Below are 274011 nucleotides of genomic sequence, written 5' to 3'. Positions count from 1 at the left end.
TTCAACACTGTGGAATTACCTTTTCTTTATGTTAGTTATGACTATTTTTGATGTTGTTGATACTATTTATAATTTAAATAAATGATGTTTTTTTTAAAAAAAAATTATTTTTTATTAGGGGTCCATTTTTATTATTTGTCCCGGGCCTCCAAAATCTCAGAACCGGCCCTGCCATTGGAGTACCACTCATTTGAGTACCTATTAGGTACTACTTCTAAAATAAGAACTATTTATCTCCTCTTGGACTCACCTTATTTTTCATTAAAATATTCTTTTCATGAGCCCACTTTATTTTATATATTCAATTTGAATTAATGGTATAAAAACACAATTTTTTTTTTGTACATCACAAAAACACAATTTTTGAATTGGCATGCCTCTAAAAAAAATTAAAGCCAACCATATAGACGTTGGTGCAATATTCGGTAAATAGAACCCAGTATAATATGTGGTATTATTTAGCCGATGATATTTATCCACAATGGCCTACACTTGTCAAGACAATTCTAATGCCACAAGGAGATAAAAGAAAATTATTTGCACAACATCAAGAAGCAGCAAGAAAGGACGTGAAGCGTGCATTTGGAGTGCTTCAATCTCGATTCGCAATTGTATGTGGTCTGGTGCGTAATTGACATATGGATACAATTAAACATATATTATATGCATGCATTATATTGCATAGCATGATTGTGGAAGACTAACGACACATGTATGCTGGTCATTTTAATTATTCTTATGATCAGGCCCCCAATAATGATGTTTCAACAAGTGACACACATAATGACCCTCATCCAAATCTCGCACCATACCTTCAAAGAAGAGCACATATTCAAGATAGGCGAGCTCATCTTCAACTTCAACATAATCTTGTCGAGCATATTTGGCAACATTTTGGGCATGATGATCAACAAAATTAATCTACTATATAAGAAAAGAAGATACTAATGAAATTCCCAATTTACCCCTTTTTCATTTTTTGACACATAATCATTTCATGATTATTTTTTGTCTTTATCAAAAAAGGTTAGTAGAAAAATGCTAAAAACATTTCTCAATAGAATTTGAACCCTTTTTTTTTTTTTTTTGACTCAAAATAAGGATATTCATTCATTCCAATAATTGATACAGTACATCACATGCAAATACAAATTCAACATAGCTAAAAACAAAAAGGATGAAACTGCAAACAATCTCACAGCATCCATGTTAATAGCATACAACGGCAATTGCAATATGCCTACAAATAATATAATATGATAAAAGTCACCAGAATGTCCATGCTTCCGGATCTGCAACGATGATGCCCAAATCATTGATCGAATCTGCAATTGATTGAAATCTACCTTTCAAAATGAACCAAACGAACACCGCAACAAGACGGACAAACAAACGCCGTAACAATGACGACCACCAACAAAGCGCCGCACTCAGACGACGAAATCACAAAACAAGAAAAACAAAACTAAAAAACTTAATTTATGTGAAATCACTTATTTAAATGGAAAGAAAATAAAAAAACAACTTAGAGGGGTGATTTTGGGTCAAAAATTGACCCAAAAACCACCCCTCCTTGGTGGATGATGAAGAAGAAAAGCAAAATAGGGTTAGAAGAGAGGGGGAGCGGCGGCTGTATTGTAATAGTAGTATAGAATTTGAACCCTTAACCTTTTAGTTACACTTCTTATTACATTTACCACTAAGCCATATGAATTAATTTTTTATATTTTTGGAACCAACATATAATCAATGAGTTAAATGACCAATTGTAACCACAAAACTCCACTTTATTTTTTACTTCTTCCACGATTTTTTTCTTTTTAGGCTTAATTGGTTAAATGGTCCCTTAAAGACATTTTAGGTTTCACAATGGTCCCTTAAAGAAAAAAAGTTCCGAATTGGTCCCTTATTAATGTAACCGTTAGCCACATAGGTCCTTCCGTTAGTATTTAGACAAAAAACGTTAACTTAAAAAAAAAAATGAAGATATCTTCATCTTCCTCTCTATCTTTCTCTCACCCAGAAAAACAATTTGACCAAAAAAAACCAAACAACAACCTAATCCCATTGTGTTGTTGTTGTTTTGGCTTGAATTTGATTTTATCCAGGAAAAAAAAGAGTTTTACCCAAAATTTGATTTAGTTGTACCGTGGTGTTGTTGTCCTAAGATCTAGCGGTTTGAACGGCGGCCTCATCACCAGAGACAGAACTGAGACTATTTTCGACGGTGCTTTTAGATCCGTTGAATCCTGTGGTTCCAGAGACGGTTGCGAAAATGAGTTCATGAACGGTGATTGTGGGAGTGGTTTTAATGAAAGTAGTGGTGCCGGAGATTGAGCTATTCTGATTGCAAATAATGATTGAACAAATAATTTATGCCTCGTAAGTTTTGAGAAATGAAGAGCACAAAATTTCTAGATTCTAAGAATTCAAAGATAATTGAAAACCATGCTAAATGATACTTAGTTAAAATACTTGCAACGATCCAAAATAAATGATATTCTAAAACAAACCTCAATTTTTTTTTCCTTTTTTTGGATTATTTCAATATTTTTATGGGTTTGTTTTATATCTCTCCTTGGGATCTATTTTTGTTCTGAATTTTGCAATTTTGAAATTTTTTTTTCTTCCTTTTTCTGGGTTTGTTTCAATGTTGATGAAGATGAACAAGGAGGGGAGGGAAGAAGATGAAGAAATGGAAGAATGAATTATTTGTTGATGGTGTATTGCTAGATATGGTAGACATACAAAATCCAATGGTTATTTTTTTGACAAAAGAATCAAATGGTTAAGATTAAAAAATGTATTGAGGTATATGGTGGACTACCTGCAATGTTGGTCCACCTAATACATTTAGAGTTAAAAAATTAACGGAGGGGACCTATATGACAAAAAGTGAATCTTTAAGGGACCAATCCGGACCTTTTTTTCTTTAAGGGACCATTGTGAAACCTAAAATGTCTTTAAGGGACCATTTAACTAATTAAGCCTTCTTTTTATCTAAAAATCCAATTTTTTGTATGTAACCCAAATTCAAATACCTCACTTTATACAAATTCAATTTTTTAGTTTTTAGTTACACTTCTTATTACATTTACCACTAAGCCATATGAATTAATTTGTTATATTTTTGGAACCAACATATAATCAATATGAGTTAAATGACCAATTGTAACCACAAAACTCCACTTTATTTGTTACTTCTTCCACAATTTTTTTCTTTTTATCTAAAAATCCAATTTTGTGTATGTAACCCAAATTAAATTACCTCACTTTATACAAATTCAATTTTTTAGTAAATAAAAATTAATTATTAACTGGGCATCAATATATCCTATACATATTTATTAACTGAGCATCGACCATCTGCCACGTTTTTGTTAATATAGGTAGATTACACTCTTTTTTTTCTTTTTACCTATAAATCCAATTTTTTGTATGTAACCCAAATTAAATTACATCACTTTATTTTTATTTATTTTTTAATCTAAATTACCTATTCTCCCACATTTTTTTCTTTTTATCTACAAATCCATTTTTTTAATTACCTAAGAAAATAAAATATTAATGCTATATTTGTCTACACATATATTTTTTTTAATCTTACTTAAAACAAAAATAGTTGTCCTTTTATTTTATGTTTCCGTTTTTTTTATTTTTTGAAAAGTTTTATATGAAAAGTTTTCATCAATAAGCCAACAATACTAATTACCTAAAAAGAATAAAATATTAATGTTATATTTGTCCGTTTATTTTATATTTGTCTACACATGTTTTTTTTATTTTTTATATTTTTTAATATCAACTTCATTTATGGACTTCAAGCCAATATTCAATTAAGTTAATTTTTAATTCAACTAAATATATTTAAGAACAAAACTTATAAACAGTTCCATAGAAACTGTTTTTTTTTTGTACAACCATAGAAATGGTTTTTACTGTGACCAATTGAAACATGACACATGGATTAATTTATTCCATATCACTGATTTCAATTTTAATAAAATTCACGTTGTCAATTCGAATTTCGTCGAGCAAGTGGAAGAGAAGAGTAAAACGATGGAGATCACCACTACTCTTTCCTTCAATTCATCTGTTCCTTTTTCACCTTCCCAACTTATGGCTTAACAACATATATATATATATATATATATTTGTTGGCCTTTCATCAAAGCCTCTCCATGGTTGGGGGTTATTGCCATGTTTATCCTGTTGTTGTTGTTGTTGTTGTTGTTGTTGATGATTTCACTTTCAATGATACAATCAATGTTGATAACAACGGTGTAAATTAAAAATCCAGTTTCACTTTTAGATTTTTAGATAATGGTGAACTGACGGGGTTTAATAAATTATTAATGACGAATAAATTAATTCAGGTGTCGCATTTTAATTGGTGAACAGTATCAACAGTACCTATGGAACTGTTTCTAAGTTTTGTCCTATATTTAATTAATTTAATATGAGAATATGGTGGGAGAAAAATGGAACCGTTTCTAAGTTTTGTCATATATTTAATTAATTTAATATTAGAATATGGTGGGAAAAATTGAAAAACTTCCGAAAAAATGTTGAGACTAAAACAATAAGAATTCTCAGTCATCTCGAAGGGATTGGTCTCTGCAGGGTTGTGCGGATGATACTTTTAGTTTAAAAAAAAAAGAATTAAATACAAAATTAAAAAATAAATGACATTTTTTTAGAAGTTTTTTTTTTGGAAGATATTTTGTTGTTGATATAAGGACTGATTAAATTTTTGAGAAATAAATTACCTTTTATTTTACCGGAACAAAAAATTCACTTGTCATCAATAAATTGGCCATTCTTTTGAAATAGATTGACCAATACATTATGCAGAATTTATATTTAGTCTCACGGAACTTGTGTTTTACTAATATATTATGTTATCTATTTTTTTTAAAATAATTTACAGGGTTATATTCATATTAATATGAGAGCATAATTTTTTTGGTTATATCTACGGACCTTATATTTTTATTCATATATTAATAAAGTTGTATATATTTTTATTAATTTTACGAGTTATACTCATATATTAATATGGGGACATCATCTTTTGTGTGAATTCTGAGGAACCTATATTTTTCTTCTTATTAATAAGGTTTCTTGTTCTTTTAATAATTTATGTAGCACATATATTAATACCAGAACCTTTTTTGTTTTTAATTTCTACAAGATTTATAAAACACATGATGTGTCAATTTCATTAAATGATGTGACAACATATCATTGGATATATGTGTAAAGAATCTTTACACCGACAGTGCACAACAATTAAACTCTTTTTTTGTGAGATCTATATTTATACTCATATGTTAATACAATGACCCAATGTTTTGTGTAATTTTTGTGGGACCTATATTTTTTACTCATATTAATAAGCTTGCACGTTCTTTTATAATATATGCGGAACCTATATTTATACTCATATATTAACATCAAAACTTATTTTTTATGTTGTCTATTTTTTTTACAATTTTACGGGTTATACTCATATTTAATATTTAATACGGTGACCTAATTATTTTGATGATTTTTGTGAGACCTATATTTTCACGAACATATTAATAAGGTTGCCAATTTGCTAAAATAATTTTTACGGGACTATATTTATACTCATATATTGAATGCACAGACATAAGTTTTTGGTTATTTTTACAAGACGATGTTTTTACTAATATATTAATAAGGTAGCCTATTTTTTTTCATGATTTCTCCATTATCTATATTTATATATTTTTTTTTAACAAAATTTATATATTATACTAATACGGTTATCTGAGGTTTTTTTGTGATGGTTTTACCATTGTTTTTTTTTTCTATTTTTTTTTACTAAATATTATATCCTTTCTGATTTTTTTTTTAATCTTTTGAATTACTTTCCAATAAATTATTATTTCATGTTACCAAGTGAGGAGCGGCAACGCCGCGACTCCCGTGCGGACGCACAGGTGTCCAACTAGTTGTTTTTAAAATTATGTAATTCTTAAAATTTGGCAATATTATTTTAAATTAAATTTTGAATTTTAATTATTTTTCGAATTATAAAAAATAGTACATACTAATTTTGTAATTTTATCATTCAATCAATTTATATTATAAAATATATAATTAAATAATAAGTTATTGTAATGACGTGAAATTATTGATGGGACCCATTTTAGAACTTTTTAAGAAGTGCTCCATTGGAGGGGTTGAGTACCTATTAGGTACTATTATTAAAAAATAATAAATTAGTGATGTGTCCATGTGAGACTCATTTAAGTACTCTGTTGGAACAAAATTGATTTAAAAATGTTTGCCCCTAAATCTATTAAGGTTTTGATGATAACAAAGTATTAATAAACAATTGGAAGGACTAAAAATTTAATTTAAGTGTGCAGGACTTAGACTCAATTAAACTCTGATTAAAGATCAGAAGATAAGGAGTTCAGAAGTTTGCAAGCGTTCAGAAGATTGTGAGACTCAGAAGTTGTAATCTTCAGACGATGAAGTCTTCAGAACTTCTTAAGGTCTAAGCTTCATCAAACTCTGATGATCTTATTGAAGTTTGTAAAGATTCTCTTTTGCAAGTCAACTCTTCTACCAATGAAGAAAATGACCTTTCAAGCCTGATCAGAACAGCTAATCTCTTTTTGTCTGTTCTCTTTTGAGAACGTGGGTCATCAGTTGTGTTAGCTGAATAAGGAAAGTCTTCTCTGCAGTAGTCAAAGTACCTGAAACTCTTACTCAGTTTTAGATACAACCAAACTGCATCAAGACAGGCTGCTTGAAGACAAAAGGTTATCTACTTCAACGGTCATCTTTGCAACGACTCTTTTCTAGTCATATATATACTAAAGGAATCAGTTGTAAACATACATCAAGGATTATTATCACGCACGAACAAACTCTGAATTCCTCATACAAAGCTCTGAACCTCTGAACTGTGTTGTTGCACTTTTAGTTCAAATATTTAGTATTTGTTCTTCTAGGTTCTGATTAAGAGCTGTTGTATTCATTCTATTATTCATTACATTTGTACTTGAGAAGTCTCTGGCTTGTGTGCTTGAGCATTGTGGTGAAGTCTCTTGCTTGTGTGCTTGAGCAGTTGTAATCTTGTGTGATTATAGTGAAATCCCTTGGAAGTGCAAGGGGACTGGACTACTCTCGTTTTGTGAGAGGAACCAGTATAAATTGCTTGTGTGATCTCTTGATCGCTGTCGTTTCGTGATCAAAATAAGTTTTAATTAAGAAAAGTAGTAACAAGGTAGTTAACCTTGGTCGTCTCACAAGGACCTCTAATTTAATAATTAGTAAAAATAAGAACAATGAATAACACAATTAAATATGGGGTTTTGGGTTTGTTTAGATCGAAAGAGTAGTATTAGAAATTCAATTGATAAAAAGACGATCAATCCATTGGTTTTAGGAAAACTTCGTTATGATTCTATCCTCGGTTCACATAAAATATTGTTTATATATTCATGCCTTGGTTGGTTTATAAGACCGATTATACAAGCGATAAACAGTTTATACGAATTCATTCGATTAAGCAAAGAATGTGTTCAACTAACCATGAGTAGTGAACAAGCATCACTTAGAACACGGTTTGTATCATGACAGATTTCGACCAACCCTTTTTTGCTAAGCGCGAAAAAACCTATATCAATTCCTATTCGAACAAGTCATACAAGCGATGAATCAATCCGAAAAGTCTCACAATATATAACTCAAAATAGAGATTAAGCATCACTATATTCGAGTTTCATAAATAAATAAAGAGCATGAATTGATAAGAGAAGACAATAAATAAATAAACTGAATTACTATTAAGAATTGAACCTCAAGAAGTCATGAACGATGTTCCCGTATACCAATGGATCAACCTAGGGTTGCTAGTTCTCCATGAGAATGTAGCAGCCTTTCTTTTCTATTTTTTTGCGTGAAATCAGAATTATCAAACCCTAGCTGTGTTTTTGCTTAAGTACTCATAGAAAATTGGGCTTAAAAAGCTACGGGTCGAAAAACATAAGTTTGACCCGAAATTACATTATTTTCATAAAGTCTGGAACATAAACGTAAATATTTGACTGCTTTGCGCTCCGAACTGGGTTCTGGACTTAACATGAAAGTTGTATCTCTTTCTCTTGTCTTTCCAACGCATATTCGCACACCTCAATCCGATACTCGTAGCTCAAGTTATGACCTGCAGACTGAGAAGGATCAATATGTCATTAAATACGAAAATTGGTCAAATAAATTCATTAAGGCTCAATTGTGACCCAAAACTTAGAAACATAATAAAAACTCGATATTATTGTAGAAAGACTACTAATATGCTAAATTATAATACTAGAAAATATGTGCCAAAATGCACTGATCAAATTCCCCCACACTTATTCTTTTGCTCTCCTGAGCAAAACTCTAGAACAAAGCATGCTACAATCATCACAAGCAATCAACAAATTCTAGGATTCAAGCTTTCCAACCGTGGACTGTATTTCAAAGATTGACATAACTCTTGTATATCAGCTGTCAACGACAACCCTGCGTGTGTGTGTACTGCCTATTACTTTTCAACCAGAGTCATGACATGATCCTTCTCGAAAATACACAGTCAGGATACTAAGCTACCTTTTCTTTCCTACAACTTAGAGTTTGAGTTTAGATTTCAGCTTGAGGGAAGCTATTCTTTTCTTGTTCTCATAAGCTTTTTGATTTTCATACGCAGGGATACTACTTAAGTTCATTTTAGTTATGCTTTAGGTGCTACTCTACCTTTTCACCTGACGGGATCTCACTTGTAATGAGTCCAACCTGTTACTCCGAATAGAGCACCCTACACAGCATTTGTTCCTCCAATTTTAGGCACAGGAACTCAACATATTCATTATTGTTCCTCCAGTTTCGGGCACAGGAACTTATTATATTTTAATTTTTAATTTTAATTTTTTTTTTATTGTGTAGTATCCCATCATTTAATCTAGCCATGATCCTACAATCAAGTAATCCAGATTTCCCCCAAACTTAGTCCTAATCATACCTCTTCATCATATTCTATACTCAGACAACTTAGGATAATGACTGTGTATTTTAAAGATTTATCAAGCCACTACTAAGTTTGCAAGTTTTTCAGCAGTTGTGCATTAAGGTGCAAAGATCATCATATCAAGCATGAAAACGAGAATTTCCAAAAATTTCACCAATCCTACGGCTATATTGCTCTAGTCCTAAAACATGTAACTACTCATAACAATTGCATGCATGCTAAATTTATTTTTTATTTTATTATTACTATTGTTTTTTAATTGACAAAAAAAATAAAATGACTAAATGTTCCCCCCACACTTAAATCAGACATTGTCCGCAATGTAACAATAAGCATAAAGAGAGAATAAGGAAGGAACACACCCGAGAGGTCAAGGTGTAACAACTGTAGCTTCTATGTCTGGTGGTTTAGGTGGAGGCCTTGCTGCACTACGAACATATGAAACAAGGAAAAGAAAACAGCACGTGAACTTGCATAATAGTACAAAATCTGGTGGCTTAGGAGGGATAGCCAGCACAAATAGTGAACCTGCACTAACAAAAGCATGGAAATCACAAAATCCACAGTTAACTGGTGAGTCAGGTAAAATAGGTGGAAGAGATGCATAAATGGTGAAGGACGACTGCATGTTGCGTGGCTTAATCCGAGGCTCCACCAACAATTTTTCTGCTATAGGCAATAGTTGCTTCCGACTAAAATCCATATTTTTGGTGTCAACTTCAAGAGTTATTGAATTTGTTTGAATTTCTGCACAAGTGGTTGTCTGCATCAAAATGTCTTCACCTAAAATGGCTGCATTGATCTCAAGACAAACATTACAAACACCACATTCACAAGAAAAAATTTCAAAAGATTTATCTACTTCAAGCGAAGTATGTAATTCATCCAAATCAGATTGCAAAGCATTTTGTGGTGTAATCTCTTTCACGCATTCACTTGGGTTCATGCTATTTACTTTGTGTTCATGAGATGAAGCAAACAATGTTTTAATGGGCTCACCTGGAGAGTCATTAAGACTTGTATCACATTGCATTACCTCCAGTGGTGCAACAGGTTGTATATTATCATGAGACATCTTGTTCTCTTGAATTTGATGGTCGATGGAGACTATTTGTTCAACATGATCAGGCTGGACTTTCATAACTTGAAGAGATTGCATATGTTGTTGAAATTGCGAATTATCTTCAACCCCTACAAATTGGTTCATACCAATAAAACTAGTATCGAACAATATAGGACATGCATCCATACTATGATAGTTTGATCCACAAAAATTACAAAACAAAAGTGGAATATGATTTTGAAAGCAAAAGCATGCTTGTTGTTCTCTTGCTTCCAACAAATTAATAAGATAAGCTAATTCATCCAATGAGGTACCCATTTTTTTTTAAGTGTTTTTTTTTTTTTGGGGTCTAAACAAAAATGAATAGAAAAATAAAAAATCGTGTCAAACAAAATCTAAAAAAAATAAATATACCACCTAAAATCTCTAAAACTTAAGAAGATCTAAATATAATTTTTCCAGATTTTTTTAAATATATCAAAAATTAAAACAAAATAAAAAGTGGTCTAAACGAAGGAATTTCGGATTTTCAGCCTGAAATTTTGTATCTTTGATACAAAAGTATTATTCTCTGATTTATTTCTGATTTTGTGACCAAATTTCGGACCAATCTAAGCTGTTGGCCGAAAATCGATTATTTTTTTCAGCTTCAATGCAAAATTCAACGTCAGAACCTGTAACACAGCAGAAACTCACAAAACAAAAATTGTTAGTAATGTTAGTTGATTCTCAATTTTACTAATTCTAATAAGAGATCCCCGGCAACGGCGCCAATTTGATCGCTGTCGTTTCGTGATCAAAATAAGTTTTAATTAAGAAAAATAGTAACAAGGTAGTTAACCTTGGTCGTCTCACAAGGACCTCTAATTTAATAATTAGTAAAAATAAGAACAATGAATAACACAATTAAATATGGGGTTTTGGGTTTGTTTAGATCGAAAGAGTAGTATTAGAAATTCAATTGATAAAAAGACGATCAATCCATTGGTTTTAGGAAAACTTCGTTATGATTCTATCCTCGGTTCACATAAAATATTGTTTATATATTCATGCCTTGGTTGGTTTATAAGACCGATTATACAAGCGATAAACAGTTTATACGAATTCATTCGATTAAGCAAAGAATGTGTTCAACTAACCATGAGTAGTGAACAAGCGTCACTTAGAACACGGTTTGTATCAGGACAGATTTCGACCAACCTTTTTTGCTAAGCGCGAAAAAACCTATATCAATTCCTATTCGAACTAGTCATACAAGCGATGAATCAATCCGAAAAGTCTCACAATATATAACTCAAAATAGAGATTAAGCATCACTATATTCGAGTTTCATAAATAAATAAAGAGCATGAATTGATAAGAGAAGACAATAAATAAATAAACTGAATTACTATTAAGAATTGAACCTCAAGAAGTCATGAACGATACCAATGGATCAACCTAGGGTTGCTAGTTCTCCATGAGAATGTAGCAGCCTTTCTTTTCTATTTTTTTGCGTGAAATCAGAATTATCAAACCCTAGCTGTGTTTTTGCTTAAGTACTCATAGAAAATTGGGCTTAAAAAGCTACGGGTCGAAAAACATAAGTTTGACCCGAAATTACATTATTTTCATAAAGTCTGGAACATAAACGTAAATATTTGACTGCGTTGCGCTCCGAACTGGGTTCTGGACTTAACATGAAAGTTGTAGCTCTTTCTCTTGTCTTTCCAACGCATATTCGCACACCTCAATCCGATACTCGTAGCTCAAGTTATGACCTGCAGACTGAGAAGGATCAATATGTCATTAAATACGAAAATTGGCCAAATAAATTCATTAAGGCTCAATTGTGACCCAAAACTTAGAAACATAATAAAAACTCGATATTATTGTAGAAAGACTACTAATATGCTAAATTATAATACTAGAAAATATGTGCCAAAATGCACTGATCATCTCTCTCTCTCTCTCTTAACGTGTTTTATTGTGTTATTTATCCGCTGCTGTTGAAGTTAAGTTAAGAACTTGAAAAAGTTTTAAACTTGACTAAAACACAATTCAACCCCCCCCCCCCCCCCCCCCCCCCCTTCTTGTGTTTTCACACCTTCAATTGGTATCAGAGCTCTGGTCTGTTACTTTCACCTAACAGTGAGACAGTAAAGATCTTGTGAGAACACTATATCTGGAGGAGACGATAGTAGCACTAGAACAACTGGTGAAGTTGGTGATGCCAGTGGTGCTGGTGGTGGTCCTAGAAATGCTTTTGGTTTTGACTACTTGAGTAATGAATCACATGAACATAGTGGCAATAGGAAAGCCCCTATATTCAATGGTGATGCATCATTATTTGAGTGGTGGAAGGAAAGACTGTATAGCAATATTACTGCTATTGATCATGAGTTGTGGGATTTGGTTGAGCTGGGAGCAACTTTTGAAAACTTAAATGAACATGGAAGATTGTCCATTGAGCATAGAAAGTTACTCACACCAGCTAACTTAAAAACCTACACTAAGCATCATAGAGTAAAGGACATTGTTGTTGGTGCTATTAGACATGAAGATTATGTCAGAATAGAAGACAAGTCTACTGCTAAATCTATCTTTGACTCTATGTGTGCTACCTATGATGGTAATGAAAAGGTTCAAGAGGCTAAGGCTAGTCTCTTGATAAGGCAATATGAACTATTCACTATGCAACAAGATGAAAACATTGAGACTATGTTTACAAGGTTTCAAATCCTTGTATCTGGTCTTAAAGCTCTTAAGAGAAGTTATTCCACCTATGACCATGTTCAGAAGATTCTGAGAAGTCTTCCTATTGCTTGGAGACCTAAGGTCACTGCAATAGAAGAAGCTCAAAATCTCAAGACTCTGAGTCTTGAGGCTCTGATAAGCAATCTCAGAAGCCATGAGATGGTTCTGAATGCTGATTCAGAAGCTAAGAAGAAGTCCAAGTCTGTGGCTTTACAGTCAACTAGGACTCCTTCTAAAGCTCTTAAGACTCAGCTTCTTGACTTTGAAGAGGAATCTTCTGCAGATGGTCAAGAGGAGGAAATGGGTGAAGATGAGTTTGCTTTATTCACCAAGTTTCAGCAATGGAACAGATTTAACAAAAGAAACTTCAGAGGTAACAGCTCCAGAAATTTTGTCAGCAAAAAGGATGATCAGAAGAACTGCTTCAACTGTAAGAAGCCAGGACACTTTATTGCTGACTGTCCAGAAATGTCTGCCAAAGACAAAAGCAAAAGATACAGCTCAAAGAAGCAACAATTTAAGAGCAAATTGAAAAAGAGTCTGATGGCTACTTTTGAAGAGCTATCATCTGAGGAAGAAGTTGAGGAAGAGGAAGAGGCAAATCTAGCCCTGATGGCTTCAACTGACTCAGATGCAGACTCAGAGGATGAATCAGAATCAGATTCAGAAGTGACAGATGAGGTATTTTCTGACTGTTCTAAATCTCAACTTATAACTGCACTTAACAAGGTCATTGAGAAACATCTCAGAGTGTTAAGTAAACAAAAAGTTTTACAAGAAAAGCTTAACACTCTGACTGAACAAACAGAACATTTTCAAGGTCTATATCAAGAAACTCTAAATAGAGTGAATGACTTTGAAAAGGGTTGTGCTGTTTGTCACAAACCTATTGATGAGCAGGAAATAGCTCTTCAACAGTTTGTGCATCTCAACCTTGGGAAGAGCAAAGCTGCTAATAGAATTTATAATGTTTTGAGACATAGAGGAGAAGGACTTGGCTATGAATATGGTAGAACATATTCAAAGCTGAAGACCTTTGCCAAAAAGGTTGGAAAATCTTGGGTTTATTATGTTGTTCCACCAAGTGAAGAGGGAAAGAATCCTGGTACTGTTGAAAATGAGAATGATGATCTGAGTGATTTAGAAGCTGACAGCTCAGAGGAACCAAGTTCCTCAGGATCTGGAAAGAAAAGTTCAGAAGATAGAAGTTGTTCAGAACCTGAGCACATTAGTTCAGATGTTCTGAAAGCTTCAAAATCTGAGACTTCAAATTCTGGATCCAAAGGAACTTCAGTACCTGAAGCTAGTCAATCTAAAAGATCAGAAGTTTTTAAAAGAAAAAATTCAAACTCCAAACCTCAGATGCAGTACAGGACTCAGATTATTTATGATTCTAGAGTCAGTAGATATAATCAATCAGAACATGGGATTGGTGATAAATACAAACCCTGGAATCATAAACAATCCAAATCCTGGAATAATAACAGATTTCAAACAAAGAAAAGGTCTCAAAAAGGTTATTATTCCAAACCAAGATCTTTCTCTAACACTAAACAACATAGTAAGCATTTGTGGACTAACAAGCGTGGACCCAGAAGATGGGTACCAAAAGCTGAAATAATGTACCATTCAGATTTACCAACTAGGAAAGGATATGTCCTACCTAGAGCATGGAAACAAGTCCTATGCAAAGGAAGAAGGGCTTATGTCCTAGACAAATGGCTGACAAGTTCTCAAGTTAACAATCAGAACTTGAGAAATGAAGAGGAAGAATACTGGGATGACTTTATCATTAACTGTGATGAAGAGTTCTACCGTAATGATTAAAGTTGTTTCTCATACAGCCTGCCACTCAAAGAAGTATCATGAATCACTCATGGTATCTGGATAGTGGATGTTCAAGGCATATGACTGGTGACAAACAACTATTTTCTAAGCTGACTATGAAAGAAGGAGGATCTGTTGGCTTTGGAGGTAATCAAAAAGGAAAGATAATAGGTACAGGTACAGTAGGTAATTCTTCCCTATCTATTAATGATGTTTGGTTAGTAGATGGACTCAAACATAACTTATTGAGCATAAGTCAATTTTGCGACAATGTTTATGTAGTTGTCTTTAATAAGGAATCATGTACTGTGTCTAAACAATCTGATAACTCCATTATATTCAAAGGTCTGAGAAAGAACAATGTTTATAAAATTAATCTTTCTGATTTGAATGAACAAAAAGTGATGTGTCTTTTGACCTTGAGTGAAGAAAAATGGATCTGGCATAAGAGGTTAGGCCATGCTAACTGAAGGTTAATCTCTAAGCTTAGCAAGCTTGACCTTGTTAGAGGTTTACCAAAAATCAAATATCACTCAAACACACTGTGTGGTTCTTGTCAAAAAGGAAAAATTACAAAATCATCTTTTAAACCTAAGAACATTGTTTCTACCTCAAGACCATTGGAACTTCTTAACATTGATCTGTTTGGGCCAGTTAACACTGCCTCTATCAATGGAAAGAAGTATGGATTAGTGATTGTTGATGACTACAGTAGATGGACTTGGGTAAAATTCCTAAGAACAAAAGATGAAGCATATGATGAGTTTAGTGTTTTCTGCAAACAAATTCAAAATGAAAAAGGCTACACTATTTTAAAAGTTAGAAGTGATCATGGTGGAGAATTTGAAAATGAACCTTTTGAAAACTTTTGTGAAAAATATGGCATCTTGCATGAATTCTCTTCTCCTAGAACTCCTCAACAAAATGGGGTTGTAGAAAGGAAGAATAGAACTCTGCAAGAAATGGCCAGAACCATGATGCATGAAACTAATGTAGCAAAATTTTTATGGGCAGAAGCTGTAAACACAACATGTTATGTTCAAAATAGAATCTATATCAGATCTAAATTGAATAAAACTGCTTATGAATTGTTCAAGGGAAGAAAGCCTGACATTTCTTATTTTCATCAGTTTGGATGTACTTGTTACATCTTAAACAACAAAGTCCATCTAAAGAAATTTGATGCTAGAGGTTATAAGGGTATCTTTATAGGATATTCTGAACGCTCAAAAGCATACAGACTGTATATTTCTAAAACACACACTGTGGAAGAAACTATGCATGTCAAATTTGATGACAAAGAGCCTGACCAAGTGTCAGAGCTTGTGGAAGGTTTGTCTAGATTTCAGGTATCAGAGGATCAGTATTCAGATATTCCAAACTACTCAGAACATCCATTCTCTGAAGAACCTCTGAACATGACAGCTCCTACAGACTCTGAACAACAAAGAACTGAAGCAACTGCTGAACCTGCTGTGGATGAGTCTGAAGATGATGAACCCCCAAGAAACACTTTCAAATACAAATCATCACATCCAGAGGAACTGATCTTAGGCAACAAGGATAATCCAAGAAAGACAAGATCTCAACTGAGAAATGAGGAATCTTTAGTTGGTCTTATCTCAATGATGGAACCTTCAAAGATTGATGAAGCTCTGAAAGATGATGCTTGGATTGTAGCAATGCAAGAAGAGCTGAATCAATTTCAAAGGAATGATGTATGGACTCTAGTGCCCAAACCTTCACACAAGAACATTATTGGAACAAAATGGGTATTCAGAAACAAGCTGAATGAACAAGGTGAAGTGGTAAGAAATAAGGCTAGATTGGTTGCACAAGGTTATAGTCAGCAAGAGGGGATTGACTATACTGAAACCTTTGCACCAGTTGCTAGACTTGAAGCAATCAGGTTACTTCTATCTTATGCTGTTTGTTGGGTTTTTGTATGATTGGCTACATTTTGCAAAAACATATTTTAGCCAAGTATTGAGACAAGTGTGCTGACCCCAAGTGTTGTGACAAATGTTGTTACACTTTGGAACAACACCTGACTCTGTTCTGCGCGCGCCAGCTGGATGTTTTTATTTTCTACTCAATCTTTTGAAGATCTGTTTGAAGAATTGTTTCAAGGTTTCTTACAGAGGAAGGCGCACGTGTTCAATGTGATTCATGAGGCAGCCAAACCCTAGTTTTATTTTCCAAAGGAATTATATTTTTGGAAAATATATTTTTGCGGTTTCAAAAATATAACTATTGTTTTCAAAAATATATCACTGCTGCCGCAATTCTAGAAGCCCTAATTTTGTCTTGAAGCCCAAGTCGTTCTACTACTATAAATACGAAGGCAAGCATATGGTTTCAAGCATCTAAAATCGAGTCTTACAAAGCGTGTGTTTTTAGGGATTTTAGAGTGTTAATTGTGAGCCTTTCTTGTGTCTCATTGATGCAAGCTTAGGACCTGAGTGTTATTGAGTTGTAAGTGTGAACTTCTCCTAAGCTTTGAAGTACGGAGATTGTTCCATTGTGTTGTGTGGTTTACTCGCAAGCTTTTAAGCAAGAGTGAATCCTAGTTTCTTAGGAGTGTGTCTCCAACTGTTGTGTTTGTTGAATTGAATAGCAACGCTGTCTGTGTTGCTAAGGTGGGAATTGGGACGGGGTCTCATATCTAGGAGTTCCTAGGTAGAAGGGTCATTGGGTAGTGATTAAGTGAGAAGTTGTAAACGGGTGAGTTTAACTTCGAAGTAATACTGCTGATAGTGGACTTCATTCCTGGATTGGTATCCCCCAGAGTAGGCTTTAGGCTGAACTGGGTTAACAACTCTCGTGTGTTATTTACTTTACTGCTTGTGTTGTTTTATGTTATTTACTCTGTTTATAGACAAGTGTTGGCGCACCAGTGACAACATCTGTCTACAACAGACAAGTGTTGCTACACCTTGAGCAACACCTGTCCACTGTGTGCCAGGAATTTCAATTGGCATCAGAGCAGGCACCCTGTTCTGAATTTTAGGGTGAGCTCCAGGGAAATCGTTTCTGGCAAGGATGGACAAAGAAGGAGGTTTTGTTACCAGACCACCTCTCTTGGTTGGCGCTTCAAACTATGACTATTGGAAGTCTCGCATGATGGCTTTCCTAAAACAAATTGATAGCAAGACATGGAAGGCAATTCTGAGAGGATGGACTCCACCTGTGAAGATGGACAAAGATGGTAAACCAACTCTTGAGTTGAAATCTGCTGAAGAATGGTCCAAAGAAGAAGATGAGCTTGCTCTTGCAAACTCAAAAGCTTTATATGCGCTATATAATGGTGTTGACAAGCACATATTCAGACTCATCAAAAAGTGTGTTTGTGCTAAGGAAGCTTGGACAATTCTTGAAACTGTTCATGAAGGTACCTCTAAAGTGAAGCTATCTAAGCTACAACTCCTAACAACTAAGTTTGAGAATCTAAGAATGAATGATGATGAAACCATTCAAGATTTTCACATGACCATACTTGATTTTGACAATCAATTTGATGCCTTGGGTGAAAAGATACCTGAAGAAAAGCTGGTAAGAAAAATGCTCAGGTCTCTACCTAAGAAGTTTGACATGAAAGTCACAGCTATAGAAGAAGCAAAGGATATCACAGATATGAAGCTAGATGAACTGGTTGGTTCACTACAAACCTATGAGGTAGCCACAAATGAAAAGATGGATAAGAAAAACAAAAGTATTGCTTTTGTTTCAAATGCTGAAGAAGAAGATCAACTGAGTGACACAGAATCTGAACAAAGCATCTCTGATGCAATGGTTCTTTTGGGAAAACAATTTAATAAGGTGCTAAAGAGAATGGACAAACGCTCTAAGACAGGTGCAGCTGACATTGGTCGCAACACTTACAGGAATTTCAGAAAACCTGTGACAGATGAGAAATCAGCTCCAAATAAAGGTGTTCAATGCCATGAATGTGAGGGGTTTGGTCACATTAGAAGTGAATGTGGAACCTTTCTGAAGAAACAAAAGAAGGGGTTAACTGTAACTTGGTCAGATGAAGATTCTGAAGGAGAAGCCGATACTGCAAAAGCTATACATGTATTGACAAGTGTTTGCACATCTGACACTGAATCATGTGAAGAAGAACTAACTTTTGATGAACTTGCTGAATCATATAAAAAGCTGTGTCTGAAGAGTACAGAAGTCTGCAAAGTCTCTGAAGAGCAAAAAGAGACAATCACTAAGTTGCAAACTGAGAGAGCTGCTAACTTGTCCAGAATCTCTGAATTTAGTACTAAATAGGAAGATAGTTTAAAGATCATTGAGGAACAGAAGGCAACTATCATCAACTTGGAAGCTGACAAGATCAAACAACTAACTGAGATAGCTCATCTGAATGAAGAGGTAACTGAATTAAACTCTCATCTTGAGAATTTAAAGAAGCATGTTCTTAGGCTATTCAAAGGAAGTGATCTAGATGAAATCCTGGAAACTTTGCCTGCTCCTAGTAGATCCAAAACAGGCATTGGGTATGAATACAAAAATGTTAATAGGATTATGGATTACAACAAAGAAGGGAAATACATACCTGAGATAAGTAAACAACCTTCTCCAAAAATGCATGACAGGATGTCGCCACACCTGGCTCCTAGACAGCAGAGACAAGTGTCACCACATGTGGCACCACATCAGCAAAGATGGCAGAGACCTAGATTTATACCTAGACCTAGAAGCAGGTACCACTCATGGAGATGTCACCACTGTGGAAGAAAGGGACACATAAGGCCTTACTGCTACAAACTGTATGGTTATCCAAGTGAAGTTCCTCAAGAGTCTGATCCATCCATTACTAAAACAAGGATGGAATGGAAGCAAAAAGATGATGCAATCAATACCAAGGAGTATACAGCTGAAAGCAGTGGGAAAGGTTTGATTGCCCATACGTCTCTCAGAGCCTCATCAAAAGAAGATTGGTACTTTGATAGTGGTTGTTCTAGACACATGACTGGTGTTGAAAAATATTTAAAGGAAGTAAAATCCTATGCCACAAGTTTTGTGACATTTGGAGATGGAGCAAAGGGGGAAATCAAAGGTATTGGAAGACTGATTGACCATGGTCTACCAAAACTTGAAAATGTTCTCCTTGTAAAAGGACTAACTGCCAATCTAATCAGTATAAGCCAACTATGTGATCAAGGCATGAAAGTCAACTTTACAAAAAATGAATGTCTGGTCAGCAATAATGAAGGAGACATCCTTATGAGGGGTGTTAGATCAAAAGACAACTGCTACTTATGGATCCCTCTTGAAGAAGGTAATGTATCTACATGTCTCTTAACCAAAAATGAAGAGGTTAAGCTGTGGCATCAAAAATTAGGACACCTTAACCTGAAGAGCATGAAGAGAGTCATATCAGAAGAAGCTGTCAGAGGACTACCAATCTTACAGATACAGGAAGGCAATATCTGTGGTGAATGTCAGATTGGGAAGCAAACCAAAGTGTCGCACCAAAAGTTGCAACACTTGTCCACCTCTAGAGTTCTTGAGTTACTACATATGGATCTGATGGGGCCCATACAAGTTGAGAGTCTTGGAGGTAAGAAATATGTTCTTGTTATTGTTGATGACTTCTCTAGGTATACTTGGGTGAATTTCATTAGGGAAAAATCTGAGACTTTTGAAGAATTCAAAAATCTTTGTGTACAACTTCAAAAAGAGAAAGACTGTGGTATTGTAAGAATCAGAAGTGACCATGGTAAGGAGTTTGAAAACTCTAAATTTGCTGATTTTTGTGCTGCTGAAGGAATAATTCATGAATTTTCTTCACCAATTACACCTCAACAAAATGGTGTGGTTGAAAGAAAGAATAGAACCTTACAGGAATCTGCTAGAGTAATGTTACATGCCAAAAATGTTCCTTACAAGTTCTGGGCTGAAGCCGTGAATACAGCATGTTACATTCACAATAGAGTAACATTAAGGAAAGGTACTGCTACAACATTGTATGAACTATGGAAGAATAGGAAGCCTACTGTGAAGTACTTCCATGTGTTTGGGTCAAAATGTTATATTTTGGCAGATAGAGAACCTAGGAGAAAATTGGATCCCAAAAGTGATGAGGGGATATTTTTAGGTTACTCAACCAACAGCAGAGCGTACAGGGTTTTTAACTCCAGAACAAGAACTATGATGGAATCAATTAATGTTGTTGTTGATGACAGTGATACAACAAGTGCAGATCCAGCTGAAGAGACAAATGTCATAACACCTGTCCCAACACCTGATGATGATCAAACTGAACCTGAACCTGATCAACATTCTGAGTCTACTACAGAGGTTCCTAGATCAAACAAGGGACCATCTACTAGAACACAGAAGAATCATCCTCTGGAACTTGTCATTGGAAATCCAAATCAAGGAATTGCAACAAGAAGATCAAAAGAAGCAATTTCCAATTCATGTTTCATATCAAAGATTGAACCAAAGAATGTTAAAGAAGCTTTGACTGATGAATACTGGATCAATGCTATGCAGGAGGAACTAACTCAGTTCAAAAGAAGTGAGGTATGGGATCTAGTACCTAGACCAGATGGTATAAATGTTATTGGTACAAAGTGGGTGTACAAGAACAAAACTGATGAAAATGGTGATATCACTAGAAATAAAGCCAGACTTGTAGCACAAGGATACACCCAGATAGAAGGAGTAGATTTTGATGAGACTTTTGCTCCAGTTGCTCGCTTGGAATCCATAAGATTACTTTTGGCTGTGGCATGCATTCTAAAATTCAAGCTATATCAAATGGATGTAAAAAGTGCATTCCTAAATGGCTATCTAAATGAAGAGGTATATGTTGAGCAACCAAAAGGGTTTGTAGATCCAAGCTTTCCTAACCATGTTTACAAACTAAAGAAAGCACTTTATGGATTGAAACAAGCCCCTAGAGCATAGTATGAAAGATTGACTGAATTTCTTGTCAGCCATGGATACAAGAAGGGTGGAAATGATAAAACCTTGTTTGTAAGAGAATAGAAAGGAAAGCTAATGATAGCTCAGATATATGTGGATGATATTGTATTTGGTGGAATGTCGCGACAAATGGTGGAACACTTTGTGCATCAAATGCAATCTGAATTTGAAATGAGTCTTGTAGGTGAGCTAACTTATTTTTTAGGTCTTCAGGTCAAACAAATGGAAGACACCATATTTATCTCTCAAGAAAAATATGCAAGAAACATTGTGAAGAAATTTGGAATGGAAGGTGGTAGTCACAAAAGGACACCTGCACCTACACACTTGAAGCTTACCAAAGATGAGAAAGGGATTAATGTGGATCAAAGTCTCTACAGAAGTATGATTGGGAGCTTACTATATCTCACAGCTAGCAGGCCTGATATCATGTTTGCAGTTGGTGTTTGTGCTAGATACCAATCTGAGCCCAAGATGAGTCATCTGACTCAAGTAAAGAGGATCTTCAAATATGTCAATGGCACATGTGGCTATGGAATTCTATACACTCATGGTAATGATTCTACCTTAATTGGATATTGTGATGCAGATTGGGCTGGAAGTGCTGATGATGGAAAGAGCACCTCTGGTGCATGTTTCTTCTTGGGAAACAATCTAGTATCTTGGTTTAGTAAGAAGCAAAATAGTGTATCTCTATCAACAGCTGAGGCAGAATATATAGCAGCTGGAAGTAGTTGCTCTCAATTGTTATGGATGAGACAAATGTTGAAAGAGTATAGTGTGGAGCAAGATGTCATGACACTCTACTGTGACAATCTTAGTGCTATAAACATTTCTAAAAATCCTATTCAACATAGTAGGACTAAGCACATTGACATACGTCATCATTTTATAAGAGAGCTGGTAGAAGAAAAAATTGTTACACTTGAGCACATTGCATCGGAAGAACAATTAGCAGACATTTTTACTAAAGCGTTGGATGCAAGTCAATTTGAAAATTTAAGAGGCAAACTTGGAATTTGCCTTTTTGAAGACAAATAGCAGTTACAGCATGCAATGCGTGTAACTACCTCTCATCACTTTAAGTTACACGCTAATCAAGGAAGTTCTCATTCAACTTCCCACAACCTCCATCAACCACAATCATTACTTTTCATCTATTCTCTCTCTCACGCTCAAAAACTCTCTATCTTCCTCATCAACACTTCTCTGACTTCTCCTCTTCTCAGAAAACTTCAATTCCAAATCATGTCTAACTCCGCCAAATCTTCACCAACAAAGACAGATGCTACTCCATCACTACAAAAGGTGGTAATCGATGTTGTTCCTCTCACCACCATACCTTCCATAAGTCCAACTATGAGGAGAAAATCAGTTGCGAAGAAGGAAAAATCATCACGAACGAGCATAAATCCTTCATCTCCCTCCTCTTCAATTAAGAAAACGAAGAAGAAGAGCAAGAAATCGCGAACTGAATCGAGAAGATCTTATACAATGTCTGAACTGCATGTTGATCCTCTGCCATCAAAAAATGTTCCTACTCCTGTCGTTGATCCTGCAGAAGAGAATGTTGACACATCTGGTAAGACTTCTGTTAATTTAGGTGTTAATGTTGAAAATCCTGTTGAGACCCTAGGTTTAAAGGACCCTGCTATGTCTGAAAAATTGGGGAAAACTGTTCCTAACCCCCCTACTGTTGTTGATGCTAATATTGGTGCTTCCACTGAGACCAATGAGGCTGTTGCTGATGAGTCTCTCAAGAAAACTGCTCCTGAGACTCATGTTGCGCCGAATGTTGCAACACATGGCGCTGCGCCAAATGTGGTGCCAGATGTTCCCACATCTTTGGCACAAGAAAATCTGGTGGACTATTCTGAGTCTGATGAGAGTACCCCACCTAAGGCTACTGATAAAGAAGCTGTTCCTGATAAAGTTGTGAATGAAACTCCTGAGGTAATAATTGTTAATGAAAATGAAACTACTGTTAGTGATAAGGCTATTCCTGCACATTCTGAAGCTAGTGTGGCTAGGAGGACTAGAAGTAGGGCTGGTAAAACTGTAGAGGCTACTAACACACCTGTCCAAACACCCAAACCATCTAGGGCTGAAAAAGTTACTGGTAAAAAACCCTATATGGACCTCCAAAACCTGTAAGTAAGGTGGTTCCTAGAACTGAGACTAGGAAAAGGAAGGATCCACCAACTAGTGATTCTGATTTTGAACTAGAGACAGATGTTGCTGCATCTGGCAGCACATCTAGGAAAAGTGTAGGAAGGAAGAAGGTTCCTCAATCTGTTCCATCTGCTCCATTAGACAATGTTTCATTCCATTTGGAAAATGGATCTGCAAGATGGAAATTTGTATATCATAGGAGGTTGGCTCTGGAAAGGAATTTGAAGAATGATATTCTTGAATGTCCTAGTGTTGTAGAAGCTCTTGAGTATGCAGGTCTGATGAAAACTGTGGTTGGTTTGGACAAGTGCTATGACAGGCTTGTCAAGGAATTTTTGATTAATGTGGCTGCAGACTGTAATGATCCAGCAAGTCTTGAATACAGGCAAGTGTTTGTTCGTGGAAAGTGTGTTCAATTCTCCCCTATTGTGATAAACCAATATCTCCAAAGAAGTTCTGATGAAGTGGCTCCTCTAAAAGCCACAGATAATGAGGTCTGCAAAGTCCTCACTGGAGGAAGAATTAAAGCATGGCCAAGCAAGGCTAAGTTGTCTGCAACTTCCCTCTCTCCATTTTATGCTGTTCTAAATAGGATTGCTGCCCATAATTGGGTACCTACAACTCACTCAGGAGATGTGGCAAGAGGATTGGGTAGGTTCATCTATGTTGTGGGTACCAAGGCCAATTTTGACTATGGAGCTTATTTCTTTCAAGAAACTTTAAGTCATGCTTTAACATATGCTGTTGAGAAACCAGTTGCTCTCCCCACTTTGCTATGCAATATAATACTTGAGCAACACCCAGATATTTTGAGAAGTACTGATGTTCCTTGTAAAAGGAAAGGGGTGTTGGTTATTGAGCAGAGACTGCTGGATGGGACAAATGTTGCAGCAGGTGTTGGCACATCTGTCCAGGCTGGAGTACTCTCTAGGAAGCAGATGATTGCAGACTTGACTGAGACCAGCAGAGCTCTTGAGGCCAGGAAGCTGAAAATAGACCGTGTGGTTGAGGCACTCAAAGCTGAGGAAGCTGCTGAAATGGCTGAGGGTGAGCCAGATGGACAAGAAGGAAAAGAGGCTAGTGAGTCTGAGGATGGCTCTGAGGATGTGATGGAGGACTCTGATGAAAGTTCTTCAATCTGATTTCTGATGTTTCCTTATATTTGTTTTTGATGTACTATTGTTGATTTTCTTGGTGTTTCTTTTGTTGTTCCTTATGGGCAAGGCCCTGAATTTCTAGCACCTGTGCGTGCTCTATGGTCTGTAATAACTGCACAACTGATATTCTCTATGCTCTGGTACACTATGATTTCCTATTCATGATGTTGGTCTAAATTGTGGCTAAAAAGGGGGAGTAGTTAGTGTGTGTGACAAGTGTGACGACAGATGTTCTCACATCTGGTGACAATTGTTCGTATGCTCGTATTGAGGGGGAGTGTGAGCAATATGCATGTACTGAGGGGGAGTGTGAGCAATATTCTATCTGATGTGTGTATGCATGAATTCAGGGGGAGTGTGAGTGATATTATCTCTTGATCGCCTGAATATGTTTGATGACAAATGATGTGCCAAGTGTTATGGCACCTGACTATTGAGTCCACTATCTACTATGACTGAGAATTTATTTTTCTCAGATGTTTATGGGAATCTATGTTTCCTTGTGTTGTTCCATGAGGCTAGTTGTGTTTTATTCCGCTGCTGCATTGCCTCTGATACTACTTGACTATCTTGGAAGTAGTTTTTATTGTGTGTTACTTTCTATCCTAGTTGTGTGATCATGTTGACTCGAAGGAAAGGTAATACTGTATCTCTCTATATACTGGTCTAATATTGTTTTAGCCAAAATTTGCCAAAGGGGGAGATTGTTGGGTTTTTGTATGATTGGCTACATTTTGCAAAAACATATTTTAGTCAAGTGTTGAGACAAGTGTGCTGACCCCAAGTGTTGTGACAAATGTTGTTACACTTTGGAACAACACCTGACTCTGTTCTGCGCGCGCCAGCTGGATGTTTTTATTTTCTACTCAATCTTTTGAAGATCTGTTTGAAGAATTGTTTCAAGGTTTCTTACAGAGGAAGGCGCACGTGTTTAATGTGATTCATGAGGCAGCCAAACCCTAGTTTTATTTTCCAAAGGAATTATATTTTTGGAAAATATATTTTTGCGGTTTCAAAAATATAACTATTGTTTTCAAAAATATATCACTGCTGCCGCAATTCTAGAAGCCCTAATTTTGTCTTGAAGCCCAAGTCGTTCTACTACTATAAATACGAAGGCAAGCATATGGTTTCAAGCATCTAAAATCGAGTCTTACAAAGCGTGTGTTTTTAGGGATTTTAGAGTGTTAATTGTGAGCCTTTCTTGTGTCTCATTGATGCAAGCTTAGGACCTGAGTGTTATTGAGTTGTAAGTGTGAACTTCTCCTAAGCTTTGAAGTACGGAGATTGTTCCATTGTGTTGTGTGGTTTACTCGCAAGCTTTTAAGCAAGAGTGAATCCTAGTTTCTTAGGAGTGTGTCTCCAACTGTTGTGTTTGTTGAATTGAATAGCAACGCTGTCTGTGTTGCTAAGGTGGGAATTGGGACGGGGTCTCATATCTAGGAGTTCCTAGGTAGAAGGGTCATTGGGTAGTGATTAAGTGAGAAGTTGTAAACGGGTGAGTTTAACTTCGAAGTAATACTGCTGATAGTGGACTTCATTCCTGGATTGGTATCCCCCAGAGTAGGCTTTAGGCTGAACTGGGTTAACAACTCTCGTGTGTTATTTACTTTACTGCTTGTGTTGTTTTATGTTATTTACTCTGTTTATAGACAAGTGTTGGCGCACCAGTGACAACATCTGTCTACAACAGACAAGTGTTGCTACACCTTGAGCAACACCTGTCCACTGTGTGCCAGGAATTTCACTGTTAATCATGGAATAACCTTGTATCAGATGGATGTTAAAAGTGCCTTCTTAAATGGTTTTATTTCTGAAGAAGTGTATGTTAAGCAACCTCCTGGTTTTGAAGATGTCTCAAACCCAGAACATGTTTTCAAATTGAAGAAATCATTGTATGGTCTGAAACAAGCTCCAAGAGCTTGGTATGATAGACTCAGTAATTTCCTTCTTGAAAAGGGTTTTGAGAAAGGGAAGGTTGACTGCACACTCTTTAGAAAAACAACCAAAGAAGACATTTTAATCAATCAAATTTATGTTGATGATATTATTTTTGGTTCAACTAATGCTTCCTTGTGCAAGAATTTTTCTAAGATAATGCAGGATGAATTTGAAATGAGCATGATGGGAGAATTGAAGTTCTTTCTGGGAATTCAAATCAATCAGAAGAAGGAAGGAACTTATGTTCATCAATCAAAATATACCAAGGAACTTCTGAAGAAATTCAACCTAGATGATTGCAAAATAATGAACACTCCTATGCATTCAACTACCAACATGAGCAAGTCAGAAGATGAAGGAAAAGTAAACCAAAAGGTCTACAGAGGTATGATTGGTTCCTTACTCTATCTGACAGCCTCTAGACCAGATATTTTATTCAGTGTTTGCTTATGTGCAAGGTTCCAGTCAGATCCTAGAGAATCTCATCTTACTGCTGTAAAGAGAATCTTTAGGTATCTGAAAGGAACAACTAATCTTGGACTTCTCTATAAGAAATCCAATGATTATGTGCTAAATGGATTCTGTGATGCTGACTATGCTGGAGATAAAATTGAAAGAAAATCCACAAGTGGCAATTGTCAATTTGTTGGTGAAAACCTTATCTCCTGGGCTAGTAAGAGACAAACTACTATAGCTTTGTCTACAGCAGAAGCAGAATACATTTCAGCAGCTAAGTGTTGCACACAACTACTCTGGTTAAAATATCAGTTAGAAGATTATCAGGTAAGCAGTCACAATATTCCTTTATATTGTGATAATACTGCAGCCATTCATTTATCTAAAAATCCTATCCTACACTCTAGAGCCAAACATATTGAAATCAAACACCATTTTATTAGAGATTATGTTCAGAGAGGCATTATAGATATTAAGTTTGTTGATACTGAAAATCAATGGGCTGACATATTTACTAAAGCCTTACCTGTTGAAAGATTTGATTTTATAAAGAAACATCTGAACATGTTTTCAATCTCTGAATGAAAAATCTTATTTGGCTATTAAAGTGTAAGAGGTTATATATATCAGAACTTATAATTCAGAACATCTGAAACACAAGCTCTGAAGTACTTAACTCTGATAGAGTTTTTTTTTAAAATCTCAGAGGCTCTGAACTATTTAAATGGAAAACGTTTAGTATTCACTATTGAACAGTTGTCCATTGAAATAGCAGTTACCGAGTAAATTTCTGCACGTGGTCTACGTGTGTCAGGTAGTGGGTGGTTAATGATGACTTTTAGTATTCAACTTTTTGTCAATTAGCGTAACTTCCCAAATTTGCTATTTTCGTGTTAACTGTGTGCATTTAAATAAAACTTACACAATACACTTGCACACTTCTCACTCTCACAACCTACACTTTCTTTTCTTTCTAAACCTCCAACAAAAATCTTCTTTCTCTCTCATTAGATCTAACCCTTACCTAAACTCCATCATGGCTGGTTCTTCGTCTTCTTCTTCATCAAAGATTCCTCTGTTCATGTTCAGAAATCTTCAAATCGTTGGGAACGAAATGGAGTTTCCAGAATCTGAAGTCACCTTTCTCTCTGAGAAGATGATAGATTTTGATAGCTTAAAGGCGAATGGGTTCGATGTGAAACAGTACTTCTCCACTCAAGGATGGGATAAGTACTTCGACATGCTTAATGGTCCTATTTACCCAGATCTCTTGAAGAAATTCTGGATGAAGGCTAAGGTCTTTGATAAGTTTGAAGCTAAGCAGGAAGAACGTGCTGCTATTGAAAGAGATCCTAGTTTAAAAGGTAAATCTAGGAAAGAAATGGGTTTACTGGAGTTTACTGGAAAACAGATTAGTTCAAATATCTGTGGTATGAATCTGGCCTTCTCTCCTATTCACTTCAACGCTTTGCTTGGTTTGGATAACTCTAGGATAGAGTTAGATGTTTTTGAGAAGGACACAAGGTACAGAGATGATCTTCTGGCTCTGATGTGTACAGATCTGAAACTGAAGGGTAAAGTCAAGGGTTTGACTGATGTTTGCAGAGTGCTATTCAAGATCATACTAGCTGCTATCAGTCCAAGAGTTGGTGGTACTGATACAATCTCCTGGACTCATCGTCATCTGATCTACTTCCTTCTGAAAGGAACGAAGGTGAATCTGGGAGAATACTTCTTTGAGAGGATTTGTGAAGCAATCTTCTCAAGCAAATCTCAGAGGAAAACAACCATCGTATATCCAAGATTACTTTCAGATCTTCTTTATCAAGGTCATGTTGTTCATAATCTGAAGAAGTTCCATCCAGAACTTGTGGAAAAGAAGTTTACTCCTGAGATTCTGAATGCAAGTTTTCTAACCAAGATGCGTCTTATTTCATCAAAATTTGTTCAACCTTCACAAGAGTTTACAGCTAGTCTTGAAGATCGACTGTATGTGGATGGATATCCAGTAATCTCTGAAATGGATGCTGAGCACATCATTCAAGATTATCTGGAAGTTCTTAGAAAAGAAGGGTATACTGTTGATAGGAGTATGGTCCCTCCAGCTCCTGTAAACATGTACAATCCTAAGAGGAAACCTAAGAGGAAAGCTGAACAAGAAAAACCAGATCTTCTTGCTCAGAAGAAGGTTAAAGTAGAAGAAACTATTGCTGAGCAAAGAACGAAAAGGAAACATGAAGCTATTTCTGGAAAAGCTGCTGCAACATCATCAAAGAAGCCTATTGTTGTTTTTTTTTTTTTTGATAAGCAAAGAAGCCTATTGTTGTTGATGATGAAGAGGATAGTGAAGAAAGTGACTCTTCTGAAACTCAGTCTGATTCAGAAACTGAGTCTGGTGAAGAAACTCTGAGTACTAGGATGCATCAGAAACAAGTTCCTGATCCCAAAGATAAGTCTCCTAAGTACATCTTTAACGAAGCTAAAATTGGAATAGGGTTTACCAAACCTCTTAGAACTATCCTTCCCAACATTTCAACTTCTGATAACCCCCTATCTGAACTAGAAAAACATCTTAGCCCTGACCCCCTCAATAATCAACCTCTTATTCATGAAACCCACAAATCTTCATCACCTCCTAAATCCAAATCACCTCAACCTCAACCACACAAATCACCTGACATTCCATCATCTGAACCTCAACCAGATAATCCTACCTCTGAACAAGCCTCTCCCACAAAACAACCCTCACCTGAAAAATCTCCTGAACCAACCTCTGAACACAAATCTCCTGAACCTTCATCTGAACACATATATCCTGAATCAACATCTGACATCTCATCTTCTGAATCAACTCCTGAACCCAATCCTAATCCAAGTGCTGAGCATGCTTCTCCTGCACGTATTCATACTTGTGCCCCTAAACCTTCAGAAGCAGAAGTTGTCATCATTGACAACCTTGCTAATGAATCAACAAAACACTCTACCATTCCCAATATCTCACCCTCATCCTCTGATGAAGGTGTGAAAACACAAGAAGGGGGGGGGGTTGAATTGTGTTTTAGCTAAGTTAAAACTTTTTCAAGTTCTTAACTCAACTACGTTCGCAGCGGATAAATAACACAAATAATAACAAGAGAGAGAGAGAGAGAAAAACACACAAGCAGTTTATACTGGTTCCTCTCACAAAACGAGAGTAGTCCAGTCCCCTTGCACTTCCAAGGGAGTTCACTATAATCACACAAGATTACACCTGCTCAAGCACACAAGCAAGAGACTTCACAACTATGCTCAAGCACACAAGCTTAAGACTTCACACTTAAACACACAAGTTTAAGTTACACACTTAAGCACACAAGCTTAAGTTTCCTCAAGTAATGGTAAAGTATATAAAAATATACAAATGCTCTTAGATGAACCTAAGGTGAGCAAATACAAATAGTACAGAGTATTTGACTAAAGTGCAAAAACACTTGAGAAAGGTTCAGAGCTTGTATATCACAGAGTTCAGAGTTTGTTCAGCGCACGTTCAATTCTTGATTATTGTTTTTGTTATATTCTGATTGATGTAGCTGAATCTTCTAGTATATATATCACTAGAAAAGAGTCGTTGCAAAAAGAACCGTTGGAGTTGATAACCTTTTGTCTTCAAGCAGTCTGTCTTGATGCAGTTGGTTGTATCCAAAACTAAGAAAGAGTTTCAGTTACTTTGACTACTGCAGAGTGGACTTTCCTTATTCAGCTAACAAAACTGAAGACCCACGTTCTCAAGATAGGACAGACAAAACAGAGGTAGCTGAGCTGATCAGACTTGAAAGGTCCTTTTCTTCATTGGAAGAAGAGTTGACTAGTAAAGAGAATCTTCACAGCTTTCAAAGAGATCTTCAGAGTTTGATGAAGCTCGTAGACAGACAAGAAGTACTGAAGTCTTCATCCTCTGAACGTTGTAACCTCTGAAGTCCAACATCTTCTGAGCGCTTGTGAACTTCTGAATTCACATCCTCTGAACTTCACTCAGAGCTTATATGATGCTTATATCTGCGCACTTAAAATAAATTTTTAGTCCTTCCAATTGTTTATTAATACTTTGTTATCATCAAAACCTTTATAGATTTAGGGGCAAACATTTTTAAATCAATTTTGTTCCAACAATCTCCCCCTTTTTGATGATGACAAACATCAGTATTAATTGACAATTGTTGTTAAATTAACTTATCATGTTTCTCTTAGGTTTATGAGGTTTGCAAGCTCCCCCTAAGATTGATACTCCATAAAGTCTGAACTTTATGTTTTATCCATGATATTTTAATTTAGTATAAGATTAAGATAATTTTGAAATAAAACAAATTTCATATCTTTCTTCAGAGTGAGAGGTTTGCAAGCTCTCCCCCTAAGTCTCATAAGGCTAAGTTAAAATTGCACTCTTAACTTATCCTTACTTATGAAATTTATTTCAGTTTCAACTAACTTAGTCTCCGCATTGAAATACGTAAGACAACTTAAAAGAAACAACTTTTAATTTAACAGATAAAAGCGAGATAAAAGGCGTGGTTTCAGTTTTGGAACATATCAATTAATGCGTAACTACTCCCCCTTTTGTCATTATCAAAAAGTAAAACAAAGTTATAAAACCAAGACAGTCAAAGAAGAAAGAGTGGTTGTTACAAAGGTGAATTAATTTCAAAAACAAAAACCAACGCGCTCAAGGGTTTATAAAAAGGAACAAGTTAACATGCCTGCTTCACGTAAAAACAAGAAGAAACAAGTGAAGCAAGAAAAAGTAGGAATAATGAAAAGATTTAGTTTACGCATCGCAGAGTTTAAGAGAAGGAAAGAAGACGAAAAACGCGAAGACGATGAGAAGAAGAAAAAAGATAACAAGAAACCACAAGATGCTGAGATAATAATCATCTCATCAGACTCTGAAGCTGAAGAGAATGAAGATGATGCTGACTATGTGGAGTTCTTGGCTAGCTATGTTCCAGAAGAGGAACAAGAAGAAGAAGAACAAGAGCAAAACCCAGATCCCATTGAAATATCATCAGAGGATGCTGAGGAGAAATCAGAGATTTCTTCTGAGTTTTATCCATCTGATTAGGATTAGGTTGTCTTTTTCTTTTTCTTTTTACCAATGTACTCTACATTATCAGATCATTAATAAAAATTTTCGTTTTTAGAAAGCATCTTGTGTTCTTATGTTCTAATTTAACAGGGAAAATAAGCAAAATAAACAAAACATATAACATACCACATAAAAATCAAACATAACTTAAAAGAAGATTGTTCAGAGGATAAAAAGAAAATATAAAACATGTGCAGAGAATCCTAGGGTTTCTTAAGAAAGGCTAAGAGTTGGTCGAATTTATCATTCAAAGATCCCACATTGGAAACTAAACCATCCACCTTGGTTTCCAATGTCTCTTGAGCAGCTCTTTGACGTTCTAGACCTTCTTGCTGTTCCCTCAGGGCTTCTTGAAAAATCTGCAACTGATCTGCCATAGCAGGAGCTTGATCTTCAATCACAGGTTCTGGTTCTTCAATCAAAGGTGCCTTGCCTTTATCAGAGGGTTCACCTTCCTCTGGATAGTCTATCATCAGCACATCCTCTTGATTCTGAGAAGCAAGCACATCATCCTCTGAGATGTCCTCTGGCTGCAACTCATTAGCCAACTGGGCAACTCTTGCAGCAGCTTCTTCTAACCTTTCAGACTCAGACCTCTGAGCTTCAAGAGTCTGAAACAGCTTGGAGTCTATCCAGATGACTTTGAAAGCATTCAGACGGTGTTCAACAGCAGCAATTTCTTCCAGCTTAGCAAGTTCAAAACCAGCATGATTAAACATGGTTAACCTTTTCAATTCAGCCCTAGCCAGACTTGTCTTTATGAAGTCTATCAGATCCAAATCCCTCTTACCAACAACAGCTTTAATCTCTTCAGCAGCACCATCCAAAGCATTGCAAATCCTTGCCTTAATGCGTGATACTTCCAAATCCACATCAGAAGGACAAACTAAGAACCTGTCCTTTATTGTAGATAATCTAAGCAAGTCTTCATGAAATTGAGTGGATAGATTTCTAAAAGTGTTGGATGATGATGGTGAAGGATTGGGAATGGTAGAGAGAGTAGATATTTCAAGAGTAGGGTTGTCAATAATCACAACTTCTACCTCTGAAGGCTTGGGAGCACAAGTGTGAATACGCTCAGGAGAAGCTTGTTCAGCACTTGGATTAGGATGGGGTTCAGGGGTTGGTTCAGATGATGAAATGTCAGAAGTGGATTCAGGGTAAATATGCTCAGGAGATGGTTCAGGAGATTTATGGTCAGGTGTTGGTTCAGGAGCAATTTGTTCAGGAGTTGGGTCAGGGGATTTTTGTGGAGAAGGTTGTTTTGTGGAAGAGGTTGGTTCAGTAACAGGAATATCTGGTTGAGGTTCAGATGGTGGAATGTCAGGTTGAGGTTCAGGTTGAGGTGATGTAGGTTTTGGAGGTGAGCTAGATTTGTGTTGAGTTTCATGAGAAGGAGGATGATTGTTTAGAGGGTCAGGGCTCAGATGTTTTTCAAGTTCAGATAGGGGGTTATCAGAGGTTGGAATATCAGAGGTTGGTAAAATAGTTCTGAGAGGTTTGGTGTAACCTATTCCAATCTCATTTTCATTAAAAACATACTTAGAAGACTTACCTTTATCTTTAGGAGTAGGAGCAGGTCTTTTCCTCAAACGAGTAGCAAGAGTCTCCTCATCAGATTCAGTCTCATCTTCTGATGTAGATCCTTCAGATGAACTGTCTGAACTATCTTCCTCAATAACAATAGGCTTTTTAGAAGCTCCCTCAGCAGCCTTGTTTGCAGTTTCTTCATGCTTCCTCTTAGTTCTCTGTTCAGCCATAGATTGCTCAACCTTAACCTTCTTCTGAGCAAGAAGATCTGGCTTAACTTGCTCATCCTGAGAATCAGCTTTTCTCTTTGGTTTCCTCTTAGGGTTATACAGATTGACAGGAGCAGGAGGAATCATACTCCTATCAACAACAAAACCTTCTTGTCTGAGCACTTCCAAGTAGCCTTGAATTACATGCTCAGCATCAGCTTCAGATATAAGTGGATAGCCTGCGACATACAGACGATCCTCAAGCCTAACAGTGAACTCTTGTGGGGGAGCAACAGGCTTAGATGCAATCAAACGCATCTTGGACAGAAAGTTAGCGTTCAGAATTTCTGGATAGAACCTCTTCTCAACCAATTCAGGGTGGAATTTCCTCAAGTTCTGAACAACATGACCTTGATGCAGAAGGTCAGACAACAGCCTAGGATAAACTATAGTAGTTTTCCTCTGAGATTTACTTGCAAAAATGGCTTCACAAATACGTTCAAAAAAGTAATCTCCAAGATTAACCTTTTTTTCAGTCAGAAGAAAATACAGCAGATGACGATGAGTCCAGGAGATAGTATCAGTCCCACCAACCCTTGGACTGATAGCTGCTAGGATGATCTTGAAAAGAACTCTACATTCATCAGTCAGACCCTTTACTTTCCCTTTTAAAGAGAAATCTGTGCAAATGAGATGCAGAAGATCATCCCTGTATCTTGTATCCTTTTCAAACACATCTAACTCTATCCCAGAGTTAGGTAGACCAAGAAGAGCATTGAAATGAATAGGCGAGATTGCCATGTTCATCCCACAGATATTTGACCTAATCTGTACACCTGTATAATCCAGCAAACCCATTTCCTTCCTAGTTTTACCTTTCAGACTAGGATCTCTTTCTATTGCAGCAAGCTCTTCCTTCTTAGCTTCATGCTTATCAAACACCTTTGCTTTCATCCAGAATTTCTTCAACAAATCTGGATAAATGGGACCATTAAGCATGTCGAAGTACTTATCCCATCCCTGAGCGATAAAGTACTTTTTAACATCAAACCCATTCGCTTGTAGACCATCGAAATCAACCATCTTCTCTGAAAGAAAAGTAAGTTCAGATTCTGGAAATTCCATCTCATTCCCAACAATCTGAAGATTCTTGAATATGAATGGTGGAATCCTTTTTGAAGAAGAAGACGAAGCACCAGCCATTGTTGGAGATTAGGGTAAGGTTTGGAAGACTAACGAGAGAGAAAGAAATTGTGTTGGAGGTTTAGAGAGAATATAATTGAAGGTGTAGGTTGTGAAAGTGAATAGTGTGCAAGTGTATTGTGTAAGTTTATTTAAATGAGTACAGTTAACACGAAAATAGCAAATTTGGGAAGTTACGCTAATTGACAAAAAGTTGAATACCAAAAATCATCATTAACCACCCACTACCTGACACACGTAGACCACGTGCAGAAAATTTACTCGGTAACTGCTATTTTAATGGACAACTGTTCAGCAGTGAATACTGAACGTTTCCCACTAAAATAATTCAGAGCCTCTGAGTTATTTAAAATTCTCTATCAGAGTTAAGTACTTCAGAGCTTGTGTTTCAGATGTTCTGAATCATAAGTTCTGATATACATAACTTCTTACACTTTAATTGCCAAAAAAATTTTCATTCAGAGATTGAAAACATGTTCAGATGTTTCTTTATAAAATCAAATCTTTCAACAGATAAGGCTTTAGTAAATATGTCAGCCCATTGATTTTCAGTATCAACAAACTTAATATCTATAATGCCTCTCTGAACATAATCTCTGATAAAATGGTGTTTAATTTCAATATGTTTGGCTCTAGAGTGTAGGATAGGATTTTTAGATAAATGAATGGCTGCAGTATTATCACAATATAAAGGAATATTGTTACTGCTTACCTGGTAATCTTCTAACTGATATTTTAACCAGAGTAGTTGTGTGCAACACTTAGCTGCTGAAATGTATTCTGCTTCTGCTGTAGACAAAGCTATAGTAGTTTGTCTCTTACTAGCCCAGGAGATAAGGTTTTCACCAACAAATTGACAGTCGCCACTTGTGGATTTTCTTTCAATTTTATCTCCAGCATAGTCAGCATCACAGAATCCATTTAGCACATAATCATTGGATTTCTTATAGAGAAGTCCAAGATTAGTTGTTCCTTTCAGATACCTAAAGATTCTCTTTACAGCTGTAAGATGAGATTCTCTAGGATCTGACTGGAATCTTGCACATAAGCAAACACTGAATAAAATATCTGGTCTAGAGGCTGTCAGATAGAGTAAAGAACCAATCATACCTCTGTAGATCTTTTGATCTACCTTTCCTTCATCATCTGACTTGCCCATGTTGGTAGTTGGATGCATAGGAGTATTCATTATCTTGCAGTCATCTAAATTGAATTTCTTCAGAAGTTCTTTAGTGTATTTTGATTGATGAACATAAGTTCCTTCCTTCTTCTGATTGATTTGAATTCCAAGAAAGAACTTCAACTCTCCCATCATGCTCATTTCAAATTCATCCTGCATTATCTTAGAAAAACTCTTGCACAAAGCAGCATTAGTTGAACCAAAAATAATATCATCAACATAAATTTGAATGATTAAGATGTCTTCTTTGGTTGTCTTTCTAAAGAGTGTGCAGTCAACCTTTCCTTTCTCAAAACCTTTTTCAAGAAGGAAATTACTGAGTCTGTCATACCAAGCTCTTGGAGCTTGTTTCAGACCATACAGTGATTTCTTCAGTTTAAAAACATGTTCAGGGTTTGAGACATCTTCAAAACCAGGAGGTTGCTTAACATACACTTCTTCAGAAATAAAACCATTTAAGAAGGCACTTTTAACATCCATTTGATATAAGGTTATTCCATGATTAACAGCATAAGATAGAAGTAACCTGATAGCTTCAAGTCTAGCAACTGGTGCAAAGGTTTCAGTATAGTCAATCCCCTCTTGTTGACTATAACCTTGTGCAACCAATCTAGCCTTGTTCCTTACCACTTCACCTTGTTCATTCAGCTTGTTTCTGAATACCCATTTTGTTCCAATAATGTTCTTGTGTGAAGGTTTAGGCACTAGAGTCCATACATCATTCCTTTGGAATTGATTCAGCTCTTCTTGCATTGCTACAATCCAAGCATCATCCTTCAGAGCTTCATCAATCTTTGAAGGTTCCATCATTGAGATAAGACCAACTAATGATTCCTCATTTCTCAGTTGAGATCTTGTCTTTCTTGGACTATCCTTGTTGCCTAAGATCAGTTCCTCTGGATGTGATGACTTGTATTTGAAAGTATTTCTTGGGGGCTCATCATCTTCAGACTCATCAACATCAGGTTCAGCAGATGCTTCTGTTCTTGGTTGTTCACAGTCTGTAGGAACTATTGTGTTCAGAGGTACTTCAGAGAATGGATGTTCTGAGTAGTTTGGAATATCTGAATATTGATCCTCTGATACCTGAAATCTAGATAAACCTTCCACAAGCTCTGACACTTGGTCAGGCTCTTTGTCATCAAATTTGACATGCATACTTTCTTCCACAGTGTGTGTTTCAGAAATATATAGTCTGTATGCTTTTGAGCGTTCAGAATATCCTATAAAGATACCCTTATAACCTCTAGCATCAAATTTCTTTAGATGGACTTTGTTATTTAAGATGTAACACGTACATCCAAACTGATGAAAATAAGAAATATCAGGTTTTCTTCCTTTGAACAATTCATAAGCAGTTTTGTTCAACTTAGATCTGATATAGATTCTATTTTGAACATAACATGCTGTGTTTACAGCTTCTGCCCATAAAAACTTTATACAACCCCATTTTCTTGCAGAGTTCTATTCTTCCTTTCTACAACCCCATTTTGTTGAGGAGTTCTAGGAGAAGAGAATTCATGCAGAATACCAAATTTTTCACAAAAGTTTTCAAAAGGTTCATTTTCAAATTCTCCACCATGATCACTTCTAACTTTTAAAATAGTGTAGCCTTTTTCATTTTGAATTTGTTTACAGAAGATGCTAAACTCATCATAAGCTTCATCTTTTGTTCTTAGGAATTTTACCCAAGTCCATCTACTGTAATCATCAACAATCACTAATCCATACTTCTTTCCATTGATTGAAGCAGTGTTAACTGGTCCAAAAAGATCAATGTGAAGAAGTTCCAATGGTCTTGAGGTAGAGACAATGTTCTTAGGTTTAAAAGATGATTTTGTAATCTTTCCTTTTTGACATGAACCACAAAGTGTGTTTGAGTGATATTTGATTTTAGGTAAACCTCTGACAAGGTCAAGCTTGCTAAGCTTGGAGATTAACCTCCAGTTAGCATGGCCCAACCTCTTATGCCAGATCCATTTTTCTTCACTCAATGTCAAAAGACACATCACTTTTTGTTCATTCAAATCAGAAAGATTAATTTTATAAACATTGTTCTTTCTCAGACCTTTGAAAATCATGATGTTATCAGATTGTTTAGACACAATACATGATTCCTTATTAAAGACAACTACATAACCATTGTCGCAAAATTGACTTATGCTCAATAGATTATGCTTAAGTCCATCAACTAACCAAACATCATTAATAGATAGGGAGGAATTACCTACTGTACCTGTACCTATTATCTTTCCTTTCTGATTACCTCCAAAGCCAACAGAACCTCCTTCTTTCATGGTTAGCTTGGAAAACAGTTGTTTGTCCCCAGTCATGTGCCTTGAACACCCACTATCCAGATACCATGAATGATTCATGATACTTCTTTGAGTGATAGGCTGTATGAGAAACAACTTTAATCACTACAATGGAACTCTTTATCACAGTTAATGATAAAGTCATCCCAATATTCTTCCTCTTCATTGATCAAGTTCTGATTGTTCACTTGAGAACTTGTCAGCCATTGGTTAAGGACATAAGCCCTTCTTCCTTTGCATAGAACTTGTTTCCAAACTCTAGGTAGGACATATCCTTTCCTAGTTGGTAAATCTGAATGATACATAATTTCAGCTTTTGGTACCCATCTTCTGGGTCCACGCTTGTTAGTCCACAAATGATTACTGTGTTGTTGAGTGTGAGAGAAAGATTTTGGTTTGGAATAATAACTCTTTTGAAAATATTTCTTAGTTTGAGTTCTGTTATTATTCCAGGACTTGGATTGTTTATGCTCCCAGAGTTTGTATTTATCACCAGTCCATTGATTTGACTGGTTATACTTACTGACTCTAGAATCATAAATAACCTTAGTCCTATGTTGCCTCTGAGGTTTGAGGTTTGACTTTCTTTTAAAAACTTCTGAGCCTTTAGGTTGACTTTTCTCATGAACTGGAGTTCCTCTGGTTCCAGAAGTTGAAGCCTCAGATTTTGAAACTTTCAGAACATCTGAACTGACACTGTCAAGTTCTGAATAGCTTTTATCTTCTGAGCTTTTCTTCCCAGATCCTGAGGAACTTGGTTCCTCTGAGTTGTCATTTCCCAAATCTCTCAGATTATTATCCTCATCTTCCAGAGTACCAATTTTCTTTCCTTCTTCACTCTGAGGTACAACATAGTAAACCCAAGATTTTCCAACCTTTTTGGGATAGGTCTTTAGCTTTGAATATGTTCTACCATATTCATAGCCAAGTCCCTCTCCTCTATGTCTCATGACATTATAAACAAGATTAGCAGCTTTGCTCTTACCAAGGTTGAGATGCACAAACTGTTGAAGAGCCATTTCTTGCTCATCAGTAGGTTTGTGACACACAGCACAACCCTTTTCAAGATCATTTACTCTATTCAGAGTTTCTTGATATAGACCTTGAAAATGTTCTGCTTGTTCAGTCAGAGTGTTAAGGTTTTCTTGTAAAACTTTTTGTTTATTTAACACTCTGAGATGTTTCTCAATGACCTTGTTAAGTGCAGTTATAAGTTGAGATTTAGAACAGTCAGAAAATACCTCATCAGTTACTTCTGAATCTGATTCTGATTCATCGTCTGAGTCTACATCTGAGTCAGTTGAAGCCATCAGGGCTAGATTTGCTTCTTCTTCTTCCTCAACTTCTTCCTCAGATGATAGCTCTTCAAAAGTAGCCATCAGACTTTTTCTCAATTTACTCTTGAATTGTTGCTTCTTTGAGCTGTATCTTTTGCTTTTGTCTTTAGCAGACATTTCTGGACAATCAGCAATAAAGTGTCCTGGCTTCTTACAGTTGAAGCAGTTCTTCTGATCATCCTTTTTGCTGACAAAATTTCTGGAGCTGTTACCTCCTCTGAAATTTCTTTTGTTAAATCTGTTCCATTGCTGAAACTTGGTGAATAACGCAAACTCATCCTCATTCATCTCATCCTCTTGACCATCAGCAGAAGATTCTTCTTCAATATCAAGAAGCTGAGTCTTAAGAGCCTTAGAAGTAGTCTTAGTTGACTGTAGAGCCACTGACTTAGACTTCTTCTTAGTTTCTGAGTCAGCATCCAGAACCATCTCATGGCTTCTGAGATTGCTTATCAGAGCTTCAAGACTCAGAGTCTTGAGATTTTGAGCTTCCTCTATTGCAGTGACCTTGGGTCTCCAAGCAATAGGAAGACTTCTCAGAATCTTCTGAACATGGTCATAGGTAGAATAACTTCTCTTAAGAGCTTTAAGACCAGATACAAGGATTTGAAACCTTGTAAACATAGTCTCAATGTTTTCATCTTGTTGCATAGTGAAAAGTTCATATTGTCTTATCAAAAGACTAGCTTTAGCCTCTTGAACCTTTTCATTACCATCATAGGTAGCACACATAGAATCAAAGATAGATTTAGCAGTAGACTTGTTCTCTATTCTGACATAGTCCTCATGTCTAATAGCACCAACAACAATGTCCTTTACTCTATGATGTTTTGTGTAGATTTTTAGGTTAGCTGGTGTGAGTAACTTTCTATTCTCCATGGACAACCTACCATGTTCATTCAAGTTTTCAAAAGTTACTCCCAACTCAACCAAATCCCACAACTCATGATCAATAGCAGTAATATTGCTATACAGTCTCTCTTTCCACCACTCAAATAATGAAGCATCACCATTGAATATAGGGGCTTTTCTATTGCCACTATGTTCATGTGATTCATTACTTAAGTAGTCATAACCAAAAGCATTTCTAGGACCACCACCAGCACCACTGGCCTCACCTTCACCAGTAGTTCTAGTACTACTATCATCTCCTCCAGACATAGTGTTCTCACAAGATCTTTACTGTCTCACTGTTAAGTGAAAGTAACAGACCAGGCGCTCTGATGCCAATTGAAGGTGTGAAAACACAAGAAGGGGGGGGGGTTGAATTGTGTTTTAGCTAAGTTAAAACTTTTTCAAGTTCTTAACTCAACTACGTTCGCAGCGGATAAATAACACAAATAATAACAAGAGAGAGAGAGAGAGAGAAAAACACACAAGCAGTTTATACTGGTTCCTCTCACAAAACGAGAGTAGTCCAGTCCCCTTGCACTTCCAAGGGAGTTCACTATAATCACACAAGATTACACCTGCTCAAGCACACAAGCAAGAGACTTCACAACTATGCTCAAGCACACAAGCTTAAGACTTCACACTTAAACACACAAGTTTAAGTTACACACTTAAGCACACAAGCTTAAGTTTCCTCAAGTAATGGTAAAGTATATAAAAATATACAAATGCTCTTAGATGAACCTAAGGTGAGCAAATACAAATAGTACAGAGTATTTGACTAAAGTGCAAAAACACTTGAGAAAGGTTCAGAGCTTGTATATCACAGAGTTCAGAGTTTGTTCAGCGCACGTTCAATTCTTGATTATTGTTTTTGTTATATTCTGATTGATGTAGCTGAATCTTCTAGTATATATATCACTAGAAAAGAGTCGTTGCAAAAAGAACCGTTGGAGTTGATAACCTTTTGTCTTCAAGCAGTCTGTCTTGATGCAGTTGGTTGTATCCAAAACTAAGAAAGAGTTTCAGTTACTTTGACTACTGCAGAGTGGACTTTCCTTATTCAGCTAACAAAACTGAAGACCCACGTTCTCAAGATAGGACAGACAAAACAGAGGTAGCTGAGCTGATCAGACTTGAAAGGTCCTTTTCTTCATTGGAAGAAGAGTTGACTAGTAAAGAGAATCTTCACAGCTTTCAAAGAGATCTTCAGAGTTTGATGAAGCTCGTAGACAGACAAGAAGTACTGAAGTCTTCATCCTCTGAACGTTGTAACCTCTGAAGTCCAACATCTTCTGAGCGCTTGTGAACTTCTGAATTCACATCCTCTGAACTTCACTCAGAGCTTATATGATGCTTATATCTGCGCACTTAAAATAAATTTTTAGTCCTTCCAATTGTTTATTAATACTTTGTTATCATCAAAACCTTTATAGATTTAGGGGCAAACATTTTTAAATCAATTTTGTTCCAACATCTGACCCTTTTGGTAACCTCTCCAATCAGCTTTATGATGATTTACTTAGGTTATCACACATTCAGGACAGGTTCTTGGTGTATCCCTCTGATGTGGATATGGAGGTGTCACTAATTAAGGCTAAAATCTGCAATGCTCTGGATGCAATGGGTAATAAGATCAAGACTGTTATTGGACAACGGGATTTGGAAGTGGTGCATCTGATGAAGGAAGGCTTAGCAAGGGCTAGTTTGAAAAGACTGACTGTGTATAACCATGAAGAGAATGAGCGTGCTAAGCTGGCTGCTATTTCTGCTACTGCAAGGCATATGTCTGCCTTTAAGGAGTGCTGGGTGGATTCCAAGCTTTTCAAGAGTCTTGAGGATCAAAGGATTGAGAATGAACGTCTGGCTGAAGCTGCTGCAAGACTTGCTGAAGAAATTCCTGAGCTGAACCAAGAGGATGCTCCAGATGCTGATACTCTGATGATTGACTATCCAGAGGAAGGTGAACCCTCCTCTGATAAAGGCAAGGCACCTTTGGTTGAAGATCAGCTGCAGATTCTTCAAGAAGCTCTGAGGGAACAACAAGAAGGTTTGGAAAGGCAAAGGACAGCTCAACTCAATTTGGAATCTAAGGTGGATGGTCTAATTTCCAACGTGGGTTCTCTGAATGATAAATTTGACCAGCTCTTAGCCTTTCTCAAAAAACCTTAGGATTCTATGCACATTATTAGTTGCTTCTGATGTTACGTTTGTGTGTTTTTTTTTTTTTAATTCTCTGAACAATCTTATTTTTTTTTAATCTTCACTTAATTATTGGTTTGATATTTTTGGGTGATGTTTACTTTTATTTTTTTTTACGATTAACAAGAACATAAAAACATAAGATGAATTTAAACGAAAATTTTTATTGCTGATCTGACAACGATGAGTACATTGGTAAAAAGAAAAAGACGACCTAATCCTAGTCAGATGGATAATACTCAGAAGAAATCTCAGATTTCTCCTCAGCATCCTCTGATGAAATTTCTATAGGCTCTGGGTTCTGCTCTTCTTCTTCTTCCTGTTCTTCTTCTGGAACATAGCCAGCCAAGAACTCAACGTAGTCAGCATCATCTTCATTTTCTTCAGCTTCAGAGTCAGATGAAATGATTATTATTTCAGCATCTTGTGGTTTCTTGTTGTCTTCTTTATCTTTCTCATCTTTTTCGTGTTCTTCTTCTTCTTTCTTTCTACGAACCTCTGCAATACGTGAACTAAATCTTCTCATTCTTCTTGATTCTTCTTGATATACTTGTTTATTATTTTTTTGTGTGAAGAATGTGTGTTAACTCGTTCACCTTTTATAAACCTTTTAGCGCGTTGATTTTCGTTTTTGAAATAAATACACCTTTGTAACAACCACTCTTCTTCTTTGACTGTCTTGGTTATCTAATTTTTTTTTTTACTTTTTGATAATGACAAAAGGGGGAGTAGTTACGCATTAATTGATAAGTGATAAGTTTCAAAGCTGAAACCACGCTCACGTTTTTATCCGTTAAGTTAAAAGTTGTTTCTTTTAAGTTGTTTTACGTATTTCAATGTGAAGACTAAGTAAGTTGAAACTGAAATAAATTTCATAAGTAAGGATAAGTTAAGAGTGCAATCTTAACTTAGCCTTATGAGACATAGGGGGAGAGCTTGCAAACCTCTCACTCTGATGAAAGATATGAAATTTGTTTTATTCCAAATTATCTTAATCTTATACTAAATTAAAATATCATGGATAAAACTTAAAGCTTAGGCTTTAAGGAGTATCAATCTTAGGGGGAGCTTGCAAACCTCATAAACCTAAGAGAAACATGATAAGTTAATTTAACAACAACTGTCAATTAATACTTATGTTTGTCATCATCAAAAAGGGGGAGATTGTTGGAACAAAATTGATTTAAAAATGTTTGCCCCTAAATCTATTAAGGTTTTGATGATAACAAAATATTAATAAACAATTGGAAGGACTAAAAATTTAATTTAAGTGTGCAGGACTTAGACTCAATTAAACTCTGATTAAAGATCAAAAGATAAGGAGTTCAGAAGTTTGCAAGCGTTCAGAAGATTGTGAGACTCAGAAGTTGTAATCTTCAGACGATGAAGTCTTCAGAACTTCTTAAGGTATAAGCTTCATCAAACTCTGATGATCTTCTTGAAGTTTGTAAAGATTCTCTTTTGCAAGTCAACTCTTCTACCAATGAAGAAAAGGACCTTTCAAGCCTGATCAGAACAGCTAATCTCTTTTTGTCTGTTCTCTTTTGAGAACGTGGGTCATCAATTGTGTTAGCTGAATAAGGAAAGTCTTCTCTGCAGTAGTCAAAGTACCTGAAACTCTTACTCAGTTTTAGATACAACCAAACTGCATCAAGACAAGCTGCTTGAAGACAAAAGGTTATCTACTTCAACGGTCATCTTTGCAACGACTCTTTTCTAGTCATATATATACTAAAGGAATCAGTTGTAAACATACATCAAGGATTATTATCACGCACGAACAAACTCTGAATTCCTCATACAAAGCTCTGAACCTCTGAACTGTGTTGTTGCACTTTTAGTTCAAATATTTAGTATTTGTTCTTCTAGGTTCTGATTAAGAGCTGTTGTATTCATTCTATTATTCATTACATTTGTACTTGAGAAGTCTCTTGCTTGTGTGCTTGAGCATTGTGGTGAAGTCTCTTGCTTGTGTGCTTGAGCAGTTGTAATCTTGTGTGATTATAGTGAAATCCCTTGGAAGTGCAAGGGGACTGGACTACTCTCGTTTTGTGAGAGGAACCAGTATAAATTGCTTGTGTGATCTCTCTCTCTCTCTCTTAACGTGTTTTATTGTGTTATTTATCCGCTGCTGTTGAAGTTAAGTTAAGAACTTGAAAAAGTTTTAAACTTGACTAAAACACAATTCAACCCCCCCCCCCCCCCCCCCTTCTTGTGTTTTCACACCTTCATACTCAAAGTTTGAGTGCTCCATTATGGATGCTCTAAGGTCTTTCTGATTTGGGTTGGGTACCATAGCCTTTGAAGAAAGACTAATGTAAATACCTTTATAATCACTCTTTGAATCTAAGGTCTTCATTTACTTTAGATTGGGGCACCATCTTCTCACCTTAAATTTAAATTTCATGTAAACAAAAAAATCTAAATTGTCAAGTGTCAACTAACATTAGTCAAAAATAAATAAAAAGTGTCAACTAAAATCAGATATTATCTTGTCTAATTTAAAATTTAATAAAAGAACATAGACTTGTATACACTATACATCAAGCACAAAATCTTTTGTTAAATATATTTAGGATCATGCTAAATGGCGTTTTATAATACTTGTTAAACATACAAAAAAATACAATTAAAAATAAAATTAATGTTGAGGAAAGAATTTTTATATTTTTAAGATATTAAATGTATAAATTTCAAGATACTATACCAAAAAAAATGCATAAATTTGAAGATAATTTCTTTTTTATTAATATGCTTAACAAATATTTTAAAGGTGCTGCTTAGCATTTCCCATACAATTATATAGGGATCTGTGTTTTCAGCTTTGAAGTGGTGGTTGGTGCCTTGCAATGCACTCTTGTTTTTCGAATGAACAAATGTGTCATAACATTAAATTAAAAAGATTCAATGATCTAGTGATGTACACTATATACCATATAAATATAATCCTCAAAAGGGTAATGTATAATAATTGAAGGAAACAAATCTGGAAGAAAACAAAACAATATACTCCCTCCGTCCCAAATTATAAAGGAAAAAAACCCATTTTTTTTGTCCCAAATTATAAGGGAAAAAAATCATTTTCAAGAAAGTTTTTTCCTTATTTTCATAAAATTAAATGCAAATTGCATTTAATTTATTCTCTCTCTCATTTTCTCAATAAACAACAATCAATAAAAATTGTTTTTACATCTTTCTATGCAACTTATTCCAAGGAAAACCCACAAAAACATACTTCAAATTCTCATATTTTACTTTTTCTTAATAAGTGTGATTTTTTTATTTTTCCTTATAATTTGGGACGGAGGGAGTAATTCGTAATGGATGTATTGGTCCATAATGAAAATGACCATTAAATTAAAAAAATATTTTAATTATATATTTAATCAAACTCATGCTGCACGGGTTTACCCCTAGTGTATAATAATTGAAGGAAACAAAACTGGAAGAAAACAAAACAATATAATTCGTAATGGGTGTATTGGTCCATAATGAAAATGACCATTAAATTAAAAAAATTCAATGATCTTGTGATGTATGTACTATGTACAACAATGCCAGATTACATATCTTATCTCCTCTTATCCTTCCAGATTCCAGCCTGCAACAACAAGGCATGGCATAGAATGCAAAACATTCACCCTCTTCCACAACCACACATATTTTCTTCATCACTCTTTAATTATTTTAAATAAATAAATATATATATATATATATATATATATATATATATATATATATATATATATGGAGTGTATCCGGTGAGAACTGATAAATATTATAAGAAATGAGAACAATTGATAATAACCCTTAAATTTAACTAACGTATCATATTAAAATTCTCTCACTCTAAATATAATCTTGTGTAGATTGAAAAATCTTCCTAAATATAATCTTTCCTAATTTATTCCTATAATCTTTCTTAATTTAATTTATTATTAACTCAGAAACTGTTCAATAATTCTATTCTAACACTTGATCATTCATTCCGCTTGTTTAATTCCCTCTAAGAAAATATTAGATATTTGTCATTTTAGTTTTTTTTCTTGGCTTTTTTGTGTTCATGTTTGAGGTTTTTGAGATAGAAAATGGACAATAATTCTAACCCAAGATGTGTGCATTTGTTGAGCTAAACAAAATGAAAAATTACCATAACAATTAATTAAATACAGCAACACATAAGTCATGTTGGTGCTTTCTTGAGGAGAGGCCTCGAGTCAGGTACTTGTCAATTTTTAATTTGTGACAAAGTTGTTGACGATATGGAATTGATTAATTGGTTGCATGTTGTTTGCTTTGCACTCCTAGCTCGATGTTTTGTGTTTCTAAATAATTTTTTGCAAAAGAACCAGTTGTATATATATCTTAAGCGTAATGCTTTTGGTTATAAAAAAAAAAATTTATATTCGTGAAATTAAGAGAAAATTGTATCACGACATTGTTGTGTTAAAAAATTGAACAGAGAAGTAAAAATTTATTCAAGTAAGTTTTGAAGGGAGCTGCAAATGAATTAAGAAAGATTATATATAAGAAGATTTTTCAATCTGCACAAATAAAATCACATGAGATTTTAAGCGAGTGAGAAGATTTTAATCTAATACGTCAATTAAATCTAATGGTTACTATTAATAGTTCTTATTTCTCACAATAATTATCAGTTCTCAGTTCTCACAATAATAAAGGGTAAATTAGTAATAATCTCACACAAGTCAAACAAAGTTATTACTAAACGACTTTTCTTAATATCCGCATATTTTTAGAAGTTCATATATTTTCTTAATATCCGAAACAAACACTTTGCAAAAAATCGATTCAAATTAAACCGCACAAAATTAGATTGGATTGGATCATATTTTTTTATGTAGTCATCCAAAACCAAACTGAACCGCTTGTAATTTTAACTTTGGATCAAATGAATTTTTATCTCAAAATAAATTCAAACCGAACCACGAGCACGGTGACAGTGATGGGTGATTACACTTATATAAAAAATCTAATAAGTTGCCTTTGTATATGCAAGTGGACCCATCTTTAAAATTTATTTTAATTTATTTAATAATAAATAATAAATGAAAAGACAGAGGTTTATGACAAAATTGATGGTAGTGGGTGACAATCATTTATTTGAGTAATTTTTTTCCTCTTACTTTGTTTTGACCATACCAAACAGACTCTTAGGGGATGTATTGGATTGATATTTCAAATGATTTTAAAAGACTTTTTTATTATAAAAAAGTTTTGTGGTATTCAATAAAGACTTTTACAAAAGTTAAGTAAATCTTGTGGTATTCAATTAAGACAATTACGATTTTTTTAGGGCAATAAAATCTGTTGGTATTCAATTGAGATTTCTTGTCATTTATAGAATGTCAATTGGTATTCAAAAGCCTACCGATTTTGATGGATTTCATGAGACTTTTTAGTTGAAAGTATAAATACTACACTCCTCAAACAATCCCACTCCAAACCCTGAGATTGTTCATGCTCTCCCACCGACTTTTTTTTCTCTACTGTCGTCGGAACTCATCAGTTCAAAATATGTTCTTCTCTTACAACTTGCTATATTGTCCATACATGTAATTATAAACATCTAATATAATTTTCCAGAGTTTCTTCTCTTACAAGTGGAATGGATTATATATATTTTTCAATCAATTATATGCTTGCGTCAGATCAAAAATTTCCTCAACGTATGCCATGAAAAAAAAATTTGGTGTATTGTTCAATCATCATCATACATATACCACTCTCAAAATTCTTCAACATAACTTTTTTTCTTGTAACAATTTAACGTAATTTTTTTTCCATCTGTTATGTTTTTTTTTTTTCAAATTCTTCAACATAACTTTTTTTTTGTAACAATTTAACGTAATTTTTTTATTTGTTTTGTTTTCTTGATTCATTGATTTTATTTTGTTATATTGATTAATTTTTATTATTATTGTATGTTATTTTAGGAAATCAATAACTTTTTTTTTAGAAAACAAATCACTGAATTATTTGAAATCATAAAAATTCATAAAGTACTCTGAAATCTAGAAAATTTGTGTAATAAATTCTTTAAAGTCTTGACTGTTGAAAATCGTGATTGTTGAAAATGTCATTAAAATCCCACAAAGTCAATACAATCCCACAAAATGTTTTAAAATCTTCAAGACTTTTTTACTAAAATAATCCATCGAAATCTCAATTCAATACACCTCGATCTTTATCACTAAGTACAAAAGTTATAAAATGAAAATAGTAATTTCAACAATGTATTTCAATGAAAAAGACATGTTGCATATATATGTAGTAAGTTATCCGCCGATCAAAATACATGAAGATGTAGGGAATTAGATCCTTTCATTCCCATTTTTTTTATCAATCTCTCAATTAGCTAGAAAAGTATAATTCACTAAAAGAAAACTTAATGTACAAAGTAAAACATCTAAAAATATGATTTGAACGGTATGACAGCAAAATAGTTCAAGAATTCTTTAATAACACACGCCATCAACATGTTAGTCACGTGACTCCAAACGATACAAGAGGGAGGTGAATTGTGTACTCAAAAAATTATTAAAAATAAGTACTTAAAATATTTTAACCAAATAAAAATAACTTGTAGCGAGAAATAAAAGAGATGAAAGGGTAAGAAGAAAAACACAAAGAAATTATTCTGGTTCGGCAAAGACAAAGGGCCTACTCCAGTCCCCAAGGAAAGCACCTTGAGATTTCACTAAACCAAGCTTTTATAACAGGATAAGCTAATAACCTTTACAATCGAGAACTCTCAACACAAACAATGGGATATCACCTCCCTTGTGCAAGAGCCTCTAAACCAAGAGATATCACCTCTCTTGAAAACCTTGGGATCACACCCAATACAAGTGGAATAAATTGAGTTACAAGATATTACACCATATGTGTAGATAAAACAAATTGAAGCACAAGTACTACAAGTAAACTATGTAGTATAAAAAAACTGTCAAATAAATATATTAGCAAGTGTAAAAATAATGAGAGTGATGAGTAATATTCTTAATATATTTTCATGCAAAATGTATTAGTTTAATGAGCTACGGTAATACACATATATATATATATATATATATATATATATATATATATATATATATATATATATATATATATATATATATATATATATTTATAGGATAAATGAAAGTGAGGTGTATTTATTTAATTGTGAATGAAATTCCAAAAATACGCAGCATGGCTGTATCTCTTGCTCAACATCAATTAGAAATTAAAAACAAGATCGTTGAATCGAATGGTAGGCTAATTGATTATGGTAATAATCAAAATGGTTATTGTTTAGAAAGAGATCATACTGAAACAAGTTGAATGCATAAATATAATTGACAAGCTAAAAGAGCAAGTCCATTGCTAAAATATAATTATGACCTTGTTCAAAAGCATGTTCTAAAATATTTAACGAGAAAAAAAAATATGCAATTTCCAAAACACAATTTATGCAAAAATATTTTTATTCAAAATCACATTTAAATAAAAATTATAGTGAGTGTGTGATATATTATTTTGAGAGCTATTTTTACTACTCACATAAGGATCTTAAAAAAATATGGATTACATAATCCAATAGTTCTATAAACCAAGTCTTGAAAGCTAGATTCTCTTTTCCGCTTTTTGCATCCTTGTCATTCTTACACTTCTTTTGTCAATCATCAAAACCACAATGTTCCTGTCAAGGCATATATTCACACAACAGTTGCATGTCTGTGTATGCAACTCGTCCAGACTCCGATCATTAGGTATTCCTCCTCTTGTCTTTTCTTTTTCATATACTCCCTCTGGTTCTTTTTATAAGGAACACTTTGAAGAAAAAAAAAATTGTTTTTTTTATAAGAAATTTTGACCAATTTTCAAATATTTTAAATCTTCAATGTCACGTATGCCCTTATATATTATGAGAGAGAATTTAAAAATAAGTAAGTTAGTCGAATAAATAGTAATTAAATAAGGGTATACATAAAATAAATTTAAATATATAAGAGTATTAAACGAAAATAACTATGTTAAATGTGTTTTCTTGATCTGTGTAATTTTTTTAAAGTGTTATTTATAATAAGGATCGGAGAGAATAGTACTTCTATAAAATAATACAATGCTATATGGCTGCGGAGATCGGCAACCAAGCAAAAGCCTCCAACGCCAAGTTGATCGTAACACATGGCCATGGGTAAGAGATTTTAAAATCACAAAAAGCAAAGGGGTGTAAAAATTGATGGAAGTTGCAAAGCAACCCGGAAAAATTGATTGAAGAGAACAGATAAATTGATGGAAATATTGATTGAAGATGATGAGAAAATTGATCGAATTTGTTTGAGTATTTTATAGTTGTTTTAATGTGGTAAACAAAAAAAATTATAATAGGTAATTTTACTAAAGTTATTGTATAATTATGAATATAATTTTATATTTGATATCGGACTTTTTAGAAAAAAGAATTGATAAATACGAGAATAATAACATGTCTATTATTAGTCCATAGAAAAAAAAATAATTGAAATTGGTTATGAGATTTATTTTATGCTTAATTGCAAATAATTGGAAACACAAATTCATAGTGTGACTTTTGATTATCTGCAAAAGAAACGGCACACTAAAATGAAAAGAATAAAACTCCATGTGTTATTGTAGTTTTTGCATAAAGAGTTCTAATTTCTTATGCTATGAATTAACCTTTGCATAGTTAATTTGTAAAAATATAATGCAATGATAACTAAACACTCATTACAATTAAATCTTATGACTATTGGAATGTTTCTTAATGTAACACTGATCCTTATATAACTAATATATATTCACATGTATCACATACTTTTTGTTTAGTTATGCTCTCTCATTTTTTGTATTTAAATTATTTTGTATGTTTTCTATATATAGATATTTTAGCAAATTATGTGTATATATATTCTCAACAAATAAGTCGGCCACTATATATATTTATCTTTTTAAGTATATATACGAATGTTATTCTATTTTCAATATCCATTTTTCACCTTTTTAAGGATTGAAGTTTAAAGATTGCTTTATGGAATAAATGTGGTCATTGCAGTGTGATGATTGTGGAGCACGTCAATTTGATCGGAAGTTTTCCTTCTATTTAAACCATGGATTTGGTATGTTTTGTAAAAAAAAAGATGTATGTCTCAACTACATTAGAAATAATTTGAATGTATATGACCTATGCAAAAGTTTAGAAGTTAAAGGTTATAATTTATTTTACGACATTTCTATAAGCGAACTCTAAATTGCTCTTATGTCTCGATTTTGTTGATGTGCCGCCTCTAAAAAGGCTTCATACAATTTTTTTTGAACCAAACAAACTTAATTCATATCATTAACTAATAAATGTTCAATACATAAGGGAATAATCTCAAATCTATAGAAACTAGCCCAAACATTGGCCGCCCTAGCAAGAGTATGAGCTACCAAATTTGCTTGTCTCCTAACAAACTTAACCTCAAAGTTTACATAAGAAGATGACATAAGAAGAATAATGTCGTTAACTATTAAACTAAATTCCGAGTTGCCCCGTCTTCTCGAATGGATAACGTCAACCAACAGCTTTGAGTCACTTTCAAATTGAACTCGCTCAAATCCATGATGAATAGCTTCTTTCATAGCATGTAAGAGTGCTAATGCTTCGTCTTCCACTATGGAACAAACAGGCTGCTGCCATTGAGTCAAGTCAGCCACAAAATGCCCGTTGGGATCACGAAAGCAAATACACATAGAAGTAACACCGGACCTAACTACAAACGCAACATCAACATTACACTTTATCCATCCCACTCCTGGTTTCTCCCACCTAACCGGCTTAGGATCCTCAACAGGGATAACGTTATGATGCTGCAGTTGGTGGACAGTAAACCACTCATTCCAGACGACGAACGCCATGCTTCCAACTTGGCTCGGGGACTGAATATTGTCATTCTAGATCTTGTCGTTTCGATTATGCCAAATGCACCAAAATAATGATGCAACTCGTCCTATCTGAAGGGAAATCGATATATCAGAGGCAGCGGAATTTTAAAAAAAAAAACGATTTCCTTTCCTTGGATCATTACGAACTTAGAATGAATCAGTGATAGAATTGTTACCTCACAAAGTATGGAAATAGTTTCGATCACTAGCAAAGCAAAGTAGCGATGCATCTACTCAGTCCACACGAACAGACCTTCTCCGATGACCTGTAACACCCAAACCCATTATTTATATATTTATACTTTTAGTAAAATCTTTTTCAAAATACGCAACGGAAAATCACATTTAATTTATTTATATCGGTTCGAGTATTACACTCCTCTACCAAAATAATACTAATGTAGTTAATTAGTAAAAATACTTGTTTATACAAATGTTAAATCAACTAATGTATTTATTAGCTATACAAAACAACCTAGATAAGGAGACTCTATATACATATAAACCCCTTTTTCCCGTGTCACAATCAGAGCAGAGCTTCACCGACGACTCGACATCGAATACCACAAAACCTGTAAATCTGGACCCCCAACGGTCCAGCACATAACACATAAAAGAGAGTTAGATAACATACTCAAAATATACAAGTGTAAGTAAATGGTACTTAAACACTTCTTCATAAAAACATGCATAATCATACATTATACATATACATCACCATCATTCATGCATATTCATATATCATGCATATACTTCATTTATCACCTAATCAACCATCCACAAAATACACCAAACATATAGTTTCACGTCGTCTCGGACAATACCAAAACATCAACAAATACACATAACTCAATTACAAATAGGAATACACATAAAGTTCCTAATGTAATCTAACACCACAAATACACGGTTCAGATTATGGTCATGACGGACCCTGCGTTGTTCATTTTATAGTCATGACGGACTTTACTCCTCACATACGGATTAACAATCAACATTTACCAAGTACGTGTCAAACATTATTTATCATAAAATGCACACATAATCCCTAATGCAATCTAATGCTTCACATTCATGCTATGTCCTCTAGACACCTCTAATGCATGTGGTACCATCTTCTTTATTAGAGTATCTCACCTCTAATATCCTTCTTTATCGGATAAATATAATCCGATATCCTTCTTTATTGGAATATCCAATATCACATATATTCATGAATGCATGTATATGTTTTTCATGAATTCACTCACAATCATTTTAATTAGCATTAAGCTCTTCATTTACTAATGTGGAACACTATCCAACATTACTTCTTTATTAAGATAACACTATACCTTAATATCCTTCTTTATCGAATAACATAATTCGATATACTTCTTTATTAGAATAACATAATTCTAATATCCTTCTTTATTAAGTTGATTAACACCTTAATATACTTCATTTATACTTCATACATGATTAACAATCATTATAAGCATCAACAAGCATCAACAAGCATTAACAATCATCAACAATCATCAACAATCATGTAAGAATAAGACACTGATTCGAAACTACATGCAAAGGAAGATCGCAGATGAAAAACTGGTGCAATCTGCAGTATTTCCGCCTGGGGCGGAAATATTTACGCCTGGGGCGGAAGTTTACGCCTGAGGCGGAAATGTTTACGCCTGGGGCGGAAAAACATCTGAAAGGCTGGCTGCTCACTGTTCTGCCGTTTCAGGCGGAAATTATTGCGTTTTAGGCGGAAAAATATGCGTTTTCTACACAAAAACGCCCAAAAATCCCATTTTTCATGTTATAAATCCCAAAAGAGTTTGTATTCAAGTGCTACAAACATATCTAAACACAAAAGGACGGTTCATTTCACCGATCTACCATTTTTACTACGAAAAAGTAGAGATTTATCACTTTTACTCAAAACACTCAAGAACACAATGTTCTTGAGTTTAATCCTTTATAAATCTCGTTTTTAACCATTAGATTCGTTCATACATCATGATAAGAGCATGTTAAACATGTTATGAACCTTGGAATCGATTTCCATTAAGAAAATCCATTCACAACTAAAACGAAAATGGGGTGGAGGAAGTTCGGGTGAGGAGAAATCGACATTCTCCCCTTCCTCGGATCACCCACGAATATGAAATCTACTCTCTTACCTGGATTCGAAGAAAACACGACGAAGATCTCGAATCCCTAGCTCTCCCCTTGCTCTAGCTCCCAAGCTCTCCTCTTCTCCTCTCAAGAACACAAAGTTATGAGAAAATGAAATGTTCTCTCCCTTGCTTCATGCCATATGGCGCCACCCTCACCTCACACAAGGCCCATTGGGCCTCAAGCCCAATTGGCTTGGCCCAATAACACACTAACTCTCACTATCGCTTAATAACTAAAGTACTCGATAAATAACTCTAGTTATTAACTTAATTAAATTTCTACGTTAATAAAATATTTTAACACATAAAAATAATAATACGAAAATTGGGTCGTTACAACTCTCCCCCACTTAAAAGATTTTCGCCCTCGAAAATTACGCAACTAAAGCAACTCCGGATAACTCCTGTATCCGACCCTCCAATGAAACGTTCAAAACACTGCACATTACCAAGTTTGACAAAATTAATTTATCCCATCCAACACAATTTTTGTCTATTTATCAACAAGAGATCAAGGACGGCCAGTTCCTCAATTTGTCAATAAATATTCAACAATCATGATATCGGCACAAACCATTCTTATCAAACCGCTAAAACGTCAACTTCGCACGAAATATCCATAGACTCACATTCTACGACCTCACAACGTTACCCCCAAAATAGGTACAACCAATCGGACTCTCCGAAAGATACTTCCGTGGAATACTTCCACAACTCCATAATTCTCATAAATCTTTGATTCCCTCATGAATCACTTAACTGTGCTACACCACTTATTCATATTCGAATCTTATTCCAACATATCACTCGATGACCAACATTCTCAAACTTCATTGACACATGCTAAAAACTACCGTCTCTAACCGTCAAATTCCTTTTCTCACATTGAGTCGAATCCAATACCCTACTCTATTCCCAAGTAATCTCTTAACCAATATTTGCATTCCTTAACGCAAACGTTTTCCAACACCACTTCTCCTTAGTACATTCGATCCCAAAATCAAACTCTTGAATTAAATTCACAAAGCTCCAAATACTCGTCATACGATCTAACTCTATCCATTAAATTCTAATATAAGGTACAAGGTCTTCCAATATCAACTCTTTATCTTAGTATTCTTACTAGCGACTCCTTGTCTACTCCCAACCTGACATTTCTAGAAAATTTCTAAAAATTCTCGTCCAAAAATACATTTTAAGTTATGCACCAAATCACTACCGTTCCATCATCCATGATGAAACAATTTAAAATCCTTTACTTCATTGTCACCGATTGTGACCATACCTCATCAACATCCACGATGCATCTAACAAAACTAGTCTCTACCGACTCTTCCATTCCACAAATCCAAATTCCTTAGCAAATACTTACTCACTCTTATCTTGTGGGCACTACCAAATGCTCTCTGACACTTACCTTAGGCATCACCTTCAACTCCTTACTATATGTGCTCAAACACAACATCTACTCATATGTGCGGTAATCCTTTTCGCAAACTCTCACCTAACACAAGTCACTTCCAACATGACCTCCTACTACTCATTCTCAACACGTTCTCCAACGGCTAACTTTCTTATTCTTCATCATTCAAAAATGATACCTCTCTTTTAGCTTCATCTCCACTTCTAGGATCTCATTCAACTTCGACACAAATTGCCCTGTCATTATCCAAATCCAATTACCCTTTCTTCGGCAAGCCTCTCACAAAATCTTTCGAATTGTTATCCTCCTTCCATCTTCGAATAAACTCGACTACTCATACAATCCTCACTTCCAACGATTCAACAAACATACCAATCCTATTATGATATTTCTCAACTCCATTCTTATTTACTTTAAAACCTACTTCCCTTCACCGATTAATTAACACCAACGGTTCACTAATCTTCACATCTCTTTCTCTAAGCTTCTCAAATCTCTTCCGAAAGTCACTTCACACACTAGACTTAGAACTCCAAATTGTTCAACCAATTCATTCTACTACCATATGCACGACTCACGTAAAGCTTCTTACTCAAGAATCCGGTACAACATCCGATCCACTTGGATGACAACTTACTTCAAAATCATCACCTCCTCAAGAATCTTAATCACTCCCTCTTCTTCATATTCGACTCATTTCGATCAAACAGGTACTTCAACTTTGGTCCACAAAACACGCCTCCATACTTTTAGTGCAACACACGATTTCCAATCATTCCGAATACTCTTCATCTCACTTAACCAATCTCACTAACGCCTCACGGCGAAACACTTGGTCCGACAACTCCTCTTCTAATAGTTTCTCACAAATTGTTGCGCCCATTCATTCCATTTCGAACAACGTCGCCAATTCCTGAATATTCCGCTTCAAGAACATCTCTACTCATCTCATCTTCTCACGATCGAAACATCTCGGAGGGATATAACCTTCTCCCCCACTTATCTCAAACCCACCTACACTCTTCCACTAGAACTTCTGGTGCTCACACCTAACGGTTCTATCGTCTCTAAACATATTCTTCCTAAGAAGAAACTAGTATCGACATCGTTTATACGCATGTCGCATACAGGGGACAAAACCTAACCCACGATACCTAAACACTAACACAAATTCATGCAAGCATTCAAGTAACCTATACTTCCCTCACTTCTCAAAGTTAGGAAGTCAAAACAACACAAGAAAAATGAACATTGCATAGCAATAATTCATACTCACATTCAATCAACTCAGAACAAGACGTCAACAAAATAAATTTCTTGTCTGGCTCCCTCGCTTAGCAAAAGCTAGCGAGCTCCCGGCGAGACAAGTCAAAAACATTCACAAGATTTAGCAAGACTTAGTGAGACTCAGCGAGGTTCATTCTTCGCCTAGCGAGCACATCCAAAAATCTGGGTGCTCTGCTACGGTTTTGAACTTACGCTCACTAAACTCTCGTTTTCTCGACTCACTAATCCACAAAATCCAAAACATCAAGCATATAACATCATTATAGACTTGAAAGCACAATTAGAATCATGCATCAACAATCACAACATAGAATTATGAGATCTTCATGTTTTTACTCATAAAACGCATAGCAATTCAAATGCCTAGTAATCATCTAGCACATGTTATAAACAAACATATAACAAACACATATCAGGACACATTAATATCCTACTCTTCTCACCATTTTGAAAATTAATTTTCACTCACTCAAAAGAAAATAACTATATTTTCACCAAAATCTTCAAGAAATAATATTAGTTTTTAAAATTATTTCAAATCAATACCACATGCAGTTTTATATCATGCCGGATCGTCACATGCAGTTTTACATCATGCCGGATCATCACATGCAGTTTTATATCATGCTGGATCGTCAACAATTAGCAAATAAGCATCAATCAATCAAGTTTAAACTACACAAAGGTTAAACTCTAAGCATATACAACTATTATAAACATAGAAGTATAGCACTCACACCACTACTCAACAAAAGAATGGATCGATTAATCCAATTCACACCACTCATAGTTCCTAAATGAACAACATAAGTGATTTCACAAAACAAACACAACAAAAATGTTAGACAAACGCGACTGACACACAATACTCACTTGGTCTGACTGCACAGACCTGCTCTGATCGACACATAACCCACACAGTCCGAAGACAACGAGGCTCTGATACCAATTGTAACACCCAAATCCATTATTTATATATTTATACTTTTAGTAAAATCTTTTTCAAAATACGCAACGGAAAATCACATTTAATTTATTTATATCGGTTCGAGTATTACACTCCTCTACCAAAATAATACTAATGTAGTTAATTAGTAAAAATACTTGTTTATACAAATGTTAAATCAACTAATGTATTTATTAGCTATACAAAACAACCTAGATAAGGAGACTCTATATACATATAAACCCCTTTTTCCCGTGTCACAATCAGAGCAGAGCTTCACCGACGACTCGACATCGAATACCACAAAACCTGTAAATCTGGACCCCCAACGGTCCAGCACATAACACATAAAAGAGAGTTAGATAACATACTCAAAATATACAAGTGTAAGTAAATGGTACTTAAACACTTCTTCATAAAAACATGCATAATCATACATTATACATATACATCACCATCATTCATGCATATTCATATATCATGCATATACTTCATTTATCACCTAATCAACCATCCACAAAATACACCAAACATATAGTTTCACGTCGTCTCGGACAATACCAAAACATCAACAAATACACATAACTCAATTACAAATAGGAATACACATAAAGTTCCTAATGTAATCTAACACCACAAATACACGGTTCAGATTATGGTCATGACGGACCCTGCGTTGTTCATTTTATAGTCATGACGGACTTTACTCCTCACATACGGATTAACAATCAACATTTACCAAGTACGTGTCAAACATTATTTATCATAAAATGCACACATAATCCCTAATGCAATCTAATGCTTCACATTCATGCTATGTCCTCTAGACACCTCTAATGCATGTGGTACCATCTTCTTTATTAGAGTATCTCACCTCTAATATCCTTCTTTATCGGATAAATATAATCCGATATCCTTCTTTATTGGAATATCCAATATCACATATATTCATGAATGCATGTATATGTTTTTCATGAATTCACTCACAATCATTTTAATTAGCATTAAGCTCTTCATTTACTAATGTGGAACACTATCCAACATTACTTCTTTATTAAGATAACACTATACCTTAATATCCTTCTTTATCGAATAACATAATTCGATATACTTCTTTATTAGAATAACATAATTCTAATATCCTTCTTTATTAAGTTGATTAACACCTTAATATACTTCATTTATACTTCATACATGATTAACAATCATTATAAGCATCAACAAGCATCAACAAGCATTAACAATCATCAACAATCATCAACAATCATGTAAGAATAAGACACTGATTCGAAACTACATGCAAAGGAAGATCGCAGATGAAAAACTGGTGCAATCTGCAGTATTTCCGCCTGGGGCGGAAATATTTACGCCTGGGGCGGAAGTTTACGCCTGAGGCGGAAATGTTTACGCCTGGGGCGGAAAAACATCTGAAAGGCTGGCTGCTCACTGTTCTGCCGTTTCAGGCGGAAATTATTGCGTTTTAGGCGGAAAAATATGCGTTTTCTACACAAAAACGCCCAAAAATCCCATTTTTCATGTTATAAATCCCAAAAGAGTTTGTATTCAAGTGCTACAAACATATCTAAACACAAAAGGACGGTTCATTTCACCGATCTACCATTTTTACTACGAAAAAGTAGAGATTTATCACTTTTACTCAAAACACTCAAGAACACAATGTTCTTGAGTTTAATCCTTTATAAATCTCGTTTTTAACCATTAGATTCGTTCATACATCATGATAAGAGCATGTTAAACATGTTATGAACCTTGGAATCGATTTCCATTAAGAAAATCCATTCACAACTAAAACGAAAATGGGGTGGAGGAAGTTCGGGTGAGGAGAAATCGACATTCTCCCCTTCCTCGGATCACCCACGAATATGAAATCTACTCTCTTACCTGGATTCGAAGAAAACACGACGAAGATCTCGAATCCCTAGCTCTCCCCTTGCTCTAGCTCCCAAGCTCTCCTCTTCTCCTCTCAAGAACACAAAGTTATGAGAAAATGAAATGTTCTCTCCCTTGCTTCATGCCATATGGCGCCACCCTCACCTCACACAAGGCCCATTGGGCCTCAAGCCCAATTGGCTTGGCCCAATAACACACTAACTCTCACTATCGCTTAATAACTAAAGTACTCGATAAATAACTCTAGTTATTAACTTAATTAAATTTCTACGTTAATAAAATATTTTAACACATAAAAATAATAATACGAAAATTGGGTCGTTACAACTGACCGGTGCTAGCCAATTCCACCAGAGATTCAGAGAGAACCGGGTTTAGAGAGCGGCGGCTAGGTTTCACTTTGTAAATTAGGTTAAGCTTACAAAACTTCATCACAAGGGTTCTATTTATAGAACCACTTGTGTGGTCATCAAACCAAGCACTACACCGTACCTTACGGTGGACCGCGTTTCTCTATTTTCATAAATTAAATAATAAGTCATACTTAATTATTTAATTACTAATAAGTCCTACTTATTATTTTATAAATAAGTCTTACTTATTTATTTCTCTCATCTATCTGTTCTTTGTGTGTGACCCTATAGGTTCTCGTAACGTTGGCAATAATATTAAATCACATATTTAATATTATAAACAGTGAGCGGTATCTAGCAACACATCACTGCTACCCAAGTGACGAGAATGTCATGTGATCTGACGAAACCTTTCCGTGATAACAATCTTGTGTATTGAAATTCTGGCACACTAGTATTAAGATGTTGTACTCAACGCTTCACCACTATAGTACACTTTTAATGCGTGAATCAATGATCCAACATCCAACCGCGCATACACAAGGAATAATAAACTAAACAAACTGAAGGTAAATTAACACAGTAATTTGTTAACCCAGTTCAGCATAAGCCTACTCTGGGGGATACCAATCCAGGAGTGAATCCACTATGATAGTATTAGTTTGAAGCCCTCAATAAACCTCCCGTTTATGACTTCTCACCTAAACACCACCCGTGCTATATTCTACCTAAGTCACACCTAGGTATGAGAACCTCCGCTCAACTCCTCTTGATCACAGCCTCTGTGATCGTACACTTTTAGTTTCAACAGGTGAAGACACACTTCATAAAACACACACCAATTCCTTACTTAAAAGCTTTGGAATTGTATACACACACTATCTCCTTGCTTAGAAGCTCCAGAGATATTACAACACAAAGACACACAGTTCCTAGTCTAGTGGAAAATCAACACAAGACTTAGAACACAATAGACACAATACTAAAACCTAAACTCACGCTTTGTAATACTCAAATCTGGTTTCAGTCACTTGAACAATGGAGTCAACCTTCTTTAAATAACCTTCACGAGCTCAGGCTAGGTCTTCAATTAGGCTTCAATAGCTCAGCATGATTAATGGTCCCTTCAAGGAATATTCTTCAATTAAAATGTTTTGTTTCCTTAACTTGAAGATCTGATTAACAAGCAACACTTGATCACGAGATCCATTAATAATTATGCGTGACAACGCTCCTTATCACAAACGAACATTTATTGTGGATTCCATATTTAGAACTTAGGCGCGAGATCTCACCATACACAGGCCCGGCCTACTGGATGTGGTATCCAATGTTGAAGCATTGTACCGAACATCTTGCTTATACTGGATGATGGAAGCATGTAGTTCCACATCAGGAAAGATCACATGTTTTAGCAAAATGAGGCCAACCATACAACGCCAACAATCTCCCCCTTTGGCAATTTTTTGGCTAAAACATCCTAGGATTATTTCAACCGCTCTAAAGGGATACACAAGCTACCTTTTCTTCAACTCAACGTAGGCACAAAGTCATGAAGTAAGGTAGAACAATTTAACATGCTTGTTTTAATAACCCCTCATAAAAATAGCATATTTAATATGTATCAATTTAGAACTTCAGAGGCATGCAACAGCGGAAGGATAAGCACAAGAGCCTCACAGGACTTTGCCAATAGAGAGTATAAGATTCTCATAAAAGAGACACTGGGGAAAAATAAATTCCCTCAAAACTGAGAAAAATAAATTCTCAGGAACAGATAATGCTTCAACATGCAGTAGCACATTGTGTGCTAAGCAAATAAAATATTGCTCCCCCTCAAAAATAGAATCGAGTACCAAGTTCGTTACTCCCCCTTAATTCATGCATAGGAGTATTCGGATGATCCAGCCATCTGATGGCACATCAAGCTCAGCATCTATTATGGCATACAATAACTACTCCCCCTTTTTAGCCATAAAATAGACAAAATGGGAACTGCATAAAATAATATCCAAAGGCAGTGCAGATAGTAGCAGAACAGAAAGTGCAGACAAAATATTACAAACCATGCACACTAGGTGCTAAATTCAGGGCTCAGCCCACAGACATGCAAAACAAAAAGATAAAATCCAAATAAGAAAACATCAGAATTACACAGAAGCACTTGGGGAGGAATCACTTTCTTCTCCTTCAGTCTCTGAGTCAGCTTCTTCTCCACCACTAGAACCATCATCATCTGCATCAGCTGCTTGAGCTGCAGCCTCTTCAACCCTCAGAGCATGTATCATCCTTTCAAACTGCAACTTCTTTTCATCTAGCTCTTTACAGTTTGCTTCCAGCATAGCAATCATCTCCTTCCTTGTCATAGGAGTGTCAGCAGCAGCATTTGATGGTCCATCAATATCTGGAGCATGCTGTTTACTGAACAGCTTCTGATGAATGGCCAAAGGAGTTGCCCTTTTCTTAGCAGACTCATCCTCATGCCTTATATTCGGATGTTGGGACAAGATGATGTCACAGATCAAAGTTGGAAATGCAATGGGTTGCTTGGTAACAGAGGTTTTAGCATGCTGCACAACTTGATTGAAAATATATAGACCAGCATTAAACTTAGTACCAGTACCAATCATATAAATGAGCTTACCCAGATTTGTTGCAATATCAGATGCATGTGTTGTAGGAACCCAGTTGACAGATGCAATACGATTCAAGATGGCATACTTTTGGGTTAGCTTGACAGCAGGTACCTTCGCCTTCTTGGGCCAGGTTTTCACTTTTTCAGCTGTGATAGTTTTGCAGACCAAATTGTCAGAAACATCTATGTCAGGGTGAGGATCATCAGCATTACCCAGCACCTTGTTAATCACACTTGGAGAAAATGTCACACATTTTCCTCGAACATATACCTTCTGAAATTCTTTGTCCAATGGATTGTCACAACCTATAGGGATGTTGACAACAAACTCCCTAACCAGCTTTTCATAGCAGGAGCCTAAGCCCCACACAGTTTTGATCAATCCAGCATCATTGATCAAACTCACAATCTCTTCACATTCCAGAATATCTTTGCCTAGTTCCCTTTCTAGAGCCAATCTTCTTTTGCAAATGATTCCCCATCGTTGAGCATAAGATGGAAGATGAAATGAAACATTGTCACAAGGAAAGTCTTCAATGTCAGGAGCAACAGACTGAGGCATGGCCTTCTTAGCAGACATAGCCTTCTTAGCAGGAGGCTTGATGCTTGAGTCATCCTTTTCAGCTTCAAATTCAGAGTCACTTGATGGTGCACTCTTCCTTTTCAGCACACCCTTATTCTTTTCAGGAGGAGGTATAGGCTTGCTCCATCCTTTCTTAGGACCATACTTGACAGGTTTCAGAGTAGTGTCCTTTGTTTTCTTGATGACAACAGGGGTAGTGGTAGCAGTAGGTGCAGGTGTAGTGGTTCTGCTTCTCAGTCTTCTCCCAATACCTTTTTGAGTGGGTGGAGGTTGCAGATCTTCTTCAGAGGGGACTTCATCAACATCCACTATGTCCTGTTCTTCATTGGTGGTTTTCTCAGAGTCCTCACCAGCTTCATTCTCTGGCTCAGAATCAGCCACATCTTCAGGGGTACTTTCTTTGTTTACTTCCTCTTCAGTGGAAGCTTGAGTATTAGATCCACTGCCAAACGACCCAGTGGCAGTGTTAGCATGTGGGCTAGATCCTCCTTTGGATGCTTCAACATCCTTCTCAGCATCAGTTGGTATAGAGGATGGTTCAACACCGGTTGGAGCATCGGTTACAACAGCCTTTTCTTGAGATATTTTAATAACATCAGTTATGACATTCGTGGGAACTGTCATATTCTCAGGAACACTAGGATTATTGCTCACACCAACATTCTCAGCAATATTTTGGGTTTTTCCTAGAGTTTCAACAGTACTAGGGTTTTCCTCTACAGAAGGGTTTTCTAGATTCACCTTTTCTGACACAGATTTAACAGACGATTCAACATTCGCATTTTTGCCGGAGGCAACATCATGCGATTCCACATTCGCAGTTTCAGAAAGATCCTTATTCAAGTATAGATCAGACATGCTCAAACCCCTTTTTACGGGAGATTGGGGTTTCTTCTTCTTAGACCTAACAGAATCAGACTTAATAGAGATTGAGGGAGACGATTCACTTACTTTCTTAGTGGATTTTGCAGACTTCTTCTTTTTCGAACTAGTAGCAGGGATACTTGATATGGGTGTCACATTGACCACAACAGTTGATCCTTCCTTCTTAGATTTTGATCTTGTTTTCACAGCATCAACAAGTTTGTTTTTGATCTGAGCGGAACCGGAGGATTGAGACATTTTCACACGGAAATTGTTGAAGTTTTTGAAGTTTTTGATGATTTGCGATGATAGTTTGTGTTTGCAGATCGCAGCAAAGAGTTCAGAGGAAGTTGAAGGTTTTGGAAAGGAATAATGATGATATGAGAGATGATAGCGTGTAATTGAGAAGTTATGGAAAGTTATTTTTGTCTTTCCTTGATTTACGTGCGCCAATAGTTGAAATTTTGAGAAAAAAACGGTTGGGCGCACATAATGCCTTAACTGCTATAATTCCTCATATAGGCAAATCCCCAATTTGCCCCTAAGCCTTTCAAACTGATTTGCATCTAACGCTTTGGTAAAAATATCAGCTACCTGTTCTTCAGTTGCAACATGCTCCAATTTCACAATATTCTCTTCCACCAAATCCCTGATGAAGTGATGACGAATGTCAATATGCTTTGTTCTACTGTGCTGAATAGGATTTTTTGAAATATTTATGGCGCTTAAATTGTCACAGTACAATGTTAGAGCATCCTGTTCAACATTGTATTCCTTAAGCATCTGCTTCATCCACAATAATTGAGAGCAACTACTCCCAGCTGCAATGTACTCAGCTTCTGCAGTGGATAGAGAAACACAGTTTTGTTTCTTGCTAAACCATGAGATAAGAGTTTCTCCTAGATAAAAGCATCCACCAGAGGTGCTTTTTCTGTCATCTGCACATCCAGCCCAATCTGCATCACAATATCCCATCAACCTAGCATTGTTGGTGTGGGAATACATTATTCCATAATCAGAGGTTGCATTGACATACTTCAAGATTCTTTTTACTTGTGTAAGATGGCTCATCTTTGGCTCAGCTTGGTACCTAGCACATACACCAACAGCAAAGGTGATGTCAGGCCTGCTTGCTGTGAGGTACAGTAGGCTCCCTATCATGCTTCTATACAGGCTTTGGTCTACATCTACACCTTTCTCATCCTTGGTTAATTTTAGATGTGTGGCAGCAGGTGTTCTTTTGTGTGCAGCATTTTCCATGCCAAATTTCTTTATGATATTTTTAGCATACTTGCTTTGAGACACAAATATTGTGTCTTCCATCTGTTTCACCTGTAATCCAAGAAAATAGGTTAATTCTCCTACCAAGCTCATCTCAAATTCAGACTGCATCTGTCTCACAAAGTGTTGGACCATCGGTTCCGCCATCCCTCCAAAGACTATGTCATCAACATATATCTGTGCTATCAACAAGTTTCCATTCATTTCTTTGACAAATAATGTCTTGTCATTTCCACCTTTCTTGTATCCTTGGTTAATCAGGAATTCAGTTAACCTTTCATACCAAGCCCTTGGTGCTTGTTTCAAACCATACAAAGCCTTTTTCAGTTTGTAGACATGATCCGGATGATTTGGATCTATGAAACCTTTGGGCTGTTCAACAAATACTTCTTCATGAAGATACCCATTTAGAAAGGCGCTCTTGACATCCATTTGGTAGAGTTTGAGTTTGAGGATGCAAGCTACACCAAGAAGCAGCCTTATGGATTCTAGTCTTGCCACGGGAGCAAAGGTCTCATCAAAGTCAATTCCCTCCACCTGAGTGTAGCCTTGAGCTACCAGTCTTGCCTTATTCCTTGTTACTGTACCCTTCTCATCAGACTTATTCTTGTATATCCATTTAGTGCCTATGACATTTACTCCATGTGGTCTTGGAACAAGGTCCCAGACTTCATTTCTCTTGAATTGATTCAATTCCTCTTGCATTGCTTCAATCCAGAACTCATCAGTAAGAGCTTCTTTTATGTTTTTAGGCTCAAATTTTGATACAAAACAAGTGTTTGAGATAGCATCAATCTTTCTTCTGGTAGCAATGCCCTGGTCTGGATCACCTATGATTAGATCTTTAGGGTGATTCTTCTGTGTCCTAATAGATGGTGCTTTTGCTGGGGCAGGTGCAGAGTCTTGATCAGATTCATCACCTTTTAATTCAGACTTTTCACTTTGTGTCATCTCATCAGAGTTGTCAGGAGATGGTTCAACATCAGTTTCCACATCCGATGGTTGAGTGGATGGTGCATCATCAATCACAACATTGATCGTTTCCATAATGACTTTGGTTTTTGTGTTATAGACCCTGTAGGCTCTGCTATTCAAGGAATATCCCAGAAATATACCTTCTTCACTTTTAGGATCAAGTTTTCGTCTTGGTTCTCTGTCAGTAAGAATGTAGCATTTACTCCCAAAAATGTGAAAGTGTTTCACAGTTGGCTTTCTTCCCTTCCATAATTCATACAAGGTTGCAGATGTTCCCTTTTTGAGTGTTACACGGTTGTGTATGTAGCAGGCTGTACTCATAGCCTCTGCCCAGAACTGATACGGAAGACCCTTGGCATGAAGCATTACCCTAGCAGACTCTTGAATGGTTCTATTCTTTCTCTCTACTACACCATTTTGTTGTGGTGTTATGGGAGCAGAGAATTCATGTTGGATACCTTCTGCTGCACAGAAATCATAGAATTTGCTATTCTCAAATTCCTTTCCATGATCACTTCTGACCCTTATGATGACAGACCCCTTTTCTCTTTGAAGTTGTACACATAAGTTTCTAAATGTTTCAAAACTATCTGATTTTTCTCTAAGGAAGTCTATCCATGTAAATCTAGAGAAATCATCCACCATAACAAAAGCATACCTTTTTCCTCCAAGACTTTCAGTCTGCATAGGTCCCATCAAATCCATGTGTAACAATTCAAGTGTTCTGGTAGTAGATTGATGTTGAAGCCTTGGGTGCGCCACCTTGGTTTGTTTGCCTATCTGACATTCTCCACATATTGTTCCTTCGTCTATCTTTAGCTTGGGTAATCCTCTGATTGCTTCTTCAGCTATGGCCTTTTTCATTCCTCTCAGGTGTAGATGACCCAACTTTTGATGCCAGAGTTTGACTTCCTCATTTTTGCTTATGAGGCAGGTAGACATATAATTTCCTTCTTCAGACACCCACAAGTAACAATTGTCTTTGGACCTTACTCCCTTCATTATCAGTCTTCCTTCTTCATCTGTAACAAGACATTCAGATTGTGTGAAGTTCACCTTCATGCCTTGGTCACATAGTTGACTGATGCTAATCAAATTTGCTGTAAGTCCTTTTACTAACAGAACATTGTCTAAGTTTGGTAACCCATTATCAATTAGGTTTCCAATTCCTTTTATTTCTCCCTTAGCTCCATCTCCAAATGTTACAAAGCTTGTGGCATAGGACCTTAGGTTGGCTAGATACCCTTCCACTCCAGTCATGTGTCTAGAGCATCCACTGTCAAAATACCAATCTTGTCTAGATGATGCCCGCAGTGATGTATGAGCTATCAAGCTTACACCATCTTCCTTCTTCTTCCATTCTTTCTTGACATTCACGTTCTCAGATTTGGGTTCAAGTGGCCATGAATTCTGTGGATAGCCGTACAGTTTGTAGCAATAAGGTCTAATGTGCCCTTTCCTACCACAATAATGACACCTCCAATTCCTTCTTTTAGTTCTAGATCTTGACCTGTTGTATTGATGGTGAGGCGGGTGTTGAGGCATCGAGCTAGTCTGGACATGCTGCTTGGGTTTTAACCATGTGTCAGTTCCCTGATGTGTGGGAGGATGAGGAGGTAGTAACCCACCACTAACAGGAAAAGTTTTATCAATGGGGGTAGTGATTGTAGCTTTGTTGTAACCCATTTCTTGATCCACTATCTCGTAATCAAAGCCAATAGGTTTCTTACCAGCACTTTGTTTTAGCAGCATGGCTTGAAACTTTTCTTCTCCTGATGCAAAAACTCTAACTTGTTTTCTAGCATGCTCCAAGTCTTCATTCAGCTTTTCAATCTCTTTGTTGAGAGTCTTAATTATATCCAGACATTCATTCTTCTCAGCCTGAAGTTGACAATTTGTCTCCTTTTGTTTTTCCAAGGCTTTGCAGAATTCATTGCTCCTGATGAATAAGTCCTTATAGGTAGCCAGAAGTTCTTCATATGATGTTTCATCGCATGATTCAGCATCAGATTCATAGACACCTGTCAATGCATTGACAAGTTTAGCAGATTCACCTTCATCTTCTTCTGAATCATCCTCATCTGACCAAGTAACAGCAAGACTCTTCTTCTTCTTCAGAAAAGTAGGACATTCAGATTTGATATGACCAAATCCTTCGCACTCATGACACTGAACTCCTCTAGATGAAGTACTTTTGTCATCACTTCTGGTCCTCCTTTGACTAGATACAGGTTTGTTGAAGTCAGATTTGGTGCTTGGACCATTGAACTTATTGTTGAAGTCAGATTTGGTGCTTGGACCATTGAATTTTCTTTTATCCATCCTCTTCATGATACGGTTGAACTGTCTTCCAAGTAACACCATGGCTTCAGATAAACTTTCATCACTCTCCATATCTATCTCATCATCTTCTGCAGTATTGGAAGTAAAAGCCAAACTTTTGGTTTTCTTCTCTTTTCTTTGGTTTATGCTCATCTCATAGGTTTGAAGTGAGCCTATTAGTTCATCCACTTGAATGTTGGCCAGATCCTGAGATTCTTCTATTGCTGTTACTTTCATGTCAAACCTCTTAGGAAGAGATCTGAGGATTTTGCTCACCAGTTTTTCATCTGATATGGGTTCTCCCAAGGCATCAAATGAATTTGCAAATTCTAAAATATTCATGTGAAAGTCATGAATAGTCTCTTCTTCCTTCATACTCAGATTTTCAAAATTTGTGCGAAGCATCTGAAGTTTGGACAGCTTTACCTTGTTGGTTCCTTCATGTGCTTTCCTGAGTATTTCCCACGCCTGTTTGGCTACAGTGCATCGTTTAACAAGTCTGAACATGTTGATGTCCACCCCATTGAATATGGCATTCAAGGCTTTTGAATTTCCCAGAGCTAGGTCATCCTCGTCTTTGGAATAGTCTTTATTAGGCTTAATTTCACCTGTTACCTTTCCATCCTTATCAATGACCATAGGGGGTTCCCATCCATTTTCTACAGCTTTCCATGTTCTGCTATCAATGGATTTAAGAAATACCATCATCTTAGCTTTCCAGTAGTCATAGTTCTCAGGCCCAGTTAGCAGTGGTGGTTTAGAAACCGTTCCTCCTTCCTTGTCCATCTTACCAGAAATTTTTGTCCCTGAAGCTCACCCTGAGTTTCGAGCAGGGTGCCTGCTCTGATGCCAATTGAAATTCTGGCACACTAGTATTAAGATGTTGTACTCAACGCTTCACCACTATAGTACACTTTTAATGCGTGAATCAATGATCCAACATCCAACCGCGCATACACAAGGAATAATAAACTAAACAAACTGAAGGTAAATTAACACAGTAATTTGTTAACCCAGTTCAGCATAAGCCTACTCTGGGGGATACCAATCCAGGAGTGAATCCACTATGATAGTATTAGTTTGAAGCCCTCAATAAACCTCCCGTTTATGACTTCTCACCTAAACACCACCCGTGCTATATTCTACCTAAGTCACACCTAGGTATGAGAACCTCCGCTCAACTCCTCTTGATCACAGCCTCTGTGATCGTACACTTTTAGTTTCAACAGGTGAAGACACACTTCATAAAACACACACCAATTCCTTACTTAAAAGCTTTGGAATTGTATACACACACTATCTCCTTGCTTAGAAGCTCCAGAGATATTACAACACAAAGACACACAGTTCCTAGTCTAGTGGAAAATCAACACAAGACTTAGAACACAATAGACACAATACTAAAACCTAAACTCACGCTTTGTAATACTCAAATCTGGTTTCAGTCACTTGAACAATGGAGTCAACCTTCTTTAAATAACCTTCACGAGCTCAGGCTAGGTCTTCAATTAGGCTTCAATAGCTCAGCATGATTAATGGTCCCTTCAAGGAATATTCTTCAATTAAAATGTTTTGTTTCCTTAACTTGAAGATCTGATTAACAAGCAACACTTGATCACGAGATCCATTAATAATTATGCGTGACAACGCTCCTTATCACAAACGAACATTTATTGTGGATTCCATATTTAGAACTTAGGCGCGAGATCTCACCATACACAGGCCCGGCCTACTGGATGTGGTATCCAATGTTGAAGCATTGTACCGAACATCTTGCTTATACTGGATGATGGAAGCATGTAGTTCCACATCAGGAAAGATCACATGTTTTAGCAAAATGAGGCCAACCATACAACGCCAACATGTATAATTACCCCTTTGCCCTTATATCTATATTGAACACAAGGCATAGATCGTGTCACCCTTGTATGGTTCAATATCTTATTTCTTGATCCCAGAATATACTGAACAACGAATAAGCTCAATATCTCATATTGACTTAGTTCGGCGTGGCCACGCATTTTATCAGTCATATTCCATCAAGAGGCCTACAGATATTGCTCCTGTTATGTAGGAGGGGCAAATTCCATCTAGGTCACTCATGTCTCTCAGCATGATTTGTAGAGTACCCATCAACCGACTTTATAGTCATCCTGTTACGGACAATGTTTGAACGGCAACTAAGTACTCTACTCCACATCTAGGGTCCATAGTGGTTTCAAGTCGAAGGGTGGTATACACCATTATCACTATGAGAATAACTTATGACACTTTTTGTTGGATATTTGAATTGGCTTAATTTTGCTAAAACAAATATACTAACAAGATGTTGGAAAACATGTTACAACATCATATTTATTCAAGGAAATCTCGCGCATTTATGAGAGCATCTGCTATTTATGGAAATCCACTTAAAGAGCACGCTCAATGGAGATTTGATCTGATCAGGAGCTTTAAGGATAAGATAAGACTTAATGGTACAACGGTATGATCACAATTATCCTATAAAGTCCTTAAACACTTTTGGAAAGTTTCTATACACTCTTGATGAAGATCAAAAGAAAATCAGATCACCTTTTATGAGCTACAAGGAGCGTCCTATCAGTAATGAAGAAAGAGGAGCGTGCTAGATCATTATATATACGAAGACCAAGCTCAAGACTAAGCATCTCATTGAAAAAATATTAGTTCACATATTGAGTCTTTGTTGAGTCTTTTATTGTTTGATTGTAATTCTTGCTTGTGGATTCTATAACACGAGTTAAGAAGTAAGTTTATTACTTTAAGGTTACTCCTAAGCTTTGAAGTACGGAGTTTACCGTGTGTGATTCACTTGAAGCTTTTAAGCAAAAGTGAAGTGTTGTCTTGGCAAGTTGTCGCCACATCATTCCTAACATTGTATAATCAACACAGGTTGTGTTGTGTGAGTGGAAGTGAGATGGGATCTCATGTCTAGGAGTTCCTAGGCAGAAGTTGCATGAGTAGTGTCGAGGTTATAAGGCGTAAACCAAGGGTTTGCTGGAGGTCTTAGTTTAAGGCGTAAATCCTAGGGTTTGCTGGAGGTCTTAGTAACTAGAGCTATTAGTGGATTTCCTTCCTGGATTGGTATCCCCCATAGTAGGCAGTTGGCTGAACTGGGTTAACAATTACTTGTGTCATTTATTTATTTTCTGTCAGTTTTTATATGTTATATAAGATGTGCCAACAATAGAAACAACGTTAATCATAAAGTAGTTGTTGGGACATCTTAGGCAACATCATTCTAGTGATACCAGAATTTCAATTGGCATCAGAGCAGGCACCCTGTTCTGTTATTTTGGGTGAGCTCCAGGGAGAGTACTTTCTGGTACAATGGATAAAGAAGGAGGGTCAGTGTCTAAACCCCCCTTACTGACAGGTCCTGAGAACTATGATTATTGGAAATCTAAAATGGAGGCTTTCATAAAATCAATTGACAGCAGGACATGGAAGGCTGTGTTACGTGGATGGGAACCACCAATGGTTCTTGACAAAGATGGCAATAAAACTGATGTCAAGAAGCCAAATGATGAATGGACTAAAGATGAGGATGATCTGGCACTTGGCAACTCCAAAGCCTTGTATGCAATTTTTAATGGTGTGGACGCAAACATGTTCAGGCTTGTTAAGAGATGTATTACTGCTAAGCATGCCTGGGAAATTCTGAGAAAAGCTCATGAAGGAACATCAAAAGTTAAGCTATCTAAACTTCAGATGCTCAAAACCAATTTTGAGAATCTCAGAATGAAGGAGGAAGAAACCATTCATGACTTTCAGATGAATGTGCTTGACTTTGCAAATTCGTTTGATGCACTTGGAAAACCTATCTCAGATGAGGAGCTAGTTGGAAAAATACTCAGATCTTTGCCTAAAAGATTTGATATGAAGGTGACAGCTATTGAGGAGGCTCATGATCTTTCAAGTCTAAATTTAGATGAACTCATAGGATCACTTCAGACCTATGAAATTGGACTAAACAGGAGAAATGAAAAGAAAGATAAGAATCTAGCCTTTGCTTCAAAAAGTGCTGCTGATGATTTACAAATTGAATCTGAAGGTGAAGAAAGCTTAGCTGAATCTATGGCTATGCTTGGGAGACAGTTCAACAAGTTGATGAAGAAAGTGGATCAAAGGCACAAGCCAAATGGTCGACTCAACAACAACAAACAGTCCAGCTTTCAGAAAAAGACAAATGAAGATGAAAGAGGAGTGAAATGTCATGAATGTGAAGGTTTTGGACATATCAGACCTGAATGTCCAACCTTTCTAAAAAGGCAAAAGAAAAGTCTTGTGGTTTCATGGTCTGATACAGACTCAGAGGAGGAAGAATCTGCCAAATTTGTTAATGCTCTAACAGGAGTTTGTGTATCTGACTCAGAATCATGTGATGAGGAGGTAACTTATGAGGAACTAGCTGCTACTTATAAAGATCTTCATACTAGAAGTATAGAAGTTTGCAAAGCATTAGAAAAACAAAAGAAGATCAATGGTAAACTACAAGCTGAGAAAAATGACTTACTCATAAACATTGATAATCTCAATGCTAAGGTTGAAGATCAGAGTAGTCAAATTCAACAGCTGGAAATGGAGAAGTCTAACCTCCTGTGTAAAGTTGCTGAACAGAATGAAGAAGTAACCAAATTAAATGCTGATTTAGATCAAGTCACAAAAGTGGCTAAAATGATGACCAAAGGTACTGATGCCTTTGAGGAAATGTTACAGAGACAAAACTATGGGAAACCTAAGCCCATTGGTTTTGAACATGAAAGAGTAAAGCATCAGATGAAGTTCAACAATGCTACTATACATACTCCAATCAGCAGGACGTTTGTGTCAGGAGGATTGTCGCAACATCTGATGGGACATTCTATGCCCAGGTTCTATAACTGGACATGTCATCATTGTGGCAGGAAAGGACACATTAGGCCTTTCTGCTATAGGCTGCACGGATATCCAAGGAGAGTTCATCAAGAATTCTATACTCCTGTCTTTCCTAATGTTACAACAAGACAGGAATGGAGAGAAAAGAAGAAGATCACAGGTCTAATAGCTCATACATCCTTGAGAGCTTCTTCAAGAGAAACCTGGTACTTTGATAGTGGCTGTTCTAGACACATGACAGGTGTTGAACACTATCTTGAAGACTTGAAGTCATATGCTACCAGCTTTGTGACCTTTGGAGATGGAGCCAAAGGGGAGATCAAGGGAGTTGGTAAACTTGCAAACCATGGCTTACCAAAGCTAGATAATGTGCTGCTTGTAAAAGGGCTTAAAGCAAATCTAATCAGCATAAGCCAACTTTGTGATCAAGGCATGAAAGTTAACTTCACGAAAGCTGAATGTCTAGTTACAAATGAGCAAGGAGAGTTGTTAATGAAAGGAGTAAGGTCAAGAGACAACTGCTATCTCTGGATCCCTAAAGAAGAAGATGTACCAACATGTCTTATTAGCAAAGAAGATGAAGTAAAGTTGTGGCACCAAAAACTTGGCCACCTGCACCTTAAAGGCATGAAGAAGGCAATAGCTAAAGAGGCTATCAGAGGACTTCCAAAGCTCAAAATAGAGGAAGGAAGTATATGTGGAGAATGTCAAATAGGAAAGCAGACAAAGATGTCGCATCCAAAGGTGCAACATCTTACCACAACAAGGGTTCTAGAATTACTGCACATAGACTTGATGGGGCCAATGCAAGTGGAGAGCCTTGGAGGAAAAAGGTACGCGTTTGTTATGGTAGATGACTTTTCAAGGTTCACATGGATTGAATTTCTAAAAGACAAATCTGAAAGTTTTGATACATTCAAAGAACTTTGTCTTCAACTCCAAAGAGAAAAGAACTCTGCTATTGTTAGGATACGAAGTGATCATGGTAAAGAGTTTGAGAATGCAAGCTTTCTTGAATTCTGCATCTCTGAAGGAATCAAGCATGAATTCTCAGCTCCAATCACACCTCAACAAAATGGTGTTGTTGAGAGGAAGAACAGGACAATACAAGAGTCAGCCAGAGTGATGTTGCATGCAAAACATCTTCCATATCAATTCTGGGCTGAGGCTATGCATACTGCTTGTTATATTCACAATCGTGTCACACTCAGAACTGGAACTTCTACTACACTATATGAACTGTGGAAAGGCAGAAAACCAACTGTCAAACACTTTCATGTGTTTGGAAGTAAGTGCTATATTCTATCTGATAGAGAGCACAGAAGAAAAATGGATCCTAAAAGTGAAGAAGGATTGTTTCTTGGATACTCAACAAACAGCAGGGCCTACAGAGTTTACAACCAGAGAACTAAGGTAATAGTAGAATCTATCAATGTTGTGATAGATGATTTGACATCTGCTAAAACATCTGATACTGAAGATGATGTTGCAACAACTTTGCCAACATCTGAAGAAGCTGTAGCAGAAAAGGAATCAGATTCAGATGATGAATCAATCATTCCTACACCTCGCCCTGTGAGCAAAGTTCCTTCAATAAGAATACAGAAGAACCATCCCAAGGATCTCATCATAGGAAATCCTAACCAGGGAATTGCTACAAGAAGGACAAATGAAGTGGTTACTAATTCGTGTTTTGTCTCAAAGGTTGAGCCTAAAAATGTAAAAGAGGCTCTCACTGATGAGTTCTGGATATAAGCCATGCAAGATGAATTGACTCAGTTTAGAAGAAGTGATGTGTGGGATCTTGTTCCTAGACCCAATGGTGTGAATGTCATAGGCACAAAATGGGTGTTCAAGAACAAGTCAGATGAAAATGGTGTTGTAACAAGAAACAAGGCAAGGTTAGTGGCTCAAGGGTACACTCAGGTTGAAGGACTTGACTTTGATGAAACATTTGCGCCAGTTGCAAGACTGGAATCTATTAGGCTACTTCTTGGTATAGCATGCATCTTCAAATTTAAGCTGTACCAAATGGATGTCAAGAGTGCCTTTCTTAACGGGTACTTACATGAAGAAGTTTATGTGGAGCAGCCAAAAGGTTTTGTAGATCCTGCTAATCCTGATCATGTGTACAAGCTGAAGAAGGCTCTTTATGGACTGAAACAGGCTCCAAGGGCCTGGTATGAAAGGCTGACAAATTTTCTTGTTAGTCAAGGATACAGAAAAGGAGGCCATGACAAAACCTTGTTTGTCAAAGAACAAGAAGAGAAGTTGATGATTGCCCAAATTTATGTTGATGACATAGTATTTGGTGGAATGTCTGAAAAGATGGTGCAACATTTTGTACAACAGATGCAATCAGAGTTTGAAATGAGTTTGGTGGGTGAGCTAACATACTTCCTTGGTCTGCAAGTCAAACAAATGGAAGACACCATATTTGTCTCTCAAAGCAAGTATGCGAAAAATATGATCAAAAAGTTTGGAATGGACACTGCAGCACACAAGAGAACACCAGCTGCTACTCATCTAAAGCTAACCAAAGATGAAAATGGCATTGATGTTGAGCAAAGCCTATACAGGAGCATGATTGGCAGTCTATTGTATCTTACAGCCAGTAGACCAGACATCACCTTTGCTGTGGGTGTTTGTGCAAGATATCAAGCCAAGCCAAAGATGAGCCATCTTGTCCAAGTCAAAAGGATTCTGAAGTATATAAAGGGCACCAGTGATTATGGGATTCTGTACTCCCAGACAAAGAATTCAACTTTGATAGGGTATTGTGATGCAGATTGGGCTGGAAGTGCTGATGATAGAAAGAGTACCTCAGGAGGATGTTTCTTTTTGGGTGATAATTTAATCTCATGGTTCAGCAAGAAGCAGAATTGTGTGTCTCTGTCTACTGCAGAGGCTGAATACATAGCTGCAGGAAGCAGTTGTTCCCAGCTGATGTGGATGAAACAGATGCTGAAAGAATATAATGTCGACCAAGATGTCATGACATTATATTGTGACAACTTGAGTGCAATCAATATATCAAAGAATCCAGTTCAACACTCAAGAACCAAACACATAGACATCAGGCATCATTTCATCAGAGACCTTGTTGAAGAAAATTGTGTGGAACTCAAGCACATTGGTACAAGTGAACAGCTAGCTGACATTTTTACAAAGGGGCGCTTGATGCTAATCAATTTGAATTTTTAAGGGGCAAATTGGGAATTTGCCTGCATGAAGAAGCATAGCAGTTACAGCAGTTGAGGCGTGCAAAAGGAAACCGTTTTCTCTCCCATCATTCAATGCACGCTAATTTAGGGAAATCATTACAAACTTCCCTTAAATATGTCATCACACGCATTCAATTACTTTTCTCCCAAAATCTAGTTTTTGTCCGTAAACCCTATTCTCACACTTCTCTCATCAAACTCCATCTATTCATCTTCCTAAAACTCAAAAATCATCATCCAAACATGTCTGAATCTTCCCAAACTACAAAGTCCGGTCGTTCTACTCGATCAAAAGCAAAGATCGAACCTTCAAAAATCATCAAGGATGCTGTACCGGTTACAACTGTTCGTGCTTCCAAACCCAAAGTTCAATCAAGTGTTGCTGAGAAGAAAGGGAAGGGAAAATCGATTGAAAAGAAGAAAACTTCAAAAGTAAGTGATGCTATCTCTCCATCTGATAATAAATCTGAGAAAGGAACTTCTAAAAGGAATAGAAGGGATTATAAATCTAAGTTTGCTCTCTCTATGTCTGATTTGGTTTTTGAGTCGAATGTTAACACATCCGAGAAGGCAACTGAAGTAGAACCTCAAAAACCTAAACCTGTGTCTGAAGTTGTTGAAACAATTATTTCCACTGCTGGTAACCCTAGTCAAGAAAATTTGGGATCTGAAGTTGAAAAGAGAGATCTTAATTCTATGCCTGTTGACACTGATATGGAAGACACTCCTACAGAGGTTGAAACAGAAACTGCTAATAAATCACCAACAATTGCTGAGATGGTGGCTGAAAAATCAACCCCTGTTGTTACTGAAGAAGTCGTTATGAAGGATGTTGAAACATCTTTGAATGAAGAAGTTGAAACTGCAATTGCTGAGGAAGAACCTGTGAAGGAAACTGTTGCTGAAAAGGATGTTGAGACAACTGCCACAACATCTGAGTCCACAGATGAAGAAACTGGAACTGCTGATGAGGGTACTTCTGATAATGAAGGGGACACTCAATCTGAAGAAAGTAACCAGTCCATCCCTACAGATGAGCAAGAGATTGAAGCTGACAAGCCTGCAGAAGCTGAGAAAGAAAAGGATGTAGTAGATGTTGATAATTATGTCACCACCAAGACTGCTGTAAAACCAACTGGTGGTATAACAAAAAGGTTGAGAAGCTGTACAGGGAAGGCTGTGGCCACTGCAAGCAAGACTCCTGCACCAAGAGTGAAAACAAAAGGTGTTGGACCTGTAAAAGGTTGGAGTAAAGTTCTCTCCCCTCCTGTCAAGAAGAAGGAGACACTGAAGAGAAAGAAGGAGTCATCCAGTGACTCAGATTATGATGCTGCTGAAGATGTTGCTAACATCTCATCTCCAAACCCTAAGAAGGCTACTGCAAAGAAGGTTCCTCAAGGTAGTGAAGAAGCCCCCTGTGATAACATCTCCTTCCATCGTGCTGCATTTGCACTGAGATGGGACTACATTTACCAAAGGAGATTGGCTGTTGAAAGGGAACTGACCAAAGATGCTCTCAAATGTCAAGACATCTTTGACTACATCAAGGAAGCTGGTCTGATGAAGACAGTCTGTGACTTCAGTCCCTGCTATGAGCTGCTGGTGAAAGAGTTTCTTGTGAACATCCCTGAAGAATGTGATAACCCACTGAGCAAGGACTACCACAAAGTTTTTGTCAGAGGTAAATGTATCAATTTTTCTCCTGTTGTGATCAATAATTACTTAGGAAGATCTGTAGAACCTAAGGCTGAATTAGAGGTTGCTAATGATGTTGTGAGTGCTGAAATAACTGCTGGTAAGGTTAAGGTCTGGCCCACAAAGAAGCTGATTCCCACGAGTAAATTGAATGTCAAATATGCCATCCTCAATAGGATAGGGTCAACCAATTGGGTACCAACCAAGCATGCAACCAATGTTGCAACTAACCTGGGTAGATTTATATATGCTGTAGGAACCAAGTTTGACTATGACTATGGATCCTTTATTTTTGATCAAACCATTAAGCATATTAGATCAACTGCTGTGAAGATGCCAATAGCATTTCCATCTTTGCTATGTGGAATTATCTTGGCCCAATATCCAGACATTAAGGTTGTGACTGACACTCCCAAGAAAAGGGAATCTGGTTTTACTTTTCATCATAAGCTCTTTGGTAATCACAATGTTACTGATCATGTTGGGACATCTGCTGCTGGAGCTGGTGTTATGACCAAAAGGGAAATTATTGCTAGTTTGAAGGTTCAATGTCAGGACATTGATAAACAGCAGGCTGAGCTTAAGGAAAGGAAGAATGTGTTCTTGAAGATGATTGAAGGATTGGAAGCTGATGAGGTACCTGTGAAAGATAGTGCAAATGTGGCTGCTACAGGTGATCAAAACAATGCAGATGAGGATGAAGATTATGAAACTGCTACAGATGAGGATGAAGCCTCTGATAGCAGTGATGCTGAATGATTGTGTAATCTGTTTAATGTTTTACTGTACTTTGTTATTTGGTTTGTGGGTTGTTTTGTGCCCTGAATTTTAGCACCTTCTGAGTGCATGGTCTGTACTTTGTTTAAATTCTGCACTTTGGATACTTTACTTTCCTGTTTTGGCACATTTTGTGGCTAAAAAGGGGGAGTAGCATTTTGCTTTGTTTGTTTCTGCTACATGTTGTTGTGTCTTTTGTTATGACATGTTTTTAAGTAGCAGTAAGCAAGTATTCAGGGGGAGTAAAAATTTTACCCTGAGATGATGCACAAGCTGATGAAGTCAGGGGGAGTTTGCTACTGAATGGATGCTGCCCTGATTGGACGAACATGTGCTAGAAGATGTGCTCCCATATGTCACAACACCTTTGATGACATATGACATATGATATATGTTTTGCTCTGATACCACGTTTTATTTTGCTCGAGGCTAATTGATGATAACTCCGCTGCTGCTGCCTCTGATGCATATATTTTCGCCTATGTGAAATTTTGTTTAAATGATGCTCTAACATTCCTTCTTTTGTGTGACCATGGTGATTTGAAGGATTGCGCTCTTTATATCTCTCAAAGGTAATGGCCTGAAATTGTTTTAGCCAAAAATTGCCAAAGGGGGAGATTGTTGGATATTTGAATTGGCTTAATTTTGCTAAAACAAATATACTAACAAGATGTTGGAAAACATGTTACAACATCATATTTATTCAAGGAAATCTCGCGCATTTATGAGAGCATCTGCTATTTATGGAAATCCACTTAAAGAGCACGCTCAATGGAGATTTGATCTGATCAGGAGCTTTAAGGATAAGATAAGACTTAATGGTACAACGGTATGATCACAATTATCCTATAAAGTCCTTAAACACTTTTGGAAAGTTTCTATACACTCTTGATGAAGATCAAAAGAAAATCAGATCACCTTTTATGAGCTACAAGGAGCGTCCTATCAGTAATGAAGAAAGAGGAGCGTGCTAGATCATTATATATACGAAGACCAAGCTCAAGACTAAGCATCTCATTGAAAAAATATTAGTTCACATATTGAGTCTTTGTTGAGTCTTTTATTGTTTGATTGTAATTCTTGCTTGTGGATTCTATAACACGAGTTAAGAAGTAAGTTTATTACTTTAAGGTTACTCCTAAGCTTTGAAGTACGGAGTTTACCGTGTGTGATTCACTTGAAGCTTTTAAGCAAAAGTGAAGTGTTGTCTTGGCAAGTTGTCGCCACATCATTCCTAACATTGTATAATCAACACAGGTTGTGTTGTGTGAGTGGAAGTGAGATGGGATCTCATGTCTAGGAGTTCCTAGGCAGAAGTTGCATGAGTAGTGTCGAGGTTATAAGGCGTAAACCAAGGGTTTGCTGGAGGTCTTAGTTTAAGGCGTAAATCCTAGGGTTTGCTGGAGGTCTTAGTAACTAGAGCTATTAGTGGATTTCCTTCCTGGATTGGTATCCCCCAGAGTAGGCAGTTGGCTGAACTGGGTTAACAATTACTTGTGTCATTTATTTATTTTCTGTCAGTTTTTATATGTGATCAGTGTATTTATAATGCACTTTCTTCTATCTTATGATACGAAATTTATATGATTTCTCCACTTATTTCTAGCGTTTTCAATGAGTTTCCTAAGTTTAGGATAGTTTTGCTTTTATTTTGTTTTCACACTTATTTCATAAATAAACAGCAGTTTGACCTCTTCTCACTCTGCAGGCCATAACTGGAGCTACGAGTATCGGATTGAGGCTTGCGAGCATGCGTTGGAAAGCTAAGACAAAGAGATACAACTTTGATGTTGGAGCGAAATTCAAATTCCGAAGTTTACGTCGTGCCACGATGGGTTATATCGTACCACGATGAGAATGGAAAAAATCTGCACAGAATCTGCAATTCTTGAGGACCAAGCAGCCATCCCATCACGCCACGATCAATCCAACGCACCACGATGCTGCTTAGAAATTAAGTCGAAAAAGCCTATAAATAGAGCCTTAGTCTCTCATATTTTATTCATTCCAGTTTTTGAGAAACTCTTGTAGCCTCTAGTATTCTATGGCTTGCTAAACCACTAGGGTTGATCTGCTGTAAGGGGATTTCTCCAAGACCTTGAGGTTATTTATATTATTCAGTCTTATTTAATTCTTTTCAATTATGTTCTTGTTCTTGTTTGCTTAATTCAAGTTTCATATACATGATTGTTAGTTTTGATTGATTTCTATTTCTTAAGGTAATCGTGTTTAACTTAGCTTATTCGTTAATTCACGTGTTCTTAACCGTTTGCTTAATTCGGTATACCGTTTGCTTAATTCGGTATCTAACAAAAGGAATATAATTCATATAGAATCGAATACGCTTGTTAATCGTTTCTATAATCAAAAGAGAATTAAATCCGCTTAGGGACTGATAATATAACGATCGATGATAAGTCTGAAATCTCCGAGCAGTAGATTAATCTGTTTCTCACAACTGTTTCTAAATCAACTTACTTCCTTCGTTTCTAATCATTGAAACCAAACCTAAACCCCTTTTTTTTACAATTCTTACTTGATTATAATATTGATAAACTGATTTTAAGAGTCCTTGTGAGACGACCAAGGTTAACTTACCTTGTACTACATTTTACAAAATTCAATTATTTTTGACCGCATACGACAGCGATCAAATTGGCGCCGTTGCCGGGGAATTCTGATTTCACGCAAAAAAATAGAAAAGAAAGGCTGCTACATTCTCATGGAGAACTAGCAACCCTAGGTTGATCCATTGGTATACGGGAACATCGTTCATGACTTCTTGAGGTTCAATTCTTAATAGTAATTCAGTTTATTTATTTATTGTCTTCTCTTATCAATTCATGCTCTTTCTTTATTTATGAAACTCGAATATAGTGATGCTTAATCTCTATTTTGAGTTATATATTGTGAGACTTTTCGGATTGATTCATCGCTTGTATGACTAGTTCGAATAGGAATTGATATAGGTTTTTTCGCGCTTAGCAAAAAAGGGTTGGTCGAAATCTGTCATGATACAAACCGTGTTCTAAGTGACGCTTGTTCACTACTCATGGTTAGTTGAACACATTCTTTGCTTAATCGAATGAATTCGTATAAACTGTTTATCGCTTGTATAATCGGTCTTATAAACCAACCAAGGCATGAATATATAAACAATATTTTATGTGAACCGAGGATAGAATCATAACGAAGTTTGCCTAAAACCAATGGATTGATCGTCTTTTTTTATCAATTGAATTTCAAATACTCTTTCAATCTAAAAACCAAAACCCCATCTAATTGTGTTATTCATTGTTCTTATTTTTACTAATTATTAAATTAGAGATCCTTGTGAGACGACCAAGGTTAACTCCCTTGTACTATATTTTATAAAACTTATTTTTGATCGCGAAACGACAGCGATCAAATTGGCGCCGTTGCCGGGGACTCTTTGTCGATTTCAATCAATATTATTTTCGTAAATTAATATTTTTGTGTTTTGGTCGTGTGTTCTTGCATTCTTGTACCTACGGGAATTCTGGCTAGGAAAGGCTTGGTACTTAAGCGATCCTCGATCCACCTCCCTTACCTGGGAACCCCTGTAGTTGCTATTTGCTGGACAATTTGACCCTTACACACACACAAAAAAAAAAATCAAATTTTCAAAAAAAATCTAAAAAAATAAAAAAGGCAGTTTCTGAAATTTGTTTCCGAATTAATTCCCCATTGTGCTGCCTCATCGAAAAACATAAATAAATCAGAATCTCCTATTTTTAGAAAAAATAGGAGACGCCACCTCAAAAATCTCAAATTCATTGTTTTTCTATTTTATTTTAATTTATTACTATTTTCGTAATTTCAAAAAAATCCAAAAAAATTTGAAAAATCTTTATTTGATTTTATTAGATTTTTAGTCATATTTTTATATTTTTCTAATCTCGTCTCGATCGAATTTCCATTTTCGGTTGAATTTCTTCTTCTGATTCTAATTTAAACAATTACACCATGGCTGACCAAAAGACTTTAAGGGAGCTTGCAGCACCTGACATTAATTATAATTCACTTTGTATTGAATACCCTAATGTTGCTGTGGCTTTCGAATTAAAGTCGGGCCTAATACACCTGTTGCCCAAGTTTAGCGGTCTTTCCGGTGAAGACCCCCATAGGCATCTGAAGGAATTTCAGGTCGTGTGCTCTACACCCTTGAGACCTGAAGGAATCACCGAAGACCATATCAAGCTAAGAGCCTTCCCTTTCTCACTCCAAGGAGCTGCGAAGGACTGGTTATACTACCTTCAGCCAAACACTGTTGCAAGCTGGACTGATCTTAAAAAGCTTTTCCTAGAGAAATACTTCCCTGCTTCTAGGGCCGCATCCATAAGAAAGGATATATGCGGCATCAGACAATGTGACAGCGAGTCACTTTCTGAATACTGGGAACGATTCAAACAATTAGTGTCCAGCTGCCCCCAACATCAGATCTCTGAGCAGCTACTTATCCAGTACTTCTACGAAGGACTATTACCCATGGATAGGAATATCTTAGATGCTGCTAGTGGCGGAGCCCTTGTCGATAAGACACCCGCTGCAGCGAAGGCTCTCATTGAGAACATGTCTCTCAACTCCCAACAATTCACCACTAGAAGCAATTCTGTGGTTTTGACAAAAGGAGTGAATGAAATTCAAGCCTCCCCTCCCAACAAGGCTATAGAAATCAGACTTGACGAGCTTACCTCTCTAGTGAAGCAGTTGGCATTAGGAAAGACCCGGACTGTAGGAAGAGTGTGTGGCATTTGCACCTCCCCTGAGCACCCGACAGATATATGTCCCATCCTACAAGATGAATCCATAACTGAGTTGCCTCAAGCATACGCAGCAAATGTGTACAATCAAGGCAACAACCAAAATAGATACAATGCTCCTGACCTTTCCACTAATAGATATCATCCCAACTGGAGAAACCATCCAAACTTGCAGTATGGGAATCCACCCGCACAACAACAGTTACAGTCACCCCTTCCCCAACCTGCTCAAAACATGCCACCACCAGCAGTGGCTACTTCTGGATCTTCACTAGAAGACATAGTCAAGCAATTGGCCGCGCAAATACAGACAACAAATGCATCCATGAACGATCTGAAAACACAGGTCGGACAACTAGTGACTACTATGAACCAAATGCAAACTCAGAGCTCCAGGAACCTCCCTGACCAAACCGTACCTAACCCAAATGTTAGTGCAATCACTCTTAGGTCTGGCAAGGAAGTCGACGCAGCAGTAGAAGCAAGTGTAGATAACAGTGGAGAAAAAAATGATAAAAATAATAAAAATAAGTCAACTCCTACACCTGCACCCACACCTACCCCTGAACTTGATGAAGATGAGGAGCAGTCCATACCACTTCCCTTCCCTCAAAGAGCTGTCAAAAGCAAAAGGGAGCATCAGTTCGACATGGATAGGGAGATCTTGGATGTTTTTAAGAAAGTTGAAGTAAACATCCCTCTCCTTGAGGCTATCAAACAAATCCCGAAATATGCCAAACTCCTCAAGGAGATGTGCACAAACAAGAGGAAACTAAAAGGGAACTCGAGAGTTAATATGAGTAGGAATGTCTCTGCAATCATACATCAGACAGACTTGCCCGAGAAATGTGAAGATCTTGGAGTCTTTACTGTCCCTTGTACCATAGGCACTACCGAATTCGGAAGTTGCATGTTGGACTTAGGCTCCTCCATAAATGTTATGCCTACATCTATATATAACTCTCTTTCCCTTGGTCCCTTGCAGCCTACAGGTCTTGTCATTCAGCTTGCAAATAGAAGCATCACCCGCCCTAAGGGTATTATCGAGGATGTGCTTGTTAAAGTTAATGATCTAATCTTTCCTGCAGATTTCTACATCCTCGACATGGAAAGAGAAACAAGTTCCAGTAAAGGAACCCTCATTCTAGGAAGGCCATTCATGAGGACCGCTAGAGCTAAAATTGATGCTTATGCAGGGACACTTTCAATGGCGTTTGGGAATCGTGTTATCCGCTTCAACTTATTTGATGCTATGAAACACCCGCATGAAGAACACTCTGTCTTTGCATTAGATCTATTTGATGGGTTGATAGATAATGAGTGCGCTGATGAGTTTATTAATGGTTTTCCATCTATTGTTGGTTTTGATGACACTTTCACTGGTCAGGACAGCACTAATATTGAAATTTGTTCTGTGTATGCTAAAATTAATGACAATCATGTTGCTACTAATAGCACTGACACTATTAGCACATACACTGGCACTTCTAACACAATCACTGTTGCAAACATTGACATTCTTGGTGGCTCCTCCACGATACCACAAGAGTCCAAAGTTCAATCTGATCTAGATGAATTATATGCTGCTCTTGGAATAGATCAATCTGATGAAATTTTTTCTTGTGAATGTGGTATTTGTAATGTTTGTCTTGAGATCAATGCAGCTATTTTAGGTGAAGACATTTTGATGCTGACAACCACTTGTGCAGAAATTCAAACAAATCCAATAACTCTTAAAGTTGACACCAAAAATGTGGATTTTAGTCGGAAGCAACTATTGCCTATAGTAGAAAAATTGTTGGTGGAGCCTCTGATTAAGCCACGCGACAAGCAGTTGTTCTTCACAATCTATGCATCTCTCCCACCTATTTTATCTGACTCACAAGCTCAATTTGGCTTCTCTGTTTTCCACGTTTTTGTTATTGCAGGTCCATCATATTTTGTACTATTATACAAGTTCACGTGGTATTTGCTTTTTCTTGTTTCATGTGTTCGTAGTGCAGAAAGGCCTCCACCAAAACCGCCAGACATGGACTTTCCAGCTGCTACAGCTTAGCTCCTCGGGTGTGCTCCTTCCTTTTCTCACTTTATGCTTATTGTTATACATTGCGGACAATGTCTGTTTTAAGTGTGGGGGGAACATTTATTTATTTTATTTTTCTGTCAATTAAAAAAATATAACAATAATAAAATAAAAATAAATTTAGCATGCATGCAATTGTTATGAGTAGTTACATGTTTTAAGACTAGAGCAATATAGCTGTAGGATTGGTGAAATTTTTGGAAATTCTTGTTTTCATGCTTGATATGATGATCTTTGCACCTTAATGCACAATTGCTGAAAAACATGCAAACTTAGTAGTGGCTTGATAAATCTTTAAAATACACAGTCATTATCCTAAGTTGTCTGAGTATAGAATATGATAAAGAGGTATGATTAGGACTAAGTTTGAGGGAAAGCTGGATTACTTGATTGTAGGATCATGGCTAGATTAAATGATGGGATACTACACAATAAAAAAAAAATTAATTATAGAATACGTTCCTGTGCCCGAAACTGGAGGAACAATAATGAATATGTTGAGTTCCTGTGCCCGAAACTGGAGGAACAAATGCTGTGTAGGGTGCTCTATTCGGAGTAACAGGTTGGACTCATTACAAGTGAGATCCCGTCAGGTGAAAAGGTAGAGTAGCACCTAAAGCATAACTAAAATGAACTTAAGTAGTATCCTTGCGTATAAAAATCAAAAAGCCTGTGAGAACAAGAAAAGCGTAGCTTCCCCTCAAGCTGAAATCCGAACTCAAACTCTGAGTTGTAGGAAAGAAAAGACAGCTTAGTATCCTGACTGTGTAGTTTTCAAGAAGGATCATGTCATGACTCTGGTTGACAGTAATAGGCAGTACACACACACGCTTGATTATCATTGACGGTTGATATACGGGAGTTATGCCAATCTTTGAAAAACAATCCATAGTTTGAACTTGAATCTTAGAATGTGTTGATTGCTTGTGACGTTGTATCATGACTTATTATCTATCCAAAAAGAAAAAAAAAAAAAAAAAGGGAATGAAATAAAAAAAAATTTGCCTTTAAGCTTGAGTTTTGCTCAGGAGAGCAAAAGAATAAGTGTGGGGGTATTTGATCAGTGTATTTATAATGCACTTTCTTCTATCTTATGATACGAAATTTATATGATTTCTCCACTTATTTCTAGCGTTTTCAATGAGTTTCCTAAGTTTAGGATAGTTTTGCTTTTATTTTGTTTTCACACTTATTTCATAAATAAACAGCAGTTTGACCTCTTCTCACTCTGCAGGCCATAACTGGAGCTACGAGTATCGGATTGAGGCTTGCGAGCATGCGTTGGAAAGCTAAGACAAAGAGATACAACTTTGATGTTGGAGCGAAATTCAAATTCCGAAGTTTACGTCGTGCCACGATGGGTTATATCGTACCACGATGAGAATGGAAAAAATCTGCACAGAATCTGCAATTCTTGAGGACCAAGCAGCCATCCCATCACGCCACGATCAATCCAACGCACCACGATGCTGCTTAGAAATTAAGTCGAAAAAGCCTATAAATAGAGCCTTAGTCTCTCATATTTTATTCATTCCAGTTTTTGAGAAACTCTTGTAGCCTCTAGTATTCTATGGCTTGCTAAACCACTAGGGTTGATCTGCTGTAAGGGGATTTCTCCAAGACCTTGAGGTTATTTATATTATTCAGTCTTATTTAATTCTTTTCAATTATGTTCTTGTTCTTGTTTGCTTAATTCAAGTTTCATATACATGATTGTTAGTTTTGATTGATTTCTATTTCTTAAGGTAATCGTGTTTAACTTAGCTTATTCGTTAATTCACGTGTTCTTAACCGTTTGCTTAATTCGGTATACCGTTTGCTTAATTCGGTATCTAACAAAAGGAATATAATTCATATAGAATCGAATACGCTTGTTAATCGTTTCTATAATCAAAAGAGAATTAAATCCGCTTAGGGACTGATAATATAACGATCGATGATAAGTCTGAAATCTCCGAGCAGTAGATTAATCTGTTTCTCACAACTGTTTCTAAATCAACTTACTTCCTTCGTTTCTAATCATTGAAACCAAACCTAAACCCCTTTTTTTTACAATTCTTACTTGATTATAATATTGATAAACTGATTTTAAGAGTCCTTGTGAGACGACCAAGGTTAACTTACCTTGTACTACATTTTACAAAATTCAATTATTTTTGACCGCATACGACAGCGATCAATATGTTATATAAGATGTGCCAACAATAGAAACAACGTTAATCATAAAGTAGTTGTTGGGACATCTTAGGCAACATCATTCTAGTGATACCAGAATTTCACTTTTCATAACATACAATGTAGCATTCTCATGGCGGGTCAATCCAATATAAATATTACTCCTAATATTTATATCTATGTGAAGACTTGATATCTCATATCCATGACTCGTGAGATGAAGTCATCGGTCTACTCACATAACAGTCTCTATGTTTTACTGTTATCCCACATCACAGTAAAACTTGACTATGGATACTTTAAGAATAGTGTCATTATGTTTAATGGAGTCTCACTATTAAGTCACACTTAATGTTCTATTAATTAGACTAGCTATTCTAGGGACTTTATTAGCTTGAAACAAACATAATAAAGAAATGCCTTATTATATATATTAAATATATAAATCAAAGTCATCATACAAAAGACGATTCTATCAAAATAGATTGGTTTTTAGGGCTTACTCCAACAATCTCCCACTAGCACTAAAGCCAATCAGATATTAACTCAACATCTATTGGACTAGCGTCATCATCAAGCATCTTCTATGCAAGATTTTCTATTAGTGGATAAGAAACTCTTTCTTATGTTGGTACCCATTACATCTTCCAATTTACACTTTTGATCTTCTATAAAAAAATCAAGTGTCAAAACTTGTATTTGAATCGTTGGTGTGATCTGGTTTTCCGTTGCTTGCAAGATTAAACCATTACCATCTTTAATGAGGTCAAGGGAATCTGCAACGTAAGGAAAACAATTTTCTGCCTCATCTTATGAGACAAACGATTCAAATCATATATTTGACCTTTGTAATAGATATATCAATCTTCTGAAGCTTGTAAGCTTACAGATTTGACATCCGAGCATAAAGTTTATTCCAGACTACAATCTGGGTATACTGTTCTTCAGTTTTGGACAATCAATATCATTGTAACTCATTTACAATGATCATTTCCAGAACCGATCAAGAAGTCATCCTTAGTGATTTTAATATATCCATGGATATTCTTGATGGTGATCTAATGACAATCACTAGAAATAATTGGTACATGTTGTTTATGCTAATAGCATATAGTACATCTGGTCTAGTACATATCATGATATACATGATCAATCCAATTGCCAAAGTATTTGGATACTTATCATGCATCCCTTTCTCATCCAATGAGGTTGGATATTGTCTTTGAGACAAAATACATCATGTGATGTATGCAATAACTTCAATAATTTAAGCACATGAGGTGTCTTTACACTTCATCAAATTTGTACATAGGCTAAGGTTGATATATGTCAACAATCTATCTCTATAGATCTTGATTCCTAACTTTTAGGAAGTCTCACCTAAGTATTTCATCAAGAAACAATTACCTAATCATGTCTTACATGTGTAGCGTATGAAAATTGTCTTGATGATCAGTACGTCATCCACATACAATACCAGATTAATTTAAATACTCCCACTGACTTTCTTGTGTGCACAAGATTTCCTTTATTAATCTTTGTTTTCATAAAACTTGATCAATAAAATTGATAATTCAACTTTGAGAAATTTGAACAAATTCACAAATGAATTTTGTAATTTATATACTTTTCTAGCATGCTTTAGATTAATAAAAACCCTATCCATATGTCAAATACATATGTAATGTCATTCCAATTAAGGAATAGAACCTCGTTATCTATCCGCCAGAAGTGTTATGGTGAGGCCATGTCCTTCAACTTTTGATAGGACATATTAGACTCATCTAGTTCTTGTGCTACTCGAACCGGTAGTCCAACAACAACCTTGTGGAATTGATTCGTGTTCCAATTTTGAAAGGACATGTGTTTTGTGTTACTTGAATTTACTCAAGTTTTATGTCACTCCCACTGTCTCTTTTAGAGACATATTTCTTCTAAAGAAATATTTCAGTTCATGTAATAAAACAACTTTTATCCTAGAGAGTGTCGTAAAATTAGTATCCCTTAGGTACTTCCACAAATACACATTCATTCAATTTGGGATTAAGTTTATCTAATAAACCTTACAATCTCAAACTATCATAAAGTCAAATAAGGTACTCTTACCTCCATATCGAATATGGTGTCTTTATGATTTGATTTATTGGAACTTGTTGTGGGTAAAGAATAACTGTAATTAAAATAATTTTTCAAAAAGAGTCGTAAGAGATATAAATGAACTATCTTATATGTAAACATGTCAAACATGATGTAATATAAATAGTTATTATTATACTTCTTATTTAAGCATTTACCATCACGACATGTTCGTATGGTCTAAATACTTTTCAAAATTTCCTTTACTTCATTCATTCATGAATTCTTTGAACAAATTCAAAGAATCATAGTTTGTGTCAAATACACATATTCACATCTATTAAACTTATTAGCAATGTAAATGAAGTAAGAGAAATGAAACAAGTAGTCCTTTTCTTGTCAATACAAGGTTTAGGCTCAATGCTTCTATTATTAAATGAAACTTAATAACAATTATTTGGTTCCATGTTAAACTCAACTTATACGATCAATGAAACTATTTCATTCTAAACGTAAGTTGACTTTATCTATAGTCAAATTTTTACTTCTTTAAAACAATTTCATATTTCAACAAATATGAAATTTGCATCTAGTATCATATACCTTAGATGTAAAAGTAAATAATTTAACTGTCTATAACAAGATGTATGAAGAAGTCTTACTTCTTTCTCCCATTTTGACTCTTTCAAAACTATTAGTAGTTTTTCTCGTATTTGAGAACAATTCTCAATATATGTACCAATTCAGAAACTCTTTTCCGAACCTTATGTCCTTCGTAGGGACCTTTAGTGAAATATAAACTATATGCCAAATATATCTAATTATGAAGATAAGAATATTTGTATCATGATTAAAACATATTTAACTAGGTCTTTAATTAAATATGCTTCCACTATTTTACTCAAAACAAATGACCCTCGACATTTGATTCGGAAAATCTCGTTGAAAATTTTCTAGTGGGAATGAGATCCATATTTCACTTTGTTTTAAGTCAGCGTTGGGCTGATTACACAAAACGTAGTTATTTAGGTAGGAAACTGTTTCCAATTGTATCTCATACAACTCTCATATCCTTTCCGTTGGGTGAATAACACTTATTTTAATCCATCATATGGAATAACCCAACATTTGCTTCTAAAGTCATATAATCATATTATATCTTTCTTTAGTTAAGTTAAACCCAATAAATAGCAATCGGATAAACTGGTTATCTCACCGCAACTTATCAATATTGACAATGCACTTTACGTTGGCAAAACCTACATTAATCGATATTGATCTTGAAGGGTGCTATTCTTTGGAAAGCATAAAACTTAATATAGACACATCTTACTAGTATAGAAAATGCACCTTGCGTTGGCAAGACCTACATCTTCAATATTAGTCTTTATGAGTAATTGAAGGATTTTTAATTAAATTTGATCTCACCGACATGTGTATCTTATACACGCGTTTCACTTTACATGACATTCATGTAAATGTGCGTTTAATAATTATATAAAACATACATGGCAAATATAATTAAAACATACATCTCATGCATCACATACATAAAATAAAATAGACTAGGTAGTATGGTTATGACCTCCTAACGCACAAGAATTAAATAAACTACTTTATTACAATTCTTTGACCCTCGAGCAAACTTCTCAAGCTTCTCCATCGGTATCATCATTTGGCGTTGTCTCTTTTGAACTCGAGCAATTACATTATTTAAGTAACTAAATAAATAAATAAATAAAATGCACGACACGCAGGCCGTATTTTAAAATAAACCACGACACGCAGGCCGTATAAATTAACGCACCAAATATCTAAGGTCATAACCATATACCATATATTTAATAAATAAATAAATAAGTAATAATAACATCTTATTATTACTATTATTATTAAATTAATATTACATTGTTATGCCAATAACAACGTATCTTAACAAACTAGCGCAAAAAAGAAAAAATTATTCTTTCTGTTTTATTGGCATAACAAACTAATATTATTTCAAAATAATATCGCATCACATGGATATATATCAAATAAAAGTAAAACTGATTCAAATCTTTTAATCTACAATCAAATCTTTTGATTCATAAAAAAAAAATTATGCTAAATTTATGCTAAACTTTTAAATCAAATCTTTAACAATTAATCAAAACACTTTTGAATTAATTTAAATCAGAATCAAACCTTTTGATTCATCATCGCTTTAAAAGTACCAAATCAATTTTATTTGATTCAAATCTTTAAATTCTAAATTAAATATTTTGAATCAAATCTTTAATGATTCTATAATCATCAAATATGGTAATTTAATTAATCAAAAACTCCTTTTGAATAAACTTTAAATAATTCAAATAATTAATTTTAAAAACAGAATCAAACATTTTGATTCATAATCGCTTTGAAAAACCCAATTAATTAAATTTGATTCAAATCTTGTAATTCTAAATCAAATATTTTAAATCAAATCTTTGACAATTCTCTAATTATCAAATATGGTAATTTATTTATTCAAAACCCTTTTGAATAATATATTTGCAAAAATTGATAATATTATCTTTTAAAACAATTTCAAAAGATATTTCTAAAATTTTGAAACAATTTCAAAATTAAATATATTTGTCAAAATCACTTTGAGTTACCATCTAATTTATGCATCAACATTTGATACGTTTTGCAAACCCTAATTATAATGGCACAACACATGCGCCGTTATGAATCCTAATTGCAATAACATGATCATACCAAATCAAGTACTCTGATTTTTATTCTATATGATGATCGAATATTTTAAAACTTCACCAGATTCGGTTCCGAAGCACTTCACCAGATACGGTTCCGAAGTACTTCACCAGATACGGTTCCGAAGTTTCAAATATCAATTATCAAATAAACAAATATCATCTGACTTAATTATTTTATGATAAAAACCAGTATATCACATATACTGTTGGATATTTGTGTGTTGGCCTCATTTTGCTAAAACAAATATACAAGCAAGATGTTGGACCAAATGTTTCAACATGTTGGGTACAAAAGATGTTGGACCAAATGTTTAAACATGTTTGGGTACGACAGTCAGATTGTCCAAATCTCGCGCATTTATTACACGTATCTGCTATATATGGAAATCCACTCTACAAACGTGTATATCAAGATTTGATCTGATCAAGACGTTATCAGTGAAGATATGTTCTTATCAAGACTTAATGGAATGATTCAACACATTATTTATTTCCTAAAGAGGATAAACCATTTTAGGAAAGCTTTTATTAAGGTCTGATTTGCTTAGCTGGACGTGACTCAAAGACCAGCTGTGTTCTGAAGGTTATCTTGGAAGATTAGGAGCGTGCTAGCTCTGTCTATATAAAGAAGACTCAAGGCCAAGATTTTATTGAACCGAAACCATTGTTTATCAAAGATGTAGTCTTTAGGGTTTCGTGTCTTTAAGCCACTCTCTAGGAGAGTTGGTGTAAGTGAACCACTCGGGTTGTGAGATGGTCACTATGTCCTCACTCAGAAACCTTTAGGTAATGAGTAGAGTATTGTAATATCTCCGAAGCTTTTAAGCAAGGAGATAGTGTTTGTGAGCCTCTCACGTATTGATTTAATACTTGAGTAGGACTGTGTTTTATTGAGTTGTAATGTTTTAAGGTTACTCCTAAGCTTTGAAGTACGGAGTTAACTGTGTGTGATTTACTCGAAGCTTTTAAGCAAGAGTAAAATATGTCACGGTGATTGTCGCCACATTTTATTCAACATTATATGAACAACACAGGTTGTGTTGGCTGTGTGGAAGTGAGATGGGATCTCATGTCTAGGAGTTCCTAGGCAGAAGTTGCATGAGTAGTGTCGAGGTCATAAGGCGTAAACCTAGGATTTGCTGGAGGTCTTAGTGTAAGACGTAAACCGAGGGTTTGCTGGAGGTCTTAGTGTAAGACGTAAATTCAAAGGGTTTGCTGGAGGTCTTAGTGACTAGATCTATTAGTGGATTTCCTTCCTGGATTGGTATCCCCCAGAGTAGGCAGGTTGGCTGAACTGGGTTAACAATTTCCTGTGCAGTTTATTTACTCGTTGATTTTATTATGTTTCGTAAGATGTTCCAACATTAAGTATGACATTCTCTTTAAATTGAATGTTGGAACATCTGATAAAACATTATTTCTCAGTATCCGTTTTAATGTTATATGTCTTGCCGTGTTATTCATGTCAGACCAGATGTCTCGACTTTCTATACAACATCTGGTTCTGCTATACCAGAATTTCAATTGGTATCAGAGCAGGCATCCTGTTCTGTTTTTTGGATGAGATCTTAGGGAAGATACTTTCTGGTTATGGGCAAGTAAGGAATACTGAAAATTTGTTTGAACTTGGAGAAGTTCACATTGATTGAATGGTCCCTAGAAGTGGAGGATGGACTATTCATGATAGGGTGTGTATTAGACCTATCTTTTGTTGTTCAGGCGTGTAGATCTTGTGATGAGTTGCTGTATGGTTTGATTTATTTTCAAACGTGTGTTATTGTAGTGTGCCTGAAGTTTGTTGAGGAGTTTTGTGGTTTGAATTCCGCTGCATATATATCTGATGGAAAACTCCTGGTGGTTTTGTTTGTTGAGGATGCACCACTTTGTTCTATGATGTAAGCCCTGGTGTGGTGATGCTCGAGGAGAGTTTTTTTTTAATTAACTTGTTAGAGATGCCAAAGATACTTGGGGGTGATCTTAAGTCCACTCATAAAGGCACTCATGTATGAGTTTGTTGAAAAGGGATCTAAAGGAAGTTATGAGCAATTTATTTTTGCTTCCAAAAGCTAACCTCCATTAGCTTTGATAAAGGATTTCTTGGTGTGTTTCGTTAGAAGGGAACTGATGTCTTACTAGATGTTGGAACATCTGACGGAACATCTGACGAGCAGATTCTGCAGAATTTTGTTGGATGACAGTAGGGCATGACAGATGCTTGGGTGCTAAACAAGTGTGTGTTGGTTACATATGTTTGGAACCTTCTCCTGACCTGGAAGAGGAGGCATCTGTGTCTGAGATGGTTTCTACACTAGAAACATGTCTTAGATAAGTTTGTTGGGACACGATCAACATATGGTTGACCTCTTGGGTTAGTTCATGTCTGATCCAAGTAAGTGGTAGTTGAAGTTGTGTGCAGTGTTGATGTGTTATCTGATGTTTTAACCATGCATGTTATATTCGTGTGATAATATCTAGTTGTATGAATGCATGATTAAGTAAGGAGGATTTATTATTGTTGGGACCAAAGGATTATGGTTCTCTGGTATTTTTGGTGAAGTTAATTCTTTACCTTGTGCATTAAAGATATCTCTTGAATTAAGATTGACGAAGTTTCTACTTCCCTTCAAGATGAGTGTTTGTGTTGAAGTGAAATGAAGTATATGTTGCATCCCTCTCTCCATTGTCTGGTGTACGTTAATCAAGGGAAATTCATCTGATGTGGTTAATACTTCCACTAAGGTCACAAGTGAGTTTGTTGATGAATCTCTCAAAGGATCTGTCTCTGAAAATGATGTTGTGTCGAATGTTGGCACATCTTTGGCACCTAAGACTGATGTTGTGCTAAGTACTGTCACATCTGTGATACCTGATATTGTGTTGGATCAAAATGTTCCAGATACCTGTTAGAGGGAATCTCCTCTATAGGTTCAGAAGAATGACATCAAACATCTCAAAGTAAGACAAGAGAGTTATGGACTACTATGGTATCTCCAGACCATAGTTCAGGATGGAAACCGATTGGATTGAGATTGATGTCAGAATTAATGTTGAAACATCTTCTGCAACATCTGCTTCTTCAGCCAAGGAAGCTGGTTCTACTCAGGGTGGAGTACAAGGTCAAGCAACTGACCTAATATGGAATGATTTTTTTTGTAAGAATAACTGTCATGAGTGGATGTTATCTGTTGGTGCCATATATGTGCAGAAGAATGATGTCAGATCTAATGTCCTACCTTGTGTGAGAAGGTAATCCTATCTGACAAATGATAAATACTTTAATGAGAGCTAAGTATCTGTATATCCTTTGTTGAAGTTATGCATAAAACTGGTATATTTGTCTGAAGAGCTGTGCAATTATGTAGTCTGAACTTTATTGTTCGGAGAGTATATTTCTCTTCATGGTATTCAGGTGTTTTGAAAAACCTGGATGATCTGCATTGATGGTACTCTATTGGAAGCTTCTTGAAGGATGTCTATGCACAATGAATCCTTTTGAATGATGATTTATGAACCAATGTAATTGGGTTCCAAAATCAGAAGCTGATGTCCCAAATGATGTTGTAACATCATATTTACTGATGGCTGTTCTGTGGAAGGTGCTTGACACTTTGCATGGGAGTGCTCAAGCTGTGTGGTCAGAAGACGTGTTTCTGACTATGTGAATCAGAATGTGGAGGTTCTGATCTTGTTTTAATAGTATGCTCTAGCAATGCATGACTATTTATTCCACTAGTATCAACAACTACTAGTGAATGTAAGGCCAGAAGAATATTGTCAAATACTGAGGTTTGATAATTGTCTTTGGTTTTCTTCTGTTGCAAGTCACTCTAGAAAAAGGGTTGATAATCAGGATCTTAGTCAAGCTTTTAAGCAAACTAAGATGTTTTGGAGTTTGTGAGTGACTTTACACCTTGTATGCATGACATCCTGCCTATTCAAAAGGTCATGATACATAGTGTGGTTCTGCTAGGACATTGTTCAGAAGTGTCCTTGTTAAGTGAAGAGGTCAGAATGCTTGGATGTATTCTCAAGAAGTGAGAGTATCTGACTCATAATCGACTCTACTGAGGGAGTTGGTGTTGCCCTTCAACATGAAAGCATGAAGTCTTTCACATATTTTCATTAAGTGCTCGAGTTTTCGTCTTCAGCTGGTGCCCTGATTATCTATGACAAGTAGAGTCTTGTGTTTATCTGTGGATTGCATTGGTACATATAGAGTGATGTACAAGATTGTGGAGATCTTATGCCTCATATGAGAATATGATGTCAGCCAACATGTTGTGACATTGCGAAATTATTAACAAGGCATGGTAGATTCTAGTCATGTAAAACTGAATAATTTTATCTGTTATCCACATATCTCTCGAGTGGTTAAATGGTTGAGTCTGGGAGAATTTATTTTTCTCTACAGATTTTTTGGAAGGACTTTCCAAGAGTCTTCATTATTGAGAGATGTTACAAATGTGATATTCAGATGTCTTGGTATGTGTCACTAAGTCTAAGTGAAAGGAGAACACTTCGAATCAAGTGGGAGACAGTATGTTTGAAGATGTGTTGATCAATGCAAGTAAAAGAAGACAATGTCTGACTGAATGTTAGAACATTATTCGAGACATGTTTCCTGTAATATCAACAAGGAAATGAAATGGACAGTGTGATCAACCACGTGTCAGAAGGGAATGCATAAAAGGTCTGTGAATACTTTGAATCCATCTGAATCTATTCTATTTTGCTTGGTCAACAAAATGTGCATCATCTAGGAAACCTATTTCTAAATCCATTATCCAGGTTAATCTTATCTCTCAAAAGATCCTAGAAAAGTTTATCTTTGTTTGTTGATGATGTTAATGAACCTACCAAACTCGTTTTGATAACCTCATTAATTCAGTTGTCACCTCTAATGTTGAATCAAATGTTGTTACCTCTGTCAAATGTTTTTGTCAGTTTAAATGTTGTGGGTAGTGTTGAAACATCTGAGAGATCTGCCTCTGAAATTGTAATTCTAGATAAACCAAGATCTCTTAAAACCATAGGCCAGTCTAGTATGAATGTTGTGGTTGTTGATGACATTTTTTTTGAAATTTTTCATGTGTCATATTTCAAAGTTGTTGATTCTGTCACTTTGTTATCCCCCACTAAAGTAGTGGTTGTGTCCCCCAAAGAAACCTAACCTGAGTCTGATGTCACATCAGATGTTGAAACATCTTGGACCAACCTGTTCGTGGTGTTGAAACTTGTTCTACAATTCCCCAAACTGATGCTAATATGGTTCTGAGAGTCTTAAACCTGATGGTGGTTTGGAGCATTGAAGTTTAGACTGTGGTGAAAGAAACTGATCTTGATGATCTTCCACGTGACCAAGTTATTGCTCAAAGTATGACTGAAAAAAGAACTAGTCATGCTATGATTGTTTGTGTGGATGTGCATTCTGTTGAGAAGTACTATACGTGTTCAGATGTGTTGTGATCAGATGCGATAATGCTCAGATATGTGATACTTAAATGTGATTATGTGACAGTTTCAGATCTGCTTCTGAAACCTCTAGCTTTATGCTCTCATGAGATATGTTATGCTATGATGTCACCCATGTTGTCTACACATCCTGATCTGATTTTTGAGAATTTATTTTTCTCTGATGTGTGAGAATTTATTTTCTTCAGTATATGGGAGTTTATTTCTCCCTTTGTACTTTAAAGAAAAAGAAGCTATGAGAAGTATTACTAGTTCCTGACATTATTATCTCTGCTGGTGTGTATGTTGCTGATTCCACAAACACAATTGTAGATGGTAATGTTCTTGCTGCTGCATCTCAAACTGTAACAACCCAATATTTTATACACATATTATTAGTGATTTTTTTTGATTTATTATTTGACCACTTATTTTATTATAAAGAATTTAACGAAAATTATAATTTAGCCTATATCATGTGACTAATTATAACTAGTATTATATCTAATATATCAATTATTAGTTTAGTTGGTCAATTTAACTAAGGTAAAAGAATAATTGAATCAGTCTTACTTTGCACTATCACATCCCACAAGATTAGCATGACAGTTGGCCAATGATGCTCTATGATTTCATTACCGTAAAATGGCTAATTAGAAGCAATGAATATCCTTTATTTCTCCCACCATGAAACCTATTGTATTTTCTTATGATAGTCTTCTGCTTGCCAAATTACTGTAGCACATCATCTTCCTTTCAATCTCATTAAATACCCATAATAGCCAATGAATGTCCATAACCATTTTCCTTCTATGGCCATAAATTTGTATTGATTCCATTCCATTCTCGGTGAATGAGTTTAACAGCTTGATTGCTGTCATTACCTCAATTAATGATTAATTATATGCAAAGAATTCTTCTTTATTACTTCTTTTGGTCCGATGAAAAATCAGTTCATTCTACACCTCAATATATAGGACTACCCTTCCTTTCACAACTCGGTACACGCCTGACAACATCATAAAACCAACCTAGCCTCCACAAACAAAGTCTTACACCCTTGCTATTACTTGTACTCTCCTCTAGTATTCAAGTAATAATCAAGCTATGTTCTTGGCCTTATTCTCCCCTAAATCAATCGTGGCATATGGTTCTCAGTTGGATTGTCAAAACGGACTCTAGAACGAGAGATGCGGTAGCTGCGAATTTAGACTAGTGTATGCTTGGAAGGAAAGCGCCTAAGGTAAGGGCTTTTTCCCCATACATTCATGCTACATAGGGATTTGTTGTGGAATGATAGTAAAGCCTTTGTCGCTTAAAATGAACCCAAAGGAATAGACTTATAAAAATAAACGATAATAATAAATAGATAATACTTGTTATGTGCAATAAATATGTCATGTTATTATGCTTGGATTCAATTATGATCAAAATACTCTTTGTGTTGTTCTACATATATGTTTTGGACTTAAGTTTTGTGTTGGTTTCTTTATTGTATTATTTACATATAAATTCACCATGTGATATAAGAATAGTATGCTGTGCAAGTTCGTGTGATGATTATGCTTGGAAGACTTCTTTTATTGCTCATTGGTATAAATAAGGGAAATATAAATAAAAGTGTAGGGAGGAATAGTTATGTGACAGGTTAGGTTGGTCTTGTTAAGGAAGTGGTGTTTCATGCATCATATAGGATGTGTATACCCTAGTCTATAAAGGTAGCCTGTGTGGCTGGTTCACTTTTAGCCTGTGTGGCTTGAGCTTGTGTGGCTGGTTCACTTTTAGCTTGTGTGGCTTAAGCCTTTGTGGCTTGGTTTACTTTTAGCCTGTGTGGCTTGTTTATTTTTAGCCTGTGTGGCTTGAGCCTGTGTGGCTGGTTTTTCTCATTGGTATGAGACTTATTATCCGGATCATTAGTATCTCATATAGGGTGGTCGATGTTGCATTGCATTCCATATAGAAAGGGGGAAAAAAATAGTAGTAGATGATTATCCCGATTATAGAAGACCAATGTAAAAAGGAAGAGAATAAAAGAACCAAAGGAATGAACCTTACATAAATAGATATATTATTTAATGTAATTGAAAAGAAAAAGAAAAGAAAATAAATAAATAAAGCTAGACATACAACGAATTAGACTGTTCTATTCTATGGATACATTAGTGAACTATAATGTTAGATACTTAATATATTTAATTTTATGTATGTATAAGGTATGCTTTGTCAGTATAGTATATATTGTGAAAGAGTGCACTACTAAATACTAATACTTGTTTTGTGACATGCTGAATATTATGTGTATTGTTATGTCATTATCCTATGTTTCAGTGTGTACGATTATGTGTGGAAATCTATTTTCTTTCTTGTTTTCGTGTAAATAAAAGGTGTAGCTGGTCCATAATAAAATTGTGATCGTTGCTTCTCCCGGTTCATTTGATTTGCTATGCAATTTGCAATGTGTTATCATGCTACTTTATTTACTCCTGCCGTGTAACAATGGTATGCTACCTATGTTTGTATATGTGACTCTTATCACCAAAAAGTTTTTATAATAAACTAATAATTATATTTTCGATAAGGTGAAGTGTTTTGTTATTATTTTATAACATTTTCTTGTGGTGAGTATGATTCAATATGGACCAGGAAATTGACCCTTACAACCAACATTTTAGGTACTCAAGGAGAAAGCTTTGATTGAATGTGATGTGATGCTTGAAGCGCGTACGAACGGGGGAAAAATTGGGTTTTGTAAATTGAGAATTTTATGTAAATAGTTCTTTGTTGTATTTTCTTCCGCTGGAAATTTTAAACTATTACTCATTTTGATTAAGTTTATATTTTAAGTGAATTTCAATTCAGATTTTATTATACTATTTCATTTGATAAAAAAAAAAAAAAAAGTGGCACGTTTTCTAACTAAATAAGATTTTTTACAAATATCTTGGATAAAAATCCGGGATGTTACATTTGGTATCAGAGCAATAATCCTCGGACAAATATTTTTGGGGTGGGAACGATGTTTTATTTTTATGACGCATGCTTTGATTGTTTTGTGACCTATGTTCGACTTTGTTAAAATTGATGTTTCTTAGTGTGATTTGTTTGAGATAATTGTGTGATTTCTTTTGTTTAAAGGAATGATTGTTAGAAACTATATTTTCGTTTATGTGAACTTCGTATTGAATGAATTTTAAACCTTTTACTTAGAAAAGAAGCACTATTTTTGCGAACCGTTTCAACTTTTTAGAAGGAAAAAAAAAATATTTATTATTGTTACTGTTCTACCCTCTTATTTTGTAGGTGCTTCATTTTTATTTTTATTCTATTAAAACAAAATTCTATATTCATACAATGATGTTTTTAATTCTTATGAGAATAGTTCAATTTGGATGACGTATTTATTTGACATCAGAGTGCGCAGCGGAACGATATTCTACTCTATTCTTAAACGTTCTTATATTATTGATATTTATTTAAAGAAGTATATTATATAAGTAGCTTTTGAAAATTATACTTCAAATCTTTTTCTATTGTCTAGTTTCGGGGACGAAACTAATTTTTGGTGGGTAGAATGTAAGACCCGAGAAATTTATTTTAATATATAGATAGCAATTTTATTTGTGTCAAAATATTTTAACTTCATGGTTTATAACAAGTGGTTTTATTATTTTGATTTTATGAGAGAAATTTACTTGATCTTTTTACTTTCTAGTTTCGAGGACGAAACTCTTTTAAGGGGGTGATAATGTAACAACCCAATATTTTATACACATATTATTAGTGATTTTTTTTGATTTATTATTTGACCACTTATTTTATTATAAAGAATTTAACGAAAATTATAATTTAGCCTATATCATGTGACTAATTATAACTAGTATTATATCTAATATATCAATTATTAGTTTAGTTGGTCAATTTAACTAAGGTAAAAGAATAATTGAATCAGTCTTACTTTGCACTATCACATCCCACAAGATTAGCATGACAGTTGGCCAATGATGCTCTATGATTTCATTACCGTAAAATGGCTAATTAGAAGCAATGAATATCCTTTATTTCTCCCACCATGAAACCTATTGTATTTTCTTATGATAGTCTTCTGCTTGCCAAATTACTGTAGCACATCATCTTCCTTTCAATCTCATTAAATACCCATAATAGCCAATGAATGTCCATAACCATTTTCCTTCTATGGCCATAAATTTGTATTGATTCCATTCCATTCTCGGTGAATGAGTTTAACAGCTTGATTGCTGTCATTACCTCAATTAATGATTAATTATATGCAAAGAATTCTTCTTTATTACTTCTTTTGGTCCGATGAAAAATCAGTTCATTCTACACCTCAATATATAGGACTACCCTTCCTTTCACAACTCGGTACACGCCTGACAACATCATAAAACCAACCTAGCCTCCACAAACAAAGTCTTACACCCTTGCTATTACTTGTACTCTCCTCTAGTATTCAAGTAATAATCAAGCTATGTTCTTGGCCTTATTCTCCCCTAAATCAATCGTGGCATATGGTTCTCAGTTGGATTGTCAAAACGGACTCTAGAACGAGAGATGCGGTAGCTGCGAATTTAGACTAGTGTATGCTTGGAAGGAAAGCGCCTAAGGTAAGGGCTTTTTCCCCATACATTCATGCTACATAGGGATTTGTTGTGGAATGATAGTAAAGCCTTTGTCGCTTAAAATGAACCCAAAGGAATAGACTTATAAAAATAAACGATAATAATAAATAGATAATACTTGTTATGTGCAATAAATATGTCGTGTTATTATGCTTGGATTCAATTATGATCAAAATACTCTTTGTGTTGTTCTACATATATGTTTTGGACTTAAGTTTTGTGTTGGTTTCTTTATTGTATTATTTACATATAAATTCACCATGTGATATAAGAATAGTATGCTGTGCAAGTTCGTGTGATGATTATGCTTGGAAGACTTCTTTTATTGCTCATTGGTATAAATAAGGGAAATATAAATAAAAGTGTAGGGAGGAATAGTTATGTGACAGGTTAGGTTGGTCTTGTTAAGGAAGTGGTGTTTCATGCATCATATAGGATGTGTATACCCTAGTCTATAAAGGTAGCCTGTGTGGCTGGTTCACTTTTAGCCTGTGTGGCTTGAGCTTGTGTGGCTGGTTCACTTTTAGCTTGTGTGGCTTAAGCCTTTGTGGCTTGGTTTACTTTTAGCCTGTGTGGCTTGTTTATTTTTAGCCTGTGTGGCTTGAGCCTGTGTGGCTGGTTTTTCTCATTGGTATGAGACTTATTATCCGGATCATTAGTATCTCATATAGGGTGGTCGATGTTGCATTGCATTCCATATAGAAAGGGGGAAAAAAATAGTAGTAGATGATTATCCCGATTATAGAAGACCAATGTAAAAAGGAAGAGAATAAAAGAACCAAAGGAATGAACCTTACATAAATAGATATATTATTTAATGTAATTGAAAAGAAAAAGAAAAGAAAATAAATAAATAAAGCTAGACGTACAACGAATTAGACTGTTCTATTCTATGGATACATTAGTGAACTATAATGTTAGATACTTAATATATTTAATTTTATGTATGTATAAGGTATGCTTTGTCAGTATAGTATATATTGTGAAAGAGTGCACTACTAAATACTAATACTTGTTTTGTGACATGCTGAATATTATGTGTATTGTTATGTCATTATCCTATGTTTCAGTGTGTACGATTATGTGTGAAAATCTATTTTCTTTCTTGTTTTCGTGTAAATAAAAGGTGTAGCTGGTCCATAATAAAATTGTGATCGTTGCTTCTCCCGGTTCATTTGATTAGCTATGCAATTTGCAATGTGTTATCATGCTACTTTATTTACTCCTGCCGTGTAACAATGGTATGCTACCTATGTTTGTATATGTGACTCTTATCACCAAAAAGTTTTTATAATAAACTAATAATTATATTTTCGATAAGGTGAAGTGTTTTGTTATTATTTTATAACATTTTCTTGTGGTGAGTATGATTCAATATGGACCAGGAAATTGACCCTTACAACCAACATTTTAGGTACTCAAGGAGAAAGCTTTGATTGAATGTGATGTGATGCTTGAAGCGCGTACGAACGGGGGAAAAATTGGGTTTTGTAAATTGAGAATTTTATGTAAATAGTTCTTTGTTGTATTTTCTTCCGCTGGAAATTTTAAACTATTACTCATTTTGATTAAGTTTATATTTTAAGTGAATTTCAATCCAGATTTTATTATACTATTTCATTTGATAAAAAAAAAAAAAAAAGTGGCACGTTTTCTAACTAAATAAGATTTTTTACAAATATCTTGGATAAAAATCCGGGATGTTACACAAACAAAAGATGTTATTGGTTCTATTGTTGATAAACCAAAAACAAACTGTTCCTGAAAAGGATGTTGTGTCAGACGTTGACACATCTGTGAACCAACCTAAGGCTGATGTTACAATTGTCCAGAAACCTGTTCAAGAAACTGATGTGGTGAAAGCTGTTGGGACATCTGGTGACCCAACTAACTCATCTGATGAAGAAACAGGGTTTGATGAAGAGAATTCTACTGAGGTTGAAGAAGGGTCTCTCTGTCTAAAGCAAATCATCAAACTATGCCACTTAATGAAGAAGTGGTTGATTCTGAAAAGAGTATGAATGAGGTTAATGTGCCTGCTAGTAAGAAGAAATAGAGTCTGAAAAGAAAGGAAGCATCTTCAAGTGACTCTAAGAATGATGTTGAGGAGGATGTGCCAGACATCACACCCTTTGCCTCAAAGAAAAAGACTGGTGGGAAAAAGATCCCTCAGAATGTGCTTGTTGCTCTCTGTGGCAATGTTTCCTTTCATCGTGCTTCCTTTGCACAAAGATGAGATTATGTGTACAAGGGGAGTTTCTGTTAGATGGATGCTGCATGCCCTGATTAGAAGACCACGTGCTTTGATACCATGCTGGAAGAACCTGTGCTAGAAGCTGTGCTACCATATGTTGCAACATCTTTGCTAACATGTGACGTATTTTGTGATTGCTCCTATTCGCTCTGATACCACGCTAAATAAACATGTTGAAACATCTTTGCTAACATGTGCTATGTGTTGTGCTATCATGTGTTGAAACATCTTTGTTGTCAATGCTCTGATACCATACCGGAGGAACCTGTGCTATCTGATGTGCTACTAGATGGTGAAACATCTTGTTCATCATGTTGAAAATTTTGTGCTGATGAAGTGTGATATGTTTTAGGCTATTTGATGATGACTCCACTGCTAATCTATATCTGATGAGGTATGTATCCCATGGTGTTGTCTTCGTTTGTAGTAGCTCTGTGCACTATGTTCCTGGATATCTCTACTATTGTACTATTTGATTAATGCATGAAGACCCTATTTTGTCTACACTTCTGACTAAAAAGGGAAGTACTTAAGTAGTTGGTAGACATGATATGTTTTGCTGCTAATGTCTGTTGTGCTACCTGATGTCGAAACGTATGCATGCTCTTTTAGTGGTTGGATGTGACATCTGCTAATCTTGAGTGGTGTAGTATTGAATATGTGGTGCTGTATGCTTATGTGCTGATATGGATGAAAAATTGAGGGGGAGTAAGAATTGTTTTCTGATGATCATTCTGATAAGCATGTGCCAAAGTATTTGGAGGGAGTAAAATTAATTTTTGCTCTGATTCTGATTTTGAGGGGAAGTAGCATAATGCAGTAAGTAGTTACTATTCTGTTGTGCAATGATCTATTTGTTTGCTCTAGATGATGTTCTGCCATATGTTGGAACATCCTGGTTGCATGAGAACTTATTTTTCTCACCTTTGTGGGAATCTACTCTTCCCAACTGCTACTTTGTGGTTTGCTTAAGGAGTTGTGATCTGTGATGTGTTTTGTGTGCGGTAGCAGTGTGTGATGTATGGTATCTGATGATTATATGATGTGTAGCATAATGTTGAGGACATTTGTCTTTTCTGTTGGTACGTGATGTAATGCTTCTGCTATTTCAAGACCATGGATTGTTAGATACTAATATATGGATCTGTTATGCGCTCATATTCTGCACTGTGGATTTTTGTGATGTTCATTACTACTGCTCTTAATGCACGAAGTTTTTTTTGGCATATTTTGTGGCTAAAAAGAGGGAGTAGTATGTTTGTGTTTGTCTGCTACTTTATAATGTTGTATCTGATGTTGTGACATGCTAGTCTAGCCTGTCTATGAAGAAGTAGTAGTGTGTGCAGCGACATGCATGAATTCAGGGGGAGTAAGAACCAGTTTTTCTGATGGCCTGATGAGATGCATGAGCTGATGTATTCAGGGGGAGCAAAAGTATGTTTTTCTCTGATCTGATATTAAGGGGGAGTAATGCAATATCAAGTTCTTTGCCTATGTGTGCTTAATGTATGGATGTTATGATGCGCTACAAAATGTTGAACCATCTTGATGCTGATGTGGGAATTTATTTTTCCCAAGTGTGCTTGTGAGAGTTTATTTCTCTCTACTGAAGGATGAAGCTAAGTATGTTATGATTCCGCTGCTGTGTATGCCTCTGATGGTTTATGGTAAAGTTTATTTCTTTACCCTGTGCGTTATTTTCATTTGAGGAATTCTTTTGGAAGTAACATAGAAGATGTTCTACCTTCCTTCATATTTGTGTGCTCACGTTGACTTGAAGGATTGTATGGTTTTTAAATCTCTCTGTGCTAATTAATGGGCTGAAGTTGTTTTAGCCAAAAATTGCCAAAGGGGGAGATTGTTGGATATTTGTGTGTTGGCCTCATTTTGCTAAAACAAATATACAAGCAAGATGTTGGACCAAATGTTTCAACATGTTGGGTACAAAAGATGTTGGACCAAATGTTTAAACATGTTTGGGTACGACAGTCAGATTGCCCAAATCTCGCGCATTTATTACACGTATCTGCTATATATGGAAATCCACTCTACAAACGTGTATATCAAGATTTGATCTGATCAAGACGTTATCAGTGAAGATATGTTCTTATCAAGACTTAATGGAATGATTCAACACATTATTTATTTCCTAAAGAGGATAAACCATTTTAGGAAAGCTTTTATTAAGGTCTGATTTGCTTAGCTGGACGTGACTCAAAGACCAGCTGTGTTCTGAAGGTTATCTTGGAAGATTAGGAGCGTGCTAGCTCTGTCTATATAAAGAAGACTCAAGGCCAAGATTTTATTGAACCGAAACCATTGTTTATCAAAGATGTAGTCTTTAGGGTTTCGTGTCTTTAAGCCACTCTCTAGGAGAGTTGGTGTAAGTGAACCACTCGGGTTGTGAGATGGTCACTATGTCCTCACTCAGAAACCTTTAGGTAATGAGTAGAGTATTGTAATATCTCCGAAGCTTTTAAGCAAGGAGATAGTGTTTGTGAGCCTCTCACGTATTGATTTAATACTTGAGTAGGACTGTGTTTTATTGAGTTGTAATGTTTTAAGGTTACTCCTAAGCTTTGAAGTACGGAGTTAACTGTGTGTGATTTACTCGAAGCTTTTAAGCAAGAGTAAAATATGTCACGGTGATTGTCGCCACATTTTATTCAACATTATATGAACAACACAGGTTGTGTTGGCTGTGTGGAAGTGAGATGGGATCTCATGTCTAGGAGTTCCTAGGCAGAAGTTGCATGAGTAGTGTCGAGGTCATAAGGCGTAAACCTAGGATTTGCTGGAGGTCTTAGTGTAAGACGTAAACCGAGGGTTTGCTGGAGGTCTTAGTGTAAGACGTAAATTCAAAGGGTTTGCTGGAGGTCTTAGTGACTAGATCTATTAGTGGATTTCCTTCCTGGATTGGTATCCCCCAGAGTAGGCAGGTTGGCTGAACTGGGTTAACAATTTCCTGTGCAGTTTATTTACTCGTTGATTTTATTATGTTTCGTAAGATGTTCCAACATTAAGTATGACATTCTCTTTAAATTGAATGTTGGAACATCTGATAAAACATTATTTCTCAGTATCCGTTTTAATGTTATATGTCTTGCCGTGTTATTCATGTCAGACCAGATGTCTCGACTTTCTATACAACATCTGGTTCTGCTATACCAGAATTTCATATACTATTATTGCTTAAGGTTCAAAGTTGTTGTGATGTCGATTTTAATTCCCTTTATTATTTAATTGATTCAAAAATGTTTAAACAAATTTAAACAAATTGTTTAAACAGAAGCAGTTCTAAACAGAAACATGTTTAAACAGAATTGCAATTAAACAATATAAACAAATCGCGTTTTAAACAATTTAAACAGAATAGCGATTTAAACAGTATTATGTTTAAACGATTTAAACAGAATTGCAATTGCGATTAAACAATTTAAACAGAATCGCGTTTTAAACAATTTAAACAAATCGCGTTTTAAACAATTTTAAACAGAATCGCGATTTAACCAGTTTAAACAGAATCGCAATTTAATCATAAACATGTTTAAACGATTTAAACAGTAAACAAAACAATCCGATTCAAGGTTTCGTAATTGGCTCTGATACCACTGAAGGGAAATCGATATATCAGAGGTAGCGGAATTTTAAAAAAAAAAAACGATTTCCTTTCCTTGGATCATTACGAACTTAGAATGAATCAGTGATAGAATTGTTACCTCACAAAGTATGGAAATAGTTTCGATCACTAGCAAAGCAAAGTAGCGATGCATCTACTCAGTCCACACGAACAGACCTTCTCCGATGACCGGTGCTAGCCAATTCCACCAGAGATTCAGAGAGAACCGGGTTTAGAGAGCGGCGGCTAGGTTTCACTTTGTAAATTAGGTTAAGCTTACAAAACTTCATCACAAGGGTTCTATTTATAGAACCACTTGTGTGGTCATCAAACCAAGCACTGCACCGTACCTTACGGTGGACCGCGTTTCTCTATTTTCATAAATTAAATAATAAGTCATACTTAATTATTTAATTACTAATAAGTCCTACTTATTATTTTATAAATAAGTCTTACTTATTTATTTCTCTCATCTATCTGTTCTTTATGTGTGACCCTATAGGTTCTCGTAACGTTGGCAATAATATTAAATCATATATTTAATATTATAAACAGTGAGCGGTATCTAGCAACACATCACTGCTACCCAAGTGACAAGAATGTCATGTGATCTGATGAAACCTTTCCGTGATAACAATCTTGTGTATAATTACCCCTTTGCCCTTATATCTATATTGAACACAAGGCATAGATCGTGTCACCCTTGTATGGTTCAATATCTTATTTCTTGATCCCAGAATATACTGAACAACGAATAAGCTCAATATCTCATATTGACTTAGTTCGGCGTGGCCACGCATTTTATCAGTCATATTCCATCAAGAGGCCTACAGATATTGCTCCTGTTATGTAGGAGGGGCAAATTCCATCTAGGTCACTCATGTCTCTCAGCATGATTTGTAGAGTACCCATCAACCGACTTTATAGTCATCCTGTTACGGACAATGTTTGAACGGCAACTAAGTACTCTACTCCACATCTAGGGTCCATAGTGGTTTCAAGTCGAAGGGTGGTATACACCATTATCACTATGAGAATAACTTATGACACTTTTCATAACATACAATGTAGCATTCTCATGGCGGGTCAATCCAATATAAATATTACTCCTAATATTTATATCTATGTGAAGACTTGATATCTCATATCCATGACTCGTGAGATGAAGTCATCGGTCTACTCACATAACAGTCTCTATGTTTTACTGTTATCCCACATCACAGTAAAACTTGACTATGGATACTTTAAGAATAGTGTCATTATGTTTAATGGAGTCTCACTATTAAGTCACACTTAATGTTCTATTAATTAGACTAGCTATTCTAGGGACTTTATTAGCTTGAAACAAACATAATAAAGAAATGCCTTATTATATATATTAAATATATAAATCAAAGTCATCATACAAAAGACGATTCTATCAAAATAGATTGGTTTTTAGGGCTTACTCCAACACTATCATTGCACTGTCCTCATTTCTGCACATTCGAAATACCCTTTCTACGACAGCCCCATACTGGTAAGCTGTATTATGCAGCACCTGTGACAGGCCTGCGACTGACCAACATTCGCGAGTTGCTACGCATCCAAAAAACACATGAATATCATCTTCGACCTCAACATTGCACACAGGACAGCTTAGCTCACATTGTACATTACGTTGTCTCAAGCGGGTTCGCGTTGGTAGACACCCCCTACACAACCTCCATAGTAAGTGACGCGTTTTGTGAGGAGATTGAGCTTTCCAAATATCATTCCAATTGCCCTCTACATGGTGTCTATCGCTTCGGATAATACATCTCATGGCTAGATTGTAACCAGATTTAACTGAATAGCATCCATTCCTTTCCTCCTCCCAAACCACGTTATCCTCTTTACTCGAACTAATAAGAGGGGTTGCAATAATCTCGTCCACTACCTGGCCTGTAAACAAGTTACGAATCGTAGCTATATCCCACGCTTTATAGTTCTCAAGTAACAAGTCTTTAACAACTAAATGATACACATCTTCCACTTGAGGTGAGGACACCCAGCGATCACCCTTTCCACGCAGCCATGGATCATACATAACACGGATTCTGTCGCCACTACCAATCCGCCACCTACACCCACATAAAAGAATTTGTCTAGCCTTCCAAATACTTCGCCACGCAAAGCTAGGATTATAACCCAAAGATGCTTCGAGTAACGATGAGTGTGGGAAGTACCTTGCTTTAACTAGTTTAGCCGCCAACGAGTCCAAATTTTGAATGATGTTCCATGCTTGTTTAGCCACCATAGCCATATTGAACGCTTCAAAATTACAAAAGCCTAAACCACCCTTCGCCTTAGGGCATGCAAGTCTGTCCCAAGCTAACCAGTGGATCCCTTTATTGTTGTTACCTCCGCCTCCCCACCAAAAGGCATTCAACATTTTCTCAATATCGTCAATGAGTGAGGTAGGAAGGATAAACATACTCATAACATATGATGGAATGGCTTGAAGCACAGATTTTATCATAACCTCCTTCCCGGCCTTAGACAATGCTCTTCCCCTCCAGGAATTCATTTTCTTCTAGATACGATCCTTGATGTAAGAGAAGATTGCTTTCTTACTCCTTCCTATCATAGACGAAAGACCAAGATATATACCTGTTCCTAAAACATGACGGACACCAAGTATACGGGATATGTCTTCTTTATCGGCAGGAGACATATTGCGACTAAAAAATACTTCGGATTTGGCCAAATTAATTTCCTGGCCAGAGGCTAGCTCATAAGTATGAAGAATGCTCATAAGCTGATTTACCTCTGCTACATTTGCCCTGCAAAACAAGAAACAATCATCCGCAAATAGAAGGTGAGACACCTCTGGAGCGCCACGACAAATTCTCGCTCCATGAACATCACCCCTCCCAACCGCCTGGTGAATAAGAGAAGTCAAACTCTCCGCTACCAGAATAAACAGATAAGGAGAAAGAGGGTCTCCTTGTCGCAACCCACGACCCGGAATAATCGGTCCAACTCTGTCATAATTCAAGAGTACCGAGTAATTGACAGAGCTTACACACATCATTATCCAACGTATCCAAACGTCACCAAATCCCATTCTAGTCAGAACTCCACGGAGAAAACCCCAGTCTACCTTATCATAGGCTTTGCTAATATCAATCTTTAGTGCTAACTCACCTTTGCGCCCTGTAGTTTTCCTCTTCAAAGCATGATTCACTTCGATGGCAATAAGAGCATTATCAAGAATCGACCTACCTTCCAAAAATGCTGATTGCTCTTGGGAGACACATTTATCGAGACAAATCTTCAACCTATTAGCAAGCACTTTAGATATCATCTTATAGAGGACGTTACAGAGAGATATATGACGCAGGTCTTTCATAGATATCGGATTGTCACATTTAGGAATGAGACAAATGTTTGTTTCGTTCAGACTTGTGGGGAAGTACCCTCTCTCTAACCAGTTAGATGCTGCCAAGAAAATATCATCACCACATTGCTCCCAAAACCTCTGATAAAAAGCTGGATTAAATCCGTCAGGCCTTGGGGATTTATCCGGATGCATCTGAAATAAAGCTTGTTGAATTCCAACCTTTGTAATAGGTGCTACAAGGTAGTTATTATCCTCATCCGTCACACGCGTCTGGATTAGATTAAGGACCGGTTCTTGTTCGTCATTCTCAGGTTTAAAGAGAGCATCAAAGTATTGTTTCGCTACCTCACAAAGTTCCTCTTGAGTATGAACTTCGGTGCCACCTTCATCGACAAGTTTACTAACCTTCTTTTTCTTGTGACGAGCAGTTGCCGACTTGTGGAAAAAACTAGTATTCATATCACCTTCTTTAAGCCAATGCATCTTCGCGCGTTGTTTCCAATAGTTCTCTTCTTGAACCATCAGAAGAGCATGTCAGTCATGAATCTCCTGATATCGTTTGCCTTCCTCCTCCCCCTGGTTATCCCTTAACACCGTCATCTCTCTCACACATTCATCAATTTCCTCCTTAAATTTCACCTTTTTATGTTTTCCCCATATTTGTAGTCTGTTAGCGCATCTAGCTACATGGTCCACCACCTCAATAGTCTCGTGAACACCCCAACCATCAAGCACTACCTCCTCTAAGTCTGGTTCTCTCAACCAACTATTCTCAAAGCGAAAAGAACCATTGAACCGAGATCTAAAAGAAGGAGTACATTGCAACAATATCGGACTATGGTCTGAATGTGAAGCTAAAAGGTTAGATAACCTCACATTAGGAAAAAGATGGAGCCAGCTTGTACTAGCCATCGCCCTGTCCAACCGTTCTTCAATCACGTGAGGAGTACCACGGCTTTTTATCCAAGTGAACGGATAACCTTCTAGTGGAATATCCGACAGATCACAATCACTAATCGCTTGTCGAAATCCCATACACAACGAATTCGGATGGGGATGATTGCCCCGTTTATCCTCTTGAGAAAGTAGATCGTTAAAATCACCAATGATACACCAAGGAAGAAATGACATATTACCAAACTCTCGCAACAAATCCCAAGCATTGCTTCGCCGACTACGCTCCGGATACCCATAGTAACAGGTTAGCCTCCACTCCCCCCGTTCCTCATCCTCCACTAATAAGTTAATAAAATTTCTGGTATAGTTTAGAATGCTACAATGACCACTTTCCTTCCATAACACTGCCAAACCCCCACTTCGTCCCTCCACATCGATAGCTAAACAAGAATCAAAACCCAATAAAACTCGAATAGTTTCAAGATGTCTAGTATAAGATAAAGTCTCAGATAAAAATAAAATATCCGGCTTGTGTACCCGGACGAGCTTACGTAGGTTAGGAATTGCACTCGGGCCGCCCAATCCCCGACAATTCCAACTGAGAATAATCATTGGTCCCGGCAGTCCTGGAAACTGCCAGGACCTGCCGATAAAAAATACTGATGAACAAGATCATTTTAAATTAGAAAACTTCTCATATTTTTTTTTTTACCAATAATACATTAAAGAAGAATTAAATAAGCTATTTTAATATCTATCAGTTAATTATATGATATTATTATATTTATAACAATTATTATTTTTTATTTATAGAAATATTTTAATTATATATTTAATCAAACCCGTGCTGCACGGGTTTACCCCTAGTGTATAATAATTGAAGGAAACAAAACTGGAAGAAAACAAAACAATATAATTCGTAATGGGTGTATGGGTCCATAATGAAAATGACCATTAAATTAAAAAAATTCAATGATCTTGTGATGTACTACAACAATGCCAGATTCCATATAACTTCTCTTATCTTCTCTTATCCTTCCAGATTCCAGCCTGCAACAACAATGCCCTCTTTGTGAAAGCAAGGCATGGCATACAAAGCAAAACATCACCCTCTTCCACAACCACACATATTTTCTTCATCACTCTTTAATTATTTTAAATATATATATATATATATATATATATATATATATATATATATATATATATATATATATATATATATATATATAGGATGAATCAAATTACACCGGTGAAACATTTGAGTAATATTACAGCGCTCAATAACGCTTTAACGAATATAAATTTTACAAAATCCACCGTTGGATGAAAAACTTATATCGTATAGATCATTCATGTTGAATTGTATAAAAATCTAAAATCGTTTGATATATTTTTAAGATAGATCAAGATTAACGGTATTCAATAAAATCGCATAAATCATTAATCTTCACCGGTCTCAATAACATATCAAACGATTTTAGATCTTTGTAAAATTTAACATGGACGGTCTATAAGATATAAACTTTCAATAAAACGGTGAATTTTGTAAAATTTGTATGCTCCTCCTTAAGGTCTCAGGTTCGATTCTCTTTGATGCCAATTTGAGTGAGTTAATTTAACTTCTTCAAAAAAAAAAGAACATTAAATGTTTTTTTCCTTTGTTTAAAAAAAATAAAAGAACGCTTCCACTTTCTTTTTTTTTTTGACTAAAAAGATAACGATATTCATTCATTCCAATAATTGATATAGTACATCAGATCCAAATACACATTCAACATCGCTAAAAACAAAAAGGATGAATCTGCGAACAAACTCACAGCATCCGTGTTAATAGCATACAACGGCAAAATGCCTACAAATATTAATATGATAAAACTAAAGTCACCGAAATATCCATGCTTCCGGATCTGCAACGTTGATGTCCAAATCATTGATTGAATCTGCAATTGATTGAAAATGATATTTCAATATGAACTAAACGAACACCGTAACAAGACGGAGAATTCAACAACGTCGTACCAAGACGACGATCAACACAAACGTCGCACTCAGACGACGATATCACACAAATAAAAAAGAAAAACAACTAAAAAACTTAATCTATGTGAAAAATCACTTATTTAGATTGAAAACAACAAGAAAAAATGTGAAGAGGGGTGATTTTAGGCCAAATATGACCTAAAATCACCCCTAACTAGTAGAGGAAGAAGAAACTCAGAAAAAAAGAAAATAGGGCCGGCTAGAGAAAGAGAAGAAGGGTGTTTTCTTAATGTCCGTTCCGTGTTTATTTTATGGATCGTCTAATTTGCTTCCACTTTCTTGTTTATTTATTGAGAAGTAAACTAATTGAGTTAGAGAAAAATATTCTACATACAAATATTTTTATGTTTTTCTTTCTCTAGAGAATATATATATAATATATAACTCATACCAATAATGGTAGGAAATTTTAATGGCCCTTTCTTTGTGACTATAGCTTCTCAAAATTGCAAATCATTAATTAAAATTTAAAATGACTTAAACACTTGCACTCCTACAAAATCATCTAACAATTGAGTATCAAACGCATAAACTGAAGAAAATTTGTTAACATTAGTCGTAATACATTATTGCTAGCTATAATAGTTCACAACAATAATTGCATTGGCTCTTGTTTTTTAGTCCATTGGCCAGAAGTTTTACCCTTAAGTTGGATAAGTGAGATGATCGGATTCGAACTTCAGCCCCTGCATATTTGCTCTTGTTTTGTTTGTCCACAAACGGACAATGTAAAATAATTGAAGGAAACAAAACAATATAATTTGTCCGTGTTTGTTCGCAAATTGTTCATTTTTGTTTTTAGTGATTTTGAATTTATATTGCATCGATGTACTCTTATCAATTTGAATGAATAAATATTTTTTATTTAGTAAAAAAAAAAAAATCGTAATACATTATTGCATTCAATAAACCCGTCTAAAATGGAATGTTATGATTTCACCAAAAAATCAAGAAAAAAAAAGAACGTTATCATGAATGCTTTTTTTTTTCACCATAAGTTTAATCTGATTCGGGGGTCAGTTCTGACATCAATTGGTTCCAGATCCCTCTCGATCGCAGTTGCGGGGATCAAATTATGGTTCTCCCTACCAAATTCAGCGTCAATCACCACTGAACCAACTGGCGATTGCTTTAATTTTAAAACATATTCATACTAATGTTGGGTTAGGATTTTAGGGCTCCCTCAAGAATGTATATCATCTTCTTCTCCTTTTTTTTAAACGTCAAAGTAGTTAGTTGTTAATATTAGTATTTTATTCCTTTACCGAGACTTGAACTCGGAACCTTTTAAACCCTTATTATGTTCTTATCGTCTCTCCCTTAATTTTGACATTCAATAACTTAAATATTCATGTTAGATATTTTAACTTTATAAAAATCACAATTTTTTAAACAAAAATAATCTTTATGAAAAGTTATTTAAAATAGCTCCTTTTTTATAGTTTTTTTTTTATATTTTATGATCCAAAAAAAATTATAATAAAATGATAAAATACTTAAAACGATATTTTAAAAAAATTATTTAAACCAATTTTCAAAAGTTTTATAAAAAAATTATTTATTTAAGAAACTTTTAACAAAAAATTACAACATAAAAATTATTTGGCTTAATTAGTCTATTGGTCCTTAAAAACATTTTAGGTTTCACAATGATCCCTTAAAGAAAAAAAGTCTGGATTGGTCCCTCAAAGACACATCTGTTTTTCACATTGGTCCTTTCCGTCAATTTTTTTATAAAAAACATTAGTTTTAGTTGACTGTATTGTGGATGTCATTAAGTGTAAGTGGTCCACCAAAAACCTTATTAATTTTTAAAATTTTAACGTTTGGAATTTTTTGTTATATTTGGAGTTAAAATTTAACGGAAATGACCAATATGTCAAACATATATATCTTTAAGGAATCATTGTGAAACCTAAAATGTTTTTAAGAGACCAATAGGCCAAATTATTTTTATATCTTGATACTCATTTGACCGAAGAGATAACTGAAGAATTCAACGTTGAAAGTAGAAATAATATGGGAATAAAATTTATATCTTGGATTCATCTACTAGTAATACTACTGGTATGTTAAACTTTTAAGTTAATTAACTTCTCTTGAAACTTTGTTTCTCTGTTTATTATAATCCTTACATGAATGCGGAACCTTTTACACATGAACTCTTTAAACCTTTTGAATTCATTTTTTTTATAAACAGCCAAAGTTATTGTTGAATCAGCGGTATTCATTGATAATGCAAGGTTTTGTAAGAGAGGCCAACCAGTTGCAGCAGAAGGAGAAATATGCAGATGTTAATTAGCGCAACAATTGATCAAACATAAGCGCGCACACATACACTGCTTCAATAGGCGCAGAACGCGCTTCACACACACACACTTGCACAAACTGGTTTTTATGTTGCAGAAGCAATGAGAGAAGAGAAAATGAATGAAAAGCAATGAATATTGGCTCAACAAAGATTGAAATTGTTTAGGGAGAGAGATAATTTTATTCATCCACTAATGGGCCAAAATCACAATACAATACGATCACCAATAAAACGCATCTAAGCATTTATATAAGCTGCTTCACACATAACATAAGCAACAAAGTTAGCTCATAACTAACTTCTAACTAACACCCTAACAAACTCAAATGTGGTTATTAACTCCCTAACTAACAAACATATATATTATTTGACACCTAAGCAACAAATCATAACAAACTATTCTTGTTACTTGCAGAATGCAGAACAAGTAACTGCCTAAACAATATGGAATTACACAAAATCTCAACAGTTTATGATCAACAAGAATACATTAGTTTAATTATAATGTACATTTAGCGGATAATTGAGATAGTGATTTAGGTTGATGCTTAGTCCATTCATAAGGCTAATTATGAAATTCGTGAGAGATTGATTGATAACTTGAATCCAAGAAGTAATAGTAGTCTCTTTGGCTCAAATGACACTTTTCTTCCTAACTCAATTATTGGAAGGGATATGAACGTGATCATGGGCCAACATGTCACAAATAAAAAACTCACAGTTTTACGTAATAATTAATTTCAGTCACTATCTGACAATTTAAATTATACATACAATAAAAATATCTCCACTATCTATCTAAATTTCATACTCTAACTACATCCACACAGTTATAGTAGGAAATTTGTATCCATAGTGTCAGTCACATACCAGCAATTATAAGACAACTTGATTTTTTTTGTTTATAACCATATGTTCACATGGAAAATGGGTCCTAATATTCCAGAGTTCGGCTATACACAATGATGACAGCTAGTCATTTGTTAATTTTAATTATAATTCTACAACATTTTAATTAGTTTTTAGGAATACTGCACGGTCAAAGAGAAGAATTTATGAAGAATTTGACATATCCAAGAGTTTGAAGACAAAAGACCAAAAGACCAAAAGAACAAAAGTACTTTAAAAAAATAATGAAGTTTTGATGAAACATCTTCTGTTTTTCTCGCGTCGCTGCACTTATTTCTTCATGGCGCGATTCTACAATTAGACCGACACGTGACGTCAGCAAAGCATAAGCAAAGTGATACAATCCAATATTTTAATGACGTGTCAATTAAACCAAGTTAGTGGGATGCGATGTGTCACGTGAGGGAGGGGATTTGGCTTTTCTTATGCATATATAAAGGTAGCAGCTATATTGATCAGGATTATCACTTTGCAGAGAGAGAAAGTTACGATCTAGCAAAAGGAGAAATACAAATTGAGGGTTTCGCCATCGTGGTTTACATCGGTTATGTATAATTTTCCTAACTCTTTTGTCATGTCAATTATTATTATGAGTAATTAATCTCATCAGATTATGAATTATAGATGATTCTCTTTGAAACTATCTGAATCATGTAACTACGTGTTCTCACTACTAAAAAAAGGTAAATTAGTGATGGAAATTAGTGAGGGAACAAAATTCCTCATTAATTATGACGGAATTAGAGACGGAAAATTGCATTTCCTTTAAAAATCTATATTACTGACGAAATTAGTGAGGGATGTTTTTTTCCTCCCTAAATTTCCATCACAAAGGAAAAACATTCCGTCACAATAACAATATTTGTACCTACGGACAACCAATACCGTCAGTGAAACTTTTATTTATTCTTTATTTTATATATATATTATATTATTATATTATTATTGATTATTATTATTATATCAAAAGTAAGAGAAACGACTAAACACTGAGTTATCCAAATTTCAAACCAACTAGCTCAAGGTTGCTCTCGATCGTTCTCATCGCGTTTCCGAAATTTCACTCAATCGTTCATTAACCTCCACTCTCAGTCCTTTAGAATCGCTCTGGATCATTCGAAAATTGTTCTCAATCGTTCGAAGTCGCATGTTGCAAAGATGAATTTGAGGTAAATTTGAAACGATTCAATTTGTGTTTTGTTCATCGTTCTCGTTCCAACTCAATCAAAATTTCTCAACTGAAATTTGTTCGAAATCGCATGTTGTAAAGATGAATTTGAGGTAAATGTGAAGCGATTCAATTTGTGTTTTGTTATCTAATGTTTTTGATTGATGGAATGTAAATGTGAAGGATTCAATTTGAGTGTTTGTTAATTATTTTAGGGTTTAAGTTTGGGGATTCAATTTCTTGTACTGATTTTAGGGTTTAATTTTGTTATCTAATGTTTTTGATTGATGGAGTGTAAATGTGAAGGGATTCAATTTGAGTGTCTGTTAATGACTTTAGGGTTTAAGTTTGGGGATTCAATTTCTTATACTGATTTTAGGATTGCTGGAAGTGACTTTAGGGGATTAAGTTGCTTGATGCTTGAAGAGCTTGACCTTACTGATTGCTCTGGCATGAAGGACATAGGTAAACCAGAATTTTGCTAGAAGCCTAACACGACTTCAATCTCTTTACAACTTCAATAAGAGAGCTTGTAGCAACTCATAGCCTCAAATATCTTTCAAGATGCTTAGAACTTGTAAGATTGAAGTTAGGATTATGCACAAACATATCAGACATATATAGAATTGGCACACATTGCCTGCAACTGCACAAAGTTGACCGAACTTCACCTCTATCGGTAATTGAACTTCCGTCAATGTGACTGCATGCCTAGATTGATTTTGTTTCTTTTTGCAGACGGATCTAAGATTCCAGTTAATATAGATTGATTTTGCTTATATTGATATCAACTACATGCCTAGATTGATTTTTTTTTTATCCTTTCTTTCTAATACTGATATTAGTTCCTGAAAATCACCAAAGAAAAAGAAAAAAGAATATAAGACAACTCTAGTTAGCACTCCAACTGTGGTTGTAAGCTCTGATGAGGCTTGTAATGACTTGGTTTCTACTTTTATTTTTTGTTCCACTAAGTTTACTTTAAATGTGTTTATTTTGTTTTTTTTTTGCATCAGGAATTTAGACGTACCAAGGGAAACATAAACTCAATGAGGGAACATGCAGAGCATTTAGGTTCTTTTAAGGATGATATTACTATGAGGTGAATCCTGAGTTTGATCTGAGTTAAATTATATAGATATTTTCTTATAGGTTTACTAGATTTAACTTCTTTTAGCAGACATTCTGAGCTGCCATCCATGGTAGTATGTCTCATGTAAGTATTTTTCTGCTTAAATTCTTAATTGGTTTCATCTCTATTGGTCCACGGTGACTGTTATTAAGCATCAGTCCCATAAAAGCTATATTAGAGAGGAGTCAGAGGACAAACTGAGCTTATTCCTTACAAATAGCTAATGAACTGTTTTTCATTTACTAATGTCATATAGCTTGGTGAAGCCATATGCAACTAAGATTTGTCATATGGTGTTTGTTCTTTAATTTTTTGTGCATTCTTTTTTCCTTCATATCATATGGCATCAGATTTTCCCAATGTAAGGTTGAAAACCATAGTCAGATTTTCCCAATGTACAACATTTAGTTGACTGAATTTTGAAATTGTTCAGTATTCCAGCAATGATGGAAGTTGTATATTCCTTTCTACAAACCTTTACTCTTCCAAGATACATCAAGCCATAATAATGGGTCCTGTAGAAACTATTATTCGTAGTTTGCACGGTATGTTGGACAGTAAAATTTATCTTTCTAATATGCCAAGTTTCTATTATAGTTCTTATATGCATTAACGAAATCTATATCATCCAAAAACTGTTGTATATCATAGTTTATTTCCATGTTTCTGCACTTGTTCTGACTTAGCAATGGTTAACAACTGTAATAGTGGTGACATTGCCAACCTTTCTCAAAACAAGAAAGGAAGACAAGGTACTTTCATTTCTTTTTCTTCTTTTAAACATTAATTTATATAATGGTTAAGTGAGGAAAGGTATGCCATGATAGTATTTCCATATGTAATTGTTAAGTGAGTAAAAAAAATGTTATTTTTGTCCATGACAAGGATTATATATCTTGGCCTGATTGGTTGAGAGAGGTTAATGGTTGCTATTAAGTTTTTTATAAAATGTTTTACATGCTTTCCTATAAAGAGTTGTAATTTGGCATTCTATTTTAAATATCTGCAATGAATTCTACTGTATCCATCCTTTGAACTCAATTTTAAGAAAATGTCTTCATTAATTTAGCACTTTTTATGACGAAAGTTTACATTCATGTACTGTTTGCAGGATTATCAACAAAGAAAACTGTCAGATCGATTCAAGATGCTAAGGATGATATCCTTGATCTAAATAAAACTGCTGAGGTCTTAGAGGTACAGAAATTGCAACTTATCAGGTTTTTTATGGAGTTTGTGATGACCATGTTACATTCACTTGCAGACTGCAATTCCCATTCTAATAGGAATCAAGTTTGATGCTTTTGTTAGACTTCACCAAGATTTGCAATGGACAATTGTAACACAGGTATCTAAATAATAATTATAACATTAATTTTAAGTGGATTTGACTTTTATTTCCACATTTAGCACATTTAAAAGGAATCAAATGGTTTGTGGTAGTGTCAGAATTTGCACCTAAGCATGTTGATTAAAGTTAGATTAGTGATGTTTAGAGTTCATTACTTTTCTTTTGTGGGGTACAAATTCACAGTCCAAAATTGCTTTGAAAAAAGTGTGTACTTTTTACTATATTATTTCTTTGGCATTTCATTATTAAACATAATTATACTAATTGTTTCTTTGATATGTATGTGTACTAAATTATAGGCTAACTGGTATATTGACTGACACCTTGATGTCTTGACAGTTTGGGTTTTGGTCCCTTGTATTAAAGAACTAATTTATGGTCCCTTGTTGTCTTTTGAAGTGATCATCTTGAACGTCTTGTATTTGAGGTTAACCACTGATGTTATAGCACCATCCCCATGGAAGATTCACGTGGAAGGGTAAGTTACTCCTAATTTAGTACGTACTAGGATCATATTGTTTTAAAGCCAAATGTTATTCCGACCTTGATCTCATTTTAATATAGATGGGAGAGGGCCAATAAATCCTAAGGGATTGTAATATTACAATAATCTCATCAATGAACTAACAAGCCGAGGTTCTTTTGCAAACTAGTTTTACCTTAAAAAGTTCAATTGGAGTTGTCAGCTGCAGATTGGGATCTACCACAAGCACTTGAAGACGAATATGGAGGATGAGTTAGTCGAAGAATTATGTATGGTTTGTAAACTATAAGATATAGTTTGTTTTATTTTATCATGTCTTAGATAGGAGATCAAATTAAACAAACTATATCTAACACATTAGAAAAAAATGTAGTTACTGTATTTTGTAAATTGTGAGTAATTTATTTTCCCTAAAGTGTATTTTTACTCTATATTTGTGAGTAATTTGTTTTGAGAATTTGGATGTAACTAGTATTTTTAAGAATATAGTTACTGTACTAAATTTATATGAATCAATTTTATGTATTTTATTGAATAATATGTGATAGTTATGGATGCAATTAAATTTATATTAATTTTTTAAAAAAAAAAAATTCACATTAGAAAATGAAAAACTAGGTGAAATACTACGAATTAGAGAGGGAAAAAATCCCTCACAAAAATACATTCTTTTAAATTAGTGACGGAAATTTGTCCCTCATAAATATTTCCCTCATAAAATCCCTCACTATTAGTTACGGAAATGTGTTCTAAAGTTGAATTTTGGTTTACAAATAGTGACGGATTTAATCTTTGAGACGGTAAAAATCCGTCGCAAACTGCAACGGATGTCAAAATCCCTCACAAATATTTTGCGACGCTCAATTTCTTTACGGATTTTGGTGCCTCACTAAATCCGTCGCTAAATTAGTTTGTGAGGGAATTTGTTGATTTAGTGATGGATTTCTTCCCTCTCTAAATTTGATTTTTCTAGTAGTGTCTAGTTTATTCAATAGAAACTTATAATTATTCAGTTAATTTTGTGTTTATTTCTTTTCGTTAATTGATCACTTTCGAATTGATTTTAAGTTATAAATCACTATTGACCCTATGGTTTATACTGGAACTAGATTAATTGTTTGCCAATCGTAATTGCTTTTGGAATAAAGAATTAGTTGGTATGATTAAGAATTTAACGGTCATTCATGCTTTTGATAATATTAGTTTCACCTAAGGAATTAGGGTGCTATATTAGATAAACGAGATCGATGAGCCAAGGAATTAGACTCGGTCTATTTTGTTAAATTATCGTAATTATAAGAATTTTATTATTGAGGGCTAGAACCTAGAGTACCAGATAGGGACAAAGAGATGATTCAAAATAATTTCTAATCGTCTTTCTCTCATAAAAGTTTACGTTTCAACCTTCTTTCAATTTTAATTATTGTCATTGTTACTACAAATCAATCTGAAAACCCCCCTTTGCAATTTATTTATTAATCCTAAATACGATTCGATTGTTTTGTCGAGATTGAAACATTCCCTGCGGATACGAACTTTATAAATTTTATTACTTAGCGACGAATTTAGTTCACTTGCTAAAATTGTCATCAAGTTTTTGGCGTCGTTGCCGGGGATTGTTGATTAATTTTAATAAGGCAATTTCGTTTTATTTTGGATTTACTTATTTTTAGTTTTTTTTATAAAATAAAAATAAAAAAATCATACTTTATTTATTCATATTGAACAGTGCTATTGAGGTATTTTATTGTTGTTTATGCGAGGTAAAAAAGTTGCAACAGAGCTTCTTTTTTATTCTGAAATCGAGAAGACTGCAAAGGCGAACAGGAAAGCAGTACGGTTAGCACGGTTAGCTGAGCAACAGCTGGCTGAAGTATCTAAAGGAATTCCTCCAGACACAGGTTCTCAGTTTGAAGAAGAAGGCACGATGGCCGATGACCCACCACCGCCGCCTAGGCGTACCATGGGAGACTATTGTCGCAGAACAGATGCAGGACAAATTTCTATGGGGTTTCAACCGGCGAATCCTATGACATTTGACATCAAGAATATAGTTCTCACCAGGCTAAGGGATAAACAATTTGATGGAAGTGCAATCAGAGATCCATGGGAGCATCTGGAACGCTTTTATGAGACATGTACTATGTGTCGCCCTGAAGGTTACACTGATAGTCAAATTAAACTCAGGTTGTTTGGGTTTACTTTGATGGGAAGAGCAAAAGACTGGTTGCAGTGTATTCCGAGTGGTACCATAAACACTTGGAAAGAGCTCGAAGATAAATTTTTGGAGCGTTATTTTACTAATGATATGTTTCTGGCAAGAAGGGCTGATATTACTGATTTTGAACAGGGCGAGTCAGAGTCTCTATATGAAGCCTACGAGCATTTCAAATTGTTACTGAGGAAATGTCCGAATCACTCTTTGGACAACATGGAATAAATGCAGATATTTATCAGAGGTCTGAGAATGCAATCCAGAATGCTTATAGATGCCTCAGGTGGAGGTACAATTAGAAATAATAATGAGGATGAAGTCAGACAACTGGTGGAGAACATGTGCATGAATGAGTATCGTTCCAAAAGCGACAGGAAGAGAGGTGTGATAGCAGTTGACACAAACACAGCTCTACTAGCCCAGATCGAGATATTAAACAAAAAGTTAGTTGCAAAGTCTTTAGCAGAGGCGAATGCTAGTCAGGTTCAAGAAGTCAAATGTGATTTTTGCCACGGGCCACACACTAATGGAATGTGTTCACCTGAAGCTGAAGAAGTTAATTATGCCGGAGGATATCAGAAAAATAACCCTTATTCCAACACATATAACCCAGGTTGGAAAGATCACCCTGATCTGCAGTGGGGTAATCAAGGTAATTTTTCTCAAGGGAACTCTCAAAATCCACCATCTAGAAAATCATCTCCCTTGGAAGAAACAATTAATAAGTTCATGCAGATTACTCAGAGTAACTTCGAAGCGATGAGAGCCAGTCAAGAAACATCCAACAGAAATCATGAAGCTTCCATCCGAAATCTTGAAACACAAATTGGGCAAATATCAAAACAGGTGGCTGCTCAGTCTAATGAGGGTTTTGCTGGAAACATGTTGGACAATCCAAGGAATGAGAGTTGTAATGCCATTGGGTTGAGAAGTAGAGTGGTACCATCGGTAATAAGTAAAAAGAGTGAGAAAAGAAAAGAGTCTGAAGTAGAGAAAAAGAGTGAAACTGAGGGAGAAGTAGAAAATGAGTGGTTGATTGTAAATGATGGAGAAGTAGAAAAGGAGGGTGGAGTCGAAAAAAATGAGAGACTAGAGGAAGAAAAAAGTGAGAATGGGAATAAGGGAAACACTGAGGGAGAAGTCAAAAAGATAGAAAAATTAATTGATGTAGATTCGATGCTTAGAAAAACCAAAGCCCAGCTTCTCAAGGAACATGGGAAAAAGCAGGTAATTCCTTCTTATGTGAAGCTTCCATATCCTCACCTTAAGAAAAAGAAAGAAAAAGAAGAAGGGCAATTCAAAAGGTTTGTAGAGGTGTTAAAAAATTTGCAAATTAATGTTCCCTTCAGTGAAGCTTTGGAGCAGATGCCGATATATGCCAAGTTTATGAAAGATCTCTTGTCAGGTAAGAGGAAGCTTAGGGATGAAGAGAATGTTGCCTTGTCTGAGGAGTGTAGTGCAATTTTGCAAAGGAAGCTTCCCCCGAAGTTGAAAGACCCTGGGAGTTTCACTATTCCGTGTTCAATTGGTAAGGTAAAAGTTGAAAGAGCTCTTTGTGATTTAGGAGCTAGTATTAATTTGATGCCGCTATCCATGGTAAGGAAGCTTGATTGTGGGGAACCTAAGCCAACAAAAATGACTCTGACATTGACTGATCGCTCCATCACGTATCCCTACGGAGTTCTTGAAGACGTGTTGGTGAAAGTTAATGATTTATTTTTTCCAGCCGATTTTGTTATACTTGATATGAATGAAGACTCAGAAATCCCCTTATTGTTGGGAAGACCATTCTTGGCTACCGGTAGAGCGCTGATAGATGTGGAGTTAGGTGAGCTAATGTTGAGGTTTCAAAATGAACAAGTGACTTTTAATGTATTTGAGGCTATGCGTCATCAGAATGAAAACCCTCAATGTTACCGGGTTGGTATAGTTGAAGAGTTAGAGGAGGAAATTGCTCAAGATGAGCCACCAATTAGATCAATCGAGCAAGTTAATGTTCTTGTTAAAGAAAACAAAAAGAAGGGAGGAAGCATGAAACAAGTGAAAGCTCCTTTGAAAACTCCAAAAACACCTCTAAAAAAGAAAAGAAAAAAAATGGAGGAACAAGTGGGAGAGGTTTAGGAAGCTGGCACTTGAAAATTTGGTCTTTGTTTCTAAAAAGGATGATATATGCCCCAAGAAGGAAGAAACCAAGGTTGGAATAACTATCAAGTATCCACCCTAACATTGGTGGGTAGATCGTCAAGCTCGGGACGTTAAACACGCGCTTGATGGGAGGCAACCCATCTGATATATTTTATTTCAGTCTTTATTTTTAGTCAAAAAAAAAAAGGAAAAAGAAAAAAGAACAAAAAAAGAGAGACTATCAATGATGTCATCTGCTGACAATCTCTTGTGTTTCATCTTTATGTTGTCTTGTTTATTTTCAAGTTTAATGTTTTATGTCTTTTCAGAATTGTCAGTGTGTTAATACCTGAATTTGCATGATGAAAATCTCTTAAACTTGCACATAAAAGAATAATTGCAGTGTGATTGCTCATGAAGTGCAATGGTTCAAGAGACAAAGAGACGAATTGGAAAGATGGAGTTTTGCACAGTGTACTAGTTCAACTTTCAGATACCCCTGCTGGTGAGCATGTTGAGCCAAATAAAGTCCATGGTATACCCTTTTCTTTCACATCTTATGAGTGTATCCATGCTTTGTATATTTTCTAGAACTTGCGACTATTCTCTACTGTTGATTGGTTTTACATTTTCACACATAGAGGCACATTTGTTTGGTACTCTGAGCCTTTTCAAGCTACCTTGTTATTATATATCTGTTGCTAAACCACTTTGAGCCTAAAATATTCCCCTTTTCTTTCGGTGACTAACCTAGTTATAAGCCGTTTAGACCTGAAATTTTTTATCTTTTTGCCCTCCTTGGAGTTAGGTATAAGTTTTAAATTTTCTTGTCATGACATCATTTTAAGTTTGGGGTTGCTTTTGGAATTAGCAACATCTTAAGTTTGGGGTAGGGGTACTAGAGAACTTAAAAAAAAAAAACAAAAAGATAATAATAACAAGAGACTCACAAAAATAATTGAGTTTTCTTCAAAAAAAATAAAGAGCCATTAATCATGAAAAATAGTGGCATCTTCAAAAAAAAAAAAAAGAGAAAAAAAAATTGAAAGATAAGTTCTCTAAGTACCTTATTAACAATGAATTGAGCCCCGATAATAGTATTTTTCATCAAGGGAATAGTAGTAGATATATAACTCCAATTTAGCCTACTTTCCCAAATCTATCTACCTGTTACCCAAGCCAAGTTATAATCCTTAAGACCTCAAAAATGTGTGTGATGTATTTACTTTGATTGACGTTTAGAATTTTTTCAAGCTTATGGTAAAATAGCATTTGCATGTTGATGGAGTGAATACCTTGTCAAATTGAGTGAATTGGTGAGTGAGAGATAAGGTTGAACTTTGAGCATCGTGTGAAACGTTCATTGGACTGAATCTAATTGAAGTCTAAGAAGTCGGAGTATTGACTGAGCAGGATCACTAAAGTTAAGACCGTTGGTTTTATTGCCGGATGAAGAGAAAAGTTTATGAGATTTTTATCATTCAAATTAATTTGTTAATTCTCTGACAGTTTTTGTTTCGGCAGACATGTTACTCGAGGACAAGCAACAATTCAAGTTTGGGGTTGTGATGACAGCTAGTCATTTGTTAATTTTAATTATAATTCTACAACATTTTAGTTAGTTTTTAGGAATATTGCACTGTCAAAGAGAGGAATTTTTGAAGAAATTGACATATCCAAGAGTTTGAAGACAAAAGACCAAAAGAACAAAAATACTTGAAAAAAATAATGAAGTTTTGATGAAGCATCTTCTGTTTTTCTCGCGTCGCTGCACTTATTTCTTCATGGCGCGATTCTACAATTGGACCGACACGTGACGTCAGCAAAGCATAAGCAAAGTGATACAATCCAATATTTTAATGACGTGTCAATTAAACCAAGTTAGTGGGATGCGATGTGTCACGTGAGGGAGGGGATTTGGCTTTTCTTATGCATATATAAAGGCAGCAGCTATATTGATCAGGATTATCACTTTGCAGAGAGAGAAAGTTACGATCTAGCAAAAGGAGAAATACAAATTGAGGGTTTCGCCATCGTGGTTTACATCGGTTATGTATAATTTTCTTAACTCTTTTGTCATGTCAATTATTATTATGAGTAACTAATCTTATCAGATTAGGAATTATAGATGATTCTCTTTAAAACTATCTGAATCATGTAACTACGTGTTCTAGTTTATTCAATAGAAACTTATAATTATTCAGTTAATTTTATGTTTATTGCTTTTCATTAATTGATCACTTTCGAATTGATTTTAAGTTATAAATCACTATTGACCCTATGGTTTATACTGGAACTAGATTAATTGTTTGCCAATCGTAATTGCTTTAGGAATAAAGAATTAGTTGGTATGATTAAGAATTTAACGGTCATTCATGCTTTTGATAATATTAGTTTCACCTAAGGAATTAGGGTGCTATATTAGATAAACGAGATCGATGAGCCAAGGAATTGGACTCGGTCTATTTTGTTAAATTATCGTAATTATAAGAATTTTATTGTTGAGGGCTAGAAGCTAGAGTACCAGATAGGGACAAAGAGATGATTCAAAATAATTTCTAATCGTCTTTCTCTCATAAAAGTTTACGTTTCAACCTTTTTTCAATTTTAATTATTGTCATTGTTACTACAAATCAATCTGAAAACCCCCCTTTGCAATTTATTTATTAATCCTAAATATGATTCGATTGTTTTGTCGAGATTGAAACAATCCCTGCGGATACGAACTTTATAAATTTTATTACTTAGCGACGAATTTAGTTCACTTGCTAAAATTGTCATCACACAATATTTACTATATTCATTTAATCAATTTTTTTTACTACATTCATGTAACATAATGCTTACAAAATTCAATGTGGATATAAGCATCATAATATCTACATGTTGAACAAAACAACAGTTAGAAAATTTGATTACATATCAAAATCAATGGAACTGCTAAACCTCCGATTCCAAATAACCTTCGGTATCCAATTTAAATGGAAGCAAATAATTCCAAATAACCTTCAGTATCCAATTCAAATTGAATGTCGATACTCCTTCCGTCCCAATATATAAGATCGTTGGCCAAATGTACTATTCATTTATATTGTTTTGACCGTATATTTTTAATAACATATAGATGTAAACATTAACATATGAGATCTTATTTGATTTGTTTTGATAGTACTACAACATTTTTGAAGTTTAGGCAACAGTTTTTAAAGCAATGTTTCAAGACCGCACCTTTAAAGTGGAATAGGCAGCGGTTTTGACTCTGTTGCATAGTTTCTGTACCCACAGTCATTAAACCGTTCCTAAACACAGTATAAGCTACGGTTTGGCTAACTGTTGCCTTAAGACAGAGGTACGGTTTTTTGTCTTTAAGTAACAGTTTTTGTCTGCTGCCTCATTTTCAAAACGTTGCAAGGTGAGTATTTTCAAAATATCAAATTTTTATAATATTTACAAATAGATAATTAAAGATATTAGTGATCAAAATTGTGCATCGACATACATGTAGTGATCAACTAGGTCTTATATTTTGGGACGGAGGGAGTACATCTCTACATCATAATTTATTATGATTAAAATCACAATAAAAATCTTATATAAGATCACCTAAACATTTTTAAAGTTTCTAACCCATCCACCACAAATTAAAAAGACAATTTATTTTACTATAAGCTCCATCAATCAGATTACATTTATTCAAAGAGCTTAATATATCATACATACTTAGTAAATTTTTTTTTGTACATCATTTTTTCATATATAAAAACATACTTAATAATCATTGAACATATGCAGCGGCTTACTTAAATAAGCTACATAATACGCTTTCTATTTTATTATTACATATTTTTATACTAAAAATAAGATATTCATTCGTTTCAATAATTGATAGAATACATAAGACACAAATACAAATTCAATTTTTCTAAAAACGAAAAGGATGAATCTGCGAACAAACTCACAATATTCAAGTTAATAATAACATTACAATGGTAAAATGCTTACAAATAATATGATAAAATCAAAGTGACCGTAATATTCATGCTTCTGGATCTGCAACGTTGACTTCCAAATCATAGATTGAATCTGCAATTGATTGAAGTTGATCTTTCAATATGAACTAAATGAACGCCACAACAAGACAGAAAACCAAAAACGACGTACCAATCAGACGACGACCAACACACTGTGCGCATATTATTACACTTATTTATGAAACATATTTCATGACACTTGGATTCGGCTCAAAATCCTTCTTTTACTTAACATCAATGTAATTTTCTTCATTGCTAGAAACCGTGGGTTTTAGTTCAAAATCTTTAATGGCTCCTTTGTTTTCCTCTGCATCTGTCCCATGATAAAGGAAACCATTAGGTTTTGGTTCAAAATCTTTAATGGCTCCTTTCTTTTCCTCTGCATCTGTCCCATGATAAAGGAAACCATTAGGTCTTGGTTCAAAATCTTTAATGGCTCCTTTCTTTTCCTCTGCATCTGTCCCATGATAAAGAAAACCATTAGGTCTTGGTTGAAAATCTTTAATGGCTCCTTTCTTTTCCTCTGCATCTGTCCCATGATAAAGAAAACCATTAGGTCTTGGTTCAAAATCTTTAATGGCTCCTTTCTTTTCCTCTGCATCTGTCCCATGATAAAGGAAACCATTAGGTCTTGGTTCAAAATCTTTAACGGCTCCTTTGTTTTCCTCTGCATCTGTCCCATGATAAAGGAAACCATTAGGTTTTGGTTCAAAATCTTTAATGGCTCCTTTCTTTTCCTCTGCATCTGTCCCATGATAAAGGAAACCATTAGGTCTTGGTTCAAAATCTTTAATGGCTCCTTTGTTTTCCTCTGCATCTGTCCCATGATAAAGGAAACCATTAGGTCTTGGTTCAAAATCTTTAATGGCTCCTTTGTTTTCCTCTGCATCTCTTCCATGATAAAGGAAACCATTAGGTTTTGGTTCAAAATCTTTAATGGCTCCTTTCTTTTCCTCTGCATCTATCCCATGATAAAGAAAACCATTAGGTCTTGGTTCAAAATCTTTAATGGCTCCTTTCTTTTCCTCTGCATCTGTCCCATGATAAAGGAAACCATTAGGTCTTAGTTCACAATCTTTAATGGCTCCTTTGTTTTCCTCTGCATCTGTCCCATGATAAAGGAAACCATTAGGTTTTGGTTCAAAATCTTTAATGGATCCTTTCTTTTCCTCTGCATCTGTCCCATGATAAAGGAAACCATTAGGTCTTGGTTCAAAATCTTTAATGGCTCCTTTCTTTTCCTCTGCATCTGTCCCATGATAAAGGAAAGCATTAGGTCTTGGTTCAAAATCTTTAATGGCTCCTTTGTTTTCCTCTGCATCTGTCCCATGATAAAGAAAAGCATTAGGTCTTGGTTCAAAATCTTTAATGGCTCCTTTCTTTTCCTCTGCATCTGTCCCATGATAAAGAAAAGCATTAGGTCTTGGTTCAAAATCTTTAATGGCTCCTTTGTTTTCCTCTGCATCTGTCCCATGATAAAGAAAAGCATTAGGTCTTGGTTCAAAATCTTTAATGGCTCCTTTCTTTTCCTCTGCATCTGTCCCATGATAAAGAAAAGCATTAGGTCTTGGTTCAAAATCTTTAATGGCTCCTTTGTTTTCCTCTGCATCTGTCCCATGATAAAGGAAACCATTAGGTCTTGGTTCAAAATCTTTAATGGCTCCTTTGTTTTCCTCTGCATCTGTCCCATGATAAAGGAAACCATTAGGTTTTGGTTCAAAATCTTTAATGGCTCCTTTCTTTTCCTCTGCATCTGTCCCATGATAAAGGAAACCATTAGGTCTTGGTTCAAAATCTTTAATGGCTCCTTTGTTTTCCTTTGCATCAATTTCCTTATCTCCAAAAACATTAATATTAGGCTTTTGTGTCTTGAGATTTTTTTTATCGTTGATGTTAAGGAGTCCTTGAATATATTCTGCCGTGTGTTGGTCTTTCACAGCAAGTTTCAAGTATTCTCCTAGATCCTTTCTTGATTCTACCGTTGCTGCAAACTTTTCAAAAAAATAAAAACAAAAGTAAGACAAAAAAAAGTAGAGGTGTAAGTGCAAATGTGTTGTTAATAATATTGTCTTGTTTTCAAAATAGCTATTAAGTTTTTTTTAAAAAAAAATCATTAATCAGCTATGAAAGTTTTTTAAAGAAACATAGGAAAACATTATATCTTTTTTTATATGGTTTCCTTAGTTAGATTACAACTGAAACATATATATTTGACACCTCAAAAAATATTAAGCTAACTCCATTATTTGTATGTCTATAATCATATTATAAACATTGATTCAACAAATGAAGGGTATCTTTAATCGATATAAGATAAGTACCGGACATAATCACATAATTGTATATATGAAAAATATTTAAGGTATTGAATAATTTTTTTTTTGCTTTCATCACCCGTTGAATATGGTTCGTGGGGTATTGAATAATTTTTTTTTGCTTTCATCACCCGTTGAATATGGTTCGTGGGGTATTGAATAAATTTTACTTTGCATGATGTTTGATGTTTAAAATATTGTTTTAGTATTTTATGTAATTTGTGTAAAGGATAAAAAGTTGTCCATTAGTTTAGTGAGGAACAATAATTTTAATATTTGTCCACTCTCTTGTATCCACTTTGTCAAATTTTAAAAACAGTTTTAAAATTAAACATAGTACAACTAAAATTATCATGTTCATTTCCTTAGGAGATCAAACGCAATGTTGCTTATTTTAACTCAATGTTGAAAATCAAATCATCTATATGTGTGTTGATTTTTTTTGGATTCATTTTTATTTTAGATTCTCTAAGATTAATTTTGATAAAATTAATTCTTTAGAAACTTATAAAAAAGCACAAATCAAAAGGTTTTCATGTTGATAAAAGTATAAAAAATTAAAATCACTCAAGTTGAAAACTATGAATATTAAAATAGTTTATCATTAAAAGAGTTGAAAAAAACCATAGAATCAATAAAAAATAACATTCTCTCAACTTCTATTAAAAATAATTTTCTTTAAAAACTAATCAAAATAGCTATTTCGTTATCAACATGAAAATTAGTTCTTAAGAAAACAATTTTTGAGAATAATCTATACTTAAACATCACCAAATAAAAAATCTAGGAAGAATATATAGACTAGTCATGCATTGGAATCTGTTAGACTCGATTATTATTTTTATTTAAAGTAAAAGGGTATAAAGTTGACAACTAAAACATTTCAATTATATTAAAAATCACCAAAACTAACCACTGACTTCAAATACATTAATTAGCATTTTGTTTGAATATTATATTATTAGTATTAATGCTACTAGTACTACTATTTGTTTGAATATTATTATTATTATTATTAATTAATGTTACTAGTACTATACTATTGAAAGGACGAAAAGTGAAACATACCAAGAAAAGCAAGAGAGGTAGTAAAGCAAGAGCAGGTCTCATCTTGAGAATCAGATTAAAGCCTCGTTGTTGTGACTATTTGTTTGTTTGTTTGTTTGTTTGTTTGGATGGATGGATGATGATCTTATAACTTGTTAATCACTACTATTTATAGCTGGCTAGATACAGGCTCAGGCTAGGGTGAGAGAAGTTCGGAAAAACCGACATAGAGAAAATAAAAGAGTGCAATCAACAACACAAGAATATAACGTGGAAACTCCAAATCGGAGAAAAAAAAACACGGTCGTTGTCAAAACCGACAACCAGAGAATAAACACTATGTGAAAATTGTTACAACACATAGACTTCACTCCACATTCCCTTGGCCCCCAATACACTCACACTCTCCAAAGTAAATATTTGAACTACATCTCAAATACTCTTAAACAAGAGCATAAGAGAAAAGCAAAAAGACACAAATATAAACTTAAAGTGTTTACAAGTGTTACTGCTTGGTGCAATTATAAACAAAGAACTTAGGTCCATTATATAGCTTTGATTTCCTCCTTGCTTCACAATTCTAAGCGATGTGGGACTTTCAATAGCTATTTTTTAACCTCATTCTTTTTCTTCATTAGCAATGTGGGACTTACATTGCAATCAATCCCAACAATCTCCACCTTGATTGTAATGGTCTTCAATCTTCATTGTCTACACCGACAATCATAATTCTCATTGTCTATACCGACAAATTAAATTATCATACTCCACCATAAAGAGTATATTCCACTTGGAACTAAATCATCCCAAGAATTTTCTTCACTTGAAACTAAACCATCCCAAGATTTTTCTTCACTTGGAACCAAGTCATCCCAAGAATTTCATCTCGAAACCTCACTGACAATTTATGGTGCAACTTCCATATTGGCTTTCTCTGGAAGTTCATCAGCCATCGAGATAACCGCGTACCTTGCATCAATGCCAACCAATGCTCGCACGCTACCATCACACACCTTGCATCCATGTCAACCAGTGCCCATGTGTCACTTGAACAACTTCAAACATCTGTGAAACCACCTCAGGCCATTGTTAGGCTCCAACAATTCCAGTTTAGTTACATCACCTAGTAAACCTTGTTTCACTAGTCCAACTAAACTCATGTCACTAACAAGTACCCACCCGAAGATCCACAACTTAACCAAAACATGAGAATCACCACTAGTAACAGATGCATAACCAATAATAGTAGAACTATCTAACAAGTAATCTACCTACTATCTATGCATCAAAGTTCAAGAAAATACCTCGCACTGTGTTAAAAGAAACTCACCCATACCTTGAACCTTACAAGTTTTCCGTCACCAAGACGAACAACTCCACCTTCAACTAGCTCTAGGGATTCAAAAGTATTTCTTCTTCAAACACATGTGATAGGAGCTTCCAAAGTCCATGACTCAACACTCCACCGATTCTCAACTTCCACTAGCACCTCTGCATCCTCATAATAAGTTGTTGTTTCAGACGTAACTCGAGTATTCTTATCACCGCCTCTCCAGACCGATGTTGAGTATTATTACCACCGCCTCTCCAGGCTGATGTTGAGTATTATTACCACCGCCTCTCCAGGCTGACCTTGTGTAACCCAGATTGCATCACCACATCCTTGACTTGATTTTCCACAAGCCAAACATCAATTTTCTCTAGTCTAAACTTCACAGCGGAACTCCCTCTCCTAGATCAAACCAAGAGCTCTGATACCAGTTGTTGGGAAAAACCGGCATAGAGAAAATAAAAGAGTGCAATCAACAACACAAGAATATAACGTGGAAACTCCAAATCGGAGAAAAAAACCACGGTCGTTGTCAAAACCGACAACCAGAGAATAAACACTATGTAAAAATTGTTACAACACATAGACTTCACTCCACATTCCCTTGGCCCCCAATACACCCACACTCTCCAAAGTAAATATTTGAACTACATCTCAAATACTCTTAAACAAGAGCATAAGAGAAAAGCAAAAAGACACAAATATAAACTTAAAGTGTTTACAAGTGTTACTGCTTGGTGCAATTATAAACAAAGAACTTAGGTCCATTATATAGCTTTGATTTCCTCCTTGCTTCACAATTCTAAGTGATGTGGGACTTTCAATAGCTATTTTTTAACCTCCTTCTTTTTCTTCATTAGCAATGTGGGACTTACATTGCAATCAATCCCAACAAGAGAGTCTATCATATCTCTCACCCATGAGCAACCCTTAAGGGCCTTTAGATTAAAGGGTCCATAGATTTTATTGTGAGCTTTCTGCATCATAATATTTTTTTCCTTTTGTCTTTTTGAAATATTTTCAACCTTTAATTTTTTCAACCTTGAATCTTTTCTATTTTCTGTTATAAATTTTTTTTTCAAGCCTTAAGATTTATCATCATTGGTAAATACTGTACTAATTACTTTTTTATTTATAATTTATAATTTTGCAAAAAAAAAAAATTACTCTATAATTAATTACTATTTTTTTTTACTTATAATACGTACTATTTTCGTCACTCTGAAATCAATATCTTTTTATTTTGCTTTTATAGTAATAACGAATGTTTAAGAACACTTTTTTTTTTAGTAAGACTTAGTATTTTTTTTCTTTTTTGGGCCCCTAAAATCTTTGTTTGAATTGTCTTACCCTTGAGCCAATCCTGACAAAGAAATAAAAATAAAATAGAAACGCAATAAACAACAAAAAAAGCAAAAATGTGAGAGAAAAAAAATAAGGCTAAATTAGATAATTGGTCCTTAATTTATTTTTATAATGAATAATTGAGTGGATGCCCATTAACCATTGACTCATTTCACCCGTCCATTGTATTGTCATATAAATAGGACTTATATTGTTTTGTAAATATACAACTTGAATAGAATACAATTTTTATTGTCCCCTAATTTTAGCTCAGTTGGTAGGGACATCGTACTATATGTTCAGAAGCCGATGTTCGAACCCGGACATACCACTTATTCACCTTTAAGATACAATTAGCCACTACACTACTTTCAAAAAAATACATATTTATTTTGTTATTTTAGTATACATATATTATTTTTGTAAATAAATAAAATGACAAAGACACTATAAATTCACACACACATATGTGAGAGAATTGAAAATTGAACTTTAGTCATGACGTCCGGCCTAACAATTTTAACATTTTTTTTGTCGATTAAACTAAAACTTGTAGACATTATTTTAGTACATTTATTGCTGCATTCATTTTATAAAAATAAAAAGAATAATTATGTTGAATTAATAAAATTTACAACACTTGCGTCAATTTTTTTAATAAAGCTGGATTTGATAAGATGGGAGAGGAGCATGGACAATAATAAAGTGCATTACGTATATCTTACACTCTTATTAATCAATGGTTTGGATTGATCATTTCACTTGTGCACCTATGAGCTATATGAACGGCTTGCTCACAGTAGAAGGCGCCGCTAGGCGCTAGATACATACACGTTTACGGACCTGGATTTCCTACAGTTGAAAAACCACACAGTTTAACACTGTAATGAATCTTTACCATTGATTTTTGATCAATCGGTTTTGATTAAATATACTCTAAAATAATCCTGACCATTCATTATGATCGGACGGTTCACACCGTAACTGCGTCAACGCCGTTACAGCAGGGAATCTTTTTCCCACGTTTACCAAACAATTATTGAAGCCTCGTTGTGACTGTTTGTTTGTTTCTCTGTTACGAAAATTACTACTACTTTTTCTTTATGTCTTTGGTTTTTTTTTTTTTACATTAGTTCTTTGATTTCTGAGGAAAGGCTCCAATAATCTAAAGTTCGGTCGCGAAGATAACAAAATGTGACAAAAAATTATTTCATAAAAAATTAAACCCGAATTTTTCCGAACAATCCGTCGTAGGAAGAACTCATTAATCTTTGGTTTTAATTGTAGTGATGTCTCTAGTTTTAATTAATTATACAGCGTGTAAAAAAATAGTAAGCATCACAATTTCATTATTGAGCTTGCACAATAATGAATTATTTGCACGTGTTTTATTGTTGTGAAATAACAATTTTAACTCGAAAGTATTGAACTAGGCATAAAATTTGATTCATAATGTAAAATTATATATTCTTATTCTAAGTTGTCAAGAAACTCCAAAGGCTTGATAAAAAGATGGGTCCTGTTGAACAAAAAAAAACGGGTTTTAAATTCGAGAGGTTAAGGGTTTAAACTTTGCTAATGTTTTTGGAGAGAGACAAATATAAAATTTTTTGTAAGCATTTTTTGAGTTCTAAGATCATCTTCAATGGTGTAGTACTTATTAAGTACTACCATTGGACAGAGCCGGTTTTGGGCCAGGGCAAGCTGGGCCCGAGCCCAGGGCCTCCAAAATTTGGGGGCCTCAATATTTTTTCAGGCCCATTGTGTAAAACACTAGTCAAGTAGAGTTGCTGCAAATTTGTAAGAAGAAATGAAGCTTTAACCGTTCATTTCCACTACTCTTATCTTATTCCTTGTAAAACTGGTCCTTCCAAAATCCATAAATCATTGATAAAATTGGTCCCAAGTCCCACAAGCCAACCGTGTCCTTGCCAAACAAATCACACCAAAAAAACATTCTTGAATTTTAAGTATAAGTGATTAAGGAGGGTGTATTGGATTGAGATTTCATGGGATTTTAAAAGACTTTTTTATGACAAAAAAATCTTGAGGTATTCAATCAAGACTTTTACAAAAGTTAAATAAATCTTGTGGTATTCAATTAGACAAACATGATTTTTTTTTCAGGGCAATAAAATCCGTTGGTATTCAATTGAGATTTGGTACTACTTTTAAAATGTCTACTGGTATTTAAAAGTCTACCGATTTTGATGGATTCTTCTATGGAATGGATTTTGAGAGACTTTTTAGTTGAAAATACACTTGATAGACTTTTTCAACAATCTCACCAAAAGCCTTGAGACTTTTTTGAAATCTCCAAGACTTTTTATTTTCATCATCACTGTATCAAATTTTTTTTTTCTTTATTTTTTCATAGTTCATCATCACTGCACTCCTTCTTCTTTTCTTTGTTCACTTGTTCAAGAATCTCACCAAAAGACTTGAGACTTTTTCAAACTCTCCAAGATTTTTTACTTTCATCATCATTATATCAGTTCTTCTTCTTCTTCTTCTTCTTCTTCTTCTTCTTCTTCTTCTATCAAATATGTTTTTTTGCAAAAAAATATTTTAACAAATTCTACATCTTTTTTACAAACTTTTGATTCAATACAACTTTTTACGGCAAATTTTTTTTCGTTACCTTCATCTGCTTCTTTTCTCATCAATGGTGATAATGGTTTTTATTTGTGATTAGAAACATATACGTGAAAAAAATGTAAGGCTTTTTTTTTGTTTAAAAATTTGGATTCCCAAAAAAATATAATTTCTTTTATTAAAATTTATTGATTCTTTTAAAATTTGCCTAATATACAAAAGTTTCTTAATATATAAAGTATTATGAAATCTTGATTGTAAAAAGTTTTTTGAAAAAAATCTCTCAAAATCCATTCAAATCATGTGTTAAAAATCTTGATTGTAAAAAAGTCTCTGTAAAAAAGTCTTTAAAATATCACAAAATCAATATAGTCCAACAAAATCTCAAAAAATCATCAAGACTTTTTTTGCCAAAATTGTCTCATGAAATCCCAATCCAATACACCCCCCTAAGTCTAATATAATTATGAATGAGAAAAATGTTGAATTTATAAAAGAGGTTATTCATTAACATACTGCCTTAAGGTTTTGGATGGACAGATACATGTACTAATACTAACTTAGTACATAACTCTCACTCACAAGCTCAAAATACACGCTCACATAACTTTTTTTTTGTAACAATTTAACGTAATTTTTTTTTTATTTGTTTTGTTTTCTTGATTCATTGATTTTATTTTGTTATATTGATTAATTGTTATTATTATTGTATGTTATTTTAGGAAATCAATAACTTTTTTTTTAGAAAACAAATCACTGAATTATTTGAAATCATAAAAATTCATAAAGTACTCTGAAATCTAGAAAATTTGTGTAATAAATTCTTTAAAGTCTTGATTGTTGAAAATCGTGATTGTTGAAAATGTCATTAAAATCCCACAAAGTCAATACAATCCCACAAAATCTTTTAAAATCTTCAAGACTTTTTTACTAAAATAATCCATCGAAATCCCAATTCAATACACCTCGATCTTTATCACTAAGTACAAAAGTTATAAAATGAAAATAGTAATTTCAACAATGTATTTCAATGAAAAAGACATGTTGCATATATATGTAGTAAGTTATCCGCCGATCAAAATACATGAAGATGTAGGGAATTAGATCCTTTCAATCCCATTTTTTTTATCAATCTCTCAATTAGAAAAGTATAATTCACTAAAAGAAAACTTAATGTACAAAGTAAAACATCTAAAAATATGATTTGAACGGTATGACGGCAAAATAGTTAAAGAATTCTTTAATAACACACTCCGTCAACATGTTAGTCACGTGACTCCAAACGATACAAAAGGGGGGGGTGAATTGTGTACTCAAAAAATTATTAAAAATAAGCACTTAAAATATTTTAACCAAATAAAAATAACTTGTAGCGAGAAATAAAAGAGATGAAAGGGTAAGAAGAAAAACACAAAGAAATTATTCTGGTTCGGCCAAAGACAAAGGGCCTACTCCAGTCCCCAAGGAAAGCACCTTGAGATTTCACTAAACCAAACTTTTATAACAGGATAAACTAATAACCTTTACAACCGAGAACTCTCAACACAAACAATGGGATATCACCTCCCTTGTGCAAGAGCCTCTAAACCAAGAGATATCATCTCTCTTGAAAACCTTGGGATCACACCCAATACAAGTGGAATAAATTGAGTTACAAGATATTACACCATATGTGTAGATAAAACAAATTGAAGCACAAGTACTACAAGTAAACTATGTAGTATAAAAAAACTCTCAAATAAATATATTAGCAAGTGTAAAAATAATGAGAGTGATGAGTAATATTCTTAATATATTTTCATGCAAAATGTATTAGTTTAATGAGCTACGGTAATACACATATATATATTTATAGGATAAATGAAAGTGGTGTATTAATAAAATAGCCGTTGGCACTTGAAGGCATAAACTAGCCGTTGCAATATCTTTACCATGATATGCTCATATTTAATTGTGAATGAAATTCCAAAAATACGCAGCATGGCTGTATCTCTTGCTCAACATCAATTAGAAATTAAAAACAAGATCGTTGAATCAAATGGTAGGCTAATTGATTATGGTAATAATCAAAATGGTTATTGTTTAGAAAGAGATCATACTGAAACAAGTTGAATGCATAAATATAATTGACAAGCTAAAAGAGCAAGTCCATTGCTAAAATATAATTATGACCTTGTTCAAAAGCATGTTCTAAAATATTTAACGAGAAAAAAAAAAATGCAATTTCCAAAACACAATTTATGCAAAAATATTTTTATTCAAAATCACATTTAAATAAAAATTATAGTGAGTGTGTGATATATTATTTTGAGAGCTATTTTTACTACACACATAACGATCTTAAAAAAATATGGATTACATAATCCAATAATTCTATAAACCAAGTCTTGAAAGCTAGATTCTCTTTTCCGCTTTTTGCATCCTTATCATTCTTACACTTCTTTTGTCAATCATCAAAACCACAATGTTCATGTCAAGGCATATATTCACACAACAGTTGCATGTCTGTGTATGCAACTCGTCCAGACTCCGATCATTAGGTATTCCTCCTCTTGTCTTTTCTTTTTCATATACTCCCTCTGGTCCTTTTTATAAGGAACACTTTGAAGAAAAAAAAAATGGTTTTTTTTATAAGAAATTTTGACCAATTTTCAAATGTTTTAAATGTTCAATGTCACGTATGCCCTTATTTATTATGAGAGAGAATTTAAAAATAAGTAAGTTAGTCGAATAAAGAGTAATTAAATAAGGGTATACATGAAATAAATTTAAATATATAAGAGTATTAAACAAAAATAACTATGTTAAATGTGCTTTCTTGATCTGTGTAATTTTTTTAAAGTGTTCCTTATAATAAGGATCGGAAAGAATACTACTTCTATAAAATAATACAATGCTATATGGCTGCGGAGATCGGCAACCAAGCAAAAGCCTCCAACGCCAAGTTGATCGTAACACATGGCCATGGGTAAGAGATTTTAAAATCAAAAAAAGCAAAGGGGTGTAAAAATTGATGGAAGTTGCAAAGCAACCTGGAAAAATTGATTGAAGAGAACAGATAAATTGATGGAAATATTGATTGAAGATCATGAGAAAATTGATCGAATTTGTTTGAGTATTTTATAGTTGTTTTAATGTGGTAAACAAAAAAAATTATAATAGGTAATTTTACTAAAGTTATTGTGAAGAATAGACTTTGTGCTTGGTGTATGCCATGAATGCAAGCTACAAGATGAAGTAGTTGCAGAGAAACTAGAAGAATATGCAGAGAAAGAAATGAGCAAAAGATAGAAATTCTTATTCATGAAAAACTTGATTGAATACAAGCACTATGTTCTATCTTATATATTGAAGGGATCAAACTAACAATCTAACTAACTAACAAACTATTTACAACAAACTCCAACAGTTTGTAACTGCCAAAACCAACTCCAAAAGCAGTTAGCTTATAAGGCAAGTGAGATGGAATTCATTTATTTGCTTTTGTCATTAACATCCCCCCTCAAGCTGGAATATATGTCAAACATTCCAAGCTTGGACTGTAATGTCTGGAAAGGACCTGGATGTAGAGATTTAGTGAATATGTCTGCAATTTGCTCTTTGGAGGATACTGGTAGCAGATGCAGTATGTTGGCTTGAACTTTGTCTCTCACAACATGACAGTCAATCTCTATATGTTTGGTTCTTTCATGAAATACAGGATTGGAAGCAATGTGCATTGCTGATTTGTTGTCACAGTACATTATGATGGGTGAATCATGCTGAATTTGAAAATCTTGAAGCAGATACAATAACCATTGTCCTTCACAAGTAGCTTGAGCCAAAGCACGATATTCAGCTTCAGATGAAGATCTTGAGACAACTGTTTGCTTCTTACTCTTCCAGCTAATCAAAGATGATCCAAGAAAAAAGCAAAAACCTGTGGTAGATCTTCTGGTATCTGGACAAGCTCCCCAATCAGAGTCAGAGAAGCCTTTCAATGTGAGTGATGATGATGAGCTAAAGAATAAGCCTTGTCCAGGATTATTTTTGAGAAACTTCAAGATGTGAAGACCAGCTAGCATGTGTGCATCAGTTGGTGAATCTAAGAACTGGCTGAGCTTGCTTACAGCATAAGAAATTTCTGGTCTAGAATGAGTTAGGTACAACAATCTTCCAATTAGCCTTCTATATGTTGTTGGATCAGAAATAGGTGTACCAGAAGATTTATGTAGCTGTAACTGTGGCTGCATAGGAGTAGGGCATGGTTTTGTTGCAAGAAGGCCAGTATCTTGCAATAAATCTAAGGTATACTTCCTTTGACATAGTGAAATGCCATTATGTGATCTAGCCACTTCAAAACCCAGAAAATATTTCAGAGATCCTAAATCTTTTATGCTGAATTTAGCATCGAGTAATGCTTTGAGCTGATTAATTTCATTAATGTCAGTGCCCCCCAGCACCAAATCATCAACATAAACAAGAATAACAGTGAATCCAGTTGTTGACTGTTTGGTGAAGAGTGAATAATCAGCCTTAGATTGCTTGTATCCTGAGGCAATGAGTGTTTCAGTTAATTTTGCATTCCATTGCCTGCTGGCCTGTTTTAATCCATAAAGTGACCTTTGTAACTTGCACACCAAGTCAGGTTTATCAAGAACCAGCCTAGGTGGTGGTTGCATGTAAACCTCTTCATTTAAGTCACCATGAAGGAATGCAGTGTTCACATCAAGCTGGAAAAGAGGCCAATTTTGAGCAGCTGCTATGGCCATAAAGGTTCTGACTGTAGTCATTTTAACTACAGGGCTGAACGTGTCCATATAATCAATACCTTCAGTTTGTGTGAAACCTTTTGCTACTAATCTTGCCTTATGTCTTTCAACAGATCCATCAGCATGTAGCTTGAGTTTGAATACCCATTTACACCCTACTGCTTTCTTGTTAGGAGGTAGTGTTGTCATAGACCAGGTATTGTTTTTCAACAAAGCAGCCAACTCAACATTGACAGCATTCTTCCATTGCTCATCATGCATTGCCTCCTCATACGAGGATGGTTCAGTGAGGGTGGAGATATTAAAAGCAAAGTGTTTGTGTGATGTAGATAAGTTTTGATAAGAAATAAAAGATGATAAAGGGTACTTACATTCAGAAGATGATGCGGAAGTAGATTGAATTGAATCATTATTGGAGGTGGAGATGAGGTTGCAATGAAAGTCTTGTAAGTAACCAGGAGGATTGGAAGGTCTAGTTGATCTTCTAAGAGTAATGGGAGGTGGAATGATGGGAGATAGAGAAGGTGAGTTAGGTGAATTGGTATTAGAATTGTTTGGTGAGGGAGATGCAGACTGAATGTAGTTGTCAGAAACATGAGTTGCAAGAGGAGTATTAGTGTCAGCAGGTGAAGTGTGTGAAAGTGGAGATGAATTTTGAATAGGTAAATGAGATGGTGTACAGGGTGGATGAGATGTGTGTGTGGAGGGAAATGTAAAATTTAAGTCATCATAAGCATGTTGATTGTAAACATGTGTAGAAGAAGATGGTGATATATCTGAAGTATATGACTTAGCAGAGTAAGGAAAGATATTTTCAAAAAATGACACATCTCTAGAGATGAAAATTTCTTTATTCTTAAGATCAAATAGAATGTGACCCTTGACTCCAGGTTTAAAACCAAGTGAAGTACATTTTCTTGACCTAGAATCAAGTTTTTGTCTGTGAGAAGAAATAGTTGCAGCAAAAACAAGAGAACCAAAAACTTTGAGATCTTCAATGTTAGGTAAAGTATTATAAAGCATTTGAAAAGGAGTTTTTTGTTTTAAAAATGGAGATGGTAATCTATTGATGATATGTATTGCATGACCAACAGCATAAGTCCAAAATATTTTAGGTAGATTGGCTTGGAATAAGAGAGCTCTAGCTATACCTAAGACATGCTGGTGCTTTCTCTCCACAATGCCATTTTGCTGAGGTGTGGCAACACATGAACATTGGTGTATAATACCATTAGTAGCATAAAAATCTTTGAGTAAAAATTCAGGTCCATTGTCAGATCTAATGGACTTAATATTGCAATTGAATTGAGTTTTAACTAAAGAATAAAAGTTTTGAATATGCAAAGAAGCTTCTGATTTTGCTTTCATGAAATATAACCAAGTAAATCCTGATCTATCATCCACAATGGTTAAAAAATATTTATGTCCTGTCATTGAAGGAATAGCTAGTGGTCCCCAGATATCAATATGGATGAGATCAAAATTATGCTTAGACACATGAGAGCTGAGATTAAAAGATAATCTTTTTTGTTTAGCATAAAAACAAGTATCACAAGGATTTGAAGAAGGAACAAATTGAACAGAAGGAAAAATTTTATTGATTTCAAGAAGTTTTACATCAGATGCATGGCCAAATCTTCTATGCCATATAGTACAATCAACTGGCTTATGTGCATTAACACTAGACTGATGTAAGCTAAAACTAGAAATGGAATTGATACAATTTTTATTTGGTATTGACCCTAAACTAACAGCTGGTGATTTGAGAATGTATAGTCCATGATTCAATTCAGCTACACCAATCATCCTCTTTGTGCAATGATCCTGTATCATACATTTATTAGCATCAAAGACTAAACTACATTGTAAATGTGCAGTAAGTTTGGGTACAGAAATTAAATTGAAAGAAAAATTAGGAAAGTATAATGCATCAGTGAGATATACGTTTTGATCAAATACAATTGTGCCAGAATAGCAGGTAGTAACTATGGTTCCATTAGGTAATTTCAAGTTTATAGGGTTAATTTTTCTGATGCATTGAAAAAATTGAAGTGAAAAACATATATGGTCAGTGGCTCCTGTGTCAAGAATAAAATCATTGGAGTCACTTGAAGTAGGAATGGTACAAAGTGTACCTGAGTTTGTGGTTACATGGTTAATACTATGAGAGGGCAATGATTGTAAGCCTTGGAGGAGTGCAAGCAATGCTTTTTGTTGAGCTGATGTGAGCAACAGTTTCCCAGCTTCTGAGTCAACATTTTCCTCTTCACAAGTAACAGTATGGGACTCATCATCATCACCATTACCAGTAACACAATTATTGACAGCTCCATTATTTCCATTATGCTGCAGGTGTTGCATATGAGGTGGGTATCCATACTTCTTCCAGCAGTTATCTATGATATGGTTGGTCTGGCCACAGTGACTGCATAACATTTTACCTTTGCCACGACCTCCATTAGACCTACCACCACCTCTATAGCCCCTACCTCTGCTAGTTTGACCCCTCCCAGCATAAGAATTGTAACCATTGATTGCTAACAGTTTAGATTCATCAATAGGAATAACTATCTGCCTCTCTTGTTGCACAAGTAAAGAGTAAACCTTAGCAATCTTAGGGAGAGGGTCCATGAGCATAATTTGAGATCTAACAGCATAGTATTGATCATTTAGGCCTTTAAGAAAACGTATTACCTGATCATTTTCTTTGTATTCTTTCATCTTTGCCATAGCAACACAGTTATTGACACAATTGGATTCAGGAATAGGCCTAAAATTATCTAATTCTTGCCAAAGTTTCTTCATTTTGGTATAATAAGCAGAGATAGAACTATCACCTTGTTTGAGAGTGTAAATTTCTTCTTGAAGATCTGAGATACGAAAGATATCTCCTTGGTAGAAACGATCTTTGAGATCCAGCCAAACCTCTGAAGCAGTGTCCATCCAAATGACACTTTGAGCAATTTCAACATCAGCAGAATTTGTGATCCATGACATAATCATGGTATTGCAACGATCCCAAGCTATTGAGTCATGATATTCGTCATCAGGACGAGGAAGAGTAGCATTGATAAACCTAAGTTTTTTCTTGGATTTCAATGCCATAGTCATGGCACGTGACCATGAGTGATAATTGGAGCCAGAAAGAGAAGGAGTAACCAAAACAAGCCCAGGATTTTCATTAGGATGTAAGAAATAGGGATTGAGAGTATCTGTTTGGTACCCTTTGTTGTGACTCTGAGCAGTGCCACCATGAACACCAGCATTACTATCAACTGACATGGTGAAAGATTATGAAGAATCAAAGAAAAGATTGCAAATTTGAGAGAAAAATTGAAGAACAAAGATCAAGATTGTGATGAATCTTGAAGAGAAAAAGATGAACAGAACAAAGAATAAGCAAAACGAAACGAAGAATTGCTTGAGAAAACAGAAAAAGAAAAGATCAATCAATGGCATACCTCCATTAGAGGCCTGATACCATGTGAAGAATAGACTTTGTGCTTGGTGTATGCCATGAATGCAAGCTACAAGATGAAGTAGTTGCAGAGAAACTAGAAGAATATGCAGAGAAAGAAATGAGCAAAAGATAGAAATTCTTATTCATGAAAAAATTGATTGAATACAAGCACTATGTTCTATCTTATATATTGAAGGGATCAAACTAACAATCTAACTAACTAACAAACTATTTACAACAAACTCCAACAGTTTGTAACTGCCAAAACCAACTCCAAAAGCAGTTAGCTTATAAGGCAAGTGAGATGGAATTCATTTATTTGCTTTTGTCATTAACAGTTATTGTATAACTATGAATATAATTTTATATTTGATATCAGACTTTTTAGAAAAAAAGAATTGATAAATACGAGAACAATAACATGTCTATTATTAGTCCATAGAAGAAAAAATAATTGAAATCGGTTATGAGATTTATTTTATGCTTAATTGCAAATAATTGGAAACACAAATTAATAGTGTGACTTTTGATTATCTGCAAAAGAAACGGCACACTAAAATGAAAAGAATAAAACTCCATGTGTTATTGTAGTTTTTGCATAAAGAGTTCTAATTTCTTATGCTATGAATTAACCTTTGCATAGTTAATTTGTAAAAATATAATGCAATGATAACTAAACACTCATTACAATTAAATCTTATGACTGTTGGAATGTTTCTTAATGTAACACTGATCCTTATATAACTAATATCTATTCACCCGTATCACATACTTTTTGTTTGGTTATGCTCTCTCATTTTTTGTATTTAAATTATTTTGTATGTTTTCTATATATAGATATTTTAGCAAATTATGTGTATATATATTCTCAACAAGTAAGTCAGCCACTATATATATTTATCTTTTTAAGTATATATACGAATGTTATTCTATTTTCAATATCCATTTTTCACCTTTTTAAGGATTGAAGTTTAAAGATTGCTTTATGGAATAAATGTGGTCATTGCAGTGTGATGATTGTGGAGCACGTCAATTTGATCGGAAGTTTTCCTTCTATTTAAACCATGGATTTGGTATGTTTTGTAAAAAAAAAGATGTATGTCTCAACTACATTAGAAATAATTTGAATGTATATGACCTATGCAAAAGTTTAGAAGTTAAAGGTTATAATTTATTTTACGACATTTTTATAAGCGAACTCTAAATTGCTCTTATGTCTCGATTTTGTTGATGTGCCGCCTCTAAAAAGGCATCATACAATTTTTTTTGAACCAAACAAACTTAATTCATATCATTAACTAATAAATGTTCAATACATAAGGGAATAATCTCAAATCTATGGAAACTAGCCCAAACATTGGCCGCCCTAGCAAGAGTATGAGCTACCAAATTTGCTTGTCTCCTAACAAACTTAACCTCAAAGTTTACATAAGAAGATGACATAAGAAGAATAATGTCGTTAACTATTAAACTAAATTCCGAGTTGCCACGTCTTCTCGAATGGATAGCGTCAACCAACAGCTTTGAGTCACTTTCAAATTGAACTCGCTCAAATCCATGATGAATAGCTTCTTTCATAGCATGTAATAGTGCTAATGCTTCGCCTTCCACTATGGAACAAACAGGCTGCTGCCATTGAGTCAAGCCAGCCACAAAATGCCCGTTGGGATCACGAAAGCAAATACCCATAGAAGTAACACCGGACCTATAACTACAAACGCAGCATCAACATTACACTTTATCCATCCCACTCCTGGTTTCTCCCACCTAACCGGCCTAGGATCCTCAACAGGGATAACGTTATGATGCTGTAGTTGGTGGACAGTAAACCACTCATTCCAGACGACGAACGCCATGCTTCCAACTTGGCTCGGGGACTGAATATTGTCATTCTAGATCTTGTCGTTTCGATTATGCCAAATGCACCAAAATAACGATGCAACTCGTCCTATCATTGCACTGTCCACATTTCTGCACATTCGAAATACCCTTTCTGCGACAGCCCCAACTGGTAAGCTGTATTATGCAGCACCTGTGACAGGCCTGCGACTGACCAACATTCGCGAGTTGCTACGCATCCAAAAAATACATGAATATCATCTTCGACCTCAACATTGCACACAGGACAGCTTAGTTCACATTGTACATTACGTTGTCTCAAGCGGGTTCGCATTGGTAGACACCCCCTACACAACCTCCATAGTAAGTGACGCGTTTTGTGAGGAGATTGAGCTTTCCAAATATCATTCCAATTGCCCTCTACATGGTGTCTATCGCTTCGGATAATACATCTCATGGCTAGATTGTAACCAGATTTAACTGAATAGCATCCATTCCTTTCCTCCTCCCAAACCACGTTATCCTCTTTACTCGAACTAATAAGAGGGGTTGCAATAATCTCGTCCACTACCTGGCCTGTAAACAAGTTACGAATCTTAGCTATATCCCACGCTTTATAGTTCTCAAGTAACAAGTCTTTAACAACTAAATGATACACATCTTCCACTTGAGGTGAGGACACCCAGCGATCACCCTTTCCACGCAGCCATGGATAATACATAACACGGATTCTGTCGCCACTACCAATCCGCCACCTACACCCACGTAAAAGAATTTTTCTAGCCTTCCAAATACTTCGCCACGCAAAGCTAGGATTATAACCCAAAGATGCTTCGAGTAACGATGAGCGTGGGAAGTACCTTGCTTTAACTAGTTTAGCCGCCAACGAGTCCGGATTTTGAATGATGTTCCATGCTTGTTTAGCCACCATAGCCATATTGAACGCTTCAAAATTACGAAAGCCTAAACCACCCTTCGCCTTAGGGCATGCAAGTCTGTCCCAAGCTAACCAGTGGATCCCTTTATTGTTGTTACCTCTGCCTCCCCACCAAAAGGCATTCAACATTTTCTCAATATCGTCAATGAGTGAGGTAGGAAGGATAAACATACTCATAACATATGATGGAATGGCTTGAAGCACAGATTTTATCATAACCTCCTTCCCGGCCTTAGACAATGCTCTTCCCCTCCAAGAATTCATTTTGTTCTAGATACGATCCTTGATGTAAGAGAAGATTGCTTTCTTACTCCTTCCTATCATAGACGGAAGACCAAGATATATACCTGTTCCTAAAACATGACGGACACCAAGTATACGGGATAGGTCTTCTTTATCGGCAGGAGACATATTGCGACTAAAAAATACTTCGAATTTGGCCAAATTAATTTCCTGGCCAGAGGCTAGCTCATAAGTATGAAGAATGCTCATAAGCTGATTTACCTCTGCTACATTTGCCCTGCAAAACAAGAAACAATCATCCGCAAATAGAAGGTGAGACACCTCTGGGGCGCCACGACAAATTCTCGCTCCATGAACATCACCCCTCCCAACCGCCTGGTGAATAAGAGAAGTCAAACCCTCCGCTACCAGAATAAACAGATAAGGAGAAAGAGGGTCTCCTTGTCGCAACCCACGACCCGGAATAATCGGTCCAACTCTGTCATAATTCATGAGTACTGAGTAATTGACAGAGCTTACACACATCATTATCCAACGTATCCAAACGTCACCAAATCCCATTCTAGTCAGAACTCCACGGAGAAAACTCCAGTCTACCTTATCATAGGCTTTGCTAATATCAATCTTTAGTGCTAACTCACCTCTGCGCCCTGTAGTTTTCCTCTTCAAAGCATGAATCACTTCGATGGCAATAAGAGCATTATCAAGAATCGACCTACCTTCCAAAAATGCTGATTGCTCTTGGGAGACACATTTATCGAGACAAATCTTCAACCTATTAGCAAGTACTTTAGATATCATCTTATAGAGGACGTTATAGAGAGATATAGGACGCAGGTCTTTCATAGATATCGGATTGTCACATTTAGGAATGAGACAAATGTTTGTTTCGTTCAGACTTGTGGGGAAGTACCCTCTCTCTAACCAGTTAGATGCTGCCAAGAAAATATCATCACCACATTGCTCCCAAAACCTCTGATAAAAAGCTAGATTAAATCCGTCAGGCCCTGGGGATTTATCCAGATGCATATGAAATAAAGCTTGTTGAATTTCAACCTTTGTAATAGGTGCTACAAGGTAGTTATTATCCTCATCTGTCACACACGTCTGGATTAGATTAAGGACCGGTTCTTGTTCGCCATTCTTAGGTTTAAAGAGAGCATCAAAGTATTGTTTCGCTACCTCACAAAGTTCCTCTTGAGTATGAACTTCGGTGCCACCTTCATCGACAAGTTTACTAACCTTCTTTTTCTTGTGATGAGCAGTTGCCGACTTGTGGAAAAAACTAGTATTCATATCACCTTCTTTAAGCCAATGCATCTTCGCGCGTTGTTTCCAATAGTTCTCTTCTTGAACCATCAGAAGAGCATGTCGGTCATGAATCTCCTGATATCGTTTGCCTTCCTCCTCCCCCTGGTTATCCCTTAACACCGTCATCTCTCTCACACATTCATCAATTTCCTCCTTAAATTTCACCTTTTTATGTTTTCCCCATCTTTGTAGTCTGTTAGCGCATCTAGCTACACGGTCCACCACCTCAATAGTCTCGTGAACACCCCAACCATCAAGCACTACCTCCTCTAAGTCTGGTTCTCTCAACCAACTATTCTCAAAGCGAAAAGAACCATTGAACCGAGATCTAAAAGAAGGAGTACATTGCAACAATATCGGACTATGGTCTGAATTGAAGCTAAAAGGTTAGATAACCTCACATTAGGAAAAAGATGGAGCTAGCTTGTACTAGCCATTGCCCTGTCCAACCGTTCTTCAATCACGTGAGGAGTACCACGGCTTTTTATCCAAGTGAACGGATAACCTTCTAGTGGAATATCCGACAGATCACAATCACTAATCGCTTGTCGAAATCCCATACACAACGAATTCGGGTGGGGATGATTGCCCCGTTTATCCTCTTGAGAAAGTAGATCGTTAAAATCACCAATGATACACCAAGGAAGAAATGACATATTACCCAAGCATTGCTTCGCCGATTACGCTCCGGATACCCATAGTAACAGGTTAGCCTCCACTCCCCCCATTCCTCATCCTCCACTAATAAGTTAATAAAATTTCTGGTATAGTTTAGAATCCTACAATGACCACTTTCCTTCCATAACACTGTCAAACCCCCACTTCGTCCCTCCACATCGATAGCTAAACAAGAATCAAAACCCAATAAAACTCGAATAGTTTCAAGATGTCTAGTATAAGATAAAGTCTCAGATAAAAACAAAATATCCGGCTTGTGTACCCGGACGAGCTTACGTAGGTTAGGAATTGCACTCGGGCCGCCCAATCCCCGGCAATTCCAACTGAGAATAATCATTGGTCCTGGCAGTCCTGGAAACTGCCAGGACCTGCCGATAAAAAATGCTGTTGAACAAGATCATTTTAAATTAGAAAATTTCTCATATTTTCTTATTCTTTTTTGACCAATAATACATTGAAGAAGAATTAAATAAGCTATTTTAATATCTATCAGTTAACTATATGATATTATTATATTTAAAATAATTATTATTTTTTATTTATAAAAATATTTTAATTATATATTTAATCAAACCCGTGCTGCACGGGTTTTCCCCTAGTGTATAATAATTGAAGGAAACAAAACTGGAAGAAAACAAAACAATATAATTCGTAATGGGTGTATCGGTCCATAATGAAAATGACCATTAAATTAAAAAAATTCAATGATCTTGGGATGTACTACAACAATGCCAGATTCCATATAACTTCTCTTATCTTCTCTTATCCTTCCAGATTCCAGCCTGCAACAATAATGCCCTCTTTGTTAAAGCAAGGCATGGCATACAAAGCAAAACATCACCCTCTTCCACAACCACACATATTTTCTTCATCACTCTTTAATTATATATATATATATATATATATATATATATATATAGGGAATGAATCAAATTACACCGGTGAAACATTTGAGTAATATTATACCGCTCAATAACGCTTTAACGAATACAAATTTTACAAAATCCACCGTTGGATGAAAAACTTATATCGTATAGATCATTCATGTTGAATTGTATAAAAATCTAAAATCGTTTGATATATTTTTAAGATAGATCAAGATTAACTGTATTCAATAAAATCGCATAAATCATTAATCTTCATCGGTCTCAATAACATATCAAACGATTTTAGATTTTTGTAAAATTTAACATGGACGGTCTATAAGATATAAACTTTCAATCAAACGGTGGATTTTGTAAAATTTGTATTCGTTAAAACGTTATTGAGCGGTGTTACATTACTCAAATGTTACACCGGTGTAATTTGATCCCTCCCCATATATATATATATAAGAACATTAAATGTTTTTTTCCTGTGTTTAAAAAAAATAAAAGAACATTAATTTGCTTCCACTTTCTTGTTTATTTATTGAGAAGTAAACTAATTGAGTTAGAGAAAAATATTCTACATACAAATATTTTTATGTTTTTCTTTCTCTAGAGAATATATATAATATATAACTCATACCAGTAATGGTAGGAAATTTTAATGGGTCTTGCTAACGAGTGCCCCCGGGGCACTCTTTAAGCATTCCATTAAGAGAAACTTTTTATTCAAAAAATTAAACATTTCAATTTCCAATGCGTTGACTTTACGCATTTCCATAAAAATTCTATAAAAAACTTACTATTTAAGGGCTTAAAGAGTGCCCCGGGGGCACTATTTAGCATTTGCCAATTTTAATGGCCCTTTCTTGTGACTATAGCTTCTCAAAATTGCAAATCATTAATTAAAATTTAAAATGACTTAAACACTTGCACTCCTACAAAATCATCTAACAATTGAGTATCAAACGCATAAACTGAAGAAAATTTGTTAACATTAGTCGTAATACATTATTGCTAGCTATAATAGTTCACAACAATAATTGCATTGGCTCTTGTTTTTTAGTCCATTGGCCAGAAGTTTTACCCTTAAGTTGGATAAGTGAGATGATCGAATTCGAACTTCAGCCCGTGCATATTTGCTCTTGTTTTGTTTGTCCACAAACGGACAATGTAAAATAATTGAAGGAAACAAAACAATATAATTTGTCCGTGTTTGTTCGCAAATTGATCATTTTTGTTTTTAGTGATTTTGAATTTATATTGCATCGATGTACTCTTATCAATTTGAATGAATAAATATTTTTTATTTAGTAAAAAAAAATTCGTAATACATTATTGCATTCAATAAACCCGTCTAAAATGGAATGTTATGATTTCACCAAAAAATCAAGAAAAAAAAAGAATGTTATCATGAATGCTTTTTTTTTTTAAACCATAAGTTTAATCTGATTCGGGGGTCAGTTCTGACATCAAGTGATTCCAGATCCCTCTCGATCGCAGTTGCGGGGATCAAATTATGGTCCTCCCTACCAAATTCAGCGTCAATCACCACTGAACCAACTGGCGATTGCTTTAATTTTAAAACATATTCATACTAATGTTGGGTTAGGATATTTTAGGGCTCCCTCAAGAATGTATATCATCTTCTTCTTCTTTTTTTTAAACGTCAAAGTAGTTAGTTGTTAATATTAGTATTTTATTTCTTTATCGAGACTTGAACTCGGAACCTTTTAAACCCTTATTATGTTCTTATTGTCTCTCCCTTGATTTTGACATTCAATAACTTAAATATTCATGTTAGATATTTTAACTTTATAAAAATCACAATTTTTTTAAAAAATATCTCAAAAATAATCTTTATGAAAAGTTATTTAAAATAGCTCCTTTTTTATAGTTTTTTTTTTATATTTTATGATCCAAAAAAAATTATAATAAAATGATAAAATACTTAAAACGATATTTTAAAAAAATTATTTAAACCAATTTTCAAAAGTTTTTTAAAAAAATTCTTTATTTAAGAAACTTTTAACAAAAAATTACAACATAAAAATTATTTGGCTTAATTAGTCTATTGGTCCTTAAAGACATTTTAGGTTTCACAATGATCCCTTAAAGAAAAAAAGTCTGGATTGGTCCCTCAAAGACACATCTGTTTTTCACATTGGTCCTTTCCGTCAATTTTTTTATAAAAAACGTTAGTTTTAGTTGACTGTATTGTGGATGTCATTAAGTGTAAGTGGTCCACCAAAAACCTTATTAATTTTTAAAATTTTAACGTTTGGAATTTTTTGTTATATTTGGAGTTAAAATTTAACGGAAATGACCAATATGTCAAACATATATGTCTTTAAGGAATCATTGTGAAGCCTAAAATGTTTTTAAGAGACCAATAGTCTAATTAAGCCAAATTATTTTTATATCTTGATACTCATTTGACCGAAGAGATAACTGAAGAATTCAACGTTGAAAGTAGAAATAATATGGGAATAAAATTTATATCTTGGATTCATCTACTAGTAATACTACTGGTATGTTAAACTTTTAAGTTAATTAACTTCTCTTGAAACTTTGTTTCTCTGTTTATATTATAATCCTTACATGAATGCGGAACCTTTTACACATGAACTCTTTAAACCTTTTGAATTCATTTTTTTTATAAACAGCCAAAGTTATTGTTGAATCAGCGGTATTCATTGATAATGCAAGGTTTTGTAAGAGAGGCCAACCAGTTGCAGCAGAAGGAGAAATATGCAGATGTTAGCGCAACAATTGATCAAACATAAGCGCGCACACATACACTGCTTCAATAGGCGCAGAACGCGCTTCACACACACACACACACTTGCACAAACTGGTTTTTATGTTGCAGAAGCAATGAGAGAAGAGAAAATGAATGAAAAGCAATGAATATTGGCTCAACAAAGATTGAAATTGTTTAGGGAGAGAGATAATTTTATTCATCCACTAATGGGCCAAAATCACAATACAATACGATCACCAATGAAATGCATCTAAGCATTTATATAAGCTGCTTCACACATAACATAAGCAACAAAGTTAGCTCATAACTAACTTCTAACTAACACCCTAACAAACTCAAATGTGGTTATTAACTCCCTAACTAACAAACATATATATTATTTGACACCTAAGCAACAAATCATAACAAACTATTCTTGTTAATTACTTGCAGAATGCCTAAACAATATGGAATTACACAAAATCTCAACAGTTTATGATCAACAAGAATACATTAGTTTAATTATAATGTACATTTAGCGGATAATTGAGATAGTGATTTAGGTTGATCCTTAGTCCATTCATAAGGCTAATTATGAAATTCGTGAGAGATTGATTGATAACTTGAATCCAAGAAGTAATAGTAGTCTATTTGGCTTCAAATGAGACTTTTCTTCCTAACTCAATTATTGGAAGGGATATGAACGTGATCATGGGCCAACATGTCACAAATAAAAAACTCACAGTTTTACGTAATAATTAATTTCAGTCACTATCTGACAATTTAAATTATACATACAATAAAAATATCTCCACTATCTATCTAGATTTCATACTCTAACTACATCCACACAGTTATAGTAGGAAATTTGTATCCATAGTGTGAGTCAGATACCAGCAATTATAAGACAACTTGATTTTTTTTTGTTTATAACCCTATGTTCTCATGGAAAAGGGTCCTAATATTCCAGAGTTCGGCTATACACAATATTTACTATATTCATTTAATCAATTTTTTTTACTACATTCATGTAACATAATGCTTACAAAATTCAATGTGGATATAAGCATCATAATATCTACATGTTGAACAAAACAACAGTTAGAAAATTTGATTACATATCAAAATCAATGGAACTGCTAAACCTCCAATTCCAAATAACCTTCGGTATCCAATTTAAATGGAAGCAAATAATTCCAAATAACCTTCAGTATCCAATTCAAATTGAATGTCGATACTCCTTCCGTCCCAATATATAAGATCGTTGGCCAAATGTACTATTCATTTATATTGTTTTGACCGTATATTTTTAATAACATATAGATGTAAACATTAACATATGAGATCTTGTTTGATTTGTTTTGATAGCACTACAACATTTTTGAAGTTTAGGCAACAGTTTTTAAAGCAATGTTTCAAGACCGCACCTATAAAGTGGAATAGGCAGCAGTTTTGACTCTGTTGCATAGTTTCTGTACCCACAGTCATTAAACCGTTCCTAAACACAGTATAAGCTACGGTTTGGCTAACTGTTGCCTTAAGACAGAGGTACGGTTTTTTGTCTTTAAGTAACAGTTTTTGTCTGCTGCCTCATTTTCAAAACGTTGCAGTGTGAGTATTTTCAAAATATCAAATTTTTATAATATTTACAAATAGACAATTAAAGATATTAGTGATTAAAATTGTGCATCAACATACATGCAGTGATCAACTAGATCTTATATTTTGGGACGGAGGGACTACATCTCTACATCATAATTGATTAAAATCACAATAAAAATCTTATATAAGATCACCTAAACATTTTTAAAGTTTCTAACCCATCCACCACAAATTAAAAAGACAATTTATTTTACTATAAGCTCCATCAATCAGATCACATTTATTCAAAGAGCTTAATACATCATACATACTTAGTAAATTTTTCATATATAAAAACATACTTAATAATCATTGAACATATGCAGCGGCTTACTTAAATAAGCTACATAATACGCTTTCTATTTTATTATTACATATTTTTATACTAAAAATAAGATATTCATTCGTTTCAATAATTGATAGAATACATAAGACGGAAATACAAATTCAATTTTTCTAAAAACGAAAAGGATGAATCTGCGAACAAACTCACAATATCCAAGTTAATAATAACATTACAACGGTAAAATGCTTACAAATAATATGATAAAATCAAAGTGACCGAAATATCCATGCTTCTGGATCTGCAACGTTGACTTCCAAATCATAGATTGAATCTGCAATTGATTGAAGTTGAGCTTTCAATATGAACTAAATGAACGCCACAACAAGACAGAAAACCGAAAACGACGTACCAATCAGACGACGACCAACACACTGTGCGCATATTATTACACTTATTTATGAAACATATTTCATGACACTTGGATTCGGCTCAAAATCCTTCTTTTACTTAACATCAATGTAATTTTCTTCATTGCTAGAAACCGTGGGTTTTAGTTCAAAATCTTTAATGGCTCCTTTCTTTTCCTCTGCATCTATCCCATGATAAAGGAAAGGATTAGGTCTTGGTTCAAAATCTTTAATGGCTCCTTTATAAGAGAAAGCATTAGGTCTTGGTTCAAAATCTTTAATTGCTCCTTTCTTTTCCTCTGCATCTATCCCATGATAAAGGAAAGCATTAGGTCTTGGTTCAAAATCTTTAATGGCTCCTTTATAAGAGAAAGCATTAGGTCTTGGTTCAAAATCTTTAATGGCTCCTTTCTTTTCCTCTGCATCTATCCCATGATAAAGGAAAGGATTAGGTCTTGGTTCAAAATCTTTAATGGCTCCTTTATAAGAGAAAGCATTAGGTCTTGGTTCAAAATCTTTAATTGCTCCTTTCTTTTCCTCTGCATCTATCCCATGATAATGGAAAGCATTAGGTCTTGGTTCAAAATCTTTAATGGCTCCTTTATAAGAGAAAGCATTAGGTCTTGGTTCAAAATCTTTAATGACTCCTTTCTTTTCCTCTGCATCTATCCCATGATAAACGAAACCATTAGGTCTTGATTCAAAATCTTGAATGGCTCCTTTATAAGAGAAAGCATTAGGTCTTGGTTCAAAATCTTTAATGGCTCCTTTCTTTTCCTCTGCATCTATCCCATGATAAAGGAAAGCATTAGGTCTTGATTCAAAATCTTGAATGACTTCTTTGTTTTCCTTCGCGTCAATTTCCTCTGCCGTGTGTTGGTCTTTCACAGCAAGTTTCAAGTATTCTCCTAGATCCTTTCTTGATTCTACCGTTGCTGCAAACTTTTCAAAAATATAAAAACAAAAATAAGACAAAAAAAAGTAGAGGTGTAAGTGCAAATGTGTTGTTAATAATATTGTCTTGTTTTCAAAATAGCTATTAAGTTTTTTTTTTAAAAAAAAACATTAAATAGCTATGAAAGTTTTTTAAAGAAACATAGGAAAACATTATATCTTTTTTTATATGGTTTCCTTAGTTAGATTACAACTGAAACATATATATTTGACACCTAAAAAAATATTAAGCTAACTCCATTATTTGTATGTCTATAATCATATTATAAACATTGATTCAACAAATGAAGGGTATCTTTAATCGATATAAGATAAGTACCGGACATAATCACATAATTGTATATATGAAAAATATTTAAGGTATTGAATAATTTTTTTTGCTTTCACCACCCGTTGAATATGGTTCGTGGGGTATTGAATAAATTTTACTTTGCATGATGTTTGATGTTTAAAATATTGTTTTAGTATTTTATGTAATTTGTGTAAAGGATAAAAAGTTGTCCATTAGTTTAGTGAGGAACAATAATTTTAATATTTGTCCACTCTCTTGTATCCACTTTGTCAAATTTTAAAAACAGTTTTAAAATTAAAGATAGTACAACTAAAATTATCATGTTCATTTCCTTAGGAGATCAAACGCAATGTTGCTTATTTTAACTCAATGTTCAAATTCAAATCATCTATATGTGTGTTGATTTTTTTTGGATTCATTTTTATTTTAGATTCTCTAAGATTAATTTTGATAAAATTAATTCTTTAGAAACTTATAAAAAAGCACAAATCAAAAGGTTTTCATGTTGATAAAAGTATAAAAAATTAAAATCACTCAAGTTGAAAACTATGAATATTAAAATAGTTTATCATTAAAAGAGTTGAAAAAAACCATAGAATCAATAAAAAATAACATTCTCTCAACTTCTATTAAAAATAATTTTCTTTAAAAACTAATCAAAATAGCTATTTCGTTATCAACATGAAAATTAGTTCTTAAGAAAACAATTTTTGAGAATAATCTATACTTAAACATCACCAAATAAAAAATCTAGAACAATATAGACTAGTCATGCATTGCATTAAAATCACCAAAACTAACCACTGACTTCAAATACATTAATTAGCATTTTGTTTGAATATTATTAGTATTAATGCTACCAGTACTATACTATTGAAAGGACGAAAAGTGAAACATACCAAGAAAAGCAAGAGAGGTAGTAAAGCAAGAGCAGGTCTCATCTTGAGAATCAGATTAAAGCCTCGTTGTGACTATTTGTTTGTTTGTTTGGATGGATGGATGATGATCTTATAACTTGTTAATCACTGCTATTTATAGCTAGCTAGATACATACACGTTTACCAAACAATTATTGAAGCCTCGTTGTGACTGTTTGTTCGTTTCTCTGTTAATGAAAATTACTGCTACTTTTTTTTTATGTCTTTGGTTTTTTTTTTTTTTACATTAGTCCTTTGGTTTATGAGGAAAGGCTCCGATAATCTAAAGTTTGGTCGCGAAGATAACAAAATGTGACAAAAATTTATTTCATAAAAAATTAAACCCGAATTTTTCCGAACAATCCGTCGTAGGAGGAACTCATTAATCTTTGGTTTTAATTGTAGTGATGTCTCTAGTTTTAATTAATTATACAGCGTGTAAAAAAATAGTAAGCATCACAATTTCATTATTGAGCTTGCACAATAATGAATTATTTGCACGTGTTTTATTGTTGTGAAATAACAATTTTAACTTGAAAGTATTGAACTAGGCATAAAATTTGATTCATAATGTAAAATTATATATTCTTATTCTAAGTTGTCAAGAAACTCCAAAGGCTTGATAAAAAGATGGGTCCTGTTGAATAAAAAAAAAACGGGTTTTAAATTCGAGAGGTTAAGGGTTTAAACTTTGCTAATGTTTTTGGAGAGAGATAAATATAAAAAAATTTGTAAGCATTTTTTGAGCTCTAAGATCATCTTTAATGGTGTAGTACCTATTAGGTACTTATTAGGTACTATCATTGGACAGGGCCGGTTTTGGGTCAGGGCAAGCTGGGCCCGAGCCTAGGGCTTCCAAATTTTGGGGGCCTCAATATTTTTTCCAGGCCCATTGTGTAAAACACTAGTCAAGTAGAGTTGCTGCAAATTTGTAAGAAGAAATGAAGCTTCAACCGTTCATTTCCACTACTCTTATCTTATTCCTTGTAAAACTGGTCCTTCCAAAATCCATAAATCATTGATAAAATTGGTCCCAAGTCCCACAAGCCAACCGTGTCCTTGCCAAACAAATCACACCAAAAAAACATTCTTGAATTTTAAGTGTAAGTGATTAAGTCTAATATAATTATGAATGAGAAAAATGTTGAATTTATAAAAGAGGTTATTCATTAACATACTGCCTTAAGGTTTTGGATGGACAGATACGTGTACTAATACTAACTTAGTACATAACTCTCACTCACAAGCTCAAAATACACGCTCACATGTCCAATACGACCTATCAGATTCACACGAATACAAATGTTAGAAAGTAGTTTTTTTTTTTGCTTACTTTATTAGTAACATTATCAAACTAATCTAGTATGGTTTTTGCTTACTTTATTAGATTCATTTGAAATTATATTTTTATTTCAATAAAATTGAAATTTATTTTGTTTATTAAGTCATTTGAGGAAATTGGAACATTATGAAACAAAATTAGTGTGACACTACCACCGTCCACCGGTCTATGACTAAGCAGCCTTCTATTTATGTGATTGGAAGGAAATTGGGAAATTGAGAAATTATGAGGACCACCAAAACAAAACATCTATCTCGTACTTTTTGTCAAGTACTCCTATGTTTTTTTTTTTTTTTCTTAAATAGTAAAATGGTCCCTTAAAGACATTTTTGGTTTTAGATTGGTCTCTTAAAGAAAAAAAAGGTCCAAATAGGTCCCTTAAAGAAAAAAAAAGTCTGAATAGGTCCCTTAAAGACATCTCCGTTAATCAGTTTGGTCCCTAAAAAGAGGTCTAAATAGGACCAAACTAATTAACGGAGATGTCTTTAAGGGACCTATTCAGACTTTTTTTTTCTTTAAGGGACCTATTTGGACATTTTTTTCTTTAAGAGACCAATCTAAAACCAAAAATACCTTTAAGGGACCATTTTACTAATTAAGTTTTTTTTTTTGTCAAGTATGTGCTGATGCTGATGTTATAGAAATATTTTTTTAAAAAAAAAAATGTTATAGAAATATTTTATAGTGTTCTTTCACCATTTTAAACGTTTATTATATGTGTTGTATTATCTAATAATTATTTTTTTTTAACGGCAAAATAATATTTATATATAAAAAACAAATTGAAAAAAAGTACAAGTGGTACTCAATCCACTTCTAAAAAAAAGTACAAATAGTACTCCACCCAATCCGAAAAAACCATACCCAAAACTACCTAGCTATACAATCAAAAGGATTTGTACACCACTCATAAAACATGCAAGGTGTACCAATCTTTTTTGCCAAAAGCCATTTCCAAGAAACAAGCTTAATTCTATCCACCATCTCTTATAACTCTACAATTCTCCCAAAAAAAATCCTATCATTCCGAGAACGCCATAAAGTCCAAATAACCGCATGCCAACTCTACTGGTTTAACTCCACTGGTTGGCATGCCTGATTTAAAGTCTTTTTATCTTAAGGTTGTGAGTTCAACTCTCATCTCCAGTACTTTTGTTTTATTTTATTTTAACCCATTAATAATCAACATTTCATAAGCTATTTCAAAATTGTTTCTTTTTTTAAAATGGTGAGTTTTTCTATAAATAAAATCACTACTTTAGTAAAAACAAAATCACTACTTATAAATAACTTCACTATTTTTATTTTTTAAAAAATACATTTTATTATTTCTTTAAAAATAAAGAATTAATTTCTAAAATTAAGATGCAATTTTATTAAAAACACTATCAATTTTTAATGATATTAGCTTCAAGGTGTATTTTGTTATTATTGATTTTAAAATGATTATTTTTTTTTACATTATTGATGTTTACATTTTAAATAAAAGATTACATTTTATGAAGTAATAGGTTCATTTTTAATGATATATCGCTTAATTTTATATTTTTTGATTAAATTTCAACACTGTGGAATTACCTTTTCTTTATGTTAGTTATGACTATTTTTGATGTTGTTGATACTATTTATAATTTAAATAAATGATTTTTTTTTAAAAAAAATTATTTTTTATTAGGGGTCCATTTTTATTATTTGTCCCGGACCTCCAAAATCTCAGAACCGGCCCTGCCATTGGAGTACCACTCATTTGAGTACCTATTAGGTACTACTTCTAAAATAAGAACTATTTCTCTCCTCTTGGACCCACCTTATTTTTCATTAAAATATTCTTTTCATGAGCCCACTTTATTTTATATATTCAATTTGAATTAATGGTACAAAAACACAATTTTTTTTTGTACATCACAAAAGCACAATTTTTGAATTGGCATGCCTCTAAAAAAAATTAATGCCAACCATATAGACGTTGGTGCAATATTCGGTAAATAGAATCCAATATAATATGTGGTATTATTTAGCCGATGATATTTATCCACAATGGCCTACACTTGTCAAGACAATTCTAATGCCACAAGGAGATAAAAGAAAATTGTTTGCACAACATCAAGAAGCAGCAAGAAATGACGTGAAGTGTGCATTTGGAGTGCTTCAATCTCGATTCGCAATTGTATGTGGTCCGGTGCGTAATTGGCATATGGATACAATTAAACATATATTATATGCATGCATTATATTGCATAGCATGATTGTGGAAGACTAACGACACATGTATGCTGGTCATTTTAATTATTCTTATGATCAGCCCCCCAATAATGATGTTTCAACAAGTGACACACATGATGATTCTCATCCAAATCTCGCACCATACCTTCAAAGAAGAGCACATATTCAAGATAGGCGATCTCATCTTCAACATGATCTTGTCGAGCATATTAGGCAACATTTTGGGCATGATGATCAACAAAATTAATCTACTATATAAGAAAAGAAGATACTAATGAAATTCTCAATTTGCCCCTTTTTCATTTTTTGACACATAATCATTTCATGGTTATTTTTTGTCTTTATCAAAAAAGGTTAGTAGAAAAATGCTAAAAACATTTCTCAATAGGATTTGAACCCTTAACCTTTTAGTTACACTTCTTATTACATTTACCACTAAGCCATATGAATTAATTTGTTATATTTTTGGAACCAACATATAATCAATATGAGTTAAATGACCAATTATAACCACAAAACTCCACTTTATTTTTTACTTCTTCCACAATTTTTTTCTTTTTATCTAAAAATCCAATTTTTTGTATGTAACCCAAATTCAAATACCTCACTTTATACAAATTCAATTTTTTAGTTTTTAGTTACACTTCTTATTACATTTACCACTAAGCCATATGAATTAATTTGTTATATTTTTGGAACCAACATATAATCAATATGAGTTAAATGGCCAATTGTAACCACAAAACTCCACTTTATTTGTTACTTCTTCCACAATTTTTTTTTCTTTTTATCTAAAAATCCAATTTTGTGTATGTAACCCAAATTAAATTACCTCACTTTATACAAATTCAATTTTTTAGTAAATAAAAATCAATTATTAACTGGGCATCGATATATCCTATACATATTTATTAACTGAGCATCGACCATCTGCCACGTTTTTGTTAATATAGGTAGATTACACTTTTTTTTTCTTTTTACCTACAAATCCAATTTTTTGTATGTAACCCAGATTAAATTACATCACTTTATTTTTATTTATTTTTTAATCTAAATTACCTATTCTCCCACATTTTTTTTCTTTTTATCTACAAATCCATATTTTTAATTACCTAAGAAAATAAAATATTAATGCTATATTTGTCTACACATATATTTTTTTTAATCTTACTTAAAACAAAAATAGTTGTCCTTTTATTTTATCTTTCCGTTTTTTTTATTTTCTGAAAAGTTTTATATGGAAATTTTTCATCAATAAGCCAGCAATACTAATTACCTAAAAAGAATAAAATATTAATGTTATATTTGTCCGTTTATTTTATATTTGTCTACACATGTTTTTTTTTTATATATATTTTTTAATATCAACTTCATTTATGGACTTCAAGCCAATATTCAATTAAGTTAATTTTTAATTCAACTAAATATATTTAAGAACAAAACTTATAAACAGTTCCATAGAAACTGTTTTTTTTTGTACAACCATAGAAATGGTTTTTACTGTGACCAATTTTAACATGACACATGGATTAATTTATTCCATATCACTAATTTCAATTTTAATAAAATTCACGTTGTCAATTCGAATTTCGTCGAGCAAGTGGAAGAGAAGAGTAAAACGATGGAGATCACCACTACTCTTTCCTTCAATTCATCTGTTCCTTTTTCACCTTCCCAACTTATGGCTTAACAATATATATATATATATATATATATATATATATATATATATATATATATGTTCTGGTAAAAACAAAGGGGGTTGTATTATTGATTAAATGGTGTGATTACACTTGGTTCAATCCCAACAACCCTGGGAGTTTTATAAGTCAGATGAAGATGATCAGAACATAGGGGGTTTGTATTATTCAAGATTGATAACTGATACATGTATGTCAGAGAAAAAATTGATTCTCTTTGCAAGAATGAAGAAATTGTGTAGAATGAATCAACTGTCTATGTAGAATCAGTGAAAAATTATTGTCCTCTTCTTCTCTTGAAACAGACCTTATTTATAGGCAAAAAATCTCCCTCTTGTTGCTTGATAACCGCCTTGCTTGGAGAGGAATTCATGGGTAGTGGGCGGTTTCTTTTCCTTCTTCTCCAAGCTTCTTCCTTCTTCTCCAAGTTTCTTCCTTCTTTTCCAAGTCATGGTGGATCATGCTTATCATGTGTTTTTCATGGTTGTTTTCACGCTTCTCCTTTAGATGCTCCCATTGGGCTTTTTCGTATTGGGCCTTAACAAATCACACCCTGGTCCATGGCCCGGTACACAGCCCCCCAAGCACGAGGCTTCAAGAAGGCGAAGTGCTTTTGAATGAAGTAACTTGGCGATTATTATGTCTCGGCGTGGTTCTATGTCGCCTATTTGTTGCTGACTCATACTATTTGTTTGCTTGTCGCCTTGTCCTTCCTTTTGTTGTTCATATTTCTTAGATAATTTGTACGCCCTTCTATGACTTTTGAATATCTTGATATACGCCATTTGTGGCTTTGAATATTGTTGTCATTGTTTCTTGGCGACTTTGAGCAAGTTGGCAAGTCGCCCTTCCTCTTTTTTCATTGTATTTGCATTTTCAAGCTAGCGTTGTCACCAATCTCGCCTCTTCATCTTTCGCGATTCGTCCCTCCTTGTCTTCTTGAAATCGAATTGAAACTTTGAGGCTAGTAACTTTGTTGGTCTGTACTTCTGCTTCTTCTACTCAACATGAGTTTCTTATTTTCTTTTGACATTCTATATTTGAGGATTGTAGGTATTCTGGTGTAATCTGTCTCGCCACTTCTTTGTTGTAGTTGATTTTCGTACTGCCAGACTTGCACGCCTTATTTTGTAACTTCTTGGCGATTTAAAAAGAATTGGCGCTGCTCGGAGTCGCCTTTCCATTATACTTTGTGTCTGGTGTTGAAAATAATCTCGCCTTTGAAATTTTTTAACTTTGCACCTGCGATGTCTTTAGCTCTTTAAATATAATTATATATCATTTATGAATAACTTTATACATATTGCCTTTTTGGCGATTGTAACTAGTATGGCGATATGTCGCCTAGTTTCGCTGCATGACGGACGGTTTGGTTGTGTCCTTCTTGCTTTTAGAATCTTATGGCTTGACGTTATGGTGAATCGCCTTGTTTTGACTGTGTGTAAGCTTTTCCTGTTGGTGGTGTTGATAATCCTGCCTTTCTTCGCTGTATATTTTCTTTTTCTGGCGCCCACTACTCGTAAGGTTTACAGGTAACTCCAAGGCCTCTCAACCTTGTTTTATTTTCTGTTTCTGACGCACCCTACTCGTAAGGTTTACAGGTAACGCCAAGGCCTCTCAACCTTGTTTTATTTTCTGTTTCTGACGCACCCTGCTCGTAAGGTTTACAGGTAACGCCAAGGCCTCTCAACCTTGTTTTATTTTCTGTTTCTGACGCACCCTACTCGTAAGGTTTACAGGTAACGCCAAGGCCTCTCAACCTTGTTTTATTTTCTGTTTCTGACGCACCCTACTCGTAAGGTTTACAGGTAACGCCAGGGCCTCTCAACCTTGTTTTATTTTCTGTTTCTGACGCACCCTACTCGTAAGGTTTACAGGTAACGCCAGGGCCTCTCAACCTTGTTTTATTTTCTGTTTTTGACGTACCCTACTCGTAAGGTTTACAGGTAACGCCAGGGCCTTTCAACCTTGTTTTATTTCTGTTTTTGACGTACCCTACTCGTAAGGTTTACAGGTAACGCCAGGGCCTTTCAACCTTGTTTTATTTTCTGTTTTTGACGTACCCTACTCGTAAGGTTTACAGGTAACGCAAGGGCCTTTCAACCTTGTTTTATTTTCTGTTTCTAACGTCCCCTACTCGTAAGGTTTACAGGTAACGCCAGGGCCTTTCAACCTTGTTTTATTTTCTGTTTTTGACGTACCCTACTCGTAAGGTTTACAGGTAACGCCAGGGCCTTTCAACCTTGTTTTATTTTCTGTTTTTGACGTACCCTACTCGTAAGGTTTACAGGTAACACCAGGGCCTTTCAACCTTGTTTTATTTTCTGTTTTTGACGTACCCTACTCGTAAGGTTTACAGGTAACGCTAGGGCCTTTCAACCTTGTTTTATTTTCTGTTTTTGACGTACCCTACTCGTAAGGTTTACAGGTAACGCCAAGGCCTCTCAACCTTGTTTTATTTTCTGTTTTTGACGTACCATACTCGTAAGGTTTACAGGTAACGCCAGGGCCTTTCAACCTTGTTTTATTTTCTTTTTCTTCAGAGCCCGTAACTTAATCAGGTTGACCTTTATTCCATCACCGGTTAGCCTTTATTGGTTTAGAGACGGCTGGCTTCATTATGGTTCAGAGCCCGCAATTTAATCATGATTGCTGCAAATAAGCTTTGATACATTAAAGGTTCAACGATAATAATATATGAAAAATAAAACAAACGAAAATGATACCGCCATGGGCGGTTTGTTGCGGCGCTCCTCGCCTGGCAAGAAAAGCAATTATGTTTTGGTGTGGCGAGACCGAGTTTCATTGCGGTAGTTATCGCGGAATATGCTTCAACCTGAAATATTAGTTGGCGACTTCTATCTCGCCGAGTGGCATTAATGACCAATTGCTTGTGTTTTATGATCACCTCTTGAAAAAGTGTTGCTGTCAAAGTACTTTGAACATATGTAAGAAAGACACAAACAACATTATGAAAAATGGAGTTAGAGATAGTTCAGTATCAAATAATATAACTGCTAAATTATATGTCAATTTATCTTTAGAATGACGGAATAAAAATGTGGTCACCCGAGAAGAATCATATAGAAATGAAGGTGAAAGGTACTTGTCATCATTAAATATATTGGTTAAATTAAAACATGACAACAAGGAAATCAACCTTATCATGGTGGAAGAATTTAATTTAGGGTAAATAGTGTCATACCCCCCTGCAAAATAGGGGAGTTTTGCGTTACCCCCCCTGCAAAATATTTTTTTGAGATTACCCCCCTGCAATGTCAAGATTCCTTGCGTTACCCCCCTGGCTCAACAAGTGGGCATATGACATGGACGAATCTTGACGTGGCATGACACGTGGAAATTAATTTATTTTTTATTTATTTTTAATTGCCAACTCAGTAATTATTTATTTTTTAATTAAAAAAAATGAAAAAAACTTTTTTTTTTAAAGAAACTTTTTTTTTTACGATAACTTTTTTTTTAAAGAAATCTTTTTTTTTAAAGAAACTTTTTTTTTAAAAAAAAAACTTTTTTTTAAAGAATCTTTTTTTTAAAGAAACTTTTTTTTTTAAAGAAATTTTTTTATTTAAAGAAACTTTTTTTTTTCGTTCCGTTCATATGCAGCGATTGTTCTTCGTTTTCAATTTCAATTTGGGGGTTAGGGCAAAGCGATTGTTCTTGCGTTACTATGTGATTGCAGTTTTTTTTTTGGGTTACTCTATTATTATTAGTTATTATTATTATTATTATTAGTTTTTTGGTTACTATTATTATTATTAGTTTTTTTTTCATCTTCATTTTTTTTTGGTTACTCTATTATTAGTTATTATATATATATATAAGAATTTATATATATATATATATATAATAACAACTTTTAGTAAAAAAAAAAAACTTTCTTTTAAGTAAGTTCATAAAAATATAACAACTTTTAAGTTTTTTTTTCATTTTTTTAATTAAAAACCCACATTAATTAATGAGTTGGCAATTAAAAATAAATAAAAAATAAATTAATTTCCATGTGTCATGCCACGTCAAGATTCTTCCATGTCATTTGCCCACTTGTTGAGCCAGGGGGGTAACGCAAAGAATCTTGACATTGCAGGGGGTAATCTCAAAAAAATATTTTGCAGGGGGGTAACGCAAAACTCGCCTATTTTGCAGGGGGGTATAACACTATTTACCCTTTAATTTATAGTGGATCATGGATTTAGGCAAAGGGTTCTTAGACCATTATTTATGCTCAGAAACTAAAAGAGTTATAATGAGTATTGTTCTCACTTTTTGAACATAACACATAGTCAGGGCGATATTGATGTTATAATGACAGTCACCAATAGTTACAGTCTCATTAATGTTTACTCATAATCGAGAAAAGTGGACCAAATAAAAGTGGAAAGTTTAACCTGATTCCAAGCATAGTCTCTGAGACCTGAGTTGTCCATTCCGCCATGGAACAATGAAGAAGTCGACCAACTTGTTTCTTGACTCGATTAGCAGCATGACACGCCTTAGGCATCGGTCTTGATCTGATTTGAAATGTCTTACGGTTGCTCGTTGACAGCTTTTTCCTTCTTAACAGCATCCACCTCAAGATGATCATTGGTAACGGGGCACTCCACCCTTAACATAGTGCTTTGTACTGGACTATGGTTATTCAAGCTTAACAAATGATCCGATAATGTTTGTGTGCTCGGTTTCATGACTTTGACGGCGATGATGTCGACGTTTGAAATGGTTACATGAGTGATTTCCTCGTAAGCATACATATTTCGTCAAATGTCAATGAATATGTAAACAAATAAATATGTAGATTCAAATATATCTAATTTCAAATAAAATTGGGGATGTACATATGAATTAACTAAATGTGCTATTCATTCATTGAAATAGGTAAGCACTATATCTTTAGTCTTGAGTTTTTAAACTGGACACTACTTAGGTGCTCTATCACCTAAGATTATCTTTCAATTGTTACCTTAAATATAAATATTATCTCACACCGCCAATTATTAGTAAAGCGAAAAAGAGAGGTTACAATCTTTTACATAATTTTATTGCTCCTGATGTATAAGCTACTGAAACAGTTCTGCTATACAGATCAAGTATTATATGAAGTGTCTTTTGCTATCACTCAAAAGTCAGCTATGATTTATACAAAAATATTCTTTCTATACACTCTTACATGCCTTGCTCAAAATATGCTAGCACCAGGAAAAATGATTATTGCTATCAACCAACGATACTGAAAACTCAATTTATTGAGAAGCACAAAAACAGTTTATAAATATAAACAGATTGATGAAAAACAGGCATGCCTCTTAAACATAAATAAAATGCCCTTGATTGCTTTATGTGCTAACAACCTTTATTTATCCATTTTAACGAAAGACTATTTTCCAATTAACAAAATTTTATTGATGACTAAGCCTGATTTAGCAAAACTAAGCAAAACTTGCAAGTAGTAAAATACTATCAACTCAGTAGCACGACTGAGCCTGATTTAGCAATATAGAAATTAATAAAAGAAAGCTAGCACCTGATTCATCCGTCCTCAAGGACGGCGTCTCCGATTCAGCCGGCGAAGCCTTCCACCTGCCCGATTAACACCCTGGCTGACTCAGGTGTCGCTGTCGCCGAGTCGCTTTCCTTTCTCTCTGCATCGCTAACACTGATTTACTCTTTTCCGCAGCATATTTTCTTTTCTTTTCCGCGTGTTCTTTCAGCCTCAATGGCCGCGATCTGAGTCTGCAAACGCCGTATTTCCATGACGGCCACTTGCAAAGTACTGACACTAGAATTATCGTTATTTCCGTGTTCTCCAGCCATGTGGAGATGTTTAATTTCTGTCTAGTTTGATGTGGTAGGCTGGGATCAAATGTTTTTACCGCAGCCCCACGGTGGGCGCCAAAATGTTCTGGTAAAAACAAAGGGGGTTGTATTATTGATTAAATGGTGTGATTACACTTGGTTCAATCCCAACAACCCTGGGAGTTTTATAAGTCAGATGAAGATGATCATAACATAGGGGGTTTGTATTATTCAAGATTGATAACTGATACATGTATGTCAGAGAAAAAATTGATTCTCTTTGCAAGAATGAAGAAATTGTGTAGAATGAATCAACTGTCTATGTAGAATCAGTGAAAAATTATTGTCCTCTTCTTCTCTTGAAACAGACCTTATTTATAGGCAAAAAATCTCCCTCTTGTTGCTTGATAACCGCCTTGCTTGGAGAGGAATTCATGGGTAGTGGGCGGTTTCTTTTCCTTCTTCTCCAAGCTTCTTCCTTCTTCTCCAAGTTTCTTCCTTCTTCTCCAAGTCATGGTGGATCATGCTTATCATGTGTTTTTTATGGTTGTTTTCACGCTTCTCCATTAGATGCTCCCATTGGGCTTTTTCGTATTGGGCCTTAACAAATCACACCCTGGTCCATGGCCCGGTACATATATATATATTTGTTGGCCTTTCATCAAAGCCTCTCCATGGTTGGGGATTATTGCCATGTTTATACTGTTGTTGTTGTTGATGATTTCACTTTCAATGATACAATCAATGTTGATAACAACGGTGGAAATTAAAAATCCAGTTTCACTTTTAGATTTTTAGATAATGGTGAACTGACGGGGTTTAATAAATTATTAATGACGAATAAATTAATTCAGGTGTCACATTTTAATTGGTGAACAGTATCAACAGTACCTATGGAACTGTTTCTAAGTTTTGTCCTATATTTAATTAATTTAATATGAGAATATGGTGGGAGAAAAATGGAACCGTTTCTAAGTTTTGTCTTATATTTAATTAATTTAATATCAGAATATGGTGGGAAAAATTGAAAAACTTCCGAAAAAATGTTGAGACTAAAACAATAAGAATTCTCAGTCATCTCGAGGGGATTGGTCCCTGCAGGGTTGTGCGGATGATACTTTTAGTTTAAAAAAAAAAGAATTAAATTCAAAATTAAAAAATAAATGACATTTTTTTAGAAGTTTTTTTTTTTTGAAGATATTTTGTTGTTGATATAAGGACTGATTAATTTTTTGAGAAATAAATTACCTTTTATTTTACCGGAACAAAAAATTCACTTGTCATCAATACATTGGTCATTCTTTTGAAATAGATTGACCAATACATTATGCAGAATTTATATTTGAATACCAATTGACATTCTATAAATGACAAGAAATCTCAATTGAATACCAACAGATTTTATTGCCCTAAAAAAAATCGTAATTGTCTTAATTGAATACCACAAGATTTACTTAACTTTTGTAAAAGTCTTTATTGAATACCACAAAACTTTTTTATAATAAAAAAGTTTTATAAAATCCTTTGAAATATCAATCCAATACATCCCCTAAGAGTCTGTTTGGTATGGTCAAAACAAAATAAGAGGAAAAAAATTACTCAAATAAATGATTGTCACCCACTACCATCAATTTTGTCATAAACCTCTGTCTTTTCATTTATTATTTATTATTAAATAAATTAAAATAAATTTTAAAGATGGGTCCACTTGCATATACAAAGGCAACTTATTAGATTTTTTAGATAAGTGTAATCACCCATCACTGTCACAGTGCTCGTGGTTCGGTTTGAATCGATTTTGAGATAAAAATTCATTTGATCCAAAGTTAAAATTACAAGCGGTTCAGTTTGGTTTTGGATGACTACATAAAAAAATATGATCCAATCCAATCTAATTTTGTGCGGTTTAATTTAAATCGATTTTTTGCAAAGTGTTTGTTTCGGATATTAAGAAAATATATGAACTTCTAAAAATATACGGATATTAAGAAAAGTCGTTTAGTAATAACTTTGTTTGACTTGTGTGAGATTATTACTAATTTACCCTTTATTATTGTGAGAACTGATAACTGATAATTATTGTGAGAAATGAGAACTATTAATAGTAACCATTAGATTTAATTGACGTATCAGATTAAAATCTTCTCACTCGCTTAAAATCTCATGTGATTTTATTTGTGCAGATTAAAAAATCTTCTTATATATAATCTTTCTTAATTCATTTGCAGCTCCCTTCAAAACTTACTTGAATAAATTTTTACTTCTCTGTTCAATTTTTTAACACAACAATGTCGTGATACAATTTTCTCTTAATTTCACGAATATAATTTTTTTTTTTATAACCAAAAGCATTACGCTTAAGATATATATACAACTGGTTCTTTTGCAAAAAATTATTTAGAAACACAAAACATCGAGCTAGGAGTGCAAAGCAAACAACATGCAACCAATTAATCAATTCCATATCGTCAACAACTTTGTCACAAATTAAAAATTGACAAGTACCTGACTCGAGGCCTCTCCTCAAGAAAGCACCAACATGACTTATGTGTTGCTGTATTTAATTAATTGTTATGGTAATTTTTCATTTTGTTTAGCTCAACAAATGCACACATCTTGGGTTAGAATTATTGTCCATTTTCTATCTCAAAAACCTCAAACATGAACACAAAAAAGCCAAGAAAAAAAACTAAAATGACAAATATCCAATATTTTATTAGAGGGAATTGAACAAGCCGAATGAATGATCAAGTGTTAGAATAGAATTATTGAACAGTTTCTGAGTTAATAATAAATTAAATTAAGAAAGATTATATGAATAAATTAGGAAAGATTATATTTAGGAAGATTTTTCAATCTACACAAGTATGATCACGTGAGATTTTATGTGAGTGAAAGAATTTTAATATGATACGTTAGTTAAATCTAAGAGTTATTATCAATTGTTCTCATTTCTTATAATATTTATCAGTTCTCACCGGATACACTCCCTATATATATATATATATATATAGTGATGAAGAAAATATGTGTGGTTGTGGAAGAGGGTGATGTTTTGCTTTGTATAAGAGAAGATAAGAGAAGTTATAGAATATTTTTCTCTAACTCAATTAGTTTACTTCTCAATAAATAAACAAGAAAGTGGAAGCAAATTAATGTTCTTTTTATATATATATATATATATATATTTAAAATAATTAAAGAGTGATGAAGAAAATATGTGTGGTTGTGGAAGAGGGTGAATGTTTTGCATTCTATGCCATGCCTTGTTGTTGCAGGCTGGAATCTGGAAGGATAAGAGGAGATAAGATATGTAATCTGGCATTGTTGTACATAGTACATACATCACAAGATCATTGAATTTTTTTAATTTAATGGTCATTTTCATTATGGACCCATACACCCATTACGAATTATATTGTTTTGTTTTCTTCCAGTTTTGTTTCCTTCAATTATTATACACTAGGGATAAACCCGTGCAACACGAGTTCGATTAAATATATAATTAAAATATTTTTATAAATGAAAAATAATAATTGTTATAAATATAATAATATCATATAGTTAAATGATAGATATTAAAATAGTTTATTTAACTCCTATTCAATGTATTATTGGTCAAAAAAGAATAATAAAATATGAGATATAAGAGCAATTTAAAGTTCGCTTATAGAGATGTCGTAAAATAAATTATAACTTTTAACTTCTAAATTTTTGCACAGGTCATATACATTCAAATTATTTCTAATGTAATTGAGACATACGTTTTTTTAATCCATTCCCTATATATATATATATATATATATATATATATATATATATATTTAAAATAATTAAAGAGTGATGAAGAAAATATGTGTGGTTGTGGAAGAGGGTGATGTTTGCTTTGTATGCCATGCCTTGCTTTCACAAAGAGGGCATTGTTGTTGCAGGCTGGAATCTGGAAGGATAAGAGAAGATAAGAGAAGTAAACTAATTGAGTTAGAGAAAAATATTTTATATACAAATATTTTTATGTTTTTCTTTCTCTAGAGAATATATATAATATATAACTCATACCAGTAATGGTAGGAAATTTTAATGGCCCTTTCTTGTGACTATAGCTTCTCAAAATTGCAAATCATTAATTAAAATTTAAAATGACTTAAACACTTGCATTCCTACAAAACCATCTACCAATTGAGTATCAAACGCATAAACCGAAGAAAATTTGTTAACATTAGCCATGGTCGTAATACATTATTGCTAATAGTTCACAACAATAATTGCATTGTCTCTTGTTTTTTAGTCTATTGGCTAAAAGTTTTACCCTTAAGTTAGATAAGTGAGATGATCGGAATTCGAATTTAAGCCCCTGCATATTTGCTATTGTTTTGTTTGTCCACAAATAGACAATGTACAATAACTGAAGGAAACAAAACAATATAATTTGTTCGTGTTTGTTCGCAAATTCATCATTTTTGTTTTTAGTGCTTTTGAATTGAGTTTAATTATTGTGCACTGTCGGTGTAATTTTTTTTTACACATACATCCAATTACGCGTTGCCACATTATTTAATGAATGTGACACATCATGTGTTTTTAATTACCATACATGATGTGTCAGTATATTATTGGACGCATGTGCAAAATAATTTTACACCGATGGTGCATATAAATTAAATTCTTTTGAATTTATATTGCATCGATGTACTCTTATCAATTTGAATGAATAAATTTTTTTTATTTAGTAAAAAAAAAAAATTGTAATACATTTTGCATTCAATTAACCCGTCTAAAATAGAATGTTATGAGATTTCACCAAAAAATGAAGAAAAAAAAAAGGAACGTTATCATGAATGTTTTTTTTTCCACTATAGTTTAATCTGGTTCGGGAGTCAGTTCTGACATCAAGTGGTTTCAGCTCTCTCTCGATCGTAGTTGCGGGGATCAAATTATGATCCTCTCTACCAAATTCAGCGTCAATCACTATTAAACCAACTGACGATTGATTTAATTTTAAAACATATTCATACTAATGTTGGGTTAGGATTTTTCTATACCCATAATGATGATTAATTAGAAAGTAGGCACTTATTTGTTGAACTATATGGTGTTATTCATCTTCTTGGTTGATGCTGAAAAATCCTTGGGAGGTACGGTGCGGTTGGGCCAACAAAAAGTACATAAAACAGGCAAGTTGTGTGCCATGTCATTCGGTACACTCTCGTGATGTTAATTTTCGGGATATTATTAAGCATTTCCCACCATATAAATATAATCCTCAAAAGGGTAATGTATAATAATTGAAGGAAACAAATCTGGAAGAAAACAAAACAATATAATTCGTAATGGGTGTATTGGTCCATAATGAAAATGACCATTAAATTAAAAAAATTCAATGATCTTGTGATGTACTACAACAATGCCAGATTCCATATAACTTCTCTTATCTTCTCTTATCCTTCCAGATTCCAGCCTGCAACAACAATGCCCTCTTTGTGAAAGCAAGGCATGGCATACAAAGCAAAACATCACCCTCTTCCACTGTTCCACAACCACACATATTTTCTTCATCACTCTTTAATTATATATATATATATATATAGTGTATCCGGTGAGAACTGATAAATATTATGAGAAATGAGAACAATCGATAATAACCCTTAGATTTAACTAACGTATCATATTAAAATTCTCTCACTCACATAAAACCTCACGTGATCATACTTGTGTAGATTAAAATTCAACGGTGGATTTTGTAAAATTTGTATTCGTTAAAGCGTTATTGAGCGGTGTAACATTACTCAAATGTTACACCGGTGTAATTTGATCCCTCCCCATTTATATATATATATATATAGGGGTTTTCTAACTTAGACCCTAGTTAGGTCTAAGTTAGCAAGGTGCACCTTTTCAATTGGACCAAAATACCCATTCTTTTTAATTAATTAACCAAAATACCCATGAATAGACGCGGATCCAGTGTCGCGCGCGTACTGAAGGATCATGGTTACAGACCGTTGATTTCCATCAGACAGCCAAGATCTGATCTCATCAAGACTGTCTGATCAATCCGACAGCCCAGATCATCCTGATCCATCAGATTCCAGCGCGTGCGCCACACTGGATTACACCCTGGAGAGAGAAAAATTTGCTTTTTAAAAGTAGGACACGTGTCACACAATGGTTGGCTGGACGTGATTTTTGTTCATTTAATACTTTGAACTCAATTATTTCGTTGTAAATTAATTTTTTATTTTTTATTTTTATACCAAAATTCATAATTTTTTTTTCTACAAATAGAGACTTGGTTCGTTTGATTTGGACACCGAAAAAAAAATGCAATTTTTTACTACCTTAATCTCATTTTTTGTCTACTAAATACGTTACTTGTGTGTTGTAATTTAACACGCACCACTCAACCAATTCACTGAAACCATTATACCAGGAAAATAGTAGATAATATTCTGGAACTTTTGGTATATTTTATGAAATTTTTGGAGACCTGAAACTATTTTTAGTTAATTAAATGAGATAAAACGGTAATTAAAAACTAATGTTTGCTTCTGAAACCATTTTACTGGTAGAATGGTTGCACATAGTTGTATTCTGAAACCATTTTACTGGTAGAATGGTTTCAATGAGTAATTTATTAATTGTGTTTGCTTCTGAAACCATTTATCTAGTACAATGGTTTCAGAGAGTTGTAATCTGAAACCATTTTGCTGGTAGAATGGTTTCAGTAAGTTGATTATTAGTTATTTGCTTCTGAAACCATTTAGCTTGTAGAATGGTTGCACATAGTTGTACTCTGAAACTATTTTACTGGTAGAATGGTTTCAGTGAGTAATTTATTAATTGTGTTTGCTTCTGAAACCATTTTGCTGGTAGAATGGTTTCAGTAAGTTGATTCTTAGTTATTTGCTTCTGAAACCATTTAGCTGGTAGAATGGTTTCAGAGATTTGTACTCTGAAACCATTTTCCTGGTAGAATGGTTTCAGTGAGTTGATGTAAGGTAGTGAAAAATGAGATTAAGGTAGTGAAAAATTGGGTTTTTTTTTCTGTGTCCAAATCAAACGAACCAAGTCTCTATTTGTAGAGAAAAAAAAATTATGAATTTTGGTATAAAAATAAAAAATAAAAAATTAATTTACAACGAAATAATTGAGTTCAAAGTATTAAATGGAAAAAAAATCATGCCCAGCCAATCAGACAGCGACACGTGTCCTGCTTTTAAAAAGTAGATTCTTCTCTCCGGGGTGTAATCCAGTGTGGTGCATGCGCTGGAATCTGATGGATTCGGCTGATCTGGGCTGTCTGATTGATCAGACAGTCTTGATGAGATCAGAGCTTGGCTGTCTGATGGAAATCAACGGCCTGTAACCATGGTCCTGCGGTACGCGCGTGACACTGGATCCGAGTCCATTGATGGTAATTTGGTTAATTAATTAAAAAGAATGAGTATTTTGGTCCAACTGAAAAGGTGCACCTTGCTAACTTAGACCCAACTGGGTCTAAGTTAGCAGCCCCCATATATATATATATATATATATATATATATATATGGGGAGGGATCAAATTACACCGGTGTAACATTTGAGTAATATTACACCGCTCAATAACGCTTTAACGAATACAAATTTTACAAAATCCACCGTTGGATGAAAAACTTATATCGTATAGATCATTCTTGTTGAATTGTATAAAAATTTAAAATCGTTTGATATATTTTTGAGATAGATCAAGATTAACGGTATTCAATAAAATCGCATAAATCATTAATCTTCATCGGTCTCAATAACATATCAAACGATTTTAGATTTTTGTAAAATTTAACATGGACAATCTATAAGATATAAACTTTCAATCAAACGGTGGATTTTGTAAAATTTGTATTCGTTAAAACGTTATTGAGCGGTGTTACATTACTCAAATGTTACACCGGTGTAATTTGATCCATCCTCATAATTGACTCTCACACCTACGAACAAAACGTTAAAACTCTAAATAGAACACGTGAAAATTAACTGATAACAAATTGACCAAAAGACATTAAAGAACTTAAGCCAAGTTTTCCTTGCTTTTTGTAGGTTCTTGTCAAATTCTCTCTAGAACTTAAGTCATCCAAGTTACACCCTTTTTTCTATTTGAATTTTCTCAAAACAATTTTAGGCGATTTTAAAATTAGAGATTGCAATGACATTTGATACGATCGGGTGCAGATTCAAAGTCACAATTTCTAACTTTTCAACACTAAATACGTATTAGCCACAAATTGTTATTTAAAATTAAAAAAAAAAAAAAAAGCAAAACAAAACTTTGGAAAATGATTTTAGTAGATTAAATGGGTGTTTTTTTTACCATGATATTAGTACGAAGTTTTCACTACTATTAGTGATGACTAATTTCTGTCGGAGAATTTATGGGACACAAGGTGAGTTCTCTCCTCCCAACCGAATTTATGGGACAAATATTTTTATGTTTTTCTTCTCGTTCTACACTATTAAGAGATAGTTTTTTCTCTCATCTTCATCATCAGGACTATATAATAACCCTATAAATATAAAATAATTATAAACTCGAGTCTCAAATGAAAATTTAATCGGGGGAAAGAAGTTAGGGAGTTGGTGTTTGAGTGAAAAGAAAGAGAAAGAAGTTAGGGGTGTAGTTACTAGTTAGGGGGTGTTTCTCGACTGGAAGAAAGTTGGGGGAAATAGTGTGTAGTTGGTGCATAGCACTATCATGAGGACTAGATCAATCCAAAAGTAAATAATTGTGGTCCACTTTGGACCATTCTTTTTATGAGTCCATTTTATACGGACCCATTCGTAATACATTATTGCTACCTATAACAGTTCACAGTAATTAATTATCTTGGAATTTCTGCATATAACATATTAAAGATGTAAAAAATTATATTTCTATCATTAATTTTATCCTTATTTTCTTTTTTAAATTAATTGTACTGAAGTCTCTAGTTTTATTTAGGATTTAATTGATATGTATCGACGGTGTAAAATAATTTTACACTGTCAACAAATATTAATCATGTTTTCCGCCACATCACCTCACTTCACTCCACTTTCTCGACATGACATGGCAAAATGATGATTATTTATTAGACGATCATGTAAAACTATTTTACACCATATCAATTAAACTCTTTATTTAAGGAAAAGCTAACTAATGCTTTAAGGGCACATGCTTAGTGGTTCAAAAAAGGAAATATTTTATCATAACTCATGCATATAATTCACTTTTTAAATTTGATCACAAATTAATTACATAAAATTTAAGAAAATATTTCTACTTTTGAATTCTTAACGTGTGTCATTTAGGCATATGTTAGCAAGACCCTTTAATTAATTATATAGCGTGTCAACTGTCAAAAAAAAAATGGTAAGCGCCACAATTTCATTATTGAGCTTCCACAATAATGAATGATTGAATTGAATGTGTTTTATTGTTGTGAAATAATTGCAATTCATGTTAGATATTTTAACTTAATAAGAATCACAATTTTTGAAAAAAAATATCTCTCAAAAATAATTTTTATGAAAAGTTATTTAAAATAGCTTCTCTTTTAGAGTTTTTTTTTCCTTAAATTTTATGATCCAAAAAAATTATAATATAATGATAAAATACTTTTTCTTAATAAGAAAATAAATTAAACTACTAAATAACACGAGGTAAACTAACCTCTCTTACATCATCTTCTAGAAGAAGTTTCAAAGCAAAAAGAGAAACATAAAAAATGATAAAATACTTAAAACGATATTTTTTAAAAAAATAATATTTAAACCAATTTTTCAAAAGTTTTATAAAAAAATTCTTTATTTAAAAAACTTTAAACAAAAAAATACAATATAAAAATTATTTTTAAAAAAGCTTAAACAAACTAGTCCATTAGAACTGGTTATTATTATGAATCATCACTTGAGATACTCAACGTTGAAAGTAGAAATATGGGAATAAAATTTATATCTTGGATCTTCCTTCTTCATCTACTAGTAATACTACTGGTATGTTAAACTTTCTCTTGAAACTCTGATTCTCTCTGTTTATTATAACTACTCTGTTACTATACTTTTGCAGTGTTCTCATGGCGACCAAGCGAGGGAATTGGATGAAAAAACAGAAAAGAAATCATTGGAAATTCATCATGATATTGATCGAAGACTAATGGTGTTCTTCACTTTGAAAGATTTGAAAGTAGGAAAAATAATGCAAATTTATTTTCCAAAGAGAGACCCATCAACTTCTCCTAAGTTATGGCCCAAAGAAAAAGCTGAATCACTTCCTTTTTCATCAAACCAACTCTCATATCTTCTCAAATTCTTCTCTTTCTCTCAAGGTTCACCTCAAGCCATGGCAATGGAAGACACCTTAAGACAATGTGAGAGTAAACCCATCAAAGGAGAGGTCATATTTTGTGCTACCTCTTTAGAATCTATGCTTGAATTTACACAGAATGTTGTTGGTTCAAATTCTGAAGTCCAAGTTCTTACAACTTTTCACAAAACTAAGTCAAGTGTTACTTTCCAAAATTACACTATAGTAGAAATTCTAATGGAAATTCTACCTCCCAAAACCAAAATGGTGGCTTGTCACAGTTTGCCTTACCCTTATGCTGTTTTTTATTGTCATAGCACAGAAAGTGAGAAGAATAGGGTGTTTAGAGTTTCATTGGTTGGTGAGAATAATGGAGATATCGTGGAAGCTATGGCGGTTTGTCACTTGGATACATCACAATGGGCACCTAATCATGTTTCATTTCAAATTCTTGGGGTTACACCAGGAAGCTCTTCTGTTTGTCACTTTTTCCCAGCTCAGGATTTCATCTGGATACCTAAATTCAAAACACAAGCTTCTTCTATCATGTGATTTCTAGTAGTAGTAGTAGTAGTACAGTAATCCCTTCGGATTCGGATTCTAAATATAAGACAGAATTTGGTCAGTGAGCGAAAATTGATGTATGTGATTCAATATAAATACATTAAATTTTCTTGACCCTACGTTCTCTTATATTTAAAACCGGAGGAAGTACTACCAGTGTGCTTGTAATTTGTGTTTATGTGCATCAATGCTGCTAAAATAAATAATTGTGTTTTGTGTTACAGAGGTAAGTACTATGAAATAAAGTTTTATAAAAGTGTATGTAATAGTAAGAGCCTCTCCTTTGATGATTTTGTTGTAATATTGAATCATATGATGTTATTATGGTCTGCTTATTCAAAGCCTGAAACTTAGTTTTTAAATGATTTTATGTTAAAACAATTATTTATCGCATTTAATTGAGTTTCTCTATATATGTTGAAGAAAATTATTCTTCACTTTTAATTTGAGTTTATGCCAAGGTTGAATCTAACAGAAAAAATTAGACTTTCATTTCATGTGACATGTTGGAATTCATGTGTGATAAATTGGTTGTAAGTTGGAAAGAAATAAACACAAGAGTTAGAACTCGGAATTTTTCTCTAACAAAAGATAGACGGGCAACAAGCTGCGCCGATAAACCTTTCTGTATAGTAAAACTCAATATATTTGAAAAACTACATTCATATGTGACACACTATTACTATGCATGACCTAATGTGTGAATTGAAAAAGTAGTATATTTCTCGCCTTGGAAGACTACACAGTTTAGTAGTATTTATATAGCGGAAGTTTCTCTTTTAGGGTGTGCCATAAGGGGTATCAAGTTTAGTAGTATTTATATATTGGAAATGGACCTTAACGGTTGAAAAGCTAATGAAGCCACACTAAGGGAAACAAATATTAATGCCCAAAATTTCAAGTCTTTACGAAGTTCATCTGCAGGCTCAAAGAATGTATTTATCATCTTGGAGACCAAAAGTCCTAGAATAGGTTGCATTGCTCCAGTTACTGCTGCTGCTAGACAGCTAGAGTCCCTATGAGTAACACTGGGATTTAAGGTTTATTAAGATAAGCGAGGAGAAGTAATGGGACATCTGGAATCCTACTTTTATGTGATGGTGCTGCTGAAGGAAGAACTTCAGACCCTCCTTCTAGTTTGGTAGGCATAGAATTTGATACTATGAATGAGTTGTGACCGCTGTTTCCAATCTCAGATGATCCACGGCTTAAAGATTGTTGGCTGGACTCTCTTCCAGAATCTACAAAGTTTTCTAGCTTATCCGAGTCATTAGAACCACACTCTTCTGATGAATCGCTTTTCATTTCTTGCAGCCTAATGAGTTGACTATAAGCTCCATCAGGATCTTTAGTGAGCTCAGCATGTTCACCTAATAATCAGTTAGAATACATAAGAATGTTGTATTGAAATTGCCATACTGAGTTTCATTTTCTGTGGAGCGGAAACTATGTTTGTATATGGTATACCTTTTTCTACAACTTTGCATTTAAGTATGTGTGTGTATATATGTATGTGGTATACCTTTTTCTACTACTTTTCCTTGGTGAATAACAGCAATGATATCAGCATTCCTTATTGTGCTTAGGCAGTGGGCTACAATGATCGTTGTTCGGTTTATCATAATTTTGTCTAGCGTCTCTTGTACCATTCTTTCAGACTCTGCGTCAAGGGCACTTGTTGCTTCATCTAGGAGTAGAATTCTTGGATCTTTCAGAATTGCTCTTGATATAGCAATTCTTTGCTTTTGGCCGCCAGAAAACTGAGCTCCATGCTCGCCAACCATCGTGTCAAGTCCTTAAATTAATAATTTTCAGGAACTGGTAAGGTAAAAGGTACATAACATTTAATGTGCAAACATATACTATAATTAATAATTTGAAACTGACGTTGAACTCTCACATGCAGAAATTTATCTTAGCAGCTTTAGCAAGTTCTGTTGCAGCTCTGATTTCTTCATCTGTTGCTCCATCCTTACCATAGGAAATGTTCTCTTCAATGCTACAAGTAAAGAGAACTGGATCCTGACTGACTAGGCCTATTTTTTGCCTGATCCATTTCAGTTGAAATTCTCTGAGGTTGATACCGTCAATGAGAATTTCACCACCCTGTGGATCATAAAATCTCTCTATCAAACTAATAACCGTCGATTTCCCACTCCCACTTTGCTCTACAAAAGCCGCTGTAGTGCCACTTGATATTGAAATTGAAAATGCATTGAATATCATTTAATTTGGTCTTGAAGGATAACTAAAGCAAACTTCCCTAAGTTCTATATCTCCGGAAATATTTGGCTGCCTCTTTATTGTCCCAAACATTTTAACGACTGCAGCTCGTCCAGCAGCAAATGCAGTTAAGCTTGGAGATGCTTGTCCTAGTGACCTGGAAAATAAAATTAGCTCAGAAGAAGTGATGTATATGCGTGCATTTTGTTGGTAAAAACCAGAGATGACCGTCTCTATAAAGCGAGTATTTTTCCCTACCCGTGCAGATAACTAGGCAAACCAGAAAATACAATTCCACATCGCAATGAAAATAGCGCAGAAATAAATATCAAAGACACCAGAAGTCCACATGTTATACCTTTAAGATATGTAATAATGCATGGACACACAGTGTAGATGATATGATATATATAGCAGAAATAACTTAACTTACAAGGAACCTGTCAGTAGTACTGCAAAAAATACGCTTATGACATCACCACCGGTATAACCTTTCTCTAGTATCATCTTCCCTCCAAACCATACAGCCAAAGCATAACTGCAGTAAACAAATAAACGAACCGAACCGAGGCCTAAACCAATAGCCAATCCCTCTTGCATTCCAATTCTGTAAGATTTAGTTAATGATTGATTGTATTGAGCTATAGCTTGCTTCTCGCCAGTAAATGATGCAACCTGCATACATTTGACTAATTGTGTTATCTAGAAACATGAAAAAGAAGAAAAACAATGAAAGGTTTCTTTATGTAGATTGCCATACTGTTCGAATTGAACCAATTATCCACTCTACTATACTTGCTGCTTCGGAATACGCTGCTTGTCCACGAGATGCCATCTTTGCATATGCAAAGCTCATTATTGAACAAGAGAGGACAAGAAGAGGAAGAGATGATAGAAGGACAAGTGCTAGAAGCCAACCCTTGATGAATGCCACAATTAAACCTCCAAAAAAAGATGACACATACTGTATGAACTTTCCTACCTGAGAAGAATAAGTTTTTTTTTTTTCTGAAATCATCAAAGTTTGTTATCATAGTTAGATCAAAAGATGCTGCATTAATAGTAATACCTTCTCTCCCATGGTTTCTTGAATAAGAACTGTGTCACCTGACATTCTTCCAACAATCTCACCACTGTTTGTTTCCTTGTCAAAGAAGCTTATATTTTGCCTTAAAATTGCTTTAAGGTATAAGGCCCTTATTCTTGCACCTTGTCTCTCCCCAGTGATCATCCAGCAAGCCACCTCTGCAAGATTTCATGTATAAGTAACTCTTGTTATTTTAATCATAAGGTAAGCTTACACGAATTTGCATGCTTATGCAGAACCGCTGCAAAAAATGCGCCTGCACCTATAATTGCAAACCTGAGAGCCACCTGAGCATATATGAAATGGACCGCGGTAAATCATCACATGAAAATAAAATCAATTCCTGTTGAAGGGGAAGTTAGTTGTTTGTTACCTTGGAAACTTGATGAACTACTTGTTTAGTGTTAACATTTCCTCCAAAAGCATCAATAGCATCTCCAATAATTATAGTCAGTAAAGGCATAGAGACTCCATTCCCAACAGCACTTATAGTCCCAACAAACATCAACAAATAATCCCAAGAGTCTGCAAATGAGAAAAGCTTATAAAATGGTACTGTTTTGTTGCTTTTATCCTTCGCCCCGTTCTTCTTGTAATCTTGGTCCATGTCTTCATTGACATTTTTTTCTTCATCAGCAATGTGGGACTTACATTGCAATCAACTCCAACAATCATTTCATTATTCAATAAAGGAGTAATACAAAGAGGCAATGTCTCAAAAGTACAACGACTAGGTCATGAAATGGCCGCCCTAGCAAGTGTGCGAGCAACCATGTTCGCTTGCGGCTTAATAAACATATGTTGTCTTTAATTTCTGTATATAAGTGATGAATTGGGGCAGTATATTATATCTTGCACAAACTCAAAAGAGTATCGATCCCTCATATTGATTGTGGATTGTAGAAGAAGTATTTTACAACAAAAAGTGAAGGTTCACATACTAATTGCTTTCTTTTTTTTTAAGTTGATTTTAATAGTTTATAAGTTTTTTAATTGATTTTAATAATCTAGGGATTAAATTGATGAGAGAGTGATAATTTTTAAACTACATTTATGGTTAAAATAAAAAACAAGAAATCTACTAAGATAGCAAATAGATATTTGAAATGAGGATACTCACAGTTAATAAGAGTAATCTCAATTTTAAAAACATTTTCACAGCAAATAGATATTTGAAACGATGTCGTTTGGATCTTCTCTGTTTTCTCCTCCGCCGCACGTCGTTTACCGTAACCGAAACAGAACCTCTCGTTTCAAGGTCACTGCAGCTAACAACGTTCCCGATTTCCTTTCTGCTGATTGGTGCGTCTGTTCATCATAATTGATTCATCATCATCATCATAATCTTAATGATATTTTATGATACTGTTTGTAGGTTTGAATCTCGCAAGAAAAAACCAATTGGTCCAAGATTAGATGTGAGCACTACTTGGTTTGCAATCTTCTTCTTCTTCTTCACGTGTATGATGATGCTTTTCGATTTTTAGTTTCATTAGGTTAAGTAAATTAAATTAAATAATTTTTTTGTTATATAGTTCACTGCAGAAGATGCTGTTCATCATCAACTTGAAGCTTTGAAGTACAATGATCAACCTCTTCAAGATTATGGAATTGAAGTCATGTACAGGGTAGTAACCTAATTAATCATTTTCTTACTATTTCTCTGTTTTCTTCTATAACAATTTTGTAATCCCTATGCTAATTTCTGCTATCATTATGGTTATAGTTTGCTGGATTTGATCCCTTTGAAAGATCAACATATTTTGGTCCATTCTTTGATCTCGGTCAGGTTAGCATATACTACTATACTAATGTTTTTCATTTTTCATTATAAATGATAATTTGAGACACAAATTTAACAATAATTTATATGGTTGACACAATTGTGTAGTTAATTATATTCGATGAATGATTAATGAACGAATATAACAAAGTGTCTCGTGAGCATAACTCACTTGGTAGTTGGTAGAGACATTACATGTGATATGCAGGGACCGGGGCTTGAACTCTGGTGCTCCCACCTATTCAACTTAAAAAGTGAAATTCTAGCCGCTAGGCTACTTGACAAAAAAAAAAGTGTCTCAACAAATTAATCATTTATTACTAGATGTAGACACACTAGATGTACTCATTAATCATTAAGCACAATTTTAAGGTGTGTTCAAATATGTGTGATATCCATTAACCATGATTTGTGTTTAAATATACACTTGAAAATCGCGGTAAATGAAATTTAGGATTGTTTTTAATTGTAATTCATGAATAGTTCATAAGCTGCGACACCATGTTATATTTATTAATCATCTACTAAATGTTATTAACTATGAATTTGAACTATGCTAATCATCCAAATTTTGCGAAGAAGTAACACAACTCGCAATTGATTTGTACTGGATATAGTGTATAGTATTTGTTGATGGTAAACGTAAACAGTGCAACACTTCGTGTGCAGTTTGAAAGATTCAGACGTATTTTTCACCATTCTTCTTACCGAGTCTTATTGGGTCACAAAGAAAGAAAGATCATGAGCAGTTTGTTTGTGGAGGAGGTAAATAAAATGGACATGTCACCATAACTTCCATTTGAGGACAAAAAGTCACTGTCATATATTTGAATTTTAGTATACATGGATATATTTGTTAATTATACACTTGGATATCTGCATTTTTCAATTCACAAGTTCTTATTCTTTTACATTTCTGGTATTTTTCTGTGGTGCGATGAACTTCAATCAGAACAAATATAAGCAGCGGATTTGGGTTCGAGGAAGTCGGCCAGAGGAAGAGGAGATATTTCAATTTACAATGGTTCAGGTTTGATCACTATAATCTTACTTGTTCGACATGTACTGTTTCCATTTAGAATGCTTTATTTTTATGTTAAATTATCACCCTTCATAAAGCTATCTATACTGTGTAGACTGTTAGATACATTCTGTGCATGTTTTCAATTTTGGTGCATGTTGAGTTGTGCTCTTATCAAACTGATGTTAAATGTGAACAGACCAGTGTTGTTAAATAGTGGCGCTATAGCGCTATTGCATTGTAGAATCTGAACAAATCGCTATTGTTCTGCAATATGCTCTTTAGTACAAAATATTGTGAAATAGTGGCTATAGCGGCGCTATATTAGTATTGCGTAGCGGCATTTGAATAAACAACTATTTTCTGTGATCCCAATTGACAACCCTACTGTAGACACACTAGGGTGGTTATTGGAGTTTGAGCGCCGTGGCTTTTAGAGGAGTATTTAATGTCAATAGTCCTCTGCTTAATTCAATGATAATACGAAATTATGAACTATTAGTTTCTTATTAGTTCCCTCTTATTCTATGATTTATCACTAATATCCATCTCTTGTTTTTGGCAGAGGGTTGGTGGTTGCTGGGATGGTTATTGGCTAACTGAGTCTCTGCTTAACGACAGGGATACATTTTCTGGTGGGTTAGCATATTGAAAAACATTCAATGCAGGAATCAGATTCATCAAGCTCCATTGCCAAAACATTAAGTGATATGCTATTCTAATCTGTAAAGTCTGTACATATATATATACAGACCCCACATTTGAGTATGAAACTATGCTGTAATTATGTGTAAATGAATGTAGGCTATAATTGGTCCTTGCTGATCCAATGTAAAGACTCTTGCACATTTTACTTAAGTGTTGCAGGAGTTGGCATGCATTTGGTGCTTATACTAAAATGTGTATAGCATACTTGTGTGAGATAAAATAGAATGAAGAGAATTACTCTTTTAATTGCATGTATTACATCTTCTTTGCACTGTCATTTTCAGTTGTTCTGGTATTCAATTTTAAGACATTATATGTGAGTGAGGGAACTCAATGGCTCCTTAAATTTTTCAAGTGTTGTCATCTAGACATTTAAGTATTTAACCTTGACAACAATTTCTAACTAGACACTTAAGTATTTAACACTTGACAACACTTGATGATTGTTTATTCAATATAAATGAGAATGTCAACACCTAGACCATTTTTTTGAATAGCAAACTTTATTAGCAACCTCAAAACCATGGTATAAGATATACCGAGGGAAAGGAATACAGTAGATGGATCTAAAGGCAACCCACCACAAAAGGAGAACAAAAAAGGTGGAGCGCTTAAGCAAACACATACAGGCTGCAGCACAACTCCAGACCCCCATCCAAACAAAAACAACAGAAGCCCCTAAAACACCATAAACATAGGCAAAAAACAGAACAAAACACTCCAGCCGTCCCCCGTCCCCCACTTAACGATTGAAGCAAATACCGGAGTCCCAACATCATTCGTAATACAAATACAAACATGGGGAAATTTTCAGCCGATTGACACTCCAATGCCAAGACGTAGACGTAACACCTAGACCATTGTTCTAACTAGTACAAGTTTAAGTTCAGGTGAAATGCCCATCTTGTTGTATTCCTTAAACTAGTCCTGGATTTTTAAGTTTAATGTATACATTTGTCTTTTTAGTTTTTTAAGTATTAAATTGATGTTTTAACTTTGTAACCAAAAATTATATTATTCCGTAATTTACAAAAAATGTTTATGTTGTCATTATCCTTCAACAATTTCTAATTCTACTACCAAGAATATATTCCAAAAAATAAACCCACAAAGTATTGAAAATTCTGACATACAAAATAACACCACAACCTGATTACCACTACCAAGAATTTTATTTATTGCTAATCTTAGCTAATCTTATAATGAATAATTACTTAAGAAAAGTGTGATTCTACATGCAGTAACGCAACTTGAGAATGAAAATGTATTATTAAGAGGACTACTCTTGTCCAAAAAAAGAGGACTACATCACTATTCTCGTTCTCAATAGCAACAAGGAGACATTGAAATTAATAAGAAAAATATAAAAACAGATTGCGTTTGCCGGGAGTCGAACCCGGGTCTATTGCTTGGAAGGCAATTATCCTAACCGTTGGACTACAAACGCTTCTTGTTATCAACCACAAAAGTTTGATATATACATCCTAACACTGTGGAGTCGTGAGTTATAGCAAAAATTAAGAAACATGTGAAAAAATGGTTTATAAAATTTGAACTAAATACTATTTTTGTCCCTCAATTTTTTCTGCGGCATAGTTTATTCCTCACAAAAGATAATGTCAAATTAGTCGTGACAATTTTAAATAAAGGAAAAATTAATCTTTCTGCTATAATGAGTCAGGGACTGAATTGGACATCCTAATGAAAATATCAAAAATTAATTTTTAAACTTTATTTTTGTTGGATACTATAGAATTTTTTTTTGTAAGAGATCAAATTAATTAGATTATTATTCTAAAATTTGTTTCAAATTGAACAAAGCCAAGTAAAGTAATGTAGTAGTATGAGAACTTGGACTAACTAATTAACTCCCAATGGATTTATTAATTAGGATTACATCATTTTTTTTGTTTGCATCACAATGGCAGTTAGCATATAAACGAATCACCTAAGTTACATATGCATGGAATATGCTTTAAGTTCCCAATTTCTATTTTGTTTCCATGACAAGGATGGATCTATCTATCTATAACTAACTAAATTATTCATGAAAGTGGAAAAAAACAAAGTTAAACTTTCCAAATTTTAACTACTCTTTAATTATTATTAGTATTAATTAATTGAAAGAGCGGCTTATATCAACTTAACTTACGTCCTCCATGTACAACATGTCAGTTTAGGCTCTATAATTCATTAGTTTAATCTTGAAAAGCATTTTTATTACTCAAGCAAGAACTTGATTCTCTCGTTTCAAAATTTGTCTTATTTCATCCACATCTTTAAATAAAGGATTTTAGTTCAACAAACTAGTTAGTTGATATTGTTAATTATAGTTAGTAAAAGAAACTATATATTTTCTTTCTTAAAAATTGCAAATAAACTATAGCTTGGTTTTGTCTTTTTTACCATTAAAAAGTTCATTTTAGTTTGCATGTTCATGAAAAATTTGTTTCTACATTAATTAGGTTGATCATTTTGTTCACTAGATAGATATGTAATTTATGAGTGTATCAAAATTATCATTGAGTGTGTCTTAGTAATCTATCAACCAAATTGATTAGTTTATAAAAACACATTCGAAAACCAAATTAATTACTAATAAACAAACTAACCAAGCCAACACATTTGTGAATGTTTTTATTATTTTGATCAGCAAAGTTTTTTTTTTTTTAAACAAATTTTGAATCTTTGATCGGCGATGTTATGTCATGCAACTGTATCGTCGCCCAAAACGGTCGCAAGACCGAAAGTCAAAGGAACTTTTATTTATTTTTAATCGAGTAGTTTATTGATTAAAATTTCTTATTTTAAATGTGAATGAGTGTAAGTCACTAGGTTAGTAAAAAAAGTGTAAACCACTAAGTTTGGTCTAGTGGTGAAGTGTTTGTGTAGTACGCTAAAGATCTTGGGTTTGATCATCAGCTTAATTGTAAGTTAGAAAAATTATATAAATAAGTGAAGTGTCTGAAATTCGAACTTCGACTACATCGTGTTTTAATTTTCATCATATCGTATATAATTGAGGAAGAAAGAATTTAAAAATACAAACATTTATAAACGAAATGAAAATATTGTATCATATCATATATAATTGGCGGTGGAACGTGCGTTTGGCATTGTAGGTGGTGGGAAAAGGGGACTCAACTCGAACATGGCATGGTACAGACAATATATCTTCATTATTATTTGAATTATTTTATTTATTTTATTTTGACCAAATTTAAATTATTTGATTGATTTGGACTAAAATATAATATAAACTTGAACATTATATTTATATATATAACAAAAAAAATATAATGTCCATAGTCTATGCATTTTTCTTTTTATATGAAATTCATGTCTGTGAAGTACAAGTAATCGATTATCAATTTTTTATTGTAATAATTGATTCTTATTTTATAGGCAAATGTATGGTATGTTAGTAGTTTTTTTTTTTTTTAATAGACGAAATGACAAAGTCATTATAAATTCACTCACAAGTGGATGAGCCAGGGTTCGAATATTTCGGTATTTTTTTGTCAGTTGAGCTGGAACTTGTAGACGGTATGTTAGTAGTTGTTATTGTTAGTATTTTTCTATTCGTCAGAGTTTGAACTCTGTTACTACTTCAAATTTATCAGAAATCTGCACCACTATAAGAAGCTGGTACCTCCAAACAGAATACAACATACTTACATAGTTAGTTACATACATGGAAGGTGGTGAACTAAGAGTAGCGAGTGGGCGCATAGGGAGCTCAAGCATTTGGAGAAGTGGCGCGGTTGATGTGTTTTCGGGATCTTCAAGAAGGGATGATGATGAACAAGAGCTTCAATGGGCTGCTATTGAGAAGCTTCCGACTTATCTACGCATGACTAGAGGCATACTCAACGAAGCACAAGGCGAACAACCTGTAGAGATTGATATCAACAAACTGGGACCACTACAGAGGAAGAATTTAGTGGAGAGGCTTGTTAAGATTTCTGAGCAAGATAATGAGAAGTTTTTGTTGAAGTTAAGACAACGCATTGATCGGTATGTAGGAGTACTAACCTACGTAGCACTGACGCTTTAGATTAAAGACATGTCTGGTGTCCTGGTGTTGGACCCCAACACATGTGTAGATAGGACCTTTTCTTAAGTTATTTACATGTGTCGTGTTAGTGTCATGTCTGGTGTTTGTGATAGTGTTTCATTGAAGTACCGACTTGAGCTGTTGTTTTGTGTCTTAGTGTTGTAATTCTTGATATTTGTGAAAAAATTGTGCTAAATGCAATTGATGCAACCTCAATCGTAGTCGCATCATGGACATCAAAAACCATAATGTCGTTAGCTTCATGTGCTTGTTGCATGTGTAGAGGAATTTACAAGTTCATGTAATTATGTTGCTCTCATGTGTGCAGGGTTGGACTTGATTTTCCAACAATTGAAGTACGATTTGAGCACTTGAATGTTGAAGCGGAATCTAGTGTTGGAAGCAGGGCATTGCCAACAATCCTCAACTTCTACATTAACTTGTTGGAGGTAATCATAACAATAGGTTTCCAATTGTATGTTTTGTTATCCCAAACAGTTCTTTTTGAAGCAGAATACACTAACAATTTGGAATGTATATGCATTAATTTGTGCTCTCTTTTTGAAGGTGTGTGTGAATTTTCTTCACCTTATCCCTAGTCAAAAGAAGCCGCTAACAGTTCTTCATGATGTTAGTGGAATCATCAAGCCTAAAAGGTAAGACAACACTGCCTTAGTGAAATTCACATGAAGGAGGACTCTTGGGAAGAATTAGGAAAGAATCTATCTATTTCTCAATCAACATTATGTTTTGCCTTTTGCAGAATGACACTGCTCTTAGGTCCTCCAAGTTCCGGAAAGACTACATTGTTGTTGGCACTGGCTGGAAGACTCGGCAAAGATCTAAAAGTAAGTGCATGTAGTTAATGATGTTAAAAAAATTGTGGTTAATTGTGTTCAGTAGATAGTTAATGAGTGGCGCGACACCTTGTTATATTCACTAATCATCCACTGGACGTAGTTAATCACATATTTGAACTGCATTAATTATCCAAATTGATGTTGAAATTTGATATCGAATTTGGTGTCAAGATAACACAGCTCTTAAGTAATGCTCAATTTTGGCAATCATAATTCATATGTTTCCTTTGCTGATTAATTGCAGCTTTCGGGGCGAGTCACGTATAATGATCATGAAATGGAAGAATTTGTGCCACAGAGAACATCAGCTTACATAAGTCAAACTGATTTGCACATAGGAGAAATGACAGTCAGAGAAACATTGGCCTTTTCAGCAAGGTGTCAAGGGATCGGAACTCGTTACGGTCAGTAACATAGCCCTTTTTCTTTACCTTGAAGGATTATGTTTTGTCACTTGCATTTGATTGAACTGTTTTTCGACTTTGTGCAATTGACAGATATGCTGGCAGAATTATCAAGAAGAGAGAAGGCTGAAAACATTAAGCCAGATCCTGATCTTGATATTTATATGAAGGTGAGATGAGAGATAAAGATTAAATGTTAATAAACCTCTTTGCAGAAAATTAATAGCTTGGAGATATAGCTAAACATACTTAATATTCTTAATTTTCAGGCTGAAGCACTAGAAGGCCAAGAAACAAACATAGTTACAGATTATATAATTAAGGTAGAAAAACCAATTCAGTGAATTTTGAAGATGATTTTAAGATATATTAAGGAAGAAGCTCATTTTTTTTTCCTGTTTCTTAAACATTTGGCAGATTTTGGGACTAGATGTTTGTGCTGATACCATGGTAGGGGATGACATGATTCGAGGTATTTCTGGCGGACAAAGAAAACGAGTCACAACTGGTAAATACTAATAAGACATGAAGTGTTTTTATTTTATTTTCATTTGTGTTTTGTGAAACTCAAGATGTGATAATCAACTACAGGTGAGATGCTAGTTGGACCATCAAGAGCGCTTTTCATGGACGAAATATCGACTGGTTTGGATAGTTCGACCACATTCCAAATGATTAATTCACTAAGACAATCCATCCAAATTCTGAATGGAACAGCTCTCATCTCTCTTCTCCAGCCAACACCTGAAACTTATGAGTTATTCGACGACATAATTCTCCTCTCAGACGGACAAATTGTGTATCAAGGTCCAAGGGAAAACATCCTCGAATTCTTTGAACACGTCGGTTTCAAATGTCCAGAGAGGAAAGGAGTAGCAGACTTTTTACAAGAAGTACTTTTTTTTGCTTCACTAGATTAAGACTTGTTATTCTTTTCGCCTTTAATAAAAGATAATAAACTCAGCCTTTCAATTCATGTATTTGACAGGTAACATCAAGAAAAGATCAAGAACAGTACTGGAAAAATAAAGATGAACCATATAACTTTATCACTGTTAGAGAATTTGCTGAAGCATTTCAGTTGTTTCACATTGGTCAAAAGCTCGGTGACGAACTTGCTACTCCATTTGATACTTCCAAAGGCCATCCTGCTGTTTTAACCAAAAACAAGTATGGTGTGAGCAAAAAAGAACTGTTAAAAGCTTGCGTGTCAAGAGAACTCTTACTTATGAAAAGGAATTCGTTCGTCTATATTTTCAAGATTTGGCAGGTAAGCATGCCACACCGAGTCACCATTGAAGAAAAACTTACTTAATTGTTCATCAGTGTTATTTCAACTAGGTTCATGTTTTGGTTTTGTTTGTTTTCAGTTGATTCTCACTGGCATCGTAACGATGACGATGTTTCTACGAACTGAGATGCACCGGAATACAGAAGCAGATGGGGGGATCTATATGGGTGCCCTATTCTTCATACTAATTGTAATTACGTTTAATGGATATGCCGAGTTATCGTTGTTCATCGTGAAACTCCCGGTTTTCTATAAGCAAAGGGACCTTCTTTTTTTCCCTGCTTGGGCATACTCTTTGCCTACATGGATCCTTAAGATTCCTATAAGTTTTGTAGAAGTTGGTATATGGGTTGTGTTGACTTACTATGTTATAGGATTTGATCCAAGTTTTGAAAGGTGAGAATGTGTTTTTTTATTCTTTACTGCATGCACTTCATACATAATTTGCTCCAGTTTGCTGAGACACATCCTGTCATTGTAGTTTCATCAAGCAGTACTTTTTGCTAGTTTGTATCAACCAGATGGCATCTGCACTTTTTCGATTTATCGGCGCAGTTGGGAGGAATGTTATTGTTGCTAATACAGTTGGATCATTTGCTTTAATTGCAGTTTTGGTACTGGGTGGATTTATCATATCTAGAGGTGAAGTGTTACTTGTCAGTGCAGTTTATTATCAAAGATGCATATTGGTCCTGTTTAGATAAGCAATCTAATCATGCACTTATTACATAAGTGCTCGTGCATGAGCTATTTTTATAACAAAAGGATACAATAAAGTCAAATTGTTATTATATATGCACTAAGCTAGGTTCATAAGCTATCCAAGAGAACTGATGTAAATAAGCTCAAAATAGTATATGGACATGTCGTAAGTTGTTTCTGTAAGATCTCCCAAATCTTCTCAAAAGTGTTTATGCAAGTAGATAAACTCAAATAAATAAATAAATAAACAAATAAGTCAATTCAAACAGGTACATTGTTTGCTTCAAATATGATGTCAAAAGCTCTGATAAACTATGTTCTTTTGAATCAGATGATGTGAAGAAGTGGTGGTTATGGGGTTACTGGGTCTCGCCGATGATGTATGGACAAAATGCTATAGCTGTGAATGAATTCCTCGGAAAGAGTTGGGCACATGTAAGCAAGCAATGCAATCCCATGAGTGAAACATCTTACATATACAAGAATCTTAATATATGACTAGTGAAGAGTGTTGATCCATGTTTGAAAATATGCTTGTGCTTTTATGTTGCAGGTTCCACTTAATTCAACAGAACCATTAGGAGTGCAGATCTTGAAGTCGCGCGGCCTTTTCCCTGAAGTGTACTGGTATTGGATTGGAGTTGGAGCTTCCATTGGATACATGTTTCTATTCAACTTCCTTTTCCCTTTGGCCTTGCATTATCTTGATGGTAAGTATCCTACATATAATAGGTGCTTTTCAGTTTGTAAAATTGATGTAGTGCTCTAAGTAACAAAATGAAACATTTTACTGCAGCATTTGGTAAACCGCAAGCTTTAATATCAGAAGAAGCCTTGGCTGAGAGAAATGCTGCCACTTCTGGAAACAAAGAAATTATTGAACTGTCTTCTAAATTAGAATGTTCTACAGGTGAGTTACAAGTTCGCTTACAAAAAAATTTCCTATTTTGCTTCACATGTTAATTCAGTGTAATTTCGATGAAGCCAAAGGAAATGCAAGTCAAAGAAGTTTTTCTTCAACGACGCTATCAGAAAAAGTGGGCAACGTTAGTGCAGCTGATCACAGCAGGAAGCGGGGGATGGTTCTTCCTTTCACACCCCTTTCTATCACTTTTGATGAAATCGGATATGAGGTGGACATGCCACAGGTACAAGAATTAGCTTCAAACTTCAAAGGCACTTTTATGTGGAGAATCCACTGTCAGCATTAGAAATGTAGTGGCTTTTCTGGGAGCATTAGAATAAGAGTCTGTCTGGATTGACTTTATTTGAGCTTATCTACTAGCATAAGCACTTGTGAGACTATCTGGGAGAGCTTATGGAAACAACTTATGAGATGTCCATTTCCAAGATAACTTATCAAAACGGTTTGACTTTACTTTGTATTATAGAAATAGCTTATACAGAAGCACTTATGTGATAAGTGTTTATGCTAGCGCTTAATTAACTTGTTTATCCAAACAAGGCTCAACTCATCATGCCTGCACATAGCATAATATAGTGGTGACATATGAAGATTGCAAAAGTTACCTATTCTCTGAATAAAACAAGCACAAAAAAGTGACAGTAATTTAGTCTCACTCCTGATATAATTCTAATAGTCTCCCTTTATGCTTGCTTGTAGGAAATGAAGGCCAAAGGAATTCTTGAAGATCGACTTGAACTTTTGAAGGGTGTTAATGGAGCTTTTAGACCAGGAGTTCTGACAGCTCTAATGGGTATAAGTGGAGCTGGTAAAACAACTCTAATGGATGTGTTGTCTGGAAGGAAAACAACAGGATATATTCAAGGAGAAATAACAATATCTGGGCACCCTAAAAAGCAAGAAACATTTGCTCGCATATCAGGATATTGTGAACAAACTGATATCCACTCTCCCCATGTTACCGTCTATGAATCTCTTGTTTATTCTGCATGGCTCCGGTTACCCTCTGAGGTTGATTCTGCCACAAGAAAGGTAAAGCCTGTCAACTTTTTTGTTTTTCTTTTACTTTATACATACAACTATAGCGTATTAAGAAGACATGTAACACATACCACTTATTTCAGATGTTCATTGAGGAAGTTATGGAACTGATAGAGCTAACTTCAATAAGAGATGCCCTGGTTGGGTTGCCTGGTGTGAATGGTCTGTCCACGGAGCAGCGCAAAAGGTTAACAATTGCAGTTGAACTTGTTGCCAATCCATCTATTATATTCATGGATGAACCTACCTCTGGCCTTGATGCCAGAGCTGCTGCTATAGTAATGAGAACAGTGAGGAATACAGTGGACACGGGGCGAACGGTTGTCTGTACAATTCACCAGCCTAGTATTGATATATTTGATGCTTTTGATGAGGTTAGAGACCCTATTTACTTTTTCTAAGTTGCTGAAAAAAATTTAGTGTCACAAGGCTGAACATCTATTTTTGTACTTACAGCTACTTCTCTTGAAGCGTGGAGGAGAAGAAATATATGTGGGGCCATTAGGCCGACATTGTTCTCATCTGATAAATTACTTTGAGGTCACTATCTCCAATATTTTTACTAATACTAAATACTTAACATATTATCAATCAGTTTTTTCATCAAAGCAAAATACACCTGCTTTGTATAGGGAATTAATGGAGTGCCAAAAATCAAGAATGGTTATAACCCTGCCACTTGGATGTTGGAGGTTACTTCAGAAGCACAAGAAGCAGCTCTTGGAGTTAACTTCTCTGAACTATACAAGAATTCTGACTTATATAGGTAAGATAGGAAAAACTTGAAAATTAAAGCAAATTCCATATAATATCATAATGTTTGGAAGTATAATAAGCGCTCTTTCGGCATATGTGTGGTTCATTAAGCCATCTTGTATAATTACATTCAGGAGAAACAAGACCTTGATCGGGGAACTAAGTGTCCCTCCAGAGGGTTCTAAAGACTTGTACTTCGCAACACAGCACTCACAATCTTTCTTAACCCAATGTATGGCTTGCCTTTGGAAGCAGCACCTATCATACTGGCGAAATCCTCCATATAGTGCAGTGAGACTTTTATTCACAACAATCGTAGCTCTGTTGTTTGGGACAATATTTTGGGATATTGGCTCTAAAAGGTACCGAACAATATTCCTTAACTCATTTCTGAGTTGCCATTCATATTGCTGTTCATTATACCTTTATTTATGTATTCTTGTAATGCAGGGGAAGAAGACAAGATATATTTAACGCGATGGGATCCATGTATGCCGCAGTCCTCTTCATTGGAGTACAAAATGCTACAACAGTGCAACCAGTTGTAGTCATTGAGAGAACAGTTTTCTATAGAGAAAAAGCTGCTGGAATGTACTCAGCATTGCCATATGCATTTGGACAGGTAAGCATAAAGTTTCTAATCATGTAATGGCCAAGGAGTGTTAACTTTGGTCCCTAAACTATCATTTTCTGACCAATTTGGCTCTTGAACTATCACTCTCATATTTTTAAAGGAATTGAGGGACCAGCTTGATGCATTAATAATAGTTTAGAGACTAAATTAACGGATAAACTGTTGTTCAAAAAAAAAAAATTAACGGATAAACTGTTTAACTATTGATCACTAATTATATGAAGTTGAGTGAGAATAGAAACTGTTTAGGAAACTTACCACATTTGAAATATACAGGTTGCTGTTGAGATCCCATACATACTCATACAGAGTCTTGTATATGGAGTTATAGTGTACATCATGATTGGTTTTGAAAGGACACCTGCCAAGTTCTTTTGGTATCTCTTCTTCATGTTCTTCACCTTGCTATATTTCACCTTATTTGGAATGATGCTTGCCGGCGCTACACCAGATCACAACGTTGCTGCTATAGTTTCTTTTTTCTTCTACTTGCTATGGAACCTTTTCTCGGGATTCGTTATTCCCCGAACTGTAAGTTTCGGTGTCCCTTTTGCTTCACTTTTAATATTAAACCATGCAAGTGTAAACAGGAAAGTTAACTCAAACACTAAAATGCTTGATATGTAACAGAGAATGCCAATATGGTGGAGATGGTTTTTCTGGATTTGTCCTATCGCTTGGACCCTATACGGCTTAGTTACTACACAATTTGGTGATGTTAAAGATGTTTTGGATACTGGAGAGACAGTGGAAGAGTTTGTTATGAATTATTTTGGGTATAGAGATGATTTCAAAGGTGTAGCTGCGGCTGTGGTCGTTAGTCTTTCGCTAATCTTTGGATCTAGCTTTGCCTATTCAATTAAGGCATTTAATTTCCAAAAAAGATGAGCATCTTTTACAACTTGTACATTCACATCTTAATTAGTAAAAGAATAAAAGTAAAAAGTTGTTAATATAATCTCAAGTGTTTAAGAAAGAACCAGTACCAGTAAATTAAAATGTCAGATGCCGCATATGATACAGTCAGAAAGTTCTCTCTCATCCTACTACACCTAACACCTACAGTTACAAATGAATTTTAATTCTCATAACAGATACAGAAAAGAAAATCAAACAAGAAGGAACCAAAAAGACTTGTGCCAACTCATTTTTCCAAACTATCCAAAAAGCTTTGCAACTCCTTCAAACCTTCAGCAGAGAAGCTCCTGTGAACTCTGGAGCGTGGTGCTACCAAATTCGGAGGAGGATGCTGCTGAAAGCAAACCACGACAGCAGATAAATTGTCTCCACTTTTTCTCTTCAAAGCCTCGTCAACCAGATCCTTGCTACATACGGCTGGGTCGTTATGCTCCTGAAGCCTGCGCCGAGCAAAATCTACAGCATTTTGGCTTCTAAAAACATCCCAAATCCCATCGCAGCCTATGATTAGAAATTCGTCCTCAGCAGTAAGTTTTGTAGTAATGAGTTCAGGCTCTGCACTTAGTGGTCCACCATCTTTGCATTTCATGCCTTCCATGTGCCAGTCACCAATAGCTCGAGCAACATTAAGTTGCCCGTTAAGATATCCATCGTAGACATAACCCCCGGATGCCTCGATACGCCTCTGCTCTTTCATGCAAACTGGTTTGTGGTCTCTTGACATGTCAATTGCTTTTCCACGACGGCACAGCACTGCTCGACAATCTCCAGCATTTGCCACCACCAGCAACCTACAGTCAAAAACTACAATCAACATTGCAACGTATCACATAATCACATGTATGTACTTCATGCCATGTTAGAGGAAGAACATGAAAATGGAAATATGTTTTGTGGCAGACCAAAAAGTCACCAACCCTCAATCAAATTTATGACTTTTGAACTTGTCCAGAAAAATGCGGAGAAAAAATTAGCACACCTTTGGCGCTAATTCAAAGAAAGAAAAAAAGGATGTATGTCCAGATTATTGAATATCAAAATCCTGACCTTCCTATAATAAGTGTAGCCAATGCAGTGGTACCAGATGCAAGGGCAGCATCGAGAGAACAAGCTTCTGCAAATGCATTGTCTGTTTGCAGAAAGGCCGAAGAAACTATCCTTTCAATATCAACTGGGAAATCTTTATCCTCGAGAATGAACTTCGGCAAATGATTGCAAGCAAAGTCAGCTGCCTGCTTTCCACCGTGTCCATCAAACACCTGACCAAGCCATTGGCCATATAATGTTACTTGACTTTTGCAAGCAGTTTACAAACAAATGCAAACAACATAAATAAACTTGTCTATTCTTGTCAACTGTAAAAACTCCATAGCTAGTAAATGTGCATCTAATATGTATTTACGCACATTGGTCCACACCATATGTAAAGCGACACATTGTTACCAATTACCAAAGAAGATTAACATGTGAACTAAGATTTGCAAAGAACTTCCAAAACATGTCATCAGATTGCACAAACACGAGAAGGAAAGAAGACAAAACAAAGGAAAAGAAAATATTGGCACATGAGGATGTCAATGAATAAAAAACCATGAAGAAAAAAACGAAAAATCCATTCTCACAACTATCAGTACACCAATCACGATAAGCCCGAAGGGGAGAGAGAGAGAGATATATACCCCATAGAAAGCACTCGGTCCATCAGTATGTTTGTTGAGCCCATGACCCTGCATAAAGTTGTCAACACAAACATACACATCCTCCATACTTGACCGGAACCCGATATCAGCATATCCTCCCGAACGAAGGTTTGGAAGGAAATCAGACTGGCAATCTTCAGTAACATCCTCAGCAGACAACTTCATTTTAGTCTGCTGAATTCCATGAAAGTCCAGGGGCAAAAAAAAAACAAATCAAAAAAATGAAAAAATGAAAAAATTGTAGAAAGATGAAATTTTTCAGTGTAGAAAAAAAAAAAAACTTAAACACCAGAAACAAACCTAATATCAATGATAACGCTACAAACTGAACCAACAGAACAACTAATCATAATGAGATGAACAAATCATGATAACCAAGTACAGTACTAATTAGTTTCTGACAAAAAGGAACAAAGTGCAACCTTTTCCAAATTTTACATGATGATGTTGCCATCTAATTTTCCATTTCCCCAATCCAACCAAACCAACCCATCATCATTATTTCACTTTTCTCTTCCCCAAACAAAGGATATCCTTCTATTCTAGTCCTATTTTTTATCTACAATAATAAATTAAATACAAAACCAAAGCTAAAAATACTTGCAAATAAAACTCAACAGTTGTACTACAATTTTCCAATATTCCACTACATCAAAGTGACAAATGTAAAAAACCAAAAAAAAGGAATTATGCTAAAAACGTACAAATAAAGATAAGAATCATTTTAAGAAAATTAATAAATGCTGTAATAAATAACTGTTCCAAAACAACAAAAGAAGAAACCAAACAAAGAACTAGTAACATCATTATTATTATGACTATATAAAACAAAAACAAAAAAAAAAAATAATCTTACAAGAGAAGCGTGACGAACAAGGGATTTTCTGCATGGCAAAACGAGAGGATCATTGCGTTGACATTGACGAAATGCAGAAGCAATAGATGGATTAGGATGTGGAGGTCGACTCTCACTAGAGTTTCTACCTTCAATTTCTTCCATTATTTTTCTTCTTAACCATAAGATCCAAACTTCAAAAACAAACAAGTATCAGAGAAAATGGGTTCGACCCAGATTGTGAAAAGCTATTGGGTGGTGATAAAAAGAGTAAAAATTAGGTCTTTGTTGTTGGGTTTGTTATATGTCGGTGATTCAAAAGGGAAGGTGGTTTGAGGAATGTAGAGATTCGTTGGAAAGGGTTTGAAGAAAGGAGTGTTTGGGTGGGTGGAGAGAGAGAAATGATGAGAGAAGAAAGATGAAGATTCACCGTCTTGAGTTGAGGCGGTGGTCGGTGGGGTTTTAAGTTTGGAAAATGGTGGTGCAGTGGTAGATACGTGACGACGTCGTATCGCTATGAAATGTGTGTTGTGTGTGTTGCTTGTTTTGTGCTCTGTCAACGCCACGGCACAAGCCTTTTCTTCAGGGGTACTACTTTGTTTTCCCATAATAAATTAATCCAATTTTTTTTTCCTATTAGTGATCAATAATGTTTTTTTTTTTGACAAATAATAAATAAAAAATTGATAGACCGAATCTTATAAAAAAAAAATTGATTAACGAAATTACAGTAGTTATGGAAAAATCGTGGAGGAATTAGAGTTCAAATTTTAATTATGATGTTTGATCTAATAATTTTAATATTTTTATGTGTTGAGTTAGAATTTATGGACTATAAGTTATTTATTTTGGCCAAATTAGGAGTATAATGTTTTTTACATATAAAAATATAAGTAAAAATTGATCAACAAAAATGAATGTATTTAGTCCAAATCTTTAATCAAATACATCAAGTTTTTTTGACTCGTTTTTACTTATATTTTGGGACGGAGTAATAATAATTATAAGTATCATAAATGTAGTTCAATTGGTAGTTGCTATAAATGTTATTAGATGAATCATAATTCGAACTCTAGACTTTTTCACACTTTAGATGTATAAACTATTTAAAAAAAATACAAGAATTCTTAAAAATTAGAATTTTATTATTATTATTTTATTATTATTTAATTTTGTTTCTTTTTTTTTTACAAGATTTAGTTTTGATTCTAAGAATGTGTTTTTGGACAAATGATAAAAAAAAAAAAAAGATAGACGAAACGACAATAGTTATTGAAAAATTGTGGAGGAATTAGAGTTTGAAATCCATTCACGACATCCGATTTAATAATTTTAGCATTTTTGTCAGCTGAGTTATAAGTACCATAAACCTATCACCTTAAGGTTTTGGTTTGTTCAAGGCCCGATCTGATGATCCATCGGATCCCTTCATGACCCAACAATGGTATCAGAGCCGATGGTTGTTGATTCGGCTCCTTATGTCGAAAGTCTTTCTGACAAGGTGTTTAAGCGTCGTATTCCGTTGAGACCAAGCAACGGTGGTACAAGTGGATGAAAAAGCTTCCGTTCGAGTGGAAGCATACCCATAAAGTTTATAAGTGAGATGACTCATAAACTTAACACCTTAAGGTTTTGAGTTAAAATATAGTATTCAACTCACTTGTATCATTCGTTAAAAAAAACAAAAAAAAAACTCACTTATATAATTGTTCAAGACCTGTAATAATCTAATAACCCAACAATTTCTAATGCTTTGATGGGTTGATGGCTCATATAACTTGTATTAACTTTACTATAGATTTCTAGTTCTTTTTCTATCGGGGCCTAGCCCCTTTTGTTTGTAAGAAGAATTTAAGATTATACTTTCTAAATTAAGACTTATATTGAGAGACATAAGTATAGGTGAGCATAGAGAGAGAGAGAGAGAGAGAGAGAGAGAGAGAGAGCGAAAACAAGAAAAAGATGAAAGAAATTGAGGAACATAAGAAAAATTAAATGGAGAGAATCTATTCTCGATGAACATCTAAATTGCTTTATTTCCAATAAATGATTAGTTGAGTTGTAACCTGTTTTGGTAGATTTAATAATGTCTGTAGTGTCTGATCTGAATCTGAATATTGAATATTGGATGATTGATTTTCAAGTTTTTTAATGATTGAGCTGCATCAACAAAGTACTACACAATACAGTGTTGGTTGTTATTCAATCTTGACACATTAACATCCCCATTGAGTCAACTCACATCATGTCATACACTGTACTGTACTACGTAGTACACACTTTTTTTTATACTACTACTACTACTGTTTATTCAAAAAACATCAATGGCATTGGCATTGGCATTGGCATTGGCATTGGCATTGGCATTGGCATTGGCATTGGCATTGGCATTGGCATTGGCATTGGCATTGGCATTGGCATTGGCATTGGCATTGGCATTGGCATTGGCATTGGCATTGGCATTGGCATTTGGCAACAAGTACTAAACTTTTCAAAATATTTTTGCCTAAAATTTTAAGTTTAATTCAGTTGAGTGTTGAGGTTCTTGCACATGCAATGCAACTATCATTTTCCGTCAAATTTTATTTATACCTACCCAACAATTGAGTAATAATTTTCATAAAAACTTTTTTTTGTTGGATTTATGTTTTTGAATTCCTAAAATTAAGGAATAATCATTAATAAATAAATACATAACGGAATTGGATGAAAAGTCAAAATATGTGATCCAAATATTGTTTCAAATACATTCAATTTATTAATTCTTTTTTCTTATATTTCGTTTCGAATTAGTCTGTGCTTAAAACGGATATTGAATTAATAAAACTAATAAAACTAATTATTCATTTTACCTACTTGGGTTGTTCAATTTTTAGGCTGTGAATCCTAAAACATAAACTACATAAGAAAAAGAAAAAGCTAACAAGTCGTAGGAAATTGGTACAAAATTTCTTTTGTTTGGTGAAATTGTGGGAGGCTGGTAGCTAGTTTGAATGGTTTGGAAATTGGGAATGAAATCATGGAAATTTAGATTTTTTTTGTTGTAGCTTCTTGCATTGACGTAGTCAATCACATCACAATCCTTAATAGTTAATTAATTTCTTTTTTTTATTAACTTCTAGTCGAATAGTTGAACTTCATAAGATATACAAAGAAAGAGGGATTTATGGGAGAAAAAAATCTCTAGTACTTTCATCATGATATTTTGTGTCATGAGTAAACCAAATGAATAATGTCTTGTATGGCTGAACTTAAAAATTAGTCCATAATTCGGCTCTCAATAATAATCTCCCTAGATTATAAGTTATTGAGTTCTTTAACTCTCAAAAAGGGTTAAATACAAATTGTTGGTTTTAAATTAAAAATAATAATTGAATATTAGATAAATAATATACAATTAATTTTTTCTCATTTTCATACGTTAAATATGATTCTTGAAATCATACATATCATTCACCAAAAACACCACCAATCAAATACATGCATGACACCACCAATATATTATGAAGTTTAAATTAAAAAAAAAAATATATTTAAATATTTATAAATCATACACGATTTAAGTTCCCCTTCATTCTCATGTATTAGGTACAAGTCTTAGAGTCATAAGTTAATCATCAAGAACACCAGTCAACTATTATATTTATAACACCACCAATATATATTTAAAAAAATCTTATAAATAAGGACGGAGGAAGTACATTATTAATGTAATAAGGTTAAAATTTACGAGTATTTCGATTCCCAAGATATATAATTATTATTCATATGATCAACTATTATATTCATAACACCAACAATATATATATATATATATATATATATATATATATATATATATATATATATATATATATATTTAAAAGAATCAATTCTTTTTAATTCTTCATGTAATAATTGATAAATGACTCTTGTCATGAATAGTAAACATTATATATGTTAGGAATCGAAATACTTGTAAATTTTAACCTTATTACACTAATGTACTCCCTCCACCCTTATTTATAAAATAAATAAAAAAATCATTTTTTTCTCCTTAATATAAGATCTTTATAAAATTCTATAGGGGTTAGTGATTTATTTACATCTCTATCTTATAACATCAATAATTAAAAGGATGGATGTGTAAAATAAAAACGCATTCATCCCACTTGATTTGGTCTGGTGGTACTGGCTTTGGACCTAGGAGTATGCTCCTCTTAAGGTCTCAAGTTTGATTATCTCTTATGCCAATTTGGATGGACTAATTTAACTTTTTCAAAAAAAAAAAACGCATTCGAGACAAGTTTATATTCTAACAACTTTCTTTAGTACACTGTTCAAAAAAACTTTCTTTAGTACAAGAGATATATTTGTTAGAGGTTATCATAAGGGAAGGAGTATTACGCTTCTATCATCTATCAAATAACTAATTTTTTAAAATAATCAAATAAAACTCTATAACGTTCCATTATTTTTTGGACAAATTATAAATTTTAGCATTCATCACTCTATTTTTAGATGAAAAACATTATAAATATTAATTATTATTTTTATCTTTTATTTCTCTTTAATATTCTTTTATATTTTTCTCTTTTCATTTCTTTCATATTTTTTGTACATACGCATAAAAATAAAAGACATTCGGCCAAACTCACATAGTACATTGCTACTGCAATAAACCAAGTATTTCTCCAATTATTTACTTAAACTATTAGTATCGGTAAGCCTGTCCACAAGAAACAAATGAACTTCGTCCGCTCCACGTGGAATGTCGAAATCAAGAGTATCTTCCATTTGTGACCACTTAAACACTTCAGGTCTTTCCATAGTTGCAACAGGAGTTTTGAAAGACCTTCCATCACCATAATCGATGCAAAAATAGGGTTCAACTGCAGTTGCTGAAAATCATTGCAACAAAATCAACTACGAAAATAAAAAAAATTCATGCCACGGTTGCTGAAAATAATTGCAAAAATCAACCACAAAATCATTGCAAAAATCAACCGAAGATCTAGAAGGAAAAAAAAAAACTCAATCACGGAATCATTGCAAAATTAACGGGAAAGAAAGATCTAAAAAGATTCATCTAATCTAAAAAGTAACAAAAACTCTCTATCACGGAATCATTGAAAAGATCAACGGAGAGAAAGATCTAAAAAGTAACAAAAACTATCAATCACGGAATCATTGCAAAATTCAACCGAAGAAAGATCAAAAAGTAAGAAAAACTACTTGTTGGAGCATTGAAATCCAGCGAAATAAACTTGATCTTCAGAAATCCACCGCAGTTCCTCATTGCTCTCTGAAAAATCTGGAAAAAAAAATCTCAAACTATTAGCACCGATCGCCGAATACGGTGGAATCTCATAATAAGAAATTAGAGTAGAAGGAATACTGGACGAAAACGTGGACGAAAACGTGGACGGAAACGTGGCAGTTCTCCGGAGCGTGGCAGTTAGGATTCCGACGGAAGAAATGAAACGAAGAGTGAAGTGGTTGAGAGTATTTTAGGGTTTTAATAGTCGTTGAAATTGAGAGTGGTTAGTTAGTTTTTCCACAAAAATACCTCCGCGCCAATTTTGGAGAATTAAAATTTAAAACAAAAATACCTCCACGCCTATTTTGGAGAATTAAAATATCTCTACAAAAATATAGTAAGCTTTAGTTGTTTTTATTTTTTAGTCAAAATTGTTTATTTGTTTTTTACTATATAAATTTTATTTATATTGAGGAATTTGTTTTTGACTATATATTTATTTATTTGATCTGAAATAAAGAGGTCCAACCAAAAATAATTGATAAAGAGGTGATTGTAATTTATTTTTTTTGTACATAGAGGTGATTGTAATCTATCGAAGCTCAAACAAATATATACGTGAATTAAGAGATTTAATGTATAGATTGAAAGATACCTGCATGAAAGAGGTATATATTGGCATTGGCATTGGCATTGGCATTGGCATTGGCATTGGCATTGGCATTGGCATTGGCATTGGCATTGGCATTGGCATTGGCATTTGGCAACAAGTACTAAACTTTTAGAAATATTTTTGCCTAAAATTTTAAGTTTAATTCAGTTGAGTGTTGAGGTTCTTGCACATGCAATGCAACTATCATTTTCCGTCAAATTTTATTTATACCTACCCAACAATTGAGTAATAATTTTCATAAAAACTTTTTTTTGTTGGATTTATGTTTTTGAATTCCCAAAATTAAGGAATAATCATTAATAAATAAATACATAACAGAATTGGATGAAAAGTCAAAATATGTGATCCAAATATTGTTTCAAATACATTCACTTTTTTAATTCTTTTTTCTTATATTTCGTTTCGAATTAGTATGTGCTTAAAACGGATATTGAATTAAAAAAACTAATTATTCATTTTACCTACTTGGGTTGTTCAATTTTTAGGGCGTGTAGCCTAAAACATAAACTACATAAGGAAAAGAAAAAGCTAATAAGTCGTAGGAAATGGGTACAAAATTCCTTTTGTTTGGTGAAATTGTGGGAGGCTGGTAGCTAGTTTGAATGGTTTGGAAATTGGGAATGAAATAATGGAAATTTAGATTTTTTTTGTTGTAGCTTCTTGCATTGACGTAGTCAATCACATCACAATCCTTAATAGTTAATTAATTTCTTTTTTTTATTAACTTCTAGTTGAATAGTTGAACTTCATAAGATATACAAAGAAAGAGGGATTTATGGAAGAAAAAAATCTCTAGTACTTTCATCATGATATTTTGTGTCATGAGTAAACCAAATGAATAATGTCTTGTATGGTTTGAACTTAAAAATTAGTCCATAATTCGGCTCTCAATAATAATCTCCCTAGATTATAAGTTATTGAGTTCTTTAACTCTCAAAAAGGGTTAAATACAAATTGTTGGGTTTAAATTAAAAATAATAATTGAATATTAGATAAATAATATACAATTAATTTTTTCTCATTTTCATACGTTAAATATGATTCTTGAAATCATACATATCATTTACCAAAAACACCACCAATCAAATACATGCATGACACCACCAATATATTATGAAGTTTAAATTAAAAAATTATATTTAAATATTTATAAATCATACACAATTTAAGTTCCCCTTCATTCTCATGTATTAGGTACAAGTTATAAGTTAATCATCAAGAACACTAGTCAACTATTATATTTATAACACCACCAATATATATTTAAAAAAATCTTATAAATAAGGACGGAGGGAGTGCATTATTAATTTAATAAGGTTAAAATTTACAAGTATTTCGATTCCTAAGATATTTATTATTCATATGATCAACTATTATATTCATAACACCAACAATATATATTTAAAAGAATCAATTCTTTTTAATTCTTCATGTAATAAATGATAAATGACTCTGGTCATGAATAATAAATATTATATATGTTAGGAATCGAAATACTTGTAAATTTTAACCTTATTACATTAATGTACTCCATCCACCCTTATTTATAAAAAAAAATAAAAAATCATTTTTTTTCTCCTTAATATAAGATCTTTATAAAATTCTATAGGGGTTAGTGATTTATTTACATATCTATCTTATAACATCAATAATTAAAAGATGGACATGTAAAATAAAAACGCATTCATCCCACCACTTGGGTTGGTCTGGTGGTACTGGCTTGAGACCTAGGAGTGTGCTCCTCTTAAGGTCTTAGGTTCGATTATCTCTTGTGTCAATTTGGGTGGACTAATTTAACTTTTTTCAAAAAAACCGTATTCGAGACAAATTTATATTCTAACAACTTTCTTTAGTACAAGAGATATATTTGTTAGAGGTTATCATAAGGGAAGGAGTATTACGCTTCTATCATCTATCAAATAACTAATTTTTTAAAATAATCAAATAAAACTCTATAACGTTCCATTATTTTTTGGACAAATTATAAATTTTAGCATTCATCACTCTATTTTTAGATGAAAAACATTATAAATATTAATTATTATTTTTATCTTTTATTTCTCTTTAATATTCTTTTATATTTTTCTCTTTTCATTTCTTTCATATTTTTTGTACATACGCATAAAAATAAAAGACATTCGGCCAAACTCACATAGTACATTGCTACTGCAATAAACCAAGTATTTCTCCAATTATTTACTTAAACTATTAAAGTCTCCAAATATTTAACATATACTACTCCATCCCAAAATATAAGCAAAAGGAGGTCAACAAAAGTGAATGTATCTGGACTAAATTTTAAACCAAATACATCAACTTTCATTGACCAATTTTTGCTTATATTTTGGGACGGAGGGAGTACTACGTACACTACAAGAAAACATGAAATTGTTGACCAAATTTTGTGAGGGCTAGAAGCCCTCAATAATGTATTGAGGGTTTATTGAGGGCCAACAGCCCTCAATAATGCACAAAATCAATTTTATAAAAAAAAAACAAATAAAATAAATATTATTGAAGGTTAGGGGCTGCCAAGAATGTGCATCGAAAGAAGCAAAAACTGTCTAAAACGTTATTGAGGGCTTAAAACCCTCAATAAATGTGACTAGCAATTATTGGGTGTTAGTGGCCGTCAATAATGCATCCTAAAAATTAAATCAAGAAACTTTTCTCTTTTCTCTCTCATAAACCGTATATCACGTGTTCACCCTCCTCTCATACTCATTTTTATTCTTTCTCTTGTCTCATAAACCTAACCTACCACTTCTCTCTTTTTTTTCTTTTCCATCTCAGTTTTCTACCTTTTCTCTTTCATTTTGTTCAAGTTTGAATTTTTTCAATCTCAATTTTCTACCTCTTTCTCTTTCAATTTGCATTATTTGCCAACAAAGAATATCAGACACCCACTATTGTCTTTCTTTGTTCCAGATCTGTCAACAGAGAACGCCATCCTCTTCACCTTCTCAACCGTTCAACAACCGCAAGAAACAATTCTAGATCTGTCTTTCTTTGAACTCTGTCAAGAAACGAAATTTCAGATCTGTATTTCTTTGAACTCTGTCGAGAAATGAAATTCAAGATCTATTTTCTTTGAACTGTCTCTTTTTAATTCTCATTTTTGAAGTTAACATTTGGATCTGCTTAATTCCAAAACTGAGGAAATTAAGTCTTTGAAGTAAAAAAAAAACGTCTAGATCCACTTAATTCTCATTTGGATATGCTTAATTTTTGTTTAAAAAAATCTAATAATAAAATTAATTTTCGTTTTAAAAAACAGAAGCATAAAAATTAATTATTATTATTTTTTTAAAAAAAAACAACATTTATTAGCGGCTGCAAGCCGTCAGTAAAGAACAAGGCTGACAAACGCTTCTTGGCGGTCCCAGGCCGTCAATAATGTTATTGAGGGTTATGGGCCGTCAATAACGCTTACTGGCGAACATTTTCCTGAGGGTCATAGGCCGTCAATAATGCATGCATTATTGACGGATTTTAGCACTTATTGAAGGCTTTGAGCCCTCAATAATTCATTGTTTTCTTGTAGTGGTAATACTCCCTCCATTTTTTATAATAGTCTTTTTTAGAATAGTAACATCAAATAAAGAAGTGTATTTTTGCACCTTATATTTATATTATATTGTCATCTTAATCCACCAATAAATTTATTTTGTTTTTGCACATACTTTCTCCTTCCTATAAATTTAATATATTATGTAAAATAAAACCAAAAATTTAATATGTTATGTACCCAAAAAAATAAAAACTTTAGTTTTCCAAATATATAGCATTAATTAATTTTATTAAAAAGATAAGAGTAATTGACAAAGGGTATAATTGATAAATTGTGTCTTTAAAAATACCAAAACGACAGTCAAATAGGAACGCTAAATCTGACGTCAAAAAACTCTTAAAAAAAACGGATGCATTATCCTATATAATATCCCTCCAAAAAAACGGTGATAGCAAGGCCTTTTGTACCAAATCTTCCGGCTCGGTTAACCTATATAATATCCATCCAAAAGAGTCGGTCTAACCCAAACCAAAATTCGGTGATAAAAAATAAATATCAAAATCAAGACAGATCATGTACATATGTATACCTTGTGCAAGTATGTGTCTGCATAATAAGGTGTGTCATAGTTTACAACAATGTTGACACGTTCAATGTCAATCTCTCTGCCAACCAAATTTGTTGCAACAAGAATACTTGAATGCCCCTCTTTGAAACCTCTATAACAATTTAACGTACAAATAAATTTGTGTATGCGGAAAACACACTTGCAAAGACACTAATAGTTGCGTAAAAGAAAAAGACACTAATAGTTAGCTTTAATATTTTTCCACGTTAGTACTTATATATTAAGCATTCGTGATGTTGTCGTGATGACATCCTCATGACATATATCATTTTCCTTTATATTTTTACAAAAAAACTTCACTGTTATGTAGTTTTTTTAAGTGAAATGATATGTGTGAAATTTATATTTTTAATTTTTCTCCATATATTCTCGAGTGAACAGTGAGACATTTGACTGTTGTGTAAAATAAAGAAACGGGTGTAAAAAAATGTAAAATAAAGAAACGGGTCAGTTGCAATGGGTCCACGGTTCCAGCAAAAAGAAATGCAGTTTGGGGTTACACAAATTGGTCTGGGTAAAAAATAAATGAACTCATTGGTCCTCGTACCTGCCCGAAGTCGATTCCAGCAATAAACCAGTGTCTCGGTGAATGTTAGCATGAGGAGAGTTTTAAATTATTACTATATAGTTATGAAAATATAAATGTAAAAGTATGATTTAAATGAGTCAAAATCACTTTTATATTCCCCAAAATATTAGTAATGGATGGAAGACTAGAAATCATAGAAAAATTGAAAAATATTTCACCGACATTTTTATTATTATAAATAATAATTAATTCATGCAATAATTATATATATAGGATGCGTTGAAATGAAATTCCGAATCAGCCTTGTCTACAAAACAAGATGAGAGATTCCAACTCGAACATGTTATGCTTCCATTTGTACACTCTCGTCCCAATCAAGTAAATATGATTTATTTTGTTTAAAATTTGAATCAAATACATTTATTTTTGTCGTAAATGGTAACTTTGCAGACGTGGCCCAATTAATCGGTTCATTTTGATCCTTATTTTTTGTTATCAGTCGCAAATTGACTACATGTATAACAACTACCGCCTCCCATTGAGAATTGTTAGGCTTCGAATCATCATATGGTTTACTAACGTCCACTTTCAATTCATAGGCAGGTTTAGATTCATGAGAAATAACTACAAAAAAATGACAAAACATATAAATAACAATACATAGATGCATTCAAATTCAAATCTACAAAAAAGTTGCAGGTGAGGAAATAATTCGGAACGTGTTTTCCGAACTAAAGTTCGGAATCTGTTTTTCGGAATTAGTTTGGATTCTGCTTTCTGAACCAAACCAGTGCCTAGGGGCAAAAATAGCAGCAACGAATGGACAACAAAATTGGTTGAAAACGAATAATGTATTACCTTATGTTTTAGCCTCATAGAGTGTACAAAGTCTCCGTCAATGTTCCAATGTTGATTTTAGACCTCCTCTCCAAGAAAAAAACAAAAAAAAATTGAGAAAATTTTAGGTTGGGTATTGATGAAGATCAAAAAGTAAAGTACAATGGCTAATAACCTATGTATAAGGGATTGGTTATTATACATAAGCTATCCTTATGCACCATGCATAAGTTACTTAGTGCACCCCCCAAATTACTTGTGCACCCCCCAAATTACTAGCACATCCCCAAATTTCTCATGCACCCCCCAAATTACTTGTGCACCCCCAAATTTCTCATGCACCCCCAAAATTTCTCGCACACCCCCAATATGACTTTTGCCCCCCAATTTTATTTTTTTGGTCCCCTCCACATTTCTAGCCTAAACCATTTTGTTGTGGGAATGGTTTCAGAGATATGCACTCCAAAACCATTAAGTGTATAAGATGGTTTTAGAGTACAACCCTATAATTAGAATACAAACAATAATTGTGATTTGAAACCATTTAACCAACATAATGGTTTCCAGAATTTTTAAAACCATATAAACACACATAAAACCATTTTACAATACAAATGGTTTCAGTGTATAACTATCTGAAACCATTTAACCAACATAATGGTTTCCAGAATTTTTAAAACCATAAAAACACACATAAAACCATTTTACAATACAAATGGTTTCAGTGTATAACTATCTGAAACCATTTAACCAGCATAATGGTTTCCAGAATTTTTGAAACCATAAAAACACACATAAAACCATTTTACAATACAAATGGTTTTAGTGTATAACTATCTGAAACCATTTAACTGGTTTTAAATAATGATTATAATTGTACCAAAAAAAAACAATTATGATTCTAATTATAGGTTGTACTTCAAAACCATCTTATGCACTTAATGGTTTTGGAGTGTATATTTTTGAAACCATTCCCACAGCAAAATGGTTTAGGCTTGAAATATGGGGGGTTAAAAAAAAATTGGGCGCACAAGTCATCTGGGGGGTGTGTGAAAAATTTTGGGGGGTGCGCTAGAAATTTGGGGGGTGCGCGAGAAATTGGGGGGTGCATGAGAAATTTGGGGGGGGGGTGCACGAGAAATTTGGGGGTGCTCGAGTAATTTGGGGGGTACGTGAGAAATTTGGGGGGTGTGAGATTAGGTGTGAGTGTGTGAGTTGAGATTGGCTAGGATTATTACATGTGGATGCTCAATCTAATGGATGTTATTGACTTATGTACCATGCATAAGGATTACACTTATGTATAATAACTTCTCCCTATGTATAAAGGACAAGTACATGTTATATTTTCCGAATCCAAGCGAGCGGGATATATTTTTCGAACCTTTAATTAGTTTGGAATCTACGTTTCGAACTTCATTACCAAGGATAAATCGTGGGCACATAAGAGAAACATGGGATACAACTTCATTAATTCCCACATAATATAGAATAAGGCCTTAAAATTGTTGGGTGGACTTGGCAAATTTAGCAAATTTGACCAAAAAATAAAAAGAAAAGTAACAAATAAGGACAAAAAAAGAAATACAAATAAAACATGTCGGTTGTAACGTTATGCATTATTGGAATGGAGGCTAAATCGTGAAAGCAATCGAAATGTGTACTACATACATAATGTACTACAATGATCAACGTACATAAATCCAACCCAGTACTTGTGTACTACATATTTATTCGAGTATTTCACTATGAATGTACAATCACGAACTTAATTTATGCAAAAGGGAAAGTGATTAATAAAAATTAATTGATAATTATCTACAGTTATAATTGATTGAATTTTTCAATTTTCACATCGAAAAACAACTGTCCCTATTGGATTTAAGTTTGACGGACATTGATAGTGGCGGAGCAGTCTTAGAATTAGAGCGAACGGCCTCATATCTTCGGCGTGCAGCTGGGCGTGGAAGGTTCTCCGGTACAATGGTTTCGAGCGGATTATTTCCTTGCCAAGACGGACACATCCTTTTCTGACTCCATTTGGCAGAACCACTAACCAAAAGTACTTTTGATGATGATGGATTGTTCAACACATGATCATCATAATCATCCATTAAATTTGACATGGCCACCAACATGATATTCTCTTCCTTAGGCATAACTTGATGTTCCAATTGAATTGAATTGTTGTATTGTAATCCAATTATAGTGAAGCATGATGCCACTCCTATCACAACGCTGCATGGCCATGGCCTTCTCCAAGTTCCTCTACTTTTCTCCCTATACACCAATTTTAACGTAGTAATTATTAATTAATTACTAGCTTATTATAGTATAATAATTGACATGATGTAATTAAAAAGACTTACAAGGAATTAAGTTGAGGTGGGTTTGTAGGGATGAGAGAAGCTTTTGAAGTAGTTGTAGGGTAGAGACGAAGGCAGCAACTGGTTGATCTCATGATGGAAGGGAAGGAAGTACTAGAGATTTTTATTTTCTTCCCTCAATCCCTCTTTGTATATCTTATTATATAAAAGTTCAACTAGAAATGAAATTAATTAACTATTGTTGTGTAAAGTATATATAGAGCGATTTGAATATATCTAAGTAAATAAAATGAATTGAAACTATTGTATAAAGGGTAGGTGCGTGTATAATGAAACAAGAGAATATTGATGTATATGGTCAGAGCACGGTAATTGTGAGTGAAAATGATGGGTGAGGTGGCAATATTTGATTGGAGATTTGGTTGAGTCTAAATAGTAGCTTAATGACTTATATGATGTTAATGCTATTGCTTGCTTGCCGTCTCTCCAGCAATCTTGGCAACAAGTAGGTAGAGAGGACAGAGGAAGAGTCACGCTCTCCACGTTTGCCAAACCTACAATCGTCAAGGCTAAATTATGTTAAATGTGCTTGGATCTCATCCCCAAAAGCTAACTCAAAGGGTGAGGTTGTCCTCACATATTTATATACTTCACATTCCGGGAACCTAAACAATGTGAGACTTCAAACAAACTCCGACAACACAAATAATATATTCAACACTCACCCTCACGCATAGCGTGATCTTGTGTCAGATGTTCACATTGCAGTCCTTAACCCGGCTCTGATACCATATTAAATATGTTTGGATCTCATCCCCAAAAGCTACCTCAAATGGTGAGATTATCCTCACATATATTTATACACTTTACATCCATGAACCTAAGCAATGTGGGACTTCAAACAAACTCTGACAACACAAACAACATATTCAACATTAAATATGTTTGGATCTTAATCCCAAAAATAATTTATAAGCTAATGTTGTTCTCACATATTTATATATCCAACAACACAACAACATATTCAGCAAATCAAACTTTGAACTTCCTCAATTCTTTCGCCCGCATTTAGGCAGCCAATCATATATCGGTAGCTGTTTGAGTTTTGATTACTTTATAAAGACTAATTGAGAGATTAAAATCTATAGATCTCAATCTAACACGACTATAAATATGATGTGGTTGAATGCATGAATGCAAAAAATTACAATGGGAAGCATTTGAATTTTCGTTAACGCATTCCCAATTTCTAAACCAATCAAACTAACTTACCAGCCTGCCACGATTCCAACAAACAAAAGGAAATTTGTACCCATTTCCTACAATTTATTAGCCTTTTCTTTTCCTTATGTAGTTTATGTTTCAGGATTCATAGCCTATAAATTGAACAACTCAAGTAGGTAAAATGAATATTTGTTTAATTTAATATTTGTTTTTTGTCAGAAACAAAGTTTTAATTTCAAAATTCTTAGACCGGGAGAAAGGTCAGATCTAAATTGAAAGTCTTAAAATTGAGTATTGGGTCTAACTCATCCTTACAAAACCGGCTTGTAAGGTGATGATTGTCTCTAGTATATAAACACTTAGTCAGACCATCTCTCAACCGATGTGGGACTCTTAACACACCCCCTCACGCTCAGCACTATTGGGCTTGGTGCGTGGATATAAACGGTGGTGGCCCGATAGCGAAAACCTGATAACAGGTGGCCCAACGGATCATGGAGAGACTCTGATACCATCTTAAAATTGAGTAGAAAGATATTGCATGTCTGATTTGTGGTGTTGTTGGAATTATATAGTTTTACCGGTTCGTCTTGTGTGATTTTTTCTACAAGTGATGGTAAGTTTTTACTTCCATGGTGGTGATAGGGAAAGTGAAGAGAGATGCTCACTCTACTAAAAATTATAGGAGGAAAATGATGAGAAATTTTCAAGTGAGTCATCACCTAAGCATTAATGATTAGGCATAACTAATAAAATTCTTACAACTCATTAATATATTAAATAATTAAAAATAATTAATAGAATATTAATAAAATCAAATCTAACCAAATATGGAAAATAGGAAGAAACAAAAAAAAAATCATGAAACCAAAAAGATTTTTTTTGCGCTAGATGAATAGAAATAAGAAGAGAAAAGCTATATTTTTTTTTAGTCTTATATTTTTTGAAAATTCAAGGGCTATTCAAATTATTATGGTTCATTTGATGAAAAATAGCGGATTATTTTGATAAGTTAACTTATAATAGATGGACTTATATAAAATACCGAATAATATATATATATATATATATATATATATATATATAAGCTAGTTGATTCAATTTGTAGTATTTGATAAAATTAACGGTTGAATTAGTTTATAAGTATCAAACGACATAAAAAAGAAATATATTTAATTAATATTTAATTTTTTCTAGTAAGAATCTCGGAGAAAATTTAATAAGCTATGATAAAATTGAATTAATTTATTAAAATATGTGCACATATCTAGTAAAAAAATTATAAGCTCGTGAAAAAAATACGTACGGGTTATAACATAATAAAAAATAAAGAAGAAAAAAAAGAATATGTAAATACAACTAAAAAAAAGAAAAGATTATATATACAGAAGAAAATACAATGTTTTTTTTTTGGAAAAACAATTTTTTTTTTAAAAAAAGTGAAATGGGCATAAAGAGTGCTAAATTCACTACAAAAAATCCTGACACAAAGAAAGCATCAATACTACAAGCTATTCACTACGTAAATTGCTAGGTCATCGTTTTGGCAATGATCTAACTATATTAACATTGAGCTATACTCTTGTGTCAAAAAAAAAAAACATTGAGCTATACTTTATTAATTATTTCCTTATTTTTTAGATTTGTCCAGATTTGATTTTATTAATACTCTATTAATTATTTATAATTATTTAATATATTAATGAGTTGTAAGAATTTTATTGGTTGTGCTTAATCATTAATGCTTAGGTGATAACTCACCTAAGAATTTCTCGAACATGATATATGTCACAACATCACAAATGCTTAATAATTACTAACGTGGCAAAATATTAAAGCTAACTATTAGTGTGTTTTTTTTTTACGCAACTATTAGGGCACGTTTGGTGCGCAGGATAGGATAATGACAGGATAGGATATACAACAGGATAGTGATAGGATAAGATATCAGCAGGATAACAGTTATCCTCAGTTATCCTATCCTATGTTTGGTGCACACAGGATAACAAACATGATAACTATTATATCATATTTTTAATACATATTTGTTCATACCAATATGATAAGATACATAACATATTTAAATGACAAAATTACCCTCGTAAAACAATTGTTATTTGTTAAAAATTATATTGTAATACTTTGAATTTTATAAATAAAAATATAAATAAGTAATTGTACAAAAAGAAAAAATAATCAAATAACTTTAAATTTTAAATACAAATCATGAGAAAATAAACAAATTAAGTTTTTTATATGAATCATGATCAAATAAATAACTCAATTATACATGTTAGATAAGCTAAATAAATATATAATATATGTAAATAATAAAACTACCATTGCAAAAGAATTATATTTAAGTTGTTATTAAATTTAAATTAATATTCTTATTTTGCAATTTTTTAATAATTATTTTAATTTAAAATATTGTAATTTTAGGAGAATTTTGATTTTTTAGATTATATAAATTACAAAATTACCCTTGTGAGAAAATCACATATATATTTAAAAATTAATTATTTTATTATTAATTTACTATCAAATTATTTTATTAATTTTCAATTTTTTATTTTAAAATATATTTTATAGAATAAATCAACGATTTTTTTTTTCTTATCCTATCCTGCTGGTAACCCAGCTCAAATTCAGGATAAGGATTTTAACTAGAGAAACAGGATATGATAAGCTTCAGGATTAACTTATCATATCCTGTTGTGTCACCAAACACTGGATTGAGACAGGATATGATATAGTTATCCTATCCTGACTCTTATCTTATGCACCAAACATACCCTTAATGTTTTTGCAAGTGGTATTTCCGCCCATAAACAAATTTCATTGATTAACCATAATTCTTGAGCCATTCTTGAGATAATTTCTCGCGAATGTTCAAATATAAATAAAGTGCATTCATACAATTTTAACCAAAGTTGTCGTAAGTGTAACCCAAAATCACTTTGTGCTTTGCAAGTCTAACACTCTAACCCACACTAACAAGTAAACGCAAACAATTCAGCAAGATTTTTTTTTTGAGCTTCTACGGTACATTGGAATAATTCGAATGTACCGATACATTAAGTTGTTAAATTGATAAATTAACGATTATTTTTATGAATTAAGCTGATTATTGTATTTTAGAAATAATAATATTACAAGAAAAATCACAATTTCACTGTTTATAAGCAATTCACTAATTTTTAAAAATTTTTGATTAAAAAATACAATATTGACTAATATAAGGAATAAAAATTCAAAAAATATCAAATTTTATATTTTTGACAATTTCGATAAATAATATCTGGTTATTATAATGTTTTTAATGATAGAAAAAATTATTTATTTTAAAAAAGATTCATTTACATATCATTTTAATGACCTGATGTACCGATATAATGGAAATTATCAAATGTATCACATAATTTCCCTTTCCTTTTTCTAACAATTCCAATTATTTATTAATGAGACCTATTAGCAATCGGATCTTGTCCAACTTAATTTTCATACTACCATTATGGCAATGCAAGCTATCATACGGAATGTCTAACACCGATCAATGGTAAACTAGCTTAGTCTAAGTATAACAAGGCCTGACATAATCATTGTTAAATCATCACAAGCTGACTTTTTCAGAAAACCGTGATAAGGTTCAAGAGATGAGGATACTCATACCATCTTGTTAAAAAGTTTCGCATCGGATGTGAGTTGGTCTAGACAAAGGTTTACCAGTAAGAGGCAATCCTCACCTTATAAGTCGATTTTGTAAGAATGAGTTAGACCAAAAACTCAATTCTAAAATGGTATCAGAGCCTCTCCATGATTCGTTGGGCCGTCTGCTATCAATTACTGATCGGGCCATCCACCATTTGTATCTAAGCCCCAAGCCCAATAGCTTAACCACCCACTCAGGCGGCCCAATGGATCGTGGAAAGAAACCATCTTAGAATTGAGTTTTTGGGTCTAACTCATCCTTACAAAAACGGTTTGTATGGTGAGGATTGTCGTCACTTATAAACACACATATTCAGGTCATCTTATAACCGATGTGACACTCTTAACACACCCCTTCAGGTCCAGCACTATTGGGCTTGGTGTGTGGATATAAACGGTGGATGACCCGATAACGGAAACTTGATAATAGTTGACCCAACGGATTTCATGCGACACATCTTAACATCGTCCATGTTTAAAGAGACACCAAATATTTTATAGTAATATCTATAAATATCGGATGAACGTAAATTTATTTTGATAGTATTATAAATAGTTAGATGATGTATATTTTTGTTTTGTATTAACAATGTACTCCGTAAGTTTGTACAATTATCTTTTATTTTTACGAACGTATGCAAAAAAAAATGAAAGGAAAGAAAGAATAAAAATACAAAAGAAAATATGAAAAAAAAAAAAAGATCAAATAAATGATTATATATGTAGTATTATATAAAAACTTAAGAGAATGAATTCTAATTATATGTTAGTGATATGCATGTAATAATTATAGTTGTCTGTGTTTTTGGGATTGATATGCATGATTCCAATAGTCATTTGTATATGATTTATTAATATTTTAATTTTAATTTTTTAATTTAAACTTCATAATTGATCGGTGGTGTCATGCATATAATTGGTTGGTGGTTTTCTTGGTGATCGATATGTATGACTTCAAGAGTCATTTTTAATAGAGGAAAAACAAATTGTGTATTATTTATCTAATATTAATGTTATACTACAAAATTTAATTTCGATGTACACTTTTTCTATTAAGATAATTTCAAAAAAACATTAAAAGAGTAAATCATAAGAGGTCATTTAAATTCGATTTACACTTTTTCTAATAAGATAATGCAAAAACTATTAATAGAGTAAATTATAATAGGTTGAATATTGTATAGCACGGAATTAGTGTCATTATAAAATTATTCGTCATTGTAAGACTATTTCTAAAAATGAGGTAATTTATGTGAAAAAAATGAATTGTTACAATAATATGCATGGTTAAGTAAAAACATATGTATCTTGCTTTAATAAATTTATATAATATGCGTAAAAAAAAAATTATATAATACTATTGATTTTAGTTATGTTTATATATTTAAATTTAATTTTTTATTAAAGTATATTGCTTGTACCGTATTTCAAATTTTAAAAATTTCTCATCCATATCTGTGTGACTGTTATATACTCAAGTATCTAAGCTTCTCAAATTTTGATGATTTCTCATTTTATCCGATTCATGATTTATATGATCTCTAGGATATTTCTCTGATTAATGCTTTAGATGATTTATATTTTCAGATCTCTTACGTAAGATGCATGCATGATGTATGTTCTCTGGATGTTATTTCATAATATTGTTTTGCTTTTATTATATTTTAATTATTTTTTTTGGTAAAAATATTTTAATTTTTTTTATTAGGATGATTTGGAACAATTTGCAAAACCTGCTCGAGTAAGCCACAACTCACTATGATGGTGACAAACCTTCAAGTTTTGTCGATATTGTAGCGGATTCAAAATACAAAATGTTCACTTAAGTTTGCTTAGAGTCTGTTTGATTCTATATGGGAAGAAAGTGTGAGGAAAAAAAAATTACGGCCAAATTAAGTTCATTCATTGATTTTCGACCGTAATTTTATTTTCTCCCACTTTTCTTCCAAAGAACCAAATAGAGCATCAATGTCTTATGACTTATGAGACCCAAGAATAAGAAACATTTTTTTTTCTTTCTTTTCCATGTATATGTTTTTGTTATTTTGTTGTTCGCCTAAATATCTCTTTACCACACACACATTATGGCTTCTTCCAGAAAACCACACACATTATGCTTTTAGTATTTTACACCGACACCAAACACTGGTGTTAAATGTTTTAATTTTAACTAATGTTACTTCCCTTCTCTGCCCTAGTGTACCGGTAGGTAAAACATGACAAATCATGAATAGATTGGATGTGTAATATTGCATGCATTGTACATTTTTTTTTGTCAAGTAGTCCAATGATTCGAAATTTTATCCATAAAATGAATTAGTGAATGTTTGAAATTCAAACCATAAACTCTATTTATAATGCGATATGTCCCTACCAATTGCTGAGAATTTTTCTTTTGTGTTCTTTGCTACAAGCCTACTACAACAAGAATATGAATCATTAATTAGCATCATCTCCGCATCTCGCATCGCACCATTCCAAATCCATTTCATGCAACGATGCAAAGATATATTTGCGAATTTTGTTTTCCTACCCCAACATTTAACCCTTTACCCCTACAAACAAACCAATATTCTCATTTTATCCCTTTCAAAAAATTTAAAAAATGAGTTTTGAACATTTAGCCACAATTAAACAACCGTATCTCAAAAATTTCGGAACACTTTACCTAAGTTTTCCGGTAAACCATTGCAAACCGAAACAATTGGAAAAAAAGTTCTGGTAAGTAGTTAACCAGGGTTTGACCATGACTATAAAGAGATCTGGAAAACTTTCAATCTTGAAAACTTCTTCCGCTGAGAGGGACAAAAGTGAGAACACTAGAAATTACTGAATATGTGAGGAAGGTGTCAGAAAATTGTAAACTGTATGAAATCTGAAGGCAGATATGGTGATGAAGAAGAAAAAGCCATTCAAAAATTTAGAGAAGCTTTCAAAGATCAATTTTTTCCACCTGGAACTACTGTTTTCGCGATTTGGATCCTCTGCTGCGGGACTGCCTGCTGCAGTTCCTGCTGCGACATCCTGACCATTGATTTAATCTATCACATGCATATAAAAAACGTCCGCCGCAGCTAATAACTTACGCTGACAAACCATGTAATAATAATAACAGGATTTATGCCTATAATTATGCAGGTTTCCATTATACATTTATACCCACTTTCTGCTAACAACAGGAGTACAACTACCACTACCACCAACAGTTCTTCTGATGGAGCCAAATTCCATGAACTGATTTACTTCAAATCCAGAATTCATTTTGGTGCAGGAATCTTCACCAACCGTTGCCCCATTAACATTTTCCAAATATTTATTGAACTCTGGTGCAGAATCATTTGATTGCCTTCCTTTGTGACCATTATTATTCCAGAGACATTAGAAGAACTAAATTGCACGGTATCATATTCAGAATGCAGGTTCTTGGGCATGATACCATCATTCACCAAATTTCCACTTGCATTTGTATTACCCTTGGGTTGAGAAGTAAATTGTGGAAATGGATAAAACAATGAACTCGTGGCCACATTGTCAGTTTGTGAACTAGCTGTAGCAGCACCTGAAATAATTGATTAGTTGGAATTTGAGGCACAAAAGCTTTATTATTGTAGGGAAGGCTTTGCAGGAACACATAAAACAAATAAAGCTGCGCATGAATGCATATCATAATCATAATAATAATAATAAAGTGGGTATAAATGTATAATGGAAACCTGCATAATTATAGGCATAAATTCTGTTATTATTATTACATGGTTTGTCAGCGTAAGTTATTAGCTGCGGCGGACGTTTTTTATATGCATGTGATAGATTAAATCAATGGTCAGGATGTCGCAGCAGGAACTATAACAGGCAGTCCCGCAGCAGAGGATCCAAATCGCTGTTTTCGATAGTCAATCACCAAATGGAACATTAGGGGTTAGTACAATTAATATCACGAATTACATATATATGCATATGATTATGAAACAACACATTAAACAGTTACAATTTTTTTCCTCTACAAATTAATCATAGCTTAGTCAAACAAACCAGTATAGAACTGAATTCGTCATAAGTTTTGGAAAGTGAAATTTTCCAGATCTGTTTTAGCCACGGTCAAACTGTAGCTAAATACTTACCGGAACTCTTATTTTCAATTATTTTGGTTTGCAATGGTTTACCGAAAAACTTAAGCAAGGTGTTCCGAAATTTTTAAGGTTAGTAGCCACGGTTTAACCGTGGCTAAATCTTTAAAACTCATTTTTTTAAATTTTTGAAAAGAATAAAATTAGAATATTAATCTGTTTGTACTTTGTAAGGATAAAAGGTTAAATGTTAGGGTAGAAAAAAAAATTTCCCGTGTATTATGCATGTTAAAATTCCCGGGGCCTACGTATGTCACACACGGCCCTTTTTAAAATATTCTGTCAGGTGGATAGGTACATTTTTTTTTGTAGTATATGACAAATTATTAAAGATGAGGTGGTGATAATATAAGATCATAATTTAGGGTCCCCTCCTTCATTTATGCGGTCCTGGCAGTTGTAGAGAGATATTCTCTATGAATTCAGAAGGCCACTTTTGAGTACTTTTGATCAATCTCATTGGTATGTATATTGCTTTAATTTTTTTTTAATAATTAGCACCGTTCTCTTTGATCTCTAGCTTACTCAACCACTCACTTCTTGTTATAGAGTGTCTTAAAACTACTTATAAGAACTAAAAACCAAATAATAATATAAATTATATATGTCATCGACAATAAAAAAGCAAAAACAGACTCATTGTTGTTGATAATTTTAAAATTATAATTTTAGTAATATAAAACACTTTCTATTTCTTAATCATCATCTCAATATATTTAGGTGAATTCTTCGCTACACTTATTATATTTATTGACACATATTTACCTTTACACGCAATATATTTGAATGCATTGACTCCATTCAAATTAAAAAAAAAACTGCGTACCTTTGAGTCGGTGTCTACTTTAAGGTGGACAATTTCCTATTTTTGAGTCGAAATGCTAATGTACATTCTCCTTATTTCTTCCCATAGCGATATAACCATGCAAATATACCATTGCTATCTCGAAGGAAATTGCCACAATTCTAAAGATTAAATGAGCTTGCAAATGCTAAGTTTACCCAACCTTCGGATCCTGCAATTCCAATTTCCATCCAATAAAAATAGTATAATTTTGATGTGTCAAACCAATCACTTTAAACAATTTTATTTATCTTCATATCGTATTAAAAAAATTTGTAGACATACAGGGACGACGGATCCATAAGTTTATCGCACCGGGGATCGAAAAATAGTAAAATTATAAAAATGAATGTAGATTTTTCTGTTGCACTGTCCATGTAAATTTTTTTTATGTTATCGTGTTATATTTACGAAGTTCTTGTTTAATGGTGACATGATGACTAATCGCCTCCGGGAAATATGCGGGGCACAAAAAATGAGTTCTTCCCCTCAATCGGATTTTGTTCATACACAAGAGTCAAATATCAAACTTTTGACTACTTACTTAAGAGACTCAAAACTCTTACCACTTGAAACAACTAATTTTTTGTTAATTAAAAGATTATATTTTTAATAATTCAACACTTATATGATATAATATGATATATTATGTATATGTATGTATGTAAATAAGGGGGAGGGGGGGCCTTGGCCACTGTTTGCCCCCCTCCAGGTCTGTCCCTGTAGACATATATATTAGCTTAAGAAAAAACATGAAAAACTAAAGTTTTTTTTTTTTTAATTTTTTTCTTAACATATTAAATTTTTGTTTTTTTTTCTACATACTATATTAAATTTATTGAAAAGATAAAGCGTGTGAAAAAAATATGAATATTAAAATAAAGATATAACAGAAAGATAAGGTGAAAAATACTGTTAGAAGTCTCACATTGGCTAGAGATATGATAAAGATAGCCTTTATAAGTGTAGTGCAAATCTCAACTCTAAAGCTAGCTTTTGTGGTTGAGTATATGCCTTCCAAATTCTAAAATGGTATCAGAGCTTATGCTAGATCCATTTGTTGTTTGTTGTGGAGACCTTCCATATTTTGGGCCACCCGTTGTTGTTGATCCCACGTTTCAGCTTGTTCGGTTCTGGACGTGAGAGTGTGTTAGAAGTTCCACATTGACTAGAGATATGAAAAGATAACATTTATAAGTGTAGTGCAAACCTCAACTCTAAAGCTATCTTTTATGGTTGAGTATAAACCTTCCAAATTTTAATACATACACTTCCTTAATTTAGTGTTACTATTCAAAAAAGAGATTTAAAAAAACTGAGGGAGTATATTATTAGGTTTAGCTCATTTGACTCACAAGTAAAACTCAATAAATTAATCATCAAATTTGCTTTGAACATAACAAAAAATTGTTGCACTGAAGTTTGAGCGGGTGTTAGGTTTTTAAAGCATCAATGTCGGCAAGCTCTTTGCGTTTCTACATTGTTACCAACGAGAGTATGTCAGAGCAAAATTGATATTATGCTTTCATTGTCATTCCTAAACTATGAAGCATGTATCTGCCAAACAACGTTTCTTTGACACTTTGTTAGACAAAAATATAATATAAAAGTAAAAAGTAATTTAAAACTATGTTTACAAAGCTATTGTGTGATGAATATACCTTCAAAATATATTAGTACTTTTAACGTTTAAGTCAATATATAATCAAGGTAGAGTAAAAGTAGAAAGTAAATGAATTGTACACCGGAGCAAAAGTCTTCGTGCTTATATAGGAAAAGTGGTCGTAACCATCAATGTAATAGCCGACGTAGATTGCGGAAAGCCGTTGAAATTAGTTTAACAGTCCAAATGAGGAGAAATAAGCATATTCGCTATATGGAGGAAACACAAGATTTCTAACGAGCTACACAAATAATCATGGTATCAATCGTCATGTTGGACCTTACCTTAATTTAGATCAAAATTAAACATGGAACATTTTCTACCCCATTATCATCCTAACCTCACATTTATTGATTGATAGTAGAATATCCAACAGAACCCAAACTTGCAATGTCATATAATTTCTTTATGAGTTATTCTAACATGTATCTTAATAATACTCCCTTGGTCCTAATTATAAGAAATAATTTATTTTTTAGATACATTTAAAGTTTGATGTATCTAGATAATAATATACTGTAAACTAGATACATTAAACTTTTAATGTATCTAAAAAGTGATATAATTAGGATCGGAGGAAGTACATGTTAAGAAATTCAAATGTGAAAAACTATTGAAAGAAATAATATTTTAACTTTTACAAACTTGAATATACATATTTCTATATTGGGTTAGTTTTTTACGATAATAATTAAATAAAAGTATACACAAAATACATTTAAATTTATAAGAATGTTAAATGAAAATAACTATGTATAAATGTATAATATGCTCATTTAATCAATGTGATTTTTTCAAAGTATTTTTATAAAAAAGACATAATGAAAATGAAGTATTATTTATTAGTAGTATTTTTTTATTGACATGACATTCAGCCAGCTGTCAAGTGCCCAAATATAGTACCTGAATTTATTATTATTATTATTATTATTATTATTATTATTATTATTATTGAAACAAATAAATGAAGGAATTTGTTCAAATAAAATAAAATAAAATAAATAATAAATAAATCATCCCTTATATCCAATGACGTTGTTGCTTCTGTTCATCCCTTGGATTTTCTTCTTCTCCTTCATTTCTTCTTTTACTTACCTCATTCATCTCTCTCTCTCTCTCTCTCTCTCTCTCTCTCTCTCTCTCTTCATTCTTCAGTCGCAGCTATAGCAAGAAAATCCACTCTTCCGTTACAACACCAACTCATTCAACTCACCCTTTACTCGCTCTACAACCATGTCTCAGACTAACTGGGAAGCTGATAAGATGCAAGTTTCAAACTTTCCTTTCTTATTCATCATTTTACCAACATGCCTTCTTTTTTTCATGCTTTATATGTATATTCTTTCTTGATTTTCCTTCTGGGTTTTTCTTCTTTTTTCGGTTCTTCACTTGTATTTTCATGTTTATTATCATTGCACACATTCTTTCCTTTTTGGGTTTCTTAGGGTTTATAGTTCTCTTCAAATTTGTTATAAAGTTTTAATCTTTTTGCTGTTACATTGTGAAATTTCAGGTTAGATGTTTACATCCATGATTACCTAGTTAAGAGGGATTTAAAGGCTTCTGCTCAAGCTTTTCAAGCTGAGGGAAAAGTATCCTCTGACCCTGTTGGTAAGATTTCTAAAAACTGTGTTTTTATGGAACAAAATCATTTAAAGGTTGCATTTTTATTTGTGTGTTTGTGTGTGGTTGTTGGCAACATGGGGTTGCAGCTATTGATGCTCCTGGAGGTTTTCTGTTTGAATGGTGGTCTGTTTTCTGGGACATTTTCATTGCCAGGACTAATGAGAAGCACTCCGAGGTGGCTGCGTCGTATATAGAGGTTGGTTGAAAAGAAATCATGGCTTTTATATTATGCTATACTATACTATCTTCTTTCATGATAAATTTGAGCATGTGATTATTTGTGTATTTAAATAATGAAATCAATTTGTCTTTCTCATGTTTGTGGACCTTTGTGGGTTAGTTTGTTATCACCGGCCAACTGGTCCAAAGTCGGATGTTTTAATAAACTTCGGATATTTTAGACTATTGTTTTAGCTGAGTGGTAAAGTGATTACAGTTTAGACACATGCTCTTTGTTTTTTATAACTAATAATGGTACCCTTGTTAAATTGATGGTAAACTAGGAGCTACATTTTACACAATTAGAAGAGAATACGAAATTTAGTTGTTACCGCTTTAAATTTATGGTATGTGAAATTTTTGTATGCAGACTCAATTAACTAAGGCAAGGGAACAACAACAACAACAGCAACAACAACAGCAGCAGCCTCAGTCTCAGCAGTCACAGCACGCACAGCAGCAACAACACTTGCAGATGCAACAACTTATGTTGCAGAGGCAGGCACAACAGCAGCAGCAGCAGCAGCAACAACAACAGCAGCAGCACCAGCAACAGCCACAATCGCAGCAGCAGTCACAACCACCACAACAGCAAAACAGGGATAGGGCTCATCTCTTAAATGGTAGTGCAAATGGGTTAGGTGGCAACCCGGGAACTGCTAATTCAATAGCAACAAAGATGTATGAGGAAAGGTTAAAAGTCCCCCCACAGAGGGATTCTTTGGATGATGCGGCAATGAAGGTAGTGGGATGTTCCGGTTATCGTACTATAAGATGAACGCTGTTTTTGTGATACATATGTTCATTGCTTTTTTTGGTATTCCATACAGCAAAGATTTGGTGAGAACATGGGTCAACTCTTGGACCCAAATCATGCCTCAATATTGAAGTCAGCTGCAGCCAGTGGTCAGCCTTCAGGGTGAGCATTTCAAAACTTAACTTTTTTATACTTGATTAGTCCGTGACTTTGTTAATTGAAGTTTCATCTGAAATACTGAGTTGAAGATCACTTTATTGAATTTGTGAAACAAAAGACATTATTTTTATCTTATTAGTCTTTTGGACGGTCTACTCCTGCTTTTGAAAAATTAATGATCACATGTTCGATATTTTAAAAACATTTATTTGGCGTTCAATTCTCTGAACATTCTGCATTCTCTATATCTGTGGTGTTTACTTTGCTAGCACCAAATTTCTTGATTTCAGGCAAGTCTTGCACGGCACTGCTGGTGGGATGTCTCCACATGTTCAAGCTCGTAGTCAGCAATTACCAGGGTCTACACCGGTACATCTCTATTCCCAGAGTTATCCTGTTACTTCCTACATTCCATATTAGCTGCTTTTCCCTGATTTTCCACTTGGAATCAGGATATGAAGAGCGAGATAAATCCTGTTTTAAATCCCAGAGCTGCGGGTCCTGAAGGATCGTTGTTAGGAATTTCTGGTATTTTTCCATAAAGTTTTTTGGGTTTTAATGCAACATTCGTTGTGGTCTTCTATTTTATATTCTTGCTTGTAATTGTAGTAAAATGTATTTTCACTTGTGCCAGGATCAAATCAAGGGAACAACAATTTGACTTTGAAAGGGTGGCCACTCACTGTATGTGATCATTTTATTTTTATTAATTTCACTTCTCCCTGCAGATATCTTTCAAAAATGTTTTCTTTAATTGTTGCAAAAGCACTTCAGTTGTGAACTTTCATTACTAAGCCTTTCTCATCCTTTTATTAGGGTTTGGAGCAACTTCGCTCTGGTTTGCTTCAGCAGCAAAAGCCTTATATGCAGGCTCCTCAGCCATTTCATCAACTACAAATGTTGACACCACAGCATCAGCAACAGCTTCTGCTTGCACAACAGAGTTTGGCATCACCATCTGTTAGCGAAGAAAGTAGAAGGTTGAGAATGCTTTTGAGTAATAGGAATATTGGCCTAAATAAGGATGGCCTTTCAAATCCTGTGGGTGATGTGTTATCGAATGCTGGATCACCTATTCACGGTGGTGGCCCTCCTTTTCCTCGTGGAGATACAGATATGCTAATGAAGGTGCTAGTTCTCTTTTAATTAATTACCTTTTTTTTTTTTTTTCCTCATTTTTTCTTTTTCTTTTTCATTTTAGTTGTTACATGATTAGTTAAACAATTTTGTGTATAAGTCTCTTATATTTTCCCAAAGATTCATGGCTTGCATCATCTGAAAGTATTTTTTCTATGTGTAGTTGAAACTGGCTCAGTTACAGCAGCAACAACAGCAGCAGCAACATCAACAACAGTCGAGCATCAATGCACAGCAGCAGCAGCAACTTCAACAGCACGCTCTTTCAAATCAGCAATCTCAGACTTCAAACCATAGCATGCACCAGCAAGATAAAGTAGGGGGAGGTGGTGGTAGTGTCACCATGGATGGTAGCATGTCAAACTCATATAGAGGAAATGATCAGGTCAGTCCTTTTATAGTTGATGTCCCTTTTCCGAAACAACGGGCAACAGTTTTCTTCTGAATTGTAGAAATATATAATGGCGGGCTGCATTTCAGAATACAGATGAAGTACTTATATGTCAATTTGGTGACATTATAAATTTCACTGTTGGAAATTCTGCCTTCATTGAAGTCTACCCCTAGCTACCTAATTGTGGCATTTGAGTTGCCTTCATTGCAACCTCCAACACCTTCATTGTGTTGGGTGTGAAGGGATGAATTTATCCCACATTGCAAGCTGATTTTGTAAGGTTGCGTTAGGCAACCCAAATTCTAAGAAGTATGAAATTGGTTCCTAACATTTATCTCTTAATGCACTTCAGGTTTCAAAAAACCAGATGGGAAGAAAGAGAAAGCAACCTGTATCTTCTTCGGGTCCTGCTAATAGTTCAGGAACAGCAAATACGGCAGGCCCATCACCTAGTTCAGCACCCTCAACTCCCTCAACTCATACTCCTGGAGATGCTATTTCAATGCCTGCATTGCCTCATAATAGTAAGTCTCTAATGATGTTTGGCACTGACGGTACCGGAACTCTTACGTCACCTTCAAATCAGTTGGTGAGTTGCTTTTATATGCAGTTTAATTGATGGAAGGAGTGATTTCATTCCTTGCATATCGACTCATTGCAATTCCATTTTGGCAGTGGGATGATAAGGATCTTGAATTGCAGGCTGACGTGGATCGCTTTGTGGAGGATGGATCTTTAGATGAAAATGTAGAGTCTTTTTTATCGCAAGATGATACAGACCCTAGAGATCCTGTTGGCCATTGTATGGATGTAAGCAAAGGTGCAGTAAACACCACTTTATATTGATCATAAAATATTCTGACTTCACACTTGCAAAGAGTTTCTCATGTGTATGTATGTCTAATTTTCTCTCACTCCAATACAAAAGTTTGCATTCTTTTCTTGTAGAATTTAAAGGATATATGCACTGTCACTGTAAATTAGTTTACACTTAAATCCAATAAAAATTCATCATTTTGCGACATCACACTATTCTTGTAATTACATCTTAAAAGCGGTGATATGACACGGCAAAATAGAGGACTTTATTTAGATGTCAATGTAAAATGACTTTACACTGGCAATGTGTGCCCGTGAAACTTTCTTAGTGTGTAAATTTGTGGTAATGGTGAATTGCAATGAAGTATGAATCTCAAAACAACAATCAAGATGATTTTAATAAATCACAAAGTCTCTTATATCATTTTGCCTCAAATATGCTTTAAAATATTCATTTTGAAAACGTTTACAATTTTTTTATTTATAAATATATATGTTGTTGGCTATATAATTAAGAAGGCACGTTCTTTATCTTTTATATGTGAAACACCATAGTGCATAGTTACTCTTTAAATTCTTGACATGATGAAATGACACGGATTCAGAAGCTACAGGACTGCTTTTTTTCAGGCTTCACATTTTCTGATGTAAATTCTGTACGTGCAAGCTCAAGCAAAATTGCTTGTTGCCATTTCTCATCTGATGGAAAGTTACTTGCAAGCGGTGGCCATGACAAAAAGGTTAGGGGAAACATTAATCTTCACACTTTCTTTGTTCAACTAACTTTCTGATATTAGCTTAGAACTTTCTTATATTTTCCTGTAATGCAGGCTGTTATATGGTACACGGATTCACTAAAACAAAAAGCTGTTCTTGAAGAGCACTCATCTTTGATAACTGATGTCCGTTTCAGTCCAAGCATGCCGCGTCTAGCAACATCTTCATTCGACAAAACTGTCAGGGTTTGGGATGTTGACAATGTTAGTAGATTTCTTTCATGTTTTTCTTTAATAATATAATATCCCTTTAGCGAAATTATTTCTATATCTTTTGAAGGGTTTTAACTTTTAAGTAACTTGTGACTATGTCCAACTTTCACCGAAATTATTTTACTTAGTGAGATAACAAAACTTCTTAATGTTAAATACAAGAAAAGCATAATTTCTATAATAATTCTCTCCGCTGAGATTTGAGTTTGAAATTGTTCAAGTGGTAGGATTTAGATGAAGAGTAAAGAGAGATTATAGACTTAAAATCACAAATATGAATGATGATTATGATTTGATACAAGTAGAGTAAACAAACACTAGCCCTTATTTTGGAAGTTTATAGAGATTGTATTATGCTCAAGATAGATGCTATTCGTCTGCTTGATTAATGTTTATGATGGAGTTGTAAAAGGCTAAAAAGTTGTCCTATAATTGTATTTGATTCGAGCGTTAGATCTATATATTTGATGAGATGCGTTGTTAATGATTACAGTCTTGGATAGTTTGTTACTTCTATACAGAATGTGAATTGTGTTTCTGTAATTGGTATTTTGCTTTAACTGTATATATATTTTCTATCCAGCCTGGGTATTCCCTCCGCACTTTTACGGGACATTCTACATCTGTTATGTCACTAGATTTTCATCCAAATAAAGATGATCTTATCTGCTCCTGTGATGGTGATGGTGAGATACGGTATTGGAGCATAAACAATGGCAGTTGTGTTAGAGTTTCTAAGGTAGAATCTTAGTCAATTTATCCTATTTTCTACGCATTTTCCTGTGCACCAGATGCACTATTTTGTAGCTCGTGTATTAAAGTGACATTATATTAATTTCAATCTGCTGACAATTTTCTTGTTGCTTAGGGTGGCACTACCCAGGTGAGATTTCAACCTCGTCTAGGGAGGTACCTTGCTGCAGCTGCTGAGAACATTGTGTCTATACTTGATGTGGAGACACAAGCATGCCGATATTCACTAAAGGTTGGTTTGCATACCTCTTCTATACATGTTTTCTCATTTGAGGTAAAACATTTGCTTTCGCCAAGAGGTTTTGCAGTTCTACTTGAGTTGAGTCAGGGTCACCAAGTCATACACTTCTTATCTTATATTATCAGAGTTTTAGAAGTGAACTAATATTAATTAATCAACGGTTGTTTTATTGTCGTACTATGATTGAAGGGTCATACAAAGACAATAAATTCTATATGTTGGGATCCATCTGGAGAGTTGATGGCATCGGCGAGTGAGGACTCCGTTAGGATTTGGACTCTTGGAATGGGAGGTGATGCAGAATGTGTTCACGAGCTTAGCTGTAATGGCAGTAACTTTCACTCGTGTGTTTTCCATCCGACATTTCCTTCACTGCTCTTCATTGGCTGTTATCAGGCAAGTCTACATTTTCCCCCCTTGTTATTGGCGAATTTGGTTTTGTCATTTCTCCTACTCTAATATGCAATTAAGAAACACATGCTTTATCAGAAGAGAAATGAGTTTTGTACAAACAAATTTAGATAGCTTTTGCGACAACTTTTTAATTGGTTAACGCAATTCTTTAACCATTCACTGTACATAAGCACTTAAAAAATTTGTTGCAGAAGTTCTCAAATTTTACTATTTTAGTTGTAACTTTCATAAGAAAGAGAGTGGACTCTTATTCTTGGTTCATGTTGTGCAGTCATTGGAGCTATGGAACATGGCTGAAAACAAGACAATGACTTTGTCTGCTCATGATGGTTTAATTACTGCCTTGTCTGTTTCAACTGTAAATGGTTTGATTGCCTCTGCCAGTCATGACAAGTTCATCAAGCTATGGAAGTAACTAACATGAGGTGATGGTGTTTCCAATTGACAATACTCGGACAGACTTAGGTTTTAATTAGTGCTTGATCACACATTTTGTAGTTATTCCTCGTTTTTTGTACTTTTTAAACGACTCACGGCCTCTACTCCTTTTGGTGGTTTTTTATTTTGTATGTGTTTAGGCTTTAGATTGCTAACCTATGTAATGTAATGCAATGTTGAAAGATTGTCCAACATGTAACAACTAATCCAAGCCTGAGTCGGGTAGACTTATTATATAAGGAGACAAAGTTATCATAATGTTTATATTTTCCATTTACAATATTCATTCTCAATTCTCTACGGCGTCTGGTGGACAAAAGATTTTTAGGAATAATCAAATCAGAATGATTTTTTATCTTTATTTTCTGTTATCTTTGAACTCGAGGCTTTGCTCAAGAAGAGTCAAGTCCATGCCACTTAGACCAACATGTCTTTAGCATCCTTAGATATTGCATGTATGTTGATTAATTAGATATTGCAAGTACATCATAAAAAAAACAATTTTCTTGATTTATTATGTTCCATTCTATTCAATTTCATTTCACTTCTCATTTTAAAATATCCTTTGAGAACCTAATAGTAGTAGCATTGATCTTTTGTTCTCCCCAACAAAATTGTATTTTGGAATTGGCTTATGTATTCAAAATGACAAAGGAGAAATTTGTTGGCAAAAACATTTTTTGCTCTACCCAAAAGGCCAAAATGTAAAAAAAAAATAAAGAAAAATGTATTTCTTTTAAACAAGGAAACAAATTTTATCTAGAATTTAACCATACTCACATTGTACTTTTTTCTTACCTTAGAAATGTGTATCATATTCCTGTGTAATTTCAGATACTGCCTCTAATTATAAGAAAGTTTATTTTGTAGGTTTGTTTACAGTAATTTCAGATACTCTCTCTAATTATAAGAAAGTTTATTTTGTCGGTTCGTTGCATACTTGATGTATATGAACTAATGCATTATAGATCAAGTATACAACGAATTTAAAAAATAAATATTTTCTTATAATTAGTCTAGAGTGAGTGTGAATATAAGGGTGTGTAGTAGTGGGAGGCATATCAGACTAATTTGCCTCATTTCGAAACCGTCTAAAGTGAGGGTGAGAAGAGACTGTTGGATTGACGGTTTAACCTGTTAGCAACAACAAAAACTACAAATTTTAAGACATTTATAAACTAAGTATACATGTTAGTTTTTTTCATAAAATGTGTGCACTTAAACACACCCATAGAGGTGTGAAATCGACACATTTGTTGATTAATCTTAGAGTTCTACCTACCTTTGATTGATGGGAATTGAATGACAATCTCTCCATTGGACTCGAAATTCCTGTGCACATCAGTAGATTCAAACAACTGCCAAATGGAATTACTACAAAGCTAAACAAATTGAGAGGTTGCAGGATTGGTCTCGGTGTGTACAGCTGAAGAAAATGCTCACAACTATACAAGAGTTGTATGCTTTTGTCAAAATCAAAAACTTTGAAAGAATGTAATGATAGCTATTAGAAGAAAATCTTGTTTAAGACTAGAATATAACTTTCAATATTTCAGCAATGTTATGATTATCTTAAGATTCATTCACATACCAAGATTGAGGCCAAGTTTCTGTAGTGAATTGAATCATTATAAATCATATTATTGTATAGTTATGCATTATGAGGAGAGTGGATAAATATGAAGAATACAAAGTCTCTGAACTTTGAAAACCGAAATGTCCCACATTGGTTATAACATAGCATATGTAAGTGTTTATAAGCTTATGACACACGAGTTGAATTGCCGAGTTGAGTAACAACAACTTGTAACCCAAGTGGGGGCAACAAAGTGATGGGACATGGCTTTGGCTTGTCAAGTTGGGCTGATTGGTGCATTATGCTGGCCTGCCCACTCCAAGTTGAGAGTTGGATCATGGGGTTTGGACGAAGGCCCAGATCTCCTGGTCCCTAGAATGGAGGGAACCGCATGAGGCTGGCTTCACAGAGCAGTGTACACCTCCTACTCTCGACAGTGGAGGGATAACAGGCTGCTGCGTCTTCAACCCACATAGCTTGGTGAGCCTAGCCCATTGAACCATTGTAATTTTTGTCGTTTTGATTCTTTTAAAGGTAATTGTAAGTATTTTATGATGAATTCTATGTTATTTCTTTTTTGCAGTTTGTAACTTTCGTCGTTTTGATTCTTTTATGCTTGCAAAGGTAACTTTTTTGCTTGTCTATCTCTTTATTTTTTTTGCAGTTTGCAATTTTTGTCGTTTTGATTCTTTTAAAGGTAATTGTAAGTATTTTATGATGAATTTTATGTTATTTTTTTTGGTGAAATAAAGGGGCAAAGCCCCAAATGAAATGATGAATTTTATTATTTTAGTAAAAAAGTGAAATTAGGTTACCATATTTAAGATAAGGTTGCTTCATTTTTTTTTAAACAATATAATGGCTCATTATTTATAAATTTACAATAAAATTTTATTACAAAATAAAAAATATAAAAATGTGGGTAATTCAGTACCTAATTCAATCCAAACTAAAAATCGAACTTTAACTTTACCCAATACTACAACAAACGACTTTTAAAGTAGACTCAAATTAGATTTTTTTTAGTTGTTCCGTTTTTTGGTTTTGGTCAAAATAGGACTACCTTTTGACTAACTCTACACATACTTAAAAGAGTAAAGTGATATTTAAATTTTAATAATGAACTAAATAGTTAATTCCATTCAAGTAATAAAAAAAAACATAATTAAAAATTCAAATGAAACATAATTAAATCAAAAGTAAAAGGATTTAAATAAATAATACTGTAATTAAACAAAATTTAAATAAAAAAAATAAAAAAATTAAAGGGTTTACTTTACAGTGCACCAGTTAGAACTTAGAAGCCCCAAAACCTTTCGTTCGCTCGCTCATTCATTCGTGTTCTCAGTCGAGCTCTTGCTTCGTCACCGGCTCTACCTCTGAATTCTGTTGCCGGTAATTCTTCTTCTTTTCCTTTTTCCCTCACTTCCATGGTTTTTAGTTCCGCTACTTAGGGCGAAATTGCCTTCAATTTTTGTTGCTCACAACATGTTCGATGAAATGCCTCCCTTCACTCATTGGTTTATTTTGCTTTTAGTTTCGTCAAATTACTCTATTATTTATTACATTTCATCTAACTTCAAATGGGTTGTTAGAATTTCACTTACTTTCAAATTCAATTGGAGATTGCTTGTTCAGTTATGGCTGCTTTGATCTCCAAAAGACTACTACGTTCTTATGGATCATTGCTAGGACGACGCTGCTTTGATTCACCTAATGGGGAGAGAGTGGTTTCTGCACAACGTCTCCTGGTGCGTTGCAGTTACATTGAAGTTGAAACATTGAAGTTTTTTCTTATGCTGGTTGTGTAGTGATTATTATTGTTTAATAAAGTGGTGTGCTTTATTTTAAATGTAGAACGGATCAATGATCCAACGGTTTTCAACTTCTATTTTAACTCCGGGGTCTGATGAAGGTGCATTTCCATCTGACTTATTGTCCAAAACACCTCTGGTAACATCTAAGCGTGATGCAGGTATGAAAGCTAGTTAAAAGTTAAAACTATTTTGTAGTACATGAATATGTTGGTGCTCCATCAGTCCATTTTGCTTTATCTCATGCGAAGCTTTCTTTAATTATCATCGACAATGCATTTCTTTGTATATTACATGTCAAAACTTACTATATACTTTTTTCTAAGAACCATTTTCTACCTAAATTTTGACATGATTCATGCATTGTGTCCTGTAACTCAGATCTTAATATCTTATGGATTCTTAATCATCTGCTTCTTCCCTGAAATTGAAGGAATTTGTCGCCAGGCGAGGGTTTAACTTTAGGTCTTCCTCCTCAGTTATATTAATATATATTGGATTTTTTTTTTAACTCTTTAGTATCCTGTGTTTGTTAGCAAGTGCTTTCTCTAATTCTTGCTGAACGTCATAGTGCTCAACCTTTTTTTTAGATTATGGATGATGCTTATGTGCTTTTCAAGAACGGAACAAAACAGTCATAAATATAAATTAAAGTCTTTTTTTTTTCACTACCTACCATCTATCATGGCAACTCATCTGGTCTTCATCATGGGATGAGTTGATTACTGTTTCGATAATGTCTAAGTATATTATTAATGTAGTTCGTTATGCTGTAGGGCTTTGTCAGGATCTTTTAATTCCAGTTACCAACTTTCATAACGAAGACAAGGGCTTTATGGTTTTAGCTGGAGATGTTTTTGATTTGCCTATTCGGAAAGATATAATTCATCGTGTTGTTTTGTGGCAGCGTGCAAAACGCCAACAGGTATTACTTGCATTATGTTTTAGAACCATTGGACTGGGACATATAATTCATAGGAAATGCTATAAATCATAATCTATACTAATCCATATAGGCCTAACAAATTTGGGTATATTCAATTGTTGAACGGTGGAAATAAATACTCAATTATTTTTCCTTTTTATCATTTTAAATTGCACTGGCGATTGTTTGTGAGGAGGGAGTGGAGTAGGGGGTTGGGATAATGGACAAACATTTAGACTTTAGACAATAAATAACTAGGGTTTGGCATGTTTGATCTGATGTCTAAGGATGGAATGATTCAATTGATGTTTTATCATTTATTGCGTTAAATATCTTAATGATATTTATGTTTTCTTGCACTTTACATATGATAGGGACTTTGTTTCACCTAATAGACAAATGGAAGAATTGATCCTCACATTAGAATAGAATTGTGGAATACTCGGACAACAAGAACGAGTATTAGGGAAAACATACATGAAAGAGAGATTCCGACCCCACCCAATGCCTCTCTACACAATTCTGCCTACCTTGCCTCTTTTATGCCCTCTGCTTTTGACATTGTCTTTAAATAAATTTGCACTTTCCTCACTCTTCTCTCCCTTTCTGCCACATGTTAAGGATGTTATTACAACAAAATACTGGATACATATTCAATCTTCCCTCTGCCACACTTCTCTTGCTCACTTGAGTTATTAACCACTTTTTCCCCCTTTATATACCCTATCATTCATAGCATCTAGTAATAAGAGGCCTGATCAACATATATAATGGCGTTGGATATATAATTTATCTTTTAGTATGAATCTAAACTGTTAGCTATGAAATTTTCCCATCTCATTGATTTTGCCAACAGGGAACTCACTCAACAAAAACTATCAGCGAAGTCAGTGGGACCGGGCGAAAGCCTTGGAACCAAAAGGGGACTGGTAGAGCAAGGCATGGGTCACTGCGTGGACCTCAGGTACAGGACATTCTTTAAATGAAATCCACCCTATCTTTATTCCTCCTTTCTTCACAGTTTATTCAGCGGTGGAAATTAATAAATTTAATGAATGGCAACAGTTCAGGGGTGGTGAAACGAAGCATGGTCCTAAGCCCCGAAGTCACGCTATCAAACTCAATAAGAAGGTTCGACGACTGGGACTAAAGATTGCTCTGTCAGCTCGTGCAGCAGAAGGAAAGGCAAGTCTCTTCCTCTATCATTGTCCTCGCCTTCTTTCTAAAAAATTAAATCACATATCTAAATTATTATGTCTGTTGTTTTATTTCATATTTATATTTATTAAAATAACCAATGCAGGCTGTTCTTCTAAAGGAGCACCTCATTTCTAGAGACAAAATAGACTGCAATGTCTTCACAGAATTGTTGTTGAGTAGTGAGTAGGGAGAATTGAAGTAGGAACAAAATAATTGGATGTTAGAGTATATCATATGGAAGCTCATTGTGAAGTACTAGAACCATCTATACTAGTTTAACTGTAATATACTAAACACTAATCCATACCCAAATTACATGCCCCCTCTAAATGCACATCCAGAGCTCTAAAGTATGTGATCAATAAAGGGTGGTATGACTATTTAATACAATAAAACCATGTATATAATAATATAACGCTAATGGGAATCAAGAAAAAAAACTCAAAAAACAAAGAAAAAGGTGATGCTCTTGCACTGCATCAGCCGTCCTTTGTTGGCTTTATTTTTGAGTTAAGTGATTATTTTGGGTATCTATAGTTTGCATTACCAAAATAATGCCTTATTGCAATTCTGGTATAATATAAAGCATTTTTTTATTTCTTTCATCCCATAATTACCCCTTTTATACTTCTTGCGATTCTTTTTTTATGTACTCTTCTTGCGATTCTTTTTTTATGTACTCTTCTTGCAATGTACATGTTAAATAAGAGTTTGTGTTTGTCTTGTGTACACTGATATCTGGTGAATTGATTTATACAGCTTATTGTGCTTGAGGATTTGGAGGTTTCCACACATAAAACCAAGAACTTTTTGAATTATTTCAAACAACTTGAGGACACCAAGAAACTTCTGATCGTAGATGAAGGCCCCATAAATGAAAATCTAAAATTAGCTACACAAAATCTGCATTATGTTAACTTACTTCCAGCCATTGTAAGTATAAGTTCTTCACATGTTGCTTCTATAATATTTCTCATGAAAGTGATAATTAGAACTCTAATAGTAGATTTCTTTTGGGATGTTTGGATGGAGGTGAGGGCTTACGTTTCTTTTTTATATTACAGACACTATACAATGTTCATAAAAATAAATTAAGTGTGATTGAAGTATAATATGATTATCGATCATGTTAATTTTTTTTTTTAATATAAAAAAATATTTCAAAATATAGACTTAGCCCCCCCTTCCAACCCCCCTCCCAAACAGACCCTTAGAGTTTGTAGTGTGTTTCCAAGAGTCTATACATTTCCAACAATAACTGTAAGCCTTATACTAGTTGGTATCAACATCAACGTCATTGAGCTATCAAGAAACCAAAGTAAAACCATTTAGAGAGTTTCCTCTTCTTCTCCTCAAAGGCTGTTACTTCAACTTTCTCCCAGATGTTTTCATTCATAATATTTTATACCACTCATCCACCACAGTATTTTTATTATAGCTATGCTTATATCATCGATCTTATAATTATCTTATAACTTTCTGAGTTTGGTAGTGTAACTTGTGACCAGAAACTATGATTGAAGCATCTCTCGAGGTATTTTTGTGACACCTCCATCATTTTGTAAGATGGATCTAAAATGAGTAAATTGCAGAACTTGCATTATAATGCAATAATCCCACTTTTCACCTTAGAAACATCCCTAACTCACGTCTTACTATACTCGTATGATATACTGTTTCTTGCTCAAATGTATAAATTGCGTTTGCTCATACAAATTTTATTTAAAATGTGTTTGTAGGGATTAAATGTCTACAGTATTTTGTTGCATGACACTTTGGTGATGTCCAAGGAAGCAGTGAACAAAATTGTTGGGCGTATGCACACTCCAATCTCCCGTAATTCCACACCTCAATAAATGGTGGTCGAGGCAGTAACTGTTTCTGTACTTCACTTTATTTGCTCGGAATTAGGAATAGTATCCCGTGTCTCCATTTCTGTAACACAGCGATCCAATGCAAATATTTTTTCGTGAGGTTTCTGATAAAATTATACAAGCAATGCAAGTTGTAATTTAAAGGTGTTCAAGATTAGAACGTAGGAATCGGATGGTGGAATTTTAATATGCTCAAGTGGTTAAGTTTGTTATGATTTTTCCGATGGTAACTCATTTTTCAGCAAATGCATGGGATCTGTTTAACTATTCCTCTATTCATGAATTTAACCCGTTCTAGGGGACGGGGGTGGCAAGTGAGATTTTAGTTGCTTTTATTTATTTGAATATCACCCTTTTAATGATTTTATATCTTATGTTTCAGAGGTGGAAAGGAGATGGGAAGGAGAGGAATGGGAAAATATTTCTCCTTATTTGGAGTTTAAAGTAAATAAAAAAGGAAAACTGTTTTTTAGGAGATAAAAATAAAAAGGAGAATCTGGTTATGAATTTATTTAGTAATAAAGAACATAACAATTACATAATTTTAAATATTTACTGAAAACCATGGATTGAATATTGCTCGTTAGTCCTTAAATTTGTACTATTGATCAATCAGGTTCTTCAATTATTTGAAATAGCTAAATAATCTCTCAATTTGCTTAACATGTACCAAATAAGTTCTTCAATTAAGTTTGGTCGTTAGACATATTAACATAGAACATTAAATGGTGACATGTCCTTCCACACATGTTCATCTTCTCTTCATCATCTTCTTCCACACTCTGAACCCACGCATCGTATTTGATGAACTCCTTCATAGATCTCAGTCTTTTTTGCACTTTACCATGTTATAATTTGGTAGTTGAGGTGGAAGAGTTAAAGAATGAAGTGATAAGAGTCATCTCGAGTTAGATTCTCACTTCTAATAAAAAACTACAAAAGATTACGGTAATAAATTAAGGAATATGCTAACTAGTGCCCCCGGGGCACTAGTTAAGGATACTAATTATAGTAAAATTACATTGAAACTTGTGTAGTCAATGTTTGTAAAGTATAAAAAGTGTCATTTTCAATGTAAAAATTGTTTTTTTGTATCTTTAAATAGTGCTTCGGGGGCACTAGTTAGTTAACATTAGACCATCCACAATGGAGCACTCCAATTTTGAGTACTTAAATGGGTCCCACATTGACACATCACTAATTTATTTTTTTTAATAATAGTACCTAATAGGTACTCAACCCCTCCAATAGAGTACTTCTTAAAAAGTTCTAAAATGGGTCCCATCAATAATTCCACATCATTACAATAACTTATTATTTAATTATATATTTTATAATATAAATTGATTGAATGATAAAATTACAAAATTAGTATGTACTATTTTTTTTATAATTCGAAAAATAATTAAAATTCAAAATTTAATTTAAAATAATATTGCCAAATTTTAAGAATTAGATAATTAAAAAATAATTTAAAATAACATTACATAATTTTAAAAACAATTAATTTTGTTGATCATCATGCCCAAAACGTTGCCAAATATGCTCGACAAGATCATGAAGAAGTTGAAGATGAGTTCGCCTATCTTGAATTTTTGCTCTTCTTGACAAGTGTAGCCCATTATGGATAAATATCATCGGCTAAATAATACCCCATATTATATTAGGTTCTATTTACCGAATATTGCACCAACGTCTATATGGTTGGCATTAAATTTTTTTAGATGCATGCCAATTCAAAAATTATGCTTTTGTGATGTACAAAAATAAAATTGTGTTTTTGTACCATTAATTCAAATTGAATATAGAAAATAAAGTGGGCTCATGAAAATAATATTTTAATGAAAAATAAGGTGGGTCCAAGAGGAGAGAGAGGGTTCTTATTTTAAAAGTAGTATCTAATAGGTACTCAACTGGGTGGTACTCCAATGGTAGTACCTAATAAGTACCATAAGTACCTAATAGGTACTACACCATTGGAGATGGTCTTATACTATACTATGCATTTCAAAAAATAAAAATCAAAAGATAAAAAATAATATATTTAAATAATGTTTGTAGTAATATTTGCGTTGTTTTTAAAAATGTCAATGTCTTAAAATTATTTTTTTTTCAAAAGAAACTTCTATTATTACTCAAATTTAAAATTGGTTCAGCGGTGATTGACGCTGACCTTGGTAGAAATGACCACGGTTTGATCCGCAACTATGATCGTGGCTGAAACCAATTAATGTCAGAATAACTTCCGAACTAGATTAAACTGGTGGTGAAAAAAAACAAAACACACATAATTTGAAACAAAAAGATTCCATATAACCTATGAAGCATGGACACAGATACGAACACCGGACACGACACAAACACTGACACGTTGACACCAATCAAAATTTTAAAAAATGACATAATTTAATGTAATCATACGTGTCGGTGTCGGATACGGACACGGACACGTGTCCGACACGGACTATGCCTATTCTGATTTGGTTCGTAGCATATAACTTCCAAGTTATATTATTCTGATTTGGTTCGTAGCATATAACTTCCAAGTTATATTCCATATAACTTCCAAGTTACAAAGTTAACAGAAAAAACAACATTGCTAAGCAAAGACGAGAAATACAGTAGTATTTAGCTTATTTTTGAAGAAGAAAACTTGATCAGTTCACAACAATTTCAGGCAAAGGAAATTCATGGAGAACACATTCGACAAAATCTCAACCGTCAATCAAATTTTAGATCTGCTCTCCGTACTCGGTTACGTCGACACCACTAATTCTGATGCACCGCCGCACCAGAAAATCACCGACGGCCTCTCTTGGATCATCGCCACCCTCAACCCAAACATAATGCATGTTATCTTACTTATCTCTCTCTACCTTCATTCTGATCAGTGTTTGCATCTTTCATCTCTCATTTTCTTTATTCAAATTGCAGACACGATCAAAACAACACGAATTGGATTGAAGAATCTCTAAAATTACTAGAATGTCCTCACTCTCTTCAACAAACTCATATTCAAGATCTTGATATCGATGCTCTTTTACCAGTTATTCAGTGGCTTACTTCACGCTTTAATGAGGTGTTGAATTGAACTCTCATTTTATCAATTTTCAATTTCAAATTCTGTGAATAGTGATTGGATTTCCTTATTTGTTTCATGCAGTGCTGATTTTTCGTATCCCATGGAACCCTAGGTTTATCACCATGAAAATACTATTGAATTTGAACAAGAGGATCAGCTTAAAACTACTTCAATAAATGACAATTTGGATGAACTGGTTTGTGAATTGTGATATGGATGAGATGTTTTGTTATTTTAATTTCTACATTGATTTGTTTGGTTTTCATATTTATAATTCTTCGTATTCTGTTGTATTACAGAATCACCGGAAGATGAATGTTGTGGAGAAGTTGGATGAGTTAAGATCGAGAATCGATAAGGAAGGCGCTGATTCTGCGGTGCAGAAGTTGTACACGTTGATGAAGTCTTTGAAGGTGAATTGGTATTATTTTCGATTGATTTAATATTCTAATTTTCAAGCTAGCTTTAAAATGTAGGTGATTTAACTGGTTTTTTTAGTTGATAGTTGCACTAAAATTGAATATTATGTGTTGCTTATGCTATTCGTTTTTAGTTTAGGATCTTGAAAGGAAGGAAAATCACTTTCTGGTTGACCGCGATTCTAAGCATTCAGAACTTCAATCTGAGATTGATGAATTAGAGAGGAAATTAGAAAATGAATGTGATAGCAAGAGTCTTACTGATGGGCTTCAACATTCTTTTAGTGAATCACTCGAAAGAGTTGATTTGATGAAAAAGGTAAGATAGTTTTAATAAGTGGAATTGCTTTCTATTATTTTCCATTCTCATTTTTTGATACTTGGTGGTTTTAAATTGTGGTTGTGGTCGGGTTGCAATTACCGAAATGCAGATAAATACAACTGCATAATTCTTTTAAATTGGGAATTTGGGATTTCAAACCACAATTTAAAACCATGAATTTTCTTTGAATAGTTTTCATCCTTGCTTATTCCATTGTTTCAAATTTCAATTAATATAGTATAAGCTTCCCATTTGCACCCTTTCTTTTAGGAACTTGCTGCTAGACTAAGGGATGTAGTGGCAGTAAGACGGCAGATTGATGATCTACTGTGCCAATCAGAAATTGTCCAGTACGTTTGCTTCTTTCATATTTCACTCATTCTTGATTTCCCATTGACTTTATACTATGTAAAACTATCTCCTGAATGAGATTCAGTTTGTCCTTTACTTGGTTGTAATTAGTTGTAACTAAAACACGTCCACAATATTTTATTTCAAATTTCATTGCACATATTTCCTACGCCCTTACACTTAACATACTATTTTGAATGTGGTTGAATACACGCAGACCTGATTCCAATTTTGTGCTATTAACACTCACTTTCAACTTGAAGTGCAGAAAATAAAAAAACTAATAAGTAAATATGTCTATGAGTTTTTTTTCATACTAATATATATTCTTAATTCATAATTCCCACAATATTAATGTCTCCCAAACTATCTGGGACGGTTTGATTATTGGATAGAAAGAGACCCATTAAGATTAAAATTGATTCAAAATTTAATAGAAAGAAAGCATGTCCCTGATCAATTACTTATTAATTACTTTAATCTTTCCCTACAAGTCTCTAAAATATTAGTATTCACGCTGGAGTTATCTTCCTGATACAAATGTATATTTGGATTTGATGAAATAGAATATACAGGGGAATCGGGGAGGGTTTGATAAGAATGTGGAACCTAGTTGTCTGAAATGTATTATTTATTTATGGGATATTTTTCATTCGTGCTTGTGCAGGTATGAACACCGGCTTTCAGAACTGTATGCTCAAATCCAGGTTGATAAAATCTTTTGATAGAAAGTTTTTGTATGGGAGAGAAAAGTGAAAGTGAAAAAGTTTTGTTAGGAGCACGATAATGTTGTTTACTGTTAAAAATTTATTCAACCATATTCCATCTTGTTCTAACTATTCTTGAATGTCCTTGGTATTTGCCACTGTGCAGGGAAAACATCGACAGACTCGCAAATACTATTCCACTTACAATGCTCTTTTGGAAATAAAAGAATTGATGTTAAAGGAAACATCTTTATTGAATTCGATCATTTCACAGGTATTCATCAGAGAAATGGAGCATGCTTTAATTTTTCTGACATTTGCCTTTTGATTTTGTTATGATATATATTTTTCCTTTCTAAATGTTAAATATGTAAAAAACAATACAGATGATATGCTAGTTATTTCTCTTGATGCTTCTGTTCTCTGCCCTATACGCTCTATCTGTTCAGGGCTGCTTCTATTTAGTGCTGTTTTCCCTTGTATTATTTTTTCCGCCTTCTGAACATACCTGTTCTCCTAGCACCACTTGTGCTTAGTATTGCTCTTCAATATTAATATACAATTCCCTTTTTTAAAAAATGTAATCTTTGCTGCTACTCAGTAAGTATCTAGCTTATATATCACTCCGGCTTCTGCTTATCAAATTATTAATCTTTTTACCTACCCATATTGCTCTATTTTTCTGAGTTATGCTTTCAGCCATTCCAATCCCCCCAACATTAGCATTATCGAGTTGTTTTCCCACACAGGTTTCATGGAATTTGCTTTATATATTTCATATTTTCTTTTTGAAGTGTTCATTTTTAGCAAGCTTAATAGTAGAAGGATTAGTGTAAGAATATCTAAAGTATCTCATTATTTTATTATATATTTAAATATTCTAAAATAACCTTTACATATTAGAGATTAAATTATAAATCTAATTGAGGAAGCAATCTGAGGAGTTACTTCCTATTAATTATGCTTCCTACTTTATTTCCTTATTTGATTAGGATTAGTAGTCTTGGGGTATTATTAGCCTGGACATCTACTAGCAATACTGCACTAGTGCACTAATTTTAGGAAAAAAAAAAAAAACTCTGGTCAGTATTTTGTGGAACATTATGACGCACCCGCACCATATCAATAATCTTATATTTAGTATTCCTTTTTTCTTTCTTCTCTACCTAAACCATATAATTTTAATATCTGTTCTATCCAATATTATAGATTTCAATTCTACTTGAGCAAATTTTCTTTGTTTTTCTTTTGGGTTTATGAAGTACTAAAAGCTCGGTACATTTATCATGAACCAACTATACCAAAAGATTGAACTCTTAGATGAAGGCATGTCAGATGAATGCTTTTATAACATCTATTAAGATGCCCCTCATGTGAGAGTCTTTTGGGTTTGAAACATGGATAATGCAGTAACCTATTTTACCATGTGTTGAAGTTTAATTATTTAGAAGAATGGCAGTGGCAAACATAGAATTTCTGACCAATTGATCAGAGTAGAGGGATCCTCTTCAGTTCTCAAAAGAGATGAAAGATTCCATTACTATAGTTTTAGGTCTATAAAGACATGCATTAAGAATTAGTGACATGATTAAGGTTTTATACACCCAAAACTATAGTAATAGAGAGGATCCATGCTCAATTGATTAAGGAGGTACTGATATTGTGTCATGAATCAACAATCTAAGAAGTTTGAGTTGTTGGGTGAAGACGAATGAATTTATTGCATATGAGATTCTTCTACAGATTCTTTCCGGCATGATGTTTCTTGAAGAGTTAACATTTCATAGTGGCTGAGAAAAAATTTGTTAAGAAAAACTGTTTGACCTAACATTTCAGCATCTTATTTGTTAAGAAAAAATTGTTTTCTGAACAAGTTTTAGCTGTTGCCAATGTTTTGTTTCCACTTTATTGCAGTTTCAAGAGGCCTTTAGTAGCACTGATGGCCGTACAAAACTTGTTCATTCCATGGAAGGAATTGTCAAGGGAAGTCAACAGGTAACTGCCGATCTTGAGGTCTTGTGTCGATTTAATGTTAGAGTTCTAAAAACATTAAAAAAAACGACTGGAGATTGTGCTTCTGTAGCATTCAGACATGAATCAATATATATGTGTTGGTATTAAATACCGATGATTCAATTCTACTTAAATAGGTAATCTTAAATTAGTTCAGAGATAAATGGTCCATCTTTGAACTAAATATGTGATAGGATTTTATGGAGTCGATTGATAACTGACTTGGTGGGGGAAAAACATAGTTAAATGCCAGACTTAAGCTTTTATTAGCAACTTGGGATTATATTTTCTTAACACCGTAGTTTTTTTTTTATATACAAAATTACAACCAAACGCTATCCTTATATTTCTTTGTGTCAGCTATTAAAAGACCTTTACAAGCAGTTTTAAAAGTGCATACTATGTCAAGTTAAGGGAAACTTATTCCGTTCTGCATAAGTCCTTATGTTTTTAGAAGTGCATACATTGTCAATAAGTCCTTATGTTTTGTTTCTGACAGAAACTCCGTGTGTTTTGTCAATAAGTTCACTATATCCATATTTAATTTCGTGATGTTTCAGTGAAGAAAAATCGAGTTTTTTATTTTAAAAAATGTTTATATTTTCATTGCCTATAAAACCATATATTTTCTGTTTGGTGTTGTGGACAATTTTATTTTTATCATATGTAATATATTCTTTCATCGAATGTGCTTTCTGCGATTAAGACTCTTAGCTGCTGGATATATGTACAGAAACTAGAAAAGGTTCAACTAGGGCTTCAACAAGAAGAGAGAAACCGCAATGACCTTAAGGATAGATATGCTGCAGCAATCGGTGAGCAAAAGCGCTGCTATTCTCTGATGAAAGCTTTTCAGGTATGCTTTTTCCGGTTTATTATATGGCTGCCTCGGTGTTAGAAGATTTTTAGCTTTTTGGTGCCAATTTTTCATAGGTTTAATCTTTGTGGGGACCTTCTCCCTCAGTTCATAATTGATGAATGTGTATTTTCTTTTTTGTACGAGATCCTGATATCATAATAAATTGCATTGGATTTTCACTTTAATTAATATGACCCAAGTAAACTCAACTAGAAAGACGAGGCACTTATTTTTTTAGTTTAAGAGTTTGGGCCTGTTTGGATTGACTTATTTGAGTTTATCTACTAACATAAACACTTATGAAACTGTTTGGGGGAGTTTATGGAAACAACATATGACGTCCCATAAGTTGTTTTCGGCTTATTTCCATAAGTTCTCAAGATTAGCTTATAAAAACAGCTTATAGCTTATATGAAAACAATTTGGTTGTAAGGACAATTAATTGATTTCAAATAGTTTATACATAAGCCCTTATATGATAAACACTTATGTTATAAGGACAATTAAGTTGTCTATCCAAATAGCGCCTAAACACCAAATCAACTACTCCAAAGCCGTGTGTCTGATACGGCATCAATTGATTTCAGAATGGCATTTCCCACTTACCAGTTTAGCTGGAAACTTCGTTCGTTCTCTGTAAACATAAGATTGCTGGTTGTCATTTTTATTGCCTTTAAATATTTTATCTTTTTTTACTCATCAAATAGTTTTCTTTAATGGCCAGGAAAAATGTACCAAGGAGAGGTTACATTACGGCGTCTAAGTTCCGATGGTCAGACTCGCAATAATACCATGGTTAATGGTTATGGGTTAACAGGGATCATCTGCATTTTATAAACTGATTCGTGAGCTGCAGTTGTGATGATTTGCATTTTATTTAGTAATTAAATAAAACGATTTTATGGTTGGGGTTTTGTACAGTTTCCTATAACCGTTGATCATTCCAATCCGCCAAAGGATGAGACATTCTCCAATTGGTATTTTACTATTATCAAATGATTGAAAATCTTACACTTTTCATACTTCAGAATGTGATAAAGATTTTTTACTTGGTCACTTTAAAGGAGCTGCATTAGTTTTTTAAGCGGCATTCGTCATAATATATGGTGTAGCACTGGTTCTCACCTGAATTGCATGTCCTACATTTATGGTGATCGTTTTTTCCACCTTTTATAGGTTTCTAAATTTTTTGATCTACACACCTTATGTATAAGTCAAATGCATAATCTCCCCCGATGTTTTGGGGGAGGATCTTCTAACCATAGCAAAAAATCTTTCATTGAGGGTGTCAGCATTTTTAAGAATTTAAATGTATATTCAACAAAAAACAGTTTATGAAGTAGACACTTTTATTATATAATAACATGGACATTTAATTTTATCTATAGGCCGTGCTTAGTCAGTTTAAGTCAGATAGTTAGTCAAAAATACAACTTAAAGAATTTATGTAAAGTTGTCAAACTAGCCTGTCAACGGAGCTAGCAAATACAAAAAAATGATAAACTTGAGAGTCAAAATTGAGCAATTAAAACTTGGACGGTCAAAATGAAACCATTGTCAAATTTAAGAGATTAAAATCAAGCAATGGAAACTCAGGATGCCAAAATCATTGTAGTGTTTAATTTTTATTTATTTTTTGACAAAATAAGCCTAGTCGATATTAACACATAAGCTGCCGTCAGAAAAAAAGTACAGTTTAAAAACCTAGTGATAGACAGTGTCATCATCGCTCCAAGCTCCATTGCTTTTAGGATACACATAGCAAACACTTACTCCATCAAGCCCCTCTAGCAAGGTATTTGCACTCCATTAGAACCTAAAATGTGTGGAGCTTTCTGTGAGGATCAAAAAGAGGTACTATAAATAATCGATCGTCATCTATGTCATTCATTATTTTAGAATTTAATAACCTTTCTAGTAGAATTTAAGTTTGATGTCTGGATTAAGTTTGCTCTATTCTATTTTTATGTTAGACTTTTAATTTAACAAATATTTTGCCGTGAGTTACAAGAAGGTATAGTTCAAAGAGAAAGTAAAATAGATCTTTTTTTGTATATTTCATAAATAGAAATTTTAAATACAAGAGAAACTATATTAGAGTGTGGTTTAAGAGTGAGTGGTCTAAGCACTGCATTAGAGTGGTTTCAGTACCACAATCTTAGAATTGAGAGTTGGACCTAACTCAACCCTACAAAACCGGCGATGAGGATTGCCTCTAGTTTATAAACACTTATTCATGTCTTCTCGCAAGCGATGTAAGGCTTCTTTAACACACCCCCTCGCGCTCAGCACTGTTGGACTTGTTGCGCGGATATAAATGGTGGAGGGTCCGATGTCCAACGAAGTGGCCCAGCGAATCGTGGATAGGCTCTGATACCATCTTAGAAAATGGATGTTGGGCCTAACTCATCCTTACACAATTCATCCGGTTTAAAAGTGGTCAAAGTACTTGGCTTCAAAACCATATTAGAGTGGTTTCAATATCATATTTGATGTTGTATTTTAAAACGGATCATACCTTGCTATAAGACGCGGATACACTTGTATCTGGGCTGTTATATCCTGCTGGACAGTGGTCTACTTGCACAATTTTGGACGGTGCTGTGAAACATCTTGAAGAGTCCACCTCCGCCACTCATTCTAGTAGTGTCTTCGGTGACTGAAAATTTACTTTTTAAACGGTTTTTTTAACTCCGGTAACAACGACTCATGATGCTTTGCGGGTCAGTGGTGTGTTCTTTCTAATGCTTTCTTTAACATGATCATTTTCTTTAATGTGGTACATAACAAATGCAACCGGCTCAAGCGCAAAAGGATAACAGCGGTCAACAAAAAGGAGATGAAGAAGAAGCATGATGATGCTCCATTTTATAATTCTCCAACTGTTATTCAGCTCTTAGAATCTATGCTATCTGAACTGAAGAAAGTGAACAATGAAAGGAACAAATGCAGCAATCAAGGAGATAGTTGCTATTATGAAGAAGACCTAAGTTTATATTGATTTTCATATATTAATTGGTTATCCACTTTTGAGTGAAAGCTTAACAAATTTGAATCAATGAACTAAATTACTCTCTCTCAGTTAAGCATTTCTTAGTTTTGCTCTTAATATTAAGGTGCCAACAAAGAAGAGTTAAATTTGTTTAGCAATTCAATTTTCTTGCGCCACAACATATCAAATGTATGCGATGCTATGCTCGTTGGTCGATAAAATTTCTAAAAAAGTTGCTACCAATATTCAAGTAGGATAGATACATATATCATAATTAAGTACTCATAATTTGAGTTTGAAAAATACTAAAAAGCAACATAACAAAGAGCTGGAAATCATCAAAATATATCAAACTACAAACAACAAGCCCCACAAAATACAATTCTAATATTGCAGCATCTTCCTCAAATTATAACCCTCTGGCTCGGTTAATAGCGACAGCAAAAGAAAGTGGTTTGGATCGAGTCATCTCAAACTTGCAAACATCTCGGGTTTGCAAGTTATATTGCTCGCAAAATGGCTTCCAACCACTATTCACAATGGAAAAATCACCTTCAGGATCATATCTAACATCCATCCTCCAAATCCTATCCTCACCCATCTTTCTCATAATCACAGTTCCTTCAAAATCTTTCAGGTATGTTCTTGAAAAATCACATGGAATTCTCTGTTTCAATTAATGGTTTTGTTAGACATTTATTAATTAAATTAAAAATTATTAGAAATTTTTAATAGTAAACTTACAAATAAATAGCCTGTTGCATAAGTTTTTGTCAATTTCAGTTTAAAACTTGGAGTCACACCTCTGCTAGTACCTATACCTATAAATAAAAAATTTATATTCTCATAAAATGAACAATAGTGAACTTCAGCAATAACAATAACAAATCATGGGAAAGTAATTAGATAAGTTAAGTACCTATTCCATTAGTTGAGCATTTTGTGGCCTTCTTTTTCATGATTCTTCTATTACTAGCTGCAAATTGATTACAATAAAAAATAAACTAACATGATACATTTTTATGATTAGCATAAAAATCCATAATCATTTTTTTCTTACCCCTTTTTCTTGTTTGAGAGGTACCAGCAATGTTAGTTTGATCAACAAATAATTCATCACTTAAGGTATCAATATCAAATTCAACTTTCATTTTTCTCTTCTTTTGTGATTTTGTAACTTCAACACTGTCATCATCACTCACAACTTGTTCATCTCTGAACTTAATTTTGGAATAGTCGATTTCCAAACAATCGATTCCGAATATCTTAAGCTTAAAAGATACTCCTCCAATGTATTTAAAAATAACTAAATAACCAAATTTGAGAAACTTAGCTATTTTCTCCCAATTCTTTTGTAACCATATATCTCCATCATGCTTCACCCAAAATAATTCTTGTTCAACACCATTTGGTAGTGTAATCACTACCGGATTCGGCATTCCTTTCCAATATTTTCCCACAAATTTCTTTGGTATTCTCTGCAACAAAAAATCACAGACAGTTGAAGTTTGTTTGAATATATATATATGAAAGAAACAACAATGTTTAGGAGATAATAATAAAGAACTTACTATTTCACCATTTTGCAGTTCATGATTTTGGATAATCTTGAAGAACTTTGGAGTGTTATACAATGACATGATTGAGATCTTGAAGAGATGAGAAATGAGAAATTAGTAGTTTAGTTTGGTTTTTTGATATTTTCTAAAGAAACTTGCTGAGTTGATTTCATTGACTGGCATTTGAAGAAAATGGATATAATACTTTTTCTGTGTGTTCTGCATCTTTGCTTTTTCTTTGCAACCAAAGATAAAAGCAAAACCAATTTTGTGTTAAGTTAAAATCTTTTACTCCAAATTAACTTCTTACTTGTTTTGTCATTCTATTCTATTTTTAGCTTTTCTTGTATATCACTTTTTACTGTGTAAGTAATAAATATATCAATTGTAGTGAATATTGGAAGTAAGTCTGAATTTGTCCAGCTAAGACAGGAAGCATGGAACCAGACAGATTCTTCAACCATTGCATAAAAGTCCTATCACTTTTTGCTCTATTTAGTTTTTATCATGAATGTGGTTGGTCACTAATTTCTGCATGGTATCAATGAAACACACAAGGTTTGATCTCTTCTTTTAATTGTAACTTTTTTCTTTGTATTAATACTCTCGTTCCAAAGGAAAATATAGACAAAAATTAACTCATTTATTGAAAGTTCCAGCACTAGAGGCTGTGGTTATTTTGAAAAGAATTCAAAGAGTCATTTATAAAAGTGCGGTGTCTCGTAGGCTTTAGGAAGTAGTAGTTTAACAGGGTTGGTTTTGCCATCCAAAAAAAATAGTGGCGCAACTTGTTATATGTTTGTCTTTATTAAATGTAATTATCTTATGTATATATAAAGTATATAAGATAATTGTTATTTTGATGTATTTCACTATCGTATCAAATGATTTCCAATTAATGTCATATTTTAATATAGACATGATCTATGATATATTATTTTTTAATTCAACGGTCGATTTTGTAATACGATTATCCAGTAAAGAATTATTAGAGGTGTCATATAAAAGTTGACATTTTTGTCTGATTTGATCCGGACTATTTTTATATTGGTAAAATGGATTTTCATAAAAAAAAAAATTGTTTTTTTTTTTTTTTTTTTTTTAAAAGTTGATGGTTTATAAGTACCACCAACTTATTTACAAAGAAAATACTACAATTGCTGCTGCCAAGGATCGAACCCCTGACCAACACAGCCTACACCCGCTCAGTCAGCAAGTGCCAACCGAGCTACCCCACCCACCCCAAAATAATATAATTTTGTCTTGACTAGGATTTGAACAAAAATGCCTCTACATTTTGTATGTTATTTTTGTTCCTTAGTTTTTATTTTTTTAGGTTTAATCTATTTTATGATAAAAAAAACGCCCTAACGTTGAACACATGAGAGCTGACCACATGTCCTTGGAGAATAAGTTTCAACTCCATACCAATTAGACCAACTGCATTTGCAAAAAAAATGTATATTTTACACATATAATCTCTCTAATTAAATGACACCTAAGCAATTTCTACGAGAATTTATGAGAAAGCTTCGTGGGAATCTCGCTATGTATATAATAGAGATAGAGATATAATATAATAGAGAATGAAAGATTATTTTGCTACATTAATTTTATTTTTTTTGTCAAGTAACCTGATAGATAAAAAATCTACCTATGAATAAGTGAAGTGTCCTGAATTCGAATTCAGACTCCTTTACATATAGTGCGATGTCTCTATCAACTGAGATAAGCTCACAGGGACGCTATGTTAATCTCTTTAATTGGTGCCCCATGAACACTAATTATCATTTTTCATATAATAATTAATATTATATGGATAAATATGTAAAAAGTTAAAACATTTTTAGACAAATTATGAGTTTAATAATTTTTGCTATGGTTTGTAAAAAAAAATAAAAAAAATGCTATGGTTTTTGGTCAAGCAAGGAAGAAAATGATAGAAAGAAGGAGAAACGAGACAGAAGTAACAAAACAGGGGATTAGATTAGAGGATCTGTGATCTAATCATAGATTAGAAGAAAAACACGCACACAGTGATGTAACAATAATTAGTTAAGAGTTAACAAAGATTCAAATCATTCATTCAAACTCACTCGCATGGAGACTCACCCGCTACTCCTCTTTATTTTCTTCTTCTTCTTCTTTTCGGTAATAATATTCAATTCAGTTCAATTCAATTTCTAGGGTTTACGTTTTTCCCTTATATTTGCGTTTGCGTTTGCAGGTTTTGTTTTTTCATCATGTTGCAGATTCCACAACCATGTAACTAACTAACTAACTATTCATTCATCTCTTGTTATTTTCTTATAGTACCTTTTCAAGATCTTACTTATTTTCTCTATTTCTCTCTGCAGTGGATCTTGTGATCAATGTCATCGAACCAAGGTGCGTCTCTGTGTGTGTATTCATCTTAATTAATGTTAACATCATTAATTAGTTAATTAATTAACTAATTAATTTGTAGTTTACCTTTGAAATTAACTTAATTTGTCCTAAATGTTGTTAGCAGGAACGAGATATAACTAAATCTAGAATCCGCAATTATCCCGATGAAAAGGTATTATTATTATTATTATTATTATTATTATTATTATTATATGACATTATTTGTATATATGTGATAATGATCAAATCATCATACAATAATCATGATGATGATTTTATGTAGGATGTAGATATAATTGCAACTTATAGCGATGCGTCTGGTCATATTCGGTTAGCTAGATTGAAAATGAGGGACTTATCTGATTCTTGGGTTTGGGAAAGCCCTACTAATGCAAACACTGAACATCAAAATAACTCACAGGTACTTCGTCTTCGCTTTTATCTAGAGCTGAAAACATGAACCCTGCAGTGTATTTGATTTAGGATTTAAGCTTCTTGTTTTAAGTGTATGAAATTTTCGATTTTAATTCCAATTTGAGTTGCCTTTTTTACTTTATTGTGGTTTATGTACCACCCTTGACTATTTGGTAATATTTGCAATATTATATAATTAAAGGGAGGAGTGGAGTCATTGCAAACTGATTCAATATTTGAAGACAATCTCAGGCATTCCACAGATGAACGTTATCCCGAAGAAAGCTTGGTTCAAATTCCACATTCCTCACTAATGACTCCGGTGAAGATCAAGCGCCGGGTAATAATCCAAATTTGTCTTCTACAGCTCGCCAAACAATGAATGATAGGGAAAAGAGAAATAATTTTGTTTTTTTTTTTTTGCGGTGGGTTTGGGCTTTTTGTTAATAGTTTCCTATCCATTAGATGATGCGGCTTAAAAGAAGAAAAGCTCGTACTGCTGAACTTATTCAGCAAAACAAAGAAACTGACAATCGCATTGTATCAGCAGCAATTGAACGCTCCAAAGGATTTGATACCACTACCAAGGGAAAGTATAGTATATGGAGGAAAGAATATGAAAACCCAAATTCTGATTCAACTCTTAAACTCATGCGAGACCAAATAATAATGGCCAAAGCTTATACCAATATTGCAAAGTCTATGAACAAAACTGGTCTTTACAAAGCTCTTGTCAACCACTCCAGAGCTAGTCAACTAGCTATTGGAGATGCAACTTCTGATGCCGAGCTTCACACTGGGTATTTTTTTTATAGACTTTGACTTGTTTCTTAGACTAATTAGGTTGTTTCAATTTACATATAATAAAGTTTCTACCTATTGCCTTTGCTAGAGCACTTGATTGGGCAAAAGCTATGGGTCACGCTCTTTCTATAGCAAAGGACCGACTTTACGACTGCATTTTAGTGGCAAGGAAGTTAAGGGAGATGCTTCAAACAACTGAAAATAGAGTGAATATGCAGAAGAAAAGAAGTGCATTTTTGATTCAGCTAGCTGCGAAAACATTTCCTAGACCATTGCATTGTCTTTCCCTGCAACTCGCAGGGGATTATTACCTAAAGGGATATCATAAGAAAGGAAATATTGGCAATGAAAATATTGATAATCCATCTCTTTACCACTATGCTATCTTTTCTGATAATGTATTGGCTGCATCTGTGGTTGTTAATTCTACTGTGCTGAATGCAAACGAGCCTGAGAAGCATGTATTCCATATAGTAACTGACAAATTAAATTTTGCAGCAATGAGAATGTGGTTTATCATCAACCCTCCTTCTAAAGCAACCATTGATGTTCAGAATATTGATGATTTCAAGTGGCTGAATTCCTCATATTGTTCTGTTTTACGTCAACTTGAATCAGCAAGACTCAAGGAGTATTACTTTAAAGCCAATCATCCTTCTTCCCTCTCTGCTGGTTCTGACAATCTAAAATATAGAAATCCCAAATATTTGTCAATGCTGAATCACTTAAGGTTCTACCTTCCTGAAGTTTATCCAAAATTGGACAAAGTTCTATTCCTGGATGATGACATTGTCGTGCAGAAAGATTTGACACCTCTTTGGTCAATTGATATGAAAGGTATGGTGATCGGTGCAGTGGAGACATGCAAGGAGAGCTTCCATAGGTTTGATAAATACCTAAATTTTAGTAATCCGCTGATCTCCAACAATTTTAGTCCCGATGCATGTGGTTGGGCATTTGGCATGAATATGTTTGACTTGAGGGAGTGGAAAAAACGAAACATCACCGGAATCTATCATCGGTGGCAAGATTTGGTAAAATTCACAATTCTTATTCCTCCTGTTATATTTGTCAAAATATACCTAATTATTTTTAATTGTTCTGTTTTCTGAATATCATGTACTGAAATTGTTTTCCTGAAGATTCCTATCTGTGTAGCCCTTCATTTCTAGGCATCAAAGTCAATTACCATAAAGCCATGTCTTATTGTGCTTGTAGATAGCAGTTTCTTCTTATCAGAAGTAGATTTATTGTTTTTCTTCTCTGCAGAATGAAGATAGAACCCTCTGGAAGCTTGGAACCTTACCCCCAGGATTAATCACCTTTTATAATTTGACTTATCCGCTAGATCGAGGTTGGCATGTTTTGGGACTTGGCTATGATCCGGCTCTGAACCTTACAGAGATAGACAATGCTGCCGTTGTTCACTACAACGGAAACTACAAGCCATGGTTAGATCTTGCTGTTTCCAAGTATAAACCATATTGGTCAAAATATGTTGTATTTGACAATCCATATCTTCAAGCTTGCAACCTCAGTGAATAATGAATTTTTGTGTCCATATATTTCCTTCACTTTCATATTGTACCTTTTGAGGATGATAACACATGTAGTATAGGGTGGATGATTACATCAAATGGTTCACTATGGATAAACCCATCTAAGCAAAAAATATATATAGTTTTTTATTCTTTTAAAATTTAAAAATTATCGCATATTTCTCTCTAACTATTCCAATATTATCTCGTAATTATCTGTTGTTTATTTAAAACAAAGATTAGAGTGCAAAAGCATCACAAATACACTAGTACTTATCGAATCTTAAACCTACACAAGTACACTAGTTCAGTGTTTCCCTCATCCAGACGGGTTTGCAAACTGTGATCCAAACACCACGACATGTTTGTAGCAAATCGGTTTTGATCTATGTCTCGCTGCTTTTTTATATGATTTGGTTGGTTTGTGTCCTTGGCAATATTGCACTTCTGGATTCTTTTGACATCAGTTAGTATCATATTCATTGAAATTAAACAAATTGCCATTCATTCTATGTCGTATTCCTGCTTGTGCAGATAATAATCAGCCATTGAGACTAGTAAATGTCATGCTTTGCTAATTGTCAGTGACCTGTTACTATTATCATTAATTCCTGTAAATAGATTGTCATGTTTGTGCAAACAGCATAGTGTAACGTAATGTTGTACTCATAAGCATGGATTATTTTTTTATTATAGAGACACATTCATGTATACCACTATAATAAGACTAGCTTGTTGCTACTATTGAATTTTAATGGGTAGTTGAGTTCTTCAGAAGTTCTGGGTTGAAAAACTGGCAGATATCAATGAGGATGACTTCTTTGGTATATTTGTACAATTGACCAGACCAAAGAAGCTGCTGAGAAAGTACGCTTGTAAACTCATACAAAATATTCACAAAGGGTGGCAACAATGGAGTCATCTTTTCCTTCTTGAATCTCTGCTCCAATGCTGCCAGCCATAGGAGTTCCTCATCTTAGCTGAACAATGCGAGGGGCGCATTAAATTAAAATGAATAAGTAGGGTCTTTTAAGTATAACCGAGCTCTCTAACTTCTCACATGTCTTCTAAGCATATGCTCTTCACATGATTGTCTATTGTCTGTTCTAACCTCTTATCCTTAGGAACCCTAGAGTCTCTTTAGTTATGCTTGTCTGTCTTGTGCTTGTCTACAATTATTCATAATGAAGTTTGGTTATCAGCCATACTATTCGACCCTCCTTAAATCTAGTTTAATCATCTCCGCATTCTTTTGGGAAGATAATATTGTCTGTGTTAGTAGGAATGAACTCTTATTTGGATATTTTACCTTTTGCAAGGACCTGGTATGCAAACCATGTCATTCAGATTATTAAATCTAATGGATGTCTATTCACATTTGACTCGTAATTAGGGATGGCAAAACAAGCCAATCCGCCCCCTTTATCATGTTCCATCATTAACCCCTTTAAAAAGTGACGGCAGGGCCAATTAAAAATGTAGGGTTGAAAATCTCATTTTGTCCCATTTTATGGTTAAGTTGGCCGATTATAAAGACAATTTGTTGTGGTGTAAACCGGGTATTCTCTGCGCGCAACTGCAGAGACTAATCTCTCAAGCCTTGTGAGATCCAAATGGGAGGCAAACTCTCCCTAAGAGTTTTAACACTGCTGCATGCTCAAGACAGGGATCGAACCCAGAACCTTTGATTAAGCTAGAAGATACTTGCGTCATCTCATCTAAGTGCTCTTGGGTAGAGAATTTAAGAAAACTAAAATATGTAATCAACGAGTCCGCTAAAAATATGAAAATTATATCATTCAAACATCCATATTCTATCCTCTAAAAACCTATAATAAATAAAAAAATATAAAATATAAAATATTTTTTATGAAACTAAAGTAATTAAATCAAATGGATTTTCTCTCCTACTCTAAGAAGAAAAAATTGGAAAATAAATTGAGACTTATTAATAAAAATAAGTGTAAAGAAGTTTTTTCAATTCCACGGACTAACCTGCGACACCCCTCACGTTTTGCCATTGCTACTTGTAATAAGGATGTTCCTTGGTTGACATAAAATAAGACATTGATTGGAAAGTAATAATGACACGGAAAGTGATGGAATCTGGGAATGGATTCTCTGATCAAGAGAGAGAAACATATAAAAATTTAGATAAAATGAATTTAGATGGTGTTAGATTACACTTTATTCTCTCAAGTGTAAATCACACTTGAGAGAATCCATTCCCGATGGAATCTAGTTATAAGTATTCTGAAGTTTTCACGCAAATCAAATAATCAAATCGTTAATAATAGGACTTTAATTAGGGTCTTGCAGTATGTTCTAAGACACATGTTAAGGAACTAAAAAGTACTGTATAATTTTTGTATCGAAAAATACAACATTATTTCTTATCATTTGGCAGCATTTGTCTTATTATTATTATTGAATTTGACCACAAAATAGTGGTGGCTTTTATGATGGATGCATATGGTCCATAGTAGATCAGCTAATTTTACCTGAAAGTGGGATTTTTGCTGTGGGAACTATAGTTTCGATAGTTGCAATGTCGCTCATAAAATTATTACTCCTGTGATAGTTTTTGGCAGATCATTGAAGTGATTTGAAAGAAGAGAAAAGGTATAGTATACAATATGCACCAATCATCAATGTGCAACTGCTCTTATGATTTACATTTTACTGTACAAGAATAATTGACAATAATTTTGATGTCCATAGAAATCATCATTTGTATGACTTTTAAGTTGGATATGATTAACAATTAAACAGCTATCATTAACAATTTTTACACAGTCGATGCATATGAAATATAACACAAAGCAAGTTAGCTCTAAAATTCATCTTTGTAAACCAGAGTTATATTCCTCCTATGACTTTGATTCTATTGAACCGCAGCTGATCGATATAAAGTTGATGTTCCTAATCATATCAAGAATCTACTTCATCTTATAAGGTAACTGATTTAGAAACTAACAAACTGCAAAATAAGATAATTTTTAATGATGTTCATAAATTTAGCTGATGTATCTGTTAGGCCTCTTTAAACAATCATCCTACTCTAGCTCCCCACATAATCTTTTTATATAAAAGGACTTGAAAGATTATGAGAAAATTTGACAAAAGAGGATGATACCCTATAATAATTAGAATAAATAAGAGAAAGTTTTTCGGACTTCCATTGAATAGGAAGAGAAAAGCATTTTAGCCTCGAACTCTATTCACTGATGTCTTTTGTCTTCGGAACTAGGATTGGCTGGTTGAACTGGATTTCTCGTATCTTTAGCAAAAATGCTTCCTTGGTGTGCCCCTACAACCAGATATTTAGCAATCAATCAATAACAAATTAAACAGTTCAAAAAGATGAAACTTTCCAATGGATCATGTCACAACAGAAATCATGAAAAGATTTAGAGTTGGTTCAAGCAAAGTCTATAGCAAACAATGAGGCCAATATTCTAATGAATTCAGAAAGATCGATGGATTTGGAGTAGTAAATGTTTCACACAACATCCGATCTCAAATTAACAGTCAATGTCATTTAAAGCTAAATTTTGTTATTGTGTAATGTAATATGAGCCATCTGATCTCAGATTAACAGTCGAGATCATATACTGTGCGGCATTACTACTATAGACAATTAGGCATTATAAACTATAAAGTAGTCAAATCAAACTATATGTAGTATGCTTGAGGCTTACCGGCTGGAGTAGACACACGATCCCCAGGCCCAACGGCACGGCTAGAACTGCCAGTAAAAGACAGCTTCCCATGAAGCTCTTGTGGGAATGCCACATTACTCACTAATCCTGTTTCATTTTCTCCACTATGCAAGTTACTATCATTAACCAGCTTTGCAGCAGATTTCGGAGAGAATGTTGTTGACCAAGATCCACCATTTGATCCAGCCAAAGCCATTATAACATCTGCCTGCATAAACCAAAGAACATGCAGAAGTCAAGATAAAATGTGAAACCCTATTTGTGCATGCATAAAATTTCAAATGAGCATATAAAAGACCTTTCGTTATGACATGTGAAGATTTCAAAGCCAGGCCAAACTATTACGCTCTTTAAAACTTCCATTCCAAGAACATCATACCTTCCTCATGATTTATCATTCAACCCAGGCTATTATGAAAACTAGACAAAGAAAGACCTCTAAGGAAAATAGGTGAACCGTTAAAATGACTCTGCCCTAAATGATTTTACTGAAATTTGGTTTTCGTTAAATCCCAAAGGCATTGATTGATCCATCTAGCCGAGATATATATATATATAGAGAGAGAGAGACTCACACACACATCACATATAATAATTACACTCTGAAACAGTTGACAATAAACACTTTCGGAATCAATCTGCAGTATCAATCAAGACATATTGCATTTCAAATTTTCAAAGGACTTCAAGCAGATTTCTTTCACGTTTTATTGAAAGTGCTATCTCCCAGATAAAATTATTGATGACCACTGCAGTTTGTTTTACCCACTCAGAAATCAGTTTGTCTTGACTATGCATGTTGAAAAACTATTTGGTTGTCAAAACTTATTTTCAATATAAGAATAGAATTTGGGGATGAATGAGAATCAAAGAGGGAATGACTAAGATAAGCTGAAAACAGTTTATAGGTGCAACATAAAATACTATTATAAGTTAATTCCCAACACTAATACAAGTGATTGTGTTATGAAATAAGCTCAAATAAGCGCTTCCAAATGTAACTTATACTTGAGCCCCTCTTTGGTTAAGATTTGGAACAAGGACAACTATTTTGTCACGTTCCAATGCACACTCCCAGTGAAAGGAGCTCTATTGCTCCTTCAATTGAACACAGGTATGCATTCAGTGAAGTCTTAAACAAGCAGACAGCTGAGCATGTCTAACACAATCTTTGCTACAAATATCAGCTCTGTTAATTTTTAAGCCGGACCTAAATTTCATGATGGATCTGTATTTGACGCAAAGTGCTAGTGTTCGATACAAAGTGAGTGAATTCAACTATAAATCAAAATCAGCAGTGTCTTTTGGAAGCCAAACGTCATTTAAATAATTTGAAAACTTACAAACTTCAGAAAAAATCCATTTTGAAAAGATCAATAAAAAATCCTAGTGAAGATAAGATACAAAACACATCCATAAACTGACTTTATATACTGCTGTCTTAACTATATCTTTAAAAACTGTCACTCAAATACATTCGATTAAAAAAAAGAATATATATTCTGAAACTCTCAAAGAAATCCTGAAGTAAGTAACTGATCAGACCGGCAAGAGAAAATACTGTTTTCAAAAGTGACTCCACCAGTGTACCAAAGCTTAAGCAAATCTATTATTGGTTACTATTAAGTCTTCTCTATAAGATAGTATAGGTTCAGCAGATCCACCATATTTTGTGGTGACTAGCCAAACAAGTTTTAGAAACTGCAACGCAGTTGCGGTATGGAAATCAACTACTAGTATCAACACTGTTTGTCAGCTTAAATCTGATGAGTTTAAATTTAACTGTAATAAGACTTTGAAGAAAATGTTATCTCCACAATTTGAGTAGTGGATAGAATGATTGCTAAATCAACCATGAGCAAACCACAGACCAAATTATAAGGCACAATATGTCATTAAATGCGGTCAACAATATGTCATCTTAAGAATAGGAGGTCATACCTTGTGTGGGTGAACATCATCGAAAACATGAGCTTGACCTCCATAAAAGATAGTCATCTGGCGGCTGGTAGGTGTTAGCCCATGTTGACTGCTGTTAATACCAGAATGCATAAAGTCAGGCAACTTCTCCTTTTTTCCCAAGGTAAAGGGAGTGAAAATAAATAGAATCAAGGTGAATTTGAGCAACAGTATTCATAAGATAGATTTACCTTGGAGGTGTGGAGGATTCTACTATATTACTTAGAGGCTTTGGCCTGCTTCCACCAAGCAACACAGCAGACGAAATTTTCTCAGTAGCAGTAGCACCTGTGTTTATGGAACTTAAAATTCCAGGGCCCTTGATTCCAGTTCTTGATCCTTCATCAGCTGCAGACTGAGAGATAAATGAAGGGCCGGCATTGGCATCTCTAATCTTGTTTGAAGCTAATTGGTGTGCAAAAGGAGTCAATTGTCCTCCACGCAGAGGATGCTGTACGGAAGGGCCAGCATTCATGAGAATAGACCTTTCCCATTTATTCGCATCAAATTTAGTGTTGGCGGGAGGATGAAATATCTGAGAACTAGAAGATGGCTTCATTGACTGCATACTAAGCAACACTTCATCATCATTAGGCCTTCTAGACCTTTCTCCTCCAGACGCATTTCGGAGGACCTGTACGAAAACGTCAAAACAGGACTTAAGACATCAAAGAAAAGAACACAAAAAACAAACGAATTTTTCTTTCTTTCTTTTTTTTGGTTATTGGAGGAGAATAGTTAAGTGATTATTCAATGTAACCTTCATCAAATGCGAGTTTTGGAAGGAATCAGGGACCATTTGAAAGGCATCTCTAGAGGAGCCCATAAATGAAGAATCAGAATTACTTCTCTTGTTCCCCACTAGTCTATTACTTATCTCAGTGCCAGAAAAATCACTTCTTGGACCATAGTATGGAACTCCCTCGAGATGATTCGATACCTGCTTTTCTATCAAATTGATGAAGGGAAAAACATTACAGTCCCTTTAAAGATAACATATAAACTTACCATAAATAATCTGTGTTCAATTCAATTATAACTTTCTATAGAAAAAGTAAGAAACACATTTATTGATTAAGAAAGCAAGAAAAAAATAAACAACAAAGTAGCAAAGTTCTTATCACCACCATACTTCCCAATGCACAAAAATTGACAGCACATAACAAAGTTAAAATTGGTAATTTTCAACATAAGATGATTAATTTTTATTTTTTTGACAATCATCATAAGATGATTAAACTAAATTCACCAACTCTTAATCATTTCATGGAAACAGATAATCAAACCATAAACTACACCATATTGCAAAGTAAAATAAAGTACATAAAAACCATGACAATACCTACCAAAGAAGAAGAAAAATTAACTCCAACCAACATAAAAAAACAAAAAAAAACAAAAAAAAAAAGCTACTTCAAAACCACATTAAAGAATTAACAAAGTGTCCCGTGAGCTTAGCTCAGTTGGCAGAAACATTGCATTATAGGGGTCGGGGGTTTCGAACCCTGGTTATCCCACTTATCCGGTGGAATTTGTAGCCACTAGCCTACTTACCAAAAATAAAAAGAACTAACAAACTTAAAAAGCCTAATACATTAAAGAATTAACAAAAACACCAAAAAATTAGGGAATAAACAGCAACAGAAGCAACCTAACCTAATAAATAGTTACTAAAGTGATGAAATTGATACTCCACTAAGAAGGTAGAGAACATTAGTGGATGAGAATCAATTTACTATATAAAAAAAAAAGGGGGTTGTTGGGCAAAGGAGTAATGTAGCTAAAAATGAAAGCTTTATGTATTTTTGCACTTACCAGAAGCGGTTTCAGAGGTGGAGGAGAAAAGGGGACGAGCAGCGGCGGAGGAGGCTGAGGCTGATGCCTCCGGTAACCTAAGGTCGGTGGGAATATCAGTGGGTTTCATGCCTAGAAAATCACGGAGGACAGGTTTGAGCAAGTGAGTGTTGTTGTCATTGTTGTTGTTGTTGTGGTTGTTGTTGTTGTGTGACTGTGAATGTGAATGAACCATTCTTAGCATCGCCATTGAAAACCCATCTCACTCTGCTGCTGCTGCTGCTGCTGCTGCATAGTTGATGGAGAGAAGAAGAAGAAGAAGACAAGAAGTATAAGCTGAAGTGAACCACCACCACGATCAAGAGAGAGAGAGTAATGAGTAGTTTGAAAAAGAAAAAGGTTCTTTCTTTGTGTTTGATTTGTGTTTGTTGGAAATGTTGTTTGTGGAGTTTTGTGTGAGTGGATTGTTTGTCTTTTTTGTCAAACTTCTCTCTCTCATTTCATTCTCAAACTCTGTCTGTCTAATGTTTTTGAGGAGAGATTATATAGCTGGAATCAATTGAGAGACTTTTGTCAGCTTTTCTTCTTGCTTTTTACTTTTTTATTTTTACTTGTTTAGATTCATTTCAAATTCAACTTTTTTTTTTTATCGATAATCGGTTGGATTAGTGGTGATTGACTTTAAATTTGTTAAGGAGAATTACGGTTCGATCTTCACAATTGTAATTGGGAGGTGGTTGAAATTATTGATGTCAAAACTGACTTCCGACTAAATTAAACGGTTCAATGGATTAGATACCGGTACGAAAATCACAAAAATTAATATGATTATGTTAATTAGTAATCACAATAGTTAAAGAAACAAAAATGGACACTTTAGTTTTAAGTATAAAAGATTCTTTTAAAAATTATAGGACATTTGAATGTACAAGATTAAATCACCATTTTTGTATCGTCTCAAACCTACTAATGTTTTCCTTAATAATAGGTTAATATTTCAGTACATATATTATGTGGATATGAATCGGTATACGTTTTAGGTGGATGATTGTGATTGATTCATAAATAGTATTTAATATAAAAAATTAATAAATATTATTTGTAAATCAATCAGAGTCATCCACCTCAACAAATGTACCGGTGCATATCCATATAATATGTATATAGAAGAATTCACCTAATAGTAGGTGTAGATGTGAGATATATGTTAAAAAATCAGTAATAGAAACATGCTTTTGAAAATAATAAATTTTAACTTTTAATATAAATTTGAATACATCGCACTTTAGAGAGCATCGATGCTTACCGATTATCAATCAATGAGATCTTAACATCGACTGCTAGAGTTAAACTAGCGTCTTTGTCAGATATGCGTGAACTTTTTTTATTGAAAAATATTGAGTAAATCATCAAATAAGTGATTTTGTATGACATCCTCAAGTTCTTAACTTTATAAATATTTTAGATAAATCTCAAACTTTGTCAAATTTTATTTATATTAATCCTTCATAAAATATGTTGAGAACGAATTGAAATTGATAATAAGTGGACAATTTTAAAGATTTTTTTTTACTAAAACAATTTTAAAGATTGAATTAATAGTAAATTCTTAAATTAAATATATTTTTTAATTTTTACATTAGAGAGATTTAATTAGAAAAATTTAATTGATAATATATGATTACACGTGACATTTACATGTCATATGTATTGCCACATGAGCAAGGTTTTGGTGTGAAACCTCAACATCTAATAGAGGACTACTATGTTGCATCCATGAAAAAAAAATTACAATGATAAAAGAGAATATATTTTCAACTTTCAACGTCAAAAATTATTATCAGATATATATTATATCATTCTAAAATAATGAAAATTTTGCCTATTTTATTTTCTTACAAGTTTTTCACAATTCATTGATAATAGATGGGTGGAGTAGTCTCGTAAGCTTAACTCGGATGGCAAGGATATTGCATTATATATGCAGAAGATCGGGGTTCGAACCCCGGTCACTTCACTTATTCACCTTAAGAGTGAAATTTCTATCCACTAGACTACTTAACCAAAAAATAATAATATATGGATAGTTCAAACCAAAATTATGAAAATTATAGTTCACTTATCACAATAATCACACAAATTACTGAACATCTTTGATTTACATGTTAAAAAAAAAACACCATTAATAAATGAGTGTCAAATTTAGATATTAATGGATGAAAATTGTTCTTGTGACCTTCTATATTTAGCACAAACTCCTAAATTGATGAAATTATCCTTCAGATCATTTTGGAACGTATGTTCCGAATGCATATAATTTTGAATCTTAGGTTCCTAAAATTTCAAAAAAAAAAAAAAAAAAATTATATTCTGAAAGTTAGATTCCAAACTCGCTTAGTTTCGAAACATAACTTTTCGAAACGGTGTTTTCTATGCTCAAATTCTCCTCTTTTATTCTCCTTCTTCACACCAAACACATTTCTAGAATTCTCAGAAGCAACAAACAACAGTGTTTTCTTTTGTTGTTCTTAATATCATTAATGATATTGTTGTTGTCAGGAAATGAAAGTGAATGTGTAGCAAAAATATCTTCAGGTGTACCAGGAAATTAAAGGAACAGGTGAAGAAGCTTCAAACCGATCAACAAAAACAAACTGACCCAATTGAATTTTATGACTCAAAATCAAATCATCATGTTCATCATGTAAAGAAACATAAGTAGCATGAGGAAATTTTATGAGAAACTACTTCTCACTATGATTTGAGTAAAATCAACAACAATATCCCATCCATTCTATGAGAAAATTTTGCTTGATTACAAATATTTGGAAATTCTATTTAAAATACATATACTTTAATTATTTTAAAGACATGTATTATTTATTTTTTATATATATTTTCTCAATTATACGTGTATACTTAAATAGAGTGTCCCAATATTTATAAATTATAATGAAACAAATACTTTTTCATTATATATTTTTATGAGTGTTTCACGTTCATGGTAGCCTGGTAGGTATCTCACACACTTCAAATGCATGATTCGGTCGGATGTGTTTTTTGATATTTTTAGGTGTGCGAGAATTTATGTGAAAAAAGAAGT

At 34.0% G+C, this 274011-nt stretch overlaps 22 protein-coding genes, 1 non-coding gene and 1 pseudogene across 47 annotated transcripts; 10 read left to right on the top strand and 14 right to left on the bottom strand.

The window, feature by feature from the left end:
• Positions 1-50964: 50964 nt before the first annotated feature.
• On the bottom strand, positions 50965-53262 carry LOC123894431. Its single transcript, XM_045944437.1, has 2 exons — positions 52928-53262; positions 50965-51040 (listed from the first exon to the last, which is right to left on the bottom strand). The coding sequence occupies exons 1-2, from the start codon at positions 53260-53262 to the stop codon at positions 50965-50967; spliced, it is 411 nt and encodes a 136-aa protein (XP_045800393.1).
• Positions 53263-63310: 10048 nt separating this feature from the next.
• LOC123894430 lies at positions 63311-65711 on the bottom strand. Its single transcript, XM_045944436.1, has 3 exons — positions 64561-65711; positions 63551-64467; positions 63311-63366 (listed from the first exon to the last, which is right to left on the bottom strand). Exons 1-3 carry the CDS (start codon positions 65709-65711, stop codon positions 63311-63313), a joined length of 2124 nt encoding a protein of 707 aa, XP_045800392.1.
• An 18902-nt stretch (positions 65712-84613) lies between these two features.
• Positions 84614-87466, top strand: LOC123894336. The gene is made up of 3 exons (XM_045944303.1): positions 84614-85588; positions 85664-85865; positions 85902-87466. The coding sequence occupies exons 1-3, from the start codon at positions 84614-84616 to the stop codon at positions 87464-87466; spliced, it is 2742 nt and encodes a 913-aa protein (XP_045800259.1).
• Positions 87467-111896: 24430 nt separating this feature from the next.
• LOC123894335 lies at positions 111897-113000 on the bottom strand. Its single transcript, XM_045944302.1, has one exon. It carries the CDS (start codon positions 112998-113000, stop codon positions 111897-111899), a length of 1104 nt encoding a protein of 367 aa, XP_045800258.1.
• Positions 113001-114350: 1350 nt separating this feature from the next.
• LOC123894332 lies at positions 114351-114947 on the bottom strand. Its single transcript, XM_045944299.1, has one exon. It carries the CDS (start codon positions 114945-114947, stop codon positions 114351-114353), a length of 597 nt encoding a protein of 198 aa, XP_045800255.1.
• Positions 114948-120119: 5172 nt separating this feature from the next.
• On the top strand, positions 120120-129997 carry LOC123896823. 2 transcript variants are annotated; one of them, XM_045947211.1, is made up of 2 exons: positions 120120-120525; positions 125884-129293. In XM_045947211.1, exon 2 carries the CDS (start codon positions 126552-126554, stop codon positions 128445-128447), a length of 1896 nt encoding a protein of 631 aa, XP_045803167.1. In that variant the 5' UTR covers positions 120120-120525; positions 125884-126551; the 3' UTR covers positions 128448-129293. The 2 variants fall into 2 exon arrangements, 1 of the variants encoding a protein (XP_045803167.1); XR_006804646.1 differs by lacking the exon at positions 120120-120525 and adding an exon at positions 129975-129997 and having other exon boundaries at positions 125756-128985.
• On the top strand, positions 120516-124579 carry LOC123896824. 6 transcript variants are annotated; one of them, XR_006804647.1, is made up of 7 exons: positions 120516-121257; positions 122161-122246; positions 122985-123028; positions 123388-123473; positions 123541-123624; positions 124027-124105; positions 124192-124579. XR_006804647.1 is itself a non-coding variant. In XM_045947214.1 (7 exons), exons 2-7 carry the CDS (start codon positions 122194-122196, stop codon positions 124214-124216), a joined length of 324 nt encoding a protein of 107 aa, XP_045803170.1. In that variant the 5' UTR covers positions 120516-121145; positions 122161-122193; the 3' UTR covers positions 124217-124579. The 6 variants fall into 6 exon arrangements, 5 of the variants coding, with proteins under 5 accessions (XP_045803170.1, XP_045803168.1, XP_045803171.1 ...); XM_045947214.1 differs by having other exon boundaries at positions 120516-121145; positions 123588-123624; XM_045947212.1 differs by having other exon boundaries at positions 123588-123624.
• Positions 129998-132319: 2322 nt separating the features above from the next.
• Positions 132320-135989, bottom strand: LOC123896822. 2 transcript variants are annotated; one of them, XR_006804645.1, is made up of 3 exons: positions 135865-135983; positions 132612-134472; positions 132320-132533 (listed from the first exon to the last, which is right to left on the bottom strand). XR_006804645.1 is itself a non-coding variant. In XM_045947210.1 (2 exons), the coding sequence occupies exons 1-2, from the start codon at positions 135904-135906 to the stop codon at positions 132706-132708; spliced, it is 1809 nt and encodes a 602-aa protein (XP_045803166.1). In that variant the 5' UTR covers positions 135907-135989; the 3' UTR covers positions 132320-132705. The 2 variants fall into 2 exon arrangements, 1 of the variants encoding a protein (XP_045803166.1); XM_045947210.1 differs by having other exon boundaries at positions 132320-134472; positions 135865-135989.
• An 11294-nt stretch (positions 135990-147283) lies between these two features.
• Positions 147284-148821, bottom strand: LOC123896821. The gene is made up of 2 exons (XM_045947209.1): positions 147999-148821; positions 147284-147687 (listed from the first exon to the last, which is right to left on the bottom strand). The coding sequence occupies exons 1-2, from the start codon at positions 148804-148806 to the stop codon at positions 147653-147655; spliced, it is 843 nt and encodes a 280-aa protein (XP_045803165.1). The 5' UTR covers positions 148807-148821; the 3' UTR covers positions 147284-147652.
• A 2453-nt stretch (positions 148822-151274) lies between these two features.
• LOC123894331 lies at positions 151275-152363 on the bottom strand. The gene has a single exon (XM_045944297.1). It carries the CDS (start codon positions 152361-152363, stop codon positions 151275-151277), a length of 1089 nt encoding a protein of 362 aa, XP_045800253.1.
• A 7595-nt stretch (positions 152364-159958) lies between these two features.
• LOC123896820 (organ-specific protein S2-like) lies at positions 159959-162625 on the bottom strand. 5 transcript variants are annotated; one of them, XR_006804644.1, is made up of 3 exons: positions 162420-162576; positions 160277-161216; positions 159959-160198 (listed from the first exon to the last, which is right to left on the bottom strand). XR_006804644.1 is itself a non-coding variant. In XM_045947207.1 (3 exons), the coding sequence occupies exons 1-3, from the start codon at positions 162459-162461 to the stop codon at positions 160371-160373; spliced, it is 816 nt and encodes a 271-aa protein (XP_045803163.1). In that variant the 5' UTR covers positions 162462-162576; the 3' UTR covers positions 159959-160370. The 5 variants fall into 5 exon arrangements, 4 of the variants coding, with proteins under 4 accessions (XP_045803163.1, XP_045803164.1, XP_045803162.1 ...); XM_045947207.1 differs by having other exon boundaries at positions 159959-160549; positions 160622-161216; XM_045947208.1 differs by having other exon boundaries at positions 159959-160789; positions 160862-161216.
• Positions 162626-183337: 20712 nt separating this feature from the next.
• On the top strand, positions 183338-184733 carry LOC123895437 (BURP domain-containing protein BNM2C-like). The gene is made up of 2 exons (XM_045945796.1): positions 183338-183518; positions 183592-184733. The coding sequence occupies exons 1-2, from the start codon at positions 183462-183464 to the stop codon at positions 184378-184380; spliced, it is 846 nt and encodes a 281-aa protein (XP_045801752.1). The 5' UTR covers positions 183338-183461; the 3' UTR covers positions 184381-184733.
• Positions 184734-184902: 169 nt separating this feature from the next.
• Positions 184903-188309, bottom strand: LOC123894328 (annotated as a pseudogene).
• Positions 188310-188816: 507 nt separating this feature from the next.
• On the top strand, positions 188817-191472 carry LOC123895436. 2 transcript variants are annotated; one of them, XM_045945793.1, is made up of 7 exons: positions 188821-189004; positions 189078-189120; positions 189238-189330; positions 189429-189491; positions 190155-190250; positions 190438-190515; positions 191072-191472. In XM_045945793.1, exons 1-7 carry the CDS (start codon positions 188883-188885, stop codon positions 191156-191158), a joined length of 582 nt encoding a protein of 193 aa, XP_045801749.1. In that variant the 5' UTR covers positions 188821-188882; the 3' UTR covers positions 191159-191472. The 2 variants fall into 2 exon arrangements, with proteins under 2 accessions (XP_045801750.1, XP_045801749.1); XM_045945794.1 differs by lacking the exon at positions 190155-190250 and having other exon boundaries at positions 188817-189004.
• A 1117-nt stretch (positions 191473-192589) lies between these two features.
• Positions 192590-192661, bottom strand: TRNAG-UCC. The gene has a single exon. It is a non-coding gene; the product is annotated as a tRNA-Gly (tRNA).
• Positions 192662-194817: 2156 nt separating this feature from the next.
• Positions 194818-202773, top strand: LOC123895433 (pleiotropic drug resistance protein 1-like). The gene is made up of 24 exons (XM_045945790.1): positions 194818-195231; positions 195600-195720; positions 195839-195927; positions 196035-196119; positions 196376-196535; positions 196629-196705; positions 196805-196858; positions 196953-197043; positions 197127-197428; positions 197524-197805; positions 197906-198222; positions 198308-198468; positions 198860-198963; positions 199082-199238; positions 199325-199438; positions 199513-199676; positions 200153-200485; positions 200578-200868; positions 200951-201034; positions 201127-201260; positions 201385-201612; positions 201701-201872; positions 202161-202415; positions 202515-202773. The coding sequence occupies exons 1-24, from the start codon at positions 194909-194911 to the stop codon at positions 202770-202772; spliced, it is 4356 nt and encodes a 1451-aa protein (XP_045801746.1). The 5' UTR covers positions 194818-194908; the 3' UTR covers position 202773.
• Positions 202774-202805: 32 nt separating this feature from the next.
• Positions 202806-205945, bottom strand: LOC123895435 (probable protein phosphatase 2C 22). Of its 2 annotated transcripts, none has more exons than XM_045945791.1 (4): positions 205359-205945; positions 204482-204676; positions 203850-204061; positions 202806-203593 (listed from the first exon to the last, which is right to left on the bottom strand). In XM_045945791.1, exons 1-4 carry the CDS (start codon positions 205500-205502, stop codon positions 203029-203031), a joined length of 1116 nt encoding a protein of 371 aa, XP_045801747.1. In that variant the 5' UTR covers positions 205503-205945; the 3' UTR covers positions 202806-203028. The 2 variants fall into 2 exon arrangements, with proteins under 2 accessions (XP_045801747.1, XP_045801748.1); XM_045945792.1 differs by having other exon boundaries at positions 204482-204673; positions 205359-205919.
• A 12409-nt stretch (positions 205946-218354) lies between these two features.
• LOC123898198 lies at positions 218355-219544 on the bottom strand. The gene is made up of 2 exons (XM_045949093.1): positions 219124-219544; positions 218355-219034 (listed from the first exon to the last, which is right to left on the bottom strand). The coding sequence occupies exons 1-2, from the start codon at positions 219213-219215 to the stop codon at positions 218605-218607; spliced, it is 522 nt and encodes a 173-aa protein (XP_045805049.1). The 5' UTR covers positions 219216-219544; the 3' UTR covers positions 218355-218604.
• A 12059-nt stretch (positions 219545-231603) lies between these two features.
• LOC123895522 (transcriptional corepressor LEUNIG) lies at positions 231604-238882 on the top strand. 8 transcript variants are annotated; one of them, XM_045945902.1, is made up of 18 exons: positions 231604-231915; positions 232164-232261; positions 232363-232472; positions 232866-233237; positions 233326-233414; positions 233702-233780; positions 233864-233939; positions 234046-234095; positions 234228-234539; positions 234712-234933; positions 235295-235531; positions 235618-235762; positions 236392-236501; positions 236592-236741; positions 237334-237489; positions 237619-237735; positions 237934-238140; positions 238430-238882. In XM_045945902.1, exons 1-18 carry the CDS (start codon positions 231884-231886, stop codon positions 238571-238573), a joined length of 2706 nt encoding a protein of 901 aa, XP_045801858.1. In that variant the 5' UTR covers positions 231604-231883; the 3' UTR covers positions 238574-238882. The 8 variants fall into 8 exon arrangements, with proteins under 8 accessions (XP_045801858.1, XP_045801862.1, XP_045801860.1 ...); XM_045945906.1 differs by having other exon boundaries at positions 231680-231915; positions 235645-235762; XM_045945904.1 differs by having other exon boundaries at positions 231684-231915; positions 233681-233780; positions 235645-235762.
• A 2553-nt stretch (positions 238883-241435) lies between these two features.
• On the top strand, positions 241436-246252 carry LOC123899420 (50S ribosomal protein L4). Of its 3 annotated transcripts, none has more exons than XM_045950537.1 (8): positions 241436-241567; positions 241811-241923; positions 242030-242147; positions 242763-242911; positions 243768-243875; positions 243977-244096; positions 244871-245044; positions 245851-246252. In XM_045950537.1, the coding sequence occupies exons 2-8, from the start codon at positions 241813-241815 to the stop codon at positions 245965-245967; spliced, it is 897 nt and encodes a 298-aa protein (XP_045806493.1). In that variant the 5' UTR covers positions 241436-241567; positions 241811-241812; the 3' UTR covers positions 245968-246252. The 3 variants fall into 3 exon arrangements, with proteins under 3 accessions (XP_045806493.1, XP_045806492.1, XP_045806494.1); XM_045950536.1 differs by having other exon boundaries at positions 241798-241923; XM_045950538.1 differs by lacking the exon at positions 245851-246252 and having other exon boundaries at positions 241549-241567; positions 244871-245221.
• Positions 246253-248549: 2297 nt separating this feature from the next.
• Positions 248550-254774, top strand: LOC123899663 (coiled-coil domain-containing protein 93). Its single transcript, XM_045950856.1, has 11 exons — positions 248550-248833; positions 248920-249064; positions 249180-249263; positions 249367-249480; positions 249626-249805; positions 250079-250158; positions 250827-250866; positions 251033-251140; positions 252781-252861; positions 253613-253735; positions 254463-254774. Exons 1-11 carry the CDS (start codon positions 248676-248678, stop codon positions 254499-254501), a joined length of 1152 nt encoding a protein of 383 aa, XP_045806812.1. The 5' UTR covers positions 248550-248675; the 3' UTR covers positions 254502-254774.
• Positions 254775-256963: 2189 nt separating this feature from the next.
• LOC123898681 (B3 domain-containing transcription factor VRN1-like) lies at positions 256964-258521 on the bottom strand. Its single transcript, XM_045949694.1, has 5 exons — positions 258302-258521; positions 257791-258208; positions 257650-257706; positions 257475-257551; positions 256964-257397 (listed from the first exon to the last, which is right to left on the bottom strand). The coding sequence occupies exons 1-5, from the start codon at positions 258368-258370 to the stop codon at positions 257140-257142; spliced, it is 879 nt and encodes a 292-aa protein (XP_045805650.1). The 5' UTR covers positions 258371-258521; the 3' UTR covers positions 256964-257139.
• A 1636-nt stretch (positions 258522-260157) lies between these two features.
• LOC123897422 (probable galacturonosyltransferase 3) lies at positions 260158-263469 on the top strand. Of its 2 annotated transcripts, none has more exons than XM_045948059.1 (9): positions 260158-260440; positions 260517-260554; positions 260647-260677; positions 260802-260849; positions 260961-261098; positions 261294-261431; positions 261557-261891; positions 261984-262929; positions 263165-263469. In XM_045948059.1, exons 1-9 carry the CDS (start codon positions 260390-260392, stop codon positions 263438-263440), a joined length of 2001 nt encoding a protein of 666 aa, XP_045804015.1. In that variant the 5' UTR covers positions 260158-260389; the 3' UTR covers positions 263441-263469. The 2 variants fall into 2 exon arrangements, with proteins under 2 accessions (XP_045804015.1, XP_045804014.1); XM_045948058.1 differs by having other exon boundaries at positions 260799-260849.
• A 2869-nt stretch (positions 263470-266338) lies between these two features.
• LOC123899082 (protein TIFY 8) lies at positions 266339-271483 on the bottom strand. Of its 2 annotated transcripts, none has more exons than XM_045950140.1 (6): positions 270930-271483; positions 269875-270062; positions 269306-269748; positions 269097-269184; positions 267135-267363; positions 266339-266743 (listed from the first exon to the last, which is right to left on the bottom strand). In XM_045950140.1, the coding sequence occupies exons 1-6, from the start codon at positions 271156-271158 to the stop codon at positions 266655-266657; spliced, it is 1266 nt and encodes a 421-aa protein (XP_045806096.1). In that variant the 5' UTR covers positions 271159-271483; the 3' UTR covers positions 266339-266654. The 2 variants fall into 2 exon arrangements, with proteins under 2 accessions (XP_045806096.1, XP_045806095.1); XM_045950139.1 differs by having other exon boundaries at positions 269097-269187; positions 270930-271454.
• Between the last annotated feature and the right edge of the window lie 2528 nt (positions 271484-274011).

The sequence above is a fragment of the Trifolium pratense genome, linkage group LG7 (genome assembly GCF_020283565.1).
Source record: "Trifolium pratense cultivar HEN17-A07 linkage group LG7, ARS_RC_1.1, whole genome shotgun sequence".
Classification (NCBI taxonomy): domain Eukaryota; kingdom Viridiplantae; phylum Streptophyta; class Magnoliopsida; order Fabales; family Fabaceae; genus Trifolium; species Trifolium pratense.
The sequence above is the reverse complement of the archived record's forward strand: the minus strand, read 5'-3'. Positions and strand labels throughout refer to the sequence as shown.

Coding starts and splice junctions, on each gene's coding strand:
- LOC123894431 (XM_045944437.1), bottom strand. CDS start 53,262: ATGGCGTTCGTCGTCTGGAATGAGTGGTTTACTGTCCACCAACTGCAG. Junction 51,041..52,927: donor TTTGAAAGTGACTCAAAGCT/GTTGGTTGACGT, acceptor ATGCCTTGACAG/GAACATTGTGGTTTTGATGA.
- LOC123894430 (XM_045944436.1), bottom strand. CDS start 65,711: ATGTCTCAATCCTCCGGTTCCGCTCAGATCAAAAACAAACTTGTTGAT. Junction 64,468..64,560: donor GCTAAGAAGGCCATGCCTCA/GTCTGTTGCTCC, acceptor CATTTGCAAAAG/AAGATTGGCTCTAGAAAGGG. Junction 63,367..63,550: donor AGAGACTGAAGGAGAAGAAA/GTGATTCCTCCC, acceptor TATTTTATGCAG/TTCCCATTTTGTCTATTTTA.
- LOC123894336 (XM_045944303.1), top strand. CDS start 84,614: ATGGCTGACCAAAAGACTTTAAGGGAGCTTGCAGCACCTGACATTAAT. Junction 85,589..85,663: donor ACCATCCAAACTTGCAGTAT/GGGAATCCACCC, acceptor CCACCAGCAGTG/GCTACTTCTGGATCTTCACT. Junction 85,866..85,901: donor TGCAATCACTCTTAGGTCTG/GCAAGGAAGTCG, acceptor AAGCAAGTGTAG/ATAACAGTGGAGAAAAAAAT.
- LOC123894335 (XM_045944302.1), bottom strand. CDS start 113,000: ATGAATTCCTGGAGGGGAAGAGCATTGTCTAAGGCCGGGAAGGAGGTT.
- LOC123894332 (XM_045944299.1), bottom strand. CDS start 114,947: ATGTCATTTCTTCCTTGGTGTATCATTGGTGATTTTAACGATCTACTT.
- LOC123896824 (XM_045947214.1), top strand. CDS start 122,194: ATGAGGGAACATGCAGAGCATTTAGGTTCTTTTAAGGATGATATTACT. Junction 123,625..124,026: donor AATGGACAATTGTAACACAG/GTATCTAAATAA, acceptor TGTCTTTTGAAG/TGATCATCTTGAACGTCTTG. Junction 124,106..124,191: donor TGGAAGATTCACGTGGAAGG/GTAAGTTACTCC, acceptor ATTTTAATATAG/ATGGGAGAGGGCCAATAAAT.
- LOC123896823 (XM_045947211.1), top strand. CDS start 126,552: ATGCAGATATTTATCAGAGGTCTGAGAATGCAATCCAGAATGCTTATA.
- LOC123896822 (XM_045947210.1), bottom strand. CDS start 135,906: ATGAGACCTGCTCTTGCTTTACTACCTCTCTTGCTTTTCTTG. Junction 134,473..135,864: donor TACCTCTCTTGCTTTTCTTG/GTATGTTTCACT, acceptor TTTTTTGAAAAG/TTTGCAGCAACGGTAGAATC.
- LOC123896821 (XM_045947209.1), bottom strand. CDS start 148,806: ATGGACACTGCTTCAGAGGTTTGGCTGGATCTCAAAGATCGTTTCTAC. Junction 147,688..147,998: donor CCATGTAACCACAAACTCAG/GTACACTTTGTA, acceptor TGTATGATACAG/GATCATTGCACAAAGAGGAT.
- LOC123894331 (XM_045944297.1), bottom strand. CDS start 152,363: ATGAATTCTTGGAGGGGAAGAGCATTGTCTAAGGCCGGGAAGGAGGTT.
- LOC123896820 (XM_045947204.1), bottom strand. CDS start 162,461: ATGAGACCTGCTCTTGCTTTACTACCTCTCTTGCTTTTCTTG. Junction 161,217..162,419: donor TACCTCTCTTGCTTTTCTTG/GTATGTTTCACT, acceptor ATTTTTGAAAAG/TTTGCAGCAACGGTAGAATC.
- LOC123895437 (XM_045945796.1), top strand. CDS start 183,462: ATGGGAATAAAATTTATATCTTGGATCTTCCTTCTTCATCTACTAGTA. Junction 183,519..183,591: donor ATCTACTAGTAATACTACTG/GTATGTTAAACT, acceptor ATACTTTTGCAG/TGTTCTCATGGCGACCAAGC.
- LOC123895436 (XM_045945793.1), top strand. CDS start 188,883: ATGTCGTTTGGATCTTCTCTGTTTTCTCCTCCGCCGCACGTCGTTTAC. Junction 189,331..189,428: donor GAATTGAAGTCATGTACAGG/GTAGTAACCTAA, acceptor TTATGGTTATAG/TTTGCTGGATTTGATCCCTT. Junction 190,516..191,071: donor TTCAATTTACAATGGTTCAG/GTTTGATCACTA, acceptor TGTTTTTGGCAG/AGGGTTGGTGGTTGCTGGGA.
- LOC123895433 (XM_045945790.1), top strand. CDS start 194,909: ATGGAAGGTGGTGAACTAAGAGTAGCGAGTGGGCGCATAGGGAGCTCA. Junction 197,806..197,905: donor ATATTTTCAAGATTTGGCAG/GTAAGCATGCCA, acceptor GTTTGTTTTCAG/TTGATTCTCACTGGCATCGT. Junction 200,869..200,950: donor TATTTGATGCTTTTGATGAG/GTTAGAGACCCT, acceptor TTGTACTTACAG/CTACTTCTCTTGAAGCGTGG.
- LOC123895435 (XM_045945791.1), bottom strand. CDS start 205,502: ATGGAAGAAATTGAAGGTAGAAACTCTAGTGAGAGTCGACCTCCACAT. Junction 204,677..205,358: donor TTGTTCGTCACGCTTCTCTT/GTAAGATTATTT, acceptor CATGGAATTCAG/CAGACTAAAATGAAGTTGTC. Junction 203,594..203,849: donor GCTACACTTATTATAGGAAG/GTCAGGATTTTG, acceptor TTTTGACTGTAG/GTTGCTGGTGGTGGCAAATG.
- LOC123898198 (XM_045949093.1), bottom strand. CDS start 219,215: ATGAGATCAACCAGTTGCTGCCTTCGTCTCTACCCTACAACTACTTCA. Junction 219,035..219,123: donor CCACCTCAACTTAATTCCTT/GTAAGTCTTTTT, acceptor ATTGGTGTATAG/GGAGAAAAGTAGAGGAACTT.
- LOC123895522 (XM_045945899.1), top strand. CDS start 231,884: ATGTCTCAGACTAACTGGGAAGCTGATAAGAT. Junction 233,940..234,045: donor ATCGTTGTTAGGAATTTCTG/GTATTTTTCCAT, acceptor CACTTGTGCCAG/GATCAAATCAAGGGAACAAC. Junction 238,141..238,429: donor TCTTCATTGGCTGTTATCAG/GCAAGTCTACAT, acceptor CATGTTGTGCAG/TCATTGGAGCTATGGAACAT.
- LOC123899420 (XM_045950538.1), top strand. CDS start 241,813: ATGGCTGCTTTGATCTCCAAAAGACTACTACGTTCTTATGGATCATTG. Junction 242,148..242,762: donor AACATCTAAGCGTGATGCAG/GTATGAAAGCTA, acceptor GTTATGCTGTAG/GGCTTTGTCAGGATCTTTTA. Junction 244,097..244,870: donor CTCGTGCAGCAGAAGGAAAG/GCAAGTCTCTTC, acceptor TGATTTATACAG/CTTATTGTGCTTGAGGATTT.
- LOC123899663 (XM_045950856.1), top strand. CDS start 248,676: ATGGAGAACACATTCGACAAAATCTCAACCGTCAATCAAATTTTAGAT. Junction 248,834..248,919: donor ACCCTCAACCCAAACATAAT/GCATGTTATCTT, acceptor TTCAAATTGCAG/ACACGATCAAAACAACACGA. Junction 249,806..250,078: donor GAGTTGATTTGATGAAAAAG/GTAAGATAGTTT, acceptor CCTTTCTTTTAG/GAACTTGCTGCTAGACTAAG.
- LOC123898681 (XM_045949694.1), bottom strand. CDS start 258,370: ATGTCATTGTATAACACTCCAAAGTTCTTCAAGATTATCCAAAATCAT. Junction 257,707..257,790: donor CTCTCAAACAAGAAAAAGGG/GTAAGAAAAAAA, acceptor ATCAATTTGCAG/CTAGTAATAGAAGAATCATG. Junction 257,398..257,474: donor ATGCAACAGGCTATTTATTT/GTAAGTTTACTA, acceptor TAATTGAAACAG/AGAATTCCATGTGATTTTTC.
- LOC123897422 (XM_045948058.1), top strand. CDS start 260,390: ATGGAGACTCACCCGCTACTCCTCTTTATTTTCTTCTTCTTCTTCTTT. Junction 260,555..260,646: donor GTTGCAGATTCCACAACCAT/GTAACTAACTAA, acceptor TTCTCTCTGCAG/TGGATCTTGTGATCAATGTC. Junction 261,892..261,983: donor GATGCCGAGCTTCACACTGG/GTATTTTTTTTA, acceptor TGCCTTTGCTAG/AGCACTTGATTGGGCAAAAG.
- LOC123899082 (XM_045950139.1), bottom strand. CDS start 271,158: ATGGCGATGCTAAGAATGGTTCATTCACATTCACAGTCACACAACAAC. Junction 269,749..269,874: donor AAAACTCGCATTTGATGAAG/GTTACATTGAAT, acceptor GTTTTCGTACAG/GTCCTCCGAAATGCGTCTGG. Junction 266,744..267,134: donor TCGTGTGTCTACTCCAGCCG/GTAAGCCTCAAG, acceptor ATCTGGTTGTAG/GGGCACACCAAGGAAGCATT.